At 48.8% G+C, this 210,586-nt stretch overlaps 2 protein-coding genes and 2 pseudogenes across 16 annotated transcripts; 2 read left to right on the forward strand and 2 right to left on the reverse strand.

The window, feature by feature from the left end:
- Window positions 1-49,111: 49,111 nt before the first annotated feature.
- CD99L2 (CD99 molecule like 2) lies at window positions 49,112-138,309 on the forward strand. 7 transcript variants are annotated; one of them, XM_047715851.1, is made up of 12 exons: window positions 49,112-49,370; window positions 99,153-99,212; window positions 109,726-109,791; window positions 110,540-110,614; window positions 119,755-119,820; window positions 119,954-120,034; window positions 121,478-121,537; window positions 130,610-130,645; window positions 130,988-131,107; window positions 134,478-134,495; window positions 135,633-135,698; window positions 136,706-138,309. In XM_047715851.1, exons 1-12 carry the CDS (start codon window positions 49,304-49,306, stop codon window positions 136,768-136,770), a joined length of 780 nt encoding a protein of 259 aa, XP_047571807.1. In that variant the 5' UTR covers window positions 49,112-49,303; the 3' UTR covers window positions 136,771-138,309. The 7 variants fall into 7 exon arrangements, with proteins under 7 accessions (XP_047571807.1, XP_047571806.1, XP_047571809.1 ...); XM_047715850.1 differs by having other exon boundaries at window positions 49,113-49,370; window positions 110,543-110,614; window positions 119,951-120,034; XM_047715849.1 differs by having other exon boundaries at window positions 49,115-49,370; window positions 119,951-120,034.
- LOC125092563 (uncharacterized) lies at window positions 70,763-70,881 on the reverse strand (annotated as a pseudogene).
- Window positions 90,458-90,533, forward strand: LOC125092570 (uncharacterized; annotated as a pseudogene).
- Window positions 138,310-140,148: 1,839 nt separating the features above from the next.
- MTMR1 (myotubularin related protein 1) lies at window positions 140,149-197,001 on the reverse strand. Of its 9 annotated transcripts, none has more exons than XM_047715833.1 (18): window positions 196,731-197,001; window positions 190,929-191,034; window positions 181,747-181,770; window positions 181,130-181,156; window positions 179,573-179,623; window positions 175,556-175,631; window positions 172,884-172,978; window positions 172,393-172,500; window positions 169,837-169,938; window positions 169,445-169,528; window positions 168,258-168,407; window positions 167,199-167,387; window positions 159,096-159,281; window positions 158,504-158,710; window positions 154,732-154,824; window positions 149,998-150,111; window positions 146,110-146,286; window positions 140,149-141,668 (listed from the first exon to the last, which is right to left on the reverse strand). In XM_047715833.1, the coding sequence occupies exons 1-18, from the start codon at window positions 196,889-196,891 to the stop codon at window positions 141,507-141,509; spliced, it is 2,112 nt and encodes a 703-aa protein (XP_047571789.1). In that variant the 5' UTR covers window positions 196,892-197,001; the 3' UTR covers window positions 140,149-141,506. The 9 variants fall into 9 exon arrangements, with proteins under 9 accessions (XP_047571789.1, XP_047571788.1, XP_047571792.1 ...); XM_047715832.1 differs by having other exon boundaries at window positions 179,570-179,623; XM_047715836.1 differs by lacking the exon at window positions 181,130-181,156.
- Between the last annotated feature and the right edge of the window lie 13,585 nt (window positions 197,002-210,586).

A 210,586-nucleotide genomic window follows, 5' to 3' on the forward strand; every position in this document is an offset into this window, starting at 1 on the left:
TCAGCTCTCTGTACATTGGTTGTCCCATTTGCAAAATGAGACTAGTAACAGTGCCCACATCACGTGAAGCACTTAGAGCAATGCCTGACCCAAAATGAGTGCCTGAGAAGGGTTCGCTGTCGTAATGGTTACCTTTCATTTCACTCTTAGTTCTTGAGACAGAGCAGAAGAGCTGCAGTTTGAGAACAATCCCACCATCTTCCCCAGCAAACCAACTCTCTCTGGGCTGTCTGTGACCTGAGCTGTTGAGTCAAGGCCAGTCGGACCCATGCGTCTGAGTGCATGCACCCACATCCCCGCTGGCCCTCCCTCAATAAACCTGCATCACAGAAACACCTGGTGGGGTCCTGGTCTCATGTACCTGGTCCTGGATTAGGAGCGCTGAGGGGGCGCTTAGGCCCTAGAACTGAAATTGTCGTGATCGACTGGGTGCTTCTTCTGGAGCAAGGACTGAGCCCCATTCATCTTGAGATGGTTCCACGTCCATGGGGCCCAGCCTGAGGCCAGACACAGGGTTTGCTGTGAGGGTTTTGCTCACTGTAGAATGAATGTGTAATATAGCTTCATGAAGTATCAGCCAAAGAGCTTTGCCTTTCCAAATCCAAACCAACAGAGGTACCAAAAGGGGACTAGCAGCCTAGGAGTGCGGGGTGGGGGGGGATCTGTGTTCTCTGCTTTCACAACTCAGGGGACCTTGGAACACCCTTGGACAAATCCCTGGAGCCCTACTGCTCCTCAGTTTCCCCTTCTGTACAGTCAGGTTGTTGCACGAGTATCTAATCATACTTAGGCCTCGGGAGCATAAGCTCCCCGGGGTGGCGGTCCCTCTTTCCCTGTTCCCCAGTGAACAACGGCAGAAAGAGTGGATGAAAGCGCTTTGATTCTATAATCTTCCCCTGCAGTGAAGTGGAAAAGGTATGCTTGTCTTTGTGAACCACTCTCCTTCGTTTGGCAATCTTTTCAGATTCTTCTGGACAGCTTTCTAAATATGGTGCGACTCTCAGATGAGCCTTGAGATATTTCAAGTAAAAGCCTCCCCCCCCCACATGATTTATCTAGATGATCATCTCGGTTTTCCTCTTACTTTGGGTTATGTTTGTACCTGGCCTGCATGACTCACTGGTTGTCAGAGAAAGGGACAATCAGATACAACGATAAGGATAAAGGACTGTAGACAGAAACTACAAACGGCCCAAGTCAGATCAGAGAACCGGATGATAATAATGCTACTTCGTGCTCTTGAACAGTTTACATGGTGCTTGCATATCTATCATCTAACCTGTGCCCCACAAAGCTCCCGTGAAATATTTGGACATATTTTGGAAAACTTGAAACCCAGAAAAAGCAAATGTTTTTGCCAGGAGGACACCAGGCCATCAGAGGTAAAACTGGGACTAGAACCAATGTCGCCTGCCTCCCAGTGTCTGTCAGCAGCTTCACTGCCCAGCTGTTATCAGTGGGCAAACAATAAAGAGGGGGTGAATCCATGGAGGGCATTTCCTGTGTCAGTGACCATCCAGGATCCTTCTGCCTGCCTACAGCTATGCAGAGAAGCGCAGCCGAGGGTCAGAGGGCCTGTGGCCAATTGCTGAAGTCATCAGATGAGTGAGCCTCCAGAACGTTGCCCCACTGGCTCCCAAACCACACTCCCCAACCTTGGCCTCTCCCCCCATATGTATCTCCAGAGAGTGGCACCTCCATCTCGCCAGCATCCTGCCTGGCTCCCCTCTCTCCTTTATCTTCCGCATCCCTGCTGTCCTCAGATCCCATCAATCAGATCCCCTAAATAGCTTCCAAATGTGGACGGTTCTGCCCACCTACAACTACTGAGCCATGATCCTGTCTCATATCATCTGCTCGTCAGGCCAGCAACCCGAGGAATCCTTTATAAATGTGCATTTCCATCTTGTCACTGCTCCATTTAAAATCCTTCCCTGACTCTATAACCTTCAGATAAAACCACAGAAACACCCTTCGAGATCCAGTTCCAGCCAGGTTCCTGCCACTAGCGCCCCCCCACCCCAACCCCCAGCCCATCTCACACACAGGGATCCTGTGACCTCCCCCCTCAGCATGGCCACACTTTCCCTAAGAGTCAGAATGCCCTGAGTGTTCCAGCTGGTTCTGTACCTGCCTGGCTCTGCCACCAGGCCTGGAGCACCCGCAGGGTCAGAACGGCCTCCCATAGCTCTCTAGAGGGCCTTCTGCCCTGCAAAGGGTTTGGTCCCAACTGAGATCTGGGAGTCAGATTTGAACAGAATTGAAGTGGTTTGAATTGAAGTGGTGTTGAGAGATGAGGACCAGCATTGTTTGGTAATAAGCTCAGCGACCTAGAAGCTGCTGCTGCCACGCTGCCTCCGCAGTGGCCTCTGGGAAATGTCCCCTGCCGCTTCCTGCCTTTCATCTCAGAGCTGGGTGATGATAATGATGATGACAAGCCAGGGATCACACAGAAAGCCAGTTTCTGGAACCCCTGATTGGGGGATCTAGAGAGAAGTGAATGTCAAATTATGCATCACCCTCTCTCTCCTAGATCTTGCTCCCTGATCTGGCTCGTGATTATGTGATGAGCTCAGCATATGTTGCTAGCTGATTTAAATATTTATGATGAATTTTCAAATCACCTCTTAGCATGCCAGTGTTGACACTCTATAAATCATAGAACTTTACAGGTGAAAGGGCCATTAGCATCTCATGTGAATTTTGCCTTTTCTAGATGGGGACATACGTAGTCCCAGAGAGGGCCAGGAGCTGGCTCAAGGTCACATGGGTGTTAATGGCAGACCTGGGCCTGGAACCGACGGCCCATGGCTCACTGCCAAAGTGGGGATCGGAAGCTTCCAGAGCTTTGGAAATGGAAGTGGGTCACATTTTTACTGCACCAAAGGAAGGGGAAGCACATAATTCTCTGCACAAGGAAATGGATGTAGAAGTGACAGAAGTGCATGGGACCTATCCCTTACTCCTGCAAAGCCACCATTCCTATTGTCCTGGGTGAATGCATTGGCCCTTGGAATATGCCCACAGTGCCCCCTCCAAAGGTTTGGGGATGGGGAGAGAGACTCCTCAGACCCTGTTGATGAAATCTTGCTTTCCCCAAGCCAAGACAAGCACCCCACCAACTGAACTTCCCCTCCAGAAATTCTGAATCATACAGCAGCCCTACAGAATGACACTGAGCGGGACAGAGTGTAAGTCAATCCTGGCAAGGACATTCTTGCAAGAATGCCTCGAGGTGGGGCTGTGTGCTAGCACAGTGACGTTTTGAGGAGCATCCAATCTTGTTGTCATATTCTTTTGGCAGCCTTGGATACAAATTGTACGGAAGGGGTGTGGTGGGTGCAAAGGTCAAGAGCATGGGCTTTGGAGTTAAGAGTACTTGAGTAGCTGAGGGCCCTTGGACTGACTGCTGAACCACTCCACGCCTCAGTTTCCTCGTAGGTAAAATGGGTCTGCCAACACCCACCTCACAGAGTAGGCTGTGAGGACTGGAGGGTACAAAGTTTGAAACACACATAGCCTAGGGCCAGGTACATAGAAAGCCCTCGACAAATGCGATTGTCCTAGAAGGGTGGAATTATGGGTGGTCTTCTATCCTGTGTCTTTATACTTTTTGACACTGATCAGAAATTACTTTTATGAACAGAAAAAATAGAATATAAGTTGATGGGAGCGGGGACTATCTTTACAACAAAATAGATTTCAGAAAGATCCCGGAGGATGCTACCGTGAGGCTTTGCATGCGAAGGAAGAGCCTAAGCAGGCAGACAGGATCCAGGACGGTGGTCCCCACCTGTGCCCAGGAGCAGCCCTGGTGCTATTCCTGGCATCGTCCGGCAGCTATGCGCAGCACACTGCTTCTCCCGGTTCCAAAGCTCCCCAAAGTGAAACCATCTCATAATTCCCATTAGACTTTTATAGAAGTACAGGCATCAGGACTCAGGTGGGGCTCTCAAATATACACTCTTTCAGGGTGAAGGAATGAAGTTTGGTTCCCTATTCCTGAGCTGAATGAAAAAAAAATATTGCTGTAGTTTTGGATTCTTTATGACATGGGAATGTAGGGAAAGCTACTTGGGTGGGAACTGGGTGAAGGGGCCTGGTCCAGAATATTATGTTCAAAGGGCAAGTGGTAGGCCCTCATGCAGCCGCATGTATCCTTGTAAGACAGGAGCAGAGGAAAGGTAGACACTCAGTAAAGAAGGCAGTGTGAAGACAGACCAGAGAGATTTAAGGATGAAGGTTTTGAAGATAGCAACGATTCAGCCACAAGACCAGGGATGTCAGCAGCCGCCAGAGGCTGGAAGAGACAAGGAAGAAAGTCTCCCTCAGAGCGCCTTGATTTCAGGCCAGGGAGGCTGAGTTTGGATTCCTGGCCCTCAGAGCCAGAACGGAATAAATTGGTGTTGTTTCAAGCACCTGGTTCATGGTCATTTGGTATGGGGCCCTTAGAGTTCATCTAGCCCAATGGCTTCCACACATTTTCAGCAGCCAAATGAATGATTTCCCAATGAAATCATATGCCACAGCCTATCAAGAGAACAGATGAAAGTAGAGGGGCAGTGGTTGAACAAGAGGGGGAGGATGCCCGCCCACTAAGACTCCCCCTATCTCCATGCTGGTTCCCAAAGCACCTCCTAGAAGCTTCCACCAACAGAGTATGAGAACCCGCATCTAGTTCCATTGTACAGATGAGCAGATTGAGGTTCTGGGGGACTGAGTGCTTGGCTGAAGGCCTCTTTTGGTGGGAGACAAGAAATATTTGAGGAGGAAAGAAAGCAGGCTGCCTCTGCCTACTCTCTCATCTTCTCTCTCCCGGTTGGGGCAAACCCCATCTCCCAAGCAAATGACTAAGAATGCCTTGGAGTCTCTAGCTGGGCTTTGTTTTTGCAACAGTTTCAGTTTTGAACAAGGAGTGTGGCGCGACAAGTGTGGCAAGGCTCTGATGAAATATTTGTTCCTGAAAAGCGCAGACCTTGAGCAGGCTGCTAAAAGGCCTTTGTGGGGGATAAAGAAAAGGTTAGTATAAAATATTACTCCCCTTTTCTCTCTGGCCTTGGTACTCATAGACAAAACATTAAAAGTCAGGTTCTCTTTCCTCCCAAACATAGCCAAGAAGGATGGCATTTTCAAAGGGAACTTTACAAGGACCCAAGAGAAACCCAAAGGGAAAGAGGCAAACAAGATCCAACCCCTTCCCTAGGGGTCAAAATGGCTGACATTTTCCAATCTGGTTCCGAATTCATGATGATTTATATGACTGTTTCCAGGGCCACTGGTCTCGTTCTATTGTGCACTCCTGCTACTGGGTCAAGTGGCATTAGAAGTATTGTATCTGGGGGGCGCCTGGGTGGCTCAGTGGGTTAAGCCGCTGCCTTCGGCTCAGGTCATGATCTCAGGGTCCTGGGATCGAGTCCCACATCGGGCTCTCTGCTCAGCAAGAAGCCTGCTTCCCTCTCTCTCTCTCTCTCTGCCTTCCTCTCCGTCCACTTGTGATCTCTCTCTGTCAAATAAATAAATAAAATCTTTAAAAAAAAAAAAAAAAGAAGTATTGTATCTGGGAAGAAGGAGGCAGGGCATATTTCAAGAATGAACAAACCACGAGTGGTCTGAACCAAGACCGGCGGGTAAGCCAACAATGTCAGCTGCCCTCTCAAGGCTGCTGGGAGGGAGCCCTCAGCACAGATGGAAAACAACTGTCAGGCGACAGCAAATGGCATTCGTGTGGCCTTCTTTGTTCCTCAGTATTTCTAAGGAGGGTGTCCTCCTTCCACTCTGGAGGCCCCATGGTTCCTCCCTTCCCAGAAGGAAGGGACAAAGCTCACTGGCCACCACCCACTACCACTGTAGCTCCATGGACCAGTGTATCTTTACACAGAATGCGCCGAGGCACTTCCAGACTGGGACAGCCTTCTCTGGAAACCACCTGTCTGGGGCTAGGACTTTTTCCCCTCCTTGCTTTCTTTTGGCTTTCAAGTAATGACATTCCTCAACTCATAGCATTACCATCCCTGGGGAGTGAAGCTCCTCTCTGGCTGGGTCAACCCATCCATCCATCTACTCCTGGTGATGGCCATTTTCCGCTCCAGTTCCCCCTCAGAGTGTGTGTTCTGGCAAATGTGTAGGGGTAGTGTGTGCACACGCACACACGCACGCGCGCACGTGTGTGTGTGTGTGTGTGTGTGTGTGTGTGTGTGTGTGTTTCAATAAACACCAGTGGTATTGTGCTGGAGAACTTGTTCTGTTTCTTCCTGGGTGCTTTTCCACTCAGCCTTGCGTGCGTGAGGTCTGCGCTCTGCCGTGCATTCCTGAGTTGGCTGCACACGCTGAACTCCTTGGGCTGAATAATGGCCCCTGACGACCTCAGGTCCTATTCCCTGGAACCCGCATGTGTTACCTAACATGGAAAATAGGCCTTGGCAGATGTGATGAAGTTCAGGATCTTGAGATGAAGTGATTATCCTAGATTATGTGGGTGGGCCTGAAATGTCATCACATGTCCTAGGAGTTTCCTGGATCTGCCATAGCAAAGTACCACAAACTGGGTGGCTTTGAACAATGCAGATTTCCTTTTCTATGATTCTGGAGGCCAAAGGTCCGAGATCAAGCTGTCAGCAGGTCACACTCCTTCCAAAGGCTCTTGGAGAGAATCCTTCCTTGCCTCTTCCAGCTTCTGGTGGCTCAAGGCTGCCTTGGCTTGTGACCACACGAATCCAGTCTCTGTGTCCTCGCGTGGCCTTCCCTGGGCTTCTCCGTATCTTTTCCTCTTTTTATAAGGACATCAGCCTTTAGATGAAGGGTTTCTCCTCCTCCAATAGGACCTCATCTTAACTAATTCCATCTGCAAAGACCCTATTTCCTAATAAGGTCACTTTATGAGGTTTTGGGAGGATAGGAATTTTGGGGAGATAGGAATCAGCCAGTACACATATATTCTTATAAAAGGGAGGCAAGGGAGATGTCACACACAGAGAAGGCAACGCAAAGGCACAACGGAACAAGAGGTGAAGATGTTGGCTTTGAAGATAGCGGTGGACACCTGGAGCCATCGGAAGCTGGAAGAGGTGAGGAAGGATCTTCTTGTAGAGTCTTTGGAGGGAGTGGGCCCTGCTGACAGCTTGATTTCAGCCCGGTAACACTGATCTTGGACTTCTGGCCTCCAGAACTATGAAAGAACAAATTTCTGCTGTGCAAAGCCACCCAGTTTATGATGCTTTCTTATAGCACATCCACAAGAAACTAATAGTCCCTTTGTGCGTTCGCAGGAGAATCCGTCAGGGGTGTGCCCGGAAGAGGGGCTGCTGCATTGACGTGAACGTGTGCACTTGATCTGGCTACATGCATCACTGTAGCTGGCCTCCCCCCACTAGCACACAATGGTTCCCCTTTCTCTTTATCCTAGCCAACACTTGGCATCACATAGCTGCTTTTTGCCAATCTGACATGTGTGTATCCTATCTCATTGTTGTAATTTGCATTTCTCTGATTACTAACGAATCTGAGCATCTCTTCACATACTTACTTGCTAGCCTTTTGGGTTTCTCCTTCTGGGAATTGCCTATTCATATGCTTTGCTCATTTTCCTGTTAGGTCTTTTTCTTCTTGGTTTGCAGAACTTTCTTGTGCGTTTTGTCCATTAATCCCTTGTTGGCTTTAAACAGCAAATATCTTCTCCCCATCTGTCGTAGTGTCCTTCATGGAAAGAAATTCTTAATCTTGCTACAATCAAAACTATCTAAGGCAAGGCTGCCAACAGAGGGGTGGACTGATCAAGGACTGTTGTGCAAACAGAATACGTGTCTGTGTGTGTGTGTGCGCACGTGCATGCACATGTATATACGTGTGCAACATGGGCCACCCATGAGCATGCATCTCTGACTGAATATCAACCCTAGGGATGCCTGGGTGGCTCAGTCCGTTAAGCGTCTGCTTTCAGCTCAGGTCGTGATCCCAGGGTCCTGGGATCAAGTCCCATATCAAGCTCCTTGCTCAGTGGGGAGCCTGCTTCTCCCTCTGCCTGCCATTCCCTCTGCTTGTGTGCTCTCTCTCTCTGGCAAATGAATAAATGAAATCTTTAGAAAAAAAAAAAGAATATCAACCCCCAGGGATCAGGCACTGCCCACCATCTGGGATGAGCTGTTTTCCTCCTCCCTCTGCTAATACAAATGGTTTGGCACAGTACTTCTCAGACTTCAGGGTGTACTAGAGGACTTGTTAAAACCCCGATTCTCTGGCCCATCCCTAGAGTTTCTGATTGGTGAGTCTGGAATGGGGCCCAAGGATGGTATTTCTTTTATTTTTTTTAACTTAAAAATTTTTTAAAAGATTTTACTTGTTTGGGAGAGAGAGAGAGAGAGGGAGAACACTCACAGCACGAGCAGGGGGAAGAGGGAGGGGCAAGCAGACTCCCCACTGAGCTGGGAGCCCAACACAGAGTTCTATCCCAGGACCCCGGGATCATGACCTGAGCTGAAGGCAGACAGATGCTTCACCGGCTGAGCCCCCAGACGCCCCAGGATTTGTATTTCTGATAAACTCCCAGGTGCCACTGGTGACCCAGGGACCACCCTTAGAAAGTCACTCTACAGGGAAGGTTACATGTGGGTTCAGAGGTCACGCCACCTTGCAGTTAGCCCACCAGCAATAGGAAGTTATAACTGGCTTAGTGCCAGCGCTTAGAGGAACCCCAGAGGCCACCCAGGACAAAAGATTTCACAGTGGAAACAAACGACACCTAAAGAGGTCAGTGACTTGACCACAGTCGCACTGGTCATCAAGTCCCGACTGCCTGCTCAGTGTTCTTCATTTGTTCACACACACACACATACACACCATAAGGACTGTCTTAGGACATACATGTGCCCCTTCTCAATGTGGGGACTTGCTTACAAATGGGCAAGGGGACTCTTGGCCGCTACCACATAGCATTTCCCACCAGCAACACCACCATCACAGGTGGTCCCACAGGAAGAAGCCAAGAAGACCTAGAAAATACCCACAGGACACAGCAGCCTTGCCACCACCCATTCCTTCCTTCCCTGGGTACTCAGGAACAGTACTGGGACCACCAGGTATGTGTAGGAGGGCATCATGGGGGGGGGTGGACAAGGGGTGTAGACAGGATCCCACTGGGAAGTTCCATCCCCGCTTCACCTCTCCCACCCCACAGCTGCCACCAGGCTTCCTGAGGCCTGGACAGGTGCTCCTCCCTGCCTGTACCACCCCACCATTCTCTGTCCTCCGTCCCCTTAAGGAAGGCAGGGAGACTCAGGCCCAGCGTCCTCCTCCTCCACCTGGCAATTGAGGGAGATGGCATGTTCCCTGGGCTGGCAGCAAAGAATGGAAGGACCAAGAAAGGCTGAAGGCTCAAGGGAGAGTGCATGGGGATGGAGAGAAGTAGGGGCAGGGGAGAAAAGGAAAGGAAACTAGAGGAAGGTGGGGGGGTGGAGAACTCAAGAGGAGGAGGGGAGGGAGTTGGAGGAAGAGGAGGGAGGGGAGGGCAAAGGGAACAGCCCTGCAGAAGAAATGCCTAGGGCCTGCTTATCCCAGCAGGACTCCCTTGGGATATCTGCAGGGAGGCAGCTGGAGGAAGGGGCCAGGCCCCAGGGGTCCCTGTCAAGGAGAGGCAGGTACTTGGAGACTGGCTCAATGTTGGGGGTAGGTGAGAAAGGGTTTGGAAAGGCGACATGCTTTTTGGAAAAGCAACAGCACAGCAGGATCATCCTGACACCTTTGCCACCTCCCACTTTGCCCCTAGCACACCTCCCCATCCTGGCTCCCTGCCCCAACTTGCATTCTCCCTCCTCCTTTCAGATCTAGAAGTCCAGCCTCTCCCAGGTTCCTAAAAAAGGTCAGGCCAGCTGGGGGAAGTGGCAGGGCATTTGGAGACCCCAGTGACCTGGGATTTCCCCCGCCATGCCAGTTCAATCTGTCACCACTCACCAGGCATACGGGGCACCCGCCTGTGCCAGGCCCTGTTGGTGAGGTCAGGCATAGGTTGCCAGCTGGGCTCAGGACTTGGTGCTCAGCCACAGTCAAGGGCTGTTGCAGGACTTTACCCTTACCACGGGCCTTACAGCAAGTGGGGGAGGGGGGATCAGGCCAAGGAAAAGAGAGCAGGAGGACGAGGCCCGGAGTGACCCTTAAACCACTTGGCCTGACTCTCTCTTGTCTTCTGAGACTCCCGGCTGCCTGCAGCCCCAGCAGCTGCCACCACCACCTGCCTCTGAGCCTTGCTGGCCACCCCAGGAACCTCACAGGATCTCATGCAAATGGACTCCTGAGAACCCGTGAGGAACTCTGTCTCTCTCTCCATTCACCCAAACATGTTAGCCAGGTGCTGAACTGGGCTTTCTCCCCCTGGAGACAGGGACCTGTCATTTCAATGGTGGGGACAGTTCCAGCACCACTCCAGGTTTTCCCAACTTTCCCCACATCGGGTCTTCCCCGGCTCCCCTAGTGCTCTTGGGCCAGATTTCCCAGTGGCTGCCTCCAAAGCCCAGCAGTCAGGGACCGCATGGGCGCAGCCAGCAGGGCAGCCCGCTCAAATTACATCATGCAAGGCCCACCAGCGCTGGAACCCCACCCCCCAACCTCACCCCTACCTACTGCCCCAGAGTGACCTTCCCCCCCATGTGAATCTACACACATTCTCCGGCCATGACCACACCCACCCCCAGGCCCAGCCTAGGGCCCTGAAACAGCTGGCTAAGGGGCCCCCTGCAGCCAGCAGCCTTCCGAGAACACCTTTCCTAGCTGCTCCTCTTGCTCTCTCAGACTCCCCCTCCCTAGCCTGCCCCTTACAAGTCAGCATCCAAATAACCGGTGTTGGTGAGGGTGTGGAGACATCGGGCCCTTTGTTCACTGGCGGGCCGGAAGGTCAAGAGGCCCGGCCGCCACGCAGCAATTCCACTCCTGGGTATAGACCCCAGAGAGCTGAAAACAGGGACTCAGAGATCGTTTGTGAACATCCACAATAGCCAACAAGTGGAAAACAACCCAGGTGTCTATCCAACTGATGAGTGATAAGCAAACTGTGGTCTCCTCATATAACGCCATATTTCCGGTACAAACGGCTAAGTAGTGATCCACACTGCACAGTGGAAGAAGCAGACACAAAAGACCATATACTGTACAATTCCGCTTAGAGGAATGTCCAAGACAGGCAAGTCTGTAGGGACAGAGAGCTGGTGATTAGTGTTTGCCGGGAGCTTGAGGCACAGGGGAATGGGAATGGGAGTGGCTTACTGGGTGCAGGGTTTCCTGCAGGGTGCGGGATGAAAATGTTCTAGAATTTTTTAAAGATTTTATTTATTTTTGAGAAAGAGAGAGAGAGAGCACAGAGGGATAGGCAAAGGGAGAAGCAGACTCCTCGCTGAGCACAGACCCTGATGCAGGGCTTGATCCCAGGACCCTGAGATCATGACCTGAGCCGAAGGAAGACATTTAAACAACTGAGCCATCAGGGCACACAAGGTACTAGAATTTTATAGAGCTATTGGTTGCACAACACCGTGAATGTATTAAATGTCCCTGAATTGTATGCTTTAAAATGGTTAATTTTATGTTTTGTGTATTTTAAAAATGTTTTAAAGATTTTATTTTTTAATATTTTATTTATTTATTTGTCAGAGCATGAAAGAGAGAAAGGACAAAAACAAGGGGAGTGGCAGGCAGAGGGAGAAGCAGGTTCCCCACTGAGCAGGGAGCCAGATGCCGGGCTCAAGCCCAGGACCCTGGGATCATGACCCGAGCTGAAGGCAGACGCTTTACTGACCGAGCCATCCAGGCGCCCCTAAGATTTTATTTTTAAGTAATCTCTACACGTAACGTGGGGCTTTAACTCACAACCTTGAGATCAAGATTCTGACGCTCCACTGACTGAGTCAGCCATATGTCCCCTACGTTTTGTGTATTTTGCCACACACACATATACGCACGCATGCACGCACGCACGCACGCGCACACACACGGCACACAGCTCAGCTCAGTTGTTGGATCCCTGTAGTGCTGGGCAGCCTTGCCTCCTGGCCCTACCACCATATGGTTTAAACATATAATAAACCCAAAGCTTACCATTTCCCCTTTCTTGGATCCCAGGTTGAGATCTGGATTTCTTATAGCAGCTTCCTGGCCCTCCCCTCACACCCCCTAGCTCCCACTCAGGTTTCAAGATCACACCTGAGTATAAAGGATGCAGAGGTTTCATGGATTACTCCTCCTAGGGATACCTGCTGAGTTCTCAAAGAATTTAGCCTAATGGTTGGAATCCAAGTCCCCATCTGTCATCAGCAGGGCTAAGGTGGATTGTAGTCAAGGGCGATGAGGTAGGGACTCGCCTTCCCCTCTAGTCCTTCCTAGGTTGTTCAGTCTTGCTCCACATGGAGAGAAGAAACCCAGAACTGAACTGAATTAGCCTGGTGTTCTCCTCACCCCACCAGGCAGATACCTCTTTCTTCCCTGGAGCTCACTGCTGAAGTTTCTGCCCATGTCTCCCATGGGAGAGAGTCTGTGGGTTGTTCAAAGTCTCTGTTAGGTCACCCCAAGGAAAGGTCGGTGGCCCTGTGGAATTGAGACAATGAGATGCATATGCTCCAAACTTCTTCCCTCCTGGGCATTGCCTACCAGGAAACTCAGAGCTGAACTTGATCTCCAAGGACAATAACTGTCTGCTATGGTTTTACACCTTGAATTTCTCTTCCCCCACCCTTAGAGGCTTTGATGGGCAAGTGTCTATTAGCAGCCACTTTAAGTCCTTTGGGGAAGGAGTGGGATAGAAATCAGAGACTGTAATCAGAGATTGGGTGGCCACATGGAGATTTAAACCCAGAGCCCCTTTGTGGAGTTGAGCCCAGAAGATCCAGTGGCCAGTGGCCAGGTTTGGGCTCCGGTTGGGCCAACAACCCCCATTGGCTGGAACCTGGGTACCCTTTCCCCCTACACACACACACACACTTACTCATGTGCCCCATGGGCCCTTCCCTTTAGGTCTACTTCTGCCTGCCAGTTCGGGGCTAAGGCAAGGGAAGGAGGAGAATCTAGGTGACAGGCCAGATAGCTTGTGGGTGATGCAGGAAGAAGTTGGGCCTTGGGCCCTTTGCCAGCTCCTTGCCTGGGCAACGGAGCATGCTGAGGCAGGGCCCAAAGCCCCTACAGCCAGGAGCTTCTGTGAACAGTCTCAGCAACCCCTCCTCCCCAGGCAGCCCATTGGCCACAGCAGAAGCTCCTGGTAGAACAGTAATCTGAATATTGATTCAGTTTCCCATTTTTTATCATTTTCTAAGCAGTTTGCGTGTGTTATTTCTTTGGTGGTTTCTCTTTTTATACCCATTTTATGGTACACAAAGAAGTTAGGTACACACAGAGGTTAGGTACACAAAGAGTTACACAAAGGTACACAAAGAAGTTAGATACCTTCTCCAAGGTCTCACAACTAGGCAGGGCCAGGAAGCTGCCTGCTCCTTGCCGAATGTACCAACCAGAAAACTGGCAGACACATGGGCTGACGGACTACCCTCCCCGCTCCAAGACATCACCAGCTTGGGCTGAGAGGGGAGTTAGGAGTGAAACATCTCTAGTCACCGGAGGCGACCTGCACTGGGGTCCCCCAGAGGCCCCAGTCTTTAGGCTCTCTCTGTCCCTTTCCTTGAGGTCAAAGGACAGGCACCAGCCCTCCAAGAGCCCTTGCTGGTCTCGGAAGGCCTTGATCTCCTTCTGCTCAGGGACATCAAGAAGCTGGGTAGACGGGAAGGGTTCTGGGCCCCAGCAGCTGACAGGGACCAAAGGGCATTAGCCGATCACCCGGCAGGAAGGAAGCAGAGAGGAGCAGGCAGCCAGCGCCCCTTGTGGGAAGCGGGGCCTGGTGAAGGCGAGCTGGGGAAGCAGGGAGAAGAAGAGGCAGGAGGGTTTCTTCGGCTTTGGAGATGTGGCTTTCACCAGCCTGGACGGCACTACCCAGGCAGTAGAGTGCAGCCTAGCGGTCAAGAACATGGGCTGTGGGCCCAGAGAGACCTGGGCTCCAATCCCAGCTCCCTGCTTCCTAGCAGCATGACCTTGGGCAAAGCACTTCACCTAAGTTTGGTTCCTCAGACATAAAATGAGTCCTTCTGAATCTACTACACGGGGGCTGCAGTGAAAATTCCAGATGGTGGATGTGAAACCCTTAGGGCAGCGGCTGAGCCGCCATTACTCCTTGGTCCTAACCTGCACTACTTAGTTGCTGAATAATGGCCCCCTCTTGTCCACGTTCTAATCCCCAGAACCTGTGAACACACTACCTTACTAGGAAAAAGGAACTTTGCTGATGTGATTAAAATAAGGATCTGGAAATGAGGAGTTTGTCCTATATTATCCAGGTGAGTGTAATCGAATCACGAGGGTCTTACACAGGGAAGGGGAAGACAGGAGGGTGGGAGAGATGTGACGACACAGAGGTTAGAGTGACACGGCATGACCCAAAGAGCACAGGTGGCCTCTAGATGCTAGAAAAGGTAGGAAATGGATTCCAGAAGGAACATGCCTCTGTGGACACCTTGATCTTGGGCCAGTGGGACCCTGGTCATCCTTCCTGCCTCCGGAATTAGAAGGTAATGTATCTGTGTTGTTTAAAGCCACTAAATTTGTGGTGACATGATCCAGTAGCAGTAGGAAATGATTATAGTTGCTTTTCTGTAAGCGTGAGCCTCTCCTGGCTGAACCCATTGCTTCATCAAAACCTTCGATCCCAGGGCCTGTCAGATTGGCAAGCACTGTTGGGGAATGCTTAAGAAATGCAAGTTCTTGGGCCCCACGCCAGACCTACAGACTCAGAAACTCATGGCCAGGGCCCAGGTATCCGTGTTGTAACGAGCCTTCCACGGGAAACGGATGCACCCTTCAGTTTGCCAACCACGGAGCTCATTTCATTGCGTGTCTGCCTCCCTCTGTACAGACCTGCAGGGACTACAGCTACTGGGAAGCCCTGGTCAGGGCAGGGACCTCTCCTAACGCTCCCACAGACACCTCTGTCCCATCAGCTCCCAGGCTATCCGTTCTCTGCTTGTGTCTTTCTACTAGTCTGCTCTTCTTCAAGGTTGTATGTATTGTGGACACCTGTGTTCTTAGCTGGGAGACTGATTGGAGGAGCCCCGGCTGCTTGAGAGACACACATGCCCGGCCCCTGCAGTTCCCTGCGGTGACTTCTAGAGGCTTGGTCACAGACGTGTGTCTTTTTGAAAAGCTCTGCAGGTGTTTTAAAAAACAGTAAAAGCTATTAGGAGCCGGCCTTCCCTTCTCAGGTCTGTGTGAAAGCCACATTCTTCACCCAGGCAATGGATCGGCTGGCTTCCTCAGCTCCCAGGGATGTGCAGCTGAACACCCAGATCCACCCGGGTGTGCCCGAGCGTGGCCACAGCTGCCGGTGGAGAGGATGCTAGCTGGGGTAAGTGCGCGGGAGGGTGTATGGGGTGTGTGGTGGGAGAGAGTGTGTGAGAGGACTTCCGTGGGGGGGGTGAGCATGTGTGTGAGGGGATGCATGTGGCAATAGAGTGTGTGTGTGTGACGGTGTGTGTGTGAGAGTGTGGCTGTGTGAGGAGGCAAGTGTGTGAGTATACGAATGTACGGGGGTTTGTGTGTATGTGGGACATGTATACAAGTGAGAGTGAAAGGATGTGTGAACCTGTGTGAGTGTGAGAGTTCGGGGGAGGGGAGGACTAGAGGGCATGTGTGTGTGTGAGCATGTGTATATGTGAGGACATGTCTGTGAGTGGAGGGCGTGTGCGTAAGGGAGTATGTGTGACAATGTGTTAGGGAGGACTTGTGTAAGAGTGTGTGTGGGTACTCGGGCTCCCTGCTCAGTGGGGAGTCTGTTTCTCCCTCTTCCCCTCCCTCTCCCTCTGCCCCCCAAATTGTATTCTCTCTCTCTCTCTCTCAAAAAGCCAAGAGTGTCTGTGGGTGTGTGCACGTGAGGATATATGTGAGTGTGAGGGCATATAGGAGTGTGTGTGGGTGTGTGTGTGGGAGTGTGTTGGTGAGGGCTTCTACAAAAGCGTGTGCACATGAGAACATATGTGTGAGAGTGTATGAGTGCGTGTACATGCCGGCACGTGTGTGTGAACAGGTGTGAGTGCATATCTAGGCATAGCAGTACATGTGCGTGGGATGGGGGAGACAAGAGAGGAGGGTGCGTGCTGGGGGTGGAGGATGTGCAGTGACCACAGGTGTCTGGCCTGTGCAGCACAGGAGGGAGCTGACCAGCGGCCACCTGCCATGCGTGATGGGGTGACATTGGGGGCCCTGGGGCGCTAAGCCCCCGTGGTGCATGCCCCACCCGGCGTCTCCGCCTCTCGCAGGCCAGAGCAAACAAGGTCAGCCGGCGGGGCTGCTGCCACTTGGGATCCCTTAGCCCTTGCCCAGGGCGGCTCGCAGGAGGCCAGCCAGGCGGTGTGGGTTGAACTGAATTGAGGATAATTGTGACTGCCTCCGGGATAGGGTTTGCCCAGTGTGTCCGGTCCCTTCCCTGCTTCTCTCCTAAGGCCTGGGATCGCCCTGAGCTCCAAGACTGCAGATCAATGAATCGACTGCCCCAAGCCGGCTAAGTGGGATACGATACGGCTTTCGAAGTCAGCAACAAATAATCACTGACTGCGGGCCGTCTCTCCAGCACACGCTCGTGCAGAAGCCAGATTAATCCAACAGGACCTGAGGCGGCTCGTCGTTTACAGGAAGCCGCATTGCAAGGCTGGCCTGGGAGCTCTGTCGCTGAGGGTCCCTTGCCAGGGAAGGGAAGGCCTGGGCGCTTCTGACGAGACAACAGAGCGGGTCCTCACAGGGGGCCACACCCTCTACTCAGGCTCCAGCCCCTGGGAGTTCAGGGAGGCTCCTGGCTGTACACGGGGCAAAGAATGGGTGGGAGAGTAGCCCAAGGTGCCAGAGTACCGATCCGGGTCAGGGCCTGCCCCAGGGTGTAACCTCAGCTACTGGGTGACGTAACACCCCCACTATTATGTCACTTCCCTGTCATTGCCTAGGCAGGAGCTACGTCAGAGCATGGTCATCTGAAATTGGGCCCAGGCCACTTGCCGCTCTAGGAAGCCTCCTGTAGGAAAACCAGGACACACAGACTGGGATTCTCCACCCAACAGGATCTCAAGTCCATCTGGCTCTGGCCAGGGGCTTTCCTGGGGCGTTTCTGGGGTGTGCCTAGAGAGACTATCCTCTCCCCAACAAAGACACAGGAGATTAGAGAGCCTTAAAGCTAAGGTGCTGGGCACCACTGGGGTGATGCCAAAGGACGATGACCCCTCTGAAACTGTCAATGGGGGAAAGTAAGGTGTGAATTTTCAGAGCCTCCTGCAAATCATGGTCCCCTGCCTGGAGGAGAAGGCGCTTAAAGATCATAGGGATGAGCCTGTTTTCAGGCGGCAGAGTGCAGGCATCTTCATACTGGGTGATCTCGCAGGTGACTGGAATGTTCGCTGGAGTGTAAGGACATGGCCACTCCAGAGGTCCAGGGGGATTGGGACAGGCTCCTCCCTAGGGGGTTGGAGGTAAAGGCTTGGACAGAGGATCCAGCTCAACCAGGATTAGCTGCAGTTCAGGAAGGGCTGTTCTCTCTCCTGTCTCCTCCCCTCCTTCCTTGCCCAAATCTTCTTTGCCCCATGTTCCCACCACCCCAACTGCCCCAGTAATCAGGCCGAGGTCTTGGGGCCCCACACTCCCTGCTCCTTGAAAAGCTCAGCCCTTCTCATGGCCTTGATGAGATATCCCTTATAGAGTGCCTCTTCCGCAGAGGCTTCCCTTTGAGGTCCCCTTTCACCTCCCTCCACCTTCACTCCCAATCTCCCAGCAGCCTCCCCATTCAGGTTGGCCTCTACGAGCCAGTCACAGAAAGGAGGGGTTTCCCGTTCTCCACCCCCAAGTCGGCCACCCCATCCCCCACCAAGCCCATCTCCTCTTTTGCCACTTCCACTGCCTTAGTTCCCCTTCCATAGCCCTCCATGGCCTCCTGCCACAGCCTCTTAACTGGTCTCTGCCTCCAGTCTTAGCCGTCCCCCTACCTGCTGGCCCCTTCCCCTCACAGACTCCTCACAGGACTGCCAGAACCTCTGGAGAAAATGTAAATTTGATCTGCTCACTCCAGCTCATACTGGACCCAGTCCACATCCAAGCTGCTCACTCCTGCAGAGCTATCCACCCCGCCCCTGCAGTGGGCCGCTGCCCCAGTGTGAGAAGCACTGACCCGCAACTCTCAAACACCGCACCTTTTCATGAGCTCCAGCCCCACACAGTGCTCTGCCCATTGCTCAGACTTCTATCTGCCACTCCCATCCCCTGGCTGAGATGGGGGCGAAGGGGCCAGGGTCACAAAGCAGGCTGAGGTCCGTTTGGCGGGTACAGCAGGCAAAGCCGGCAGAGCCACAGCTGAGACAGCCTCCGGGACCAGGAGACTAACCCTGCATGAGGGACGTGAATAGACAAGTAAATTTGTGGAGGATAAGAAGGACCAGGTTTCTAGTTATCAGAAAAGGGAAATGTAAATGTGGAAACAAACTCTGGGCTCTTTCATTCGAATGTCTGCAATAGGTGTGAATAGATATATAGATAAAGATGCAGGTGCGCGTGCATGCGCATGCATGCGTGTGAGTATATATCTCCTAGCTCTGTCCGCTGAGAACGCCTAGGAGCAGTGATATCCCAGCAGCAATGAGCACGACTAGCCCCCAGATCTTGGTTTCTCAACAATTTGAAGGAGCCCCCACTGACCAAGTCTGGAAAAATATAAGCATCAAAGTCAAAAAAAGAGTAATGAATGATATACGTTGAATAAAATAGGAATCCGTGAGCCCATATCGATATATAACAAAAAATGGGAGAGGAGGGAAAGCTCTTTGTATAATGGAATGCCAACTAAGAAATGTAGAAGGAATGATGGAATTAGAAACTCATCATCATTATAATTGATTCAGGCAAGAATTATGAACCAGAACTGAATGAGGAGACAGACATTTATAGCACCTCAAAGTATCTCCCCCCAAATACTAGGATTCTTATTAATTATTTATAAATTAATAAATATAAAATTCTTGCTAACTCACCTTACAGTGGAAAAGCTTGCCAGACAACACCTTAATCAAATGACCAAAGTTAACATTACCAGTAATAAGACAAATCAACATCATATCCCACCTGATATGATGTACCGAGAACTCATCACTCCTCAGGTGTTCCCAAGGGGACATCAACCAAATCCAAATGGAGGGACAATTTACCAAAATTACTGGCCTGTGCTCTTCAAAAGTGTCAAGGTCATAAAGACCAAGGAAAGACAGAAACTATTCCAGATCAAAGGAGACTCTTCAAAGAGATACAACAGCTAACTGAAAATGTATGATCTGGGATTGGACCTTGGACCAGAAAAGAAATTGGGGAAAAGAAAGGTGTTTTGTTGGCAGTTGTTGTTGTTGGCAAAGGTGATTTTTTATTTGTATGTTTGTTGTTTCCACATTAATTATCTGGACAAGCATAGGAATTTGAATGGAGTCTATAGATTAGGTAGTTGTATTAAGTGTTTATTTTCTAATTCTGATATGTATCCTAATATTTAGAAAACACACAGTGAAGCATTTAGGGGTAATGGAGCATCATGTCAACAACTTACTTTCCAATGATTTGGGAAAAAATAAGAGTGAGCGTGTGTGTGTGTGTGTGTGTGTGTGTGTGTGCGTGCACACGCATGTGCGCACATACGTGTGTGCATGCACGTGAAGGCCTGGTCCCTCTAGAATGTTCTCAAGTGGCGAACTTGGGTGGCATCCAGAAGGGCTGCTCCACTGAGACCTTGTGGGGTGGATGGACAATCTCCCAAAGAAGTCCACATCTTAATTCCATGGCAAAAGAAACTTAGCAGGTGTGATTAAGTTGAGGGTCTTGAGATGGGAAAACTATCCTGGATTTTTGGGTGAGCCCAACATAATCATAGAGTCCTTACGAGAGCGGGGCAGGGGCGTCAGCATCAGAGAAGGAAATGTGATGACGAAAGCAGAGCTGGGAGTGATGTAGCCACGAGACTACAACTGTGGGTGTCTCTAGAAGGCATGCAAATGGACTGTCCCCTAGAGTTGCCAGAAGGAATGCAGCCTGCCAACACCTTGGCTTGAGTTCAGTGAGACCCATTTCAGACTCTTGACTTCCAGAACTGTAAGATAATAAGGCCTAAACTTTCTCACATCCCTACCCCTTGTGGGTATGTAGGTGCTCAGGAAATGCTAGTTTGAATCCACTCAGCAGTGAGGGCCAAAGAAGCTTGGCAAATGTGTGAGGCCTCCAGGCAGTCCCTCTGAAGGCATCAGGGCTCCTCTGGACCCTTCCACACTGTTCCGCTTGCACAAGATTGGTCATACCTCTAGCGGCTGTAATGCTAAGCGTGCCTGCGGGGGTGAGGTCACTTTAATGTCTGTGAAAAGAGTCAGAGAGGGGAACGGCTTGCCCAAGTTCTCCCAACCACTCAGTGGCAGAGCTGGGTTGAGAACCCAGGTGACTGGTCCCCAGATGTGCAAGCTTTCACCACTTAGAGCCAGAAAGGGAAGGAGAGATCACTGCACCTCTGGCTGTGGCGGAATATGAGGGCATTGAAGGGTTTAAAAGGCATGTTTGGGGGGGCACCTGGGTGGCTCAGTGGGTTAAAGCCTCTGCCTTCGGCTCAGGTCATGATCTCAGGGTCCTGGGATTGAGCCCCGCATCGGGCTCTCTGCTCAGCAGGGAGCCTGCCTCCCCCTCTCTCTCTGCGTGCCTCTCTGCCTACTTGTGATTTCTGTCTGTCAAATAAATAAATAAAATCTTTTTTTTAAAAAAGGCATATTTAGGGATGGAAATGTTCCAGACTGACTGTAATGATGACCGCACAACCCTACAAATTTCCTAAAAATCACTGAATTGTACACCTACAATTTACATGATCTACATTAAACCTCAATAAATCTGTAAAAAACCAAAGGCATTATAACATCGCTCTGGAAAAACCATAAAGAAACCTACATTTTTGTCAGTGTACACTCTTGGAAGGGAAGGCTCATTAACACCGTCCCTCCATGAGGTGTGGGTTTAAAAAGATGGGGCCCCTTGGCAGCTCGTCAGGGCCTCCCCTGGGCACGTACTACATTGGGACAGCACAAGCGATTGAGACCATTCCTCTGGGGCTAGCCCTTTTCTCCTTTCTGCCCTCAAGGAGCTCCCAGCAGAGAGGGAGGGAGCTAAGGTGCAAATAGAAGTATCAGGAATGCAAGGCACATCCTGGAGGGACAGGGAACAGTATTGCCAGGGCGAGTAAACCAGGTATCAGGGACTCCAGAGTGGGGAGAGGAAGTGGCAAGAGACAGAGGTCCCTGGGACCTGGGCCCCAGTCCCCAGCCCCCGATATTAGCCCTCTCCAGCTGGCTGCCTTGGGGGCTGTGCGGCTGGACCTCCTCCTGCCGCCTTCTTTCTATCCCTCCTTCAGCTCAATCCATTACTTTCTGTTTACAGCCTCTTCAGACAGTTTTCCTTGGCTCGATGCCAAGCCAATTTGAATTAATTTTCCAAGCATGACCCTGTGAGTCACTATATTAAATGCCTTCCAGATAGTTCTCGTTGCTGCATACACACGGTGCATTTGGCCAGCCATCTGCAGTCACGATGAAGTGCCTTAGTCCAACGGTGAGAGACGGAGTGCCAGCAACGACAGGCCCGAGAATGATGCTGACGCAGGCCAGGCACGGAGAGACCCATGGCACACGTTCTCCTGGGGTTTCTTGGAAATTTAAAGAGATTAGCCAGCTAACGAAGGACCACCCAATGACTGGCTTTCTTTAAAGAAAATAATAATAAATAACAGCTTTATTGATATAGGTCACATACCGTACAATGTACCCATTTAAGGTATACAGTTCAATGATTTAAAGTCTCTTCACGGATATGTGCAATCATCAGCATAGTCAATCTTAGAACATTGTTGTCACCCCCAAAAGCAACCTTGCACCCGTTAGCGATTGTCCGTCTGGCCCTCTGTCCTGCCAGCCCCTGGAGACCACTGCTTTCTGTCTCTGTTATTTCCCTAGTCTGGACTTCCTTATAAATGGAGTACGGGGACTTCAATGGTCAGCTTTTCAAAAGGAAAATTACCCAGGGACTGAAGAGCAGGTTCCTCAGTACTGAGAAGAGGGAGCTGGAAGAGGGAGAGCCCCGACTCCGCCACAGAGGGGCATTCAGAGGCGGGATGTGAAAGGGACCTGGGCTTCACTCGGTCCCCACCGATATTCACCCCTCCTGGTGCCTTCACCCTGTCCCCCAGGTTGGCTTCCCATGGGGCAGCTGCCTCGAGAAGAGAAGCAGGGCTATTTGTCTAACTCTCAGGAGGCTGGGGGAACCCTGTTTTGTCTGTCGCCCCCGGCGGAGAGGCACACACACACTCACGTGTTCACACTTGGTGCAACCTCTCTACCTACTCCCAGAGTCAGAAACCCTGAAAGGGGGCCTGCCGCCTGCTGCGTTAATGTACTGTCGGCCTCCCCCCTCCTCCTCCTTGCTGGCGCGAATTGGCCTTTCTCCAGTTCACAAGAGCACCGCGGAGGACTAGGTTGGCAGCCTCCCATGGAGTCGTCACCTGACTCCCTGTGATCCATAAAACCCGAGCTTCTCAAGGTTGGAGCCTTAGAGGCGTCTGGCCCAGACCGCTGTGTGTGGTGTGAACCCTGCCAAGGGCCTGTCCAGGCTCTGCTTGCACACCTCCAGTGACTTGCTCCTCACTACCTCCTGAGACAGCCCCTTGCCTCTGGGTGAAACCCCATAGAAAATTCTCCCCACTTCCTTCTATGGCTCCTATTTTTACTGCTGAGGCCTCAGGGAGAAAGTCAAACTCCTCTCCTCAAGAGCCCTAAAGGGATATGAAGACAGATAACAGCCCCCACTGGAGTCTTTTCTTGTTCAGGATGAGAAAAATAACCATGCCACCACCTTAATCACAGCAGCACTGCCTACGTTATCTGACGAAATGGAGTCACACAGAGGTGTAGTGACCAATCCAAGGATGCTGGGGTAGAAAGGGAAGGATTGGGGTCTTAAATCCAGGTCCCTCTGACTCCAAAGCCCATGCTCTTGACCTTTGCACCCACCACATGGCCTCAGTACAGCTCTTGCAATTTATTTTTATTGAGCTAGAATTCACAAACCATGACATTCACCCTTTGAAGTGGACAATTCAATGGTTTTTAGTGTGTTCACAGGGTTGTGCAACGATCACCACTATGTAATTCCAGAACATATCATCACACCCAAATGAACTCTCGTACCCATTAAGCAGTCACTCCCCATTTCCCCCTCCCCCAGATGCTGCTGGCAACAACTAATCTAATTTCTGTCTCTTATGGGTTTTTCCATTCTGGACACAGCATATAAGTAAAATCATATAATACACGGCCTTTTGTAACTGGCTTCTTTTACTCCGCACGGTGTTTTCATGATTCATCCAAGTTGTAGCATGGATCAGTACTTTTTTCCTTTTGATGGTTGAATAATATGCCACAGAATGCATATACCACAATTTGTTTATCCATTCATTTTTTTTTTTAAAGTAAACACCACACCCAGCGCGGGGCTCAAACCCACAACCCAAGATCAAAAGTTGCACGCTCCACCAACTGAGCAGACAGATGCTCCGTCCATTCATCTTTTGGCGGATATTTAAGTCGTTTTCACCTTTTGGTTACTGTGAGTAGTACTGTAATGAGCATTTGCACACAACACATTTGTTTGAACACTTGTTTTCAATTCTTTTAGATCCATACCTAACGGGGAATTGCTGGGTCGTATGTTAGTTCAATGTTCAATTTGTTTGAGGAACTGCCAATCTATTTTCCACCGTCGCTGCATCACTTAATATTCCCACCAGCAACACAGGAGGGTTCCAGTCTTTCATTTGTCAGTGTCCTTTGAAGCACAAAGGTTTTACATTTTGATGACTTCCAATTTATCTACTTGGTTTTTGGTCATGTGCTTTGGGTGGCATATCTAAGAAACCATTGCCAAATCCAAGGTCATGCAGATGGACATCTATGTTTTCTTCTAAGATTTTTATACTTTTAGTTCTTATATTTATGTCTCCGGTCCATTTTGAGTTAATTTTCACATATGGTAAGATGTAAGGGGAGGGGGATGATCCAAACCTACTTTTTTGCATGTCACGATCCAGTTTTCCCAGCACCATTTGTCTCAAAGACTACTCCTTCCCCATTGAATTGTTGTGGCACAATTGTAGAAAATCAATTGGCCATAATGTGAGAGTTTATTTCTGTTTATTTCAGTTCTATTACATTCTTATGCCAGTGACATGCCTGTGCGATTTTTTAGTTGGGGCTATTGAAACAATATAATAGCACGGATATATCTTCATCAGGTTGTATCCTTGCCAGGATGTATCCTTTGAAACAGAAATGTTTTTAATTTTGATGAAGTCCAATTTATTGATTTTTTTTCTTTGGTAGCTTGTGCCTTTGGTGTCATGTCCAGGGAACCACTGCCATGGCCCTGAACATTTAACTCTATGTTTCCTTCTAGAATTGTAGACTTTTATGGTTGTAGCTCTTATATGTAAGTCTTTGATACATTTTGAGCTAATGGCAAAGATGAATGGTTTGCTTTATGTTCTGCCTGGCTCAAGGTCTCATTTGTTAAGGCTGTTGTTTCATTTTGAGCTTCCAAAGGCAAAGCTCAGCCAGTGCTCTTTCTGCTACAGGTTGATCAAGAGGCTTGGTGAAAAAAGTAAGACTCCACCAGCAGGGGGGGAAGAGCCTCTCACCCCATCTTCGCCTCTTTGGAGGGAGGGGTTGGGCCCAGGGATTTTTCACACACACACCCTCCACCTCCAGCCCCAGGCCCCTTGCATATGAAAAGACTCCTCTCTGGAGGAGAGGTTGCTGGCTGAAGGTCACACGGCCAACAGGTTCACAGCTGAACTTCAATTCATATTTGTTTGTTTTTTACTCCAAATCCCCTACTCTTTCTATTCTGTCATGATGCCTGACTGTAATAAAACAAATTAGAATTGGCCAAGGACAGAAGGCTAGTGGGGAGCAGGAGAGAAGGTGAGCTTGCAACAGGTCACTCAGTGGGTATCTGTTAGCTGTGAGACGTTGGGGGCAGGAGAATTTGGGGGGGATCTTTAGGAAAATCGGAGTAAAGTTTGTTGCAGTGTGGGTAATTCGTAAGACTTGCAGAGAAAGCACAAAGGAGTTGAAAAGATTCCACCAGCTCCAAAGGTATAAGTAAATTAATGGTGCCTTTCCAATCTACAGATGTTCCATTCAGAAGCTATTGTAAGAACTGAACAAGCTTCCATCATGGTAGGAGAGGTTGAAATTAGCTCCAAAGAAGGGCTTCTAGGATGAAGCTGTTAAGAAGATTCTTTAGTGATCACCTTGAAACAACCTGTCAACTGGGACCCCTTCAGATGGACTTTCATCCTCTTCTAAGGCAGGGACTCAGTCAGCCTTGGACCAGTGGTTACCAAGCGCCTGCCATATGCAAAATAGTACCCCGGACCTGTAGGCACCAAGAGAGATTTACCTCAAATGGGAGAATTAGCCACAGAACCCACAGAATGACTAGGCCTCAAAGCCTCCTCCTTTCCTTTCTCACGGTGGTCCTCTGAGAGTCTCTGCATCAAATGCTCTCTCTAAAAGGGAGCTTCAGTGTTGCTGGCTGAATAATGACTGACCCTCCCAGACATCCATTCCTAAGCCCCAGAACCGATGACACTCTTACCTTCCATGGCAAAAGGGACTTTGAGGATATGATTAAGTCAAGGATCTTGGAACGAGGAATTATATGGGTTATCCAGGTGGGCCCAATGTAATCACTGGGGTTCTTTCAAGAGGGAGGCAGGAGGGTCAGAGTCAGAGAGAGAGAGACAGATTGGAGGATGTTACGTGTCCAGCTTTGAAGATGGAGGAAGGGTCTGTGAGCCAAGGAGCGCAAGTGGCTCTGGAAGCTGGAGAAGACAGGGGAACTGACTCTTCCTTCAAGTCTTCAGAAGGAATGCTGCCTTGCTGACACCTGGATTTGTAAGACTTCTGATATCAAAAGCTATAAGATAAAAAATTTGTGTCATTCAAAGACAATGAGTTTGTGGTAATTTTTTCAATATATATTTTTTTAAGATTTTATTTATTTATTTGACAGAGAGAGAGAGAGATCACAAGTAGGCAAAGAGGCAGGCAGAGAGAGAGGGGGGAAGTAGGCTCCCTGCTCTGCAGAGAGCCCGATGTGGGGCTCGATCCCAGGACCCTGAGATCATGACCTGAGCCGATGGCAGAGGCTTAACCCACTGAGCCACGCAGGTGCCCCAAGTTTGTGGTAATTTGTAACAGTATCAATGGGAGACTAAAACATTCACTAAGCTAAAGGTCAACCTTAATATTATAGAACAGAACAGAGCAGAGGTAAATACCAATTATCTTAAAGATCTAAGTGCAGGTTATTTAGTAGACTTAGATTTCCTTGTTGCATATGAACTGAATGCAAGTGATAAGTTTAAAATATGGGTGGGGTAAGGCCAAATTAATTAAATGAAACAACTATGTAACAACAAGATAATTGAGTGTGAGACCTCTGTATGAGCATAGCTGAATCGGACTATATGCTATGTGCCCAGACAGCATGAATTTGTAGCATGTTTTTAAACAGCTTTATGATGATATAATTCATGCACCACACAGGTCACCCATCTAAAGCGCCCTATTCAATGGATTTGGGTAGATTCCCAGTTGTGCGGCCATCACCATGGTTACTTTGGGAACATTCTCAACACCGGTACCCTTTAGCTATCATCCCTCATCCACACCAGCCCTCCTGCAACCACTCATCTACTTTGCGTCTCTATGGATTTCCCTGTTTGGAGGTTTCATATGCATACAATCCCATAATGTGCACGTGATCTCTTGAGTCTGGCTTCTTTCAGTTGGTGTAACTCTCTGAGATTTATCCTTGTTGTAGTAGTGTCTATCAGAACTGCATTCCTCTCTTCAACCAAATAACATTCCATGGTATGGATATGCCTCAGTTTTCTTCTCCGTTCATCGATTGATGGGCATTTGGATTGTTTCTACCTTTGGGCTATTATGTATAATATCGCTATTAACATTAGCACACAGTTTCACTTGATCCAAGCTTGGGTCAGAAGAATACCCACCATGACGGACAGCCCCTCCCAGGACACTGACTATTCTCTGGTGTCTGGCGCTATATACATTTCTTCATCTACTTTCAGCCAGAGTGGAAGGTCCATTGAACCTGCTAGCCAGTCTTGAATATCCAGGCCATGGAGGTGGCTGCTTCTCATCTTAGTATTCTAGCCAGCTGAAGGAAGAGACACACAGTTGACACTAAATGAGAAGAACAGGCATCTTTGCCTCAAAGGAGCACGATATTGCCAAGACTGCTGGGAAGGTGTTACAGGTTAAATTGTGTCTCCCCCAAAGATACGTTGAAGTCCTAATCCTTGGCACCTATGAATGTAACTTTATTTGGAAATAAGGTGTTTGCAGTTGTAATCAAGTTAAGATGGGCTCATACTTAATTAAGGTAGGCCCTAAATCCAATGACTGGTATCATCACGGCCATGTAAAGATACAGGGACACAGAGACACACAAGAAGACAGAGGTGGAGATTAGAGTGATCCATCTACAAGCCAAGGAACAGCAAGGATTTCTGGAAGCCACTGGAAACTAACAAAGAGGACAGCAAGACCTTCTTTCTTAGGGCCTTCAGAGGGAGAATGGCCCTTGATGAATGTCTAGTGAACAAATAAGCAAATATAGCTCAAATTTTAAGACATGTACAGTTGAGGGCACAAAGTAGAAACTCATGTAGTCTTGTTGATCGCTACACAAACCAAGAGATTCCTGGGGGAAAGCCACTCCTGGACCAGGAGATCTAATCATCTCTTGGACATATACCCTGTAGAGTAGATATGTTAAGACAGTTAAAAAATACTCCTTTTGACCACATTCTGCCCTGGCAGGTAGGGCAGATGGCATTGTCAGATACCTGGGCAGAGTTGGGCAGATAGGCTCTGCCCATAAACGCATGCCAAGGGAGCAAGATTCTGCACACTGAAAAGCTGTTCCGCCAGGACTGAAGTGTGAGGCCCTTCACCATGCCTCTTGTTAGTCCATGGACAAATCCAGCAAGTTCCAGAGCAGCCAGGGCACTGCACAGAAAGAAATTCAGGCTGATGTAGACTGCTCTGAGCCATGTGCAAATGGTCATGGAGTGCCCTGCTCCTGAGCCCAAGCTTGTGTGATTACCATAGCTTGTCAAAGCGTATCACATTGGGGAGTTGTATTCATTACTTTTGGCTGCTTGGTTGCTTCAAGCAACACACATTTATTCTCTTCCATTTCTGGAAATCAGAAGTCCAGAATCTCTTTCATAGTTTGGAGACCAAGGTTTTGGCTGGGCTACCCCCCATCATTTCTACATTTCTTACGATACTTGCATTCACACTCTAGCTCAATGTGTTTGCTATGGTTGCTGTAACAAATTACCCATCTGGTGGCCGAATAATATTCCATTGTATGCATAGACCACATTTGGTTTATCTGTTCTTCAATTTTTTCAAAGCTTATTTGCTAATTTGAGAGAGAGAGAGAGAGAGCGTGTGACGATGCGCTCAAGTTGGGGGAGGGGCAGAGAGAGAGAATCTTCAAGCAGACGCCCTGCTGAATGTGGACCCCTATTCATGGCTTCATCTCAAGACCCAGGAGATCATGACCTGAGCCAAAACCAGGAGCCGGAGGCTTAACCAGCTGAGTCGCCCAGGTGCCCCTGTTCTTCAATTGACGGACATTTGAGGTTTTTCCACTTTGGCTGTTATGCATAATGGTGCTATGAACATTCATGTACAAGTCTTTGTGCAAACATATGCTTTCATTTCTACAAGCAGATCCCTAGGAATGGAAGTGCTGGGTCACATGGTAACTATAAGCTTAGCAAGATGCACCTCGTGGTAGAATCCAGTGCATCAACTTTGGATCTCTGTGTTCATGGAGAACATAGACAGCCTAGACAACAGAAATCTAAAGACCATTGAAAGGATCTCCTTTTGAACTCATGATTCCCCTTTCTTCCCCTCCCCAGACTGCTACTGGAGCTATTACTGTGTCACAAAATCGATTAGTTTGAGTTTTGGCTCCCCTTCTTGGCAATGAGATGACCTCCCCGCAAGCAGATTGGAAGGGTGTGTGTGTGTGTGTGTGTGTGTGTGTGTGTGTGTGTGTGTGTGTGGAGGGGGTTGACTTTGGCTATTTATTATCTTTTTTTTTTTTTCTGAGAGAGAGGGTGGGGATGGGCAGAGGGAGAGAATCTTAATCAGGCTCCATACCCAGTGTCACTGGGCTTGATCTCATGACCCTGAGATCATGACCTGAGCAAATATCAGGAGTCGGATTCTTAATTGAGCCACCCAGGCACCCCTATTTATTATCTTTTATTTTTTAAAATATTTTATTTATTTATTTGACAGAGATCACAAGTAGGCAGAGAGGCAGGCAGAGAGAGAGAGGGGAAAGCAGGCTCCCTGCCGAGCAGAGAGCCCAATGTGGGGCTCGATCCCAGGACCCTGACATCATGACCTGAGCTGAAGACAGAGGTTTAACCCACTGAGCCACCCAGGCGCCCCATTATCTTTTAAATCATCACTTTAGACTAGAAAACCTTTGCCTTCAGAACTGTTGGGCAGAAATGTAAAACCAAACCGTGAAAGCACTGTCCCATAGTCTCCCTATCTGCTGAAAACATGTCCACATTAATGCACAAAGAACTATTTTGTTGTTGATTGTTCCTCAACCTAAGTCCATTCAAGTGAATCCCTTTGAAGACATACCACCTACAGGTCAGGGTAGTTCAACACTAGTTGAACTCTTTCCAAGTACAACCTGTGACAATTTCCGCATTTTTTTACAATATTTGCTCTTTGAAACAGGCCCTGAGCTTCTGCATTTAAAGTGGGGAGTGGGATTTAGAGAATGTCAAGCAATTTAAATGGTTCGGTTGGTTCGTTCTGTTCCGTGCCCATGAATAGCACCTGTTTCATGGGCTGCAAGTGGAACTTTGGACAGGATGGGCTGATCGTGGTGCACAGCAGAATGAGAGACTCGGCACACGCTCTAAACTTTCTCTCTGACTAGATGGGCAAGTCAGACTCAAACTAAGCACAAATGCTCTGATAAGGGCAGTATCGTTTGCACTTCCAAACAGCCGGCAGGAAATGGTGCTAAGAGAAGCCGCATCCCTTGTAAATCACAAGCATTAACTAACTCACTAACGATTAAATCAGCAATTATCACCCCTGCAAATGCTGGGCTCCATTGGAGGGTGTCGAATTGTCCCTCTGTTGGGTAAGTAGTTGGTTCCACCTGTGGTTTATCTATAAATGAAAACCCCACTGCCAGTTAGAAACCATTCTGCTTGATTTGAACATAGCAGAAGAACCTCATACAAAAGAAAGGCCAGGAAGCCACACCACCAGCAACTCCACACAAAGGCAGGAGGCCTGGTTTACCTGCCCGATGCCTGGCTTTGTGACCTTAAGACAAGTCACTTCCCCCTCTCTGGGCCTCAGTCTCTTCACCTACAAACAAGGGGCTGCTGGACCAGACCACACTGAAGGAAGGAGCCTTCTGCGCCACTGGGCTATGCTTGGAAAGCCTCCCACATATGTTTCTATGCCCATCTGAGTGAAGAACTCTGTGAGAGCATGGATCACGTTTAAACGCCAGGATTTCATTTTCAAGAGACAAAGGGGCACATTGGGAAATGAACTTTAGAATTGCGTTCTCTGGAAAGGATTGGCTGGGCACAAGTTCATCGGCTAGACCCTGGCCCTGGTGTAGACAGAATCCTAGGAAGCTCACAGTCCCACTCTCTCCCCCGGGTCACAGGGGCAGAAAAACTGGCATTTGTCTTTAGCTTGTCCACAGGCAGGGCGTGGCAGAGTCTCAAAGTTGTGTCCCAGATTTGAGCTTAGACCACAGAGAAAGTAAGTTATCACATGGTTTCTCTTATTTGTGGAACATAAGGAATAGCATGGAGGACGTTAGGAGAAAGAAGGGGAAAATGAAGGGGGAGAAATCAGAGTGGGAGACAAACCATGAGAGACTATGGACTCTGGGAAACAAATGGAGGGTTTTAGAAGGGAGGGGGGGTGGGGGGACGTGTTGGCCCAGTGATGGGTATTAAGGAGGGCACAGATTGCAGGGAGTATGGGATGTTATACGCAAACAATGAGTCATGGAACACTGCATCAAACCCTAATGATGTACTGTATGGTGACCAACATAACACACACAAAAAAAATGTTAAAGAATAAAGCTATATCATGCTAACAAGAATCAGACGAGAAATGTATATGTATATTAATACCAGGCAAAATGAACTAAGAAACTACAATAAGGCAAAAAAAACTTTTTTTAATTGCAAAGAACCTATAAAACCCTCTCTTTGTTTTCCTCTAGCAGTCCTGGAAGCCAGCCTTTCACTATTGCCCTGCCCCAAACCTGGTTGGGGATGTGAGTCAGTTTTGTGGTCTCCAGGTTGGAAGGGATATGAAAGGGGGACTACACCCTCACCAGCCAGCTCTTCCACCCGAAGGTTGTTCTGCCTTTTAGAAAGTCCCAGAATCCATCACCCCACAGTTGGTACCTTTTATCCTTATTTCCACAAGTTGAGGCAAACACAAAATAGATCAAATTGATCATTTTCCCTCATCACCCTTCTCCCTTTAATGCCTTCAAGTCATCTTTTTCTCTGCACGAACACTGCCAAAGATTGTTCTTTGTATGAAAATTCTGTGGGAGCTGTGGGCTGACCAGGGAACAGTAGGACTCTTACCTCTCTCCTCCTAAATCTGAACAAGGCCCTTGAAGAGGGTGGAGGGAAAATGATGTCAAAATATTCCTGTCCTGATTTACCTTGTTCCTTTCCCACCTGCTTAGCCAAAATCGTAGTTAAGACAAAGTCAAGGGCACCAAGGTGGCTCAGTTGGCAGAGTGCTGCCTTCGACTCTGGTCACGATCCCAGGGTCCTGGGATCAAACCCTGTGTCAGGCTCCCTGCTCAGCAAAGAGCCTGTTTCTCCCTCCGACTCTTCCCCAGCTTGTGTGTGCTGTCTCTCTCTCTCATTTGCTTGCTCACTCACTTTCTCAAATAAACAAATCTTTAAAAATATAAGAAATTAACATAAGAAATTGAAAAAAAAAAAGACAAACAAAATCAAAAGCTATTACTGTTGAGAGCTTGCTGTGTGCCGGGAGCCATTTTGTGCACTTTGCATGTATGTTACTATGTCTACTCTCTATTTTACATATCCTGACACGGAGGTCCACAGAGGCAAGTTGACTTGAACAAGGTCATACAGTAAATGCTCCTAAGTGGCAGAGCCACATTTGGAAGCCATAGCTGGCATGTTCCAGAGTCCCTGCTCTCTGCCTTTACCTCTGCGGATGAGTGCCATCCTCTGTCCACTGAATGAGCCCATACCTTTAGTCTCCCACTAGCAATAAGCAATGCTGGGCCCCAGTATGGGCTTCCCCATGCCTCTGCTCCATGTTTAAGGTCCAGCATGTACAGAGGCAGAAGTCTGGCCCTGGCATCAGGAAAGCTGAAGGCCGGAGATGTTCACCCTCTCTCCTGGCCTTCCAGAGTGGATCTCCTGTGGGGTTGGCATGATCCACTGGCCCAAATTTTAAGACTGAAGCTACATGGGACCGAACCTTTGTAAATAGGATCCAAGAGCCCTATTCTGCCAGGCTCTCCAGGACAAGCAAATGCTAGGGGTCGGGGACCCTTGGAATCCCTCTTCTGGAGTGCTAACGAAAAAGCAATTCTCCCTTTACTGACCACGAAACCTGCAGCACACAGCTGTGTACATGAGAGGAAGTCAAGTGCAGGGTTTTGGCAAGCCAGTCTGCCTGGGTCCACATCCTGGTGCTCTCACAGGGCAAGCTACTTTTCTCTGCCTCAGATTCTTGAGTCTTAAGACGGATATAAGCATAGTACCTATCTGTCTTAGCTTGGGCCGCTAAAGCAAAGTAGCACAGACTGGGCAGCTTAAACAAGACATTTACTTCTCACAGCTCTGGAGACTAGAGGGTCCAAGATCAAGGTAGCGGCAGGGTACACTTTCTGGTGAGAGCTGTCTTCCTGGCTTACAGACAGCTGGCTTACACCTGTGTTCTCACAGGGAAAAAAGAGAAGGAGAATTCTGGTGTCTCTCCTTCTAAGGTCACTAATCCCATCATGGAGGTTCCACCTTCATGACCTCATCTAAACCTAATTACTTCAAAGAAGCATTGGGGGTTAGGGTTTCAATACGTCAATTTCACATGAATACAAACATTCAGTCTTTCATCAGAATTATAGAGTTAATGCCTTCAAAATGCTTACTCTGTCTTGGGTCCGGAGTAACTGCTTAACACACATTTGCTTATTGGTTCTTTTTTTTTTTAATTGAAAATTTTTTTTTATTGAGATACAGTTCACATGCTACATAATTCGCCTACTGAGTGTACAAATCAGTGGTTTTTAGTCTATGCCCATCACCACTATCTAATCCTACAACATTTTCATGCCCCGGAAAAGAAGCCCTGCCCCTCTTTGCCAACACTTCCCAACCCCCCTCCCCGCCCCAGCCCTACGCCACCGCTCATCTCTTTTCTGAGTCTATGGGTTTGCCTATTCTGGACACTTCATGTATATGGAATCATACAGTATGTGGTTTTTGGTGTCTGGCTTCTTTCACTCAGCATCGTATTTTTAAGGCTCCCCCGTGTTGCATCATGGATCCGTACTTCTTTCCTTTTTATTGGTTCGTGGTATTCCATGGTATGGATATACTACGTTTTCTTTACCCATTCATCCGTTGATGGACATTTGAGTTGTTTCCACTCTGGCTATTATGAACAATGCTGCTATGAACACACATGTACAAGTTAACTGTGCAGGGACATATGTTTTCATTTCTCCTGGTATATACCTAGGAATGAAATTGCTGGCTCTATGTTTAACTCCATGGGGAAACTCCCAAATAGCTTTCTGTAGCAGTGGAAACATTTTACATTTGCTACAGACTGAAAGTTTGTGTCCTAACCCAAAAGTGATCACATTGGGAAGTGGGGTCTTTGGGAGGGGATTAGGTAATGGGGGAGAGCCCCCAGGAATGGGATTACTGGGTTTATAAAAGAGTCTTGGAGAGCTCCCTTATCCCTTCTGCTGTGTGATGACATGGCGAGAAGACAGTCATCTATGAACCAGAAAGAGGGCTCTCACCAGAATGCAAATCTGCTGGTGCCTTGATCTTGGACTTCTAGCCTCCCGAACTGTGAGAAATAGATGTCTGTTTCTATAAGCCACCTAGTCTATGGATTCTGTTATAGCAGCCAAACCAACTAAGACCGTGTTCCTGGTTGCGTGATGAGCGTAGGATGCTCGAATTTCTCCATGCCCTCAACAGCACTTAACACTATCTGCCTTTCTGATGATTATAGCCTCCCTAGTGACTGTGAAGTGGGATCTCATCGTGTCCTATTTCTTTCTTTAGAGAGTATTTATTTATTTATGAAAGGTTTTATTTATTTGTGTGTATGTAAAAAAAAGAGAAATAGAGAGCGAATGGCCAGCAGAGGGAGAAGCAGGCTCCCCACTGAGCGAGGAACCCAACGTAGACTCTATTCGAAGACCCTAAGATCATGACCTGAGCCAAAGACAGACACATAATCCGCTGAGCCACCCAGACATCCTTTCTTGCTGAGTATTTATTGGTTTCATCCTGGGGCAAAGTCCCAAGTGGGAGGAAGGCTGGGATTTGTTGCAAATGGTCAAAAGTTTCAGGAGCCAGGAATTGCCTGGACTGAGCCCCAGAGGCATCGATATGCTCATTTCATTTTGGAAATAAATTGTGTTCTAAGTGCAGTAGTAGAGTCATCGGAGTTATGACAGGGCCTGAAACCCAGGGTCAGATGATTGGGTTACCTGGAACACTGCTCTCCGGAGTTTGGTTTTATCTCTGAGACAAGTTGCCACTTGTGAGCTGGGGGGCGGAAGAGAAATCAGGACCATTTCAGGACTGTTGTGCAGAGCGTGGATTCATGGGGCCAGCACTGGAGGCAGCGGGACCAGGGAGCAGCAGGTGCAGTGATGTGACAGCTGGATCCAGGGCAGGGACAGCGGCAGCAGTGAGGAGGGAGCAGTCCTAGAGGACACAGGGAGCAGATCTCTGAGTGGGTTACTCCACTCAGTTCTTTCACAAGGTTTTGCCACAGAAAAATCATCTTGGAAGAATTCAAAAGTCCAAGTTTCTAAGGGAAAATTCCCACAGATGACGGAGGGAGAGCTCCTGACCTCCCTGTGCTCTGGGCCCAGGGCCACCGCCTCCGCTAGAGTCTGATGGAAAGAGCAAAGGTGGCAGAGGGAAGGAGGGACCCAAGCGCCAGGAACACCAGATAACTAGACGTGCCCCTCCCCTTCACCAAGCCAACTTGGCTCACGTTCATTTCATACCAATTACACACACAGCATACAGAAATACAGAATAAGATGTGTTCCTGGCTTCTAGAAGCCTTCCCTCTAGATAAAATCAACATTTGGGGTATATTTGAAAAATAACAATGCCCACCTAAGGTGGTAACAGAGGATTCCCTGCTAAATAGGTAAGATTTGACCTTCGAAGACCTCCAGAAAGAGATGCAGGATGACCTTGGGCTGAGGGGACATTAGCCTTTGGATGCCAGGAGAGAGAGTCTAAGGGAAGCACAGTGGAGATCAGAAACCTCAGCTGAAAAGGCAAGGAGACAAGGAGGAACTGAGCCCTCTCAGGGGACAGTGAGGTTGCCTGTTGGGCCCAAGGTACCAAAGCAGGGCAGGCTGGGCATTGAACACCAGACAAAGGCTTGCGGCCTGATGGTGTAGGCAATGGGAAGCCAGGAAAACACCACGTCCCAAGGGACGAGATGGTCAGGGTGGCAGAAGCTCTCAAAGACAAGCCACCACTAAGTCAACAGAGGAAGTCAGCCTGCTTTCCAAGCACAGACAAGGTAGGCAATCCGGGGCTCCATCAGAGCACAGCTAGGTGCATGGAGGAGCAAGACAGAAATGTCACTCCCAGGGCTCTGTTAGACCAGGACAGGGGCCAGAAAGGAGTGATAGGAAGCTGGGACCTGTGATCAGAAATGGGCTGGGTGTAGAGGATGAGAATAAGAAAAGGAGATATGGGTACATGAAAATCTCTTTCTCTTAGGGCTCTGACTAAGCAGAAAACAAGGGGCAAAACCCCGGGGATAGAATCAGCTTCAGGGAGCACTGCGCAGAAAGGCTTCAGCCAGTGAGTATGCCTGCCAGGAATGCTGGCCCAGTAGTCATTCCAGGGCATTCCAGAGGCATTCATGGGAGGCAAAGTGAGGAGCTGTGCCCAGCTGACTGTCCCACATGTTCTCTTCTAAGGTGCTTTCCTTTAAGCTCTCAGGGTTTGTTTTCTTTTCAAAAGTTTTTTTTTTTTTTTACTGTGGTAAAATATACATAATATTTATCATTTTAACCATCTGTAAATGCACAGTTCACCAGCATTAATTGCATTCACAATGTTGCATAACCATCACCACGATCTGTATGCAAAACTTTTTCATCATCCCCAACATACACGCTACCCATTAAATCATGACTTCCTCTTTTCCCCACCCTCAACTCAAGGTAACCTCTATTCTACTCTCCGTCTCTACCAATGTGTCTGTTCTAGTTTACATGCTTCCTATATGTGGAATTGTGCAATATTTGTTCTGCTGTATCTGGTTGGTCTCACTAAGCACGTTTCCAAGGCCCGTCCACATTGTCTCATCTCTCAAAACTGTGATCCTTTTTATGGCTGAATACTATTCCATTTTCTGTACATGCCACATTGTGCTTATCCTTTCACCAATCAAAGGACGCCTGGGTTGTCTCCACGTTTTGGCCGTTGTGAATAATGCTGCTGTGATCATGGGTGCAGAAGCATCTGTTCAAACCTCTGCCTTCCCCTCCTCAGGGCATAGACACCAGACTAAAATCTGTGTTGAATTTCTTGAACATATCACCATAGTATTTTCCACAGTGGCTGCACCATTTTACATTCCCACCAGCAGTGTACGAAAGTTTTGCTTTCTCTGTATCCTTGCCAGCCCTTGTCATTTTGAGTTGATCTATTTTTTTTTTATTACCATCATCCTAGTAGGTGTGAAGGAGTAGCTCATTGTGGTTTGGGTAGTCACTAGAAGTGTTGAACAGCCTTTCATGTTCTTACTGGCTTTCTACACCTTCTTTGGAGAAACATCTCTTCCAGCCCTTTGCCCATTTTTACATTGGGTTGTTTGTTTTGTTGTTGTTGTCATTGTTGTTGTTGAGTTGTAACAGTTTATAGTAATCTCTTGTCAGATATATGATTTGCAAATATTTTCTCCCATTCTGTAGGTTGTTGCTTTTTTCACTGTGGACAGTGCCTTTTGATGTGCAAAAGTTTTGGGATAAAGCTCAATTTATCTATTTCTTTCATTGTTTCTGTTTTGGGTGTCAGAGCCACCGATATGACTAAATCCAAGGCCATGAAGATTTTGGTCAATGTTTTCTTCTATAGGTTTTATTGTTTTTTTTTTAAAAGATTTTATTTATTTATTTGAGAGAGAGAGAGACAGTGAGAGAGAGCATGAGCGAGGAGAAGGTCAGAGAGAGAAGCAGACTCCCCGTGGAGCTGGGAGCCCGATGCGGGACTCGATCCCAGCACTCCTTGGATCATGACCTGAGCCAAAGGCAGTCGTCCAACCAACTGAGCCACCCAGGCGTCCCAGGTTTTATTGTTTTAGCTCTTAAATATAGGTCTTAGATCCATTTTGAGGTAGTGTCTGTATATGGTGTAAGATAAGGGTCATGTGGGTTTTTGTATGTCTTTTTTCCTCTCTATAAGATGAGAGGTGTTAAAATGATCCAGAATTGGGCATTGGTTCCTAAGTCACTAAGAAACTAGCTATGAGGGTAACTGGTCTCGTGACATGAGAATAGGCTTCAACTTTCTCATCTGTAGACCAATAATAATATTGCCTCCTGTGGTGGGCGAATAGTGTCCTCCCAAAATTCATGTCCACCGAGAACTGCGGAATGAGATCTCATTTGGAAATCTGATCTTGGCAAATGTAATTAAGTTAAAGATCTCCAGATGAGGTCACACCAGATTTAGCAAGGGCTCTAAACCCAGTGACTGGTGTCTTTGTAAGAAGGCCATGCCAAGACAGAGTCAGAGACTGGAGTCAAGCTCCTCTAAGCCAAGGAACACTGAGGATTGCCTGACAGCCACCAGAAGCTGGAAAAGGTGAGGAAGGAGCCTCCCCTAGAGGCTTCACAGGTAACACAGTCCTGGTGACCTCTTGATTTTGAAGTTCTTACCTCCAGAATCATGAGAAAATCAATGTGTATCGTTCTCAAGCTATCAAAGTTTGTGGTGATTTATTACAGCAGCCACGGGGAGCTAATACCTTCCCTCACAGAAGACTGAGATTAAATACGATCCTACTCATATCACACTGGGCATATCAGTGTCAGACACTCTGCCTAAGGCCTCTCAAGAAATTCTCCTTCTCGGGGCGCCTGGGTGGCTCAGTGGGTTAAAGCCTCTGCCTTCAGCTCAGGTCATGATCTCAGGGTCCTGGGATCGAGCCCCGCATCGGGCTCTCTGCTCGGCAGGGAGCCTGCTTCCTCCTCTCTCTCTGCCTGCCTCTATGCCTACGTGTGATCTCTGTCTGTCAAATAAATAAATAAAAATCTTTAAAAAAAAAAAAAAAGAAATTCTCCTTCTCGTCTTGGGCTCCACTCACAGCTGCCCACATCCACAACATAACACAGAGCCAGCCACCACCTGGCAGTGTGTGGTCTCCAGGCCGCCAAGTTCTCTGTGACCCCATGGGCTCAAAGAGCAGGACCCCAGCACATCCATCTCACCAGAGGGAATGAATGGGGTTGGTCGTGCTTGAGTGGGAATGCTGGGCAGGCCACTAACTGGCCAGGTAACCTGGTTAATGCCACTTTTCCTCACTAAAGATTTGTTGCGTCGTCTGTAAAATGCTGCTACTCTTGGAGTCAGCTCCCGTGGGTTGCCAAGAGGCCTTGACAAGATGACGCAGGTAACCGTGCATCTGGGAACTCAGAATGGCAAGGGACCGCCAAGACGGTCTTATCCAACCCCCTCACTTCACAGAAGAGAAAGGGACGTCCCAGAAAAGGACAGTGACCTGCCTCAAGACTCCAAGTGATCTCCTAATACCTCCCCCACAGTACGCCACGCCACAGGTTTTGAACTCTGGGCACCACAGACCTACACCAAAGGGGCTTCCCCCTGCTCCCCAGAAGCCGCTCCAGGACGGAGTGGGTTTCAAGCAGTCAAGTGAAGAAAGTACTTCAGGCAGGAGACAGGGGTCCGCCATGCCTGCTGCTGCGGACAGATCAAGCAGACTGTTTGTGTGAACAGCCAGACAGTAAATATTTTGAGTTTTGTGGGTTACTCAGTCTCTGTCACAACTATTCACTCAACTCTGCCCCAGTAGCACCAAAGCAGTTGTAGACAATACGTAAATGAACGGGGGTGGCTGTGTGATCTGAAGGTCACATCATTTCACGTGTCACAAAATCCTCTTTTTAGTTTTTCTCAGCCATTCTTAGCTGGCAAGCCACATGAAGACAGATGGTGGGTGGGACTTGGCCCAACCATGGTCTCCATCAGTGGTTCACAGCCTTAGTTGTGCACAAGGGCTTGTCAGTGGAGCCCTTAGAAAAACACTAGTTCCTAACCCCACCTCAGGCCAAGCACATGGGAATCTTGGGGAGCAGGGCCTGGAAGGGGGCAATTTTAAAAGCGTCCCTGACATCCAGCAATTCAGGTACCAACCGAAGAGATTGAAAACATATGTCACACAAAAACTTTTCCATGCATGTTCACAGAAGCATTAGTCACGAGAGCCCCAAGCTGGAAACAACCCAAACGTCCAGCTAGTGATGGATGGAGACACAAGGTGCGGTTCGGCCACACAATGGCATACTATTCAGCCAAAACAGGAACGAGGTTCTAAGCCATGCCACAACCATGGGGGAGCCTTGAAAACATAGTGCTAAGTGAAAGAAGCCAGACACAAAAGGCCACATATTGTAGGATTTTATTTGTATGAAATGTCTCAAAGAGGCAAATCCGCAGAGACAGAAGGAGATCAGTGGTTGCCAGGGGCTGGGAGAGGGGAAATAGGGAGGGACTGTGCACAGGGAAGGAGTTCCCTTTTGGGATGACGGAAATATTCTGGAAGTAAATAGTAACAGTGCAACACCGCAACTGTACTTTGGAAGGGTGAATTTTATATTCTGTGAATTTTGCTTCCATTTAAACAGGGAAAAAAAAACCTTCCCGGATGATACTTTCGTGTCACCAGGGCTGAGAACTGGGACCGGTGGGAGGCAGCAGATTTCAAAGCAGCCAGCCCAGGGCTAAGTTGGGGTCCAGCATAGAGGCTGTGGGAGCAGGTGTGCCCCTCACCCCCCCTGGCTGGCAGGGGGCCGTACATTCTAGTAAGGCCCGAGGGATAAACTGGAGCCAGCCAGGGGGAGAAGGGAAGGAAGGTCGCTGTAGACAATGGAAACACAGGGGAACACCTAGAGGCATGAAGCAGGAAGGGGGCCCAGGACAGATCATGTGCATGGACAGGAATCTGGATTTGCTCTGAGTGAGAATGAGGGCCTTGACCGCCAGACTGATGGATTTTAAGCTAGAGGACATGATCGGATTTACTTTTTAAGAGGCTCCCCTGGCTGCTGGGTGGAGAATGGGCCAGAGGGAGCTGTGCAGTGATTCAGGGCCGAGGTGGGTGCACATATCCAAACCCATTTAGATGGCAGGTTCGGGCCCCTAGCAACTGGGAGGTGGGTGGTGCCATTCACGGAGACGGGGCCGCGTCGGGGAGTGGCAGGGTGGTTTTCAGGACAAGGATGAGCAGTTCTTATTTGGACATCGCAACGCCTCTGAAAAAGCATTAGACAATGCAGAGCAGACATTTGAAATTACACCTCTGGGTTCCCAGGAGAAGCAGGGCTAGAAAGGTAAAGGCGGGCATGATCTGCATGTGAGTGGGAATAAGCTGGCCCAGGGAGAAAGGATAAAGGCAGAAGGGACTGAGACGTGAAAAGATGTTCAACATCAGTCATCATGAGGGAAATGCAAATCAAAACCACAATGAGAGATCCCCTCACACCAGTAGGAATGGCTAGACTCAACAACCCAAGAAACAGCAAGTGAGCATGTGGAGAAAGAGCAACCCTCTCACATTGCTGATAGGAATGCAAACTGGTGCAGCCCCTGTGGAAAACAGTACAGACGTTCCTCAAAAAGTTAAAGATAGAATGACCATATGATCCAGTAATTCCACTATTGGGTATATATCCAAAGAGTACAAAAACACGAACCCAATGTTTATTGCAATGGTGTCTACAATAACCGAATTATGGAAGCAGCCTCAGTGCCCATCAATAGATGACTGGATAAAGAAGATGTGAAACAGGGGCGCCTGGGTGGCTCAGTCGGTTAAGCATCTGCCTTCCACTCAGGTCATGGTCCCAGGGTCCTGGGATCAAGCCCCACTTCTGGCTCCCTGCTCAGTGGGAAGCCTGGTTCCCTCTCTGCCTGCTACTCCCCCTGCTTGTGCTCTCTCTCTCTCTGAAAAATAAACAAATAAAATCTTTAAAAATGATGTGATAACTATTATGGAATATTACTCAGCCATAAAAAAGAATGAAAGCTTGCCATTTGCAACCACGTGGATGGATCTAGAGAGTAGAATGCTGAGTAAAAGAAATCAGTCAGACAAAGACCAAGACCATATGATTCTACTTATGTGGAATTTAAGAAACAAAACAAATGAGCACAAAACAAGAGAGAGAGAAACCAGAGAACAGACTCTAAGTCTAGAGAACAAACTGATGGTTATGAGAGGGGAAGGGGGTGGAGGTGGGTGAAATGGGTGAAGGGGATGGAGAGTATACGTGCTCTGGTGAGCACAGAGTGATGTGTAGAACTCATACAACATTGTGCGCTAACGATGCTGGAATTAAAATAAAATAGTTCCACCAATAAGAAAATTTGAGGAAAACCACTGACTGATTTGGTCAAATAAATACATATTTTTATACCAGAGAGAGAGAGAGAGAGAGAGATGGGACAGCATGAGTGGACACACAGAGGCAGGAAGGAGCACTGAGGTGTGGGGAGCTGGGGGTGCCCCAGTGAGGCTTGAACTCACCCAGGGGCCTCGAGTGGATGGGGCAGAGAAAGTCCAGAGAGGTCATCTGGGGCCAAGTCCGGCAGGGGCTTGAAGGCCAAGCTCACGAGTTTAGACCGGATCCCAGGAAAAATGGGAAGAGGTGACTGGGGGCTTGAGCAAGGGAAGGTTGTGAGCGCCAACTTACTACTTGCAGAAGATTCTTCTTGCCCTAATGTGAAGATTGCACAGGAGAGTGGGGAAGAAGTGAGGGCCAGATTCAAGACGCTCTTCTTTCTCTCAGAGGTCCTCAGCAGGGCACTTCGGTTGAGTGTCTTAGAGATGGAGAGAAGGGGGTGCTCTGAGAAGTCTTGAAGTAGAATTGGCACGTACTCAATTGATACATGTTAATTGATATTTGTTGAAATTCATCTAACCAGTTAAAGGCAGATCCACGCTGCTGCCTCAGTTTTTCTCTGCCTCAGTTTACCCATAGCGGGTGATAAAAGTCTGCGAACAGGTTTGATGTTTGCATAGGAGTTCATATGCAACTGCACATACATTAGCACACTACACGTGTGCGTGTGTGTATGTGTGTGTTGCCCTAAAGGGGAGGCAATGCCTGTTGAAAAGCAACAGGAGCTTTTTTTTTTTTTTAAAGATTTTATTTATTTATTTGGCAGAGAAAGAGGAGGAAGCAGGCTCCCTGCTGAGCAGAGAGCCTGATGCGGAGCTCGATCCCAGGACCCTGAGATCATGACCTGAGCCGAAGGCAGTGGCTTAACCCACTGAGCCACCCAGGCGCCCCAGGAGCTATTTTTTAATGCACTGATATTACTAGTAAAGGGGTGCTATTTTCCACATTTGTGTTCTGTAACTTCTTCTGGACTGCTTTGATGACATGAAAAGACCTAAAGAGGCCACGTGTTGGTTTCTGTGGCTTGAGTCTCCGAAGCGCTTCATGGGAAGACTTCACTGGGTAAGTTAAATAAGGTCCTCTTCCTTTGCATTTGAGGGGCAAATGTTAAGTCCTATTCCTGCAGAGGTTAGGATTCAGAGTAGAAAATGCTGCCTCGGAAATATTACAGACACATAAGTTATTTTTTTTGCCAAGTGCTTATGCAAATTTCATATTAACTTGACTGAGCACTAGAAAGAAATTTGCAGAATAGTTTCTCACATTAGGAAAACATGCAGGTATAAGGTTTTGCCCTGCTTGACTTGGCACGCAGGCTTCCAGAAGACGGCTGGGTGTTCTGCATTTAGATTTCCAGAGAAGAGGACTCCTTCTCATGATAATGAGACTTGAAACCAAGTCGTGACCCGCTGGCATTTTGCACATGTCTGCGTTTCCTTCCATATTGTTCTCATTGTGACCATCATTGCCACTATCCTCACCGTCTGGTGCTCGGTGTGGTAAGAAAACACCTCAAACCCCAAACGGGAATTGTAACAAGAATAAAAAAACAAACAAACAGAGAGATATGAGATTATTGCTATCTCATGGAGGAATTTGTTGCATAGGATTACAAAATGCTCTGATCAAAGGGTCCCTTCTGCGGGCAAGCAACGCTTCTCCCTGCTTCCACACCCCATCAGTCCCAGGCTTTTCACTATAAGGCCAATGCTGGCTTCTGTACAAGACACGCAGTCCTGAGTCTCCTGGAAGAAAGTGATCCACGAAATGCCAGTCTGATCTTGTCACTTTGCAGCCTCACCCCAGCCCCCATTAAAACGACTCAAGGTTCCCAGCTGTGACTGGATACAGTCGGATCTCACCAGCTCTGTGCCTGACCTGATTCCAGCCACCTCAAATTCCCAACGTTGTGCCCTCACTCGTTTCCAGGTCTTTCTCTCAGGTACTCCCCACTCCCTCCCTCACATCCCCTATCTATCTGCACCATGGACTATCTTCCTTGAAGTCAGTTCAACCTTCACTGTCCAGCTGGGAGGAGCCCCGTCCCCTTTGTCTGTCCCCTTTGCCTGTAACTGCCTGTGTCACATGAAGGTATAATTTCTTGTCATCTGTCTCCTTCCCACAGGGCCCCTTGGACTTGCTTTTCTCCCTTGCCCTGAGAACAGGGCCTGGCCTACACACACATCCCCTCCTTTCTACAACCACTGCTACCTCCATCATACATCCTCTGAATCCAAATTCTTCTCTTCAGGGGCATGGCTCCCAGCCGCTCCCTCTAGATAAGGACAGCAGCCATTCCTGTGGACCACTTTCCCTGTCTCTCTGCCGTGCTTAAAACCCTTCAGTGGCTTCCCTTTGTTCTCAGGATCAAATCGTTGTTATTAGCATGGCACTCAAGGCTCTGTCTGACCTTGCCTTACTATAAAATCCAGCAGAGGAGAGAATAAGAACACTGTGTAGAGGAGACTGAGGGGCAATTGGCTTACAACTCAAAAAGTGTGAGGGAACATTGTTTGAGAATCCATTTTCTGTTTACATGTGGAGTGTGTTCCAAAAATTTCCTGCCTATCAGGGATCTGGGTGGGCTGAATATTGCTGGTATGGCTGGTGGTTCCCAGACTTGTGAATTTCACTAGCAAGTAGATTTTTCTTTTCCTTTCTTTTTTTTCTTTTCTTCTTTCTTTCTCTTCCTTCCTTCCTTCCTCCCTCCCTTTCTTTCTTTTCCTTCCTTCCTTTCTTCCTTCCTCCCTTCCCCCCTTCTTTTAATTTAGGGACAGATACAGTTGCCAACTTTTTATTTTGCAAAATAAGCTCATTAAACCAAACACTACCATCTCTTCGTGAAATAAAGGACTTTTGTATACCACACAAAAATCCATGATTTCAGAATAAAGGTCAGTACTCTAACTTTTGCGGGGGGGGCGGGGGAAACTTGCCACAACAACCACATTTTTCTTATTCTGCCTGGGACCGGCGAAGACTCTTGTCTGAGGAACTGTTGCAGCCGCGGTGCTCCCCTCCCTGCATCGTGCTGCTTGCATTCCCGTGGCTATGCACGGAGTCTTTGTCTCGAAGCCTGCCTGCCCCGTGGGGAGTAGGGGTGGAGAGTGTGGTGTCCCCCTCCCACCTGCTATGGAACCAGGCCCCACAAACCAGTCTGATTTGAGGGATTAGAGCCCAAAGCTGTGGGAGGAGACAGGATGCTGCCGAAGGGCTTCTGAAGCCATGGGCATAGCTGAGCAGCCTTGGGACCCGGGGCCAAAGGGTGAGCTTGAGTTGGGGCAAAGACTGTCCATGACCCTGCTGGCATGTGAACTCCCTCTCTACTCTGGTGCCCCACAATCAGTGGTGGTGGCAGCGGGGGGGAGGTTTACCAGGAAATGACACTCCTGCCATGGACAGTGGTGCGTCCCAGATGAGTACCTTCAACAGCAAGGAGGGGTTTGTGATAGTGACATACAACTGTTTTGGAAGTTAGAACACATCTCTTGAAGGATATGGTGTGCCGTGGGGGCGGGGGGCAGAAGGTTGGGAAGTGGTGGAACGACAGGCTAGCCCTCAGAAGCCTACCTCAGGTCAGGGGCAGCCATCCCAGCCCCATCCATGCCTCTCCTGTACCCCCAGGCCAGCCTGTTGGCCATTTGTCTGGGCCCCACTTTCCTGTCTGGGTGAGAGCTGAGGAAAGGTGGGCATTTTGGGAGAGGAGCTTGTCAGGCCACATGGCTTTCCAACTGGTGACAATTTTAAGGAGAGAAGAAGTTCAGGAAGGTGCAAAGAGTAGCAGAAGGGTGGAGTCAAGGGGCTGGTGTGGAATCCAAGGTGGGCTTGGCCAGGAGTTGGTCCCAGCACCCACGTGCAGTGGTAGCAGGGAGTGTCTGTATGTCTGCACATATGGCGCGGGATGGTGGTGCATAGAATCCCAGTTTCTAAGCGTCAAATTTCCTGTATGTAAATCAACTCCACGTTCAACTGCAATATAGTGGAGTAGCAGCTACCTGACTGAGGGGCTCACCAACTTCTGGGTGGGACCTCAGCCTGGCAGGATCAGGGCCTCCGTGCCATCAGCCGTCCGAGACTCACACTAACCTAACTTATAAGAGACTGAGAGACAAACTGGATCCCAAATGAGTCATTTTAATAGGGAGAGTTATCTGATATATTAACTAACCTCAGACACTTGCAGTATTTTGATTAATGGCTTCTTTTTCTTTTTGAATGGGTGGTTTTTGGCACATGGTAAGCATCATCCTTTTCTGTTGGTTCTGATTCCTAGGTCCTCTCCAGTACTCATCCCCTGCTTGGGAGGAGCACATTCTTTTTTTTTTTTTTTTTTTAAAGATTTTATTTATTTATTTGACAGAGAGAGATCACAAGTAGACAGAGAGGCAGGCAGAGAGAGAGAGAGAGGGAAGCAGGCTCCCTGCTGAGCAGAGAGCCCGATTCGAGACTCGATCCCAGGACCCTGAGATCACGACCTGAGCCGAAGGCAGCGGCCTAACCCACTGAGCCACCCAGGCGCCCAGGAGGAGCACATTCTTAAGTCCCACACCATCGCCTGTTAATATTCATCCTTGTCATGGCTCAGTTTACTAGAATGAAGGCTGGCAAAGTTTTTTCTGGAAAGGGATACGTGGTAGATACTGTGACTTTGCAGGGTCCGTGGTGTCTGTTGCAACTACTCATCTCTGGTGCGGTAGTGCAAAAACAGAAATGCATGGGTTTTGGCTATTCCTACAAAACTTCACGGACCCTGACCTTTGCATTTTGTATTATTTTTCCCATGTCACAAAATAACCTTCTTTTGGTCTTTTAAACCACTGAAAAACGCAAAAACCACTCTTAGTTTGCAGGCTGCACGAACAGGCAGGTGGGCTGGATTTGGCCTACTACCCTGAGGGGGAGAATAGTTTTGCTGCGTTGTTACATTGTGGCCAGTGGTTTAGCTGGTGGGATCTGCGCATCTCTACTGCGTGTTTAGCAGGTAAAGTTCCAGTTGGGTGTGACTCTCCACTGCCTGATGACTGCCTTTTCCTCAACTCCTCATGCCTCCCCAGTGTGGAGGAGTAGATAGGTGCTAGGGTTTGCCCCTCAGAGGTTGCAGGGACTTTCCAGACCATGACGTCTGGTGCCCTCCTGGTACAGATGGGGCCACTGAGGCCAAGGCACCAGGGAATGACCCAGAACACCCCTGAGTTGCTGGGAAAGTTGGGGCCAACTTGCAGCATGGAATTCATGGCTCAACTTTGCAGTAACCATATTTCTTTAGCTGTTCCAGGACTAAGTTCCAGGACTAACAAGACCACTTCTGTGCTCACTCTGTCTCAGGTCACGCACTTTTCACCATATCAGTTAATCCTCCACACAACCTTATTGGCTCCAGCCATGATCTCAACCCTGTCGGGCTCCAAAAGCCCATGCTCTTAGCTATGCACTCACTGGGGTTCCTAGGGGTCCTCCTGCCTCTTTGACATTGTGGGACTGTAGCTGATTAACTCCCCAAATTCAAAGAACCTTCATTTTACTCCTTTTCCCTTATTAATTATTGAGGTGATACATGAAGTTGTGAGAAATACAAAATAGGGGTAAAATGCCCGGACTATGCCGCCTATATAGTGTGTGTTCAGTAAGGACTAGCTATTTCCGTTAATTCTCCAGCTAGTTAGTGTCACAGGATAAGTACTGCCTGAAAATTAAGGTATTAACTCACTCTTTATACGTTTTGCTTTGCCAGCCGCAGGATTCAGAGCACCGGCTGGCAGGGGCAGGCTCGACGCCGCCGCTCTGCCACTCTGGAGAGCAGTGGGGCTCACTCTTTGTCCTGGAAAGCAGGCTGCAGCTGGAGCCCCTCTTGAGGGTGTTCACGTTAAAGGCTACGGCGGGCATTCTGCTGTTGAAGGCAGTGTTGGAATCTGATTTTGCCCAGCCCTGGAGATGGACTCGGTTTGCGGGGCTTTATGGGAAAGGACTGCAGCGCGTCTGTCGATCACCGAGCACAGCGGCGCTGCAGATGTGAACTTGCGCTTTCAGCGCATTCGTCAAAGCCTGCGGAGAGCTGACCCCATCTCTCCCACTCACCACCCCCCCCCCCGCAACCCCCGGGCCCTCGGCGCTGCGGCTCCAGCGCCCCCCCCCCCCAGCGTGCCCTGGCGCCCCCGCCCTTGGACTCATTTCCTCCAGACGTGCCGCTGTTTGCCAACAGCGGGCAGCCACGAAAACGGCTCTTTTCTTTCATCTCCGGACGGGGTTGCACTACAGTTTCCCGCAGGGATCGGCGAGGGGCCGGGCAGCCAGCCCAGTGAAAAGCGAGCTCAGCCCGAGACTGGGGCTAGAGCACGGGTGCTGAGTCCCGGGGCCGCAGCTGGAGGGGCTCCCAGGGAACAGCCTTTACCGGGAGGACGCCAAGTCCAGAAGGGGAAGAGCCCTGTCCAAGGTCACCCGGCTGGCAGAGCGCACCTGCCGGTGCGCCGCCTCGGGTCCTGCTCCGGGCCGGGAGGAGTCTGGCGCGCCGAGTGGAAATCCCCGCACGCCCTGGCCGCCCGCGCCTCCGGCTCCTCTGCCCCTGTGGACACATTGCTTCGGGCCCGCAGGCTCGCCTCCGGAGCACTGGGGGGGAAGTGGCCCGCGGGCAACTCGCAACGCGCGGGCTCTCGCCCCAAAGAAGGCCACCCCACCCTCCGGGGGCCACGCGCCCCGCCCCTCGCGCACGAGCCCGCCCCCAGGCTGAGGACCTGCCCCTCGCTCAGCGATCCCGCCCCCGAGGCTGCAGGCTGGCTCCGCCCTCGCGCCCCAGTCGCAGCCCCGCCCAACCTCACCCGGCCCCGGCCCCGGCCCGGCGCGCCCCCAGCGCGCCCCCGGCGCCAGCGCTTGTGCGCCTGCGCTTGTGCCCCTCCTCCGCCTTCCCGGGGCTGGGCCGCGCGCGCCGGCTCTGGGCGGGACCCCGCGGTGGCGGCGGGACTCCTCCCCCTGCGGCTCCTCCTCCTCGGTCCCAGCGCCTCCCGGGCCTCCCTGACCTCCCCCTCCGGCGCTTTCGCGCTGACTGCGCTCCTCCGGCGCCTCTCCGCCCGCGCTCCCAGCCATGGTGGTCTGGCGCTCGGTTTTCCTCCTCTGCCTCGCTTTCTCCTTGGCCACTCTGGTCCAAAGAGGTAAGGCGGGCGGGGGGCGCGCGGGGACCCCGCCCTGTGGGCCGCAGGGCGGGAGCTCGGCGCCCCGCGGCCCCGTGCTGCGCATGAGCGGCCCGGCCCCCGCCTCGCGGGCCTGCGGCGGAGGCTGCGGGCGGGTGGGCGGGGCTGTGTGGGGCAGTGGGGGTGCGAACCCCGGGCCCGCGGGGACTCTGACCTTGCGGTGATCCGTGTGGTCGGAGATGGGGGACCGAGCTAGAAACAGCGGGATAAAAATCCCACTTAAAATCCTGAACAAGGTGTCACCACTGGTGACAACAGCTGTCCCCAGGAGATTGCCGCTGGGAAAACCTTGAAGAGAGCGCACTCATTGCCTTGAGCGGGGCTTCACAAAATGTGTTTCGAGGCCACCTACCGCAGAAGCACCTGGGGAGCTTCCTGGGCGCATTCCTACCCCCCTTTTGTCAGGATCTCTGCGGGGACGGGATGGTGGGGGGCAGTGATGTGCTGTAAGTCTGACCAGCTTCCCAGGTGCTTCTGGTGCCCGTGGGGGGGGGCATTGGCGACTTTTGCCAAGGAGGTGGAGAGAGACATGCTGTCGAATCAAGGGAGCAAGTTTCCTAAACCCTCAGTACTCGGACTGTGGTCCAGGGCCTTCATAGACATCACCTGCGACTTGTTGGGAATGCAGCATCTCAGACCCCGCCCCAGACCGACTGAGTCAGATTCTGCATTTTAACCAGATCTCCGGGTAATTCGCAGGCATATTTAAGTTTGAGAAGCATCTTAGGATAAATGCATTGCGTGGTTAAAAATAGGCCCTCCGACGTGTACAGACAGAATCTTCTTACACTTATTTATATCCCGTCTCCACATCAGAAGGAGGTTTGAGGAAAACACTGCAATTAAGCACAGAGTTATGCTCTGAGCTCCCTGACGAGGAAGGCAAATTCAGCTAGTGAAAAACATGAGCTCAGCAAAAACAAAACTTTGTCCTCGTGTTGAGTTCTAGTGAGATTTATGTTACTTATGGGGAACACTGGAAAACAGTAGGCAGTGTCGGGCAGTTTTGCAAAAGATGCGGGAATGTTTCTCATGTGGGCAGCCCTTCTGGACTTGCTACAAGAAGAGCCATTCAGTATTCTGCAAACGTGTCAGGCTCTGTTCCAGACACAGATGATGCAGCAGCGAACAAGACTAAGACTGTCTCTTCATGGACCTAACGTCCGGGTTGAGGGGGGTAGAAGACAAACACGAATGTCACAATCTCCATAATACATTGTCAGTGCCATGAAGGAAAATGAAACAAGTTACAGGGTTGTTGAATTTTCTGTTTCATTTTGCTTCTTGGGGGTTAACATTTTAGTTTTGTTACGATGCATTTGTGGGAAAAAGTCTGGTCACTTGATTGGCTCACGTTGAAAGTGGAAGCGCAGAAGAGTTAGAAAAATGATATTCCCTTCAAGGATACCTTCTGGAAGTCTTCACCATGGTATGCACATTGAGAAGGGGAGGAAGGGAAATCAGCAGGTCTCTGATTTTCGCCATCACAGGTTATACTAGGTGCTTTAGGAGGTGGCCGAGGAAATTGAACCAGTGTACCCATTTTACAGATGAAATGGAGGCCCAGGGAAGAGGGAGGTAACTTGCCTCAGGTGGCAGAGCTGAGATTTGACCCCAGGCTTGTCTGATTGCACAGTCCTTGCTTCTAAGCACCTGGAGGCCGCGCTCCTGCCTTGGGAATGTTCTCTGAACCTTGCTTGGTTTGCTTGGCCCTGTTATGCGCAACAACAAAGGTGTCTTGAGGGGACCAGGAGTGTGCGAGGCGCCTCACAAAACTCAACAGTTTTGCTGGTTAGGTATTAGCGCAGGGACCCTGGTCACATAGCTTGGAAGAGATTGAGCCAGGATCCCACCCGGATAAGACCACTACTTAGTGATCTTCTTGATTGTAATTAAGAAAACTGAACCGGAGGAAGCTTTTGCTTCAAGGTGGGGAACTTGCTTTGTGGCTCTTTTGTGCAAAACAAGATGACAAATATGGGCTTTGAATTGCTGGTGCTCTGGGAGTCTGGACAGTTGCAGTTTGAGAGCTGCCTCTCTTGGAGCCTCACAGTGGTGGAGTGGGTGGGCCTGTGCAAGAGCCATTTTATTCCTGGTCCCGGTCCTCAGTAGTGACCTGTGACCGAGAAAGACCAGCAGCCCTCAGCACACAGAACCTCCAAGCATGATTCATGAAATCCCTTCGGGCTCTGGCAAGTTGAGACAGGCTTCAGGCTTCCAGGAGTATAAAAGCGTGGTTACCAAGTCATCCCTGTTCTAATTTGGGATGGCTTTTTAGTCCAGTGTGCATTTTACTAGCTCTGAAAAAATCCTCTGAGGACAATTATGGTGCCTGTATTCACCTACAGAAATAGGAAGCTGATCTCTTGTGCAGTGGGGAGACCCGTGGTGCAGGTGGGCAGTAATGGTAATGAAGTTTCCATTTCCTGAGTGCCTTGCATGCACCGGGCCTTCAGTGCGCCACCCACATGGACCCCTCATAACCACCCGGAAGGGTTGGCACCCTGACCCATCTCCTTTTCTCATGTCCTTTATGGGCACTCGCATATGACCTTGAAAAGTAACTTGGTGGTGGGGTGCCTGGGTGGTTCAGTTGGTTGAGAATCCAGCTCTTGATTTCGGCTCAGGTTGTGATCTCAGGGTTGTGAGATGGGGCCCCACATTGGGTCCCACACTTAGTGTGGAATCATCTTGGGATTCTCTCTTCTGCCCCTTACCCGAGCTTGTGCGTGTATGTGCGCATGCTCTCTCTCTCTCAAATAAATAAATAAAATCTTAAAAAAAAGTAACTTGGTGTAACCCATTTCTCAGATGAAAAATGAGCTGCCCAGCAAGCTTTAGGACTCGAACTCAAGGTTCACAAATGTAGATGCCTCCAGGGATGGGGCAGGTCACAGACACGTGGAAAGTGGCCGAGAATAAGTGTGACGAATGTGTGGGCAGGCCACTGGCTGCTGAGTACCTGCTCCCTTAAAGAGAAGGAGCCCAGCTGATGGAGAGAGAGTGCAGGCTTTGGAGCAAGCTTGGCCAGTGCTACTAGGAGTGAGTCATTTAACTGCTGTGTGCTTCAGTGTCCTCATTTGTATAATGGGGGTAACCACAACATCCACTTCATGGGGTTCGGAGGACTGAATACAGATGGATGACCCAGTGACCTCTGTTAGTAATTATTATTCACGTTACCTAAAACATTCCAAGCCACGTTTTAAAATTTAAAAATACACAGTGCAGACCTGGAAAATAATATGTGAAGTGAAAGAAGCCAGACACAAAAGCCCACAAATTATCCCATTTGTATGAAATGTCCAGAGTCGGCAAATCCATAGGGACAAAGAAGTAGATGAGTGAGTGGTCACCAGAGGCTAGGGGTCGGGGGTGGGAAACTGAGGAACAAGGAGGGATTGATGAATGAGTGCAGTTTCCTTTTGGGGTGATGAAAATGTTCTGGAACTAGATAGAGGTGATGGTTGCACAAACTTGTGAATGTACTAAGAACCATTCAGTTGTAGGGTGACGTTGTATGGTCCATGAATTATACCTCCATTTAGTAAAAATTCGCTGTAGTTCGAGCAAAACAAATGAGAGTCGGGGCAGCCTGTGGTCCCTGGGTTGGGGTTGGTTGGGAGAGGAGAGAGGAGAGCAGAGTGGGCGCCACGTGCCGGGGGTGCTGAGAGGCTAGGCTGGGATCCCTGCAGAAGCCCCGCGGGGGGCCTACTCCGGATACTGGGTATGAGCCAACCAGGCCACAGGGGCGCGTACAGGCTTGGCCCAGAGCTGCGTCACCCCCGAGTGTGTACACTGGGCAGTCATTGCCCTGGACTGACAGGGTCTGGGGACTGTTGGCCTTTTAGTGTCACATGTTTTGATTGGTTTTCAGTTCCTTCCTTGCTGTCGCAGGTCACATCTCCACCCCCTCCGTCATTTGGGACCAGGGAGCTCCAACATGTTTATTTAACACCCCCCCCCCCCCGCAATGCCCTGAGAGCCAGCCTCTGCCCTCTGCAGGGACTGAGGAAGGGGCTAAAGCCATTTCCAGTAGAGATGGGGATGAGGAGGCCTTTTGGCTGCTCAGAAGGGCTTGTGGGGAGGAGCTGGTTTGGGTTCTGGTGAGTTCAGGAAAGAGACCTTCCAGGTGCACTGAGTTTCTGGGCTCTTCCACCACCTGGCATTGGTGCTTTTCCTGCTGTGTGTCCACCCCTCCTCTTCACCCTTGGCGTGTAATCCTCTGCTGATCTCTGTGTGCTTGGGGAGGCCTGGCCGCAGGGGGTCCTGTCTCCCAACCCAGGCTCGGCTCTGCCTGAGTCTTGCTCATAAGTCCCTGATTGGTCAGCCTTGGTTTGCCTGTAAAAGCTTAAAGTCATCCTAAACGTGTCATAACCAAAACGTGTGGGAACTGCGTGGATGAAAGTAGGTGTTCCAAACGGAGGGGCGGAGCTGTGCTAGGCTCCCACAGAGGGCCATGCCCTAATCTCTGGCACCTGTGGCTGTCAGGTTCCGCGTAAGGGAGAGTTCTGGTAGCTAATCAGCGGCATTTAAATGAGATTCCCCTGGGTTATCGTGGCCAGATGAAAGACAGGGATCCTTTAAAATAGGGAAGATAAAGGCAAAGGCGCTAGAGCGAGTCAGAGAGCGATGTGATAGAAGATTTGACCCAAAGATGGAGGGGCCAGGAGCCAAGGGATGTACACACAGCCTTGAGCAGCTGAAAAAGGGGGTGGACTCTTCTGAGAGCTTCCAGAAGGAACGCAGTCCTGCTGACACCTTGCTTGTAGCCCAGCGAGACCTGTGTTGGACTTCTGACCTCCAGAACTATAAGATTAAAAAAAAAAGTGTTTTAAATCTGTCGAAATTTGTTGTAGCAGCAACAGCAACCAATAGAAAAACGAAGGGGTAGCTACTAGCCTCTTCATCCACTGAAAAAACTAGCTTGTGAGGTTTCCTTATATCGTTTCGATTTGCAGCCTTGAATCAATCCCCACTGTGCTCTGAATTCAGGCGTTTAAATGGGCAGAAAACTGGATTGCGGGGATGTTCTGGGTGTGCTAGTGGGTGCTAAGAATCCCCTCTGAGGGCCTGGGGAGACAACTACATTCCTTAGGCTCGGGTTTGGTGTTTTAAAAACTGCTTCACAAGGCAACTGGAGCGGGGGCTGCCGTGCCCACTGCCCAGAGGCCTTTTCCGTCTCCCCACGCTCTCCCCAGTCCTGAGGGCTGCTTGAAGCAGAGTGCGGTCTGGGCCCCCAGGACAGACCAGGTTTCTGATCTGGCTGGGCCACTGGGCCACGCCTGGCCCTTTGCTGAGGAGGAGGAGGGAGCCGCCAGCTCTCCTTTCTCGCCGCCCCTGCCAGCCCAGGCTTCCACTAATTGTGCTGTTCCCCCTGCTCCCCCGGGGAAGGTGGAGGAAGAGTACCAGAGCGGAACGGGTGCTCTTGGACCACGCCAGGTTTGGTCAGTTTTGAGCTCCGTTTTGTAGAACCCTCTGACTCCTTAGGAGCAGCTTTAAAACCAACCAAAATACTTGGAGAACTCTGGTTGATTTCTTTTTTTTTTTTTTTTTTAAGATTTTTGTTTGTTTATTTGACAAACCCGAGATCACAAGTAGGCAGAGAGGAGGGCGCGGGGGGGTGGGACAGTCAAGCTCCCCGCTGAGCAGAGAGCCCCATGTGGGGGTCCATCCCAGGACCTGGAGATCATGACCTGAGCTGAGGGCAGAGGCTTTAAACCACTGAGCCACCCCGGCGTCCCCTGTGGTTGATTTCTGCCGAGAGCGGTGCCCCTGCTCAGTGAACATCTGTTTAAAGGAGAGGCTAGACGACATCTGGCTGGCAGTGCCAGGTGGTTCATTTGGGATTACTTTCCAAATTAGAGACGGTCCCCTCAGCAGGAAATACTGTTGCAGTGTGGAATTCATTACCACCAAAATAGTGCCCAGGCATGGGCTAGTTTTGACATTCTTCTTTTCATTTTTATTGCTGCTTCAGCTAGCCTGGGATGACGGAATTAACACAGAGCCTGCATTCCAGTGTGGCCCCACCGTTTGCTGGTGACAGTTGCCTTATCTGCACCAGGAGGCTGCTGATCTCTGCTTTTGTTGGCCCCGCAGAATTGTGGGGAGTAGCCAAGTCATTGCAAATGCAAACAGGTGGTGTGTGGTCAAGGTATTAGGAAAGTTAGGTTCCCCAGACAGGCCGAGAAGGCTAAGAGGCCACCTGCCTAAGGGGGTTCTATAAGAATTGGGGGTTCATGGTTATGAAAGCCTTTCCTTGGCCTGAATGAAAGCGCCCCTGAATTCATGAGCTGGGCTCAGAGTCCGAATGAGCAGGAGCAGCTCTAATTTAGGGGCTCTTTATTGCCCTTTGGCTGCCTACAGAGTTCTGGCTGTTTGACAGGAGCGATCGCTTTTTTACTTTTCATCGTTCATTCATTTGGCTCCACATGCCAGCTCGAAATGTAAGAATCCAAAGCAGTGCCTAAAAACAAACAGAAACCACGTTTTAATCTTCTATTCGTCACCTACAGTATAGCACATGGGCTTGTAGTTTGGGGCACCCGTTCATTTCTTCCCAACACTTTGCTTCCCACCTCTCCCCTGAACGTGCCCCTGACCAGGGTCAGCAGTGGGTTCCTGTTGCTAAACCCGAGGGACACCTGCCACCCTCTGATTACCCCTCCCCCCTGAAGCACTTACTTCCAGGCTTGTCCCCTCTCTGAGCTCCCGGCCTGGGGGAACGCCTCCGATGGCGTCCTTGGTGGACTTTTTAACCTATACTTGCTTCCTAGCTGCTTTCAGCAGCTTCGTGGCTTGAAATTAAATTCTGTCTGTGTGCTTGTGACTCTTCAGTTTCTATCCCCAGCTGTGATAGCTCTTGGCCTCCAGGCGCATTCAGCATCTCTGAGGTGGCCGGTGCTCTGCTAGTGGTTAGGTTACTGAAGTCCTTCCAGTTCGGTTCACGCCACCCAGCAATGAAATCTTGGCCCTTTCCCTAGCGTCCCCGGACCTCCCCATCCTTTCCCAAAATCTGGCAAGCATGGGGTTCATGCCCTGTGCAGCTGTGTTAAATTCTTTTGACTATTACCCCTGCTAATAGGCATCTCAGAAGGGCCCACATGCGTACATGAACATCTGCTCATCCCCTCCAGCCTTCTCCCACCTGAGTGACTGGCAGCCCCATCCTGCTGGTGGCTCTGGCCGCTCCTCCAGGGAGGAGAACCCCACGTCTGATCTGTCTGCAGACTAGGCTGTGATCACCCTCAGAATGCTTCAGACTCCCACCTCTTCTCCCCTCTTCCCTGGCTTCCTCTCTTAGCTGGGCACCATTCCTCCTCTTTGGAGCCCCTGGCAGTGACCTCCCAAGTGGTGATCTAGAGTCCACTCCTGCCCCCTACAGTTCAGTCTCCACCCGGCAGCCAGGTGACCTAGAAACCTGAGTCCTCCTGTCCCTCTGCCCAGAACCCTCTGATGGCTTTGAATTGTAATGAAAATAAAGTGCAGACCCTTACTGTGACCTCCAAGTCCCAACAGAGTGGGGCCTCCTTGTTCTCTGGCCTCAGCTCCCACCCCTGCCCAGGGCTGGCCTCTAGTGGGTGAAGCACTCCCCTCTGGCTAGAAGGCCCTTCCCCAAGTAGGTGCATGTTCTCTCCCTCCCTTCCTCTCAGATGCCCCCACCTTAGGCTCTCCCTGTGCCCCCCCCACCCCGAACTAGGCAGAATACCCTTCTGTCCCCAGCCAGCTTGAGTTTGGTATTTTCTGCCTGCTGCCTTGCCCACTGTCTTGTCTCTGTCACTAGACTTTTGCTCCACGAGAGAAAGGACTTGGTTTTTGTCTGCTTTGTCACTAGTATCTAAAACGATCCCTGGCACAGGGACTGGGCAGGAAATGGACGGCTTGGACACAGCAACTGGACATGTAATTAAAGGGCTATTTGCAGAATCTGGGCCACATTAGGGGAGACCAACAAAGGGTGATGAAGCAACATGGGGAGTGTTTTCCACTAGGGCCTTCAAGGTGGAGAGGGGATCCTGGCGTCCTGGGTAGTTAGGGCTGGTGGAGCTGGATAGGCCTCCTGCAGGGCGGGTGCTCAGACAATAACCATGGCAAGTATTTCGCCAGCCCACCTCCAGTCCTTGCTTCTGCCTCCCGTGACTAAACCCGTGGGTCCTGAACTGTGTAGGCAGGCACGCTGGGGCATGGCCGTGAACTCGGGGTGATGCCGTTGATGGTTTTAAGTTTTGAGGCACACACATCAGTGTGTGTCAGATCCCACACTAGTCACCACTTTAAATTGGTCGGAACTAAGTAAACAGAGCTGTTAGGTGTTTCTTTGGGTCTAGGGGTGCTGTGTTCTAGAAGACACATTAGAAGACCATCAGCCCCTTTCTCCCCAGGCTGAAAGCTGTAAGCTCCTCAAGGGTAGGTGAGTGCCCCCCACTGCCAGGTCCTGGCTCAGACAAGCCTCCCTGGCACTCAGGTCAGGTTGGTTGCAGCGCACGGGGTCCCTTAATGTCTCATGGCTTTTCCACACTGAGAATTGCAGGCCTGATCTCAGCTGATGGACACTTGGGCTGTTTCTACTTTTTGACCATTGAGCTTCGTGTTCTTGTGAACATTGTGTTGAAGGCTTCAAACACCTGTTTTCATTTCTGTGAGGTGTGTACCGAGTGCCTGGCCTTTTCTGACCCAGCCATAGCCGTAGCCCGTCTGCTGCATTCCGTAGGGTAGTCCAGGTTGAAGATGAGAACATCTATCCCCCTTCTTGTTGGGAGGATTCAGAGAACTGTCACACGGATCCCCTGGGATTTCAAGGTCCCAGATGAAATGCTGCCTCCTCTGCCTTCTGGTTCTTTAGGGAATCCTGAATCCTGGTTGATAGCTCTGAGTCTACCTCTTCATGCCCCCCTGCTGTCATGTCCTTGGCTCTCAAGGTGTTTCCCCGGGGACGGGGATGGATGTCCAGACTTGACTGGGCCTTCTTGGCGCAGGCTTTCCCCACGGGAGGGGGAGCACAGCACCCAGCCTGCAGCTCCCCGGGCAGTGCTTGCAGAGTGGGACATTCAAGGGCTTTGGATGATTTCATTAAGGTCGGGCAGCCCGGGCATTTGCTGTGCCCCCCCCCCCCCGCTATTTTTCTTCTCTTTCTTTTACAAATATTTTACTTATTCATCTGAGACAGACACAGAGAGGGATGGAGAGCATGAGCAGGGGGAGAGGCAGAGGGAGAAGCAGACTCCCTGCTGAGCTGGGATTTCAATGTGGGGCTCGAGCCCAGGTCCCTGAGACCCTGACCTGAGCTGAAGGCAGATGCTTCACCAAGTTAGACACTCCGGTGCCACTGCCCTGCCGCGGAGGGATGCACGCTTTCTGTCTGGGGCGGAGGTGCTGTTGATGTTTGCATGGGCTCAGGCAGGCTATTTAAGCAGCATCCCTGGCTTCTAACCGCCCCCACAAATCTTGCCAACCCAGAATGATTCCAGACATTGCCCCGTGTCCCCAGTGGACAGAGCTGTCCTGGGTTGAGACCCACTGCCCTAGAGACCGACATATTCTTTGTAATTCCACCCTCTGTTTTCAGCACTCCTCCCAAGTCCCTGAAGTTTTCTGTTCTCGTGCTGTTGCTTCCCGATAGACGTGTTGGACGAGATCCGCTCACAGCCAGTCTGTGGTTGGCCTCAGCTAGAGCTGACTCTAGGCTCCTCCGTGATCTTGAGCTCATCCTAGTGACATCAGATCTGTCCCTAGTCTCCTTAGGGAGTTGCCGTCTGCCCGGATTTGCACAGATGGTGCATTGCTCCTCACTAGTCGCACTTTTAGATGGGGGCCTTGTCTTTTTAAATACATCTTAGGATTTTCTGAGAACCAGTGAGGAAAAAATGAACAGAAAAATGAGCGAAAGACTTGACCAGGCCCGTCATAAAAGAGGAAATCAAAAAGGACAACAAACATGAAAAGATACTTAACCTCATTAGTCACCAGAGAGCTGCGAATCAGATTATAATAAGAAAAAATTGCGTGCCCTCTGGTAGGTTAAAAATGATTTTTTGAATGTGGTATTTCAGTAGTATTTGTTCTGCAGAAATATCTATGGCACATTATTGGCATTGAACTGTGTATATAGCTTTTACCTTTATTGGGAAATGCAGACACAGAGAAGTGAGTGAGGCCTCTAACATGCATAAAGTGAAAATCTCTGTTCTCACCAAGCAGATTGAGAAACAGAATGCTGACAGTACCCCATGTGCCCCCTCTTGATTCCAGTCCCCTCTCCCTGACAGAGGCGACCACCAGTCTGATTTTTGTGCAGTCATTTTATACTTCCACCACCTATGTATGTGGCCCTAAATAATACAGCTTAGTTTGGCCCGTCTTTTAACCTCACAGAAATGGAATCACACTGCGTGTAGGCTTTTGTGTTTCGCCTCTTTCCACCCACACTGCTAATGTGTGTGTGTGTGTTTGTAGTTCTTTCGTGTCACTTTCTGCCATGAGCGTTCTTACGCAGATGGGCAAAAGTGTCTCTGGAAGGTGACTTCCCTGACTGTGGTCTGGGGACCCTTGGAGACGTTTTCAGGGGGGTCCACAAGGTCTGTTTTCATAGTAACACTTAAGATGTGAATTGCCTTCTGCACCCTCCTTTTCTCATGAGTGTACAGTGGCATTTTCCGGAGCTGACCTGACATGCGGTATCAGTGCTCGGATGGCTAATGGGATGTGTTTGTGTTGTCCTGTGTTTTAAAGTTTCTCAGCTTTAATTTTGAATATCCTAAATATCAATGGATATAAGCCACTTAAGCATGAGATCTTTGAGATTCTCGAGATTTTAGTGTATACACTCTTTTTTTTTTTAAAGATTTTATTTATTTATTTGACAGAGATCACAAGTAGGCAGAGAGGCAGGTAGAGAGAGAGAGAGAGAGAGAGAGAGAGGGAAGGAAGCAGGCTCCCCACTGAGCAGAGAACCCGATGCGGGGCTCGATCCCAGGACCCTGAGATCATGATCTGAGCTGAAGGCAGAGGCTTTAACCCACTGAGCCACCCAGGCTCCCCTAGTGTATACACTCTTAAAGCCAGTTTGTGTTCTAGCACGCATGTGGCCTTCGTGCCTCTTTATGGCCAAGTAGGATTCCTCGGTGTGTGCGTAGCATTTTGTTCAGCTGTTTGTCAGTTACAGATGTTTGGGTTTCCGATTGTCTCCTACAAATGCTGCAATAACCATTTACGTATGCGTTTTGTATGCACTTAAGTTTTCAGTTCTCTTGGGTGGAATTGCGAGGCTGTTTTTCAAAGGTGCCATATCATTTTACATTCCCACCAGTGGTCTGTGTGGGTGCTGGTCCCCCACATTCTTGCCAACACTTTTATTTCATTGTGTTTCTTTCTTTCCTTTTCCTTTTCCTTTTTTCGGGGGGGGGTTGTTAAGAAAAAGCCTTTTAATCAGTGTGTGGTTGTGTTTTATTGTGGTTTTGGTTTGCATTTCCCTAATTACTAATGAAGTTGAGCATCCTTTAACGTGCTTGTTGGATCATGTCCTTGAGTGAAAGTCCAGCTCAAAGGGTGCTAAACTGGGCACCAGGAGGCCCAGAGCTCAGCCTGACCCTACCCCAGCTCACAGTGAGGGCTTCACGTTTCCTTCCTTGCTTCTTCCCTCTCGTCTGAGAACGTGCTCGACTTTGCGTTCATCCTGCATCAGTTCTGCCTCCTGTCCTCCTTCCAGCTGATAGATCCCCTTCCTCCTGCCTTCAGATTTCTACTCCCTGCACTTCCTCCTCCTCTCCCTTGATTTCTCAAACTGGAATGGGGTTATGTTATCTGCCCCAACAGTCTACCAAAAGATTTCACTAAGGCCACCAGGGTAAATGCATTTTTTAAAGTTGACTATCCGGGGTGCCTGGGTGGCTCAGTCAGTTAAGCAACTGCCCAGCTCAGATCATGATCCAGGAGTCCAGGGATCGAGTCCCACATCGGGCTCCCAGCTCCTCGGGCAGTCTGCTTCTCCCTCTGACCTTCTCCCCTCTCATGCTGTCTCTCACTCTCTCTCTTTCTCTCTCTCAAATAATTAAAATCTTTAAAGTTGACTATCGAAATAGCAGGTCCCAAACCATTGATGCCGGTGGCCCGTCTGGGGGCGTGGAATGAGAAGGAAGAGGGTGAGTCTTCTCCTTACTGTAGGCTTCTTCGGGAATATGCATACAGGGCGCCGCTTGAGTCAGTTGGGCGGAGAGCAGCCAGTGCAAGGAGCGGGGCATAGAACGGATCAGTGAAAATGGGTGGTGTGAAATGTCTAGACTAGTGACGCCCAGACCGGGGGCCCCAGAGGCCTTTGGATTGACTCTGGGGATGAGCATGGTCTGTAGACAGCAGTGATGCAGCTGGGTCATTCATGTACTGCAATTTAAAATGTATTTAGATGTTGTTCTGATTTAAACATAGGATAAATTTTGGAATCTGATAGAGCAGGTCTTTCTTAAATGACTTGTTTCCCCATGTGTATGTTTCCATACATACGAGTAAAATACACTGTAGGGTCAACTTTTCAAATTAAAAAAAAAAGCCCATTGGGATTTCCATTGGAATCGCATTGGCTTTGAAGAGCCAGTTTTTTTTTTTCTTTTTTCTTTAACAGTATTGAATTTTCCCATCCAAACACAGGGCTTTCCTCTCTAGTTCTTTGTTCTGTTTGTTTGCTTGTTTTAACTTTCTTCGTGTTTATAATTCACATTTACTGTTACTTATTCCCAAGTACTTTATAGCATATACTCCTGTTGTAAATGGTCTCTCCTTTTCCCATTGAGTTTCCTAAGTGATGGTGGTTGTCATCTGAGAAAACTGATTTTTGTATATTTTCATGACCAGCCAGCTTCCCAAACCCTCTTTTAATTTCTTTTAATTTAATTTAGGTTTTCTCTTGTTGACTAATTTTTGAAAATTCATATAGTTTTAGAATAATATTCTTTTAGTCCAATTGAATATAAGGTCCATAAAGACAGGATTTGGCGGGGGGGGGGGGCTGTCTGTTTTATTGACTGTTGTATTCCCAGGACCTAGAACAGTGTGGGGCACATAGAAGGTGTTTATAATATTTGTCAAATGAATGAGAGAGAGTCCATGAATAAAGCCAGGTTTTTGCCTCCATGAACAAGAGCTGTAAAAGCTTTGATCATTTTTTTAAAGGCGCAAGTCCCCTCTTAGGGGAAGAGAAGCCAGATTCATCTCCCCCTTCTTCATGCCAGTGTTGGGTACCAGAAGACATCAGAGCAGCACCTCTACAAAGACCTGAGGGGCAAAGTGTGGGATCCGAGTTGTCCTTCTCCCAGAGAGGTGACACAAAGGCATTCTGAAAAGCATAAGGCTTTCTGGACAGAAATGTCAACAGCAGCTTTCTTTGTATTTCCCAGACACGGGCGTCGCTCACTGTCCTTTGAGTGAACAGATGAACAAACCAGGGAGTACTACTCAGCAATAAAAGGGAACAAAGCACTGATACGCGACGCCCTGGCTGACTTTCAGAGCCGTTACACTGTGCAAAAGAGCACCTACTGTGTTATTCCCGTTCTGCAACATGCTCAAATGTTGTTCTAGAGACGGAGAACAAATCAGTAGTTAGGGGCAGGTGAGAAGGGAGAGGGAAGGTGAGAAAAAGGTGGGTAGGGTTCCAGAAGGGCAGCATGAGGGCGCCGTTGTGGCCGTGGAACTGTTGTTTATCTTGACTGTGGTGATGGTCCATGCGCAGGTACACCTATGAGAACACTGTATGGAATTAATAAATCCACCCATTGAGTGCAAGTGAAGACAGGAAAACCGGAATGAGATGAGTGGATCGTGTGAATGTTGACATCCCGAGTGTGACTGGGCCATAATTTTGTGTAATATGACTCTGGGAAGAAAGGCAAAGTGTACACGGGATCTCTTTGTATTCTTTCTTATAACTCTATGTGAATCTATAATCATCTCAAAAATTACAATTAAATGTAATGCTTTTTAGGAGCTACATATTCGCTCAGGAACCCTTCTGGAGACATCTACTTAATAATGGAAAACAGTCAAGCAAGAGGTGGTTCACAATGATTCGGAAGATGGGAGGGCAAGAAAGGGAAGAGTTGGCAGTACGCCCTTTCAACAGGTCTCAGGCCCCCAGGTCCTCCCCCTCTGCTCCCAGAGAATGTCCGCTCACCTTTCCGAACCCAGCTCCCCTGACACCCGCCAGGCAGTGTGAGCGACCTCCTTTATGGACGTCTTTGCCTTCAGTGTTTGGGGAGTAAGTCCTCCTGTGCTAACTTTCTGGTTCCATAATCCTATCAGAAGCGTTCACTGAAGGATTTCCTTTATATGAAAGCTCCCTAGGTCATTGGAAAAATACGATTAAGCAAGACGCAGCAGCCCTTGGAAGTACACTCTGTTCATGTTTGGCCCGTCAGGCTTGGGCCCTGGTTAGAGGCCAGATGTATTTATAGTGAGCAAGACCTCGGACCTATCTCTCCTCTTCACGCCCTGGTGCTTGCTTGCTTCTCGCTCTTTCTCCCTCCCCATATTACGCAGGCCAGCGGTGGAGAGAAGACCAGGCGCCTGGACTCCGGTCCGGTTCCCCGTGGTGTCTGAGTAGAATCACTGTCACACCGGCTTCGCTGGAAACATGTCATCTTGAAATGCAGTTTCATTTTTTATGGCTTTAGAAAAAAAGGGAGCTACGATTCACGTCTTGTAAAATTCACCCCCTTTAAAGTATAGGTTCAGTGGCATGTGGGACACACACAGAGTTTGTGTGACCATCCCCTCTGTCTAGTTGCATGACTTTTGCATCACCCCAGATGCAGAGGGGAGGCCAGGAGCCATCAGTTGGCACGCCACATCCTCCCCGGCCACTGGCCACCACTAAGCAGCTCTGGGTGTCTCGGCACGTACCTATTCTGGATGTGTTGCAGAAACGGAGTCGTGCAGCTCGTGGCCTTTTGTGTCTGGCTGCTTTCACTTAGCGTAAGGTTTACCAGGCTCTTATAGGCTGTAGCGTGGCTCAGGCTTTTGTTCCTTTTTGTGCCCAGATAATATTCCATCGCACGGAGAGGCCGTTCCCACTAGAGTCCTTCTCTGCAACGACACCGCTTGTGGTTGCCTTGGCGCCGATATTCCCCGAGGGCCGAGACCAGAGCGGGGCACCGTGTCATGCTCATCGATAACTATTTCTTGGATGAATGGAAGGAAGTTGCTGGTTTCCCCCTAGTGTCTGGTGATTGTTGGTGTCTGCTCAGTGGAGACTCAGCTGAGATTCCTCTCCCTGGGGCTGGGAGGTGGACTGCAGGCCAGGAGGTTGGGAGTGGGCACAGTGTAGAGGGTGAAGGGCCACACGCTCGGGCTGTGGGTGGTCAGCGAGCCAGCGAGCAGGCTGGGGTGGGCCGGGTCCAGGGTCCGCTTGGGCTGCCAGCTCCTCCTCACCAACTTGCTCCCTTTCTTTAGAGGGGAGATGTCCCCCTTCTCTGTGGTGAGGGGGTGGGTGTGCGGAGGACGCAGAGGGGAGTAGCCAGTAGGCCCCTCCTCCTTCCTTTTCTCACTGTCCTCTCACCCTGACTTGAAGAGGGGGGTGGGTGGGGCTTCCACCCAGCTTCTACCTCTCCTTCTGGATAGCGGATGTCCTCTTGAGCTTGGGTCCTTCCAGCATTTTCTCTCGTTACTATTTTTTTTGGAAACATGTCCTATTTAGAAATTAACATTGGGAGAATTGACATCTTTACAATATGGCACCCTCCCAGCCACAGACTTTGTATGCCTTTCTACTTGTCCAGGTCTTCTTTTCTGTTCTTCAATAGTGTTTGGTTTCTTTCCTTCTAGTATACTTCTTAAGTGTCTCTCTTTTGGAGGTGCAGCTGACACACACAAAAATGCTCCAGTATTCAGATTTTCACTTATGCCTCAGTAAAATAAATCCTTAAGAATTTTACTAAAACCAAATACACAAAAAGTTTTAAACTTCTCTTTTATTGAGGTATAGGTTACATACAGTGAATACTCAATCGTCTTACATCCCCTCCCAGCCCCGCAGCCCCACACCAAGCAACAGTTGATCTGATCTGATTTTTATGCCCTCGGTTGGTTTTGTCTCTTCTAGAAATCATAGAAATGACACCATACAATATTTACTCTTTTGTGTCTGATTTGTTTTTCTCACACAGCATAATGTTTTTAGGGTTCATCCATGTTCTAGAATGTATCTGCAATTTCTTTTCCTTGCTGAGTGTCCCTGTTTCGGGACATTTGGTTTTCTAGTTTTGCGCTATTACAAATCAAGCTCTAAGAACATTTAGAACATCTGTGTATAAGGCTTTTTTTTGAAAGTGATTTTTTAAAATTAAAGTGTATAAGGCTTTTTGTGGACACCTGTTTTCACTTTTCTTGAATGAGGCCCTTGATCATCTCCCTTCCCACCAACAGGTTAGAGTTCCAGTTCCCCCACATCTTTTCCAATATTTGCTGGTATTCAGATCCTCCAGTTTTGATTTATCTGTTGTGATGCTCATTCTTTGGATTGGCACTCTCTTCTCCATTCCTTCCGGCTCCCTGTGCTTTTCTGAATGTAGTGTCTTGTGTGCTCCTTTTTTGACACTTCCCAGGGCTTTCAAGAGACCAGGGATGTAAATGTGCTTGGTCCACCGTCTGAATGAGAAGTCAGGGCAGATTCTTAGTGTTTTGAGCAGTCTCTAGTGTGGACTGTTAATCTTAAAGGTCTCTGTTAAAACAAACAAACACAAGGACCATGTTTCTGGACATGTTTTTGTTGTTGTCCTCTTTTCTGCATTTGTTTTCAAAGTAGCAAAGAACATAAATGATGATTTCTGTTTCCTCCAAGCCTTCTGATAAAGGAATATTAACCTTTCAGCCTAAACTTTACTGCACATCCAAGAATAACTTCTGAGGAAATGGGACTATTGACATTTTACATGATTTCAAATGTTAAAGATCATTTTATGGGTAGGATTGAATGGAAAAACCTGTGCGAGATGAAGGGTGGAGGTGGGGGGTGGGTGGGGTCCTTTCCCTCGGCCCCCCAGCCTGCTTATCGGATGTGTGTGACTGGTACTGTCCCTTTTCCTTGGGAGTATGTGTGGGCACGGTCCTTCTTGTCCCATCTTCAGGGGGAAATAACTGCTTGATGCTTTTTCTTCTCTCCTGGAGCAATGCAGGCTCTCTGCAGAAGGCCAGGGACTCTAAGGCTGGTAGGAAAAGGGTCAAGTGGCGTGAGGCCGTGGTTCTGCCTGTCACAGCCCCTACGAGAGGGCTGTAGGAGGGGGGCCTTTTTGGTGACAAGAACATCCATTGTGATGAGGCATTCAGAAAGGCTTCATAAACAAAGCCCGTAGTTTTGGGGTTTGACCTATTACCCAGGTAGTCTTTTCAAGACTAGAGTATGATACTTTTGGGGCGGGATGGGCACATTCACCTGGTACTAAGCTGCTAGGAAGCATAAGCTAGAAGGCATTGCTGCTTTTTTGTTCCCTCCTCTGAAAGTGTGGTTCAGAACGTCTGTACTCTGTGTAATTCGTCAGCCTGTCTGTGGTGGTCTCTTGGTCTATTAGGGATGTCTTATAGAAACATGAACGTGCTTTCAGGAAGGAATATTCCAGCCTGGGAGGGAAGCACACACAGCCAGCCTGGGCTGTAGGTCTGCTGACTTTAAACATCTCCTTTCAACTGAATTTCTCCTAGTCAGAGAAGCTGGGGTGGGGGTGGGGAGAGTGGGGAAGAAACCTAATTATGCAAATTTTGATCTTAAAGCTTTATTCGTATGTTTCCTGGCAGGCTGTTCTTTAATCTCAAGAGCAAGATTGCTCAGAATTACCATATATTCCAGTTAATTGCATTAAAATTATAGCAAAGGTTGTTTTTGCTATAATCAAGAATGATTTTGATTAATACTTACGAAATCAAATGCCTCCCCAGCGGTGGGAATGAGAACAACCTTCTCCTCCTTCCCCTCCCCCTTTTCCAAAGGCCAAAGATGCAAACATATTTGAAAGGGTTTTCTTTTTTAAATCTACTTGCCTCTATGGATAGTCATTTTTAAAGAAAATTTCTCAAAGAGGGAGGCTGATTATTTTCCTCGGTCTTTAATGCAAAGGTTATAAAGGAGTTCGTTCTTGAGGAAAGCAAAGAGGAGATCTGAGCAGAGGTCTTGGCTGGGGACGGTGACACGAGCACATGCCATCTGACTGGCAGACTTGGGACACTGGAAAGGATCTCTTCTGTTGGATCAGTAGAAGATTCTTTGGGAAGATCCAGAGGAAGCCTGGTGGAGGTGACAGGACATCACACATGGAGAAGACATTAGAATTATATACAGATAGATAAAAACAAAATGACAGTTAACTGTGAAGGAAGGTATGTACAGGGTGCTTAGTGAAAGGCCCAAGGTGTGATGGAGAAGTAGGGGTGACTCTGGGACTTGGGTTGTCAACACTGTCAGAGCCATGAGGAAACTGAGTCTTGGGACTGGTGGCCTGGAGCCATGAGTTGGGAGGGGTTGGGGGGGGTCCTCAACATGAGGTGACAGCCAGGCTGTGGGCCTGGACCACGTCACCTGGGGAGTGTGGCCAGGACGGAGGGGGAAAGCCGAGAGGGGAGAGGGAGGCAGGCGGGGAGGGGTAGCGGCGTAGTTTAAGGCCGAGGAGGACATGAGCTGGTCAGGAGCCAGCTAGGGGGTAGCTGGCCAGAGCAGTGGGAGGAGAATCTGAGGACAGAGAAACGGAGGTGGAACAGCGCACAGAGCAGGGAACAGCACACCGAGCAGGGAGCCGTTTCTTGTGCTCCAGCTCCCATTCCTGACAGTGGTTCCTCGGAGCCTGCAGCAGGTGGTGGTGGGAGGTGATGCCAGCCTAAGGAAGGGAGGTCTAGAGTCCCTGCTCCCGCCTGGGAGGGGACGGGCGGACAGGGCAGTAGCGGAGGGCCAGCAGGGCTGGGAGGACCTGTGCATCTCCCATGCCGTGGCAAGGGAGCCAGTGGCAGCCGAGGTTGGAGGAGGCAAATGTGACAGGATCGAGTGCCCCAGACACATCCACGTCCACACCCAGGATCTCCGTTCGCCTTCCCCGGGGCCTCAGCAGGTGCAGTCAGGAGCCTCACAAAAAAGGAAACAGAGGTTCTGGGAGAGGCGGCACTGGGCTTTGAGTGCATTTGGCCCAGAAGGTCCTTGGCGGGAGGGGGGTGCCCAGTCCTCCTTTCCTGCACACGGGAAGTGCAGTTTTCAGATCCCCTCCTGTTCCTCGGTTGGGCTGCCTCCCCCTTCCCTGCCGGGCGGCTGTGGCAGCTGTGAGATTAACCACTCCTCAGAGGTCAGTGTCAGTCGCCAGGCTGAGAAAAGTGCCGGGTTGAGCTCTGGGACTGGGTGGTCACACTTGGGGGTGGGCGGTGGTTCCGTGGCTATTTCTGGGGACCTCTGTGTCCAAGACCATTTTGCTCCAGAGATGGACCCCTAGACTAGCGAGTGGCTCTGCCTATTCTGTCCTCCCCCCAACCCAAACCGTGACCGCTAGCTGCTAGGTCTGGGTCCGGTTTCCTGGCCTTGACCTGATGCCTACAGGGAAGCCCTTCCCTGGTGCTGCTCCAGTCCATTCCGGGGAACTCTGTGAGTGAGCTAGAACCTTCCAGATCCTCTCCTCACATCTTGCACCTTCACTCTCTTGCCTGTCCTCAAATCCCCTTTGTATCCAGGAGGGTCCTTTTTTTTGTGCCTGTGCTTTTCACAGTGTTGTGTAACTGTCACCGCTATCAAATTCCAGAATATTTTGTCACCCCAAACAAAAGCCTAGGCTGAAGAAACCTTCACCCCCCATTCTTCCCTCTCCCTAGCCCCTGGAAACCCCTCCTCTTTCTGTCTCTGCTGGCTTGCTTGTTCTGGATAGTTCATAAAAATGGCGCCATATAACACACGGACTTCAGAGTTTGGCCTCTTTCCTCTAGCACGATGTTTTCAAGGTCCTTCCGTGTGGTAGCACGTGTCAGTCCTTTATTCCTTTTCATGGCTGAATAATATTCCATCATGTGGCATGAAACCGCATTTGGTTTATCTCTTTATCTGTTGGATGGGTCTCTTAAAATATTGACACAAATGTCCTTATGCTCCATATCTGTGTTCCTCTCAGTCCTTTGTCTTGAGGATCTTTCCGAGGAGATCTCTGCCACTCCTCTAAACTGCTGGTCCATAGCCGCACTACCACCGTGCCTGACCGGATGGAGGCATCTCTCTGCTGGCAGTTACCTGGGCTCTCTCTGGTTCTCCCGTGCAGCAGTGTGGGTCTCCCTGTGTGCCTGTGGGAGGTGGAGGTTGAGGAGGGCTTGCAGGGTGGCAGGATTCAGGTTTCACATTTGACCGGGTACTGCCGTTCAAACGTGCACCCCCTCTCTGCAGCGGCAGTGAGCTGAGGCCCTGCGAGGACATTTCTCCTGCAATTGATGTTACTAGAAGCTCTCGGGCTTCTTGTTCCTGTGTGTTTCTCCTATTCCAGTGCAGCTTCCTAAGGGCAGGGCAGGGTTGCCCCCTCTGAGCAAAATGAGAGCTGCTCATCGCCAGAACCAAGGCTGGAGATGGGGCCAGGAGTCTAGGTGGATGTATAGTAGAGGCAGAGTCTCAGATGTAGGCAAGAGCTCAGACCTTGCTTGACACAAACAAAAGAACATTTCGAGGAGGTTCCTTTGGTGGTCTGTAGGCTGGATAGAAGCCCATTCAAGGATTGTAGACTTCCCTTCTTGCAATGGGGGAAACAGACTCTTGCTTCTGAAAGCTTCCTCAGGGACCCAAGAAGAGGTACAGGGACCATCAGGGGCCACATCAGGACAAACTCATTACCAGAAACTTTCAGCTGATCATCCAAGAGAGTCTCCTGCATTTGCCTTGACCCCAGGAAAGCCTATGGAAGAGTAGAGAATCTGGCAGATTACACCAGAGAAGATCCTAGAAGTCCAACTGTTTATTGAATCTGGTGTGTGTAACTCAGATTTAGTTATTTTCTGCCATGAGGCTTTAGCAGATGTGCTTCCATGGGCTCTGTTCAAAGGAACGGAGTCTCCATAGGAAGCCACCTAAGTCCTTGAGCTCTCGTCGTCTTAAACCCAGGCTGAAAAGTAGGAGCATGCATTTGTCACAGTGAGCCAACTTTGATACGTTATTATTATTTACAGCCCAAACTTTATCCATATCTTCAGAAAGCATGTACCTCCCAGTCGCCTTCACCCATTTTGCCTATCCACTCACGTCCATCATTTTATGCTCGTTTCTATTCCCTTCTGTCCCCTAGCCCTGCTTTCCCTTCCCGTCATTAAGCATTGCTCTTGGTGTGTGTCATTAAATATGCACCTGTGCCCTTTGGTTTCTTATTGTTTGCATTCAGTACCATGTTTTCCAGGTCTTTCTTCCATCCAAGTACTAACCAGGCCCGACCCTGCTTAGCTTCCGAGATCAGACGAGATCAGGCGCGTTCAGGGTGGTATGGCTGTAGACTTTCCAGGTCTTTCTTGTTGCTACATTGTTTCCAGCTGCCTGAAGGTATGACGGTTTCTTTGTAAGCGTCTGTCACGTTGTCCCTCAATGCTCTGCCCATTGCGGACTCCCACCCCACAGCCACGAGCAGCGAGCATCCTGCTCTGTGTGCCCAAGGGCTCCGTGCCAGGCCCTCTGTGGGCTGTGTGCCCAGGAGTGGGGCCGTGGGTCATGGGGTGCATGCATGCAAAGTCACCCAAGTTCTGTGGAGTTGTTTGACGATGGCTGTGCTGGTTCATGCTCCCACCAGCAGGGCCCATGGGTGTCTGTGCTCCCACCTCCTTTCTGAATCTTGTGCTGAGCAGCTCTGGTGCCGCACGTAGTACCTTGCGTGTGCGTGTGCACGTGCCGCGTGATCCTGCGGCTGTGGAGGGATGCCGTGTTACGGTTGCTTGTCCTTGGTCCCCCACCCTTCTCCTTCCCAAACTGCATTCTTCCCACTTTTGGAACCTTCTGTTAAGCTCACTATTCCTGGGAAGCGTTCTGGATTAACCCTACCTGCTCTACTCCTAACTCTTGATGATTCTAGAATGCTCTGGCCATGTGTGCCTCCATTGTTTTCCTAGGGCTGCTGTAACAAAGTAGCACAAGCTGGATTACTTAGAACAACAAAAATGTATTTTCTCATGATTCTTGAGGTCCGAAGTGAGCGTGTGAGCAGGGCCACGCCCCCTTGTTGCCTCTTAGGGTCCGGGTAGCATCCTTGCCTCTTCCTAGCTCCTGAAGGGGGCCGGCACTGCTTCAGTGTCTGCCTCCGTCCTCTTATGGAGGTCTTCCCTGGGTCCACATTTCTCTCTTAAGAACACTAGTCGTCGGTTTCAGGGCCACTCTCCTCCAGTGCAACCTCATTTTAATCTGACTTCATTCACAGGTTCTGAGGCTGTGAAATTTTGAGATGTGCTATTCAACCTAGGATAGCGCTGTGGGCGGGTATACTGAAGAATGTTCCTGTCCCCATGCTGAGGCTGCTTCAGGTGTAAGAGACCCGGTGCTTCAGGGTCCTCGTTGAATTCTCACATCTTGGCTTGATTCCTTTGATTTTGGGCCTGGGTCTTTCCATTGGAAAATTCGAGTGTCGGCAGCCGGCCTTTACTTAAGGATTGTACTAATTTGCAAGACGAGCAAATGGAGTACCTACTGGGTCGAGTTGGTCCCCACTGGATGAAGCCCCTTTCTGTGTTTTGGGCCAGAGTCATCAGAAGATGCTTTTTCTCAGGTAAGTAAAAGTCTCCGGTAGCTGGACGCCATCATTTGTCACCTTGCCTTGCGCTAGTGCCCTTGCGAGTACGATAATTGGGGAAGAGCTGCACAGATGACAGGACCATGGTGTGACGTTCACAAATGCCAGCTTGTAGCAAAGACCTAGTTATGGACTGGGTGTGAATTATGGGCCATAATTAAGGCTTTTGTCAGTCATGTTACCCAATTAGAACACACATAATTGTAAGTAAGACTTTTTTTTTTTTTTTAAGAATAATTGCTTCTCAAAAGTGTGATATTACAGGACTAGCCGAGTAAGATCTGGAACGATTTCCAAATGAATGCTGCAAACGTGTTAAGAACAAAGGTGGACACTTGGCCTCCTTCAGATATGTTCTCTGATACTCTGGAGGCCTGAAATCTGACAAGGGTCTTGCTGGGCTAAAATCAGCGTGTCAGCAGGGCTTTGTTCCATCTGTTTCCTTGACTTTTCCAGGGTCTGTTAGTCCCCTGCATTCCTTAGCTCATGGCCTCCTTCCTGCCATCACACTGACTCTGACCCTGCTTTGTCCCTTTTTTACTTATAGGGACCCTTGTGATTACCTTGGGCCCCCAAGGGTAGTCCAGGATGATCTCCTCATCTCCATACCCTTGATTTAATCACATGTGCCGTGTCCCTTTCACCACATGGGGCAGAATTCCCTTAAGACCTATTCATAGGTTCCTGGGCTTAGGAGGTGGACATTCTTGAGGGATTCGGCGTACTGTAGAGGCTATCATAGGGTTGTCATTTACCTTTTATTTTTTGAAGATTTTTCAATAATCTCTACACCTAACTTCGGGCTCAAACTCACAACCCTGAGATCAGGAGTTGCGTGTTCTACCGACTGAGCCAGTCAGGTGCCCCTACCTTTTTTTATTGAAGTGTCATTAAGATACAGTATTAGCTTCAGGTACAACATGATTCCACAGTTCTGTGCATTACTCAGTGCTCACCACGGTAAGGGTAGTCCCTGTCTGTCACCATATGACGTTATTAAAATATTATTGACTGTATTCCCTATGCTGTACCTATGCTAAACCTCCACGACATGTTTACTTTGTAATTGGAAGTTTGTACCTCTTAGTCCCCTCCATCTGCTTTGCCCAGCCCCCCGACCTCCCCTACCAGTTCTCTGCATTTAAGAGTCTGTTTCTTTGTTGGTTTGTTTTTTACATTCCACATATAAGTGAAATCATATGGTTAGTCTTTCTTTCTCTGACTTATTTCCCTTAGCATAATACCCTCTTTGTCCATTCATGTTGTTACAGATGGCAAGATCTCACTCTTCTTAATGGCTGGGTAATGTTCCATTGTGTGTGTGTGTGTGTGTGTGTGTGTGTGTGTGTGTTTGTGTACACACACCACATCTTCTTCATCCGTTCGTCTGTTGATGGACACTTGGGCTGCTTCCATAATTTGGCTATTGTAGATAATGCTGCAAAAAACATAGGGTGCATGTATCCCTTAGAATTAGTGTTTTTGTTTTCTTTGGGTAAAGACCCAGTAGTGGAATTACTGGATCATATGGTAGATCTATTTTTAACATTTTGAGAAACCTCTGTACTGTTCCACAGTGGCTGTACCAGTTTGAATTCCCACCAACAGAGCAAGAGGGTTCCTTTTTCTCCACACCCTCACCGACACTTGTTACTTCTGGTCTTTTTGATACTAGCCATTCTGACAGGTGTAAGAGAATATCTCATTGTGGTTTCGATCTGTATTTCCCCGATGACTGGTGATGTTGAGCCTCATTTCATGTGTCTGTTGGCCATCTGGATTTCTTCTTTGGAAAAATGCCTACTCAGGTCCTCTGCCCATTTTTAATTGGATTGTGGGTTTTTATTCTGGATATTAACCCCTTATTGGATATATCATTTGCAAATATCTTCTCCCATTCACTTGGCTGCCTTTCTATTTTGTTGGTTTCCTTTCCTGTGCAAAAGCTTTTTATTTTGATGCAATCCCAGTACTTAATGTTTGCTTTTGTTTCCCTTGCCTGGGGAAACACATCCATGAATATATTACTAAGTGCACTGTCCAAGAGCTGACTGTGTGGTCTTTAGGCGTTTTGTGATTTCTCACATTTAGCTTATTATCTTTGGTGGTTATCTTTGAATTACATTGTTTAAAAAACTTTTGAATATAAAATTAGTAATCTCAGAAAATAAGAAAATAGGCATCACCCGTGGATAATTACCATTAACATTTTGGTATATATTATTCCAGGCTTTATGAGAACAAGAAATGAGCAAACCTAGAGGAGGTGGGTGGGGTGGGGGTAGATACCGAGGCCCTCAGAAGCTATTGTAAGGACTCAGGCATTTGCTTGCCCCTTGCCCCCAGGGAGGTATATCTTACTGTAGTCTACAGCAGCCCCAGAAGTTTCCTTGTGTCCCTAGGAATCTCCCTCTGCCCTTGTCCCCTTCCTCAACAATCATTGCTCTGTTTTCTGTCACTATAGATTAGTTTGCATTTTCTAGCATTTCATAGAAATGGGATCGTGTAGCATGTTCTCTCTTTTTGGTCTGGCTTCTGGCACTCAGTGTGATGATCCTAAACCTTATCCACATTCATTCATTCCTTTTCCTCCCGGAAACGAGGGAATTCTCCTTTGTGAAGGGCTCGGTGTTACTGAAAGAAAACACTGGGCAAGGTGACTTCATTTGACAAAGACGGCGCAGGTGCCCTGAGAACTCACCACGTCCAGCCTTGCTTCAGATGCCATGGAAGAGAAGAGGCACGAGAGCTGGCCCCAGACCTCCCAGACACCCTTTCTGTGGAGAAGATTACCATAAAAGGGAGTTAGAGTTCAGGTAGCCTGAGTTGTTTCTTTGACAGAGGTGCCAAGACGATTCCGTGAGTAGTGCTGTGTCGCAACGTGCAACATTCGGTGCTATGTGCTCGTGGAATGTTTCTAACTGTGGGGTCAATGTCAGGTGCATTTGGGGGATGAAGGTGGTCTGCAGAATTACTGAGGTTCTTCATGGTGACTGTTCCCATGGCTGAGCCTGGCTTGGTTCATGATTTAAAGGACATATTTGGGCTGGAAAGAAGCTTAAAAAGTAGATACATTGGATTCTGCTGCATGCCACAGGAAACTTTCTTTGTGTGCCTCCCCTTCCCTCTAAACTGAATGGGAATGTTCAACAATGTAGACTTGTAGGATGCTTGTCATCTCATGGATTTTTAAAAATTGTCTTGTTGGGCGACTGGGGGGCTCAGAAGGTTGGGCGTCTGCCTTCGGCTCAGGTCGTGATCCCAGGGTCCTGGGATGGAGCCCCATGTTGGGCTCCCTGCTCAGTGGAGAGCCTGCTTCTCCCTGTCCTTATACTACTCCCCTGCTTGTGCTTGCGCGTGGTCTCTCTCTCTTTCAAATAAATAAAATTTTTAAAAAATTGCCTTGTATGGGGCGCCTGGGTGGCTCAGTGGGTTAAAGCCTCTGCCTTTGGCTCAGGTCATGATCCCAGGGTCCTGGGATCGAGCCCCGCATCGGGCTCTCTGCTTGGCAGGGAGCCTGCTTCCTCCTCCTTCTCTCTTTGCCTGCCTCTCTGCCTACTTGTGATCTCTATCTGTCAAATAAAATAAATAAAATCTTTTAAAAAAAAATTGCCTTGTATCCTCAAAATATCTCTGCCCTCAGCGTCCGCCATCAGCTTGTGTACAGAGCAGTGAAAGGGGCAAGTTCAGCTGAACCGCTGTCATTTTGTTTTGCACAGTGTTAAATAGCTTATTAAATTTATATTCTTTCACACAACTGGCTGATTTGGGGATTCAGTTAGCCAAATCCAGCACACACAGGCCTGGATATGTTCCTCGAAATTGCCGTAGAGCCCAAAACACCAGTCTCCCCTTCTCCACAGATGTGAAAACCCAGGGTGCACGGGGGACTGTGTGTCTCCTTCTGAAGGTTTGTGTTGAAGGATGGACCAGGCCGATCGCTGCCTTCAAGGATAAGCCCGAGAAGCGGCTTACGGACCAGCATGGGTTTATACCCATAGGATGGCTCTTTCTGGTTTTTGACACTTCTCCCCTGATTGCTTAGTCACTGTTTACAGAGCGCCACACAAGTGCCAAGGGCTGGCAGGGCTTTGTCCCCTAATTGTGTAGACAGCTGTTGAATTTGTCACTGTTGACAGAAGCAGCAATCTGCCGCTGGGTGTATCAGGGAAGGGAATTAGAGCGGACCGTTCCTTGCAGATTGGACAGATGGAGCAGGTCAATGGGGAGAAGTCCTCCCAGTGAGGGAGGAAGGGATTGAGGCAGAAAGTGAGGGGTGTGGCAGGGACATGAGATCTCCTGGTACTGTTAAGTGGTGACTGTCACCGTATGATCCGGATGTCTCAGTGACTGACTTGGGCAACAGGGGACAGACTTTTTCTTTGTAGGGGCAGAGGATCCAGGCCACTTTGGGGGTCAACACAAAAGAGACCTTTCCCACAACCCAGTTTTCCCGATGTGTGACCTTCGAGTCACCTGCCTGGACCCCCGACCCAGGTGCCTGAGAGAGGCTGAAGAGGCTCATCGGCGTGGTCAGTCTGTTCTGATGGAGAAGCTCCGAGTCCCGCATTGGAGTTTGCTGTGTTCTCAGGGGTGAATGATCAGGCCACATTTCAGGTTGTGCCCAAAGTCAATATGCTCTGAGATTGTTGACTTCATTTTTGTGATGTTTGTTTTTAAGAAACCATCACTCACTGTTACTTCTGGTGATTTTTAAGTGTGGAGAGAAACCTGTAACGTGATGTGTCCGTGTCGTGCGGCCAGTCTGCAACTTGGCCCATTAAACAGCAGCTCCTCATTTCCTCTCCTCCGAGCCCCTGGCAGCCACAGTTCTACTTTCTGTCTATGAATTTGATTACCCTAGGGACCTCCTATAAGTGGAATCACTCAGTATTTGTCCTTTTGTGACTGGCTGATTTCACTTAGCATAATGTCTTCAAGATTCATCTGTGTTGTAATCACTTGCTGATATTTTACTTCTTATTCTAGTTCACATTTTCTAGGATTTTCAGAACGGACCCACATTACCTGAAAACAGATAAGAGAAATGACATTAAGCAGAGACCTCGTACAAGATAGGGCCTGCAGAGAGAGGCGGGCAGGGGTCAGATCAGACTGGGCCTTGCAGGCCACAGTTAAGCGTGTGGAATTTACACTCTGAGCAGGGAAATGATGTGCCATGATGTTTGTTTAAAAAGGAAAAAGGGGGGGGGGCGCCTGGGTGGCTCAGTGGGTTAAGCCTCTGCTTTCAGTCAGGTCATGATCCCAGGGTCCTGGGATGAAGCCCCACATCGGGCTTCCTGCCCGGCAGGAAGCCTGCTTCTCCCTCTCTCCTTCCTTGTGTTCCCTCTCTCGCTGTGTCTCCCTCTGTCAAATACATAAATAAAATCTTAAAAAAAAAAAAGGAAAAAGGGTGTGTCCCCACATGCCATGTGGAGAACGGGCTGGGGTAGGGATTAGACATGTACGGGCCACAGGGATGGCTCCTGGGGTTGTCCAGGTAAGAGATGATGGCTGTAGTGGGGATGTGGAGAAGTGGGTGGCCCGAGGGCTTGTTGTAGTAGTAGAGTCGAGGATTCATGATGATATCACAGCTGTGAGCATGAGCGAGCTGTCCAGGACGATGCGCAGGTTGCTGGCTTGGACAATGGGGTGGGGTGGCTGTGGCATTCAGTGAAACGGGAGGGACCCAGGAAAAGGTCTAGGTTGGAGGGGCAAGCGCAGGTGTTTGGTTTGGGACATGCTGAGTGGCTGTGAGACCGGGGGGCGGGGGGAAGCTGGGATGTACAGCCAAAAGAGGGTTTTCTAGCTTCAAATGGGAGAGCTTTGAGCATGTTTAGAAACAGATGGGATAATACTTCCCAAATTGATCTGCAGACTCAAGGCCATTCCAGTCAAAATCCCAGCAGCCTCCTTTGTAGAAATGGACGAGATGATCCTAAAATTCATGAAGAAAGGATAGTCTTTTTTTTTTGTTGTTCAATTTAGTTTTTTTTTTATTTAATTTTTTTATTTTTTTCAGCATAACAGTATTCATTATTTTTGCACCACACCCAGTGCTCCATGCAATCCGTGCCCTCTACAATACCCACCACCTGGTGCCCCCAACCTCCCACCCCCCACCCCTTCAAAATTCTCAGATCGTTTTTCAGAGTCCATAGTCTCTCATGGTTCACCTCCCCTTCCAATTTCCCTCAACTCCCTTCTCCTCTCCATCTCCCCTTGTCCTCCATGCTAAGGATAGTCTTTTTAACAGCCAGCTCAGGGATGAATGGATTTCTGTGTGCCAAAAAAAAAGTTGGATGCCTACCTCACACCACACACACACACACACACACGCACACGCACACACACGCACACACACGATTAGCTCAGAATGGATCTGAGATTCATAGGTAAGAACAGAAACTATAAAATTCGTGGAGGAGGAAAACACGGAGTGAATCTTCATGCCCTTGGTTAGTCAAAGCCTTTTTGGGTTGGCACCAAAAGCCCAGGTGCTGAAAGAAAAAAGCGCTCATGCAAATCCTATATCTGCTAAGAGACTTCGGTCTGGATCATATAAAGAACACTTACAACCCAACAATAAAGACAAAGAATCCAGTTAAAAACAAAACAAAACAGGAAATGGATCTGAATAGACCACTCTTCATGGGTCTTTTTTCTTCTCACTTGCACTATGGCAAAAGTACTCTTGGGTAAGAGGAGTTTTCCCCTCTTCCAGGCCGCTAGTCAGGGGGGAATCTTCCTTAAAAGCCGCTTCTGTTTTCTGACTGATCCAAAAACCAATTACCAGGAACAGCTGGATTCCCAAGAAGCCCTTCCGGTTGAGAGAGTTAGGCCTCCCCCTTAATTGTCTTCCTCACTTGGAGGCACTCTCTGGTTTTTAAAGTGCTTCCAGGACAAACTGCATGGGTTTTCCTTGGCAGAAGATTTTGTCTGTTCACTGGTGTAAAGAAGTAGTTGTAAGTGTTGTGCGCTGGACATAGCTGGGCTTGGGTTTCCAATCAAAGCCTCTTCCAGAAGAGTGGTTAATTAGAGGCTGTGGACTGAGCACTGTTCCAGACAAGGCCCTGTGGTATATGGGGGGCATGCGGAAAGGGCCCAGTCCCTGTCTTTAAAGAATTTACAGTCCACTGTGAGGGTGACGGGTCTAGTTATACCTGGTTTACTTAGCATGAAGGCTGAAGCATGACCAGTGTGATGAGGTTTACCTGGTGGGGGGTGGGCCCCAGATGGGCTGCATGGAGGAAGCACCCCTGTATGCTGACGATCTGTATACAAAGAAGGGAATTGGGCCAAAGAGAGCAGTGGGCCTCGAGGTAGAAGAGCACAGAGAACGCTTGGGTTTTGAATGCTAGGCACAAAGAGTTAGGGCTTGATTCTTTAGGCAATGGGGAGCAATTGGTAGGTTTTGAGTTAACAGCAGTGACCCAAGTAGATCTTTTTATCGCAGCTTTTGGGCAACAGAACAGAGAAAAGACTCAAGCTGAGGAGGGCAGCTGGAGGACTGTTCCTACAATTGAGATGAGAAATTAAGGGAGTGGCCATGGAAGTGGAGCTCATGGAATGGAGAGGAGAGCTCTTTTGGTAGCGAAATACCTACAACTTGGTCATGGATGGATCACAGATGAAGGAAGGATCAAGAAGAATAGCCAGGCTTTTGATTCAGGATCGTAGGTGGATGGTAAGGCACTCGCTGGAGCTCGGAAGGGGAGGGAAGACAGAGGCTGGTCGGGTGTGTTTCTCCAGAGGAGTTGTGGAAGTCTCCCTTGAATAGCGTGGCCTACAGGATTGGATTTCTGGAGAAAGGTCTGTGTTGGGGACGTACAGGAGCTGCCGTGGGCTGGCTGCTCTGGTCTCCCTTTGCGCAGGCCTGGCCAGGTGCCAAGGCTGAGATCTTGATGGGCTTGTCCAGTATAAACTCTGATTCTGTCTCCGAGCCTGCTGATGAACATGGACGGCGGAGCACCTAGCTGATGCTGGACCTGGTGACACGATTGCTTTACTTTGCCTTTGAAGTTAATTGGGTAGATCGGGCTCTCTGTCCAGGCCGGCTCTTTAAGGAGCCATGATACGAGCCAGGCTTCTCCCAAACCCATCTGTACTACATAATGAACTGTCTTGCACTTCTGTACACCAACAACAAGACAAAGAAGGAGAAATTAAGGAGTCAGTCCCCTTTACAACTGCACCCAAAACCAAGATACCTAGGAATAAACCTAACCAAAGAGACAAAGAATCTGCGCTCAGAAAACTATAAAGTATTCATGAAAGAAATTGAGGAAGACACAAAAAAATGGAAAAAACGTTCCATGCTCATGGATTGGAAGAACAAATATTATGAAAATATCTATGCTACCTAAAGCAATCTATACATTGAATGCAATCCCTATTAAAGTACCATCAGCTTTTTTCAAAGAAATGGAACAAATAATCCTAGAATTTATATGGAACCAGAAAAGACCTCGGCTAGCCAGAGGGATGTTGAAAAAGAAAGCCAGAGTTGGCGGCATCATAGTCATAATGGAATTCCCCTGTTTTTGTTCAGCCGACTTGAACCCACCCCCCCTCCAGTAGACCATTTAGGATATTTGCTTTATCTCTAAAATGACCGGGTTGGACTAGGTGATCTTCCAGGTCCTGTTTAGTTATGCATGGCTCTGATTTGGAAATTTCAATCTGGGCAGCATCAACCAGAGACCGCTTCCCGCCTCACTTAAGAAATCAGGCGCATCTCCTCTTTGACACTTACGTTAATATTGGCTGCAGGGGTAGGAAAGGCCACGTGCATTGGTGTTGGTCAAGAGCCTGTGGTTTAGGAGGGTGTGGGGATGGCCAGTGGTATTGTTGTGACATGTAAGCTTGGGGAATCAAGGCACATGAGTAGGATCTAAAGTTCATCAGACACGGGGTGATTCAGGTCCGAGCGTGGCTTTGCTGTCTCTGCATCTATTAAGCTTTTGAACATTTTAATCACTCTCCTATATGCTGTTTATTCATGCGTATGCTTTGAGGGCCTCCTACTTAGTAATGGGTCTAGTACTGGGTTTTACTTAATGTGAAATGTAATAATTACAGCTCACATGTGACAGACGCGTGTGTGTCACATTTGGCACTCGCCCCACTCTGTGTAAGGACCAGTTTCCTCTCCGCATCAGCTTAGCCGCAGGAGCATCTGGTGAGGCGTCCACGTTACAGATGAGGAAACAAGCACTGAGCCATCCCTGCCCGGGGTTTTTCTGCGAGTGAGCGACCGAGCTGGGACCTCTGCACCCAGGCTCTTTGGCTCCAAAGCTGGTCACTGGTACTGCTGTCCTTGGACCCGCCTTGGACCAGAGCTGGGCTCGAGTTTGTGATGGTACACCAGCGGTAGCACCCTGAGCAAGGCGCTCAGTGTCTTGCGCTGTGACCCTGGGGGGCTGAGTCGGTGGAGCCTCCGACTCCTGATTTCGGCTCAGGTCATGCTCTCTGGGTCGTGACACCCGGCCCTGCATCGGGTTCTGTGCTCAGCGGGGAGGCTGCTCCTCCTCCTCTTCCTCTCCCTCTGTCCCTTTTCCTGCTCGCTCGCTCGCTCGTTTGCTCTCTCTCTCTAAAAATAAATAAACTAGTCCCCGTTGCCCCCCATACTCCATTTTTTCTCTGGAAGAAGAATCCGCCGGCTCTCAGCTCTGACTTCTACAGAAGAGGTCATCCCTACAGCCATTCTGGGCACCTTTGGGATTTCCTCAGAACAGCTGTCATAGACCTTTACCTTTCCGGGTGGAAAGGAGGAATGAGGATGTCCTTTATTTTTTGTCAGGGTCTGACACTCAGACCTGAGCTAGAATCAAGGAGTCTCCACTCTTTACTGACTGTGCTACCCAGGCGGCCCCGGACACTGTCCTTTAAATCAGCAAAGTGACTTAAGCACTTTGTGAAAAAGATTCCTCCTTCCACCTTTTAAATCAGTTTGCTTGCCATGTACATAGACAGGCCACTGGGATGCTTCCCAGAAATCTGTAGACAGACTTTTGGCCGAGGCGCCTTGCTTCCCAAGTTCCCCTTGACACAGGTACCTGGGGCCAGGTGTGGCGCTCGGGGACCTGCAGTCGGCTGCCTGGGTCGCACTGCAGCTGTGAGGGCATGATGCCTTCCCGTCACTGTTGTCCTCTCTGGGAGTGCTTTAAATTTTATTCATGAAACTAGTGGGAGCTCAGGTGGCGGTAGCTAAATCCATTTAGTAATCAGAATTGGAGGGAAACCATTTTCATGTTCCCTTGCAATGCAGCAGTGCTTAGCTAACCCAGAAGATATTAATTACTCAGCGTGCTTCGAGGTGTAAAAGCATAAATTTATCCAGACAGATGTGTTCGAATCTAGATTGAGGCAACAAGAGTTAAAACGGTGCAGAAATTCAGGGAAATCAGCGCCTAGCATAACTGAGCGTTTTGGGTTTGTTCCCTGCCCCCCCCCCCCCCCCCCCCCGTCTAGCACGAGGTGGGCAAGGGCTACCTCACTTGTTTGTGTTAGGGAGGGAGAGAAACGACTTTTGCCAGAGACATTTGTAAAGTTGACCATGCGTGGCGGTGAGTTCGTCGCATAGATTTCCCACAAGAAGCAGTTTGTAGGAATGTTCTTCCCTGCCCCTCCTCCTCCCCCCCCCGTAGGTTTTCCTTTTCTGACTCACAGCCCCAGCTGCCCTCTGCCAGGGAGGACAGGGAAACACAGGGCCCTGTGAGCAGCCACATCACAGGAGGTCTTATTGCATGGCTCATTTCAGGTTAAACCAAGCTGTGACCCCACGCCCACCCCTCCATAAGCAGGCTCAGTCACTCGGGACTGGGTTTAGTCTTATTCCTCCTGAACCCCGGTGATCAAGGGGCTTGTACCATAGTCCTATCTATTAAGGGGTCATTCATTAAGGGGTCATGGTTTGACCCCTCGGGTCCCAATTTGATTCTGGCCTATTTTCTCGTGGGTCTTCCCTGCATTTTGGTATTGACCTCATGTCAGCTGAGCCCATTTCCTCCTTGAGAAGGGGTATGGATTCAGGTGCCGGCCCTATGCCCAGCATGGGTCCTGGCTGCCTCTGCCGTTCGTAATCCAGCAAGGAGCAGACCCGTTCCTCTGCAGAGAGGACTTGACTTTTGGCATGAAACCCAAATGGATTTGTCACGAAGTACTAACAGGTCCTCTCTACTGGTAATTGTCTGCGAACAGATCGAAGGTCCTCTCACAGAAGGACCAAGTTTGGTTAATCACAGTGAACACACCTGTTTGGCATTTGCGTGGAGACCACCAAGTCCAGGTCTCTGCTTGAAGTAGCTGACTGGCTGGAGCAGCACTGTCCACTGGAACTTTCCATGACGGTGGAGATATTCTTTGGTCCTGTCCAGTGTGGCTCCTGAGCACTTAGAATGTGGCTAGTGTGGCTCAGGAACTGTATTTTAAAGTTTTTTATTGAATTTTGCTTTTAACTGACACGGCCATATGTGGCAAGTGGTTACCATGTTGACCAGAAGGGACAAACACTGGGGCCCCTGGGTGGCTCAGTCATTTGAGCATCTGACTCTTGATTTTGGCTCAGGTCATGATCTCAGGGCTGAGGGATCGAGCCCTGGTGTTGGGCTCCACAGTCAGCATGGAGTCTGTTTGGGTTTCTTTTTCTTTCCCTTTCCCTCTCCCTCTGACCCACCCCACCCCCGAAAAAAAATGGACAAACCTAAATCCCTGACCGATGGATATACTTTCAGGGTGAACTAAGAACAGGTGGGAGGATAAGAGGAGGAGTGATTAGTTCATCAAACCCAAAAGAAGGCTACTAGGGGCATATCAGGTGGGGCTGTCTCGTGGGTCGGACAGTTCAATCAAGGCTTTGGCAGGTGCTGAATTCCAGCCGGTTCTAACAAGGGCCTGCTGTGTCTTGTTTACAGGCCTCATTAAAGTGTACCCTTAGCTTTAGACACCGGTCACTGTGGTGGGTCAGGTTGCAATACGAGATCAGGTTTGTGTTTCTTCCCAAAGGGACAAAATCTACTTCAGGACAGACACAAGCTGCTAGGGTGTCTGTAGGTAGAACTAACACTTTGCTTATCAAATACATCTTAAGGGTATGTACAAGTCCATAGGTAAATTCTGTCTAATGTGAAAGGACATTTTCAGACAGGTGTTACCAGCTCCCTACATGCCTTTTCCATGAAAAGAAATTCGTTGTGGTCCTCTGCAGTGGAACAAAGCAACTTTTCTGCTGAATACTTGAACACTGTCCCCCCAGGTACAGTACTTTGGGGCTTGTAAATTTAACCTGCAGTGAATCACTTTCTAATGTGTGTCTGGTGCCAGAAGGTGAGTCAGTGTCATAAACGTGGAGGATTCCTGTCTGCCTACACCCAAAGTGAGTTGTTAGAGATTGCATACAAGAGACAGAGAACATGACCCTGTTTTAGACCACTTGAGATATAGTATTTCTCATGAGAATATTTGTTCCCATCTTGATTTGGCAGCTGTGCTTGATTGGAGACTCTGAGGAAGTCTTAATTAGCTCTGGGTGTAGATTGATGCTGAATGGTTTTGTCCACAGATGGTTTGGGTCCATTGAATCCAAGGTCAATGAGGGTTTAATAAATACTGCAAAGTTGTGTTCTGTTGCATATTATTATTTGTGCATGATGTTAATTGGAAGAATGAACGTACACTTGCAATTCTTGGGTGAGAAAGTAGGGATAGAGTTTTGAAGGAAGACCCAGTAGGATGATTGGCTTATCATTTTGGAGGGGTTGAGACAGAATTTTATACTGTCATTGTAAGAGAAATATCTGTATCTGATTCAAAACCAATCAGAGAAGGCTTTAAATTAATACACCGTGCTCTTTCTCCCTGACCCCTGTTCTCATTCTTTTTAATAGACTTCATTTTTTGTAGCTGCTTTAGGTTCACAGCAGTATTGAGCAGAAGGTACAGTTTCCTCATATACCTCCTGCCTCCACACTTGCACAGGCCCCTTCCTATCAACACCCCCCCAACCAGTGGTGCACTGGTTACAAGCGATCAACTTACAGTGACATACCATTACCACTCCAAGTCCCTACTTCCCGTTTCACTCTTGGTACTATAGATTGTATGGGTTTGTACAAATTTACACTGACACGTATCCACCATCAGAGTATCATGCAGAATATTTTCACGGCCCTAAAAGTCTTCTGTGTTCCACCTATGCATCCCCTCCCCCCGCCAACCCCTGGCAACCACTGACCTTATTGTCTCCATAGTTTGGTCTTTCCAGAGTTTTAGACAGTTGGAATCATACAGTTTGTCACTTTTACGATTGGCTTCTTTCACTTAGTAATATACATTAAAGGTTCCTCTGTCCGTTCATGGCTTGATACCTCATTTTTTCTTAGCATGAACGAATATTCCATTGTCTGGATGTCCCACAGTTTATCTGGTTGCTTCCAAGTTTTGGCACTTAAGAATAAAGAAATTGTAAACATCTGTGTGCGGGTTTTGTGTGGACATAAGTTTTTAACCCCTTTGGGTAAATATCAAGGAGTACGGTTGCTGGATTGTATGGCATATATGTTTTGTTTTGCTAGAAACCACTACATTGTCTTCCAAAGTGGCTGTGCCATTTTACATTCCCACCAGTAGTTAAGGAGCTCTCCTTTTGTTCCACACCCTTTCTAGCACTTGGAGGTGTCTGCAGTTTGGGCCATTCTCACAGGTGTGTAGTGGTAGCTCATTTTTTGTTTTGTTTTTTTCCGAGTATAATTAACATATAACATACAGTGTTATGTCAGTTTCAGGTACACGTTATAATGATTCCACAGTTCTGTACATTACTAAGTGCTCATCCCCATACGTGCCCTCTTCCTCACCTCCACCTGCCTCCCCCATTCTTCCTGTTCTCTCCGTGTCCTGTCTGGCAACCACCAGTTCTCTGTAGTTAAGAATCTGGGTTTTTTGGTGTTTTTTTTTCTTTGTTCATTTGTTTTGTTTCTTAAATTCTACATATAGGTGACATTATGTGGTATTTATCTCTCTCTGACTGACTTATTTCAGTTAACATTATACCTTCTGGGTCCATCCATGTTGTTGCAAATGGCAAGAGCTCACTCTTTTTGATGGCTGAGTAATATTCCATTCTACTCTGTCAATTTGACTAGTCTAACTACCCATTATAAGTGGGATCATACAGTATTTGCCTTTTTCTGTCTGAGTTATTTCAGTTAGCATGATGCCCTCAAGATCCATACATTTTTTTTTAAAAGGTAGAATTTCCTTTTTTTTAATGGCTGAATAGTACATCACTGTGTGTGTGTGTATGTGTCTTTATCCGTCTGTAGCTATCAATGGAAGCTTACATCGTTTCCTTGTTTGCTTATTGTGAGTAATGCTGCAGTGAACATGGGGGTGCAGAGATCTCTTTGAGAGCGTGATTTCATTTCATTCGGATGTGTACCCAGAACTGGGACTCACTGGATTGTGGTAGTTCTAGTTTTCTTTTGTTGAGGACCCTCCATACTGTTTTTCATTAGTGGTTGTACCAATTTACTTTCCTGTTAACAGTACATAAGGGTGCCTTTTCCTCCACATTCTTGTCAACACGTATCTTTTGGATACTAGCCATTCCAATAGGTGTGGGGTGATCTCTCACTGCAGTTTTGATTTGCAGTTCTCTGAAGATCAGTGATCTTGAGCATCTTTTAACAGGCATGTTGGCCACCTGGAGGTCTTCTTTGGAGAAGTATCTATTTAGAACCACATAAAGTGGGCCTGGACCCTAGGTCTGCAGGGAATGATGAGGCACGAGGGGCAGCTGGGGTGCCGTCCAGTTTTTAATCAGGTTGTTTAAGTTTTAAGCATTCTTTGTCTATTTTGTATAATGGCTCTTTATCAGATGTGCCTTTGGTAAATATTTCCTTCCAGCCTGTGCCTTGTCTATTCCGTCTCTCGATCGTGCTTTTCACAGAGAAGTTGTTTTTAATTTTAATGAGGTCCAGCTTACCAAGTTTTTCCACGGGTCATGCTTTTGGTGTTACTTCTAAAAACGTCATTGCGAAACCCAAGTCATTTAGGTTTTTTCCTGTTTTGCTTCTAGGAGATTTATCATTTTGTGTTTCATATTTAAGTCTGTGATCCATTTCGAGTTAATGTTTGTGAAGGATGTAAAGTCTAAGTCTGGTTTCGGGTTTTTTGTTTGTTTTTCTTTTCTTTTTTTTGCAGGTGGTTATCCTGTCATTCTGGTTCCATTTGTTGAATAGACTGTATTTTCTCCATTGTGTTGCTTTTTCTCCTTTGTAAAACATCAGTTGACTATATTTATATGGGTCTATCTCTGAGCTCTCTATTCTGTTCCATTAATGTGTTTGTCTCTCTTTTGCTAATACTACACTATCTTGACTACTGTAACTTTACAGTAAGTGTTGAAGTTGGGTAGTGTCAGTCCTCCTATCTTCTTCTTTTCCTTCAGTATTGTATTGGCTATTTAGGGTCTTTGTCCTCTGCACATAAACTTTTCTTTCTTTATTTTTTAAAAGATTTTATTTATTTATTTGACAGAGATCACAAGTAGGCAGAGAGGCAGGCAGAGTGAGTGGGGGGGAAGCAGGCTCCCTGCCGAGCAGAGAACCCGATGCAGGACTTGATCCCAGAGATCATGACCTGAGCCAAAGGCAGAGGCTTAAGCCAATGAGCCACCCAGGCGCCCTGTACATAAACTTTTCAATCAGTTTCTCCATATTTACAAAATAACTTGCTGACGTTTTGATTGTGATTGCACTGAATCTGTAAATCAGGTTGGGAAACTGACATGTTGACAGTATTGTGTCATCTTATCCATGAACATGGAATATCTCTCCATTTATTTAGTCCTTCATTGATTTCTTTTGTAACAGTTTTATAGTTTTATTCATATAGATCTTCTGTATGTTTTGTTAGATTTATACCAGACATTTCTTTTGGGGGGCTGCTAATATTGGGGCTGTGTTTTTTTTTTTAACATTTTATTTATTTGACAGACAGATCATAAGTAGGCAGAAAGGCAGGCAGAGAGAGGAGGAAGCCGGCTCCCCATTGATCAGAGAGCCCGATGCGGGGCTCCATCTCAGGAACCTGAGATCATGACCTAAGCCAAAGGCAGAGGCTTTAACCCACTGAGCCACCCAGGCGCCCCTAGTGTTGTGTTTTTAATTTCAAATTCCACTTGTTCATTGCTGATATGTAGGAAAGTGACTAACCTTGTATCCTCCAACCTTGTTGTAGTCACTTAATAGTTTCAGGGGTGTAAGGAGGGTTTTTTTTTTGGCAAATCCTTTTGGGTTATCTACATTTTTCTCTTGAACAAAGACAGTTTTTGTTTCTGCCTTCCCAATCAGTATATCTTTTTTTCCTCTTGTCTTATTATAGTACGTAGGACTTCCACTAGGATGCTGAAAAGCACTGGGGAGCAGGGACATCATTGCCTTGTTTCCGATCTTGGAAGGAAAGCTTTAGTTTCTCACCGTCAAGTTTTGCAGATACTCTTTTTCAAGTTGAGGAAGTTCCCTTCTATTCCCAGTTTCCTGAGGGTAGTCCATTCTTTAAACAGGTATATAACTTTTCATTGTGTTGAAGAACTATGTTTTATTTCATTCTTTTTGATGAACACTTGGTCTGTTTCCATTTCTTTTTGCTATTTTAAGTGGTACTGTTGTGAACAACCTTGTACATACCTCTTTGGGCACATGTGCAAAAGTATTTTTCTGTAACAGGTGCCTAAAGGTGCAATTGCTGGGTTGAGAGATATGCATTTTTAATTAATTTTAATTTTTTAAATGTTGAAATAATTACAAACCTATAGGAAACTTGCAAATACAGTATAAAGCACTTCCCTCCACCAAATCACCTGAGAGTAAGTTGCTTACCTGATGCTCCATCAGTACCCCCCAGCATCTACAATATAACTTGAGGGTGCATTTCCTTCAAACAAGGACATCCTGCTATATCTCCTCAGCATAACCATTTGAATCAGGAAATAAATGTTGACGTATTACTACCATGTAATCCTTAGACCCAATTCAAGTTTCGTCAGTTGTCACAATAATGTCTAATAGAAGGAATCTCCATTTACTGATCACCTAGATTTCCCAGTTTTACCACATTTGCCCTGGTATGTAAGGTTGGGTCTAAATATTTTTTTCAGAAACATTTCAGACTCAGTCGCAAGCATGATGCTTATTACATCTTAATAGTAAAGTGTGCATTTCCTAAAAACAAGCACACTTTCTTTCCTGAGTGCTGTAAATCCAAAAGATCAGGAGCTTGACAGTGATCCAGTGTTACCATCTGGTCGATAGACCTCTTTCAGATTTCATTGAGTGCCCCAGTAATGCCCTTTATAGGTTCAGGATCCAATCCAGGATCACCTGTTGGATTTAGCTTTCACAATTTCCGTGATCTCCAGGATTGCTATGTAGTGCTGAAAGCTGTTAGCTCATGTTTTGTCCATTTCATAGTGTTTACAATGGGAGGGCTAATCTGATACCAGTTTCGCCATCATAGCAAGAAGCAAAAGTCTGCTTCAGAATTTTAGAAGCTAAGATATTAAGTGCTATGACTAAATTTTCTTGTGGATTATATGTTTTATAAAATACTGCATTTGTCCTGTTTAAAGGTTGGGATCTTGAGTTCCACCTTGTCATATTAATATTGCCAAATCTGTTTCCTTCCTTTTAAATGTCACCTGGTATATAGTTCTCTATTATAGTCTATTCTGTGTGTGATTATTTTGTTTTAGGTGTATATGTTGTTAACAGCATATAGTTATCTTTTTATTCTGTTTATCTTTTGATAGATTTACCCTCTTTACACTCAATTTTTTTTTATGATATAATTGTACATATTGTGTTAAAGTTCATGTTTTCTGTTTAATATGTTTCTTTTTTCTGTTTGGTGACTTTAGTTGGATTGATTTTTAGTTGTTGGTGTTGACCTTTTATTTTTTCTGTATCCTATATATAGTTTCTGTATCCTAATATATCTCTTCTATAGCCTAGACATCTCTTAATATTTTTTTTTTTTTTTGCTATGGGAAGTGGATTTTTAAAAATAGTTTTTTTTTTTTTTTTTTTTTTTTTTTTAGAACAGGTTTAGACTTACAATGCCAGGCTAGTATAGAGAGTCCTCATATGCTCTGCAATCGGTTTCCTGTATTTTTAACATTTTCCATTGGTGTTGTATCTCTGTCACAATTAATGAACCAATATCAGTGCACTATTATTAACTGAAGTCCATACTCTATTCGGATTTCCTTTGTTTTTATCTAAAGCCCCCCGCCCCATCGCTTCTCGGCCTTTTGGCTAAGATCTAGTGTAGTATCTAAAGTCCCCCCTTTTTTATTGTTCCAGGATCCAATCCACGTACCAGTGACCTATCTTCATTATAATTCCTTAGGGTCTTCAGGCTGTGCCAGTTTCTCAGACTTTTGTTTGTTTTTGATGACCTTGGTTTTGAGGAGTTCTGGTCACATATTTTGTAGGATTGGAATTTGTCTGATGTTTTTCCATTATTATATTGGGGTTATAGGTTTTTGAGTGAAGAACACACATGTGTAGGGGCTGTCTCATCCCATCCTATCAAGGGTATATACTATCAATGTGACCCATCACTGTTGATGTTACTCTGATACAGTGTTTCTTAGATTTCTCCACTGTAAAGTTACTCTCTTCTCCCACCTATATTTTCATACTGTAATCTGTGGAAGGAAGTCAGCACTTATGAAGTGGAGGGTTAGGTTTCATCTCCTTGAGCTAGAAATCTTTATGTAAATTGAGTTCTTCTATTTTATCCCTTTTGTGTATTTGTTTAATGTATATATCAGCATGGACCCAGGAAGATTTTGTCCTTTGGATTATAATCTAATATTATTTTGTTGATTAAATTGTCCAATTTTAGCTATTGGGAACTCTTTCATTTGACCCTGTGCCTCTTTGACATATACTTATTAATATCAGTATTTTAAAAAATACTTCATGGTGCTAGAAGATGCTTCAAACTCATATATTTCTTATTCCAACCCTGGAATCTGCCATTTCTCCAAGGAGTTCTGTTTTTCTTTAATTGGACAGTGGTATTTAGAAACCAAGATATGGGTGTACTCATTGCTACTGGGGTGTTATTGCTTCTAGGCCCTCTCAGGTGACAGACCAAAGGCATGTCTGCATATTAGCCCATGTCTATAAGTATTTCTGTATGTAACCGTCTGTGTGTATATTAAGCTACACATGATTCATACTGAGGTCTCCAACTCTAATCCATTATCATAGTGATCATTCCACCCTTTTTTAAAAACTTTTTTCTTTTTCTTTAAATTCAATTAACATATAATGTATTAGTTTCAGAGATAGACTTCATTGATTCATCAGTATTATGTAACACCAAGTGTTCGTTATATCACACACCTTCCTTAATGTCCATCACCCAGTTACCCCATCCTCCTACCCCCTCCCCTCCAGCAACCCTCAGTTTGTTTCCTATGAGTCTCTTACAGTTTGTCTCCATCTCTGATTTTGTCTTATTTTTCCCACTCCTCCACTATGAATCTTGTTTTGTTTCTTAAATTCCACATGTGAGTGAGAACATACGATAATTGTCTTTCTCTGACTGACTGATTTCACTTAGTATAATACCCTCCAGTTCCATCCATGTTTTTGCAAATGGCAAGATTTCCTTTTTTGATGGCTGAGTAGTATTCCACTATATATCTATATCTATACCTATACCACAACTTCTTTATCCATTCATCCGTCGATGACCATCTGGGCTCCTCCCATAGTTTGGCTTTATTGCTGCTATAAACATTAGAGTGCGGGTAACCCTTCGGATTACTACCTTTGTATCTTTGGGTAAATCCCTAGTAGTGCAATTGCTAAGTCATAGGGTAGCTCTTGAGGACTTTCAACTTCTTGAGGACCATTCATTATGTTTTCCAGAGTGGCTGCACCAGCTTGCATTCCCACCAACAGTGTAAGAGGTCTCCCCTTTCTCTGCATGCTTGCCAACATCTGTCATTTCCTGACTTATTAATTTTAGCCATTCTGACTGGTGTGAGGTGGTATCTCATTGTGTTTTTTTTAAATTTTTTTTTCAAAGATTTTATTTATTTATTTGACAGACGGAGATCACAAGTAGGCAGAGAGGTAGGCAGAGAGAGAGAGAAGAGGAAGCAGACTCCCTGTGGAGCAGACAGCCTGATGCGGGGCTCGATCCCAGGACCCCGGAATCATGACCTGAGCCAAAGGCAAAGACTTTAACCCACTGAACCACCCAGGCGAACCCTCATTGTGGTTTTGATTTGTATTTCCCTGATGCCAAGTGATGTGGAGCACTTTTTCAGGTGTCTGTTGGCCATTTGTGTGTCTTCCTTGGAGAAATGTCTGTTCATGTCTTCTGCCCATTTCTTGATTGGAATATATGTTTTTGGGTATTGAGTTTGATAAGTTCTTTATAGATCTTGGCTACTAACCCTTCATCTGATACGTCATTTGCAAATATCTTCTCCCATTTTGTAGGTTGTCTTTTGGTTTTGTCAACTGATTCCTTTGGTGTGCAAAAGCTTTTGATCTTGATGAAGCCCCAGTAGTTCATTCTTGCCCTTGTTTCCCTTGCCTTTGGCGATGTTTCTAAGAAGTTGCTGTGGCTGAGGTTGAAGAGGTTGCTGCCTGTGTTTTCCTCTAGGATTTTGATGGATTCCTGTCTCACTTTTAGGTATTTCATCCATTTTGAGTCTATTTTTGTGTATGGTTTAGGGAAATGGTCCAGTTTAATTTTTCTGCATGTGGCTGTCCAATTTTCCCAACACCATTTATTGAAGAGATGGTCTTTTTTCCATTGGATATTCTTTCCTGCTCTGTCAAAGATTAGTTGACCATAGAGTTGGGGGTCCATTTCTGGAGACTCTATTCTGTTCCAGTGATCTATGTCTGTTTTTGTGCCAGTATCATACTGTCTTGATGATTACAGGTTTGTAATAGAGCTTAAAGTCTGGGATTGCAATGCCCCTGGGTTTGGTTTTCCTTTTCAACATTCGTTTGGCTCTTCAGGGTCTTTTCTGGTGCCATACAAATTTTAGGATTATTTGTTCCAGCTCTGTGAAAAAGGTTGATGGAATTTTGATAGGGATTGCCCTGAAAGTATACATTACTTTAGGTAGCACAGACATTTTAACAATATTTATTCTTCTAATCCATGAGCATGGGATGTTGTTCCATTTCTTTGTGTCTGCCTCAATTTCTTTCATAAGTGCTCTATAGTTTTCTGAGTATAGATCCTTTGCCTCTTTGGTTAGGTTTATTCCTAGGTATCTTAGATTTTTGGAGCAATTGTAAATGGGATCAGCTCCTTAATTTCTCTTTCTTCTGTCTCATTGTTACTGTATCGAAAAGCAACTGATTTCTGTGCATTGAGTTTATATCCTGCCACTTTGCTCAATTCCCACTTAAGTTCTAGAAATTTGGGGGTAGAGTCTTTTTGGGTTTTCCACATAGAATGTCTATAATCTGTGAAGAGTGAGCATTTGACTGTTTCTTTGCCAATTCAGATGCCTTTTAATTCTTTTTGTTTTCTGATTGTTGAGGCTTGGACTTCTCATACTGTGTTGAACAGTAGTGGTGAGAATGGACAGCCCTGCTGTGTTCCTGACCTTATGAGAAAAGCTCTGTCTTTCCCACTGAGAATGATATTCACTGTGGGTTTTTTGTATATGGCTTATATAATCTTGAGGTATGTTCCCTCTATCCCTATGCTGTGCAGAGTTTTAATCAAGAAAAGATGCTGTAATTTGTCCAGTGTTTTTTCTGCATCTATTGACAGGATCTTATGGTTCTTGTCCTTTCTTTTATGTATGTGGTATATGACGTTGATTGATTTGTGGATGTTGTACCATCCTTGTAGCCCAGGAATAAATCCCACTTGGTTGTGGTGAATAATCCTTTTATTATACTGGTTGGTCCTATTGGCTAGTATCTTGGTGAGAATTTTGGCATCTTTGTTCATCAGGGGTATTGGTCTGTAATTCTCCGTTTTGGTGGGGTCTTTGTCTGGTTTTGGGATGAAGGTAATGCTGGCTTTACAGAAGGAGTTTAGAAGTTTTACTTACATTTTTATTTTTTGAAACAGTCTCAGAAGAATAGGTGTTAATTCTTTAAATGTTGGGTAGAATTCTGTTGGGAAGCCATCCAGCCCTGATCTCTTTGTTGGGGAGATTTTTTGATTAGTGCTTCAGTTTCTTTGCTGCTTATGGGTCTGTTCAAGTTTTCTATTTCTTCCTGGTTCAGTTTTGGTAGTTCATACCTCTCTAGGAATGCATCCATTTCTTCCAGATTGCCTAATTTGTTTGCATATAGTTACTTATAGTATGTCCTCATAATTGTATTTCCTTGGTGTTGGTTGTGATCTCTCCTCTTTCATTCATGATTTTATTAATTTGGGTCCTTTCTCATTTCTTTTTGTTAAGTCTGGCCAGGGATTTATCCATTTTATTCTTTCAAAGAACCAGCTCTTAGTTCTGTTGATCTGTTCTACTGTTCTATTGGTTTCTCTTCCATTATTTTTTTCCCTTTAATCTCTGTTATTTTTCTTATCCTGCTGGGTTTAGGCTTTATTTGCTGGGTTTTTTTTCCCCCCAGCTCCTTTAGGTGTAAGGTTAGGTTGTGTATTTGAGACGTTTCTTATTTCTTGAGAAAGGATTGTATTGCTATCTACTTCCCTCTTAAGACTGCCTTTGCTGCATCCCAAAAGTTTTGAAGAGTTGTGTTTTCATTTTCATTTGTTTCCATGAATTTTTAAAATCTTCTTTAATTTCCTGGTTGACCCATTCATTCTTTAGTAGGTATGCTCTTTAGCCTCCATGTATTTGAGTTCTTTCCAGATTTCCTCTTAGGATTGAGTTCCTGTTTTAAAAACACTGTTGTCTGAAAATATGCAGGGAATGATCCCACTCTTTCGGTACCAGAGGAGACCTGATTTGTGACCCAGTATTTCATCTATTTTGGAGACTGTTCCATGTTCACTCAAGAGGAATGTGTGTTCTCTTGCTATAGGATGAAATGCTCTGAATGTATCTGTGAAGTCCATCTGCTGCAGTGTGTCATTCAAAGCCCTTGTTTCCTTGTTGATCTTCTGCTCAGATGACTGTCCTTTGCAGTGAGGGGGCATGTTAAAGTCCCCTTCTGTTACTGTATTATTATCAATGTGTTTCTTTAATTTTATTAATTGGTTTATATAAGTGGCTAACCCCATGTTGGTGTCATAGATATTTATAATTGTTAGATCTTCTTGTTGGATAGACCCTTTAATTTTGATATGGTGTCCTTCCTCATCTCTTATTACAGTCTTTGGTTTAAAATCTTACTTCTCTGATATAAGGATTACCACCCCAGCTTTCTTTTGATGTTCATTAGTATGATAAATGGTTTTCCACCCACTCAGTTTTAGTCTGGATGTGTCTTTAGGTGTGCAGTGAGCCTCTTGCGGACAGCATATAGGTAGGTCTTGCTTTTTTATCCAGTCTGATGCCCTGTGTCTTTTGATTGGGGGCATTTAGCCCATTTACAATCAAGTAAGTATTGAAAGATGTGAATTTAGTGCCATTATATTACTATATATTCATATGTATCTATTATTAAAATAACTGTTTCTGTATATTGCCTCTGTTCCTTTCTTGTCTGTGGTACTTTTGGGCTCTCTCTTTCCTTAAAGGATCCCTTTTAATGTTTCTTGCAGGACTGGTTTAGTGATCACAAATTCTTTTAGTTAAACTGTTTGTCCAGGGAACTTTTTATCTCTCCTATTTTGAATGACAGCCTTGCTGGATAAAGTATTCTTGGCTGTGTATTCTTCTCATTTAACACTATGAATATCTCATGCCAGTCCTTTCTGGCCTGCCAGGTCTCTGTGGATAGGTCTGATGCCAGTATAATGTTCCTACCCTTTTAGGTTATGGACCTCTTGTCCTTAGCTGCTGTCAGGGTCTTCTCTTTGTCTTTGAGATTTGCAAGTTCCCCTTGTTAACTTATATTTACTGATTTTTGAGGAGTTCTCTGTGCCTCCTGGACTTGAATGCCTGTTTTCTTCCCCCGATTAGGGAAGTTCTCAGCTATAATGCGCTCCAATATACCTTCTGTCCCTCTCTCTTTCTTCTTCTTCTGGGATCCCAATTATTCTGTTGTTCCACTTTGACAGTATCACTTATCTCCAGAATTCTCCCCTCGTGATCCAGTAGATTTATCTTTTTCTCAGCTTCTTTAGTCTCCATAATTTTGTCTTCTGTATCACTAATTCTCTCTTCTGCCTCATTTATCCTAGCAGTTAGAGCCTTCATTTTTTATTGTACCTCATTAATAGCTTTTTTAAAATTTTAGCTTGATTAGATTTTAGTTCTTTTATTTCTCCAGAAAGGGATTCTCTAGTGTCATCCATGCTTCTTTCAATCCCAGCTAGTATCTTCATCGTTGTTAATTCTGAACTCTAGTTTCAACTTCTGCTTATATCCATACTGATTAGGTCCTTGGCAGTCAGTACTGCCTCTTGTTCTCTTTTTTGAGGTACGTTTTTCTCTCTTGTCTTTCTTTCTGGAGAAGAATAGATGAATGAGAGAACATAATACTAAAATGACAACAATGACCTCAGAGAAATATACCCTAAACAAATCAGAAGAGACCTGAAATTGAAAAAAAAAAAAGGAAAAAATAAGAGAATCAGATGGTTGAACAGAACAGATCCGTACACACTGGATCCTGTGTGTATTTTGGTTTGTTTGTTAGAAAACTAGATCCTAAAATTGTAAAGAAAGAAAAACTTACAGGTACAAAAATAAAATTACATACAGTGAAAGGATAGACTGTAACTGTAAAAAATGAAAAAAGATTTACAGTTGATAAAATAAGAAATTGGTTGTAAAAGGAATGAGAAAGAAAATTAAAATTGAAAGACCAAGGAATCATGGGGAAAAACCCTATGAATTCTGTGTGCCGTATTTCCCTAATGCCGGAGTTTTGCATTTCTCTATGATCATAAACTTGGTCTTGGCTGGATGTTCTTGCTTATCTTCTAGGGGAGGGGCCTGCTGCATTGATTCTCAGATGTCTTTGCCCCAGGTAGATTTGCACTGCCCTTGTAGGGGGGCAAGGCTATGTCACCTGTTGGGTTTGCTTTCGGGAGCTTTCATCCTCCAAAGGCTTTCCGGGCAGCTTTAGAGGATGAGAATGAAGATGGCGGCCTCCCAGTCTCCAGCCCTGGAGCCCAAAGCTTGGTTTCCCACTTCTCAGTGCACCCTCAGAGAAATACGGCCAGTCATTCCTGTCTCCCTGGTCTCTGGCCACACTCCATGCTTGTGTGGCATGTGACTGAGCATTTCTATCACAGGTACAAGACCCCATTTTGAGTCTCCAAACCCTGCAGACTCCTGTTGCACACTCCCACGCTGTTCCTTCCAGGGGAAGAAGGGAAGTCTTGTTGCAGTTCTGCCGCTCCCTGGGCCCCTGCTCTGAGAGCAGTGGCCTGACTGTGCCACTGTTTGTGGTATGTGGCAACCCCAACCTGAGAGCCCACTCCTGGGCTCACTGTTTGCTGCCAGCTTCCCTGCTCTGATGCCTGAGAGCTCTGCTGCACTCAGGCACCCCCAGTGCCTATGACCTGGGGATCCTGAGACCACACTGTCCCACCTAGCATCCGCCCCCGTTTAGCCACCTGAGTGATGTCCCTCATCAGACTTCTAAAAGTTCTGATTTGGCATTCAGCTGCTTATGGCTTATGGCTTATAGCTGGCTTATGGAGGCTCCCTCCCCCCATGGTTTATCTTTGCCTCGATTCACTTCTCTGCACCCGACCTTGCAGAAAGTGATCGTTTTTCTATTTGCAGAGTTGCAGCTGTTCTTCTCTTATATCTCCAGTTGAGTTCGTAGGTGTTGAGAATAATTTGATAGCTAGCTAGCTGAATTCCTGGGACCGGACGAAAGTAAGGTCTCCTACTCCCCTGCCGTCTTGGACTCCTCCCATTCTAGCTCTCTCTTACCTACAGTCTCGCTCTCCAGCAGTGAGAAACCAGGCTTCTACAGTTCATCACCCACTTACCCATTTGTTCAGTTCTAGTATGCATGCGTAATAGTTTGAGAAGTGATAATACATATACTCCTCTGGGAAACTTCGTGCCCATATGGGGGGAATGATAGGTGTCAGGTCCAAAAGCCAGCAGAGTTGGGCAGATGAGTCCGCCTCTGAGAACAGATTCTCTTGTAAAAAGCTTTTCCCTCAAGCCTTTTTTTTTTTTTTAGATTTTATTTGAGAGACAGAAATCACAAGCAGGCAGAGAGGCAGGCAGAGAGAGGAGGAAGCAGGCCCCCGCTGAGCAGAGAGCCCGATGCAGGGCTCAATCCCAGGACCCTGAGATCATGACCTGAGCTGAAGGCAGAGGCTTTAACCCACTGAGCCACCCAGGTGCCCCCCCCTCAAGCCTTTTAAGTGGTGTGTAATCAGAGCTGCTCATCTAGATACGGATACTGGGGTTGGGGGAAGGTACCCTGGATTGACACAGAGCAGTGCAGAGTTTACAAGATGTGGAGGGGGATGTAAGAACCTGGCTCATAATCAGTGGAGCTTTGGACCGCAGTATTCCTTGTTGCAAGGTGTACATTCTATGGGCTGGGCTTGGTGATCTGTGCAGTTGAGCCTTCAGCTTCTAGTGGACAGAAGACTGTGATCGGTAAACTTGGTGAGATTCAATGCTAGATGATCTCAAGATCCTTAATTATATCTGCGAAAACCATTTTTCCATTTTGTTTTTGGTGGAGATAAGTTGATTGTAGAAGGAAATCAACTCAATGTGTCTTTGGATGGCTTCTACCAGTTTCCTTTTGTGACATTAATCTTCATGACACCCTCTAAAGGGAAACAACGATTACAAGAAACTATTTCAGAATGATTTTGTTTTATGGAAAAATAATTAAATTTTAAAAATCTTTTTTTTTTTAATTTTTAGGATCTGGGGACTCTGATTTTCGTCTGGAGGATGCGTTGAAAGAAACTTCCTCAGTAAAGCGTGAGTAGTAATCAAACTATTAAAAACAAACAATAGTGATTAATATGCACCACCCACTCAGAATATACACCCAAGGAAAACACTTTTTGTCTGTACTGATCGGATATAATAGGGGTATCATAAATTGCATTATTTAAAAGCAAATCTGAATATTTAACATCATTTGTTTCCTTTGCGAAGAATACCACACAATGTGTAACAGCTGATACAGCATTTTCCCCAGTGGCCTTAGAAGACTGCCTTTCCCTAGCTCAAGGAAAAAGTACTTTGAAGTGAATAAGAGATTTGTTTTTCCTTCTAGATTTTTTTTTTTAAGAATGGTTTTTCTTAAAATGGTGTCTACATGTAAACTCTCAAATGCTACACTTTGTTGTCCATTTCTCTTTACATTTTTTTGAAAAAAAAAAAACACTTTTTTTTTTTAAAATGTGAACATTAGAAAGTAAAACCGAGATTTTCTGTGACCCCTCCCCATCCTACTAATGTCCTTCCCATCCCAGGAGGAAACTGCTGAGTCCGTCTGGAATATGCTGGTCCCAGGTGATTTTCTGTGCTGTTACGCACATCCGTACACATAGATTGGTGTTTTTGTTTCACATGATGTGTGAGGCTTTTTCTTTTAGTTACGCATGTATTACTGGACAACCTTTTTTGAATTTAGTAAGTATTGAAGACTTGAGTGAGTGTTATCTCAGTTTTATAAACTGTCAGGCTTAAACCCACCGAAACGTGTTCTCTCACCGATCCGGAGGCCAGGGGTCCAAAGTGAAGGTGTCGGCGGGGCCACGCTCCCTCTGCAGGCTCGAGCACAGGAAGCTTCCTGGCCGGGCACACCTGTGGTGGCTTGTAGCTGCCTCACTCCGGTCTCTGCCTCCTCCATGTTTACAGAGCCTTCTCCTTTGTGTGGTGTTGTCTTCTCTTGTCTCTTCTGGGGGTTCTTTTTGTTGGATTTAGAACTCACCTGGATAATGCTGCATGATCTCGTCTCAGGTGTCCTTAATGACATCTGCAAAGACTGTTTTTCCAAATAGGGTTCCCGTTTATGGCATCTGCAGATTAGGACTCCACTATATATTTGGGGGGCCACTGTGGGACCACATCATTATATCTATACTTCACACGCAACCTTGGGCTTCATGGAGCTGGCATCCCAGTGACGTGGCTCTGGCCGTGTCCAGTGCTGCCCTTTCCTTACTGGCCGATGTGTGATTTGCTTTCATTTTGCATAATTACAAATAGGGCTTCAGTGAACATTCTTCTCCATATCTTTTGTGTATCAGGTCAGTGGGACTATCACGCTGAAGGGTATATGTATTTTCTGTTTTATTAGATTCTGCCAAATTGTTTCCAAAATGAATATACCATTATATATTCACTGAATACCATTCAGTTCCTTTTCTTCCAGATGTGCACATCAACGAGATTTTATTAGTCAAAGGCATTTTACCAATATGATGGTCAAAATATCTTAGTGCTGTATCATGCATTTTCCTCATTGTAGTGAGACAGAGCATCATTTCATATATTTATTGGCCATTTGTATTTTCCTCTTTGGTAAATTAGCTGTTCATATCCCTTCCCCATTTTTTTTCTGCCGGTTTTCTTGTCTTTTTCTTATGGGTTTGAGGAGTCTCTGTGTATTCTGGATTGAGAAAGGCAGGGGCTCTGGAGCCAGACTTCTTGTGGCCGAACCCTGCCTCTGCCACTTCCTGCCACCTTGGGTGAGTCTCCTGACTTCTCTGTGCCTCCATTTCCTTGTGTCTCTCGTGAGGTTAATAATAAGCCCAACCTCCTAGGATTATTGGAAGGATTAGGTGAGTTGGCCCGTGTAAAGTGCTCAGCACAGGACTGGTACAAGTTCAGAGCTCAGTGAGTGTTGGCCGTTATATTGTTCCTTGATTCGACTCTGGCTGAGTTTCTGGTGTCAGTCAAGGCTACATGAGGAATGCATGCCTACATAAACTGACCAACACACTGAAAGCAATTCTTATCAAAATCCCAGCTAGAATTTTTACAGAAACAGACAAGCTGATTCTAAAATTCATACGAAATTCAGGGGACCCCAAATTGCCAAATTGTCTTGGAGCACCTGCGTGGCTTAGTAGGTTAAGCATCCAACCCTTGATTTCAGCTCAGGTCACGATCTCAGGGTCATGAGATCGAGCCCCACATCAGGTTCCGTGCTGGGTGTGGTATGGAGCCTGCTGAAGATTCTCTCCCTGCCCCCCCCGCGCCCCATGCTCATTCATGCTCTGTCTCTCTCTCTGTAAATTTAAAAAAAAAATTGCCAAACTAATCTTGAAAAAAAGAAAAAGTCGGAGGACTCACACTTCCTAATTTTAGAACTTACTACAAACCTGCAGTGATCAAGGCAGTGTGGCACTAGCATGAAGAGACCTGGAGTTTAGTGGAATAGAATTGGAGAGTCTAGAAATAAACCATTATATCTATGGCCAGTTGACTTTTGACAAAGATGCCGGGACTGCCCAATGGGGAAGGAATAATCTCTTGAATAAACAGTGCTGGGACAGCTGCATATCCAGTTGCCAAAGAATGAAGTTGGACCCTTGCCTCACACCTTATAAAAAAATTAACTCAAACTGGATGATAAACCTGAAACCAAAAATCTCTTAGAAGTTCATTTTTAGGGGCGCCTGGGTAGCTCAGTGGGCTAAGCCTCTGCCTTCGGCTCAGGTCATGATCCCAGGGTCCTGGGATCGAGCCCTGCATCAGACTGTCTGCTCAGCAGGGAGCCTGCTTCCTCCTCTGTCTCTCTCTCTGCCTGCCTCTCTGCCTACTTGTGATCTCTGTCTGTCAAATAAATAAATAAAATCTTGTTTTTTTTTTTTAATTCGTTTTCATGTGTGCTGTGAGGTGAGAGCTTAGAGTATTCTCAGGATTTTCCTGCGTGTGCTCACGTCCTGTACGTGCCAGGTGGCCTTTCGGATTCCCCGGGGAAAAACACTTAGTTTATTAGCAGTGATGGTTTTAATGAAATCATGTAACATCTCCCCAAACAAACATGACCAGAAAAACCAAAAACCTAAATATAAAGACCCCCCAATTAGGAAATTTGTTACTTTCCTAATGGGGGACTTTTAAGTATTTACATCCTTTTCTCCGTTGGGAGAAGGCAAACCTCACCCGCTCTTCATCAGCACCCATCAGCCAGTGTGCCCGGGACCCGTCGGAGCCCCAGCACGTGGTGTCTTTGGTTGAATAACATTCTCCAAAAGCTCATCACTTTTTTTTTCTGTCTTAGCTTACATTTCATGCTACTGAGATTCAGAGAGATAGATCTGTTGATTTCTCCTCGGCTCAATTACGTTTTCTGGTGGAGAATGTTCTAGTTTGTATCTTGTACGTTTCTTGGGTAAACAATCCCCGAACCTCCTAGGTCAGGGTATTGTCAGTGACCTTCATTCATCCGTCACCAGTGTTTGAGTGCCTGCTTGCTGCCCTGAGCACAGGCCTAACCCCTACCATCCAGGTGCTGGGTGTACTGTAGGGGTTAGGCCTGTGCTCATGATGTCAATTTCTCTGAAGAGACACAGTGCATGAAATAATTTCAGATCTCACTGAGTACTCTGGAGCAAATAAAACCGGTTGACAGGATAGGGAGGGCCCGAGGAGGTGGTAAGTGGTGGCTAGTTTAGATGAAGTGGAAAAGGCCTCCCTGATGAGAGGTGACCCGCAAGGAGTGGGGGAAGCGCTGTCAAGGCCAGAAGATCAGGTGTAAGAGTCCTGAGGCAGAAGAGGACTGAGCTGTCTCTGGGACTCCGAAGATGGCCTGTGTGACTAGAGTGTGGAGGGTGCTGGAGAAAAGACAGAATTCAGAAGGGGCTGGATCATATAGGGCCTTCTAGGACATGGTGACCACTTTAGTCTAAGTACAAGGTGAAGCTTCTGGAGTAGTATTTTGAAAGCTACGTTATCGAGCTATAATTCACATACTGTAATTCACCTATTTTAAAGTGTGCAATCCAGTGGCTTTTAGTACATTTACAGGGTTGTGCAATTATCACTAGAGTCCATTTTGTTTTGCTTTTAAAGACTTTGACAGTGAATACAAGCAGGGGGAGGGACAGAGGCCGAGGGAGAAGAAGACTCTCCACTGAGTGGGGAGCCCGATGTAGGGCTCGATCCTAGGACCCCAAGATCATGACCTAAGCCGGAGGCAGAGGCTTAACCCACTGAGCCACCCAGGTGCCCCCACTACAGTCCATTTTAGAACATTTTCATCGCCTCAAAAAGAAGCTGTACCCTTCAGCTGTCCATCCCCTTTTTTCCCTCTTACAGATATTTCATATAAATGGAGTCATATAACGTGGACTTCACTTGTGGCTTCTTTTACTTAGCACAGTATTTTCAAGGTCACCCCTGTTGCTTTCAGAACTGCTTCTCTGTCCCTTCTCCCACCCTGTCTTTCCATCTCCACCCCTTTTCCCTCCTTCTCTTCCTTCTGCGGTGTGTGTAGTCATCTCACAGGGAGCACACTACTGCTTTTGCCCTATGAAGCTTCTTTTCTTTTCTTTCTTTCTTTCTTTTTTAGTTATTTATTTGTAGGAGGGGAGGGCAAAGGGAGAGACTCTGAAGCAGACTCCCTGCTGAGCAGGGTTAGGGCCCAACTCGGGGCTCGATCCCAGGACCTTGAGATCATGACCTGAGCTGAAGTTAAGAGTTGATTGCTTAACTGACTGAGCCACCCAGGTGCCCCTGCCCTATAAAGCTTATGAGTTTCCCCTTTTCTCGGAAGGCCACGGACACCATCATTAAGCCCTCTTGGGGGAACCTGGCCAGTGTTGTTTACTGTGATGTCATAGGCTCATGTTAAAAAGAAACCCTCTGGACGGAGTGCCATATTGCTAGCAACGTTTACTGAGCAGCAGAGATGCTCTTCTAAGTTAGTCATTTTGAGAAAAGCTTCACAGAAATAGGTTTCTTTATTTTAGGAGCTCACCGCTTTCATGAAGTTGACCTACTGTTCTAATTCCTTGATAAGTAGCTAGACTTTCCTCCTCTCAATTATGGATAATAAATCCCATTTAAAGGTTCACGACAGGAAAACCTGTAGTTAATAGTATCTTAAAAAATCACACAAATCCACACTAACATTCTACATCCTCGCAGGCTCGGGCTGTGACAGAGCTGTAGGTTCCGCACGCGTGGTAAGGAATGAGCTCTTGAAATGGCACCTGCAGATTTTCAGAGGAACCGCACTTCTCCAGAAACCGTGTACTTGGGCAGAACTCCACAGAGCTATTAACGATCACGACTGCGTGGTACTGGGATAGGATAGACATGATTAGGTCAATCAAATAGAACGGGAGTCCAAAAAGAAACCCTTATTAGGTCTCTGGCCAGTTGACCTAAAATAAAAAAGTCTGGAAGAAGAAATATCCTTCCATGAGCTGTTTGAGTGCTGCGGATTTTAAAGTACTATTGCATAAGGCGGGCACATATTGTGTGGAGCACTGGATGTGGTGCATAGACAGTGAATGCTGGAACACTGGAAAGAAAAAAAAATAAAAATTTTAAAAAAAGAATTAAAAAAAATACTAATACATAAGTGACCATTGCTTTTATGAGAATTGCTCAAATAATGGTTTCAGTAATGTATCACCACAATATAGATACACAGAGCCTCCTTTTAAATTTTACAGCTTAAAGTCAAATGGAAATTATAGACCTAAAATCCTCTCCAAACTGTTGATGAGCTGGATTAAAAAGTATATGTATAATGATGGTAGGTCATCACACATGGTCCTCTCATCAACCCACCCCCTGGTGTGGTCTTCACACTGAGGCGAGCGTTGGTGCCCCAGAAGCCTTCCCAAGGAGGAAGCAGGCATGGTCGCTTTAAGGGAAAGACTTGCCATTGTCTCAACTTCCAGCTGTACTTTATTAAAACTGGATGATGGTGGACTAAACCTGTAGTCGTGGACATGATCTCCTTTCCCACTGATCCCTCTTTGTTTAAAAAAGTACTGAAGTAAAATTCACAAAACCTAAAATCGGCTGTTTGAACACATTCACAGTGTTGGGCAACCACCGTGTCTATCCGGTCCCCACACATTTCCATCCCTCCAAAGTAAAATCCCTTACCCGGGAAGCCGTTTTTCCTCCTTCCCCCTCTCCCCTTGCCCCAGACAGTCACCAATGTACTTTATCAGTTGATTTATCTACTCTGGGTATTTCGTGTAAATGGCATCATATAATACGTGACGTTTTGTCGTTCATTTAGCAGAATGTCTTGGAGGCTCACCCACCGTATAGCCTGCATATCGGTGCTTCGTTCTCTTTATGACTGCTGCGCCATTGTATGGCTAGACCACACTTTGCTCATTCATCGGCTGACGGCTGTTTTCTCACAGCTATTGAGAATCAGGTTGCGATGAACATGGATGTGCAGACCCCTGAGATCCTGATTTCATTTCTTGCAGATAGAAGCCCAGAAGTAGTGTTGCTCGATCCAGCGGTAGTCCTATTTTTGTCCTTTTATGAGGAAGCACCATTCTGTTTCCATGCTGGCTGTACCATTTTATGTTCCCTCCGACAGTGTGCAAGGGTTCCCTTTTCCCGACAACCTTACCAGCATGTTACCTTTTGTGTGTGTGTTTTTAAATAATAATCATCTTAACAGCTGAGGTGGTCTCTCATTTTGATTTGCGTTTTCCTGATTAGTGATGATGAGCGCATCTTTTCATATACCTGTTGGCCATTTCTTTGAAGAACTAGCTAAGTCCTTTGCCCATTTTCTAACCAGATTACTTGTTTTGCTACAGAGTTGTAGGATTTCCTTACGTATTTTGTATATGAACCCCTTATCAGATATATGATCTGCAAATATTTTCTCTCATTCCATACATTGCCTTTTCATTTTGTTGACTGTTTGCTTTGCTGCACAGAAGCCTTTTGATTTGATACAGTCACACTTGTCTGTTTCTGCTTTTGTTCCCTGTACTTTGGGTATCACATCCAAGAAATCGTTGTTAGGTCTGATGTCAATTTTTTTCCTGTTTTTTTCCCTAAGGGTTTTTTGGTTCTGGCTTTATGTTCATGTCTTTATTTTCCAATTAAAAAAAAAAGATTATAGCCCTTCTAGTAGGGATGAAGTAGAACCTCATTGTGGTTTTTATTTGTGTTTCCCTGGTGACTGAGGACGTCTTTATACATACTGAATGCCAGAGTTTCATCAGATACTATTTATAAATATTTTCTCCCATTTCGTAGGTTATCTTTTTAGTTTTTGAAAATGTACTTAGATGCACGGAGGTTTTCAGTTTTGATGAAGTTTAATTTATCCTTTTTCTTTTTTTGCTCATGCCTTTGGTGTCGTCTCTGAAAATTTGTGGCCAGATTGATCTGTTTTGCGGTAATTTTGTATATAGTGTGAGGTGAGGGCCAACCTCATTTTTCTGCATGTGGATATCCAGTTGTCCCAGCAACGTTTATCAAAAAGACCATTCTTTTCCCCCATTGAATGGTCTTGGCACCCTCTTGAAAATCAATGACCATAAATATGTGGGTTCCTTCTGAACTCTCAAAACTGTGACATTACTGTGTGTACACACACACACACACACACACACACACATTCTTGATATATATGTATATATATCTCACACACATACACACACACACACTTAATGCCAGTATCACACAGGTTTGATTACTCTAGGTTTGTAGTGTGACTCTTCTAATTTTATTTTTCCTGTTCTTTTGGCTCTTTGGGCCCCCATGTAATTCCATCTGAATTTTAGGATCAGTTTATCCATTTCTGTAAAAAAGAAAAGGCAGTTGAAATTTTGGCAGAGATTGCACAGAATCTGTAGGTTGATTTGTGTCATATTGCCATCTTAACCGTAGCGAGTCTTCTGTGACAATGGGGCGTTCCGCTTAGACTCGTTACTAGTTTCAACACTGTTTTGTGGCTTTTAGTGTACAAATCTTTACACATCCTTTGTTAAACTGATCTGTAAAAGTTTTATTCTTTTGATGCTGTTATAATGAAATCACTTTGAGTTTGGTATATGGATCTTGTGTCCAGCAGCTTTGCTGGGCTTATTATCTCTAAGAGGTTTTTGGGTTTTTTTGTTTTTTTGTTTTTTTTGTTTTTTTTTGGTGGGGGATAGGTCTGGGTTGTTAGGGTTTTCTGTATGTAAGGTCATGTCATCGTTGACTAGAGACAGTTTTATTTCATTCTTCACAGTCTAGGTGAGATGATCAAGTGCTTTATTTCCCTTTGTTCTATTAGTTTTTAGTATTTTAGTGATTGGTTTTTCTTATATTGAACTACCCTTACATTTCTGGACTGAATCTTACCTTGCCATGTTTTATAGTCCTAGTATGCTTCTGGATTTGATTTGCTAGTGTTTTGTTGAGGATTTTTGTGTCTCTGTCCATAAGGGTTAAAGGTCTATGGTGAAATTATTTAGTTATCTTGTGGTGGCTTTAGTATAAGGTACTACTGGCTTCACAGAATGACTTAAGTATTCTCTCCTCTATTTTTGGGAAGAGTTTAAGAAGAGTTGACTTTGATTTTTCATTATTTCTTTTTCCTTAGATTCACTTAGCCAAGGTATAGTATATCATTGGTTTTTGATACAATGTTCAATGATTTATCAGTTCAGTATACTACCCGGTGCTCATTTTTCTTTAAATATTTGGTAGAAATCACCAATAAGGACTTCTGGTCCTGGGATTTTCTTTCTGGGAAGTTGTTAAATCCTGATTCACTCTGTTTATTTGTAGGTCTAGTCAGATTTTCTGTTTCTACTTGAGTCAGTTTTGGTGGTTTGTGTATAAGAATTTGTCCATTTTATCCAGGTTATCTAATTTATTGTAATATTTTTCATAGTGTTCCTTTATTCTTTTTATTCCTGTACAGTTGGTGTAATGTCCTCTCCTTCATTCTTGAATTTAGTAATTTGCGTCGTCTTTCTTTTTGTCTTGGGTTGGTCTGCTAACAGTTTGTCAATTTTGTCAAAGGAATCAAATTTTTGGATTTGTTTTTTCTCTATTTTTTATATTCTCTATTGCAATTATTTATGCTCCAATTTTTATTTTCTTCGGCTTGATGTAGGTTTAGTTTACTCTTTAATTTTTTTTACAGCTTTTATTCATTTATTTGAGATAGAGAGAGAGCGCAGAGGGAGGAGGAGAGACAGAATCTCAAGCAGACTCCACGCTCAGCATGGTGCCCAATGCGGGGCTCAGTCTTCTGACCCTGAGCTCATGACCTGAGCTGAAATCAAGAGTTGGACCCTTAAATGACTGAGCCACCCAGGGCCCCTATCTAATATTTTGATGTGAAAGGTTAGGTTGTTGATCTGAGACTTTTTAAAATGTCAGTGTTTACAGCTAGAAATTTCCCCTCCAGCACTGCTTTCACAATAACACATAAGTTTTGGTATGTTTTCTTTTTCATTCACCTCAAGGTATTTAACAGTTTGCCCTGTGATTTCTTCTTTGACCCATTGATTCAAGTCTTCCTTTCTGATTTTCTATCAAGCTGTTCTATCTATGATTGAAAGGATGGTATTGAAATCTACAACTATTATTGTCAAATTACCTATTCTTTGATTTTTGCCAATTTTTTTTTTTTTTTTTGCTGCCTGTATTTTGGGGCTTGGTTGCTGGGTACGTATACATTTAAAATTTTATCTTCCTGCTGCATTTATCTTTTCATGATTACAAACTGTCATTCTTTGACTCTTGTAACTGTGTTTTTCTTGACGTGTGTTTTATCTGGTAGTGCCGTAGCTCCTCCGCCTCTCTCACAGTTGCTATCATACTTTTACCTCTCTTTTTACTTTCAACCATTTTCTACTTTTGCTCTTAAATTTCCTTTACTACTTCTAATAGTAGGAACAGTTACACCGAAGTCTTGATGTCTAAGGAAAGAAACTATTAGAAAACTGTTGCATAGTATACTGTATGATAGGAGTAAAAGAAGTCTGTATTTTTAGAGGAGTCCGGTTACGCTGAAAAACCCAATAGTTACGGAGTAATAACCATGCTTATATGAACTATTTCGTCGGTATTATACTACTTTCAGTTCATAAGACACTCCCACACTCTCCTGGGAACATAATCTCGGTCCATCCCTGGGCAGTGTTATTTATGGTTATGGTGCCAGGTTGATAGTGGTGGAAACCAAGGCCTGAAGCTCCCACAGGTCGTGCCCAAGCTCTGGAACCCCCCAGGCCATGGGGTCCGTCCTATCCAGCAGATCGAGGCTGAACACCTCGCCCCATTAACCTTCAGGTCCCTTGTGGGACCATGTCTGCCTTACCACCAGTCCTCTGAAGGAAAGTGAATGGAACCGGTCTCTCATTTAAACCTTGTACATTCCACTGTCATCCTCACAGGGGTTGTCAGAGGCCTTAGAGGGGCCTCAAGGACTAAGACAAGGGCACCAGAGTCCTGATGTGACATCCCTGAGCCGTGAAGTGGCTGCTGTATTTTGTTACTAAATGTGTTCCCATGCTGTCCCCTTTCTCCATTTTAGCACGATGGGACCATGGCACCACAACCAAGAGGCCAGGAACAACCAGAGCTCCGCCAAAGCCTGCAGGTAATATGGCCCCTCTGAGGAGAACATTTATATTCTGGCATCCTCTTTCAGTGAAGGATTTTGGAACCTGGTGCTTCTTCGTGACTTTTCTTGGAGTTGTTTCAGCTTTCTCCAGATGGGCCACTTTACTGTTCAGACATCCCCACTGATGTGGACAAAACAAAACAAAAAAGTAAACCTTGCCTTGGGGTGGGGGACACAGTCATTGCTCCCATCTGGGAACTTGTTACTAGTACTTTCTGAGCATGCTACCATGTTTCTGGAAGTGGATGACTACCATTCTTCTGGAGAGACCGTCATGACCAAAGAGAGAGTTACCCCTGCTCTGTGATTTGCTCTCCTGTCTTCACATTTCCACCCTCGAAGGGCTTCTTTGTGACCATGCAGCCTCTCTGTTTGTCTGGTCTGTGGACTCTGCACTTGGTTTTGAATCTTGGGTCAATACGTGTAATCAGTGAGTAGACAGTTAAAATGGTCTGTTTGCTGTCATAAGCCAAGCATACACAGAGATATAAATTAGTTGAGAAAATGGTAATACAGTGCAGAGACTGAGAGCAGCAACTCGACTCATCTGTTGGTATTTTCATTACCAGCGTCTGTGGGAGTGGGAACCCAACTTAAGCTTCTTTGTCTGAACTCACCGATTGTGTCGATCAGTCGAACCCAGGAGTGTTTTGCATTTTTCAGACTCTTGTACCCAGTTGTTAATCAGTTGGCTGTTTCCTTTGTGTTTTGACGCTCACCGAAGGTAGTGCATTTGACTTGGCCGATGCTTTGGATGACCCGCACGACGGCCGCAGGAAACCGAGCACGGGGGGTGGAGGTAAGTCAGAGCTGGTTGGCAGCACTGGCCGGCACGGCGGCTCCCCGGACCTTGTAGTTGCTCATTAACTACAACAGCCCTCAGCGTTCCCCTAGGACTCAGGGTGCTTCAAGGCACAGAACCCTAAAATAGTAGTTCTCAAACTTTTTGGTCTCAGGATTCCCAGCATCGTTGAGGATCGCGAGGGCTTTTGTTTTCGTGGGTCATGTCTAGCAGTATTTCTCACCTTTGAATGTAAAACAAAACAAATCTTAAAATATTTATTTATTTAAAATGAACAATAATAAAATGTCATATCTGTTAACAAACAACATATTTTTTATGATAACTGCTTGGCAAAGACAAAAACAATTAAGTGACAAGACTTTTGTGTACATTTTTGAGAATTTCTAGGACATCTTGGTGGAAGAGCCGGATTCTCACGCCTCCTTCTGGATTCATGCCTATACATTGTTATAGGTTGTTCACGCAGTTTTTTCCAGTGGTAGCGTGTTGCAAATTGTACTGCAGTATCACAACCGTTGATTGATACACTCGTTCCAACTCCCAAGGTTTATCCGTCCTTGCATGTGTGTTGAGGCGTACACAGTTTTGTCACGCGTTAGAGTGATTCCAGTGTGTTCTCGTACACACCCACCCCGGGTCAGGAGTTTGGGTTCTGTTTAGCGGGGTCCTCCACTCTGTTTTCTGCGGAGCTGCAGGTGGGCTGTCTGCCAGGTCTGGGGTCTCATGTGAGGTCTGAGGCTGGGTTCGTTTTCTGTGGCTGCTGTAATGAATTACCACAAAGTTGGTCACTTAACCAACACCTGTGTTTTATATTCCTTGAGGTCAGAAATCTGAAATGGCTCTCATTGAGCTAAAGTCAGTGTTAGCATAGCTGTGTCCCTCCTGTTGGTTTCCTTGCCTTTTGTCTCATGGTCCTTTCTCTCCATCTTCAGAGCCAGCAGTGTAGTATAGCATTTTCAGGTCTTTCTCTCTCTTTTTAAAAAATATTTTATTTATTTATTGGTCAGAGAGAGAGAGTGTGTTTGCATGAGCAGGGGGTGGGGAGTGGCAGGCGGAGAGAGAAGCAGACTCCCCGGGGAGCAGAGAGCCTGACCTGGGGCTCAATCCCAGGACCCTGAGATCATGACTTGAGCCAAAGGCAGATGATTGACTGGCTGAGCCACCCCAGCATCCCTGACTCATACACACACTCTCTCTCTCTGTCTCAAAGACTCTTGTGATCGCATTAAACCCATCCAGATAACCCCGGATAGTCTCCCCATCTCAGTATTCTTTAAAAAACATGTAAAACCTTTTGCCCTGTTTGAGGTAATGTATTCTCAGGTTCTTAGAATTAGGACACTTCCGTCTTTGTATGGGGAGCGTTGCGTTTCTACCACGTCTGCCCTCTGGCTCACAAATACTCTTATCCCTCCCACGTGCAAAAGACATTCAGTCTGTCTCAGCTGCTTCAAAAGTTTCAGCTCGGTTACATCATCAACTCAGATTCCAAAATCTTAATTTAATCAGCACAAATGTCCCCAATCTCATCACCTAAATGATCTAAATCCGGTGTAGGTAAGGCTTGCAGTCCTCCGTATATACACCTGTGAAACTCCAGAAACAAGTTGTTGATCCCCCAGATACAGTAGAGGGGTGGGAAACAGCAGTTACAGATACTCCATTTATAAAAGTGAGGGAATGAGGCAGTCTCCCCCACTCGCTCGCACGCGCTCTCTCAGATAAATTGCCAAATCTTGAAAAAAGGGAGAAAATGTAAGGCATGAGAATTTTACCAGTTTCCAGCAATTTCGAAATCCAGCTGGGCGAGGTGCATGAGGTTCCAGGCCTGGGGACATGTGTGGTGGTTCACAGCTGTGCACTCTGGGCTCGCAGCTCCGTCCTCGGCATCGTCCTTCCCTTTTCACGAAAAATAGCACAGGTTTCCAGCGAGTTGTTCTGTCGGCCTAGTTTCTGCCTATAGCATTTTGGGAGGCTAACAACCTTCTTTGATTTTGTTCTCTGTTTGTCCCTCTTACTTCCAAGCCGCCAGTGTTCCTGTTGCTGTAAATGCTCCAGAACCTTGCAGATTTCCTGTGTGTGTCACAGAGATTGCTCCTTTGGACAAGAGATAGATCTTTCCAGTGAGGCGCCTGATATGTATAATCTCTTCAAAGAGCCTTGTGTGTGACTAAAACTCTGACCTTCTGAGCCCTCCAAGGCCCTAATAAAAGGTTGGCCAGCCATGCCGTTGGCTTTCTCTTCAGAGTGTGCTCTCTTGGCAGTGAATTTTATAGCACTTTTTGCAGTCAGGTTAGGATAGAACTTTCCCAGCCCCTCCAGTGCTGCTTGCTGTGTGCTGGGGAGTTCTGCCTTCAGTCTTATCTTTCCTCTTGCATTTGACTACGGGCAGTAGGAGGAAAGGAGGCCAAATCCTTAACACTTTTTTTTTTTTTGAAATCTCCTCAGCTGGCCTGTCCAAATTCATTATTTACAAGTTCTGCTTTCCACATAACCACAGGATGCGTCATTCAGCCAAGTTTTCTGCCACATCATAAGGCTCTTCTCTCTGCCAGCGCCTGTAGCGCGCTCCTCACCTCCATCGGAGTGCTCCCTGGCAAAGTCCTTAACATCCCTGTCCCATTCACAGACTTCACGATGCTTTAAGGACTCCCTGGTATGCCCTGGGTTTTCTCCAGCACGTTCTTGACGTCTTCCCGAGTCCTCGATAGCTGGCACTAGCTGTTAACATTCGTATTTCTGCTCACCGGCTGTTCGAGGCAGTCCCGGCGTTTTCCGTCAGGCTGCGTGTAAGTCCTTCCAGCCGTTGTCTGTTCCGTGTCTAGGTCTTTATTACAGCAGTGCCTTAACCCTACTACCGAAATCTACAGTTTCTTTTCACTGCTGGAGCAAATGACAGCGGTGTGCGGGCTTTAAAACAGCCCAGTTGCATCACGTTACGGGTCCTGGGGGTCAGAAATAGGATTTGGGTTTTGCTGGACCAAAATGAAAGGTCCTGACAGCTGCGTTCCTGCGGGAGGCTCTGGAGAGAAATCTGCTTCCGTGCCCTTTCCTGCCTCGGCCAGCGGCCCCTTCCCCCATCCTCAGAGCCAGCAAAGTAGCCTCTTCCAGTTTCTCCCTCACTCTCACCCCTGCTTCCCTCCTCACCTCTCCTCCTCCCACTCTCCTGCCTGTCTCTTCCCCTTTATAATTACCTTGGGCCTGCCTGGACGTTCCAGGATAATCTTGTCATCTCGAGGTCTTTAGCTTCGTGGCATCTGCACGGTCCCTTTTCCCTCACGAGGTGACCTAGTGGCAAGCTCAGTTCTGTTGGCAGAATTCACTTCTGTGCGGCTGTAGAGCTCGTGGCCGTCGCTTCGGGGTCTGCGCGAGAAGGCGCGCCGCCTCCGTTTAGCGTCCGCACGGGGAAGCTCAGGCTTAGCGCCCGGTGGTGTGAGAATCCCGCGGAACGCTGTCCCTTTCGAGGGACTCAGTCCTGCTGACTGGCATCCGATTTAGAGCTGCGGGAATCCCTTCGCTGCTGCCTGATCTTGGGAATGACAGTGGATCCTCCCGCACTCCTGGGGCTGGGACTACACAGGCCGTGCACGCTGGTATGGGCGGGGAGCGGGGCGGGAATGCTCACAGCCGTCTCCAGGTTCTGCCCACCATCTGGGACACTGAGGGCAACTGGCGTTCTCTTTCGACTGCAGAATCCAATGCCTCGTCCGACCGTTCGGTGCCCCCGCCCTGGTTCGCGTGGGGGCCGCTCGGTGCGTATGCCCTCGCGTTCGCAGCACGGGGCAAATGTCAGCCCTGGTGAAAGGGCAGATCCTACCTGAGGACGGTTATCAAAATGGTTATGACCTCACAGACCCCCAGGGATTCATGGAACATTCTTTGAGAACTTCTGGCCAAGCGCTAGTTATGAGACCTTAATCAGTTTTCCCTTAAATCGGTGATTTCTTCACCATGACTGTGCCGTGAGCACGTTATCTGCGGAGCCGGGGCAAGCACCACGGTCACCGTAGGTGTCTTCCGTTGTGTCAAGCTCTGCCTTCACAACCTCGCTTCCGTGGGCTGTCCTGGAAATTAGTTCTAGCTTTCCGGATGGCGATTTGCTGAAATCTTTGAGCCGTTCTGCGTCCAAGCATTGTCCCTGTAGGTGCCCTTCTGCGCCTGGGCAGCTGTCCCGTGTCCTCCATCAGCGCCGAACGCGGCATGGAAACCCCACGGCGAAACAGTTCAGATCGCTCGTGCGCTGCAGCCGCGTGGGAACGAGCGCGCTCTCTGCAACCGACCCGGCAGGAGTCAAGTCCCACAACAGAATCTGCTTCCGTGAAAACGCGTGCCAGCACGTGAGCACACGTGCACACGGGCGTGCACGTCTGAAAAGACTCGGAGTAGCCACCTCAGAATTTCTTTCAGTTCTGTACCACTGGATTATTTTTATATTGAGCATATATTACTTTTATAGTGAACTTAAAAAACACGAAAGCCACCTTTACATGAGGAAAAACTCTGGGTCATGGTCGCGTCCTCCCCTCTTTGTTCGGATGAGAAGGACTTGTCGAGGGTTCTGCTGCGAAGCTGGCGGGCCGACGGGACCGGGGCCGGGCTCCCGGCTCTTCTCTGGCGTGCTGCCGCTGCAGGCATGGGCGCGGGGCGGTTTAGCGTCGGGGCACACCTTGGCCGGCAGAGCCTTGGCAAGTGCCTCTTCTGATCCACAGGCCAACGTGCCCCGAAGACTTACCACAGTACCTCAGAACCCAAATTGTAAGCTTCGGCTTGTAGTGATCGCTGGCCTGCTTGGCAGCGTGCCCATGGAAGATTAGATCCACTGATCTAGAAAGATGAGAATGGGACTCTGGTGTTTAAGAGGGAAGCGCAGTGTGAGAACAGAAAAGCAGTGACCCCAGGCCCTCTAGAAAAGTTGTATTTTATACCCTCATCTCCAAGAGGCAGGGATGTTTGTCCTGTAAAGATATCCTCTCTCTAAGATTTTTCAGTGTGCCACCAACCCGTTGGGATCTGGAAACTACTTATGTATCCCACCTCATTCCTAGATGTTCTTACTTCCTGCCCTTCTGCCTGCTTTGCTCCTTAGTTTTTAAGATCGATAATAGACATTCCTGGGCCCCGAATACCAGTCATTTATGTATCAGATCTTTTTTTTTTTTTTTTCCCAAAAATGACCTTGATGCTCAAATCCGTGTTTAACTATTTTTTTTAACTATTTGAAGAAATTGTGAGCTCATGAAGGTGTAAGAAATACTACAGAGACATCGCGTGTCCCCTCGACCCACTTTCCCCGGTGGTGGCCCTGCAGATTCTCCCAGGTTAATTTCTACTCACGCGTATGTTTGTGTTTCAACTTTGGTGTAGTTTGTCACCTGGGTGGGTGCATGTGTCCACCATGACAGTCCACACGGAGAACACTTACATCACCATAAAGATTCTCTTGCTGCCCTTTTATGAACACCATCACCTTCCTCTCTGAAACCGCCCATCCTGTCCCCAGCCCCTAACCTATGTTCATTGGTAGAATCTGGCCATTTAGAAAATGTTGTGTAAATGGAATCATATAGTGTGTAATGTTTGGGGATTGGTTTTCTTTTCGACTCAGCATAATTCCCTTGAAATCTAGCCAAGTTATTCCAGGCATTGAAAGTTAGTTGCTTTCCCTTCCCAAATAGTGTTCCATGATGTAGATATACCACAGTTTATGAAGGCCATCTGGGTTGTTGCCAGTTTTTGGTTATTAAACATTTATATGCAGGTTTTTGTATGAACTTGAGTTTTCCATTCTCTGGGGTAAATGACCAGGAGTGTGATTGCTGGGTCATATGATAGTTGTAGGTTTATGTTTTATTTCTTATTTATTTTTATTTTTAAATTTTTTAAAAACAAATTTATTTATTTATTTGACAGAGAGAGACATAGCGAGAGAGGGAACACAAAGCAGGGGGAGTAGGAGAGGGAGAAAGCAGGCTTCCTGAGGAGCAGGGAGCCTGATGTGGGGCTCGATTCCAGGACCCTGGGATTATGACCCGAGCCAAAGGCAGACGCTTCACTACTGAGCCACCCAGGTGCTCTGTTTATTTTTAAAGATTTTATTTATTTGACAAAGAGACACAGCGAGAGAGGGAACACAGGCAGGGGGAGTGGGAGAGGGAGAAGCAGACTCCCCGCCGAGCAAGGACCCCAATATGGGGCTCAGTCCCAGGACCCCAGGATCATGACCTGAGCTGAAGGCAGATGCCTAACGACTGAGCCACCCAGGTGCCCCATGAATTTAATTTTTAAAGAATGTTGCCAGCCTGTTTCCCAGAGTGCTTGTACCATTTCACATCGCCACCAGTGGTAAAGGAGTGATCCACTTTCTCCACATTCTCGCCGGTCCTTGATGCAGTCATTCTGATAGGCATGTGGTGTTACCTCATTGTGATTTTAATTTGCACTTCCCTAATTGTATGTGCTTCTTGACCATCTGTATAAATTCTTCAGTGAGATGTCTCTTCATGTCTTTTGCCCATTTTCTAATCAGATTGTTTATTTTTTACTCTGATTTTTAAGAACTCTCCATGTGTTCTGAACATAGTCCTTAGTCATATGTGTGTTTTCTAAGGATTTTCTCCTACTCTGTAGCTTGTCTTTCATCTTTTTTGTTTATTGTGTTATGTTAGTCGCCATACAGTACATCATTAGTTTTTGATGTAGCGTTACAAGATTCATTGTTTACGTATTACATGCTCCATGCAACCTGTGCCCTCCTAATACCCATCACCAGGGTCACGCATCCCTCCACCCTCCTGCCCTCTAAAACCCTCCGTTTGTTTCTCAGAGCTCATAGTTTCTCATGGTCCATGTCCCACTCTGATTTCCCCACCTTCATTTTTCCCTTCCTTCTCCCAGTGTCCTCTGTGTTATTCCTTATGCTCCACAAGTAAGTGAAACCATTTGATAATTGACTCTCTCTGCTTGACTTACTTCACTCAGTATAATCTCCTCCAGTCCCGTCCATGTTGCTACAAAAGTTGGGTATTCATCCTTTCTGATGGAGGCATCATACTCCATAGTGTATATGGACCACATCTTCCTTATCCATTCGTCCGTTGAAGGGCATCTTGGCTCCTTCCACAGTTTGGCGACTGTGGCCATTGCTGCTATGAACATTGGGGTGCACGTGGCCCTTCTTTAAACTACGTTTGCATCTTTGGGGGTAAAACCCAGTAGTGTGATTGCTGGGCTGTAGGGTAGCTCTATTTTCAACTTTCGGAGAACCCTCCATGCTCTTTTCCAAAGTGGGTACATCAGCTTGCATTCCCACCAACAGTGTAGGAAGGGTTCCTCTTTCTCCGCATCCTTGCCAACATCTGTCGTTTCCTGACTGGTTAATTTTAGCCATTCTGACTGGTGTGAGGTGGGATCTCCCTGTGGTTTGGATTTGTATGTCTCTGATGGTGAGTGATGTGGAGCATTCTGTTGGCCATTTGTATGTATCCTTTGGAGAAATGTCTGTTCATGTCTTCTGCCCGTTTCTTGATTGGATTACTTGTTCTTTGGGTGTTGCGTTTAGTAAATTCCTTACAGATTTTGGACACTAGCCCTTTACCTGATATGTCATTTGCAGATATCTTTTCCCATTCTGTCAGTTGTCTTTTGGTTTTATAGACAGTTTCCTTTGCTGTGCAAAAGGAAAACAATCTTGATGAAGTCCCAATAGTTCATTTTTGCCCTTGCTTCCCTTGCCTTTGGCGATGTTTCTATGAAGAAGTTGCTGTGGCTGCGGTGGAAGAGGTTGCTGCCTGTGTCCTCCTCTAGGATTTTGACAGATTCCTGTCTCACATTTCAATACGTTTCAGTTTGTTGAGGTTGGATTTCTGGTCCAGGATACAATCTGTTCATGAAAGTTCCCTGCATGCTTTAACAATTACCTGTGCTGCGGCTGAGCAGAGGGTCCCGTCACACCAGCTACATCCTGTTCAGTTGATTGTGTTGTCAGTTCTCTGTCAGTGCGGGGTTTCATTCTGGTAGTTCTGTCAGGTGCTGACAGTGGGGCATTGAAGTCCCAGCTTAATTTTGGACTTGTTGCTCACTCCTTTTAGCTCTAACAGTTTCCTCTCTGTGTGTTTTGACGCTGTTGTTTGGCTAGGATTGTTCTGTGTTCTTGGTGGACTGACCTTTTATCATGATGTGACGTCTCCCTTTATACCTAGTGAGAAATCTCCTGTCATGTCTTACTGTATTTTTTATACTCTTTCCGGAAGATTTAGACTTACATTCCTTTGATCCACAGACAACCCCAAGGCCTTATCCAGAAAAGACAAGTAATGCATTGTAAATTACCTGGGCTGTTCGAGGATTACCTTATTGATCTGTAAAACTCACTGACGTTTTTTCCCCCCACAAATATTGCTCTTTCTTTTACCAGCACTTGCCATAGCAGAGTACTGTCTTTGCCTTTCTTCTCCTTTAAATTTCCTTTCCCTTCCTCAACCTCCAGTCATAGAACATTTTGTGGCACATTTTTTAAGCTCAAGAAAAGAAATTATTGGAAAACTCATCTGTGTCATGCCATGTAATTGTTGTGAAAGGAGTCTGTATTTTTAGAGGAGTCCAGTTACGCTGAAAAACCCAATAGTTACGGAGTAATAACCATGCTTATATGAACTATTTCGTCGGTATTATACTACTTTCAGTTCATAAGACACTCCCACACTCTCCTGGGAACATAATCTCAGTCCATCCCTGGGCAGTGTTATTTATGGTTATGATGCCAGGTTGATAGTGGTGGAAACCAAGGCCTGAAGCTCCCACAGGTCGTGCCCAAGCTCTGGAACCCCCCAGGCCATGGGGTCCATCCTATCCAGCAGATCGAGGCTGAACATCTCGCCCCATTAACCTTCAGGTCCCTTGTGGGACCATGTCTGCCTTACCACCAGTCCTCTGAAGGAAAGTGAATGGAACCGGTCTCTCATTTAAACCTTGTACATTCCACTGTCATCCTCACAGGGGTTGTCAGAGGCCTTAGAGGGGCCTCAAGGACTAAGACAAGGGCACCATAGTCCTGATGTGACATCCCTGAGCCGTGAAGTGGCTGCTGTATTTTGTTACTAAATGTGTTCCCATGCTGTCCCCTTTCTCCATTTTAGCACGATGGGACCATGGCACCACAACCAAGAGGCCAGGAACAACCAGAGCTCCGCCAAAGCCTGCAGGTAATACGGCCACTCTAGGGAGGGCAGTAAAGAAGGGTGCCGTGGAGCTCGCTTTGGGACAAATGTCTGAAGAGCTACCTATGCTTTAACCGATTGACTTTCTCTTGTATATTTTGGGGGCCCACTGCAGAAGACGACTTTGACTTGGCTGACGCCCTGGATGACCGGAATGATCTAGACGACGGCCGCAGGAAACCGAGCGCTGGGGGAGGGGGTGAGTCAGAGCTGGCCGCACACAACGGGCCGCACGGCGGCTCCCTGGCCAAAGCGTCACTCGTTCACCGCGGTGACCTGCAGAGCCCCCCGGGCCTGGCTGAGCTGGGAGCACTTCGAGGCATAGAAGAGAACCCTAAATAGTAGTTCACAAACGTTTTGGTCCCTGGACTCCCAGAATCATCGGGGATTTCAAAGGCTTTTGTTTCTGTGTACATTTTGTGCACATTTCTGTGTTGAAGCAGAAGAGCTAGACTCACTCTGTTTCCAGATTCCGTTGTAATGGATTGTGATGGCCGAAGTGTATGAAGGAAATCTGGCCTCATAGAATAGGCAGATGGAAAAGGAATATTTTAATTGACTTTTTAGATCATTGTTGTAGATATTCTTCGTTGTTAAGACACCCAGACCCGGCTGGTGGTGGGTTTTTACTGTTTCAGTGCAGGGCGGCATGTGAGACCGTATCAGTGAACTTTTCATACTTGATTCCATTAAACCCTCCAGCACTTGCTTGGACTTTCAATGGAATGTTTACCCATTTGTGGTTTTATATATTGTGCATTGGTCATTTGGAAATCCTGGTGTCCTGAGCTCTTTTGAAGTTCCAGATAGTGCCATGTCTCATTTGTTAACATCACCCAATCTCCTTAGATCAAGTCTTAAGTGTTGGGAGGCCGCTGAGCTCACAGAGGTGGATATAGGTTTTTTAAAAATTCTAAGTTGTGTTTGAAATCTTACCATTGGCAACAGACTCTGCCAGTGGTTTTCTTTGCAGTGACAGCCTCATTTCATTCATTTTCAGGAAAAAATCTGCCAAATATTCAAGCTCTTTTCCATTTCCTTATGTAGAACATTAGAGTTGTGTACTCTGTGGTTAAGCCAGAATCCAGTTTTCTCTTTCCTTGTGTTACTTTTCTGTTACCTCATAATGAATGATCACAAGCTTACCGAGTGAAGGCAGCACCCACTTACGGACTCACAGTTTCCTTTGGTGAGTGAGGAGTTCGGGAACAGTGAATCTGGGACATCGTGACATCACAATGTCGGTCCGGCCTGGTCTTCTCTGAGCTGGCGTTCTCTTCCACATTCGTGTGGCGGTTGGCAGAGTACATTTCCTTGCGGTTGTAGAACTGATGGAGAAAGACAGAGACCGGGGAGAGCTGGGAGGGGAAGACTAACTCTGTCGCTCCTGGTGTCTGAGCTCAGGAAGGCCTGCTTGAGTCAGGTCTACCGAGGATAATCTCCTTTATGATTCAGGCAAAGCCAAGCTGATTTGGGACCTTAATTACATCCGCAACATCTCGTCACCTCTGGCACCTCATATAACCCAGTCACGGGGGGGATAGTCACCTTGTTCATGATCCCACTCAACGCTCTAAGTGTATTTCTCAAAATTTCTGAAAAGTGTATTGTGGTATTGACATTCCTATTTTGTTTTCTCCAGGTTTTTCAGACAAGGATCTTGAAGACATATTAGGTGGTGGTGAATACAAACCTGACAAAGGTGAGATTACGAAAACTGATTTGTCCGAACCCCTCAGTCTCGTTACAAATGTGATTACGTGGTGACCAGATTAATTGAGCCTTTTTTCCTGAGCCTCTGGGATAGAAGAGGTTATTTCCAAGCATCCTGCTTACAACTCGGAGGGCTCACTTGGAATCATGTGGGCTGTGCAGCTCAAAGGATGGGGGCAGTTCATAAGCCAACTTGGAAAAGCTACGTGGTCCCCCTGGTGCTCCCAAGGCAAGGGGCCACGTGGCTAGCATGTCCATTCCAAGCCGGAGCCAGTGACTGGGATCCACCGCCGCCCCCAACCTGGGGCTCCTCTCACCATTGGGTTGGGAAGAGCAAAGCTCATCATGACAAACATTTTTTAGGAGACCCATAGGAAGTCTGACATCTTTTAAAATATCTTTTTAGTTTAAAATAGTTTAGAACACAGGGAGCCCGACTGGCCCACTCTGTAGAGTTGTGCCACTCTTGATCTCGGGGTTGTGAGTTCGAGCTCCACTTTGGGAATAGAGATTACTTAAAAAATATTAAAAACAGGTTTAAAATTCACAAGAAGTCAGAAAAATTATGCAGGAGAATTTCTGTGTGCTCTTCACCCAGCGTCCCCTGAAGATCGCTACTGAGCTTTTGTAACCGTAGTATGTTGTCAAAGCCAGGAAGCTGGCAGTGGTACCGGCTGTGATTAAGTCACATACAGACCCAATGCACGTGACATCAGCTTCTGCGTGTACCCGTGTGTGCATGCACACGCATGCGGGTCTATGAAATTTCATCGTGGGTGTAGATTTCAGTGGCCACACCCAGTCAGGATGCTGAATACGGAGCTGTTTCATCACCACAAGGAAACCCCCTCATGCTAGCCCCTCTTAGTCATGCCCTCTCCCTCCCCCCAAAATCACCAAAGATTTAAACCTTTTATCCTAATACACATCAAGATCTGATCCTACACTGAAGAGAATTAGCCAGATTGGATGTGTCAAAATAAGTTATGATTGGAATTCGTGATCGTTACTTGTGGTGGCTCCCTGTTTTGATGGTATGTTGTGATTGTAACTTGTAGTTACGATGCTGAGTTGTTATGGTTGTGACCGGTGTGATGGCAACATGTTGTGGCAGGTTGTGGTCGTGACTTACTGCGGTCATGTGTGAACGAGTTAGGAGTGTGTCCATTTGGGACCCTGCTACGCTCCCCATGGTCCTGGCGGTGGCATTAGCATTCTTTCAGGGACCGTGTGCCTTCCTTGTGGAACTGTGTTCTCTTCCGAGTAAAGGATACTGTAGTCACATCTGTCCTTCAAAACACCTTTCCAGACAATGTCATCTTGAGTAAGAAGTTCTAAAAGCCACTAAATGAAACTCACAGGTGTCAAGAGAACATGGAACATTTAAAGGGCAAACCCAGCAAATTGGCCAATTACTCCTGGGTGACAAATGGTATTTCCAGATGGTGAGATGTGGGCAGCGGTAGCGAGTGGGATGGAAGGCTGGATGGCACGTCGGGGGCTTCCTTATTATCAGTACATGTTTTAGTAAGGAGGAAGTGTTGGGAAATTCTTTAATTAGGCTCATGTTTGAACTTCTCATCGGAAGAATAATCAATTGTTAGCTTAAGTTATACCCTCCGTTGTTAAAAGCATCATTAAAAGAAAATAAAGGGGGTCCCAGCAGAAAATACAAGTGTGAGCCTGGTCACACATGGTCATGAGGAGCACATGATGAAATTCTCAGATATTCTCCTCTGTGCAGACATGCTAATGCCGTGCGTGCAGGTAAAACATCCTATTTCAATACGCGATGATCGTCAGCATAAAAAGACGATCCTCACTAATGTATTTTCCAACTTTGGGTCTTAGGCTCGTACACTAGACTCAACTATAGTTTTGGAGTTTGTTTTTGAAATAATGCATTATGTTATATAGGTTTTTTAATCAAGAAAATATTTCTGTCGGCCTTGCAGGAGCGCCCCATATTTTCCTTGTAGGTGATAGGGACAGTCTCTTATCAACAGGTCCCACCAGCCGCCTCCGTACCCTAGCATTTTCGCCCAGTGAGAAGCTTGAGGCCAATCCGTTTCAAGTCCTCTGTCTCCTCTGGGTCCACACCTCAGTGTCCCTAGTGACTTTCTGACGGTCCCAGCTCTCTGTCCCGTGTGGCCTCTGCAGTATTTGGCTTCGATGACCGTCTGCCACTTCACATTCTTTTCTCCCTGCTCCTCCTGGCCCTCTCCTACTTTCTTGGTCTCATTCCCTTCTTCCTGCATGCTGTTGCCTGCTGGGAAGGTCTCCCCGGGCGTCCGGTTCCGTAGATCGTTGCCTCCCCCCCCGGAAGTGATCGCCGTTAGAAGGAAAGATCTGCGTGTTGAGTGTGTTCATGACTTAGTGGAATGGCGCCACTTTTCTACCCTTTAAGTGGGCAGGAGCAGGCAAGTAGCGCGTGGTTGTCCACTAAACCGCGCGTGCGCAGGCGTCTGGGATTACCCCGTTCGTCAGCATTTATACGGACCTACAGGTGAGTGCGCACCTGCTCCCCGGCGGTGTGATCTGGCGCCCCAGGCTTGCTTTAGGCATCCCTTTCCTGCTTCTCCGTGACTGGGAGAAACCTAACGTGTGTCTGCGATTTGCGTCCTTGCTCAATTCTGGTATCAGCCTCCTGTACCTCTGGGAGGAACATCTTCACCGTTGAGAGCACAGCATTCATGTTGAAATCCTTTGGTCTTTCCTTATAGTTCCCAGTCAGAGCAGCCTTTGGTCGGCTCCTCTGTCCCTCCTCCCCCGTTCCTCCGGCAGCGACATCCGGTTGTCACAGCCCGCATCCCGTCCCGGGCTTGCCCGCGCACCTATTCCATGTTTCCTTTCGTTCTTTTGCTTACATACGTTCAAGTTCACTCTTCGTGGTGGACAACTGTGTGGGTCATTACAGATGCACTTGGTCACGTGTCCACCACCCAAGTACCGTACAGAACTGTCCTGTCACCGTGAACGTTCTTCTGACTCCTCCTCCCTGGTACTCAGCCGCTCTCCCTTCTTCAGCCCTAATCTGTTTCCTATTAGTGTATCCACTAATCTGTTTATTTACCTTCCACGTAGTTTTGCCTTTTCCTTAATGTCCTGTAATTGGAATCGGGCGCGCATAGCCTTTGCGGACGGACTTCTTTCTCTTAGCGATGTGCATTGAAGATGGCTCCATGTCTTTTCATGGCTTGACAGTGTATTTCTTTTAAGCATTGAATCGTATTCTGTTGTCTGGATGGAGCACTTTTGGTTAGCTGTTTACCTGTTGAAGGACATCTTGGTTGCATCTGATTTTTGATGATTGTGCATAAAGCTGCTGTAAACATTTATAAGCGCATATAGGGTTTTTCTCTTCATTTGTGTTTCCCTAATGAGAGGTGATGTTGAACGTCTTCTTCAGTGAAGTCTGTTGAGATTTTTTGCTCTTGTAAAAAACAAATCAGGGTTTTCGCTTTTACGAGTTCTTTATATAATCTGGGTACAAGTCCTTTATCAGGTATATGATTCTGAAAATATCGTCTCCCTGTTCTATGGCTGTCTTTTCCTTTTGTTAATAGTATTGTTTGTTGAATGTTTATTTCTTTATAAAGGTCAGTTTATGAGCTTTTTTCTTTTATGAATCATGTTCTTGTGTTTAAGAACAGTCAGGGTCATGGAGGTTTCTTCCCTATGTCCTCTAAAAGTGTATAGTTTTAGCTTGTACATTTGGGTCTTTGCTGCTCTGTTTTGAATTAATGTGTATATGGTGTTAGATAGGGGTTCAGCTTTATTCTTTTGCATGTGGATACCCAGTCGTGACACCACTTGCTGATGACCTTATCCTTTCCCCGCTGAGCTTTCTTGGCTGCTTTGGTGAAAATCAGTTGACCATAAGGATAAGGTTTTGTTCCTGGAGTCAGACAATACCACAGTGTCTCTTCTGGGCGTGTGCTTGGCGTCAGGGCAAGCAAGGCTCTGTGGAGGGTTTATTAAGCCCCCTGTGGTTGTCTTACCTCTCCACCTCCTTTTTAAATACCTGGCAAGGTAGGTGACTGGTGACTTGCTTGGGCCGAAGGAGCCACTGGCTCTCCCTGTTTTCCTCGCCACTGAGATTGCCACATTTAGCTGACCGTGCTCCAAGCCACACGGGTCCCTCTGGCAGCTGGAGGGCAGTTGCTGGCTTCTCTGGCCTGTCTGCCCCTCTGCCGTCAGACTAGCTGCTGGAAGACCTTGGGGGCGGGAGGCGGGGGTAAGAGCAACCCTGTGCGGAGGGCCACAGACTCCAGTTCTTCCCGACAGAACTAGATCTGTTTCCTATCTTGGCTGCCTCTAATCGTCTTGGGTTATAGTTGCTTTTTGAGGAAAGGATTTGTTGACCTCCTCACTCAGTCATGCCAGAAGTCCTCTCCCCAGTATCGTTTGAATTTGGAATCTTCTCTTTGGTTCCCCTCGAGCCCAGGCTCACATCCCCTCCCATCTTGGGTTGTTACCTTAACCTCTTATCTGGCCTCCTGGCTCCAGAGAGAGCGCCCAGGAACACGGAACTGCTTTCATGTCAGTCCTCTGATAAAACTATTGTGTACTGATGAAAAGACAGGACAGTTAAAAAGTGAGCATAAGATTTGAACAGACACTTTATATAGAAGGAAATTATATGAAGATGTTCAAAGTCATTATTCATCGGGGAAAGACAAATTAAATCCACAATGAACTACCACAACACACCCACCGGAGTGGCTAAAATTAGAAAGACTGACAATACCAAATGTCGGTGCAGATGTGGGTTAACTTAAACTCTCCTGCAGTGTTGGTGGAAATGGAAAGCTTCTTAAAATACTGAACATAGACCTACCCAGTGACTCAGCAGTCTCACTTCTATTCCAGAGAAATGAGAGCTTCTGTTCAAAAAAAGACTTACAAAGAATATTCATAGCAGCTTTATTTATAATAGCAAAACAAAAACAAAAAGCTGGGAGCAGCCCAAGTACCAGCAGCAGAATGAATAGACAAATTGTGATATATTTATATATTCACATGACAGAACAAATTACCAATATAAAAACATGGGTAAATGTCAAAAATGTTACGCTAAGTGAAAGAAGTCAATGAAAAGAGAACACACACTATGGGCCCAATCATACGAAATTCTGATACTTGAAAAACTCATCTATAAAGTTAGAAATGAGATCCGTGGCTGCCGGGGTTGGGATGTGGACAGGGATCAACTGGGCAGGAACACAGGAGAACTTTCTGGGGTGGCGATGCTCTTGTACATTTTGGTGGAGGGACGTGTTTCGCATGGGTCTGCATCTGCCAAAACTTACCAAATGGTACACATAAGATTTGTGTGTTTTACCATACGTAAATTTTACCTTAAAAAAGGGCATCTTAAGCAAACGTGGAAACGGAGGTCATATATTACGTTTAGGGGTTGCGAGTACAGATGTCTGTGACTGCCTTTGAAATGCGACGTAGAAATAAAAAACTGATGAACGGATGGAGGGGTGGACAGGACAGACAGACAGGCAAATGCTATAGAATTTAGAGGGTGGGTAGGAGTGTTCACAGTCTGGAATGAGCAGCGTGTTCCTTTCTTCTGCAAACCCCAGACAGCTGCTTCTCTGTCTAAAATGCTGTTCTTCCTCCCTATGAATTCCTGCTCATTTTCTGGGGAGCGCTAAGCTCCCCATCCCTTAATAGATGGTCACCTCCATTCTGGAGGCTCCAGCACTCTGTGGTCGTCTGTAGCCTGGCCTGGCCCTCAGATGTGACAGCCCCATCCTTCCCTCATCCTCCTCGGACTCTTGTCATCATGCGTGCGCAGGCCAGCATGCACCGTGCTCAGTCACACACTTTCACTCCTGCTGCATTTGGCTTGTGTATCCCTCATACCGCACTGTTTGCGGAAATGAGGGGCCTGAAAGGGAGCAGACCCTCTCATGCATGCCTCCCCGTGAGGGGAAGAGGGACACACCTGATGGGATTGGCTGATGACCCTCTGGGCCACATTTGTGCTGGGGTCATGGCATGAAACGCTTAGTCCTGGACCCCAAAGGGCCCTCCGGTAAGTGCATTCTTAGAGGCTGTGAACTCTGTGGTCCAGTGTGTGAACCCAGCTTTCCCCCAGGGGAGCTGCAAGGGGTTTTCATGAGAGGGAAGAGGATGAACAGGAAGCCCTGGCCTTGATGGTGCTGGGGTGCTTGGCTACCCCTTTGAGAAGCCAGTGCTTTGCCAGATCTTCCTCTGTTCTTAGTCTGGAAAGGATCTGGAGTGGAGGGTGAGGTGTCAACACCCCCAGACCACCCACCCTGGTGTGTTGTCCAAAATCCCTTGATAAGCCGACCCCAGGATTCCACTGGGAGTGGGAGGGAGAGTGGGCTGGGGCCACTGGCTGGTGCTTGCTTGTGTCCAGGGTCACAGCATTTCCATTCTTGGAGATAGGCTGCACGAGGCTTCTAGTGCGAGAGGGCAGCTCTGGTCTCTGGTATATAATAGACTGAGCCCGGAAGGCAGGTGGGGACGCAAAACTTAGCATCCTTGAAAATGGAGATCCTGCCCGCGACCTGTGCAATAGCTTCTTGGAGCTGTCCCGCCAGTTGTGGGGAAAACAGGCTGGTGTATTAAGCATTTCTCATAAAGTTTATGAAAATACTCCTTTATCGTTTCACCATCTAGGGAGGATCACCAGGGGTATTTAGGAGTATATGCTTGCAGTAATTTTTCTCTAGATAATATTACATTTGTAAATATTTTTATAAAAATGGGACCATGCTGCTTTTTAAAAACCAGTTTTTATTCCGTAGGACCCTGAATATCTTTCTCAGTCATTAAAGAGTACTCTAAAATACTGTGTTAATGACTGCATGATATTATACCATAATTTATTTAATCAGTACCTGTTTTGAGAGGTCTCTCCCTGCGGCTCTTTACTGCTCTGATAAACCTCATCAGAGCCAAATACAGAAAACCGTCATTGTTTGTCAGCTAAGTTCCTGGAGGTTGACTTGCTGAGTCACAGGAAGTATAAAGTGTAAATGATGCGACTCTTCCAAGTGTACTGTCCCCTCCTGCCGCTGTTGGCTCCTGTCCTCCCCGGCCCCGAGTACCCTAGTTTTGTTATCTTTGTCAGTTTCACCGCTGTACGGTGCTGTGCTATCGGCGTCGGTGTTCCTGCGACCGCAACAGCTGTGAAACACTTTCTACCTTTAGTGCTTATTAGACCCTCTTCATATATCGTGTTGAATTGCCTGTTCGCATCTGTTGCCCAAATTTTTTTTGTTCCTTTTACTGAAGTCTGCATCTTTTCTTGTCAACTTGTACAGTCTGTACATGGGACAGTCTCGCAGCTCCCGATCGTACAGATTGTGACGTTCAAGACTTGAGGTGAAAGAAAAGGGAGGTTGAACTTCTCAAAGCTGTCTGGAAATCTGATTGAGCACATAGGCAGAGGACACCTTGGAGGGGCGTGCCCCTCTCCTTGGCAGTGGCCACATCCAGCACAGCAGACGGGACCACCGACAGGCCAACGAACGTGGTCAGACTCCGGGTCCTCACAAGCAACCTTGTTGCTGACCTGCCGATACACAGAGGACCCTGTGTCCTCCTCTCCGCTCGGTACTCCCTCCTCTGCTCGGTGCTCCCTCCTCTCCGCTCGGTGTTCCCTCCTCTCCGCTCGGTGGCCCTTCCTCTGCCCTGGTGCTCTCTGATAGCACTGACTGTGCTTTTGAAAAAGCCAGTGCTGGTTTTTCTGTGAATAACCATTCCTACCCAATTGGGGACCCAATCCTCGCTAACTTGAGGATTCAGCACTAAGGGGGAACATAACAAACCTCATTTTCTACCCCCACCCCCACGCTTTAAAACACAGACTTCATTTTTCAGAGCAGTTTTAGGTTGGTTCACAGCAAAATTATGCTCCCTGCACCCCACACCCACAGCCTCCCCTGGTCCCGACACCCACCATGAGAGGGGCGCGTGTGTTGCAGTCCACGAACCTACACATCCCCAGGCTCCGATTGGCGAAGGAAGCATCACAGTTCATTGCCTCCAACATCCAGAGTGGTTTCCCTTAAAAATCCTGGGCGCTGGGGATACACGCCTTCCCCTTCCATGAAAGAGCACTCTGCCCTGAGAAGGGAGAGCTCTAGCTACTGAATGTCCTGAAATGGCAACATTGCTCATTAGGGCGCTGCTGTGTGGGGAGGTAAGCACGTGTTGAGTTCTGTGCATATAGACACATGTGACCACCACCAGGGCCCTGAGAAAAACCAGTTTAGTCACCGCAGGGCCCTTTCAGAGTCACACTGTCTCCTTCCCTCCCCTCCTCCACCCTAATCCCAGCCACCCACTGATCTGTCCTGGAGCCTTTCAGATTTCAAAATACTGGATCGGGGATGGCCAGCCTCCAGTTGCTTTTGTGCTCCTGCGTAGCTGTGTGCCTACCTGTTTGTGTACACAAACGGAAACATCTGGATGGGGAGAAAAGGGTGTGAAGCGCCAGGCCCAGGAGTCAAGTCGATTGAAATATCCACTGCAAAATCTCTCTGGGTGGTGGAGTTATGAGTTGCATTTCTGCTAGTCGTCATCGTCATTGTCGTCGTCTTTTTTTTTTTTTTTTGAAGTTTCATAGAAGCATTTTTTGCAATGAGATAAAGAATCTGGACTTCCTACAAGAGACAGTACGGACATGGGCTACGGGTAGTGCGAGCATCCAGAAGGAGGTTCGCCTGGCATGAGGCCAGTTCTGCCACCTGCTGGCAAGTCCCTCACCGGCAAGCCTGCCCCCTGCCCTGGAAGATGAGGATGCTAGGCGCACCTGCTTCACCGAGCCACAAAGTATCCCGTGTATGAAGAGCTGGGCTAGAACACATGCTCGGGCACAGTCACTGTCATTTTACAAATGAGTTGTACCTGGTGGCCTGGGCTTTGCAGCTGGTAGGCATAAGGAAGCAGGTCTTGTAGAGTCAGGTAGAAGCCCACTGGGGATTTACTGGAAGGTGTCGGGGGGTGGGGCTATGGGAGGCTGTCCGCAAGCTGGGGGGTCACAGGCTCACGGCTTTTGTCCTTTTTCCAGGTGATGGGCGGTATGGCAGTGACGACTCAGAATCCGGTGGGTTTGTGTCCTCAGGAGACTTTGTGCTGGCAGCAGAGGGATACAGTGATTTAAAAGAATTAAGCATGAAAATTGAGGTCCCCGGGAAGGTGGTCCCATGGGAAGCCTGCTGGCTTGAGACCCCAGCTTCCCAAGGTGGAAATCCTTATGCAAAACGAGAAGTCCTTGGCAGATGCCTTAGTTAGAAGTGGCTTTGCCCTGTCACTCTGGCCTGGGGGGTGCAGGTGTTTGAATGAGCTTAGCTTGGTGGGGGGAGAAGAGCCTGGCGCTGGAGCTGATCTCGTGGGGCTGTCGGCCTGGTTCCACGTCTCTTCACACACAACCCCCCCTTTTGCCTAGGAGTGTCGGCCGAGGCCGGCACCATCGCGGGTGTGGCCAGTGCCCTAGCCATGGCCCTGATCGGCGCGGTCTCCAGCTACATCTCCTACCAGCAGAAGAAGTTCTGCTTCAGCATCCAGCGTAAGTGCAGCCACGTTGTGGCCTCCAAACCCAGCGGCCAAGGTCTTGCAAGGGAGGAGGGGCAGCAATGGGGGCACGATTCCGGTCCATTCCATCGCCTGCCCAAGACCGACTCCTGGGTGGGCTTTCTGCGGCGGACGGGCCAAGGCCAGGCTGCGGTGTTTCCGTGAGCAGCGCCCAGGGAACGTGGACGTGTGTCTTACACAGAGCAGAGAGAGCCTGGGGTCTCCGTCCGGCTTCAGGCCTCACCTGCTCATGCTGCCGGCCTCCTCGGGGGCACAAGGCAGCAATCTGGGGGCTCCAAGAGCCAGCGCAGCGCCAGCACGATGACGCACTTTGAAGAGGCAGGGAGGCAAGGGGCCGAAGAGAGGGTGAGGTTTGCTTCCCTCCCTGCCTGCTTTCATTTTACACTGTTGCCGGGGGCGTCTCAGTTGTAAGCTAAATAGTGACAGAGCCCCATCTGCCCAGCCGGTAGGGACCTGGCGAAGGGGAGCAGGAAGGGTACCCCCAGTCGTGTCACCAGCACAGCTTTGCTGTGCCACTGCTTGCTGATGAAGTGTCTCTGGGACTGGGAATTTTTAGTTCAAGTGAGAGGGCCTGGCTCAAGCATGATTTTCCTCTTTCCTGACACTTAGGAGCATCTCATGTGAGGCTCCACCTCCCTGCCCTTTCTCTGGGTCTTGGCTTCTGCCCTAAAGTCTAACCCGGAGGCCAACAAATGAGCTTAGGCCCCAGAATGCTTGGATGTAGGTAATGCAGAAGTCTCCACCTCTTCGTTCCTCTGGCGATTATATTTGCTTTCTTAGTCTTGGACAACGTTCTTGACCAGGACCACCATGTACAGTTACACAGGCTATGTGCGGCAGTACTCCAGGGGCACCATTCATATTTCAGTGCACAACCTGCACAACTGTTCATGGTCACCCTGCTCGAGATCCTGTTTGACCCACTGTGGACCCACAAGCCTTACTGTAGACTGGTGTGAATAGGAAGGTGTCAAAAAGAGGTAGGGAACTGGAAAGTGGATTGTCCTTAGAGTTCTCTCTTGCCCAGTTCAAAAGCAAAGAAAAGGAGTGGCTTATGACAGAATCTATTCTGTCAGAGTTCTGGAGGCCAGAAGTCCAAGATCAAGGTATCGGCAGTGTTCGTGCCTTCTGGAGGCTGTAGGGGAGGATCCTTCCTTGCCGCCTTCAGCTCCAGGTATCCCTTGGCTTGTGGCCACACCACTCCAGTCTTTGCCTCCATAGGGCCTTTTCCTGTGTCTGTGTGTCTGCTCCTCTTCGAAGGCCACTTGTCATCACAGGCAGGGTCCACCCTAGATCCAGGATCATCTCCTCTCAAGATCATTTAATCACACTTGCAAAGACCATTTCCAAATAAGGTCACGTCCATAGGTGGTGGGGGCGGAGGACATGGCCACGCCTCTGAGGAGCGCCATTCCTGACAGGGAGATGCGCCCGATCCGCGCTTATTAAAGCCGGGCAGGAGGGCTCATTTGCCGGGGCGCGGGGCTTTATCCGTGAGGAAGCATATTCGGAGACAGAGTTAGGGTACGAACAGCTTCCCAGCCACTGCCGAGCGCTGGATGTGGTGTCCCGCCCTGAGACCCCCGCCTCAGCGCCAGGGGCCAGGTTCAAGGGCGCCCTGACTTTATCGACAAGGAAACAGAGGCTTAGAGGACTGTTGAAAGAATCGAGTTGAGATCCACAGGGGAGCCAGAGGCAGGGACAGGGACAGGGAGGGCCGAGCAGTGAAGAGACCCTGGGTTGGGGGAGGAAAGTGAGGAGAAAATACCTCATTTTCACACTTGTTTTCTAAAACAGGTGTGAGGCTTTGCAAATCGGATTAGCAGGCAAAGCCAAAGAAAACATGAGACCGTGAAGGCCTTGGCATATGGTGTTAAATGATTTATGTGACATTTGAGGGAGAATAAACCAAAAAGGGGGCATTGAGGACAGCTGCAAGCCGTGAGCGCGTCTGTGCGAGGATGTCTTTCTGAGGGCGGCCTGGAGGTGGTGGCCAGCCTGCTGGTGGGGAGGCACAGCCGGGGGAGGCAGGTGTGCTTGGGCGGCTCCTGAGGGCTCCCCCTCTGCAGCCTCCCTCAGTCTGAATGGGGGCCTCACCACCCATTTCTTTGGTCCCCATGCCCCCTCAGCCTCTGGAATCTCACTGTCCGTCTGTCCACCTCCTAGTCCCCCACTTTCCCCTCTGTCAAAGATGTCCTTGTCATTGCTCAATCTATGCTGTCCTGAGTCCCTTCCCTGGACACACTTGTGCAAGCGTTGTCCTCACAGAAGGGAGCCGAGTATGGAGTATCCCCCGAATTTGACAAAGACCTCCCTTCCGTATCTGCTTCTGCACTATCAGCGCTCTTCACAATTTGTTAGGTGTCTCCACTCCTGTCTCAGAGTCCTCCCACATGAGTGAGGTCCCCCTCCCAGGGCTGGTGTCCCCTGCACAGGTCTGCTCTGGGGCCACACCTCTCCGTCAGTGCGGCCATGGCCTCTGCCTGTCCGGGGCTGGGTCTCCCCATCCTCTATCGTGATGGTTCCATCAGTCTCCCGCCTGCCCCGCTGTCCCCATCCTCCTCTGTTTGGGGCAGCCAGAAGAGCGGCTCTGCCCGGACTGCCCATGTTCCCCACCGCCCTCTAGGTCCTGGGCCTGATGCTGAGCTCGGCCATTCAAAGCCCTTCCTGGTTTGGCTCCAGCCCCACCAGCAGCCCCTGTTCGCAGAAGCCACTCCCTGAGTGTGTCCTGCTCCCTCTGCTGTCCCTCCTCTCACCCAGCTGGTCTCATCCTTGGGCCCAGAGCACCCTCCCGGGAGGTCTTCTTACCCTCCCAGCCTGTGAACTGTGGACACCCCTGCTGCGCGCTGCCGCAGCGCCCTCTGCCCACCGGGCCTGGGGCCCTTGGGGCCGAACGAGGACACGCTGCCTTGTGTGGCAGCTTCATGGGTGGGGGAGGGAGGAGGCCAGGAGAGTGACATCCACAGATGTGTCCCTGGCACCCAGGCCGGGCGGGAATTAGGAGGAGCCCCATGGGTGTTTGTGGAGCAACTAGGCCCTGAGAAGCTGGGATTGGGACTTGCCATTCCTACCCTTTCTGCCAAGCCTCTGCCCCGAGTGGCCACGGCCAGCCCCGCATGGAGGTGGCCTGTGTGCTGGGAAGCCCCAGGGAGATGGTGCGTGGTTACTGAGGGGGGCTGTCCCCCTTGCTTCCAGCCTTTACTGCCACCAGAGGGGCCCAGGCTTTGGGGACCCTCTGCTTTCCATCTCCGCCCTCAGCGATACAGTGTGATGGGGCCCGTGCATCTCGCAGAAGGCCCTTGGGGTCTGTTGCCAGGGTCCTAAGCTTTGTGTCTTGCCTTCAGATGCAGCAGAAGGTCAAGGTAATGACATGCTTCCACTTACTTTCCTCTTTTGCTTTGGCCACAGTACGTCATTGTCATCGTGGACCCTCCCTGCCCGCTACTCCTGCTCCTCCTCCCCACCCTCCTCCCTGCCCCTGGCGCTCACCCACTTGGCTGTGACCCCGATGGTTTTTAGCTTGCCCTGCTGTGTGTGGGAGGAGGCCGGCCGCCAGGCCTTCCGTCTCTGGGCCCAGCGGGGCTGCGGCTGGGGGTTCCTGTCTGGGAGGCAGATGCCTGCTGGCAGCCGTCACGGAGGAGCAGGCAGAAGCCTTCCCGCAGGCAGGGCGGCCGCGGTACAGTGATCTGGAGGCTCGGGTGCATCTCGCAGCCGCCGGCACTCAGGCAGTAGCAGCTTCTGCTGGCTCCCTCGCCTGCCTCAGTCCACAGGAATATAGCCCGGGATGGCTGAGGGACTCAGTCTGTGCCTGGCGCTCAGTCATTTGGTTGGTGAGAACCATGGCCCGATTTGCCCACAGGCCCAGGGCTCTGATAAGGCTTGCAGCCCTCTGCTTATCCAGGGCTAGGACGTGGACTCTGGACATCCCCCCAGGTAGCAGCGGGCTGGGTCTGCTCTGGGTCCCAAGTGCTCGCTGACCTGAGTGCCGGCATGCAGAGGATGCTTTGAGGGTCCCCGAGCACCTCTGGGAAGTCAGTGGGGAGAAGGCCCATACAGCGGCCCGGAGCAGCTCCCTGCGGTCTGGGCCCTCCCGCACACGGGGGTGCGGGTGGCACTTCTTCCCGGCAGCTGGAGGAGCCGGTGGCCCGAGGGTGCGGGTGTCGCTGGGAAGCCCCCGCCCCGGCTGGCGGAATGCTTGGCTGGCATCTCCGCCCGGAGCCCCGGCCGGCCGTCTGCCCCTCTGCAGCTGCATCTGTCCGTCCCTCGTGCGGTGCCTGGCTCCCTCTCCGCCTCGCTGGACCCCGGGCTGGCATGCAGACCCGTGGGCGGTGCTGAGCCCGCTGCCGGGCCCCCGGGCTCCCATGTGGTGGCATCTGCCCAAGGGGGATGTGGGTCAGGGGCCTTTGCTGTGCGTCCTGAGAACTGTGACAACCCCGGGGCTTGGCCGGGGCCCCCTCAGTCCTGTGTCAGCCGCCAGCTCTGCTCTTTGCCCTTTGCAGAGGGTCTGAATGCGGACTGCGTGAAGGGAGAGAACCCGGAAGCCGTTGTGTGTGAGGAGCCCCAAGGTGAGGCCTCACGGGCCCTTCCTGCCGCAGGGCCGCCGGCCAGAGGCATCTGTCGATTGAGTTTACGGCCAGAACAGGCGGCTGCCGGGGCCCAGGCATCACTGCACTGTCCCCTGGAGGAGCAGATTCGTTTCACGACATGGGCCGGGGACGCTGGTGGTGGGTCGGGCGCTTTCATGCACTGTGGGGCCCCCGTGCCCCGTCGGAGCTGTGGGGAACCTGGAAATGAGGCCTGTGACTTTGTTTGGAAGGCTGCCTGTGGCCCAGAGGGGTGGCCTTCAACAAAGAGCCTCTCGTCTGCCCTCCAAGTGCAGGGTGGCGGAGGGTGTTGTCACTGGGGCCAAAAGCAGCAGCGGGGTCAGGCCCGTGGCTTTGTCACGGGGGCAAGTGTTGTTGCTTAGGACGGGGATCACGGTGCCACCCTGCACGGGCTCCGTGGCCCTGGAGGGGACCGGATGGAAGCAAGCCACAGTGGCTTTTGCTAGAGTCGTTTTGAAGGCCCTGAGCCACCGTTGTGTGAGCGCCCGCCACTGGCCGGTGCGCCTCGAGAGGAGTGCACCTACTTTACCCACGAGGACATGGGCTGAACTCTTCCCGGGGCTTGTCTGCCTTCCTCCTGCTCTCCCAGGCCCAGGGTCACCCTGACTGGGGACAGGGTGGCCTCTGGAAGGGAGGTTGGCCTGGAGGGGCCAAGCTGCCTCAGCCCCTGGACAGGACAGACAGCCTCCTGTGCACTGGGGAGCATGGGGAGGGCTCCCCCCCCCCCAGGGAGGACCCCCCCCCCCAGAGGGATGTCTCCCCCGCCAACGGAAGTCTCCCCCCACCACAGAGCACTCCCTCCCCATCAGAGGTCTCCCCCTCTGACAGAGGACTCCGCCGCCCCCCAGCCCCGCCACGGAGGTCTCTCCCCCTCCCCATGGAGGACTCCCCTGCCCCAGAGGACTCCCCCCTGATGGAGGACCCCTGCCCCAGAGGTCTCCCCGCTGACGGAGGTCTTCTCTCCCCAGTGAAATACTTGACGCTGCAGACGCAGGCTGCCGAGCCGCCGCCCCCCGATGCGCCCCGGATCTGAGGGCCACTGCTCGCGACCAGCTCCTCATTTCACCGTGACCCGCGGCTGCCCTGCTGCTTCTCTGACGTCATTGCTTCTCCTTCTAACTCCAGATGAGCTCGCGGGTGTGTGTGTGCAGTGTGTGTGTCGCATCTGAGACCCGGCACCAGCCTCAGAGCCGCTGGGTCACCGCACCCCCAAAGCCAGCCTGGCCCGGCCTGCGTGAGCTGGGGCTGCGGCGCCGAGACGGCGGGGGCACGCGGACTCTGATGCGCCCAGGATGGGAGTTTGAACCCAGGGTCACGTGGGTCCTGGCAGGGACGTCAGCTAGCGCCTGGTTCGCTTGCAGCCCCGGCAAGGAGCGAATGAGTGAGCGTCAGGTCAACATGCACACGCACACACGCACACACGCACACACGCACACCACCGGCCTTCCGGAGAGCTGGTACGCGCGGTGGTTTTCCGTTATTGAAGTGCATGCATTGATAGTCCCGTCCTGAGAGCTTAGGAACCTCCTGGACGAGTAGGAGGCTGTGACTCTGGGGCCCGGTTCCTCTGACTCCATAGGGGCCTGGGTGTGGCCTCCTGGCTGCCGTGATTAGCTTTTAGGAATGTGTGTCCCCCTTCCACCCTGTACATGTGCCTCTTTTGGTAGCAGAAGCTACAGACGTAAAGAATGGGTGGCAGAGCCAGAAGCACGTGTGTGTTTTGCTTAAACCTGTATTGGAGGTGGGACGGGGGATGGGGAAGGGGACGTTTGCTGGGTTTGTGAAACACGCCTGGCTCCGTGTGTCTAGAAGGCTGACTCTGCCTGTCGTGTTCAGATACAAAGCCCTTGGGCTGCCACGGTCCCTGTGGTAAACACCAGAACCCAGGGACTGGCCCCTCACCTGGCCCGGAGCTGTCTGATTTGGGCTAGCCGCCTGGAACGTTCTGTCTGGCCCACGCGTGGTCCTGTCCCTGGGCGCTCTGCCGTCTGAGACTGAGCCAAAGTCTAGAGCCACTGTCTACCGATGACCAGTTTGCGGGGCCCAGAAGCACTTCCTGAAGCAGAAGTCAGCAGGAAGACAGGGTCCCACTGACTCGACCCCACGTCCCCTCTGCGTGGCACCCGGGCTGGGCGTCCACTAAGCCGGGACGAGGCAAGTCAGGCTTCCGAAGGGAACGGTCGGAACTGGAGCAGAGCCCGCAGGCTGGAAACTCGTGTTTGTGGCGCTTTGAGGAACCTAGTCGTGCGGTGGGGGGACGGGGGGCGTCCCCGGCTGCCCTTGAGCTCCTTCCTGCTGCCGCCGCCCGGATGGGTCCCTTCCCCGGCGGGGGGCTCGGCCCACGCAGGCCAGGATCATGTGTCCGCCGGGCAGGTGTGGGGCACTGACGAGAGCCCTCTGCGAGTTGCCAGCTTGGCCAGGCTGGTCCCTGGTGCCGGCCGCGCTGGAGGGTGGTTGTAGCCATGGACCGTTGCCACCCAGTGTCCTTGATAACAGGAGCTGGGGGAGGGTCAGGGCAGCCTTGGCAGCTCCTGGGGTGCACTTGGCTGCCCCCCAAGGTCCCCGGGGCATCTCAAAGGAGGAAAAACAAGGCCACAGTCGTGGGTGGCGAATGACTTCTCCCTGCCACGGGCAGGTTAGAGGAGGCCCAGTCACGGTGGCAGCCAGGCTGAGGAGTGACGTGGCCCGTGCGACGCTCGGCATGGCCAGGTGCGGCACGGTGGTGGCTAGAACTATGGAGCTAGGAGCCCTGAGGTGGGGCGTGCCCCCCGCCCCCCAGCTGTCCCCTCGAGCTTGACAGGGTGGCTCCCGTGGTGGGGGGACCCCGAGCTCCTGCAGCTCTGAGGTACATTTTCTCAGTGGTGGGGCTCTAAGAGAACCCTCGGCTCTGGAGACCGCAGCCCAGCAGCCGGACCTCCTAGTGATGGGACAGGCCAGGGAGGTCCCTCTGCCACCTGTTCGCAGAGCGCTGGTCCCGGGGCTGGCGGGCAGGGACGCCTGCAGAAGCCTAGGCTCTGGTACCTGTGTCTGTCTGGCTACCGGGCCTGTCCGGGACGATAGGGAAGGTAGAGCGAACCAGAAGGGCCAGTTGAGAATCTCTGGTCTACAGCCACTGCCCTGGGGGGCCGAGCCAGTGCAGGTAACTCTGCACAGGAGGGAGGGAGCATGGCAGCAGGGGTGGGGGGCACCCTCCTGGAGTGGGGCCCAGAGAACAGTGCCAGGCCCTCCCATTGGGCTCCTGACTGGGGAGTGCTCTGCCCCTTGTCTGAGGAAGAAGTGTTGACTGATCTCAGAAGCCCTGTGCTTTTTCTGTGCTTGTGCTTAAATGTGAATTGTGAACGGTCTCGCGTTTGCATTAAAGGAAATGGACCCTAACAGACCGTTGTATTCTGACGCGTGGAGGGACTTCCTTCGTCAAGTGGCAGCTGGGTTTTTTCCTTAAGGTACCTGTGGTCCACCTTCCTCCCCACTACCCCCACCTCCCGCCCCCGCCCGAGCGGTTTCTCCAGAAGGTTAGAGTTCCTGCGTTTCTTCTGTTGATGAAAGGCTCGGCTCGATGTCAGGGCCCCTCCCCGGAGCTGCAGGGGGATGAGCAGAGGTTTGGGGGTCACCCGAGAGGGCAGAGGCAGGCCTTACACTCCTGATTCCGCAGCCCGCTGCTCCTTCATCGGAGAAGTCCAGTATTTAGGGTGGATTCGGGTTGTGTGGAGTCTTTTGGGTCAAGCATGCCATCGGTCATGCAGCTGCGCAGAGTGGCCCGTCTGGGGACAAGCGCGCCCTTGTCATCCCCTCACCGCTTGGTTTGCAAACCGAGAGCACCTCCAGACCGCTGGGGGTGAGCAGGATGCAGTGGGCGTGGGGTTTTCCCCATTGAGGTAGGTGGCCCAGACCCAGTAAAGAAGTTCTTCGTGGCTAGCCAGGGGCTACACGGTGGCCCTCCCGGCCTTGCCACTTGGGTGTCGCTGCTGGGGCCCACAGCTGCAGTGACCTTTGCGTGGAGGGGGACAGGGACCCAAGGCCAGCATTTCTTCTGTAGACTTGGGGTGGGGACTCCAGGGCTTCTCCAAAGTCTGTCCCCTTCCAGCTCTAGGACTCAAGGTCTGGACAGAGCCCCGCACCTCTGTGGAGCTGCTGCTGACTCCAGTGGCTCCGGCCCTTCCCCCATCAGCATTTTCTTAAGCTTGAGACTGAGGAGCATTTTGGATTTTAAAATCCGAGTACTTACCCCCATCATTTTGGTCAAGACACTGAAGACCTGGTTTCTGGCGTTCAGGATTTAGTAAATCAGTTAAATCTTGTAAAGGCACTTTATGTGTATTAACTATGCTTGGCACATAAAACAACAGGTATGGAGGGTTTAGTCATTTTCCCCAAGGGAAAAATTAGAAAAACTTAAAGAAATAAGACCACGGAGCAAACATATTATTTTAATTACAGATCGAAATGCAGTGTATCAGATGGGGCGAATACAATACTGTACCGGTTTTTAAAAATCGGAGCCATGACCGTTTTACATTCTAGTACACTTAAATAAAAGAACCGCTTAGGCAACAAGGGCGCGCTTCAAGTTGTGTTAGAGACGGTTGTGTGCCAGGCGCACACAGAGGAAAGGGGCTGTTGTGCTGCTTGTCGATGGGGTGGGCATGGCTGGGGCTGGCCGGGGTGGGGGGCCCCCAGTGGGCAGAGTGGGTGGTAGCACAGGCCCCTGGGGCCCCGCCACCCCCTCCCCACCCCCGCCACGCCGGCCCGGTGAGGGGGAGCAAGCCAGGGAGCACGGTGGCGGCGTGTCGCGGAGCAGCAGGGGGGCGGAGCCAGACAGGGGTCTCCAGGACAGGAGAACCCTTGCCGCTGGGCAGCTAAGAGGGGAGGGCGGGCTCGCTCGGGTGTGAACAGCAGCAGAGAGGGACGGCAGGGGTGAGGCGCGGCAGCCAGGGAGCAGCAGACAGACGGCCCCGGGAGGACCCCCGAGGAGGCCCAGTGCGGGGTCCCGCCATCCCCGGGCGGGGGTGGGGGGTGGGAACCGCTGCTGCTGTTGCCACCGGCCTGGAGCAGCCTCAGGAGGCAAGCACCTGTGTCCGGGGGGGGGGGGGACCCCACTGGTCCAGCGACCCTATTCCAACCCTGCTGCAGGTGTACCGCAGGAAGTTGGCTCGAGCCTTGTTTGACAAGGTCTCACCCAGTCCAGTTAAGCAGAAGCCGCCTCAGGTGACTAGTCTAAACATAAAAAAGGACATAGGAAAATAAAGGCATGTTTCTCTTTTTTTAAAAATACCTTCTATGTACACAACAGTAACGGGTGCAGAAGGCCCTGGGCGCGACGAGGGCCGGAGGCCTGGCAACGGCGCTGCACCCGACGTCACAGTCAGGTCCAAACGCTCGTGGAGCCCTAGCGAAGGGCTGAAAGCAGCCCCATGGCCAGCGCGGTCTGTAAGGGACTAGGGGGTTCTGAAAATGAAGGGCTTACCTCAGAAAGAAACGGGGGACCCCTTACCCCTCCACCTCGCGCCCACCCCTGGAGCCGCGGCGAGTTGGCCGTCGCAGCAGAGCATGGACCCGAGGGAAATGGTTCACAAAACAAAGCACTTGATGACAGTGGGAGTGGTCACCTAGCCACACAAAGGGTCGCCGGGGGGAAGTGCCTTCCAGACTGGGAGGACATCGGGCCTAATCCTAAAAGACAAGATCACAAGCTACCATCCCGTGCCTGAGCCGCCGAGCGGGAGGTCCTGGCCGGCCGGAGTCACCACGAGTGCTGGCCTTGGGCGCCCCTCAGACGGAGGTGTGGACGGGGGTGACCGAGTGGGACGGCGAGGAGCCCCGCTCCGATGAGGACGAGGCGCGCGTGGCCAACTCCCGCTGCAGGTCCTCCACGCGCTTCTGCAGCTCCGCCTTGATGGCCAGCAGCTCCTTGAGATTCTGGTGGACGGGCATCTGGGGACAGAGAGACGGTGGCAGTCAGGGGCCCTTCTCGGCCCCTACTCGGCACCTGCTCTCCCTCAGCTAGCAAGCCCCGAGATCCAAGGCCCCACTTCTCCCTCCTGAGGCTCCTGGGCTGGCGTGAGGCACACCAGGGAGGAATGTCACCATGTCGGGGGCTCTCCTTGCCTTGCCCTCTTGCCTCCCCTTGTCCCCAAGCCAGTCTGCACAAAGCAGCTATAGGCCTGGGTTCTGAGCCTCAGCCAGGCTATGTGATGCCTACCCAGCAGCCTCCAGTGGCTTCTTTCTGCTGTCCTGACCTTCGCCTCAAAACCCTATGGTCTGACCCCAGCCAGTCTCTACTCCCCTCTCCCTAGGTCCTGCCTCTTTGCCAGTCCTGCATTCTAGAATCTTCTAGGATTTGATAGATGCCAGGCCTGCGCTGTCCCTTCTGGCTGTAGCACTTTCCCCCCAACCCTTTGCTTCCTCCCTCAAAACTCTGAGCTCCTGCATCAGGGCTGCCAATGGCGATCAGCCCTACTAGAGGGAGGGAGAGAGGTTGAGCAGGAGAGAGACAGACGGGACACGCCGACGGGGGAGTGAAAAGAGGCAGATGAAAGAACGGGGGGTTTGGTAACCAGCAAAGAACAAGCTCCTGACTTCGTCAAGCCACAGGAAGAAGGGAAGGCACAATGATGTGAGTCCGATGCCAGCGGCGCCCCCAAACAAGGGAAACTTACCTTATTTGCTACTAATCCCAGAGGCCACCATTAGGTAAGGTCTTGGGGACTATCTGTATTACTTTCTTGTTCGCAGGATCACTTTATTCCAAGTGAATCAGACGAGGGAACCTTCTGCAGCAGCGGCCCTGGAGAGGGGCAGCCCATGTAGGGGCCTGCCCGGGGCCTGAGATGCTCATCGGACATCTCCGGGCAGCCTTTCCTCCGAGGCCACTTATATAAATCCAAGGCCTGCTTGCTTGAGGAAATGCCCCTGGCTAGCCAGGTGCCTCGGCCAGTGGGTCCCATGTCCGCCACAAGACAAAAGGGCCCCAAAGGAAACAAGAATGCTGCTCGGCCCTCCTTCCACCCGGCAGACAGTCTAGCCCCCTCCTCCTCAGACCAAAGGGGCCAAATGGGCTAGTCCTCTGCCCTTCCTCCCCCCCAGTCCTGCGCAACTAGTGCTGCTGGAGGGAGCCGCCCTACACACCATGCGGCAGCCCAGCCTACCCACCTTTCTGGCCTCCAGTGCCCCCAAGGCCCAGCCTGCTCCCCCGTGGGCCCCGGTGCCGGCCACACTCGGGACAAGACACGGGTAGCCCACAGCCCACCTTCCAGTTCTCCCTTCTGTAGAGCACGGCGCAGGAAGAGCTCCTGTCCACAAGGTCTCAGCATGGAGCCACTGCCGGAGAGGGGACGTGACCCCGACCCTTCCATGAGTGCAGGCCAGGCAGTGAGAACGGGCCAAGCCACGGCTCCCGTGTCCTACAGAGGTCCGTGTGGACAGCACCCAGAGGCCTGCCAGAGATCTCGACTTAGAGCAGCGAGGTCCGCGGCTCCTGCTCCTGTCAAGGTCATTGCAGCAGGCGAGAGGACGGGCTGGCTGGCCTTCAGGGGCCCGCAGTCCGTGAGCGCGGGGAGCTCGCGCTGCAGGAGGAAGAGCTCGGGCCCGGGGGACGCCCTTGGCTTCCCTGCTAAAGTTTCAGAAATCCCACCTGCCGTCTGTCCTCTGTGTCACCCAGAATACTATTTGCTAACTCTGATTTAAATAAAGTGACTTTCGTACACTCTACCCCAGAGCCCGTCTTCCTCGTTGCTATGACACACGAAACCGAACCGCCCGGGGAGAAAAAGCGAGCAGATGCTGGCTTGCATTCCCGAGTCAAAGGGACTCCAGTGACGAGAAAGAAGGGCTTAAGGGTCCCCTGGGGCTGGCATTCTGAAGCAACTGAGGTCAGGAAGGAGTGTGTTCTGGAAGTGGCCCGGAAAAGGGCAGTCTAGGCCTGTTCTCGCACTTCTGTGGCGGTGAGTCACCGCAGAAGCTGCTGACGGGACTGGTGACACCCGGCTCCCTGAGGTCTCTCACATGTGGTTCTCGTTTGGGGGATGAGCCCATCTAATGTAACAAGTAGTTGTTAGTCCAGGGGAAAACCCCTAGCACGGTACAGAGTGTGAGAGAGAGGGAGAAATCAGCTGTCGCCACAGCCTGATGAAGGTAAACTGGAGCTTGGATGAGGGGACAGTGGGGACAGACAGCTGGAGCCATCGGGCGGCCCTGGGAGGCCAGCCAGCCGTGGGCACAGTGGGCTGTTGTACGAGCAACTTCAGCCGCGTGGCCAGGGAATGGTGAGTCGCGGGGGGATGGGTCACTCGGAGGAGGGAAGGGGACAGGATGTGGGGACCATGCTTGTGAGTCGCGGGCCCCGCGGCGCTAACAGGATGGACGCCCATCAGCGGAACGTTGGGAGCTCGGTAGGGACGGCTCACTGCCCACAAACGCAGAAACCTGTATTGCCCAAAGACGTAGACTGCTGTGTACCGTTAGCTCCCGCGGAGAACAGAACAGAGACTGCGCCCCTCCCGCTTCAGCTGGTCCTCAACGCAGAAAACATTTTCCAGCTCTTAGGAGCTGGCACTAAACCGAGAATCCATTTGGAGGCTAGAAATGTGCTCTGGCCACGTTGGCCATGAGGTCCCCTGCGCGCTGCCCGGTGCTGTCACCGCCGGGGCAGCAGCCAACGGCCCCTCCCCCGTGAGAAGTCGGCCTGGCGCAGGCGGACAGGGCGGGCCTCGCCACGGTGCGGGGAGGCAGGTTTCGGGCTGGGGAGGGCTGCCCGGAGGCGGCTCTCGGAGCGCCAGCCGCCGGCGCGCTGAGAAGCCGAGGCAGCGGAAGCGTTTCCAGCCCCGGGGGCTGGCAGCCCCGTGTGGGGACGCGGAGGCCCCCGGGGCGGAAGAGCGGGGAGCGCGAGGCCCCGGGCCGGCCCCTGCTGCGACGGAAGACGAGTGCGGCCGCGCGGGCCCCGCTCGCGGAGCTCCGGGAAACCGTCCTGAGGGGTCGGAGCGGGCAGAGCGGACTCAGAGGCTGCGGGGGGAAGACAGGGCTTTGCCAGCTGCAGTTTCGCGGCCCGCCACACGGCAGGAAAGAGGGAAGAAGAGGCAAGAGACGAGCAGGGCAGAGGCGGGAGGGGCAGCCGGCGGCTCGCTCGGCCGGAACCGGGGCCGAGCCGACAGTGCCGGAGGCGCCCGTCAGGGAGGGAAGGTGACTGACGAGAGGGTCCCTCCGAAGTTCAAGGACCAGGAACCGCAACGTGAAATGAGCTGCGGGGTCTCCTGCGTGCCGAGTGGGGCCCGGGACTTGCCGCGGCTTCACCGGCCGCCCCGACCCGCGCGCCGAAGCGCCGAGCCCCGCGGGCACAGGGCGGGGCCTGCTCGCAGGTGACCCCGCGGCAGCGCGGGCGTCGGCGCGCGGCCTCGTCCTCGGAAGGGGGGACCGGGACGCGGCCACGCACGTGCAAGGGAGACAACAGGAAGACGGGGGAGGGGGGGGGGGAAGCTCCACAAGCCGCGGAGGGAAGCCCGGAACACACTCCTCCGCGGCGGCTCTCACGAGGAACCAGCCCGACAGCACCTCGGTCTCGAGGCTTCTCGTCTCAGGACCCTGAGCCCGCGCATCTCCCCCGCGGGAGCGCCCCCGCCCGTGCTCCCCGAGACGGCGGCCCTGGCGCCCCGGGACCGGCCGTGCGCGGGGGCGGCGGGGACGCGGAGTGCGGCCAGGGGCCGAGGAGGACGGTGAGCGGAAAGGCGCGCGCACCTGTGCCCGAGAGCAGCGACGACAGCGGACGAGGCCCCGGAAGCCGCCGCCGGCAGACGGCCGCGAGACCCGACAGACGTTAGACGTAAAAAGAACCTCGCCAGAGGGTCCCCTGGCCACGGACGGGGGCCGCCTCCGTCGGCAGCCCCGGGAGCGCCCAGGCTCGGGGAGGCGCCCGGGGAGCCGGAGCCGGCGGCGCCCGCGCACCACGGCCGAGCACGGCCCGGCCGCCGGGGCCTGCCGGGGCCTGCCGGGGCCTGCCGGCCGCTGTTCGGAGATCTTCGGTCTCGGAAGGATGGGACGGCGGATGAGCGTGCTGGGGACGGGGACGCTCTACCCTTTCAGCACGTGCCCTCTTCCTACTGGAGTCTGCAAATGAACCGAGTCCCTAGAAAGCCCGGCGGCGAAACGCAGTAGCCGCTGCCGCTGCCTTTAGCAGAAGACAGAAGTGCCAAGATTTTTAATCTAGCGAACAGCTTCAGGGTTGGTGTGTGAAAAGAAGGTGCTAGGCTAGAACATGAACACACAGGATTAAAACCTGAGAGGGGAGGGCAGAAGGAGCGTACGCTAATACCCAGCATGCACGCATTTCTACACCTGTATCTCTGCTTAGAAAGACATGCTTTTGCAAAGAACAAAAAGCTACCTGAGGCCGCATTCGTGGGTTCCAGCGCACATAGTAGTTTACCCATAGTTCCAAGTGACTCAGACTAGCAACAGGATACAAGACGTGGTTTTCATAATTCACAAAGAAAGGATTAGAAAATTCTTCAAGCTGGCTATTGACATAGGACCATAAAGATATAGTCTTCGTATATACATCCTGAAAAACAAAAAAAGGAATACATTGAAATAAATTCAACTTTTTTTCAGATCCTTGAGAATTTGCATTATAGAGAGAAAAGGCCTTGGATAAAAGGAGTTCAAAGGCTGAAAAGTTACAGAACATTTGCTAAGCCCCACCCCCATCCCTTACGCTCCGCCATCGCCTCATGCCAGGGACACCAGGGAAATATACACTGGTTCCTGTCCTGGTAAAATGCATTGCTGAGTTAGGTGACATCTGGCGACCATGTCAGTGTGAAGGCAAGATGAGAACTTTCTAAAAAGCATGGAATGATGGGGCCCGTCCATAACAAACACAGTCTTTATTTCCAGCTTGCAGTTTTGCTTTTGTGACTGGGGTAGAATTCCCAGATAAGATTGCTTTCCCCGGAAAATCATGGCTATCCGGGGGGAAAACACTCTGGGGTGGCAGGCGGGTGAAGCCTCCCACCGAGAAGCACATGCCCGCTTGAGAAATGTGCGACTACCTGCGCTGCTCCCGAGTGGGACGCCGGAACCCACAGGCTGGGCAGGACGGGTCGGTTAGGCACGGATCAAGCACAGTGACAAAGTCAAAATTAGAAAACTGTAAAGCCGGCTGACTCCCACAAGCTAGACACAGAATTCCATCAGGACCTTTTCCTATTTATATACTCTGTGTTTCTAAGAGAAACACCAGCGAGAATTCAAGGGGCTCTGAAGAGCCACAGTCATCAACACAGGCGGTGCCAGCCCGGGAGGGACAGACATGCGCATCAACAGCGGGAAGACGATACAGAAACGAGCCCTCACCTAGGCAGTCCCCGATTTCCAAGCTGGGCACCGAGAGCCTTCGGTCTGGGGGAGAGAGTCTTCTCAACAAATGGCTGGGATGACCGGTTAGCCACAGGCAAAAGAATAAATTTGGACCCATACCATACAGTGCACACAAAAAGAACTGAAACACGGGTCACAGGCCTCAATGGAAGGGCTGAAACTATAAAACTCAGAAGAAAACACGGGCTCAACTCTTCACGACCTCAGGCTGGGTAACGGCTTCCTGCATAGGACCCCAAAAGCACAGGCAATGAAAGGAAACAAATTGGGCTTCAGGAAAATTAGACTTGTGTGTTTTAAATGAGACCATCAAAAAGTGAAGAGACAATGCACAGAGTGGGTGACAATTTTTGAAAATCATATATCTGATAAGGGACTCGCATGTATCCCGAGTTCTAAGGAAGTCTTACGACTCAGTGATGAAGGCAGCCCAGCTGCAAACGGGCGGGGGTCTGAACGAACAGTTGTCCACAGGAGCTATGCGGAAGGCCAAGACGCACGCGGAAACATGCTCGCACTGCCATCACTTGCCAGGGAATGTACCCCAGAACCCACAATGAGATACCACGGGGATGGCTAGAATAAAAAAAATACACAAGTGTCTGCGAAGAAGTGCGAAAAGAGGCCCCTTCGACCTTGCTGGTAAGATACTGACTCTGGAAGGACAGTCTGCGGTTCTTCACAAGGTTAAACACGCAGTTCCCATGTGACTCGGCAACTGCACTTCCGGTTCCGACGGGGGCGCGGGGCGGCGCGTGTCCACACGAAATCCGCGCGTTCGAATGTCCGCCCGTAGCGGCGCGCTCGTCAGAGCCCAGAGCAGCAACGGCCGCGACGTCCTCCGGCGGCCGCCCGCAGCCGCAGCTCGTGGCCTCTCCCTAGCGTGGAATGTCGCTCGGCCAGGAGAAAGGCACAGAGTTCGGACACCTGCCGACGCACGGGCCTGGACGACATGACGCCACTCACGGAGGACAAATGTTCGCTTCCACTCACGCGGGGTGTCCGTAATTGGTGAATCCGCACGGACTGCAGGCGGATCGCAGCTGCCCGGGACAGGGGAATGAGGAACGGGGAGAGACCGCTCACGGGGCCGGGGTCTCTCTTTGGGGTGATGAAAAGTCTAAGGGGTTTATGAACTGAGGTGGTGGTGGCTGCACGCTCTGAATACACCAAAAACCACTTTAAAAGGGTGAGTTGTATGTAAGTCATAGATCAAGAGAGCTGATTTTTTAAAATATACTTTGTCAAAAAAAAAAAAAAAAGACCATCGGGGTTTAAATTCTACATGTGAACTTCATTCTGTTGATTTTCAAAAAAAGCTTTATTGAGATATGAGTCACATACCGTAAAATTCACTCTAAAACTTTTAACTTTTTTTCAAGAGGTTAACAGGACCCTATCACCTGGGCCAGTAGGAATGTGGACCTTATCCTGCCCACAATGGAAGCCACAGGTTGCTGGAGGTCAGAAATGAAGGGAGCAAAGTTCATTTCCAGACAGTGGCCTTAGTCCACCATGAACTAGGCTGTGGGGCAGTGACAAGTGGCCAAATTAAGAAAGAATCTCTTCAGGGAGCCTGGGTGGCTCAGTCGGTTGAAAGTCGGACCCTTGATTTCAGCTGAGGTCATGATTTTGGGGTTACCGGATCGAGCCCCACATCAGGCTCAACCCTTAAGGCAGAGTCTGCCTGCCCTCTCCTGCTCTCTCCTTCCTAATAGTCTTTTTTTTTTTTTTTTTAAGAATCTCTTGTGGGGAGCAGCTATGGCAGCTGGGGGAGGGAGGAGGCAAATGCTAAGGCATCTTGAGGGGCAAAGCTGCCCTCTAGGGAGATGCAGGGGAGCAGGGGAGCAGCAGCACGATGGTAATTAGACTCCAAGATGGGACAGACAGTAACCGAGAGAGAACAGTTTGGGGCAGGAGGAAGACCGAACTGGGTCCAGGCAGGCCCCCGGGTGACAGAAGAGCTAAAGGGAGGGGACTGAGTGGGGTGTGGACAGGGAACGAGGGGGCGACAGCTGTGGGGAGGCTGTAGAGGGAGGTGGGTGCTGGCGACCGACTATTTTCTCCAAAATTCAATAATGTTCTGATGTGCTTATTAGTCTACAGGTGGTGGCCCTTTTCTGTAACCAGAAGACACTCTAAGCTGCCTTTTCCCAATGCTTCCTCGTGATCATTTCTTTCATTTATCTCAAAATGAGGAGGAAAGGGGCACCTGGGTGACACAGTCAGCTGAGCACCAATAACTGGTTTCGGGTCAGGTCGTGGGATCAAGCTTGCCTTCGGGCTCTGCTCTCAGTGCAGAATCTGCTTGGGGTTCTCTCTCCCTCTCCCACTGCCCCTCAAGCTTGTGCTCTCACGCTCGCTCACTCTCAAGTAAATAAATCTTTAAATTAAAAAAAAAAAAAAAACCAACTTAGGAGGAAAGAGGGGAAATAGAACTCGGCCGGACGGAAAAGGAAGTCTGGCTCACTACCTAGCAGGAAGTTCCAGGATCACCTACAGACTTCAACCCTCCTAGGTCTCTGCGTACCTGTCACCCTAACGGAACGGACAGTGAAGAGCAGAATCACATCATTTTGGAGTCAGTGTGGTAGAAAGTACACAAACTTGGGGTTTAGGGGTCCAAGGTCTAGAACTGACCGTACAAAATCTTAGAGTCCTCAGACAGCTGTGGGCTTGCTTCCCAGCCCCCATAATGGAAGGGGCCTGTGTCCGACCACATGGAAGATCAGACACACGTGCTGGGGCATCTCGTGTGACCCCTCATTTACAAACAGCAGCAGGGCCAGACCCAGGTCCCCTCTCTACCCAGTACCCCCCGTTCCACAGTGGCACTTAATGGGAAAGGCCCCTGAGCCATGGGCAGTAAACAGACAGGATGGCGTGCACTTACCTCTTTGAACCGTTGCTGTTCACAGTTGCACAAAAAAGTCCCGAAGAGACAGCTATATAGATGGTCCAAAATTGTGATCAGGAACAGCTCATTAAACTCGAATGCCGACGGAAACTTAAATGGAAAGAGAAGTAAGGTTTAAAGTTCAATTTCTACAACACAGTGGTAGGAATTTTCGGTGAAAGCTAAAGTACAATTTGGAATACAGCTGAAGGTTAAAAGGAAGACTGAGCGATGTTGGATTTCACTTCCTACAGCTTCCGGTCCAGGCCCACGGAGCCGGCGCTGGAACACCTGCAGCTGGGAGAAGAGCCCGCAGCCGCCCTTCTGCCGGAAGCAAGGAGAGAGCGGGACGGAGCGCATGGAGCCGCCCTCCGCACACGCCGGCAACAAGCGGCCCGGGACTGTGCCGGCCGCCCAGAAGGGAAACACACAAAGCCAGTTCGACTACGGTCCCGGCTTTCTGCCTGGGGCTACGTTTGGAGTCCAAGAAGGGAGAGGGGTTCCCAGGCACAGCAGGTACCAAAAGAGATTCAAGAAAGAACGGAAAGGCTATTATCTAGTAAAGAAATAACTCATGATTAAAAACCCTCCCACAGAGACAAGTCCATGAACATACACCCCCAAATCCTTACCAACATCTGAACAAATTGACGCTGGCAATATATACAAAAGGTAACACAACATGATCCGGTGGGGTTTAGCTCAGGAATGCAAGGCTGGCTTAATATTTGAAGATCAACGTTAAAAAATAGTAATTACTGTAATTCACCACGTTAACAGCATAAGAAAATCACATAATCATCTCAATTATTGGTTTAGGTCATTCTCAATGGGTTTTTTGCGGAATTCCAACAAGGACTTTACCATTGCCGGGAGGTTCTAGCCAGTACCTGGCATTTAGTAGCCGTAAGGAGATGGTCTGGAAACGACAATAATGATTAATGATGGCAACGAAGCTCCTGGGCAGGCGACAGTGGGGCGCCTCCCACGTGCCAGTGCCCCAGCAAAGTACCCAAGGCGGCAAAGGCCGCTGGAACCACCCAGCAGAGCTTTAAGTACATTTTCTTTAAAGTATGAAACTGGTCCCCAGAATGCTATTTGCACACTCTCATGACTCATCCTGTCATCTCTAGAGAGACAACCATGGTCACCGATGGCCAAATTACTTTCCCAGGCTAGGGACAAGCTTCCCAAAGAGAAAAAAAAAACGGTCCATCCAGGACCGTCCAAACTCCCCCTGCAATCGCTCTCTTCCTCCCCGGCCACTCATCACATCAGCCGCCGTGCAGACTTCTGCTCAGCCGCCCTGGATGCGGGTGGGCCTCTCTCTCCATCTTACGGACTGATCCCGCAGAAACACAACTCTCTTCTGCGGAGCCCCCTCAGAATGCCACTTCTTCAGAAACCTCTGGAAACTAGCCGTGGTGGTGGTTCTTAGATGAACTACATCAACTAAATCTGGCTGAAATGCTGATGATAGCTACTGATGAATCCTCTCTCAGGGCCTTGAACTTGCAAATCCACCAGTGGCCTCACATTCCAAATGGCTATCCTTTAAACGGCCTAGCACATCATGTCTACTTTTCCTAGCATTTTTCTATGCAGTTTAGTTATACTCTAGTTAAGAAATTATTGGCACCACAAAATTTATGAATGTTAAGCAAATATATAACATTTATGTACACTGAAGATTTATCAAATCAAGGATAGAAATGGAAGATCTAGATTTTATTTTCATTTAAATTACACATTTACTAATAGGACAGCGAAGCTTCTATGGACACATTTCTGAAGTCAAATGAGTCTTTGCTGCTAACTCTGAGCCTGCCTGCTCCTGGGAGCTTGGCTGGGCATGTTCTAACAGCCCTGACTCTAAGCCTTATTCTGGCCAAGTGGATCCCAGCGCCGGGAGGTCTAGGTCAGGCGGGGCTTGGCCTCTGCCTGTCAGCACCCCCGGAACCAGGACACAAGAGCTGCTGGTCCCGTTCAAATGGCGTTGCGACCTCACGCTCCGTCCAGAAAATGCTTCATTAGAGGAAGCAGCAACAGCTAGAGTAATACGAATAGAAGATTAAGTCTTGTGATTCGCAATTTCTTTTGGCCTCTTCTCCTGGAAACTATACCATCTGCCTAAAAAGAATGGGTTCAAAAACTCTAGAAATCCACAACGAAATTCTGCACGTCTTGAGGAACAAAAATATGAACCACTATTAAACCTACTCAAAAAGGCAAAGTCTATTAAACTACGGTTATTGTAGAATGTTTGAGACTCTTTTCTGACGAGCTGCTCAATTCCTTTCCCTTAGATCCTTGTCTATCAATTTGTGCTCACAGCCTAGTTCATGTTATCCTGAGATTTCGAATGATTTAATGCGGATTTAGCTTACTTGATTTAGCAGTAGGCAACCTCCAAATAAATTAATCTCATTACATTAATGCATCTTTCCTAACAAGCTACATGTCGCATCCACTTGTAACTTAACTGATAGACTGAGCGGTGCTCTTTCTGCTTCTATTGCATTAACCATGTTGTTTTAAGAGACATTAATTATACACGTTTCATGGACAGGAGCTGAGAGGCATCTGAAATCTAATCTAAACCCCTTGTCTTTTTCTTTCCCATAAAATCCAATAACCAGCACAAAAATGATCTAGATTAAACACGAAAATAGGGACAAAACATTATGAGGAATGGAAGGCAGTTTGCGGATACTACACATGCACACGCACGCACTTGGCGTTTGGGAGGAAGGAGATACTTCACATCAACAAAAGTAGTGCTTATCCCCTCAGAAGCATCATTTTTTGTGTGTGTTCAACCTTGTTACATAATTTTTCTAAAATGCATTTTATACTTTTTTGTTTTAATCTGAATGTAACCATCATTTAATTTTGTTGTTGGCTCAGTTAATACAAACAGCAAGAAGTTCACAGTGCTACATAACAGTATGACCCCTGGCCAGCCTCCGTGCTTTCTGAGTATGTGTTCACTACCAACCGTCACTCATCCCACTGGTGCCCACCTCTGAAATGCCCCTCCACCCCCACCAGTCCTCCAACTGGCCGCTCTGAATCACGTGTGACCTGGTGCCTGGAAAGCACGAGAGCCCCATCAGTCTGCGGAAGCTGGGCCTAAATTTAAGTAAGAGGAAGGTCTAAGTGCCAAGGACTCTGGGAGGTCTCCGCTAGCTGATCAGAACTCAACCCCCCCCCTTTTTTTATTTCTGAAAGCATGCCTGCTCTCTCTAGATGCTTGGTACTGAGATCCATGAGGCATGCAGACTCACAAATCAGACTGCATTTTAGTAATACCCCCCACCCAGTGCCACCCTCCCTCCAGTGTCAGCAGCTCTGGGCAGGCCTGAGAATTTTCATCTCTACGTGCCCAGGGGAAGCTGAGGCTACCGGCCCCGGGACTGCGGCAGGATGGAGCCTGTCGTCTGGAGGCTGGTCTTCTGCCTCACTGGCACCTCAGAACGCACATGGGGAATGTTCCAGAATGACATACATCCGGACTTCTCCCTCGGCCCACAGGAGGAAGGGTGTGCAAGGAAGGGGGCCCAAGCATGTGCACCTTTAAAAGTTTCCAGGTGCTGACAGTGTGTCCACAGGTACACAGTGAGGCGGGGGCCCCTCAGATGGCTCCTGATTAATTGCTGCTGGAAGGGGTCTGGGCCGAGAGGCAGTGGGGCAGCAGTGCACCGTAAGTGGGCTCAGCCTCTCTCCTGCCCACTGCCGCCCCCCACCACTAAGGGTGGTGCACGATGAAGGATTTCACAGATAGTCGTACCTCCGACTTCCCGGGCTTAGAAAGCAGAGATCCTTTGAAAAGGTCCTGGGGTGATGGTAATAATGTGGTCAGGAGGCTGTCGTGAGTGCCATGGCTGCTGATGGAGTCACTAGAGGTCGCCAACAGTCTTTCCAGCTGGACCTCTTCCCGTGACTAAGGCAGCCACGGCCAGACCTCCGGGCCAGTAGGAAGGAGAGCACCCAGGCCATGGCTCTCCACCCTCTGACTCTCTCCCTGTGCAGGCTCTGGGGAGACTACCTGTTTTCTATTCTCTCCGTCTAGGTCTCTATGTGTCTGTCTCTCTCTGTGTCTGTGTATGTGTCTCTGTGTGTCTCTCTGTCTCATTCTCTCCTCTGTATGCCACTCTGTCCCTGCCGCTCTGTCTGGCACTCTGGCTTGATCTCCTATCCTGAGGATAAGACCCCAAACTTGGGCTCAGGTGTTAGAGACCAGGGAATAAACAGCATAGGCCTCAGGGCCTGCTTTAAACTGAAGCCGTGGGGGCCCAATACACTTAGGGAAGGGGGGTCCCTGTGTGGCCACCTTGCATACTGGAGCCCTGTGCCCTGGGGTTTGGAAACTAAGCACCAGTAACTTCCTACCTACCTCTGCTTCCTGGACATTCCCTGCCCTCGGCGGCATTGCCGCGGGGCCATGGGGGCCCAGGCCAGGCATGCAGACTCCTGGGTTCCCAGGGCCGGTATCCCCTCCCCTGCTGTCAGTTCTGTCACATCCCTGTTTCAAACACTTGGCCTGCTCACTTTCGGTGAGAAATGATAGTCTCTAATTTTCTGCTTATACTTCTAAGTGAATTAGAATCAAACCGAGTTAAATAACAGAAGGGTCCCCTTTTTACACACATACACGTGTTCATTTTGAACGAACATTAATATTTATCTAATCTTCAATTTTAAGTCAGAAATATACTTGAAATTTCTTACCTGTCTTGTCATTTGCCAAACACAATCAATGAACTGAAGAAATATAGGGGATCGGTCAGCATCTGCGTGGTTGTCGTTGCCGTGGCCCACTCTCTGAGAACAAACGGGAGGTTAAACATGTGAATGCATGCCACAGTTCTCTCAAAAGTCACTTAAAATTGCCTAGTGGCAAGCATTAGGTGTTATCTGTATGTCCCAAGACCTAACAGGAAACACAACTTCATTGTACTGTACTGTTATGTGTTGACTTTTATAATTTCACTTTAAAATAGTGGAGATCAAGAAGTTATATGCAAGTGGCCAGTAAACGTTTCAGTCCCAATGCTAGGGTCAGGCCGGGCCACAGTGCCAAGTGCACAGTGTCAACGTGGGACTACCGACTAGCAGCTCAGGAAGCACATTACGATGGCCATTTCCTCCACAGGTGGAAAAAGAGGTCTTCCCACTTTTCTGAAATGTCAGGAAGTCTGAGAATCAAATAATAATCTATACATTTTAACCAATTCTATAGGACTCAGATAGCCCCACAAATCCCACACTTGAAATGGTAAGGGGGAGTCCTCGCTCAAGGCAGCCCAGTTCTGAGACATACTTGAAAACCAACAGTGCATTTCGCACCTTTCAGTGTTGTAGAGCTGCCCATGGGTTCCTGATAAAAGAACCTCAAACACAAACACGACAAAACATTGGAAATGTCAAGTTAAGAAACAGCTCAAGAGTGAAGATTCGAAGAGAAGGCTCTAATACTCTGGTGACGAAGCAAAAGGACGAGAAGAAAACATTCCAAAGATATAATGCAACTACTACATAGAAAGCACGAGAAGTACTGAGTCTAGGAAACTGCCAGCGGGAGAGACATAGAAAGGAGGAAATCCAGGCCTCACAGTTACAGTAGTTGGGTCTTACTGGTTCTCAATTGTGGTGAAGCATACAGAACGTCAAATGGGCCACCTTAACCAGTTTGTGCACACAGCTCAGTGGGATCAAGTGTGCTCAGTGCTGGGAGCCAACCCCACCGTCCATCTTTCCAATGTGAAACTCTTCCCCGTTAACTCCATGTCTCCCCACCCTGCCGCCACCAGTGTACTTTCTGTCCCTGTGCATGTGACTGCTCTTGGTCCCTCTTATAAGGGGACTCCTACAGTATCTGTCTTCTTGTGACTGGCTGCTTTCACTCAGCAGGAGGTCCTCAAGGTTCATCTGTATTGTAGAATGTGTCAGAAATTCCTTCCTTCCTTTGAGCTGAGTGACACGTCCATTGTATGGACAGACCACATTCTGTGTACGTGTTCATCTGTCAATGGACACCGGGGCTGCTCCTACCTCTGGGCTCCTGTGAACCACACCGCTTGTACACGTGGGTGTGCAAGTATCCGAGTCTGTTTTCGCTTCTTTTGGGTGTATCCCCAGAAGCAGAATCCACGGGTCACAGGACGGCTCTATTTTTAATGGTTTGAGGAACTGCCCTACTGTTTTCCACAGCAGCTGCAGAAGTGGCCTTATCTCTGCACTTCCCCTTTACAAGATAATCTGTAGAACCCGCTCTTCAGTGTTTAAGGCACCTTGGGAATGGTTTTGCACAGCCGCTCGCAATTTAAGATTCATTCTTTTAACAGCCGCTCACTGAATTCCGCTGGTGTACGCAAGGCATCTTGCCTGGCCCTTGGGAGTTTGGGGACATGTGGTGCTGTCCCACAGAGGCCATACTCTTGGCTACACACCTGAGGTACCAAGACAAACGAGACACAGTACCCGTGCTCAATAAATAATTCACTTGCAGTGTAGTCGTAAACCTGTAAACAACAAAGGCACTGAAACGTGCCCAGGGCTTCCAAGTCTGGAATGGGTATGGCAGGGCCTCAAACGAACAAGAGCCAACCTTGGACGGGGCAGAGGGAGCAGGGAAGGCAAACCCCGCGAGTCACAGTCATGGAGGAGGTCTCGTTTCGGATAAACCTTCACGGACAGAGGGAGATACCTGCTTCCTGGCTGGCCAGGGGTGCACTGTAGTAGAAGCAGTGGGAACATGGTAGGGGATACCAACAGCACCAGAGGCAGCTGGGCATGAGGCAAGAGGAGGGAGGCGAGACAAGGCTGGAAAGGTGGACTAGTCCAGATGACGGAGGGCTTCAAATGTTGAGTTGAGGAATTTGCCCACAACTGCATGGGCCATAGGAAAGCTCAGAGGGTTCTGCGCAGCATGAGATCTGCTTCTTGGAACGCCCCGTCTGGCTGCAGTGAGGACAATGGAGTGGAAGGGAACAGGTGACAGAGAAACTAGTCAGGAGGCTGCCATCACAGCCCCAAGGGAGATGGGCAGGCCGGAATGAAGGGGGCATCAGTGGCACTGAGACAGATTTGAACGCGTTTAAAGACATGGGACCAGTCGAGATCACTACGGTGTTAAGCACAGAGAAGAGGAGCAATCTGCCGACTGAGCCCTGGAGCACCCCAACACGAAGAAGTCGGGGAGAGAGGGAGGACTAGAAGATAGGAGGAAATTCAAAAGGCTGTGCAGACCTAGAAGCCAAGGGAAGAAAGTTTCCAGAAATAGGGAAGAAGCAACAGCATGAAGTGCTCAGGCCCTCCTCCTCACTGAGCCTAGCCTTTCCTCAGGGTCCAGGCGCAAACACCTGACATGGACAGACTCACCTCCGCAGCACAACGCTCCACCTCCGGGAAGGACATCGAGGTGCAGGGGCGGCTCGGACAACGGCCCCTGAAGGGCATGTGGCTCACAGGCTCTCCTCACGGCCGATGTACTCGGGACCGCCATGGCGGGAGCCACAGAAGCACCCTCACACCCATGGCCCGTCCTCCTGCTCTGAGCAGGTCTGAATGAGGCTTCAGGCATATTCTGGTGCCGTGCACAGTTAAGACGAAGCCCCAGTGGCTCAATGACTGGGGAAGAGCCGGAACGAAGAGCCACTCAGACGAAACACAAACGGCAGCCCGAGAGCGGCCGCCAGGTGACCCAGTGACCCCACTCCTACGGGTGTCCCCAGTGGGACAGCGGCCGTCGCAGTCTGAACTGCCGCAATCCCTACGCTGGAGCCCTGACCCCCAGGGCCTCGGAATGGGACTACATTCAGAGATGGGGTCTATGAGAGGTGATTAGAAGGAAGATGGGAGGCTGGGCCCTACTCCAGCCTGACCGGTATCCTTTCAAGGAGAAGAAATTCGAACGCAAGAGGCACCAACGAGGTGCACCCAGAGGAAAGGCCGTATGAGCACAGGGGGAGAAGGCGGCCATGCACGAGCCGAGAAGACACGGTCCAGGACAGACCAACCCTGCCAGCACGTGGATCTTGGACATCCAGGCTCCAGAACTGGGAGACTATATATTGTTATTGGCTAGGCTCCTCGGTTTGCGGTAGTCTGCGTGGCAAAAACTGGTATGCCAACGTTCGCAGCAGCGTTAGTCACAAGAGCCAACTGCTGGGAATAATCCAAGTGTCCACCAACAGGAATGGATAAGCAAAGGGAATACTGGTCAGGTATGAAAAAGAACTAAGTTTTTATATACGCTATGTAATGGATAAACCTTAAAAACTGTGTTTAGAGAAATAAGCCAGTCACAGAGAGACAAATGCTATGATTCCATTTACAGGAGGCACCTAGAACAGGCAACTTGAGGAAGACAGAAAGCAGGTTAGTGACTGTCAGGGGCTGGAGGAGGGGGAGATGAGGAAGGACTACTTAATGGGTACAGGGTTTCCTTTTGGGGAATTAACAAAACAAGTCAGGAATTCACCTCACGGTCTCAGCTTACCAGCGCAAACCTATGTCCGAAGCTTATCCACTCCTTTTCTATGAGCGCCTCGAAGCCTTTAATGGTGCGGTAGTAACTGTCCAACATCAGCATCGCCAGAGACGTCAGCTGGGCGGTCCGGTCCCAGCCATCGCTGCAGTGCACCACCACCGACGTTTTCCCAGACTCTATCTTATCGGCGATCCTTACTGCCCCAGCAAGAAGCATCTTCGGGAAAGAAGGCACGTTAGAGCAGGCAACGTTTACTTTCTAGGACAGCAAAAACAGTTCTGCGGAGAATGTTAGAAGTTCAGGTCAATAAACCAAACAATGCAGTCCAGTGAGGCGACTCGGAGACATCAGCGCTGGGGGCGGGGACGCCTTACACCAAGGAAAATGACGCCAAGTGCGCTCGCTTACTACTGGGCCACAAGGTACATTCCAAACCGGACTGAGACAAGCATATCCCTCACAGAGACCACAGTCTGAATGCTGCCTGCACTGCAAAGATGCGCTTCTGCACAGTGTTGGGAAACCGCACGGATGCACAGATCTACGGCAGGTGCGCGGGAGATCTGCACCAGGAAGCATGCCGAGGACCAGCCCTCCTCACCCTTATATACTCCAGCCAGTGCGTCCCGTCCACGCTGGAGAGCCACCGTGCCTCATCAATGGAAGGGTACACGACCTCCTTCAGTTTGCGCAGGGACTCTCTCATCACGTGGATGTTGTGGATCTCCAAGAACACGAGCTCCGCGTTGGGGTAAGCGCTTTCACTTTCGTACCCTCCGCCCTTGGCCTGTGAGAAACAAAACACATACAGCGCTGTGTCTGGGTTCACACTTCCACTGTTTCTGGTGTTATCAGAAGGAGACCGTTAAGGACGCAACAGGCCCTTCCGTGTAAAATAACCCTCCTGACCCTTGGAGGACTCGCCCCCAGCTCCTGGCACAAAGCACCACACAGTAAGCAGCTTAAAGCAACAGTAATGTCCCCTCACAGTTCTGGAGCCAAAATCAGGGTACTGGCAGGGCCATGCTCCCTCAGAAGCCCCTTGGGGAGGACTCATCTTTGCTTCTTCAAGCTTCTGGTAGCCCCCAAGTGGTCCTGGTTTACAGACACATCACTCAGATCTCTGCCTCATCATCCCATGGCCTTCACCTCATGTCTGCCTCTTCTCTCCTTCTAAGGACCCGAGTCAGACTGGATTACAGCCCACCCTAATTCAATAGGACCTCATTGTAACTGGATTACATCTATAAAGACCTCATTTCAAAATGAGGCCACAGTTCACTCATCTACCAGGAGTTAGGTCTTCGGCATAGTTATTTATGGAGACATAATTCAACCCCTAACAATTCTCCAGCACTCATCATCAGGTTTTGAACCTTTAACAACTGGATCTTACTCAAGGCAAGTTAGATTTTTAAAGGTTCTGCTAGTGCCATCTGTCTGAACAGAAACAGTTGTACTGCCACAAAAATTTCTGTATAATAAACTATCTGTAAATCCCAAACAAGGAGGTTTAAGCAATTTCAGTAAAATAAAATGCAAATGAAAAGACCACAGCCGCATGATTTGCCATAGCCAGAAAGTGGAAGGAACCCACTTGCCCAGCAGTGGACGAGTGGACAAACGAAACGTGCTCTCTCCACACAGTGGAACATTCTGCAGTCAAAGGAAGTGACTGCTGGGACACGCTGCATAGGAGTGAACCTTAGAAACATCACACTGAGGGAGAGAATCCAGGCCCCAGAGACTGTATGTTATATGATTCCATTGCATGAAAGTCCAGAACAAGGAAATCTATACAGACAGAAAGTAAATTAGTGGTTGGTGGGAGCTAGAGGGGGAGGGGCGAGAATGGGCAGCAGCTACCAGTGGGCACAGGGTTTCTATTTGGGGCCATGAAAGCATTCTGGAGTTAGAGGGGGTTGCTGCACAACACTGTGAATATACCAGAAGTCACCTAGTCATAAACTTTGGGACAGATAACATAGACAGATTAATGTCATATGAATTTTATCTCCAAAAACATAATAAATGTATCTGTGAACCCAAAGACCACATCCTTCATTCTGTCTCCAACCGCTTAGCACGTGGATATTAATGCTCAGCCCTGAGCTAAATACTGGGGTGACAAGTGGAGACCCTGGTCCTCAAGGCACTCCCAGTCTGGTGGGGTAGACGGGTGAGGAGAGGGACGTGTGCAGCACGGGGTGAGGGAGGCAAGTCCTCTGCTGGAGAGCACAGGGTGCACTGGGGGCACATGGCCAGGCCTGGGAGGCTGCCAGAGGGACAGAACACACATCTGCGTGAGAAGAGAACGCCCGTCAGGAAAGCTCTGCCGTGGGGAGGAAGGTCAAGATCACAGGGCAGAGGGGCCATGGTGTGTAGCTTCCCAGACATGGGCAAGGACACGGCTTGCTGAGAGGCAGGCGAGCAGCTGAGCCGAGGAGAGGCAGCCAGATGGTGGCCCAGGGCTGGATGTGCAGGTGCAAGGAGGGGGCCAGAGCACAGACGAGTGTGGCGACGGTGCCATCGGACTTGCGCTGCGGCATCACCACGGCTGTGCTGGGCGGACCCGGAGGAGGGTGAAACCTCAGAGATGGGCACTCATCTGGCTGAGGGAATCGTGGTAGAGGCAGCAGGACAGACAGACACGGCGGACTGGAGCTATAAGGGGCAACACTTGGTGGCTGAGTGGGGCAACGGAAGTAGGTAGCACAGTGACACCCAGGATTCCAGGCCAGGCCAGGCACCCCAAGAGGCAGCGGTATCCTTTGCTGAGGTACAGATGCGCGCAGAGGGAACAGAGGACTCCGCTTTCGCCATAGTGAGTGCAAGGTGCCTGGGAGGAATGTAAGCGCAGAGGTCTGCCTGCAGCGGGTCAGGAGCTCAGGGCCAGGTCTGGGCCGTGGCTACCAAGACAAAGTCACTGGCCTCTGGAGGAAATTGGACTACAGAGGTCGGGCATACCATGCTCAAGGTCGGCAGGCGAGCCAGGAGGGAAGCGGAGACCGGAAGCCTGGAAAAGGCCAACATGTAAGACACAGAAAGCAAAGGAGACTGAGAAGAGCCGCCAGAGAAGAGAGGAAAAAGAAAAGAAGGAAAAGGCTTTTTGAAAAGGAAAGAGTACCGAACCACCTGAAGCTTGGGAAGTCAAAGGAAAGAACTGGAGAACACAGCTGTACTCCGGGCCGGCGGGCACGGGGCAGCCGCGTGGGCCAGGCGGGCCTCGCAGGCGCGCAGACCCAGCGAGTGGGGGGCGCTCCCAGAGGCCCATCGGGAAGGGGCAGGACAACGACGGGGCCAGCTGCACAGGAGCGATGACCGTGGCTGGAGGGGGCGCTTGCTTATGGCCGGCAGGAGGGTTACAGACGGCGGCACGAGGTGGCTTCCAGGTCTGGCGGCTGAGGGTTGCTCTGTCCTCCTCCGCGCAGACAGGCGAGGTCAGGGCCCATGATGGAGGGGTTGGGGCCGGCTCGCACATTAGAAAAAAGTCATAAAGGGGCCCGAGTGGCCTCTGGAAGCCTGGGGCTGGGGAGGGGGGACTTGCAAGCACCACTGAGGGCCCAGCTGAGGCTGGAGAATTCCAGCACAAGTCCGGAGTGGCTCCAGCCCACGTGCTGCGAGCCCTCCGTCCTCAGGAAACGTTCAGCAGCCCGGGGCGCTGAGGAGGCAGGAGAACGGAACTGAGCCGAGCTGTCGGCTGGGGGGCATCAGGCAGGACGGTGGCAGGAGGCTAGGACCGGCAGGAGCACAGGGAGCCAGGGGTGGGGGTGCCTGGGGCCCAGGCCCCCGAGCACAGAGGACAGGCCATGGGCCGAGAACCCAGGCTACATCTAGAACTCAGCTGGGAAGTGGTTCTGGGGAGGAGTGGGCTGGGTGCGGCTGAGAGCCCCGTCACCTGCACCCAGTGGCGGGCGCGACGCAGGAGGGAACGTCCGCAAGTGGCCAGTGTGACCGGGTGTACTTGAACGAACGGGCAGTGGGTGTACTTGAACTCCGGCTTTACTTCGGGTCACCCCATGGAATTCTAGGACACACTTCCACGTCAGTGAAACTGCAACACGCACCACCGACAAAGCCGCCCAGAGCACAGTCCTGCCTCCGTGGCAGAATTATATTTTCATAAAAAACCACCAGAGCATGCAGCGAAGATGCTGGTGCTGCAGGCAGGAGTGAAAGGCACAGGCTCTGGTGTCAAGGAAAACAGATTAATTAAATTAACTAAGTAAAATCAGTTTTCTCAATTAATGCTAATCCCCAACCCTCGTGGGAGAAAGAGATGCAAACACCCCCAGGGAGCAGCGGCCGAAGGATGGACTCCAGTTTTCCTGGTGTCACAGCAGCTGTTGTGTGCCTGGGGAAGGCCTGGCAGGCCATCAGCCCATCAGTCGGCCAGTCGCCGGCGGCAGGGGGGTTCCCAGGTGAGAGAGCGGAAGCCTCCTGGAGGGCGGGCAACTCCCAAGGGCCAGAGGTACCAAGGGGCAGGACAGGATCCCCACGCTCTCTGAATCCAAAGTGCACACACCTCTCCTGTAGGGACTGCACATTTTCGTCCCCACAAAATTCACATGTCAAAGACCTAATCCTCAAAAAGATGATGTCAGAAGCTGCGGCCTTTTGGCGGGGAGGTCAGGAGGGTGGAGCCCTCGTGGTGGCATCAGCACCCTTCTAAGAAGAGACAGAAGACAGCGGCCTCCTGCTCTCCACAGTGTAAAGACACGGTAAGAAGATGGCTAGCCACAAGCCAGACACAGGATCTGCTGTGACCCTGACCTTGGGCTTCCCATCATCCAGAGCTGTGAGAAATAAATGTCTGTTGTTCACAGGCCACTATGATACTGATACTGATACTTTGTTGGAGCAGCTCGACTAAGACACCTCTCCTACCCAGTTCTCCTGTGAGACGCTCCTACTCGCCTGGCATCAAGGACCCCTCCCCCTCTTCGGGGTCTCCTGCCACCACGCACCCCTTCCTTCAGTGGGTTCCTTTCCTGCCTTCCACAGATGGCTTACGCGACTTGGGACTCCTTTGGCGGCCTTGCCCCTGCCCGCCCCCGACCTGCAACCACCACCCAGCATGCCACTGGGCTCCATCTCAGCCAACAACCCGAACTTTCTCTGAGCTCCAGAGCCTTAGCTCCCCAACTCAGGCCACCTTCCCTTGGTCTGCATCTCTCCATGGCCTTCTTCTGAGGACCTCAGTCACGGGACTGAGGGCCCACCCTACTCCAGGATGACCGCCTCTTCACTGATTACATCTGCAAAGGGCCTATTCCCGAATAAGGTCATCTTCTGAGGCTCCAGATGGACATGAATTTCTGGGAGACACTATGCAACCCACTACAGTGGCCGATATACAAAAATCAGTCAGTGACATGCACCACATTAGCAGAATGAAGGAAAAAAGAAACATGATCATCTCAACTGATACAGACAAGGCCTTCAAAAATCTAATGCCCGGGGCACCTGGGTGGCTCAGTGGATTAAGCGTCTGCCTTCGGCTCAGGTCATGATCTCAGGGTCTTGGGATCGAGCCCCGCATCAGGCTCTCTGCTCATAGGGGAGCCTGCTTTCCCCTCTCTCTCTGCCTGCCTCTCTGCCTACTTGTGATCTCTCTCTCTCTCTCCCTCTCTGTTCAATAAATAAATAAAATCTTAAAAAAAAAATCTAATGCCCTTCCATGATAAAACCACTCAAAAAACCAACAACAGAAAGTAATTTCCTTAGCCTGACAAGGCCATGTATGAAGAGCCCACAGCTAATATACCCAGTGATGAAGAACTACAAGCTTTCCCCCACAAACTGGGAACAGGACAAGGATGACTGCTTCCCCTGCTTCTATTCAACATGGTACTAGAGGTTTCTGACAGGAAATTAGCCAAGGGGAAGAAATAAAAGGCATCCAGATTGGAAAGGAAGAAGTAAAGGGTCTCCAGTTGCAGACGAGGTGTCACATATAGAAGAGCTAACAGGGAAAAACACCCCTGCCTGGTTCCTAGACACGACAGCACGACAGACGAAACCATTCTGGACGTGCAGTTCAGTGTCCTGCTTCTGCCTCCTTCACGTGCGAGCACACGCAGAGCTGCCCCTGCCAGTAGGACGTCTGGCTGTGGCTCTTCTCACGCATCTTCCTTCTCTGGGACAGTGCCGCGGTGGTGACAGGAAGTACGCAGAGAAGCAGAAGGACTCACGGGGTTAAGGACCCACCAGCTGGGAACATGGGGAACTAAGTGAGAAGGACGCCCCGTGGCAGGCTGAAAAACAGCGCCCCACCCCAAGAGACCTACAGCAGATCTTGGTGACTGTGAATGTGACCTTTTTAGGGAAAAGGGTCTTTGCAGAGGTCATCGAGTCAAGGATCTTGAGATGAAGAGACCAACCTGAATTACGTCGGGCAAGCCCTGAATGCCGTCACGGGCATCCTTAGAAGAGAGGAGGGAAGACACAGATGCGTAGAGGAGAAGGCCACGGGAAGGCAGAGGGGGAGACCCGCACTGCGGCTCTGCGCATTGAGCGGCCAGCAGGAGCTAGGAGTGGCAAGGAACAGAGTCTCCCCTGAAGCCTGTGGAGGGAGCACAACCTGAGCCGAGTTCAGACTTCTGGCCTCCTGAACTGTGAGACAATAAATACGTGTTGTTTTAAGCTACCTGGTTGTTGGTAATTTGTACAGGGTCTCAGGAAACTCCTATCCTGCCCATGTCCTCCCCGTCTCCGTAACTGGCACCACCAGTCACTGCCCCGGACAGACCACCTGGGTGGTGAGCTTACGAGCATCATGTGCCGTGGCCATGATGCCCACTCTTCTCAGGTGTCACCTCTCTACGCCGCACGCTGCTACCACCCATCTTACGGAAAAGGCACCTGAGGCTCACGGAGAGGTCAGTAACCTGCTCAGGTGCGGCAGAGCAGCAAGGACAGAGCCTGGAGGAAAACCCAAGCGAGACTTGTTATGAAGCCTAAGTTCTCGCTGCCCTGCCTTGCGGGCCGGATTGGATACATGGAGGTCACTACGTGGGAGAGAGCTGAACAGAGATGTCAACCTGAGCACAGGATGGAAACTTGGCCTCGACTTCCAGAGGGATCAGGGTGAAATGGAAACTCGGGTATCAGACTCACAAGGCAGACAGTGTCTGGAGTCATGGCATCGGGGGAGATGGCCAGGGAGGCGGCACAAACTACAAAAGAAGCGCCCAGATGGAGTTCAGGGAGCACCACCATTTGGAGGTTGGGGTGGGGGTAGGAACTAGTGAAGGAGGCAGAGCTGGCCAGGTCAGAGAGAGGGACCCAGGCAGTGAGATGTCATGATGGTCACGTGGACAGAGCTATTCACTCTGGGCTCAGGAGCGAGGACATGGACTGTGAACCAAATGCTTTCTCTGGGACAGTATGACCTTCACACCCGCTCTGGGAAGCAGGCGTGCTGTCATGGCAATTGTGGTCTAGAGAGATGGAGCCACTGCCCAGGGTCACGGAGCAAGTAAGCGGGCCCCTTCTACTCTCAGAGCACGCGCTGTGTTCCCCCATGCCACATTGGGTGGCCACGTGGCAGATTGCGTGACTGCTGCTCCGTGTGTCCCTCCCCAGAGACGTGACACACAGCAAGTACCCAGGGAGCGAGGGGAAATGGCGTGGCTGGTGGCTTGTGCGCTCTCTGGAATGGAAGGTGACGGCGTCTCTCAGGAGGGAGACGGGGGCAGCAAGAGGCCGGCTTTACCGGACACCGCACTCAGCGACGGGCTAGTCAGCACGGAAGGGAGAGGCACAAGCTGCCGAGAGCCACAGACGGCCATGCGCTCTGCGACCACAGCCCTGCGCGTCTTACCATTCTGGCCCACTGTTGGACGCCCGGGCCCGTCCCCTCCTGCTCTGCATCCACGGCCAGCTCTAACGCCACCTCCTCCGTGAGGCCTTGCCGGCGCCAGGCCCTCTCCTGGCTCCCCCTGCACGCTGAGCCCACACGTCCCGCAGGAGGGCACCTCACCGTATCTGTCTTGGTATGTCTCCCGGCACCTGGCCCCAGTAGGCGCGCATTACCTGTTTGTGACCCAAGTGTCATTTTACCAGTAAGCATGAGGTGGGAAGGGCTGCCACCAACTTCCTGATCTGTGAATGACTCACAGAGAGGGCCAGGTCCTCCGACTGCCAGATGCACGCCTGCAGGAACGCACTGTCGGAAAGGATTTTCCGACGCGGAGAGTGGGTGCTGGAGGCGTGGCCTCTTCGCTGGGGCCCCGTGTGAAGGGCCCCGTCCCCCTCGGCGGGCGGGGCTCAAATGGGAGGTGTCCGCAGAGGACACTCCTGCAAGCGATTCAGGGCAACTCTGCACGCGAGCCCGCTTTCGCACAGCTGACTCCGTTCTGACAGAGCTTCGGACCGGACAGGAATTCATCAAGGAATCACCCCAGGTCTCAAGTTAAAGGGACTTCCAAGGGCCTCATGATCATTTCAGTAAAAGTCTTACTCGATTCTTTAGGGGCTAATTCTCTCTGGGTCTTTGCTGAATCAATTCAGCAAACAGGATGGCGCAGAAGCAGTGAGAGAGACGCCGCACACGGCCGCACGGGCCATGGGCCAGCGAGGCACAGCCGGGGGCTGCTCAGAGACACCCTTTCCGGAGGGAGCAATGCCCGGTCTGCGTGACAACTCATGGCCAGCGCGTGACAGGAGAGCTGCCGCTTCCGTAGCGCTACTGAGAACGTACCTTGTTCGTGTCGGCGACGCTGTTCTGCCGGGCATCGAAGATGATAAGCTTGTGGGACTGCGCATTGGCGTCCATGATCGTCTGCAAGTATTTTTCGTCTTCTTTGCAGCGTCTGTCGTTGGGACCCACCAGTGGCTGGCTGCAACGGGTAATCGTTGCCTGACTTTCTGGATGGATCCACGACAAAACCTAGCGTTTGTAAGCAACAAACATTAGTACGGCTCCTAAAATGCCGTGCCCTGATTGCCAGGCAGTAAAAATAACTGTCTTTCCAAGCACGGCTTCATCTGCACGCGCTCCGCCAAGGCGACGGCTGAAACCAATCGCCGCACGACGGTGGCTCTGGAGCCCTGCGGCGTCAGGTGGGAAGAAGTCTGACTAGGTATAAGCTCCAAGAATCCCCTCCCACCTCTCAAATTCTAGGACTCAAAGGAAAACAGAAACTAAGTCAAAGTCGACTAATGTCCAGCCCCACTTCTATTTGAATGACTCGTTCTGTCTCCTCATTTAAAAACATCTTGCATCTCCCCGCTCACACGCGGGGCAGGACGAGGGCAAAGCGAGGACAGGCTCCTACGAGACCGCAAGCGGGGCTCCCCAACCTCCCGGGGTCCTCAGGCGGCCGGAAGACGGGGGTCCTGCCGCAGCGCCCTCTCGGCTCTCCGACGCCCACGGCCCCTGCGCACGGTGGGTGCCGCGCGGGGGACGCGCTCGCTCACAGTCGTCAGAGCGCGCGTGTGCGGCGGTCCCTCGAGAGAAACACTTGTGCCCCTGCGGGCCGCTACGCTGCTCCGGGTGGTGGCGCCACGTCCCGCTCAGCGTCTGAGCGAGTATCTTGGCTCTAAGACACCCTGACGAAACCAGCGAAGGGAGCCATGAATGCGGCGGCCGCGCGCCCTCTCTTGCTGCTCCCTGGTGGTCCCCGTTGCCTGTGGAGGGTTTTAGGCCTATTTTTCTACTTTCTGTTTGGTTCGCTAGAGTTTTTCTGTCTTGCTCCTTTCCACATTAGATCTAGTTACAGTCTGGGTTTCTGCCTAAGGGATGATGTCTATCACTTACCGGGACTCTGCCTTTTGCTCGGAAGGCTGCCACTTTTGAAAGGTCATCATCTTTCACACTAGTTGGCACAACAATGACAGCAGGGTAGGTGTCACAGAGCTCATAGTTACTGTTCACTTTCGATATTTTCCAGCTCTCGTTTGGCAAGCCCTGCAGGGTGTTAGAGAAGGGCAGGGGAGCAAACTTTCGCATTTTCAGAAAGTACTAACTGGGAACCACATCCATTTTTTATTTTCTCCTAAAATCCATTCATAATTTGTCATTCACTGCTACTTAAAAGTTTAAATATATGTTTATCTAACAAAACCTATTTCTTACCCATTTTTAAAAATTTAATGAAGCAGAAGACTTTTCAAACGTATTTTAAAATGGTAAATATCACACACTAGAATCCCAATCCTGTACATTTCTTGCTGTGTTTTCTATAAAGAATGAGCACAGTATTGCAATGAGCGTTCTTTTTTAAAATTTTTTGTCTTTATTCAAAAGGTAGAAGTCGGATATCTAGAACTTCTTTATTGTATGCTTTTCTTCCACTAGAATTTATAATTTTATTCATAGATTCTTTATTGCCCATTTAATCACCTGTCTTTCTGTTTGTTTGCTTGTTGGTGGCAGCAAAGCAAGGCTGGCCGAGCGATAGCAGACTGATAGTCCAAAGCTCCCGAGGATGGAGCTTTTGGAGACACAGAAACTTTCTGCAAACATTTACAGAAAGCAATATCAACCGAACATACAGTGGAGACAAAGATCAAATGTCATGAAAACAGTATCTTATTGGAAGGTCTTGAACCTGACAATGCACTGAAGACTTTCTAGGCACAGGAACACCACACCAGGCTGATGTAGTCTTCCCATACACTTAATCTAATTCAGGCCATTGGTTTTGATCCTTACTCATCAACTCATCACCAGAATATCTAATAAAAACCATCTGGTTGATCTGCTTTTTAAACCCTTGTGCTCATACTCCACTTGCCCTCTGGAAAAAGGCTGAGCAGCAATAGCATCAAAGGGCTGGCCTTGGAACAATGGGGCATCCCAGGGTGAAGAACGTACAAGCTACGTAAGTCATACCTACACACAACTGGTTTCAAACGGTTTCTTCTCTACCATATTTCTACCCTGTCAGAAAAGAGAAAGATGCTCAACCCACTATTTTCAGTTTGATCAGGACCTTACTTTACCTGTCTCTTGTATTCAGATACAGGATCATAAACTTTCCACCCATTCATGGGAAATTTTTCTTTGTAGCTGAATGCAAAGAGTGTCTGGATACAAAAACCACAAAATACACATGTTAGTGCTCCTTTGCTACATCATATGCCCAATGTTAAAGCTTTTCATTCAGCCATGAGCTAAATATAATAAGACTTCTATTTAACCTGTATATTCTGAAGCAACAAACCGGCACTTTCCTTAATCATTACAAAGAATGGACAAATTTTAAACATCTTAGTATTAGTCACAAAGAGAGAGGAAAGAGATAAAGGAAACCTCTGGAAAAAAGGAATAATTAAACATGACTTTTGCCCCCCCCACAAAGGCATACAAAAAATGTTTATTTCGATGTACTTGCCTGCCCATTGGAAAGAGGAAATGCAAGTTTGTTGAGGTTTTCAAATATCCCAAGTTTACTCTGTTCTTCCTGCTTATAAGCAAGTCGCAAGTTCCTCATATCCTATTAAAGAATTAGCAAAACTCACTTATTGAACATTTACTGAGTATCTGTGAGGCAGACATGTTATAAAGAGATAAATGAAATATCTGTATTCATTTCTTATGTTATAGATTGCTTCTACTAACAAAAGACAATTACCAAAAGCACCTCCAACAAGATAACAGCCATTGAGGAACCTGGAACAAAGGGGATGCGCTAGGGAAGGAACTCCTCAGGTGGAAGCGAGAAGGTTAGTACTGAGAAGATGTGCACTGACTGCTAGAGGTGCACACAGAAGCAGCTGCGAGCTTTAAGCTGCCCGAAGAGTCGACTGCAGACCTTGCAGCATCCACAGAACGGAACTTCGGCAGAGCTTCCTCTCTGGGCTCACAGCAAGGGCTGTGTCACGCAGACTGCGTCCCTCAGTACACTCCTTACAGAAATTCAGTGCTGTTTCCCAAAACCAGTTTCTTTTTTTTTTTTTTTAAGATTTTATTTATTTGACAGAAGGAGAGACAGCGAAAGAGGGACCACAAGCAGGGGGAGTGGGAGAGGAAAAGGCAGGTTCCCCGCTCCTGCTATCTGACCTTTTTAAACCTGTGCCACTAGTTAAACACAAAAGTCTCATGCTTCTTTAATGTGACACGAAATTTGAAGATAAAGATGACCACAAACAGATTAAAGCAAGAGCAATTCAGGCAGCGGCAAAGTTACTGTTGCAATATTATTTATCACAGAGAAGAATGGAAATGACTGAAGTGGCCATCACCGGAGGCTGGAGCGCGGAGCGCCATCAGAATGCAGCGGCATTTCTGCACTGATACCAAGGACTTCCGAGACAGATGTTTGGGGCGGGGTGGGGCGTGGCTAGGCAATACACTACCACCTGTGTTTGTGAAGACCACACAGACACGCTTGTGCGCCCAGCGTGTGCACGGCAATCGGCAAGAGCAGGCACCTGCCTGGAGAGGAACGAGGTGGCCGGGGGCTGGGCAGACACAGACTTACTCTGCTCTACACACCCCTTTTGTACCTTCTTGGTACCTTGTGTACCACCTGTTAAAAGAAACCAAACCTTACCCCTTGCAAGGTTCTCAGGCATGAGCTGAGAGGGCTAGGAGTGTGGCCCTAGCATGCTTGGCTGGAAAACATTTTAAAACCACTATCAGCAAATGCTCACCGGGGCTATAAAAACATCCACGCACGGCAGCCCCAGGACAACTGCTTAGTCAGTGTCACTTTCCCGTGTGCCCTCCCTCCAAGCGACTCTGTACACGCACACACACACACATGCACGCACACCTTGGGAGCTGATTGAGCTCACTTGCTATTTAGGATTGCTGAGAATGAAATCATTCTAAGCAAAGGAGAGAGCAGGTGAAAAGACTCCGTAGCAGGGGTGGGTGGCACGAGGTAAGTCAGCGCAGCCGAAGGAACCGGACTAGCAAGAACGTGGGGAAGGTGGCCGGAGGCGAAGCCACACGAGGCCGTCGACTGGCTCAGACACACGGGCATTTGGTGAGTCTTTCCCTCTATCCTAAGGATGATGGGACGTTACCAGCGAGTTCTAAGAATGGAAAGGTCAAGTTCCCAAACTGCAGGACTTCTGCTTTAAGCCCCAAGACTGCTTCACACAGCTCGGCATGGGGAACCCTGGCCCGAGGAGGACGGACGCAGTTTGTGGCAGGACAGCACTGCCTTGAAGCACCCACAGGGAGTCTAGGATGCCAGCAAATTCACGATCTGCAAGAGTAAAGTATTCTTTGAAAAAAAGTGGGTTCAACTACAGTCTGGGGTCAACCAGAGGGACCTGTCTCGAGAGGTGTGATCAAAGCATACAGACCGGCAGGAATCCAAACCCTGACCGTGGAAGGGACCCTAGCAATTCTGCACGGACTCTCCTTCCCGGGACTTGAGGGTCATGAGTAAAGTGTACCCTGTGAGGTAAGGTCTCTGGGAATAAGACACACTGGATAAAGTGTTTCTTAAATGACTAGTCAGCATTAAAAGCATCACACACATTTCTACTCCCCACTGGAGGAAGCAGAGGAAACCAAACATAAAATCCTGACATTGAGTTTTTAATCACAGAATTTGTAGACTATTGCTTTCTCTTCAGAAAGTCTCTGAGCATCCACTATTCTGAAGGGTCGTGTTAAAACAACAAACTGGAAAAAAAAGAACTACTGATCTCTGCTTTTCACTTGGTTTCTCTGAAATATAACAAATAACATGAACACCGAGGTTCTAGGTCCATGTTTATTAGAATACTTCGATAGAGGACAAGAGGTTTACCTCAACAGCTTCCAGAGTGGTATGAATTAGCTGATACAAGATTTGAAGCGGCCTCTGTCCTGAAACCATGTGACTTACTGACACCCCCGGTGATTCTCGCTGCCCCAAGACCGTGGTGGGCACGTCAGTGAAAGCCCCGCGCCGACTACCCCGGCAGTCCCACCCGGCTTCGCACCATACCTTGCACACGATCTCTATCCCGCAGGAATTGTCACCGTGGCTCTGCGCACCAATCTTCTCAACTCTGCTGATCACGCCAAGGGGAACATCGAGGACAAAATTCGGGTCCTGGGTTTACAAATTAACGAAGGCCTATCAGTGTCAGTCAGCAGAGCTTTCATATCTTTCATATTTGAAGTCTTCTCTGGGTGAAAACACACATTTATTTCACATTTCCCCTTTGTCCCAACTACAGAACCGAAGTCTGATTTATAACATGCTTTATGAAGCTGATGTCAAGACTACAATTAAACTCCTCCCACGTGATTTAAGTGCAACTTTAATAGCACTTTTTTCTAGATGCAAAATCTATTTCCAAATGTGTACATCTTAAAACTCACCCCATGGTTCTCTCAGAGTGATGGGATTTGAGGGTTCTTTCTGCTTTCTTCTTTATCATTGACTGTGTTCTAAAGTGATTTTAAAAATAAAATACCCCTCTAAAAACTTACCCTCTCTACATTCTTGAAGTACATCTTGAAGTCCGTCACGGTCAGGGTTCCACTTACTGCGCCCATAAATGGGCAGATGTACATAACGTCTTTCACTGAAAGAAAAAAAAATCCAAGTAGCAACTTCTGCCAGACTTGTGTGTCAATGAATCTTGAGTTTCCAAATATAGACACTTGTGATTCCAGTTTTCTAGGAGTTTTACATTTTTTAATCACATTAAATAAAGACACAGGTAGTCTTCTAAGAAAACTGGGTTTTGTAAAACAATTCTGATTTGCTACTTAGTGGGGTCTTAAGTAAAGGGCTTCATAATAACTTACATTTTGTCATTGTTTTCCAGGTAGTTAACATTTTCCCTGCGCAATAAATTCATCATGTTCAAAAATACAGTAATCAAACTCTGAAGACCCTCGGCTGCCCCTAAGGAAAGCGAACGCACCTCCAAACCACCTCGGGGGCATGGAAAACGACTTCTCTGCTTCCAACTCCTTATCAGCCTCCATGTCAATTTTCATTTTCTTATTGTTAATATCAACATATTTAGTATCACTATCAACCATGTACGAGCGTCCAGTGCGAGTTAAGAAGCTCCCCCCATCACAAAGATGCCACAGCTCCGCCGTCTTCTCTAAGTGCCACCACACCGGAATAGCGGGAGTGCGTACAGCTATCGGGGATTCCGAGAGGGACGACTAAAGGCCCTACAGTTGTCATCCAGCCAAGTTCTCAAAACACTTCCATTAAACTTTTCTATAGTTCAGTATGTACCAAGCAGCTTCTATTGCTGGGGTTCTAGGGAGAACCGGGCACAGTTCCTGCTCATAAGAAGCCAAGCCCTAGGAGAGGCACCACACAGAAAATCACCATTGTAGGCTAGCCTCACAAATGCTAACGTAACCCTGTGGGCACAGTAAGAGCTCAGAAAAGGACCCACTTAGCTCAGCAGGGAAGCAGAGGGGTGAGGCAGGATGGGGAGGAAGAAGCCGGGAGGACAGAGCGCAGAGTTGTGGGAGATTAGTATGGATGGGTCAAAGGGTGCAGCAAGGATGACAGGACCTGAGACCAGGGAAGACTGATTCGTGAAGGTTCACAGCAGCTTTGTTTGCAATAGCCAACAAGTAGAAGCGGCCCAAATATCTACCAACAGATGAATGCGTAAGCAAACTGTAGTGTAGCCACACTACAGGACACTGTTCAGCAGGAAAAAGGAATGACTGTTGACCCATTTCACAACATGGATATCAAAATAATCATGCGGAGTGGAAGGACCTAGACAAAAGAAGAAAACACTCAATGATTACACTTCTATAACACTGTAGAAAATATAAATTAGTTAGAAAAGAAAGAAAGGAAAGAGGAAGGTAAGAAAGAAAGAAAGAAAGAAAGAAAGAAAGAAAGAAAGAAAGAAAGAAAGAAAGAAAAAGTTTCAAGACCACCGGTGGGATAAGCAGGGTCCAGAGCCACAGACCAGGATACTCAGTAGCAGTATCGTTTGGAGGCCCTGGGAGAGCCCAGCTACTCAAACATTCTTTTTTTTTAAAGATTTATTTATTTCAGAGAGTGAGAGAGCAAGGTTGGGGGAGAGGGACAAGCAGACTCTGCTCTGAGCCTGACATGGGGCTCAATCTCATGACCCTAAAATCACAACCGTGAGATCACAACCCAAGCCGAAACCAACAGTCAGATGTTTAACCGACTATGCCACCCAGGTGCCCCTCAAACATTCCCAACACGAGATGATTGTACTGAGACCAAGCACACATCTTTGGGAGGGAGCCATGAGGGTAGAAGGCAACACTGTGTCTAGTGAACCAGACTGGCCAGCCCAAGCCCCGCAGTGGTGAGATGAAAAGGTCACACCCAGCTGCCCTCCCGTCTGCTCACAGTGTGGTAGACTACCTGGGAAATGCCTGGCGGTCCAGAGGGGATGGGGGTACTCTACTCGTGCCACTGCCCTTACAGCGCAGAGTAGGAACACATGCTCTTTCTCTTGTGCTCCCACTGTACTTTCTAGAATCTCATAAGCCACCGAAATTCTTTTGCCAAGTTCTCAAAACTGTTATTAAGATGTGACGTGGATCTTCTGTCAATATATTCTTATAGCGAAGGATTCCAACGAAGCATCACATTACAACGAAGTTGTGCATTACAATGAAGTTGCAACGAAGCACTACGTTACAGTGAGTCTAACCAGCCTTCAGTTCCTCAGGAAAAGTCGGGCCCCTCTTCTGTTGGTGATGCGACCAAACACTCCACTGGAACTTAGAGTGGCTCTATGTAGTCTCTACCTCTTAAGGTCATGATGACATTAAGAAGAATGAACAGGGGGCACCTGGGTGGCTCAGTGGGTTAAAGCCTCTGCCTTCTGCTCAGGTCATGATCCCAGGGTCCTGGGATCGAGCCCCACATTGGGCTCTCTGCTCTGCAGGGAGCCTGCTTCCTCCCCTCTTTCTCTTTGCCGGCCTCTCTGCCTACTTGCGATTTCTCTCTCTCTGTCAAATGAATAAAATCTTAAAAAAAAAAAAAAAAGAAGAATGAACAGACCTAGTCCACTTGTCCCCTCATTAAATTGGTTGGGCTGATCTCCAGCACATACCTCACCCACGCTCGCAAGTAAAATGCCATTTCGTTTTATGGCTCTCAATACGCACAGTGTACTCGTTAAACTTACCAGTGGCCTTGATGGATTCTCCTGGAAAAAGTGGCGTTTCTTCCATCTGTGCCAGCTTATTTCCATCTCTTAGGGCCTAGCAAAAAACCAAACAGGAGTAAATCTCACTTTCCTACTGCATACCTGGGAAGAACTGTGGTGTTCTGTGCTTTTGCTACATGGCTACAGAAGCGTGCAAACTCGATGCCCCCTCCCCCTACAAGACAATCTCAAAGCTCAGCATCACAGGACACCATGCTGCATTTTCTAGCAAATTGTTACACATATTTAAATCCACAGTTAGAAAGCATTAATACAGAAATGGCTTGACATGACAGATAGATACTGTAATCACCATACAGACAGCTATTACAAGTTGCCTACAGAATTTGGAAGGTCAGAAAAAGGTTACCTTCTGAGCATGAAACGAACACAGGTGAAATCAACATTAGACGGAGATGCTTAGCTGGCTGTAAGCACTGTCTGGTGTGGGAAACCCCAAATTCTAATGGAAGTAGCCAGAGAGGGGTCTCAATGGCAGTGACATTCTAAGGAAAGCCCTAGGCTTCTGTGCTGCGCGTGCGCACAAAGCGTCAGGGCGGGGGGGGGGGGGGGGGGGGGGGGGGGGGGCTCATCAGCGGGCGTCCCCTCCAGGCCACGAGAGACGGTGCTCTGGTCTGGCCGACAGGAGTGCGCCCATCACTACTGTGGCGCAGGGTGTGTTCCTCGGGCTTCCCCCAGACCAATTCGCTCTGCGCCGAGTCCACGCTCACCAAGCAAATCGCTGATGACTTCTCAGGTTTCCTGGCTACAATGATACCAGGAAAACGATGTCTTGGATGGCTGCAGAGACACACGCCCACACTTGCAAGTGTCCAGACTGGCCCTGCTGCCCAGTAGCCAGCTTCCTGTGAGTTCCGTTGGATATAGTGCCAGATAGCTCAGGAGAGCTGAGAAAATGGCGTGCGAACCACAAAGTTACGGAGCCTGAACTTGGGGCCTATTCCAAGTTACTGCCACCCTGTGACATGCTGCCAAGGAAACTGGTCACTTTCTCCTCGGCATCTTTGACATCATGTGTCACGAATAAGAATAAGGTGTTCAAAACCCCAGCAATTCCCAAGCTGTTTCATAGAGCATTAGATTCCCAAGAGATGTGAATAGGTCTTTTTTTGGGGGGGTCAAATTTGGATAATGCTGGGTGAAAGAAAAGCTAAACTGTGGTTTGTTTTCTCATTATAGTGAGAAAAAGTCTGTAGCATATTCATGGACACCAAATCAGCAAGAGGGCGCTAGAGTACGCCACATTTCCCATTCCGATTTGATCAGGCCTGCTTTCTCCAGAAAATAATTAACATCGAGAGGCCACTTGTGTTTGGCAGAAAACAGGTCAGATAATACTATGTTTTCATAATATTTTGTGAAGCAAAATATTTAAAACAGATTAGAATTTATAATTCTAAATTACTGAACATGGTAACTCTAGATTATTGAAAATTCAAAACTAATTTTTTGCATAGTTACAAGAAGAATACTCCAATATGTTTTGTTAATGGGACTTAGAGGTCAATTTAAAAACCCTATATATTGGGGCGCCTGGGTGGCTCAGTGGGTTAAAGCCTCTGCCTTCGGCTCAGGTCATGATCCCAGGGTCCTGGGATCGAGCCCCGCATCAGGCTCTCTGCTCAGCAGGGAGCCTGCTTCCCTTCCTCTCTCTGCCTGCCTCTCTGCCTACCTGTGATCTCTGTCTGTCAAATAAATAAATAAAATCTTAAAAAAAATAAAAAATAAAAAAATAAAATAATAAAATAAAAACCCTATATATCATAGTTTTATCATTGTTATAAAACAAAGAAAGGAAAAAGGTCAAAATACGAAAAGCAAATTCCATGCTAAATGTTGGTTGGGGTATGTCTGTTCTACAGGGAGGGTACAAAATGATGTGGTCCATCCTCCTTATCAAGATACGTGATTAAATAATACAGATTAAGGGTTCATTGTTACCTCTGAACAATTTTATTCAGTTTGATGTTTTGGTCCAGATTGGTTTTTAAAACACTTCAGCCAAAATTTTTAGGGACATAGAGAACCGTTAAGGGTCAAAGGAGAATTATTAATGGATTCATTTTTATACTCATATCTCATTTGGAAACATCTTTTATCAATAAAGCATAAGCCAATATTTATACTTCTAAATGTCCAGTTTTAGATATACTAACAACATCACCAACCTCAGAAGCTTTGAAGTTCTGCTTTCTTTTGCCTGAACCAGTGAATAATTTTATAATATAGTTACAAAGTGAGAAAGCTAGTTCAATCAATATCTCAGTTTACAGTTACTTCAAATATTATATCATTTAAGCTTATTTTAGTGGTTAAATATTATCATATATAGACCTAAATTCCTTAAGTTATATTTAAAAATAAATGGGGATAGGTTATTTCAAGATATATGCATTAAAGCAAGCTGTTCTAATCAACTGAGCCTGAAGGGGAGCAGGGAGAGAAGAGGGGGGTGGAATGCGAGTCCCTTTAAGCTTTACAGTGAGCCACATCAAACACTCTCAAGTCCTCAACACAGGACGGGAGACACCAGTGACTGGGACCATTCTGAGAATGTATAGGGCTCTGAAGACTGAAGCTGAAGATCAAACATGTCTCTTCTTTTCTGATAGTCATGTTAAATTTGGCTTGAAATATCTGTGCATTTATATGAGGCATGAATGTGCTGGTGAGACACAGTGAGACAAACCTTTCACTAATCATAATTTAATCTGGGACATGCTTTAGAAGTGATGGAAAAGCAACTATCAGAACAAAACAAATGATCCCACTGCTTCTGATTTTGGCAGAAAACTTTGATTTTGTACAGGAAACACATTTAGCATAGGAATTCAAGAGAACGGTTTCTAAAGGCTCGTTATTTTATAAGTACAGTAGATTCCCTTAATAAAGCTGGTTGTTAGGAAATGGGACTCACACTTGTGCTACATTAAACTTTGACTGCAACTACCAAGTTGCACAAGACATGATTTGACCCTTGATTTATCCAACCCATGTACAGTATAATCAAAGAATGGAGTATTCTTGTGGACAAAATTTGATCTCATGAACACACCCATTCCTCTTGGTGTCTCTGCTCCACGTGTTGCCCAGTTGAGGAATTCCCTGTGGAGATCTCATCCAAACCCTGTTCCAGTGACCCTGAAAGCCCAATGAAAGGCCCAGCAGCTCCGTGAATCTGTCCCCGAGGACTCCAGCCCACCAGATGGCCCTGGCCTCTCTGCTACTTTCCTCATCATGAATCAAAGCTGCTGGGTGGACAGTTTCTGTAATGGCGGCATGCCAAAAACAGTGGTTTTCAAACTAGGCTCTCCAAGGTGCTTCCAGGGTCACCAAAGGAGGGTGGGCTGGGCAAAGGCACAGCTGAGCATGGGGGTCGCTGGCCACGCTTCCCTGGAGCTGCTCTTCTAAGTGCTTTCACATGTGGAGATTCTAACTAAGCTTTGAAGAAAGTTCTGCTGCTTTGAAAGACTCCAGAGGGTCTTGAGGAACTGAGCAAAGAGTAAGCACTCAGGAATCTTGATGCATGGTTTTTTTTCTTCTGATTAGTAAATATAAACCATACGGACTCATTCTGCAAATACCTACAAGGTACCAGGTACTACATTGGGCATCGACGATGCAAATTTGAATAAAGCCAAGTCTGCACCCTCAAGGAGCACCCTTAGCATATGCATCTGTCCCCTCTCAATCTCTACAAAGGCATTTCAGAGTCCTAGTGTGACCAAGACTCCGTACCTCACAGCTGACCCTATCTGGGAAGACTGAGAAGCACAGATGAACAAATTTCTGGTTGACAAAATGTTGGATAAACCAATTTTTGCAAATAATGTCATAACGGAATCTACCAAACTTGGACAGGAGAGCACTACTGTAGTGGAAAAGCATTTGCTTATCATCTAGAAATCTAGTATGAAATGGCTTCTAAATGCATGATCTGTAGCTACAAACAGATGAACACGTAGAACTTGCCACCTGATCAGCTTCGGCTTCAGAAGGGTAGCCATTGTGTTCTTCCTGAATCTCCTGCACAGCACCAGGTGCACGGACAAGAAAAGGCAAAGAGGAGAAAGAGAAAACACGTGCAAACAGACAGGTGAAAGGACAGAAGTTCTTTTTTAAAGAGACACTAAGCATGTAAAAGTTGACACACTTTTCACGGCTTTGCAAATCACAACATTTTCCCCCTTGGAGTTAAGGAAATAACGTGTTGGCCATCTATAGCATCCTCGGCCTAAAATGGAGTATCTAGTCTGTGTTTGTGTTGGGGCAGAAAAATGAAAGCAAACAAACATCATGGATTTCAAAGAATGTATGGTCTTTTCTAAATCAAGCAATACTATAGCATATGGCAAAGAAACAAAATAACAGACACATAATATGCTCATAGAACATAAAGCACCCCATGGTAACTAAGTAAAGGGCAAAACCAAGCCAAAATACAAAGGCAGTCCATTGACATGGATTTTAAACGCAGTAAGTACTCTCATACTCTACAGAACTATTGTTCGGGGCTCAAGTCCACTAGTATTAACAAGCTTTCCACGCACATGCGCATGCACACATCACATGCTGGAGACATACATATACATACAGTCTGTAAATTAGTGCTAAACAAATGTGCTTTATGAATCAAGACTGTATTAAAGGTTTCTAATTACAGTATCAATGTGCTTCAAAGAAACAGCTAAAAGGTCACATATCTTTAAGTGTTCCCAATCTCTTTAAAGGTATCCTGTGCTTAATTTAACCTCTTCAGAGAATCAATTCATTTCTGAAACTTTAAAAATTGGACTTTTGGTTCAGCAGGTGGTACAAAGAACATAAATGCTGAAGACAACAAGATGATAACCCCTTTTAAAAGTTCTATCAGCTCTCTGGGGCTGCAAATATTAAAATCTGGCATAGATACATTTTTTTTCTTCATGAAACTTTGGTTCCCACAACTATATTTCTTAAAAAGGCAATCAGTGAAGAAGTAGCAAAGCTTTAAAAGAACTTACTATTCTTACCTTTCATTTTACCAATATGGTGAGATACATTGTCATGATTTATCATCAGATTGGCCAACTACAAAGTTGGTACTGCTACCCTTCAAAGGAGGGTAATTTTTAAAATGCAACGGTTTTTGAAATTTTCATTTTCTTAAATACAAAGAAAATGGAATCATTCTTTGATAAAAATTTTGAAGAACAGAAAAATGAATGACTAAAATGACAAAAAGCCACACAGTAGTTTGAAGTCCATGCAAATGGGAAGTCAAACACTGATATTTAACAATGTGAATCAGTGAAAGAAAATGATTCTCACGAGCAAAAGGAAACATGGTGAAAACAAAGATTAAACAGAGATAAAGCAACTGGGATGACAAGAATTTGATTTTTTTTTTTTTTTACTACTTCGCTGGCTTCAGTATGATTAACCATTTTAAACGCAAGTCATTATTCTGTTAAGATCCACATTATTTTCATTGAATGGCTATCGGTTCATTCTCAAACATCTGACGCTCAGGTTCAAACGCATGCACATTACCAATCTTTGTCTCGCTTTATGCATATTCTGAATAAAGGGAAGGAAAGTCATGAGGAAAAAGCAAGCGACAATCCACTTCTCGTAAAAGCTACATCTGTATTTTAAGAAATACTAATTGGGACTGATTCTGCTAAATTTATCCTCAAGACTAGCACTTCTGCCCTTCAGAGTCAGCATGCAGACAGAAAGGTGACTTGGACTGAGAATTAGAGAGGACGGACAGCAAATCACCACTTTGCTGCTGCTGTTAAATTCTTTAGCATGAGTTACATAGTAAGCAAGGTGAAAAGAGGACTCTGCGGGCCTGGCCATAAGAGCCCCTGCCGGGAATCTCCACTCGGTTAGAACTCGTGCAACCCAACAAAAGTCGGAACTGCACTCTGGCAACAATGTTAGCATCCTGCCCTCACACACACCGGCTTTCACGGCACATAAAAACACCGGAACAAACAAAGCGTTTCTAGTGAACACTTAAAGCTATGACACAGCAGGCCAAGTTGATCCGAGTGACTCATAAACCCAGTGAGAAGGTAAAGAACACTAAGTCGACCAAGTGTTCATCAAGCACAGAGACACACAAGTAGGAGGTCCATGTGCGGAAAGCCACATATCCTTACCCTTATATCAGGCCTCCTGAAAACCTGTTAGTTAAAACACAGAACATCATCATCATGGACACATCACTATTGACCCGTGAAAGATGCTGTTAAGCTCACCAGCCCATCCCAATGGAACAGACTAATTCTCTCACTAAACCAACCTGATCAATCCTAACACATTTGCCCTCTAAGTTTTGATCACTATTGAATCAATCTTAACACATTTGTCCTGTAATTCTCAGTCAAGTCTCTGATGTGGAGAAACTTATTGCCCTTAGGCTAAGACAAACTACATTATTTTAAACACAAACCCCTTCTGTCAAGTACCATTCTAAGCCATTGTGAACAGACTGTGTTTGAGAAGTTCAGTTGTGTGTCTGTTTGGAATACTGAATGCATTTTCCCCATAGAAACAATGACACAAAACGGCGGTTCTGCTCCCAAACCAGCCCACAGAGACAAAACAAAAACAGAACCCAAAAACCACAAAAGCCCCCACACTTGACCCAGAGCACAGCTCAGCTGTTGGTGCTAATGGTATCATAAACCCCAGTTAACCATAAATCTTAAGCTGATTTCTGTAGAAATTATATTTCCAACTCACGCTCAGGACACCAAAATGAAACTCTGCGCTGTGGCCATCAGGCCGCAGAGAGAAGGGTGCCTGCCCCTCACCCTACAAACAGGGAAGAGGCAGCTGCAGGTGGGAAGAGGTAGCTGGCTCTGCTGGGAGGGGAGGGGAAGAGAGGGGAAGCCAAGCTTTATTAACCCTTAATTAAGCCTGTGACTTCTACTCGAACACACAGTGTATGCACTGGTGAAGCTCTGGCGGGAGAAAACACTCAGAGAATGGATGGAAAGCAAGGAAGATGTGAACATCTGTTCCCCAGTCCCCAAGCAGAAATCCTACCACCTAACCACTATAGGTTCTATGGGAAACAGATCATAAAAAAAAAAAAAAAAAAATCAGCAGAGGTTCCAATTATTAGCTTTATAGTTTTACTCAAGATAGATAACATCATATGAATACAAGGCTATTGACTTCAAAGAACATCATTGTATCATCATTAAAATATCCACTGACGTAATGGGGTGCCTGGGTGGCTCAGTGGGTTAAAATATCCACTGACTTAAAAAAGGTTCTGAAATAATTGATGATACTATAGCTCAGACACCTAAAGCCCATAAATTCCTAAACATAAACTAAACTAACAAACCTAAACCTGCCTTTTTTTTTTTTTTTTGCAGGAGGGGGCAATGGGTATGTTTATCCTCTTGATCGTGGCGATTAAGAGGTGAATACCTATCAAAATGAATACTTTAAATATGTGAATTACACCTTGGGAAAGTTGTACAAAGTCAAGAAATACATGCCTATGTGAGTAACCAGCACAAAATGGGGCAGAGATGGCAATGCAGACTCCAGAGGGAAGGTCTCCCGCTCCAAGCATGTTCCCTCCCTAGTGAATGGTTCCATGTGTACAGTGCGAGTAGCACAGAGGAAAACAGTAAATTTTTTCCCAGACAAGCGCCAAGATCTAAATTTGTATACAAGTTTGCATTGGGGTTAAAACTCCCTTCCTCTGCTCTCAGGCCCCTCTCAAAATGTCCCTTGGGGCCCCCCGCACCAAAGAGGCGAGGGCTCCCGCCGACCACTCTCTCTCTGTGAGGGGGTCGCTGTGCTCTTCCTTGCCTCTCTGGGCTCTCCGGGCCCCGCATGAGCGCACCAGGACAGTACGGCTGGTCTCCGGGCCGGTGGCGGGTCGGCCTGTGAGCCCTGCCCTGAGGAAGAGGCCGCGGGTGTCCACGGCTGCCTCTGGGAAAGTGTGTTTAACTCAGGGCCCACTGTGGCCTTACACCTAAGCCAGGCCCTCCAAGCCAGCTTTGACCAATAACTGCGGTCTAACTCCGTTTGGCTCCTGTCTTAATTCTTCATAAGGTAATAGGTGACACCACAGAACCTCCAACGGCCTGGAAGGATTTCGGAAGCTTTCAAACGCAGCCAGTGCCTGTGGGACAAAGACCAGCAAGCAGCTGTGTTGAAGGTGTCGTGCTAGGTGCTTCACACGAGTCATCTCAACGCTCGGACCCTCGCCACCGGAAGGAGATACTATTATGCCCTGTGACAGAGGGTTGCACTGGCGCACAGAGCCCAGAGAGGCTAAGGCAAATAAGTATCAGTCTTTTATAAGTGACCTGTTTAGAGCTTATGCATCTAAGAGGCTTTTTTTTTTTTCTTATTTAAGAAAAGACTGCGATAGTGAAGTAAGAACACCACTGTTTTCTTATTTCAGGGGTGAGGCCTACAAATAATTTTGCTGTAGCTATCGGACCGCAACAAAACGAGCTAAAAAGAAGGGGTATGTACCCTGCTCTGAAGAGCGAACTGTTGGCTCAAATCATTCCTCTTGCTGTTGGTGTCTTAATAACCAGAATTCTACCTAATGTGGTGGTCACTGTTTGGCTAAAGTCACAGGCCCCGGCAGGTGAAGATAAATCTTAACTAGTCTTCAAAATATAACCCCGGTCTTCGGGACTGGTCACACCTGAATCTTGCCCAACCCCCTTTGTCAAACTCTTGCCTACAACAGTCACTTTCCACTCTCTGAAGCCCTCCGGGAAAGGTGATGAAGCTGTTCGTGTTTAATTCCACGCTCGATGAAACATGTTGGCCCCAACTCCCACTCAGGAAAGAGACGAGGATATTTGTAATAGAACTAGTAAACTGAGATCTGATAACTGTTGATATCCTTTCTTTAACAAAATTCTACCATCTTTACTGTCATAACTTTGTTTCGTTAAATAATACTTCTGATGTATCATGAGTTTTAGATGTATTCATCAAGATTTATTTTACATGCAACATAGAATCATTCAGCAGTCTAAAAAAATCTTGACTTTTTTTAAAAACTAAATTTTAATTTTGAGATAATTGTAGATTCACAGGCAATTGTAAGAAATAATAGAGATTCCACGTACCATGTCATTCAGCTTCCCTAATGGCAGCATATTACAGAACAATGCCAGCACCAGGAAACTGACACTGATACAATCAAGATGCAGAACAACGTCATCACCAGGAGGACCCCACTGTCACCCTTCTATAGCCGCATCAGCTTCCCTCACTGCCCCTCCCCTTCTTAGCCCCTGGCAACCAGTAATCTGTTCATGACTGTGATTTTATCATTTGAAGACTGTTACATAAATGGAATCATATAGTACATGACCTTTGCTGAGTGGCGTTTTTGGCTCAGTGTTAATTCCCTTAAGACCCATCCAATTCTTTTCTCTGTCCTCTCTATTCTGCTATTGAACCCATTCACTGAGGTTCTTTTTTTTTTTAATCCCAGTTACTATATTTCTCAGTTTTAAAGTTTCCATTTGGTTCTTCTATCTCCTATCTCTTGGCTGAAACTTTCCTATTTCTTTTCTCTCGCTTCCTCTGTCTTCATTGGTTCGAGCATATTTTTAATTGTTTGAAGCAATTTTCTGATGGCTTCTTTAAAATCATTTTCACAGAACTCTCACATCTGTCATCTCAGTTCTGTCACCTACTGATTCTCTTTTCATATAGTTTGAGATCTTTCTGGTTCGTGGTGTAACGAGTGGCTTTCAATGGCAATCTGAACATCGTGAGTAACAGTCACGAGAGCAGGGATCTTACTGTGACCTTCCATTTCAGCCGCCTCGCTCAGACACTGCTGCAGCGGGAGCGGGGTACCCCATGCTGCAGCCTATTGGAGTACAAGTCCAGATTCCCCACTCGGTCTCATGGACACCATAGGATGGGGGATTCCTGGTTACTGCTGGGTGGGGGCAAGAGTTCCGGCTCCCCCTGGGCTGCTCCGGACATCTCCCTGGCTGGCAGTGGCACGGGTACCTTGTTACTGCCCCCGACATGGCCTCCACTGAGGCGATAGCAGAGGCATAGCCTCCTTACTGATGGGCGGATGGGAAAGTCTGAGTCTCCACTAGGCTTCCCCCAACACCACCACTGCACGGGTTTGGTGTGTCCCGTTGCAGCCTGGCAAGGTGGGAGACATCTAGGCTCCCAACTTGGCCTTGCTGGCAGGGTGGGTGTGGGGCCACAGCTTTTTCCATGGTGTTTGGCTGGAGTGCAGTGGAGAGTGCCTACAAGTTTTCTTTTTTAAGCTGTCCTTTCCTGGTCCTTTAGCTTGAGAGAGTAGGCGTGTGTTGTCCATGCCCATTGGCACTTCTGGGTTGCTGGCTTTTTCAGCAACAAGTCTGGGACATATGTGGCAGAAACAAAGCCCAGGGACTCACCACGATGTCATTCCTTGGGTCCTGAGATCCCTGATTAGTCTGCCTTCTTCTATTTTTTTTTTTGGGGGGGGGACTCTTATGTTTCTTTTATAGCTGATGGCCAGGGTTCTGGGTTGTACTTAGCATAAAGAATGGGAAAACATACCTGACTCCATCTTTCCAGAAGCAGAAGCCAAAATCTTGACAAAATTTTGAGTTTTCAATCCCAGTTAGTTAACAAACAGTGTAATATTGGTTTCAGGGGTGGAATTGAGCAATTCATCACTTACATACCACAGCCGGCGCTCTCCACAAGTGCTCTCCTTCATCCCTACCACCCATTTCACTCACCCGTCCGCCTACCTCCCTCAGCCACTCAGCATGTTCTCTAAAGCGAAGAGTCTGTTTCACGTTTGCCTCTCTCTTTTTTCCCCCCATGTTCATCTGTTTTGTTTCTTAAACTCCGCATATGAGTGAAATCATATGGTATTTTTCATTGACTTACGAAATTTTGATATTTTTAAGAAATAATTTTTCCCCACAAGTAACCCTGGGAGATAGGACAGCACTTTTCTACTGCAGTGGTTACAAACTGGTGGCCTATTGCTCAAACAGGCAGTAGGAGGGTGTTTTTTAAATTGTTTTTAAGGGGACATGCTGTTCTCTATTGCCCCCTCCCATGTGTGCCTAGCTTGTAGTCACTTGCATTTGCAAACTCTGATTTAATAAACGGATCATGAGGCCAAGCTATAAACAATGGATTACGGCTATGGATTGAAAGATCATGTTTGAGCTTCCTTTTTCATAGACTAGCACTCGATTTAAGAAATATTAACTAAAACCTAGCTCAAGCATGATGAAGCCTTTCCTATACCCTGCATCTTACTTCCCACCAAAGCCCTTCTGGAAATTTTTGCTTAGGATCCAGAATTTACTCACCATACTAACTTGCTAATTGATTACACTTAGTACAGGACCATTTTCTCTTTTTTCTTTCGAATGTTTGTTCATGGACAAGGGGAGGAGAAACAAGAGGAGACAAACAGAGGTGGTGATAGTGATGATGAGGTCCCTTTTACTAACAGCTCCTAAGAAGTTTTGTTACAATTTGTAACGGTATTATTTCACGTAATCTATGGAACATTACATTCCGATCCTGTTCTTAAAATCTTTGACAAATTCAAGAGAGATGCTTTTACTCTGTTAGCCCAGTAAAAATGAAAAGCAATTGAGCTGAGTTGCTACCAGGGACACAGGGAGGGGGTCCAACAAAATGAAGTATTTTATCACATTTCTAATAGTCATAATGATCCAGGCAAATCTTCAGGATGACTTGGTAATAAAGGATACACTTACTAATTTAGTCGACCATTCAACTAAAATTCAACACAGTAGCTACTTACTCTTTCAGCAGGGACAGGTCCCCAAACCTCTGTCATTCCATACGCCACCTCCACAAGTTCACAAGTTTGGCTCTGGCTCTACACTGCCCATGCTAATATCAGTATTTATATTACTTTAAGTCAACTCCTTTTTCGTACTTTGCCCAGCTCTACACAACAGCATCCATTAAAACACAAGTTCAATGTGCTACTTTTTCTAACACATATTTAAAATTATATAACTGTGAACACATGTCCACAGACATACCATCTAAATTTATCTCATGTGATAAAAGTGATATTCTTACCATAGTCTGGGTGATCTGACCCTGAGCCTATTGCCAATTCATGACATGAATAAATTTTTAAAAAACTGTTCTCAAAAACATAACACGAGTTGCTAATTATTCAGATTTGCAGGACTGCATCAGAAACATATGGTCTCATCACCAGTTTCAAGAGCTCTAACACTAGGAGGCCTAGCGTTTCAGATTTTATCATACATAAGAAATCTATGAGGCCTTTGGTTCCACACCTACAGAGATTCTAACCCGCTGCCGGGAGAGGGGGGGCCACTGGGGCTGATTTTTGCTGACACCCTGGGGAGCGCTGATGTGGGAAACCCAAGGGCCACATTTTGAAAAACAGTGGACAGGGCAGGGGGACAAATTTTAAATGCACTCCAGCTTTTCAGTGGGATAGCTGTCCTGCTGAAAAATTCCAAGTCTCAACTATGTGATAGTAAGCAAGTCATCGGACATCTCTGAGCCTTGGTTTCCTCATATGTTAAATGATGATTATAATAAAAGCTACCTCATTTGCTGTTTTCAGGCTGAATGGATTGTATGTCATGAAGTATTACAAAGCCAACAAAAAAAGCATTAAAAAACCAGAGCCCTGTATGAGCTTGAGGGTCGATGAGGAAGCTGTAAGCACCGCCCGCGGAAGCCTAGGATGAAAAAGCCAATCAGCATTTCCCATCCAGATGCCAGTGCTCAGCCCCATAAGCACCAGCTCGCTTTAATTACTGATGTCGCGCTTAACCTATAACAAATTAACCCCATACTGTGTGTGGGTTTCAAATAAATATTTGCACAGTGGATAATTTGAAATATTATTGATTGATGCGAGCAAATTAGATCCTCAAGGAACTGTGGCTGGACCCTCAGGAAAAACCACATGCAATGGCTCCCTTGCTGGAGGTACTCCAGAGTCCTGTCTTGGGGACTCAGATTTTAAGAACTACTTTACGTAGCATATAAAATTATCCTTGTGGTTTAGAAACATTTTACACTTTTATTATTTAAAGAACTCTCTTCTTACAGAAAAAAAAAAAAAAACCTCCTGAATTATAAATTTAACTCTGACTTTATACACTTGGCTAAAGGGAAAACATAACAAAGACAATTAGAAAATGTGTTCTCTTACAATCATTCATCAAAAGCTTTAGCTATGATCTGATGTAGGTACCTAAAATTCAATTTACAAAATATAGAAAAGCCTTATTTTTTTCGGAATACCATCTGCTAAACCATTCCAATATGAGCTAATTTCGCTACACAAAATTTGTAAATAGACTAAAATTAAAAAAAAACAGTTGCTTCGCATTAAAGTACAGATTCTGTCTGATCTATTAATGTAGAGGTTAGAAAGCTACGCACACAGTCAACAGTCTTTTATAGAACTCACACAACACTAACAAATACGCAAGCATAATGAAAACATTACTGTTAACTCCTGATTGTCTGGAAAGAAAATCATTCCAAGGCCTGAGAGCTATTCTCTGCTAGTCTGGGTTCTTGAGCCTCTCCACTCAGTGGGGCAGTTTCTCAGCTAAAACGAGGCAACAGGGAAACTGAGACCGGCGGGGTAGGCAGCTGCTCAGCGGCCAGCCACTCAGGCACCAGTGAGGCAGCAACTGCTCCCCTCAGCTGCGGCTGGCATGTCTGCGCAGCTGGATTTGGAACACCGGGTACCCCAGCTGCTCCTACATGGACAAACATGAAAACCAGAGAGCAGGGAAACCTACTGAGAATGACATACTGTCACTCTTCTGACTGAGCAGGTTATCCAATTTCTACTAATCCAAAGGCCTACTTTCCTCTGGTAGGCCTAATCAACAGCATCGGATGGCTTGGAGGAAGTACAGACTGAGAGCCAAATTTCAATTACATGGCCTCTTGAGTCAGTCTCTGCGCTTGGCACATTACGAGATAGAGAAGAGAGGAACAGAGGCCATTAGGTCCCTTAAGCAAGGAACATGTATTAAGAATTAATTAAGGAGGGCACGTATTGCATGGAGCACTGAGTGTGATGCATAAACAATGAATCTTGGAACACCGGAAAAATAAAATAAAGTTTAAATTAAAAAAGAATTAATTAGGATCTTTATTGTAGTGCTTGAACTGTTTGTAATTCTATACGGTTACCTTTACATTTACCTTTACCTTTACATTTACTGTAAGAACTTGGTGCTTGGCAAGGACCGTGATTTTGAGACTATTGACCGAGGGTGGTCTGGGATATTAATGTAGTTCGTCCACACTTGAGAACCAATCATCTTTCACAAGCAGGCACACATAATTATAATGGACTGAAACCTCCATTCAAGCAATGTAAGCATGGTTTAACAGTTCACTGACATTTAAACAGGGTTAGTCTTAGCCTTAACAAAGATGGAGCGTGTAAGTTTTTAATCTGTTAACCGATTCAACAAGTATTTACTGAGCACCTGTTATATTCCAGGACTGTGCTGGGGAAGCAGTGGTGAGTAAAAGAGCCCCCGTCTCTGCTGACAAGGAGCTTATCACTCTAACTTTAGAATAAACAGAGAATACAAATTAAAGACCGAAAAATGAGGCTGCCCAACAATATTCTGGAGTTCTGCAACTTTTTGCATCGTAGTATCGCCTGTTAATGCCGAACACCCACAGGTAGTACCTAAACACAGACACAAATGGTGAAGCTGGGAAATACTATCAGACATTTTCTGAAGTTCAGAATATGATCAAAGAAAATATAGGCATTTATTATAATAAGATGTAAATATATATGTAATATAATTAATAAAAATGGAAATGGATTTTTTAAAAAAGGATCAAAAGCTAAAGACAGTTTTTCCTCTCAATTACAAAACCATGAGTACATATACTAGATTCTGGTAAAAATTCTCCTTTGAAGTTCAGATCTAACAGAAAATCTTTCATCCTTGTTCCCAAGCAAATGTTTGTTGAGCATCAAGGGGCCAAAGTCTCACTCAAACTGAAAATGCAAAGCTTCTTGGGGTGCCCGGGTGTCTCAGCTGATTAAGCAGCTGACTCTTGGTTTTGGCTCAGATCGTGACCTCGGGGTCGTGGGAGTAAGCCCTGCACTCAGGGCTCTGCACTCAGCACAGAGTCTGCTTCACATTCTTTCCCCCTCCCTCTCCCTCTGCATTTCCCTTCCCCCTACTCTTCCCCCACCCCCCATGCGTGCGCTGCACTCTCTCTAAAATAACTAATAATCTTTAAAGAAATGCAAAGCTTCTTGGTACATTGAAGACTCAATGTTGCTTACCTTGTAGTCTCTGGATACATTTTCTGACGTCACTGAACCTGAAATCTGACTAGAAATTGTAGCAGCTATAAGCTGTTTACACCATTCAACATGTGATCCTGTAGGACTAAAAGAAATAGTGTGATTAAAATATTTTAAGACATGAGCTCTCGGTGAAAAAAATGAGCACTGACTAAGGATATATGTACATTCCTTTTTTTTTTAAAGAAAAGAAAATTTTATGAGACTATACAGTTAATACATTTACTATAAGAAAAAATACTAACTGATAACCAGGAAGTAAGATTAGGTTCCAGGCTGATTTTAAATGAACTAGCCAATTTTTCTATGTTTAAGAGTCTAGGCCTTACACAGTTAAACATTAGGGAATTTTATTATATTACAACTATATGCAATGAATATGCTTAATGTAATATATATGGAATATTAATTCTAAGTGAAATATTATCTTACAGCTATTTTTTTTCAAATAGACTTTTAATCAAACAGTTGATTATATGAGTTTAAAAAGACCAGACTAGGCAAATGACATCCTGCACGTAGTAATAATGCTACCTTACACTTCCGTAAGAGCACTGACAACTTAAAAAGGCTCTTCCGGTCTGTTATGATATCAGAGTCTCCCAACCACAGTGTGATAAGAAGACACATCAGGGACTAGCCAACATGTTTCTGAGATGAGAAAACTGAGGCACCAGAGGTGACACGCCAATCAGAATGTGGCAGGGCTGCCTCCAGCTCCACTAGGGCTGTCCTTCCAGAACACGACACTACCAATCGTGACCGACCTGCTGGACTGGAAGGCGAAACAGAGGCCAGCCTCACAGAGGCCAGCCACACTGCCTTACACAAGAACCAGTCCTGCAAGGGAAATGGCATCTTCTACTTGCATGGTGCTCTTAAGCGTCACCACATTTCCACACACAGCCTCGCCTAAGCCTCACAGTGACCCACCTCAAAGATGAGAAAAGTGAGGCTCCAGCAGTTGACCAAGGTCACATGACCGGTCAGTGGGCAGGCTGTGCCCACCAGACCTAAAGGAACACAGGAGCAGACTAGGCAGTGAGAGAATCAAAAATTGCCTCCAAGGGGCCAGGCTCCTCATCAAAGTACTGAAGGAATCAAGCAAAGGGCAAAAGATGCTCATTAAAGTTTACCCTGTAGGTAGTTTTCGCTGTAAAGAATGTTCCAGACCTATAAAAATCTCATCACTAATTAAATCCACACTCATACATTGGGAAGACTGAAAAAAGTGGAATCCCTAGGCAGTACATAAACAACCTAAAGTAAAATGAAGATATTTGATGTCTCTACTAGCGCTCTAAATTTCTGCCTCTGATCACGATAGCCCAGTGGTGAGCCACGGGGCTGAAAACGTAAGTAAAACATGCACTGAACGAGCAGACATTCCTATCATATGTCATAAATCTTTTTACTACAATTTCTAACTTAGAGGAAAGGAGGGGAATGGGGGATTTTAGTTTCTTTGTTAAAGGCTAAGTCCCCTTTGTTGCCGGTTAGATCGTCCTTCTCTTGTCACACTGCCTTCCTCCCTGCCAGCACCCACCCCTGACTGTAAATCCAACAGCAGGAACCTGCATGGTCACCCACTGCGGGTGACTTGTTGCTGTTATCATCTGCTCAGCATCCCTTCCTCCTTCTGATAAGGACATTTCTCTAGCGGGAGGACTGGTCCTTCCCCACTTCACAGGATTCTGGGGGTTGGGGGGGACCGAGCAGGGCTGATACCTTGCTCCTCCTGAGCCCACTTGTAGGGGAGTGACCCAGACCAGGCGAGTCCCAGGCTTTCCTCTTGGATTCTAAGCTGTGTAGATCCCCCCTCAGCACTGCTGGAGGCCACTCCCCAACCCGACCACCTTGAGGAACCCACAGAGATAAAGAATGGGACAAGAGAAAACAAGGGATGAGGAGCCCCGACAATGCTGCGTGCAACTCTGGCTCCAAATGTGCCCTGGCCATCTTTCCTCGTCTGCAGCAGCAACGTGCGTCAAGACGCTCCCTTTCTGGCTTAAGTTAGCATGAGTTGTGTTTTTTGCCACACGCAGCCAGAAGTGGCCTGGCCAGCACAGTCACAAACAGCGTGGTATAGCGGGCTGGTAGACAGGAGGCTTGGATCCAAGTCCTGTTTCTGTTATCAGCTAGCTCTGTGACCTTGAGCAAGCCACATCCTCTTGCAGGACCACAGCTTTGTCGTCATGGAGCACAGTACTCAGGAGAGAGGGGAGGGCTCCTCGGTCCGTGGGGCAAGGCTGCACCTCGCCTGTAGAGCCAGCTTCCACTCTAGAAGTCACTCTTCAAAGAAGAGTAGAATCCGAGCCTGTCATGAGACGGATCACAGAAGGCCAGCCAGGTTTCGCCTCGTGCAATCCCCTGCCGCTAAGAAGCCCCGCAGCCTGGAGGAGGCCAGCTTTGTTCCCCAACCTGGAGTCTCCTGATCTCGATGCCCAGCATCCAAGGAGACATCTGTACTAGGGGATCCTGAGACCCTGCCAACTTGACCTGTCCAAACCAGCTTCGGGGGCTCAGCCTGCAACCCACTCCCCGACCCCTGTTTCCTAGGTCGGGGAAGAGCACAGTCACCCAGGTACCCCAAGCCCAAAAGCTGGGTCGGTCTTGGAGCCCGCCCCCCACTTCATTTCACTCTCACATCTGCACGCTCACGGAGCTGCTCGGTGAGCTCACTCTTATGAGCTAGTGTCCTCAGAATGCACCTTGCTCCGTTCCCACTGCAACTCCCTTTTCCAGACACCCATCCTCTGTGTTCTCCTGCCTCCTGAATTTAGGCCCCAGCTCTAGGCCAATGACTCCCACATTGAGGTCTCCAGCCCAGACAACACTCCTGAACTCCAGGCCCATATAAACCAACTGCCTCTTGACCTCTGCTCTGGAATATACAGCTGGCATCTCAGAACACCACGTGCCATTCAATCCCATCTCATTCATCTCAGCAACACCACTTTCCCTTGCCCAGAATCTTGGCGTCTTGATTCTTCTCTCCTACCCACAACCAATCTTTAGCAAACCATGCTGGCTCTACCCTGTAGGTTTTTCTTCAAATTATCTACAACTTACCACTTCTCCCTTCCTCTCCCCCACTGCTCAGTCTGGGCCAACGTCCGCTGTCACTTGGGCGACTGCAACAGCCTACCTGCTCGTCTCTCGGCTTCAGCCCCCCCCGTTCAGTCCGCTGTCCCCAGAGCAGCTACAGGGAGCCACTGAGATCTACACCAGGTACGCCACTCCTCTACTCCTCTGCTCTGAAAGCCCCGATGGCTCCCCACGACTCTCCACCACCTGCCCCTGTGACCTCTCTGACGTCAACCCTTACTCCTTTCCCCCTAGCTCCTTCCCACTAGTGACACTGGTCTCCTTGCACACTTCACACACGCCCACCCAGGTGCACAGGCCTCTGCCTGGAATGCTGTCACCCTCGATACTGTACGACTGGGTCCCTCCCTTCTTAGGGGCAATACTCGAGTGTCACTTTTCTCAGCCAGGCTTTCCCTGGCCATCCTATGTAAAATTCCAGTTCAGCCCCAAACTGCAGGCCCCTAACACCTCATATCCCCTCCAGACTGACTTTTTCCCTAGCACCCATCACCATCTGACAGAGAATACGGTTGACTCGTTTGTCGTCTGCCTCTGTCACCAGGACAGCAATGTGTGTGTGTCTGTTCCCTGCCAACCCTTCGGCCCCTCACAGTGCCTGACACAGAGCAGCCGCTCACATATCAAGGAGCCAGTGATTAACATTTCCAGTGAGACTCCCTGCCTCCAGTCCGTTCACCACACCGCTGCAGAACAAATGTTCTCGAACATCGGTCCCATCCCTGTAGCTCACCTGATAGGAATCCTTTGGTGGTCCCTATAGCAAGGGTGACCCCATAATTTCCTATGCAAACCAAGACACTAGTGCGAGTTGAAGAAGGACGCTATTAATAATCACACCCGCTCCACCAGTAAACCAGCACCATCTTGGGCAAAAGAGACCATCTGGCCCAATCTACCTGTAGCTACCGGCAATTGTTAAAAGTGCAGAATTCCAGGCTCTACCCCAGAGGTAGACAGACCAGACTTAAGGTGGGACCCAAGGAGCTGCACTTGGATCATGCACTGGAGATGATTCCTATGCAGGTCACAGAGAACCATGCCCCAAGAAGCAAGGCACAAAAGATAAAGGCACAATTACCTAGGAAGGCAACCAAGCCCCTTCAAGATCTGGCCCCTGCCTTCCCACACGTCTTCTCTCTTACCAGTTCCGCACATCTAGCATCACCTACACCACCTGCATGACTGCACATTCCACTCCCAGGGCCAAAAGGTCCTCCCCACACTGTCCCCTGGCTAACTTCCCATTCCTCACCCTCAATTCAAATGTCAGCTTCCTCAGAAGGCCTCCTTCCCTTAACTGCCCAGAATCCCCAATACCCCCCCACCAACTAAAACTAAATCAAGCACTCCACCTTTGCGTGCCCACAGCGCAGTGGATCACAACTGAGACTGCGGAGGTTTTTTGGAAAATACTACCTCCTGGCCCTCACCCCAAACCTTCTGAATCAGAAGCCTTAGGAGTAGGGCCCGGTCACCTGGAGTACTTAAAAAGCTTATCAGATGATTCCCATGGATACCCCACCCAGAGTACTTCTAGCACTCAGCACATGCAATTTAAATTGCTGGTTTGTTCATAGTCTTCACTAGATGGTGAGCCAGAAAGCAAAAGCCATCTTGTATTATTCCGTAACTCTCCAAGCCCTCATACATTACAGAGTATCTGACCATTCCAAGTGCTATCTTAGCTGTGATTAGTTCTCAGTGAAGCTGACCACTTGCGTGATTAATTTAAAAAAACAGTGTAAGTACACTGAGGTAGAAACAAAGCGAGTGTTTCTTGCTGTTCCTATGCTTCGGGGAAACTCCCCAAAGTTCAGCTCTCTGTTATGACTAACACAGGCAAGAATAAGTATCTGAAACTGACCAAGCTGCCTTACAACACTCCCTTGCCTAACTGCACTCTCGTGTCAGCGAAATAGCCAAGACGTGGGAAAACTGGATATTCCGGGCTACGGGATAACCAACCCATCACTTGTCCTTGGAGCCTTAGGATGCCCCTTCCAGTTGGGCACGGTTGGTTTCCACTTCTGATTTACATTGGTTCTGCAACTGCCTAAGAAGCAGTTCTGTGTCCACAAAAACAATGATCCGGGTTCCTTCAAAGTGTGAAAGACTGAAATAAACGATTGTGTGTTCTTGCACCAGGAGCAGTTTGGAAGTTATCCAGCCCAGTTTTTCAAATCAGGGTAACTTTGCCTCCATCGGTACCAGCTCCAACACCCACGGGTTGCATCCTCCAGTCCCCACTCCAACCCCAACGTCAAAGACGCTCCCCCTCGCCGCCCCGCAAGCACGGCGGTGGTGGGATTTCGGTCTTCCAACCCCGGGAGGGAAGGCCTCGGTAAAAGAGGAGAGCCTGGGCGAAACCTCCCGAAGTCTCCAGGGCCGCGGCAAGGCCAGGGAGACGTCTTCCAAGGTGCGGCGGGAAGACGCACTGAGAAGATTTGACAGCTGCGAAGCCCTCAGGGGCTCCGGGAGCCCCAGCGCTCGAGGCGGAAGTGAGCCAGGTGCGCGGCCCGGGAGGTGGGGGCAGGGCCCGGGGTCTCAGGGAGCGCGGGGAGTGGGGGGGCGGCAGGGCACGGAGAGGGGCACGCCCGGACTCGGCAGGCGCGGCGCGCGGGGCTCTCGGGGGTCAGGGCGCGGGGACCGCGGCGGCCGGGGCCCGCTTACCTGTCCAGGGTCTCCACGCTGGGCTGCCGGGAGCCGGCAGCGGGGCCCCCAGCGCCCCGAGGGGGCTTCCTGCCGCCCGCCGAGCCCGGGCCCGGGCCCCCGCCGCCCTCGCTGCCAGCCGCCGCCGCCGCAGCCGCCACCGCCGCCACCGGCCTGTCCATGGCGCGCCGGGCCGCCGCGCGGACGAGCCGCAGCGAGAGGGGAGCGGCGCCGGAAGGGCCCCGCCGCCGCGACGTGCCGCGCCGCCCGCCGGCTCAGGCGGCCGCCGCCATTAGCTGTCACCTGGCGGCCCCGCGTTACCCACAAGGCCGCGCGCGGGGCCGGGGGCGGGGAGCTCGCGCGGGGTCGGCCGCGCCCCCGTCCGCAGAGCCCCACCTGGGCCCGGGCCGCCCTCGCGGGGAGCCCGCGACGGCCCGTGTCGCCCGGCAGCGCGTGGGAACGCGCCTGAGTGGCCCCGGAGCTACCGGGCTGCCGAAGAGTTGTGGGGGGGGGGGCACTCAGGGGTCAAAACCGATTTGTTTCCCCTCGATTTTCCTTCCCGGGTAAGTTTCGAGGTGGGGGCAGCCCAGGCCCCGGGCGTCCATGGTCTTGTGGTCTCAAAGCAGGAGCAACTGCAGACATTTTAGCAAGTCCTCCCCACGACCTTCTTCCCTCCCTCCCACAAACCCACCTCCCGCCATCTGTGGGGCCACTGAGTGTTCTGATGCCGCCTGCGGAACTTCGCCCCTGGTTTATATTAAGAGTAACATTTAACTTCTGTTGCTATGGAAATCCAGCCAATATCTGATGATAAAGGTTCATCCTCTCTCAACTCCCCTGATTTTGTTAGGGGTGGGGATGGCGATCATGACTAAGCCCTTTGCTGTGATTTCCCTGGGTACAGACAGGAGAGCTATGACCCTGATAAAAAGCAGACTGTGGACAGGGAGTTGTCCCTTTCCATCTCAGACCCATCCTGCCTTACCAGCTTAATAACATCGAACTGAACCTTGAGGATGAGAATGTGATGCCTGGAGGCCCTGCAGCCATCGTACACCCAAGAGGAGAGAAGCCTGGGGTGAAAAGGTGACACGGTGAGGACTTGGAAGGGAAACTCATCTCCTGCAGGCTCTGGTTGTAAATGTTTAACCCATTGTTATAGACTGAATGTTTCTGTACACACACACACACACACACACACACACACAGAGAGAGAGACCCCATTCATATGTTGGAGCCCTAGACCTCAACTGATGGTATTTGGAGATGAGGCCCTTGGGAGGTGATTAGATCATAAAGATGGGGCCCTGGCACGATGAGATTACTGCTCTTATGAGAAGAGACATCAGAGAGCTTGGTCTCACTCTCTCCATGAGCAGGCACCGTGGAAAGGCCATGTGAGACCACAGTGAGAGACCACTGTGGACGAGCCAGGAAGAGGGCTCTCACCAGGAACTGAACTTCAATCTTGGACTTTCCAGCATCCAGAACTGTATGCAAGCATCCTAGCTGCCCTGAGATTTGTCAGAAAGAAAATGGTGAAATTTTTAGATGTGCTTATTCTATATTCTTCAAGGAGGATTAGGCCATTGAGGAATTCACTGTGATGTTGTTAGATTTTCAGTCCATTAAGCAAACATAGGACTTCTGGGACAGAGAAGCAAATCACACATATTACTGCCTAAGAAGTTCACAGTCAAGTGACATTACTGCTGGTGAATGCCACAGTGGCGGCAAGCCCATGGGGCTGCGGGAGGAGAGGGGTTAGGAAGACTTCCGAGAAAAGTACACACAAAGCTGGATCTCCGAGTTGTTGCAGGCAGAAGGGACAGTTATGGACAAAGGTTGTAAAGCTGGTTAAACAGATTATGTACAAGTGAACCCTAAGAGATCTCCTGTGGCTGGAGCATAAAGTCAGACAAGGCAAACGAGAAGGTCAGTACAGGTCAACAGGGCAAAGGACCTGGAGCATCTGCTATGCTGGACTATGAAGTTCACACTCTGTGCTGGATTCTGGCACAGGTCAGGCTCAGCGCACTTGGAGAAATACTATTGTACAGTCCCTCGTGTGGTGGACTGTGCCTCCGAAGACAGCTGTGGTAATATCCCCCATTCCACGGGTCTTCACAGCGTGGACCTTGCCACTCCTATATCAAAAGGTCGAGTCTGTGTCCCCTCCCATAACCTCTTTGGACCAATAGAGCGTCACAGAAGGGATGCTATGTAACTTCTGGGGCTTGGCCTTCAGGCAGCTGCACCTTCTGCCTCAGATTTTGGGAATCCTCTTTCTTGGAACTCGGCTGCCACACTGTAAGCGGGGCACCTGGGTGGCTCAGTGGGTTAAAGCCTCTGCCTTCGGCTCAGGTCATGATCCCAGGGTCCTGGGATCGAGCCCCACATTGGGCTCTCTGCTCAGCGGGGAGCCTGCTTCCTCCTCTCTCTCTGCCTGCCTCTCTGCCTACTTGTGATCTCTGTCTGTCAAATAAACAAATAAAATATTTTAAAAAAATAAATAAAGACACCTTGTCATTACTCACAGGGCCGCTAATGACCTGCCCGGTTTCTCTTCCAGAGAAAGGAATTCCTCATTATCCTGGAAGGCGAGTAAATCTCCAGGGAGGGGGAAGAGACATCTTGACCTTCACTCCTGTGAACTCTGGGAGAGGAAGGTGTCTCTCAGCTTTAGGGTCTTGGAATATCCCCTGATACCAACTCTCTCAATGTGGCTGTGAATTCATCAGCCGGAGCCCGTGGATGGTGCAGAAACCTGACACAGCCATGGAGACTTTTCTCCTTAGAGTTGTCGGCTTGAGCCCCCCCACCTTCCCAGGGATCACGGTCAGGAGACAGATGGCCACCTGTGTGGTGGGAGGCAACGGGAAGAGTGAGTTGCCAGCCTACACCGGTGCTCCTCTGGGGAAAATCGAGGCACCCTGTGGGGGAAGGGGGCACGTGTCTATGCACCTACGTTGAGTGTTCATGAAATGTACACGCGGCATGCTGCATAACATCGTCACTTTCAGAATGGCGAGCGTAACAATGACTTGAGCCATCCGCTCACACACAGATCCGGGGACCCCACTGCAGAGAATCTGAGCACTGAGTAGCATGGCAGGGAAGGGGCTGTGGAGAGCCACATTATATGCAGCACCGCAAGCGAGTCTGAGGCAGATGGTCTGAAGATTACACTTGGAGACGCCATTGGAGGTGACAGGGAGCCACAGCCCCGTCCTCACAGAGGGACAAACCGATTTCATCTACACTTCGAAAGCATAGCTGGGATTACACGAGGGCGGAGGGCCTGGAGGGGCAGGAGTGGCTGCGGGAAGACCATTTCAGAAACTGAGGCACGAGGGCCTGACATCAGACAGGACACAGTGCCTGACGGGATGCTGGGCATGAAGAAGAGAGGGAGGGACAGGCTAAGAGATGGGTCAAGGCTGAAACCAAGGGTCAGACTTGGATGACTGCATAGAGCGTGACAGTGGTCACCGGTGAAGGGATGCAGGGTGACAAGCAGCTGGGAGAGGTGAGGGAGTAGGACGAGTTCATCTTGGACACGTTCAGTTGGCCCTGCCCTGAGTCCTGGCCCACACGATGCTTTTGTGTACACTGCGGAAAGAGACCCCTTCCTCACAACACCGGACTGCTATTGCTCATAAAATTGTCATGATATGCCGGTGCTGTCAAAGTTCAACCTTTGCTTGCTATATGCCCAGAAAGGGCTGTAACAGACCTCGAAATCTATGAGGCTTTCACTTGTGCATGTTCCCCTTAGGTAGGACCCCCTTGTCCCCTGCACGGCCTACATACTGATGCCTGTGCCCTTGACGGGCACTTCTGGGTTATCCGGGTGGAGGTGTCCCATAGACTGTTGGTCACAGCTTAGGAGAGAGAGGCAACAAAAGAGTTGGTACATTTCCCAAAATTTGAAAACAGAGAAATTCTTCGAAATTTAATCCTCAGCTCCACAATTTGGTAACTACAGATGAGGCCACCACTCTCTTTCTGGAAAAGGAATCAAGCAAATGAAACTGGGCCTGAGGATTCCTTATCAAATGAGTTTCTCCAAAACATCCTTTTGCTCAGAATGAGAAAATCTCACTTTCTGTGGGACAACACATGAGTGCCCCCGCAGGGAAAGGGTCCCACTGTGCGGAGGGGTCCTAACGGCAATTCGGGAGAGTAAGATTTTGATCTGGTCTTCCCAGGCAACGGCGGAGGCCATCCGCCTCACAAAGCAAAGCCTGGCGCTGTCTGTGCCTCCAGCCTTGAGAGTGTGTTCAGTTCGTGGTGTTCATTTTTGTGTCTATAATTGTGCTCTTTAGCCCAAAGCAATTCCGGCTAAATGTGGCAACAGATGGACTTAGGTTCTGTGTGTCCTTGCAAACACTGCCGCATCAGATCCAGGTTTGTAACAAGTCCAGCATTAACCCTGTTCGTTCTGGAAGCACCATCTAGCCATAGTTAAAAATGTTGGCGTGTCTACATGTATGTTTGAAGACTTTTCTCTACACAGTATTAGGCACTGGATTCATTTTATGTTGCTGCCGTAAGAAATTACCACAAACCGAGAAGCTTAAACCTCACACATCAACTTTTTCGAGGTTTCTGTAAGCAGATGTCCTGGTGGGTTCATTTGGGTCCTCTGCTTGGGGTATCACAAGGGTGAAATCAAGGTGTTAGCAGGGCTGGGCTCTTTTCTGGAGGCTCTGGGGAAGAATCCAGCTCATTCAGCTCCCACAGGCTGTCTTCATTCCTTCTCGTGCTTTCCATGTGCCCCCTCCAGCAATGGTGGGTCAAGCCCCTCTTATTCTTTGATCTCTCTGGCTTCCTCTCCTGAAGCATCTCTTTTGCTGCTAGGCAGAGAAAGTTCTCTGCTTTTAAGGACTTGTGTGATTAAATAGGACCCACCTGAATGATATAAGATACTCCCCCCAGCTTAAAGTCTGTAACCTTAATTATATCTGCAAATGCCCCCCTTTGTCATGTAACATAACATATTCACAGGGTCAGAGATTAAGGCACGGACATAATGGGGGGACCAGAATGCCTACCAAGGGTACCAGGTCAGGCTTCTCCAGGGAAACAGAATCCATAGAGGGTGTCTGTGTGTACAGACAGAGAGAAGGACAAAGGGGGATTTAGTTTAAGGAATTGGCTCACACAATTGTGAACAAGTCTGGGGTTTTCAGGTCAGCCAGCAGAGTGGAAATTCCAGCATGCAGCAGCCCTGAACTGAGTCTGAAGCCAAAGTCTGGAGCAGAGTTCCTTTCTTTTTGAGGGGACCTCAGTCTTTGCTCTTAAACCCTTCAACTGATTGGATGAGACCCACCCACCTTGTGGAGAACAATCTGCTCTACTCAGAGTCTGCTGATTTAAATGTTAATCACACATACAAAATACTTTCACAGAAATATCTAGATTAGGGTTTGACTAAACACTTCCACACTATGGCCTACCCAACTTTGACACATAAAATGAGCCAACATGGTGTCTGAAGGTCCATTTGTGAGGTCAATGTTCTCAAGGACACTTCAAGTGAGTACTGATAAATGAGTGGAGTCATTAATTCCTGTGCCTCCATCAGCTGCATTAGAAAATGCCACAGATTACTTAGTTGTGCCTCTAGATTTATCCAGAAGTTATCAAGCATTGGTTTAAAGTTATAGACAGGGCTAAAGGGTGGCCTGGGAGGGTTGGCTCTGTGCCCATGACCTCCACCACCCCTCATTCTTTGATATTGACATTAAATATACTCAGTGTTGCGTTGGGTGCTCTACAAATGTAGTGTCAAGCTATCCTTCCCATGTCACTTGCTGTCCAGAGACCTCCCACTCCCAAAGCTGCAGAGACCCCACTGGCCTAACCTGGCGAGTCTGTTTCAGAGACATGTTTTTGGCCTCACTTCCATAAATCCCCCATTAAGGCAGTCACACTGGATCAGTCAGGATAAGGTCCAGCAGATGGGATTACCACAGAATCCAAAGGAAGAGAGAAGGTTATCTTCAGAGACCAGGAAAGAGCCAGGGTAGAGGCATCCTGGGGGCGCAGAGAACAGAGTTTTAAGTGGAAAGGAATGATCCAGAGTGTCAAGTGGTGCTCAGACTGGTGAGATGGGGCAGAGGTGCCCCTGGATTCGGCAGTGCGGACATGGTGTGGGATGGGTGAGAGCACTTTTGGAGGACAACTGGGTTGAGAAATGGCCACAGGGAGACAGAATCCCTGTCTGTATAATGAGATTTATTACGAGGAACTGGGTCACGAGATTCTGGAGGCTGAGGAGTCCCAGATGTGCCGTCTGCAGGAGCACCTAGGCAGAAGAGGGCTGAGTTCTGTCGTAGCCTTTCTGTTCTGTGCAGGCCCGCAGCGGGGAAAGCCGTCTTCCTTCCTGATACCAGCAGTTCAACTGCGAATCTCTTCCAGAAACACCCTCTCAGACACATTCAGAAATAATGTTTAAGCAGCGGTCTGGACACCCCATGGCCCAGTCCAACTGATACATAGAGTGAACTATCACACAGGGGAGGAAAGGGAGGCACCAAATTCCAACCGGTTAGACTTTATACATCAGCCTCCGGCTTCTAGAGCACATGTCCGGCTTTCCATTGACCTTTTGTGCAGAGTTCGGAGGAGTTCTTCTCATTCCGAACACGACTCCACCAGGCTCAGCCAAAAGGGAAGAAAAGCACGTGATTACTTGCCCCCCCACCCCCCACCCCCATAGCAGCCTCAGGGCAGACTGGGGGCAGCGAGCGGGCGGATCCGCCTTTGCAAGACCTTCAGCGGAAGGGCTGACAATCTGAGCGTCATGAATTTGTGAACGCTAAAGTTACCCCTCTTCAGTTGTAAGCGAAAATATCCGGTACTACAGAGGGATCCCCCATGTCTGTCCCCAACTCGGAAGCAGCATGGATCACTGGCTGTCGTTAGGGGCTGGAACGTACAGGCAGCGACCAGTGAGGAGGGGAGACGTGCTTCTTGAGGGATGAGAAACATGTTCTGCAGGCTTTTGCTCAGGCAGGCCTCCGAGTCTTCCGTGAGGCAGGACAGTGGAGAGCGGCAGAGGGCGGACTCCTGGCCAAGGCGGTTTGATTGAAAACCGGCTCCACTCGCCGGCCCGGGGTGACCGCTGGCCAAGGGACTTCTCTGTGTTCAGTGTCCTCTTCTGCTCATCGTGGGCTTGCTGTGGCGATCCAACGCGTTTTAATACCTGTTAGGCACTCAGGCCAGTGGGTGGCACATGGCGAGGACGGCATAAGCTGTGATTTATATTATTATGTATTATATTATATTATATATTATATACATGAAACAGCTGTTTGGGTTTGTTTGGTGGTGTTTTTGTTGTTGTTGTTTTTGTTTTTTGGTTTTAGAGGAAGTAGTTTCAATGTTGACATGGGCCATGTTGAGCCCCGAGCGGACTCACTTGCTCGGCTGGGCCCCCCATGCGCTGGCTGCGGGGAAGTCGGCGGCTAAGGGCCCCCGCGCACCCCGTTCTCAGGAGGATTGCCGGCCCCTTCTCCTGAGCTCTTCTGCACGGCGTCACGCACCCTCAGATCCCTGCCTGACCTGGGACAGACATTCATGAGGTAGTAGGGCGAACACTGCCTCTTTGAATTTCTTGCCATCGCCATCGTGTTATTACTTTCCAAGCACTTTGTCGCGGAAGCACTTGTGTTTTTCATAGAAATCGGTAGAAATGTATATACATTCCTTCCTTCAACATTATTGAGTGCTTGGTACACGTCTGGCATCATACTCGGCTTTGTGGCCATAGGGAGATTACTCGTTTTCGAGGGGGACAAAATGGAACTTGAGGAAACAGAGTGGATTGGGTTCAAGAGTCGTAAGACCCTGAACAATGAGCGAAAGCCACCCTGCTTTCCGTACCAGAAGGAGTTGTTCTTCTTGGAACAACTGAGTTAATTTTTAGCTGAGGGACGCTATGAATTCTAAAACCAATCGTGTCATCTGTGCTTGGCTGGAAACTTTAGAAACACATATGTGACATGCTTCTGGTAAGTGTCTAAGATCTTGAAGCTTGACTTCTATCTGCTTACGTCATCTTGCTCCTGCTTTTTGTGTTCTCGTTTCCCTGATGAACTTGCTTATTTTTACCTTATGTGTATCTTTATAAGTTTCCATAATTCAACTTTCAGTCCGTCATGTGTGGCAGAGATACAAATCATTTTTGTAACGTGCGCGATCGGTTTGGGAATGTTTCTAATTCAGGAGATGGCCGCCCACCGAAATTCTCCACTTTCGTTCGGCCCCTTTTTCCTTCGTATGACATTCTGGAAACAGATGCTTGGTCTCTATTGCAACGCAGCAACAAAAACCACAACTTCCCCCTTCGAACATTCCCTGAAGAAAACATGATTACATCGGGCGCCTGGGTGGCTCAGTGGGTTAAGCCGCTGCCTTCGGCTCAGGTCATGATCCCAGGTCCTGGGTTCGAGCCCCACATCGGGCTTTCTGCTCAGCGGGGAGCCTGCTTCCTCCTCTCTCTCTGCCTGCCTCTCTGCTTACTTGTGATTTCTCTCTGTCAAATAAATAAATAAAATCTTTAAAAAAAAAAAAAAAGAAAACATGATTACAAATGATTAGGGGGCCCAGTAGGCTGTACCAGTCCGGGGCTAATCAGGAGACTGAAACCACGGGGTCACTTGAACAGGGAAAGTTCCACAGGAAGAACTGATCATGGGATTGGAGTAACAAGAGTTTGGCTAGTAAGTAAAGAGATGACAGCTACTGTGAAGACTATTATATTCACAGGTCCCAAAAGGAGGGGACATGCCACGCCACTCGAAGCCACAGGGAAGGGCACCAGTGTCAGTTACAAGGCGGAGGAGGGGGGCTGGGGACAAGAGCCCTCATTGTGGTGCTCCTCTTTCCCACGCACACCCCACAGGACTGCATTCCACCTGGCAGATCCTGTACTAGGCACGGCTCCTCCAGGTGCAGAGGCCAGTAGTTGAAGTCCCAAGGTGTTCCAAAGGAACCTGGCTCCCTAGTCAGTGGCTTCTTTTTAAGGATGCTATTTGACCAAAATGCAGGTATTGCCTAAGAAGCTAGTTGTGAAACGTTCGCTGAACTAGCAGCACAAAACGACCTGGGATGCCTTTTAAAAAAAATTAGTAGACTTTTTTTGTTGTTGTTGTTTTCTTTTGAGCAGCTTTAGGTAAAAAGAAAATCGAGTGGAGGGAGGGAGGAATGAAAAGTTGGACCAAACGATTTTCAGGGCAGTGAAGATACTCCAGATTATGTTCCATGGATGGGCACATGTGACTATACATTAATCAAAGCCCATAGAACGTCCAACACAGAGGGGAAACCGTAATATAAACGGTGTTAGTTAATGATAACGTGGCAGTAGGAACTCATCAGGGGGTTCGCCGTGAGGCAAGCCCAGGAGCGCTCTGTGCCTCCCCCACAATTTTCCTGTAAACCTGATATCACATATCATCAGATATGTTTTTTGCAAATATTTTCTCCCGCTCTGTGCCTTGTCTTCTTGTTCTTTTAACAGTGTGTTTCACAGAGCAGATGTTTTTCATTCGAATGTGGTCCATCAGGTCAATTGTTTTTGTTCATGGGCGGTGCCCTTGGCGTTGTAGCTAAACACTCATTGCCAAACTCCAGGTCACTTCGATTTTATTACTTTAACGATAATGTGCATAGTAAATTTATAACCTGCACCCAGGGATGTGCTGGTAAAATTTTAATTATCAGCTCTCTGAAATTAAAGAAAAAAAAAAAACCACCCCAATTTGTAGCACTTGCTGGTTTCTGTGGAATAAATCCTTCCACCCTCGGCTAGTTGCAAGCCACTATCTCGAGGTCACTGAATCCTGAAGAGCTGAAGAGAGGGGCTCACCACTGGCTCTCATGAGCCTGTCCAAGTCCTCTCCTGCTATCTGTCCTTGTTGTTTTTGCTCAGGGCTATCTATCTTTGCCACTTTTTACTGTGAACTGTTCCTGTTCCCTGGAAAATGATTTGTGAGAATTCCTGGAAGCCCTGGAGGAAGCTGTGTTCTTCTAGAGCGTTGCATTTGCTTCTGCCAAGCACCTGGGGGCGCCATAAGACCGGCGCCGGAGATTTGTGACCGCCCTTGGCGAAGTAAAACTGGACCGCAGACCACAGAGCCTGCTTCCGGGGGACATTTTCGTCTTCCTCCTCCTGTGCTCTGGGACATTTTGAATTTGCTGACAGTCCTCTGATATTGCAGATGTTGCTTAAGAAAATGGGATTAATCAGGCACGGTCCTCCCCCTCTCCCCAGATTCCATATCCTCTTTGTATTCTTCCAACTGGTGCCATAACAAATTGCCACGCATTAATTGGGCTAAGGGACGTACATTTATTCTCATGTAGTTCTGTAGGTGAGAAGCCTAACCAGGTCTCACTGGACAAAAGCCAGCATGTCAGTACGGCTGTGTCCCTCCCGGAGGCTCTGGGGGAATAGCCCTTTCCTCACCTTTTCCAGCGTCGGGAGGTCGCCACATTCCTTGGCTGGCGGCCCCTTCCTCAATCTTCAAAGCCAGCAATGGCAAGGTGAGCCCCCTTCCAATTTTAAGGGTGCTTGTGGACCCACATTCATAATCCAGGATGATCTCCCCAACTCAAGGCCATCTAATTAGACCCCTGAATTCTAGCTGCAGCCTTAATTTTTCTTTTCTGTGGCGCCTCACATATTCCGAGGTTCCGGAGATTAGGATGTGAACATCTCCGGGGAGCCATGACCCTGCTATTCAAGGCAAATCCCTCTCTGCCTCTATTTTAGGGCTCATGCCTACTCGGGGGTCTTGTTCTCTCGTGAATCTCTCGCTCTTCCTCCCCAGAGATGATAATAGTTAAGTCTCTTCCTTCAAAAAGCACATTCTTGGGGCGCCTTTGGTGGCTCAGTTAGTTAAGCCTCTGCCTTCGGCTCAGGTCATGATCCTGGGGTCCTGGGATCCAGCCCCACGTCAGGCTCCCTGCTCAGAGGGAAGCCTGCTTCTCCCTCTCCCTCTGCTGCTCCCCCTGCTTGTGCTCTCTCATGTGCTCTCTCTCAAATAAGTAAAATCTTAAAAAAGAAAAAAAGCACATTCTCCTGGTCCACTCTCCCAATAGCTATGATCCAATCTCTCTTCTTTCTTTATACTCAGCTCTCCAGAAAGAGCAGCGTGGCCCTGTCTACCCCTCCTTCCATCACTGATTCACACAATCACGTAAGTATTTGTTGTGCACCAACCACACGCCAGAGGCCCTGTTGAGCAATTTTGTCTGTAAATCTGTGTTTCCGTGTACAGTGTACTCAGCATGTCCCAAACAGGCCTCAGCACTGCCCCCGTCTGCCCCTCCACTCTGATCTTCTCTCTACTCGTCCACACTCCAGGCCCAGTCCTCTATGTCCGGTCAACGGCAAGAGCCTCAAGCTGGCCTGTCCCGTCTTGCCGCCCTACAACCTACCCTGCCCCGGCTGCCACCGAGGCTCACATTTGATCACCTGCCTCCCCCACCCCAGTAGACTCCTTCAGCAGCTCCTGCGGCACAGAGAAGAAAATGCCCGTTCTTTACCAGGGCCTGGAGGCAGTTCCCTGCCCAGCTCCTGCCTAACATTTGGTCATCTTTCCCCAGTCCCGTGCACCTTACAATCCAGGAACACCAACTCTCTTTGGGTTCTGTACTTACTCCGTCACGTTTAAAGGACCAGATGCTTCTATTTGTACTGTTCCCGTCTATGGTGATGATTTCTTTGCTTCTCTTTGTTGTTTTACCATGAACACACGCCAAAACAACAGTTTTGTTTGGTTTTGAACTTGTGCAAATGGAGTGATACTGTATATATGCTTCTGTATCTGGCTTCTTTCAACCAACAAGCTCATGAAAGTCATCCGTGTCGCATGTAGCTGTAGTTTGGTCATTCGTCGTGGGTGTGGATGACTCCGGACGCCACAACTCTTCCGTTCTACTGTAGGTGGGTATTTGAGGTGTTTCAAGTTTTGGGGGAGGCATTAGAGGCAATGCTGCTATGAATATTCTTGTACATGTCTTTTGGTGCATGAAATTCTCATTTCTCAAGGGCATCTATGTGCCTGAGAGCAGAAAAATGCTACCTCCTAGGGTAGGCATTGATTTGACCAGATGCCAGCCACTCTTCAAAGCAGCATAGGAGAATTCCTATCAGCCCACAACCTTTTCAGTGCTTGGGATTGCCAGACTTTTAAAAGTTTTGCCCATACGTGGCTGTGGGATACGATCTCACTGTGGTTTGAATATGCATTTCCCCAAAGACAGATGCGACCGAGCTCCTACCTAGGCTTCCTACCTTTCCGAGACTCAGTTCTGACGGCGTTCCCAAGAAACTCCTCCCTGACCTCCCAAAGCCCTCCCTCTGCCTTTGTCTGAGCGGGAGGCACCCTCCCTGCGTGGGAATTAGCCCTTAACCAAACAGTCTTCCCTCTAGGCCAGGGGCTCCTTGAAGGAGGCCACTGTTTCACTCATCTCTGTTTCCAAATAAAAATGGCAAACAAACAAACAAGAAACCTATCCGTTTGATAAGGTCTGTGGGGATGCCAGATAGTACAGTGTGCAGCACATACGGCCCCAGTAAATAGCTCCCTTTGCTCCGTTTAGGGACCAAGGGAGTTGAAAGCACATGGTCTGGCTTTGGATAGATGCCAGGATAGAAAGGAGAGCCAGAACTGGGGCGGGGGAGGGAGCCAGAGGCAACTATAAGGTTGGATTTCCTCTGAGAGGTCACAAAATGGACTGAGCTGGCCCTTACCTAAAGTAACCGCATGGCTGGTAGTGGGCGAGCCTAGCGGTGTCTTGACCTCTCGCGCCCTGCTTGCACTCGAAGCTGAACGGACTGCAGTGCGGTGCGCATCATAACGCCCCCTCCCCCAAAACACGTCCACATCTTACTCCCCAGAACCTGGCAATATGGTAGCTTACACAGCAAGGGGGTATTAAGGTGGTGGGGGTAATTAAAGTCACCAGTTAGCTGGCCCTGAGATGGGGAGACTGGCCTAGGTTATCTGGGTGGGCCTGGTATAATTGCCAGGTGCCTGTAAATGTCGACGAGGCAGGGAGACGAGTCAGAGTCCAGACATTTGAGATGCTGCTGGCTTTAGAGACAGGGGAATGGGCCACTGATCTGGGGAAGCAGGCAGCCACGAGAAGGTGGAAAAGGAAAAGGACTTTCCCCTAGGGCTTCCGGAAGGAACACAGCCCTGCCGACACCTTGACTTAAGGCCAGTGAGACCAATTTCAGACTTCTGACCTCTAGAACTGTAAGAAGATAAATACCTTGTAAGATAATCACCTCTAAATGTGTGGTGATTTCTCGTAGCAGAAACAGGAAGCTAATACGGGAGGCAAATGTTGTTTTGTGCCATAAATCTTGTATGTGCACGAGTGATTAAAATGCATTTTCTAGGAAGGGCTGTTTGAACTGGAAGGAACCTTCGAGAACGTGAAGCCCATACCCTAGGTGAACAGATGGACACCGAGGCCTCCAGATCCATCACTTCTGGGAGCTGGGAAGGCCTCAGACCTTCCAACTGCCCCAGCAGCAGTTCCAGAGCTCAGGCAGGAGCCCAGGTCTCCATGCATCCTGGCTAAGACAAGTTTGTGTGATCAGGCCCCCTGAAACGAGGTGAACAACTTTCTTTTGTGATTTATGTGGAATGCACTGGGAAATACAGTCACTTTCAGAAGCACCTAATACTTACGTGTTATAGCTTACCAGCTATAAATGAGTAAGTCATGTTGTCCAGAGCTACTGGAAAATAAACCATTAGGACCTAACAGTCACGTGCTACCTTACCTAGGCGATTAAACACATCGTCTTCGCAAATAAGGACTAACCCGTGTCTGAATCTAAGCCT

The sequence above is a fragment of the Lutra lutra genome, chromosome X (assembly GCF_902655055.1).
Source record: "Lutra lutra chromosome X, mLutLut1.2, whole genome shotgun sequence".
Taxonomy (NCBI): Eukaryota; Metazoa; Chordata; class Mammalia; order Carnivora; family Mustelidae; genus Lutra; species Lutra lutra.

Bases quoted from the DNA above. Each gene is read 5' to 3' on its own strand.
- CD99L2 (XM_047715849.1), top strand. From the start codon at position 49,304: ATGGTGGTCTGGCGCTCGGTTTTCCTCCTCTGCCTCGCTTTCTCCTTG. The intron at 119,821-119,950 runs GTAATACGGCCA...GGCCCACTGCAG, and splicing joins AGCTCCGCCAAAGCCTGCAG to AAGACGACTTTGACTTGGCT. The intron at 121,538-130,609 runs GTGAGATTACGA...TCCTTTTTCCAG, and splicing joins TGAATACAAACCTGACAAAG to GTGATGGGCGGTATGGCAGT.
- MTMR1 (XM_047715832.1), bottom strand. From the start codon at position 196,891: ATGGACAGGCCGGTGGCGGCGGTGGCGGCTGCGGCGGCGGCGGCTGGC. The intron at 169,939-172,392 runs GTATGGTGCGAA...ATTCTTTAATAG, and splicing joins GGATAGAGATCGTGTGCAAG to GATATGAGGAACTTGCGACT. The intron at 150,112-154,731 runs GTAAGAAATTTC...TTTCCATTTAAG, and splicing joins TTTGGCAAATGACAAGACAG to TTTCCGTCGGCATTCGAGTT.